Source organism: Thermobia domestica, chromosome 3, assembly GCF_964235325.1.
Source record: "Thermobia domestica chromosome 3, izTheDome1.hap1.1, whole genome shotgun sequence".
NCBI classification, from domain to species: domain Eukaryota; kingdom Metazoa; phylum Arthropoda; class Insecta; order Zygentoma; family Lepismatidae; genus Thermobia; species Thermobia domestica.
The window spans coordinates 58,118,988-58,407,345 of record NC_137456.1 but is presented as its reverse complement, the minus strand read 5'-3'; the positions used below and the strand labels follow the sequence as shown (position 1 = coordinate 58,407,345).

Sequence of the window (288,358 nt, the reverse complement as noted above, 5' to 3'; positions counted from 1 at the left end):
ATAATAATAATAATAATAATAATAATAATAATAATAATAATAATAATAATAATGTAGATTCTTCAAAGCTGATTTTAGCCTTTTTCTGCTTCTTACAAGACAGCTTTGTTCAAGTCTTGAGTTGAGTTGATATTAGTTTAGCGTCCCTTTCAGCAGCGAGGCAATATGAGACGTGGACCTACTGATTAACGTGGAATCTGAACCTCATGAGCTCCCGCCAGGAATCGAACCTGGGTCTCCCACGCCAAAGGCGCGTATACTAACCGCTCAGCCACGGAGGGAGCTCTTGTTCAAGTCTTGTGTATAGAGAGATTGGATTAATGTTACGGAGGGCCCTCAGAACAATCGCACGGGGCTCGAAAATGTTGAAAATAAAATGAAATGAAATCTTTCAGTTTAACGTCTCATGATTATACCTGTTAGACTAAGGGAGACGGATGATTAAGGCAAATGGATGATAATGGAAGAATTAGTGCAATGAACATGTGGGAGGAAACGGTAGTACTTCCGAGCAAACCCACGGGTACGATGTTGTCCACTACAAACTTATTTAGACGGAGATCGAACCAAGGATCTAACGCACCAGAGATAAGCGCTCTACCACTGATTCACCGTGCCCCCCCCCCTCGAAAACCAGTGACTTGGATGAGTCAAATTCTGACTTAGTTTCGTAGTTGATTCTCTCTTTTTATTCGGTTCAATAAGTTAAATTTCAAAAAGAGACTGCTTCAACAGGGGTGCCCACAAGGGGGGGCAATGACGCAAACTGCGTCATTGAAATATTTGGGGGGGTAAAAATCCATATAGTTATGTTTGAGGGGGGGTAAAAAATAATCGAAAATATTTTTTTCATGGAAGAACACCTACGGATAGACAATTGAGGGGGGGTGCGTCATGGACATGAGGGGGGTGGGCACCACTGGCTTCAAGATGGTATAGAAGCAGATTAAGTTGATGAAGTGGAAATCTAAAAAAAAAAAAAAAAAAAAGTCTAAGAAACAGGGTGTTGTATGGATTCCTTGTACAGTGATATTTTTCTCTTGCACCAGCCCTTTGAGTTTGAGAGCTACCCTCTGCAATCTCTGCCATAACTGCATGCTCTTTCTTTTTTACGTTCTATTACAACCCCTTTCGAATCCAATTTTTACTTGAGATACTCTTAATGTCTTAACAATAACATTTCTTTTCTTTTCGTTTTACTCATTCCCAGTATTGATCTTCTCTGCCTCACATCATCACAGCATTTTTCTTCCACGCAGGTGTTGTCTCCTCCATATTTCAAAGGCGGTATTGTAAAGATATTGTCAACACATCAGTAAACATTGATCTTCCAGGATCAATGGAGACGATATAATAATTGAATTATAATATTCGATCTCTGCTACGTCTGCATTGCCGGATGTAAATATCTGAATACGTTGCAAAATTTCTTAGTCTGTCGTCTATATTTCTCCAGAGTTGTTTAAAACTACTGTAAGTCTTTGGAAACATTATTCCTATCTGATGCAAAAATAAATAAATAAATAAATAAATAAATAAATAAATAAATAATAAAATAAATAAATAAAAGACCTTTTCATAATATCACGATAAAACGGGCTCCATCATATATAAGTTTGTAATTAAAGAAAATATTATTATCTCTTCTATATACTTAAAAATAAAATTAAATGTTAATTATATTAAATACTCCCCTGGACATTAAAAATACTCCACACTGTGAAGGAATCATCTGATTAACCCTACATTTACAGAATGTGGTAGAGAATTGAAGGACAGTAAATTGATTAGTAGTGCAGCTCTGTAATACATAATCTTCGACAGCCATACCACTTGCAAACAATAAATGGAAGCAGGGAAGACAAAGTTCGGTATTGACGAGTGTAAGCATGACGTAAGTGTGTTTGGATAGTTGAAGAATCCCGCGTTGTCGTATGCGGCAGCAATTCCTGCAGGTCATTCTTATGCGATATTGGTGTCTGTGCTGATCGGAATACAACCACAGTAATGCGAATATGAAAACGATGGCTCCAGGAAGGCGATGTACAACAATAAGCAGAGTCCCATGGCTACGTGTTACACTAATTGGGAGGAAAGACATCTTTTTGCGATGGATGTGGCGGATCAGACACCCATATCCCAAACAGTGGCTCACATTATTTTGGTTTGTTGCGTAGCGATCAATTTCCCTATGAAAAGTTCGATGTTGTTTGGCTAGACTAGACATTGTATTTGAACGGTGTCCATTACCGCGGCTCCCTTTGACTACACAGCATATGAATATGCAGATGTAAAAGTCCTGCATGCAGAGCTGAATAACACATCATTTTCTTAAAAATTCCACTTCTGTTTGCAGTATGATGATAGCCACCCATGTATAGCGATACCATAGCGACACCTGTATACTACAACGACACACTGATCCAGCTGTCGGTGTTATGGTATTGAGTACAATTTGATTCCATGTTTGCTTGCGTCTAATACGAATTCAAGGGTCTTCTACTTAACGGTACACTGAAGAGGTGTTCGACCAGGTTCTGATCCTATGACTGCAGGTCCTATATGAAGCCACTTTTCAACATGATAATGGATGACCAACTATTTCTTTAACCTTCACGTTCCTCTGATGTCTAGCCCATTGATCACATCTGATCCATTATTACTAATCGTTTCGTACACCAGAGATCTCTCTCAACTATAGTGCTGTTTCTGCAATATATCTCATCAGCATTGTTTGCCATAGCTCAAGAAGAAATGCAAGATATTGCCTTCTCTTTGTCTTGTAACGTTCAAACTCTCACTTAACAGACGACTGTAACGTTTGTAAAGCAAGAAGGTAGGGACACCTCGTGTATAATGTATGCCAATACTTTAATTTTTGTTGTGTAGTACCTTACGTTGCTACTGTTTTAGTTGTCGCAACTACCGCGTTTATCATTGCTCTAACCATTTAAATGTGACTTTCTTGCTGCTACTGCCTTTATAGTTATGCAATTCCAATCATATTCTATTCCAGTTTGCTTTCACTAGCAATCCTCTCAGGGGCATCATTTAGGGGGGCAGGGAGGGGCATTTGCCCCGCCTGAGTTTGAGATGTATATAGATTTTATCAATAGAATAATAGTAAATCAGTGAAAAACGCGAAATTTTACTTATATCAAGGGGGCTTGCCCCCCTCCCCCAAGCAAAATCTGAAGTGACGCTCCTGAATCCTCTTTCCACTGTTAATAATCATAAATAACTGTACCAATAAAAACATAACGTTGGAACATTTTACGTTTCAACAAACTCCATGTCAAGACACGGGGCATTTTCTCTGAAATCGATACCATTTTAACAAGATCAAGACGTCTGACAACTTCATTAATAGATGTTACGTAAACTACATTCCTCAAGTGCGAGGTGAATTGCGGTTGCTGAGCTTTCTTGGGGTCTTGGAGTACGAGATCAAGAGTGAACGCGACGTCTGTTGAGATAGGCGGGTGCAAACTCCGTATGATTATGATATTTTATTCAACTTCCGTAGGTGTAAGGGCATGAGAAATGGACATCTGTCTTTGATTAGTATATAGTATATGTGAAAATGCTCTCCCTATTACCTACACCAAAATAAAAGATTGACATATGTTATTTGTTTCATATAGTGGATTATTTAATGAAGTTTTGGGTTAAAGACCAAGAGAAACAGCCACAACAAAAGCAAAGGAGCCGATATAATAAATTAAAATGTTGAAACATTATAAATTGTGGTGTGCGTAATGTAATAATAATTTTAGTCTTTTTAGAGTCCAGTATAAGGGGTCCTTTTAGTATAAGGGGTCCAGAAGCACGTAAAAAACACAAAATTTACAGGAGAAATGAATGATGCAAGTACTTAGACGTAACATAACGTAACCAAATCTAACCTAACCTAACATAAACTAACCTAAGCTAACCTGAACTAACCTAAACTAATCTAATATTAGTAGAAATCAGCGAAATTCTATCATTTTTTGGAAAATTATGCGGGGCCCCAACACTAATGTAACATAAACTAAACTAACCTAACCTAACCTAAACTAACATAACCTACCCTAAGCTAACCGCATGTGAACAGAAATTACCAAAATTGTAACATTTTTTTAGAGAAAAGAGCTGGACCCCTTCTGCTAAACATAGGCCGTCTTTTTAAATGTGGGTATGATATGCATAATTTACGAGATATTGAACGATAATAATGTAACTAGTAGTCTACCACAAGCCTTCTGTTCACTGTGCACTACATAGATTAAATTCATTCTTAATTAAAAGTTTTAAGTGTTTGACTTTTTTCTTTCTTTTCTTTTTTTCCCCCACAAACTAATTTGCGGTTACACAATAGTTACGGCCTTGTCCTATTTTGAAATGCTTAGGTAACTAAACTGAAACAATACAAGTTTTAAGTTGCAATTAAATCATCACAATAATTTCAAACTACAAATAGACTGCACTACTCACAGATCAGGACTTTTTTTTTTTTTTTTTGCATTCCGAACGGAAGGACTCATACGGACATACAGGTTAAACGGACAAAAACAGTGTGACGTCACATCCGTCTCGTTGTGTCATGGTGATCGTAGTTTTATTTTCTAAACGACATGGCCTAAGAACCTAAATACAAAGCGAAAACAGTGACGTGTTAACTTCCGGATTACAAACATTAGAGTAAAAGAAACACTTGTATATGTTTTAAAAAATTCCTATGAATGAAACTACGAAAACAGAAAAAAGTAAGCATTAGACAATTAATATGTTAAAATATGTCAAGCGTTGAAAGTGAAATGTTTCCCCTGATATTATCGCAGATTTTGTGATTTATACATTTGGAGGTTACGTTAAGTGTCAAAATATATTGAGCTTATTTATTATCGGATATCTATTAAATTTAAATAATTCTGTTTTCTTTCTTTTTTTTTTTTATTTTGTACCATCAGTATAACACACTACATTCCAAATGTGTATGTCTACAGAAATAGTGTTTAAAACTTATGCTGAACCGTTCATAATTGGATGTTTTCTTGTTCTGCTGTCAGTATATATTTTTAAGTGGGAAATAAGGAAAGATTTGATGCATGTTAACCGATCAGCAATTGGTACAGATTGAAAATTCTCAGAACACATATGGTTACAAACTTCGTGTCTCTTTTTTTATTTTTATTTTTATTTATTTTTTTTTTATTTTATTTTGTAGCCACTGTAATTATGCACTCATATTTTAGAGGATGAGCGCAAAATACCTAAATGTGCCAATATACTTAACATTATTTTCGAAATAGACAATTATTTTTCCTTGCAGACAAATCTTATATTATTGTTCTGTTTTCATTGTGCAGACACCTCATTAGTTTGTGCCTTATAGTTTTTACATTGCGTATAGTTGCTTTTGTTCATTGCGCGTTACGTGGAAATGGCGCTGGCATTTTATGCAATTTCTATTTTATCAGTTTACCTGTAGATGTGCCCCTGTAGATGGCCTTAGATGTTACTTTGTGAATTACTAGATTTCACACGTAAATTAACTAAATAATGGTCCCATATTCTCAATCTGTATCTTTTCGTGTCAACTTTACTTTGTCTTCAAAATATTCTAAAATTCTTATTAACTGTGTGTTTTTATTAACAGATTCCTATCGCTTCATACATTTGTTTAGAAAAAAACATGGCGATCACCATGGTAACGAAGAGGAAATGATGACATTACTATTTCAGTCTATATACGAAGGAGTTTTGGTAAACCACACTCCTTAAAAAATAATAATAATGATGGAAAATGTTTTGCGCAGTATAGAAACTCGCTATACTCCAATCAAAATCAAAAGTGAATTAACAGTTCAAAAACCATGTAGAAATTTGTGTTAAGAAGGGAAATCTACATCATGGGACTACTAAGGCCACTGAAAGAGTGGCCAATCATAAATATTATGGTGGTAGTTACAAGTAAATGGTTTCTGTAGAAAGGGACAACAAGATCAGAATATTGTTGCCTTATAAAACGTGTCCAGAATTTTTGGCAATCGAGGTGGAAGGAACAAAGTGGATCCCTGAGCAGAATACTCACGAGGTAGCAGCAAGCCAATACGTGCTTTACCAAATGTCAATTCGTTTCTTATTTTGCTCCAAGTATAGTAGTATTAATATTTTTCTTTTGAAAAAGAAAACTACCTTTCACTTCAAAACTAAAGGCAAAATATTATTTTAAAGAAAGTTATTTTTTATATGCTTACAACAGTTCTTTTTTATTTATTGTATATTTATTCCTTTTACAAAGAGAAGGAGACGTCAAAGCATGCTTACGTACAGTAATTGAAATAACTGAATACAAATGATAAATAATCACCTCATATTTACGTTGTGTCAGTCACGGAACCGTGCAAAGTTCTCATTAATTTTATTTATTATACTCTAACGTTTATTATGCAAGAGATTTTGTTTTTTGCAGATTGCTTTGTTTAACACAAAGTTTTTGATGAGATGTTAATGACTCATAAAATATATTTAGATTAGAGTTGCTTATAGTTTGCATAATGAGAAAACAACATTTGTGATGCAATTTTGTCAAGTAAATCCGTGAAGATGTATTATTTTTCTTAAAAATTAGTAATAACGATATAAACCAGTATAATGACATATCTCGCAAAACTTCTTCACGTCAATTTGTAAAACATTTTTTTCTTCCTTGTCTGTGTTGAGAAATGTTTTTAAAATATGGAGCCAAATCCGTGGCAATTTTGGAGGAAAATTATACTGCGCAGTGGCAATTTTTCCATTATATCAAAATTCAATTCTGTGAGGTGATAAATTTGAGGGTAATTACTTTACTTATAGTTAATACGAGAAAAAGATGGTTTGCGTATAAAATGTTCAAAAAGTTGCGTAACCTTATAGTAAAACTATTTATTTTATAGGAAGCTGTTGGGTTGGAAAAGAGTTGCGTTCTGTAATTCATATAAGTTATTCAAGTTATTCAAGTTATTATGTTGCTATGTAATGTTTCCTGAAATCAGGCTGTTAGCACTCGGCATAACATGGAAGCTTATAGTTTCACTTCAGGTGTACGAGTGTACAGGTGTGTATCTGTGGCATTTAATTTCTTCGAAACTACTGGCCGAATCTAAACCAAACTTGTTTGGGCAAACAGCTCATCGTCCAAGGCAGTGGTTTCCAGCGGATATGTCGAGTGGTCTCTCACAAGATCTTTCGCAAATTTTTAAAATTTAAAAATCATGAAGCATGTAATAATTAGTTCAAATTGATTATGAGACAGACTGTTTCAGTTAACGCCTACAGTAATACAGTACACAACATTCTCAGTAATACATAGTTTCTCCTTTATAGAAATTTATAGTGTTATCTATTATACCAGTAATTTATAGTATTAATAACAATCAATCAAACAAGTGTGTTTTCAGTGAAGGGTTGTCAGTCAAGAGAAGGTTGAAAGCCACTGGTCTAAAGAATAAAAAATACAGGATAATTATGTTTGGTGGCTGAGCTTTGTTAGTTAGAGACAGACTCGAGTCTGCTTGACTTGATTTTTTTTTTTTCGATAACTAGTTGCAGGTTCTGAAATAAATTTGGAGGGCAAGTAGGCCATTGTTTAAGGCAGTAGTCGCCAAACTTCCAAAGCTTTTGAGCTATCGTATTGTTTTTAATCCTACTGTGAGCTACCAACCAAAACAACTACAAACTCTTTTTTTTTTAATCTTACATTTGTTTATTGCCTATAAACTTACATTTTTAGTATATGAAATCAAACTATCCAAGTTAGCAAATGTCTAATATACACACAAAAAACATAGCAAATGTATAATATACACACAAAAACATAGCAAAATGTCTAATATACACACGTAAAACGTAGCAAATGTCTAATATACACACGAAAACATAGCAAATGTCTAATACACACACGAAAAACATAGCAAATGTCTAATATACACACAAAAACATAGCAAGTGTCTAATATACACACGAAAAACATAGCAAATGTCTAATATACACACGAAAAACATAGCAAATGTCTAATATACACACGAAAAACATAGCAAATGTCTAATATACACACAAAAAACATAGCAAATGTCTAATATACACACGAAAAACATAACGTGCACAACCCAACGTATACAATCAACTGTGAGATGAGGCTGAGAATGGTAGTTGTGCGAGAGAAACAAGCAGTTGAAATCGTCAGTGTCCCTTCTCGTTGGCATCAGTTCAGTGAAGGAATCAAAGTTAGCCAACCGGAGTGTTAACGCGATCTACCGAAAATGTCCCCGCGAGCTACTAGTAGCTCGCGATCGACGATTTGACGATCGTTAGTATAGCATGACGTAAAGTTAAAGAAAGAAAGTACTGCATGTAAAGAGCAAAACATTACTATTTTTTTTTTCTGAGTTTAAGACACTGCTGAACAGATATAATGAAAAGCTAGGTTGTTAGCTCCCGGCGTAATCATATGGGAGCTTGTAGTTTCACTCCAGATGTATGAGCGTATGGATGTGTATATGTGGTAGTTTATTTCTCGGGAACTACTGGCCGAATCTAAACTAAATTAGTTGGGCAAGCAGCTCATCGTCTAAGGCACTGATTCTCAGTGGGTGTGTCGGGTAGTCTCACAGTGTCTGTCGCGAATTTTTAGATTTTAAAAATAATTACTTGAAATCAATTATAAGATAGTAATACATAGAGTCACTACTTTATAGAAATTTATAGTTTTAACTATTATACTAGTAATTTATATTATTAATAATAATCAAACAAACAAATGTATCACAATATTGTGCGCATTCAGTAAACTGTGTTATCAGTCAAAAAATGTTGGGAATCACTGGTCTAAACAATAAAGATCGCTATATTTGGTGACAGCTAGGTCAGAGACAAGATCGGCTCGCCTTGATTTCTATGTGGTACTTTATTTCTCGGTAACTACTTGCATGATCTGAACCACATTTGGAGGGCAAGTAGGCCATCTTCTAAGGAATAAAGATTACTCTATTTGGCAGCCTAGTTCGGCCAGGAACAGGCTCAACTCGGTTTGGTTTTTGTGTGGTACTTTATTATTTCACGGCAACTCTGGCCAGATCTGAACCAAATTAGGTAAGAAAGTAGCATATCGAGGGAAAAAAAAAAGATCGTTATATCTGGTGGCCGAGCTCGTTCAAGGATAAGCTCTGGTTGGATCAGCTCGGTTCGGTCCCAGCTTTACACGCCAATAGCTTCTCAGTTTGGTTCACTGACTGTTCCAACCATTTATTAAAAATAGCATGTTAACGCTACACCTCCAAGATTTTAATTCCAACTACATGTTTATGTCATAGAGTACATCATCTACAATTGAGTGACTCGGGCGAATATAATGATAAGTCACATTTTTTCTAACTTTCAAGTAAACTGGAAAAGGTTAACCATTTCCATGCAATTCAATGCAATGGCATATACCAAACAAGATTTCCCTACCATCTGCAGGTATATTTCTGAAATAAAACTACCTACATATCTATCTGTGGTTCGATCACAACTCATTCCACCTAATAACCCAATTTCACCGGGAGTGACGCTTATCATTAGCTATGTTCGACCGAGACGCTCATTTATTGTTTTATGAATACCAAAATCGGATCAAATGTTTTAAGCTCTGTGATCTACAAAGTTCCTTTTCAGTTCACACCATCTTAATTAGAACAATAAAAATATGTTTTCGACGCTTACTCGAAACTTGAAACAAAGAACTGAGTTGTTCTAAAAACAAATGCTTGTTTTTTCTTTTTCCATTTGAACGTGAAACTAATTAAAGTTCCTATTCTTCCCCTTCGTTGTTATTCGAGCACCTCTCAACTTCTTACATTTTAGTAAGCTGTTTAAGGAGTTTTTTTTTTTTTTTTGCAAAAAGAGAATAAAAAGTAAAAACAAGCTGCTTTTGTTTGCCTCATTCCACATTTTAACAATGTTCATTGTATTTCCAGAACGGCTTGAGATATCAAATTCCTGGAAACGGCATTAGGATCATGAGGTCGTAGTGGCTCAGTAGTACTCATCAAGCACGTAGCAAGGGGGGTCCAGACTCCCCCCTTCGAAACCAGAAATGAAAAAAAAATGAGGAAGGATGAAACAAAAAGAAACGAGAAAAAGAAGAATCGGCCTTAAAAATAAAAACCTACAGCAAGTGTTTGCTTACTCCTTCTTTTCTTACATTTTTTTTTTCCCACTAACAGATTTATCAACACAGAATGTGGTTGATAAAATTCTGAGCGCCTGCCATACTTTAGGCAATAACTTGGACAAATTAGTGGGCCAGGGATATGATGGGGCTTCCACAATGAGTGGGTGCAAAAGTGATGTTCAGAAGAGAATACTGGAAATTTATCCAAAGGCAATGTATGTCCATTGTTCAAGTCATCGCTTAAACTTAGTCCTCTGTCAGTCATTCGAAATTCTTAGAATTTCTGCTACTAGTCAAGGAAATTTCAAGTTTTCGAAAACATGTGTCCTTCTGTAATAGTGTGGACATTTTTTAAAGTATTTTTTCGTCATTTTTTCCCTGCAGTATCAAACATGTTATTTCAGAAACAGTTTCCTAGTGTTCCTTTAACTTGTCGTTTGGAACAGACAGTAGTTGACGGAATAATAGAAACAAAAAGTTATGTCGAAAAGAAAGTTTTATTAGCATTTGATTCAACAGAGAAAGGAACGCAGATATTGTAATATATTTTACAAGACATTATTGGATATGCAGTTTTTATAATAGTGGATATGTACTTTTTTAAAATAGTTGTCATAATGAAAGGAAAATTGTTAAATTTGAGTGAACAGAGGAACAACTTAAATATTGTTAAATTTTTTTCAATACTTTTTTTTTTATTCTTTCACTCGAGATTTCTTCATAGTTTATTATTAAAATACTTACAAACATATCCTAATTTTATTGTCCTCACAAACTAATATATGTTGCCAGTAAAATAGTTTAGATTCATCGAGACCCTGGTGTGATAATCACAGTGTTTCACGTCACGTCTCCCCCCACCCGCCCCCGCCATTACGAAATCTTGGCTAAACGAATCAATATATGTTGGCAATAAAATAGTTTAGAATGATCGAGCTCCTGGTGTGATAATCATAGTATTTCATGTCACAGACACCCTTCCCCCCGCATTACAAAACCCTCGCTACGTGCCTGGTAGTGGTGCTCACTTCTGGTTTTATGGGATCTTTGGTTTGATCGTAGTTCGCGCCAATTTGCTTTGTGTGAACAAATGCCTTGAACGCAGTTTTTCCTGGAGTTCTCCATTTCCTTGGCTTAGACCATATTATGCTGTTGCCAATGAAATGTCAGTTTATGAAACATAAATGAAATATCAAATCTTAGAGCTGTTTCCGAGTAACTCGCAGTTTTTTTTTTTTGTTTTTTTTTTTAGTTTCCAGTAAACTACTCTTATTTTGGGGTTAGGAAAAAAATGATTTTTTAAAACATGTTAGAGAGACTTGTCTAAAAACATTGGGCCTTATGCACAGTAGTTTTGACGTATAATTAGCGTCATACTAAAGGCCTGACTACTGTAGAAAGCATATGTTAGTCGAACTCTTTAGTATGGCACTAATCAGGCGTCAGAACAATTCTGCATAAAGCCTAATGTTTAAAATTTTATTCAGGTGCGTTAAACGGCATGGCCTCTTGTCTACCTGCATAGCGCTTTGCGATATCCTAATTTTAATATCGAAAATCGATATCAAAGAAATATCAAAACTTGATCGATATATCGAAGTACAAAAGTCAATAAGTAATATTTTTCGATATCGATCGATCGATTGATATGTTGAAATAGGCCTACCGCACAGCCATAAGTGTGTTACGTCGGAACGAATGAACAAATAGACGGACACTAATCCTAAATTAAAATTTTTGGCATAAGGGGCATAAGATGTGCAAATACGTTGAATTTTCCAACTATATATATATATATATATATATATATATATATATATATATATATATATATATATATATATATATATATATATATATATTAGGGTGTCCGTTATTTTGGGTAATTTCGTGTTGCGATACGCACAACCCCCAAATATATTCTATGTGACCATAAACACGCATTAATGAAATAACAGCTCTCTACGAGAACGTTAACCCGTGCCGACTTGACAAAATCATGAAATTATTATAGGCTATTATAATTTAGAATTTCCAACCGTGATAACGGAGAAACTAGAAGAGACAGAGAAACGAAACTTTGCACGAAGCAACTAGAGAAAGGGCGACATCTGCTCGTGTATTGACAAACAGCACCAGATGAACAGTGTTGCTAACACAAGAGAAAGTTCTGTTTTTGCAAATGGAATAACCTAAATTGGATATCATCATTGGAAGCAACAATAAAAATAAAGACAAAAGATATGGTAAACGCAGATCAGTGTTGCAAACTTTTCGAGAAATAACGTTTAATATGTGTTGGTGCACACAGGGAGTTAGGTACTAATGTTTTGTATACCTTAAATAAGATATCGACAAGAACTGTTTGCGGTGCCTCTAAGTCTAGAAGGATTCGCTGAAAAGTGTTGCCATCAACAGAAGATAGGAACTGAGTTTGGAAAACATACAATAACTCGGAAAATGTCACTAATGCTGTATGCTTTAAAACCTATAATCCAGGGCGGTAGAGCATGAGGAGTAGAACCGTGGTTATGTGAGATCGATAACTGGCCGAGATATACGATAATTTGTAAAAGCTGACAAGTAAGGTTTATGAAAGGTGGCAACGCTGCACAGCGGGTTGGGATCCCAACAACCTGGTTAAAATATGAAAGCAGCGTTCAATTTGCATGGGTTTATGTACTTGTAGGCTTTTGAGGACGCTGATAACCATGATGGTATCAAGAGTAAAGAAGCCCATATTTATCCAAACGATCTCCATATTTCCTTTTCTTCTATCATCACTCGAAAGCAAGGAAGCACAAGCTTATAGTGACCGCGACGACTCGTGAAGCCTGAGCCTTATGTCAATCATAAAACTGGTTTACCTCACATGTGATGCATCGGAATAACTCACTACGATTCGTGGAGCTGTCTTCCGAATACACACTAGAAAGGACGTGAAAAACCAAAAGTGCACGAATAATGTTACCAAACTTAGAAAACAGGGCAAACAAGCGAAAAAAAAGCAGCACTTTAAGAACTATAGCACTAACACTAACAAATATTCTATTAAATAGTAACAATGATAATAGCAAAAATATTAAACAACAACAACAATACAAATAAAAATAAACAAAACGAAGCTTAGCACCATTCCAACAGCACTGTATCCTCAGGAGATGTTCTCCGTATAGCGCAAGAGAGGACACTGCCATAATTTCATGGGTGGGGGTAGACAACCGAGACATGAATGTTGAAATTGTTAGATCTATGTCAAGCTTCACGACTCCTTGCGATCACTATAGATAAAGTGATGTTCAGTAATTGAATTACTTAGAAATTGAACTGTTGTTCCTTGTGTAGAGTATTATCAAAACATGACTATGTTTTTATAAGGAAATTGAAAATATTGAAATATCTTAAAATCGACGACATCGAAATATCGCTATTTCAAAAATATTAGTTATCGAAAATTATCGAGATGTCGAAATATATCGATCAGTTAAAAAATGATGATATTTCGATATATTTGAAAATGTCAAACTATCGATATTGAAATTTCGCATAACCTTACGTGTTTACACATATGTCGGGATGGATGTATAGAGACCGATAAGCATCCAAAAAACACTATTTGGCATGTACAGGTCATGACACATGCCCACTGATATCTCGAAATCGATGTTTTTCACAATCACCAAACTTTCTTATCGTCGCTTCGAAAGTAAAAATTCCTTATGTGCATTATATAGGCCTATTTGAATCTTTATATAAAGACCACTGAACTCGCAAGCAATGAGCGCGATGTGTAAAATAGTACTTGCACTGATCTCGTATGCATTGGTGTCAAGGTTAGAGTATTGAAATGTGAAATTTCGTATGAGCAAAGAAGACTGCATAATGAAGATTTATGCGCGTGCGACGACCGGTCAAATTCAGTAAATGGTATTCTCTCTCTCTCTCTCTCTCTCTTAATATTTATCTTGCGAATCACACGAGAAGAAGAGGGGAAAAAAGTCAATGCACTTTATAACTAATGTTGCCAGACACAAAGAGATACAAGTGCAGATTGTAACTTTAAAGATATTAAAAGGAAAAATATTTAAGATCAATAATACAAAAGCCTCAATTTGTAACTGATCTCTTTGTGCTACTTTGTAAGTAAAATTGGATCAGCTGTTTACAAAAGAGAACTTTCAGGTGTAAATATCCACTTTTTAGAAGTCCATATACTTCCTCTTCCCGCCCCCCTCCGCCCCATTGAGCAATATATTATGCAAATATGAACACCTACAATATTAAAATATGTACACCAAGATCTAAAATTATATGAACTTAGGAGCTTGAACCTCACCAAACTTTTTTTTTTCGCAATAGTGTAGCTCGAATTTTGATCATTGGCTACCTAAATAAGCGTTCACTGCCTTTGAACTCAAATATTCCGATCACTTCACATGGGGGCGAGGGTAGCTCAATGGTAGACTACTCTTCTCTCGTATGAGAGGTTCTTGGTTTGATTTCCAGCCAAGCAAGCTTCTGGTGGACAAATTCGTGTCAGTGGATTTTTTCGGTGTTCTCCCGTTTCTTCCACATTCTCATTCCAGTATTTTAGTAATCGTTCACTTTCATTAAGCATCTGTCTCCTTTGGTCCAAAGCAGGGTTTCTCAACCTGGGGGTCGCGAAGATAAGCGGAAGAGATAATTAGAATCTAAATACCGGAAACTATTTTTAAATATTATTTTGAACTTTGTTCTGATAGGCATATTTTTATTTTTACACGTACTGTTAAGAACAACAACAACAAAAAATAGATCTACTAAACATTTTCAACAGATGTAGAGTTGTTTAAAAATCAGTTTAAATGAAGGAGGTACGATATGAAACTAATGAGAACTGCATATTGAAATAGGAGAATGTAACAAAACCTGCATATTGAAATACAATTACAATTGAAAGCTAATGAGATACCTAAGCATAGTATGATTTCACTAGTAACTCAAAGTGGTGACCTGTCTAAAATTAGAATATTGAATAACTTTTTAAACAACTGTCCAAATCTTTTTAACCAAAATTAGAAATCACTTTATTTTTTATCATATGACCCAAAACTAAGGGAGTTACGAAGTTTTAAAATTTTCAAACAGCCTCCATTTTGAAACAGCATGACGGATCGGATTCGATATTTATAATATGAATGTACTGATCAAATTTCCATTTTAATCCATTCGCTATTAGGGAAGTTACTGTATCCACTATATACAAGAAATGGATTCTACTATTATAGAAATTGGTGGATATCGTGAGATCTCCGCAATAGATGTATTAAAATCCTTCTTACAAACCAGAAATTATAAGGGGATCGCTACCAACGGGAGTAATAAAATGGGGGTTGTGATATGAATTAGGTTGAGAGCCACTGGTCTAAAGGGTATAACGGTAGGAAAAAACTAGATATTAGACTATATTTTATTTTGTCCAGTCAGTGGTGTAAGAAACGGCGAGTTTCGAAGTTTAGACTCCTTTGAGAAAAGTATTATGGAAAAATAAAGCATTTACCATATTAAAATATATTTAACAAAAATCACACTTGCCCTAAAAGGCAATGAAATTGAGTCCTTGGACCCCCTGGGGAAATTTTTGCATACGCCACTGTTTCCAATCACCTCACAATGCTGGATCAAGGGCATAAATTCTATCAAGAATCAAGCTTAAGTCCACGTGCTGTTCATTAGTATACAAGGAGTCATATTCTGTGAGTTCTGAATACTCCAAATGCCTTTCTTTAACCAGATACCATGACATTAATCAACCGTTATTGAAATAGATAAATAGGCCTCTCAGAATATGCATTACTTTTTGATCAATTGTAGCGAAACTGAAACGTGAATAATGTGTCCACGTGTGTTTATTATATGTTTCATTATTCCTCTGCAGAACCTAAAAGACTTTGACAGTATTTGATGAATAAGGTTGTCAATACATTGTAGATTCGTTGTCATCGACCTTGCTGTAGCTTTGTGCAAGAGCATAATGATTCGAGTGAGAGACGAAAAATAATATTCCGCGAAAGACACAGAAAGAGTTTGCGTCTCTGATTAAGATTATATTAACAAACGAGGGGCACAGACGTAAAAAAAAGTCATCTAGAAATCACAATTGGCAAATGATATGAGGACAGTTAAAAAAACAAACAAAAAAAAAACTCGATAGAGCAAAAACGGTGGTATCGAGCAGTGAAATCAGAGTTGACAAATATCGAAATGTGCTATGTGTATAGAATACTAAATCATGAATGTTTTGACCAGTGTTCGAAGTGGGGGGAAAAAGCAGAGGTGGTATGTTTTATTACGATTTTGACTCGACATACCGGCTATCTAAATGTTGAAATACAGTGAGGGTATGTTTCCTAAACAATTGCATTTCTATTTACATAAAGATTGAAAACCATTGGAGAGCTTCCTTTTAGTTATGGAAGGGGGGGTGCAGTGCATGGAGATACATTGATCCTCTGCCAACAACTTTCTGAAAAAAAAAAAAATCCTCTTACGTTACATTGTGGAGAATTATACACGAAAATGTTCAAAAACCGAGCTTTTATATTAACAATTTCCTGTGGCAAAACTCCCAGACTCTTACCCGACTGAGAGATACTCCAAACCGCACGAAGATCCGTCCCCCACACTAGACAATTGCTAAATCCTCTCATGCTCTCATTTATGATGCATTAAAGTAAGAAGACACACACATATATAAGAAAGAAACAATTCAACAATTCAATATGGCATATCAAAATACAAACTACATGAACTTCTTTGAAGACACCTTATTTTTAAAAACAAAAGGTAGGGAAAAAATAACAAAAATGTCCGTGATGTCTACATTAGAAACTTTTTTTTTTTTTTTTTTTACATGCACAGCTATTCTTCAATTATTGCGTATAAAAATGGATTTATTAACGATATTTAGCATCTACTATCCAATGACGGTATGTCTTGATTACTGAAAAAGCAGAGGCGGTATGCCTTCATCATTGATTAACCAGAGGCGGTATGGCATCCGTTTCACTTCGACCACTGGTTTTGACAGAACTCGATAAAGGTTACATACAATAAGAACAAAAATACAATTTTTGTATATATATATATATATATATAAGGCTATATAATGGCGGATCCAGGATACGATCAAGGGAGGGGCTAAGCCATAGTTTGCCGTTTTATCCAGTGTAAAGCAGGATTGAAGTCCATTTTATGCAGTGTAAACCTGAGCGTCAAGAAGGGGGCTATAGCCCCTTAGCCCCCCCTTGGATCCGCCCTTATATATATATTGTGCTCTATCGAGTTTTGAAAAAAGGCTCCTCATATGTCCACTTTCAGGTCTGATGGGGAAACTCACGTCAGCAACACAATAAAAGAACACCGTAGTCCATTAGATAGATCGTTTAACTCACGTCCACGTGGTCCCGGGTTCAATTCCCGGCTGGTATTCCCCAATTTTCGGCGTGCATCCAGCGTCGTGAGACAAACTGGGGAATTACGTAAACGACCACTAGGTCTCGGAATCTTCTGATAAGCATGTTAGAGACAGAGTGACGCAGCGCGCTGACCCACGTGTTCATCGCTGGGTTGAACGTAGTTTCAGCCGGTCGCTGGAAGATGGCGTTCGAGCGGTTCAAGCCCATAAAAGGCTGTTATGCCAGTGGTTAGTTAAGGAATGGACTAAGATCACCAGTCTAGTGTTACAAATTCTGTTCACATCAAGCAAACAGGCTGAGGTACCCAGGCAGTCAAGACATAGTTGGTTTTTAAACAGAGTCCAATAAAAATGCATTATGAAGGACACCCAATTGCAAATGATTTTTCTTTAAACTTAACTGGGATATTCTGTACATCAAACACCAAAATACATTAACAGTGTATTTGGGCTAGGAATAGCGAATGAAAGAACCATTTAGCATTGATTTATCAAATTTCATTCCGGTGACACAGCATTGTAAACTGAGCGCTGTGCGCACCGGCCAATATCATATTTGGATAAGCTCTTCAGAAATAGATGAAAGTAAACGCACTGAAAAGTGCTCGTGTCATTCCAGGTGAATTAGGTATACACCATACCACTGTCGTTCGTGGGCTCACAGTGAGTTGATACCGGACCAACAATAATAGTCGCCTGGAGATGTACAGTTTTCTGACTGTAAGGAACTGAGGAAGTTTCCTGCGTCGGATTTACACTTGAGATGAAAAATGGATCTGCAATGACAATCCTAATCAGAACAATAGTTTGATCATGATCGACGACGGTTTCGTAAATCACCCTTTACCCATAGAAACTGTTGGTATGGTGATCTGTGGTGAGAATAATCCATTATTTCTTTCTCACAAGGAACCCTAGGTATCTATCAGAGCCCGATTTTCACGAAACTTTGTATATAGAGAGAGTACCTCGGAAAACTCGCACAGCCAAAATTGTAGCTGCAGAGTCCAAGAGGTTGGGACACTAGGGCACGAGAAAGATCAAAAGTGGAACCTCAGTACATTAAGGACATGGTGAGAAAATGCACGTTTTTCTTTAAAACTAATCATTGTAGCGACACGAAATGAGCATACATAGATACGAGATGGTCAATATGATATGTTAAAAGTTATAAAAAGAATATCCGCCATTTTGAAAGAGGCCATGTTGAAACTGGTGTGATTGGTGTAAATGAGAAGAGGGTCATCCGATGCATTAATTTTAACGTGAATAGTCACAAAACCTGTTGGTGAAGTCTGTTGTGGGATTATATTATTCCTGTGCTTCTGGTTTAGGTACAAGATAAGCAAAGCGTATCTCATGACACTCGAGCAGATGCAGGGTGTGGAGCGCTATAGGTAGACTGATATGACGTTCTGATTTCTGTTCGAATTAAGTCAAGTCTAATAAAAAGTTACAAGTTAATGTCAACCATGACATTATTATGAAGATTGAACCCGTCATATCACAACATCCACACCAATTACATGGTGACTGTGACATAAATGATGTAGTGCTAAAATTATATTTCTATCGGTTTTCTAGTTCCACTGATCCCACTCATAGCGCTCCATAATCTGCATCTGCTTGAGTGTCATAAGATACATTTTGCTCATCTTGTACCTAAAGCACAGGAATAAAGTAATATCACAACAGACTTCACCAACAGACCAGAAGCACAAGAATATTGTAATCCAACAACAGACTTTACCAACAGGTTTCTGTGGCTATTTACGTTAAAATTAATGCATCGGATGACTCTCTTCTCATTTACACCAATCACACCAGTTTCAACATGACCTCTTTCAAGATGGCGGATATTCTTTTTATAACTTTTAACAGATCATATCGACGATCTTGTATCCATGTATGCTCATTTCGTGTTGCTACAATGATTAGTTTTAAAGAAAAACGTGCATTTTCTCACCATGTCCTTAATGTACTGAGGTTCCACTTTTGATCTTTCTCGTGCCCTAGTGTCCCAACCTCTTGGACTCTGCAGCTACAATTTTGGCTGTGCGAGTTTCACGAGGTACTCTCTCTATATACAAAGTTTCGTGAAAATCGGGCTCTGATAGATACCTAGGGTTCCTTGTCAGGTGAGGTGAAACTATCAATGCAAACCGTTATAGTGCTGAACTCCATTAAACGCATCGCAAAATTGTTCGTAAGGATTCAGCAGTTTTCAACAGACATTGTGTCCTCGCGTTGCACGACAATACTGTCGCATAAAGGGCGATTCAGGACGAGTTTGCAGTATGAAACCGTCGCTTACCCACTGTATTTGCGGATATATCTCCCTCTGACTACCACCTCTTCCGGGATTTAGAACACTTCTTGGAAGGGAAGACCTTTCATTATGATCGGGCGGTTGAGGAATTCTTCGTGTTGCAGACTCCTGATTCCTTTCACCACGGAGTCCAATCGTTGGCTGAGCAATGGAAAAAATTGTGGTTGCAAATGACGACTATTTTGATCAATTAAATATTAAAATTTTCTTTTCTTTTCTTTCTTTCTTTTTTTCTTTTTCTTTCATTTCATTTCCTTTTTTTTTTTTTTTGGCTTTTAGAAATACACCTGGGGTCAGATATTCCATTCGCACCAACCTAATATGAGAGGATAAACTGTTTACTGGCATTACTAAATACTTTGCCAATAACACCGAACACAACATTTTATACTCAATTCTACTCTATGAGCTACTTGAATCCATCGAACAGTGTTAGAATGTACAACATAACGCATATCCACTGTTCAGTTATGTATCTAGTCAATACAAAGACTTTTGTGTTTACCAATGACAACTTTCTACACAAAGTGCGGAAAGTCCAGAATAGTAGAAATGCAAATTTTCGTTCCTTTTCTCGTACTGAATTATAATGTTCCTGGACGAATGTGTGGAAATAATACTGCTACGTAGACGTAAAGGTTACTCATATCGAAATAGTTGCAGTGAGTTCAATTTACACCATCCCGAACGACCCGAACGAACCAATTTCCCATGCCACCATGTGACGATTACTGATGAAATTCAAAAGAATTAACGACGAATGCGAAACAGTTAGCTCAGAATATGTCTTCCGTGTGCTCAATACACCGCCTATAAACATGTGGCGGACTCAACGGAGAGCATGTAAAACAAACACCGTCATTTTGCCTATGGTACAGGGCTTTTCAAACTCCCGGTACTTACCTTCCTTGTAGATCCTACTTGTAATATGATAATTGCCTGGTGATTCCACAAATGTTTGGCAAATTATCTCAGTATCTTCTAGTAACTTCCCGTGTAATCTATGGAGAGCATTCAGGCAAATTCAACTAAACTTAGGTGCCGATCAATTTGTACAAATCTATTGTAGATGGTAAGTCGAACACACCATCATAAACTAAAGCAGTAACACGAAATATTTGACTTCATATAGAATTTAACATGATGGACAAGTAAAACACAAAATCAAATGATGGAACATTTTTGTCTGTAATACCCATTGCAAAGATTTAACAGAAGTTCTGTAAACATATTGGATGGTATTTAGTGTGGATTCGTTAATGAAGATTTAGTCATGCGATTAGTTAGTATAGTATTAGCTCTGTACTAAGGAGGGTGTACTTTTTTGGTATTCAAAGTCTGCTTGAATTTCAGTTAATAAATTGATTTGGGTATGATTAACTAATATAAGCCCAATACCTCGAGTGAGGAAAATAAATGTGGCAATTAGGGAAATCTAGACGTTCGCATGCGTACGTAGTCTGTAAAAATGAAAATGTAGGAAATACGAAATTTGAAATGTTTTCTTTGTGGTTTGACATCACAACAACTTATAAATAGTTACGAAATCGAATTGTAATTAATATATTCATTTCTGAGGGATGTATTTACGGGGGGAATAAGTAGAAGTCAATTCATATTACCGCCAATGGAAGGATTATGTTGTAATTATAAGAGAAGATAATTTATCGGTTAATTGTATGTATCTTCCAGAAAACCGGAAATTTTTTACTGACCTCTCATTGTTCACTTTAATAAACAGTTTTCTTGTTGTAGAGGACTCGGCTTAATAGCTGCTTCATAATTAATTCACCCAGTGAGGTGAAAGGTAAGAAAAACGGTTAATTAATTGCCATTGTATTCTCATAATGTAAGTTTATTGTGATTAAACCAGGGTACCCTCTGCTCTAAATTAATTAGTTATATGTGATTAGCTTAGTCAACCTACTACGTGCTAATCAGAGATTCCGAATACACTTCTGATAACCAAGCGCTAGTCAAACACTTAGTATGGTGCTAATCATACGTCAAAACGACTCTGCACAAGGCCCGTTATTTCTGGAAGTTTTTATTCCTGTATACAAGAGATTAGTGAGTAAAATCATTCCATTTTGGAAAATCTTATTAAAAATCTTACTTGATTGTTGAAACGAGATGCTTTCTATGAAATTTTAGTTTTTGGATACAAATATAATCAGTTTGCTACATACTGGATTCGGGGCTTATCTCGATGGGGATATACGAGGATATAAATTCGTAGTACATATTTCAAGCGATACCTTGCGGTGGTTGCCTTGGTATGACAAAACCACTGTCAAGGACAAGAAATAGAGAACTGCTTAAGAATAGTAGACCAATATTCAATGTCAGTGAATCGACCAACAGCGAACTTAATGGTGCTTTTCAAGGGAATATTTATCACCTTTTTTTATTGAATTATTTGATTCCATTACCAGTTATCAATCTTATTGTTAGTAACAATAACGGTTTTGCCTTTCTCTCTCTCTCTCTCTCTTTTTCTCTTTGACTAAACGTGTTTGTTCAGGATAATGAACACAAAAAAGAGTGGCTCTGTTGGCAACGATGTTTACAGCGTGGTGACAGTTGCCATGGAGACGGAAAAGTGACGTAAGCAAAAGAACTTTACCTCTTTCTCTATTTCTAAGTACTGTTTTAAGAACTTGCTACTAACTCCTTTAGCTAGCACCAATGAAATCTGCCACATTGTCTTTCCGCACCTTAGAAACGTGATCAGTAGGGGGAAAAACAAATATTTACTACTCGGTCTTCAAAAGCAACTTCTCTATCAGGATGTGTAGCTATTATATACAGCGTGTTCGGAAAATAACATCACAGATCTTTCGAAGTGAATCCCAACGCGAAAACATGAATATATGTGTGTTCACAAATGCGTCTTTTCAGATCTATAGCGGACCGAAAATTGATAGGAACGATAAATTAAGGAAGCATACCAGGACCTTAAAAGAGAAAAGGCGAACTCGATTTTTTTTTCTCATCAGACAGGTTTGATCTGGACAACACATAGGTATCACGTTTTGCCCTAGTTCGCTTTTAGCATTCTTACAGATTCTAGGTAAACAAAGAGTCGCCTTTGCTATCTTGAAGTACTTGCAAAACTTTCAGCTTGATTCTCCAACACCCCGATTTCGGATTCACCTTTTCTCTTCCAAGGTCCTTATATCTCAAAAACGAACTGTTGGATCAATCATTTGGCGTAACAAGAACATTTTGCTGGGGGACATGGACCGTTACATCTAAGAATTGAAAGAATCTTACGTGTGGTCCAACGGTATTCTAGGGGGCCTGGCCTCCTCTGATTTTTTTTAGTTTATCGTCCCACTGTTATGAACCGAGGCAAAATGAGATGGTCATAATGGTGAAATGAAAAAGTGGGAGGAAAGAGGAAACCCACGCGCACGGTGTTTGTCCGCCACCAAGATCATTTGCTGGAACTTGAATTCAACTATAGATCCCACGGACCAGAGGTAAGCGCTTTATCTCTGAGGCCACTCCCTTTAATTGCGGTTGTGGGATCAACGTCGGGTAAAACAACATCAGTGAGTATTTTGAGGTTTGATCCCAGTAATGCACCAGTGGATGTGAAATATGGGAGTCGACAGGGTTAGCCTCATACTATAGAAGTGAATTTATAGTCTTCGAGAAACGGAAAATGACAGATCAAGAACTGAAAGCCTGCACATACTTCATATCCATTAATACATTAATGGAATCTAGGCTTGAAAGAACCATTATGTTCTTTTACACAACCTTCATTGAACACTTCGTTGTTGAATTATGATTCTTTTCATATCGATCAATTTTCGGAAGTCTGTAACTCCGAAATGCTGTATTTGTACTCTCATGTTGATCTACCGTATATATTCGTAAAAGCATTCATTTCACAAAATGTGTTGCTCTTATTTCTGAACACCCTATTTGTATATGTGAATATATTCACTGTAATCAGTGCTGTAATTAGGATTTTGTTTTGCGGGAGGCTATGCACAGCACGGGGAAGCAGGGGCCAATTGTCCTCCTGAGTTTGAAAATTATATATATTTGAAGTTATGCACAAATTGACATTTTAATGGCAAGAATTGCAGACTGGTGAATCTTATGCGATATGATACACACAAAAATTTTGCAGGGAATCTAACCTTTTATTCTATTCATAGAAGAAAAAGGAAGCATTCTCTTGGTCTACTTAATTTCCCGGGCTATTTATTTTCCTCTTGATTTTCTTTAATTCAAACATTTACCTTTCTTTATAGCTAAACGAAGTAAATATTCCTTTGTTATAATAACTAAAGTCCCGTAATGTTGATGTCCGTGCAAGTTGGTTTGGAACATCAGTTTCGCTTATGAGCTCCTCTATTCCTAGTAATAATTTCAGGAGATTCCTCCAGGGAGAACTTTCTATAAGCGAGGATTAAAGTAGTAGGTACTGAGAAAATATTAGTAACCTACGTGAGTACAATGGGAGATATGCCCTGAGGGGATTTCTCTCCAGGTCACCTAATGAAATCATCACTGCCTATATCTACTTCACTCCGTCCCAGGTTATCCGTTTCAGCCACATTACATATTTTTTGTTCCGGTACTCCTTACAAGATACAACCTTTCAATGACAATCACTATATCTAATAGGGCCTTATGCAGAGTCGTTTTGAAGTCTGATTAACGTCATACTACGGAGTTGATTAACGGATGGTTATCAAAATTGTATTTTCAGAGCCTCTGATTAGGACGTAGTATTTGTCGAAGTTAATCACATGTGACTAATTAATCTAGAGCAGAAGCTAATTTTTACCCACGGTTTAGCGTGCAACACAACATTTCGTATTTCATATATTTTCATTTTTATAGACTACACATGCGCTCATCTACTTTTTCGTAGTTGCCACACTTATTTTTCTCACCCGATGCATTGAGGTTATATTAGTTAATCATACCCAAATCATCTTTTTAGTTGTACTCAAAGTAGACTCTGAACACCATAACGTGCACCTTCCTTAGTAAAGTTTTAGTATGCCTACTAACTAGTCTGTGACTAAACGTCGATTAACGAATTCTCTCTGAATACCGCCCATAATGTCTAAGTCCTTCCCAGAACCGTAACTTAGATTTTTCCTGGGGGGAGGGGGCAAGCATTAATATTTGGGCCCCCCTAGAAAATGTTTTGGGCCCTCCTGCAAAATTCGAAAATAGGTCGCTTCTTTCCATCTTTCTCTTACTCTTTGTGGGCCCCCAGAGCATGTGGGCCCGTTCTGTACATGACAAATTAATTAAGGGTTCAATATTGACAAATCTCAAAGCCATACTAATAAATATTATTTCAGTGGCCCTAATAGTACATTTTTACTGAAATGGGCCCACGACTCATTTTCGTTTTATTTACCTTTTGGGTGCTGTTTTAGTGAACCTGTTTGATGCTTCATTTATAATTTTATGTTCGTATTGCATATGGAGTAAGAAAATTTTGTCTTAAAGTGGGCCCTTCCTCGAACGGCGGGGAGCTCCCCTGGGGAGGCAGTTGCCCCCTTCCCCCCACAAGTTACGGCCCTGGTCCTTCCTGAATAACTCTATGACAGCAGTTTTGTTCTACAGGGAGAAAATGTCATATACGTATTGACCGAACAAATCAGATACACCAAATTCCGTAAGAACTGTGCGGAATTCCTTGCTTCATACGCTGCCAGTATGTCGTACCACAGCAGGGGTGGAGCCACCATTGTACCACTGACATAAATATGCTCTTCTCCCATAATTCTGTTGATACAGACGTAATAGTATACAAAGATCATATATAGCATAATACAAAAATGCTAATATACGTTCAGATTGACAGGGAAGGAGGATTCGTGATTGGACAAGAAAAACGTGAGTAGTAGGTGCAGTTGTCTGTCACACCTGTAGCCTATAAACTATTGTCTTCTTCCCCCCCTCCTCTTCTCTGTTACCAGCACGGAACATACCCCTCTTCCAACTACGATTATGAAAATGGCGTTGAAACACAGGTACCATTTGGTAAAGCCATACTAATAAATATTATTTCAGTGGCCCTAATAGTACATTTTTACTGAAATGGGCCCACGACTCATTTTCGTTTTATTTACCTTTTGGGTGCTGTTTTAGTGAACCTGTTTGATGCTTCATTTATAATTTTATGTTCGTATTGCATATGGAGTAAGAAAATTTTGTCTTAAAGTGGGCCCTTCCTCGAACGGCGGGGAGCTCCCCTGGGGAGGCAGTTGCCCCCTTCCCCCCACAAGTTACGGCCCTGGTCCTTCCTGAATAACTCTATGACAGCAGTTTTGTTCTACAGGGAGAAAATGTCATATACGTATTGACCGAACAAATCAGATACACCAAATTCCGTAAGAACTGTGCGGAATTCCTTGCTTCATACGCTGCCAGTATGTCGTACCACAGCAGGGGTGGAGCCACCATTGTACCACTGACATAAATATGCTCTTCTCCCATAATTCTGTTGATACAGACGTAATAGTATACAAAGATCATATATAGCATAATACAAAAATGCTAATATACGTTCAGATTGACAGGGAAGGAGGATTCGTGATTGGACAAGAAAAACGTGAGTAGTAGGTGCAGTTGTCTGTCACACCTGTAGCCTATAAACTATTGTCTTCTTCCCCCCCTCCTCTTCTCTGTTACCAGCACGGAACATACCCCTCTTCCAACTACGATTATGAAAATGGCGTTGAAACACAGGTACCATTTGGTGTTGTCTGGTGTCGAATGACCTTCTATCGCGTTGTCACGTGTTATTGCTGTTTTAAACATTAAATACACTTTAGAGCACAGTGGCGCCTTTTAGAAATTTCCCCTTATTCGATCTCTTTACAAATACAGTGTTAATGAGTGTTTCAATGTTAATTTCTTTTCTTTATGGACTGTTTTCTAAATATTCCGTCAGCTAGGCACGTGTGCAGGAATTTATTTAGGACAGGACTCTAAATTCAATCTCTATATTAAATCGTTTCTGCTACTTTTATACCGGAATTACAGCAAAAAATTTTCGCATATTTTGTTTCGAAATTCCAAGGTGGGGGGGGGGGGGCGAAATGTACCTTTCTTCACGACTTACAGTTCCCATGATATTGGCCAAAAAAGTTCGAATTTCGGGAGATTTAAAGAGCGATATCTTGGGAACTGTAAGTCACAAAGAGATGATATTTTGCGAATTTTTTCGAGAAACAGAAGGTGCGGATAAAAAGATTTATTTTTACTTCTAGGAACAATCACAGTTATCCTTCCTTCGCTCTCCATCTCTCCATTCTTTTTAAGTTGGTTCGAGCATTGTCAACTGGTTAAAACTGAGTGGCCTGTAAATTTTAATCCTACCACCACCAATAATAATAATAATAATAATAATAATAATAATAATAATAATAATAATAATAATAATAATAATAATAATAATAATAATAATAATAATAAAAACTCTGCTACTTACAGTGGTTGGATATCTTCCCGAAGTTTTATTAATTATTATTAATCAATATTAACTTTTAGGCCTAGTAAAGCTCATTGTCTAAAAGTATGCCTTAGTTTATGTATGATCCTTTGCGACATTTCATCTTTCTCAGAATTAATTGATATAACATTGACGATGTACTTCAGGTGGCCGGGCGTCCCGTTTTAAATGGGATTGTCCCTTTTTTCAGAAAGTCACCTGGTGTTATTAGAAAAATGTAAACGTAAAACTTTACTTTTAAAAAAATCCCGGTTTTGGCTCGTAGTTATGTAGTATGTACTTTCAAACCTCATAGTTGAGTCTTCCTTTGGAAAGATTTCGAAATTCTCTGTAATATTTCTACAGATTTTGAACATATGTCTCCGTAGTGAACTCCATGGGCCTTATGTAGAGTCATTCTGACTTATGATTAGTGCCATACTAAAGAGTTCGACTAACATATATTTCCTGCAGTAGTGAGGCCTTTAGTATAACACTAATCATAGTGAAAACGCCTCTGGATAAGGCCCAATGTTTCGATATTCGATAATTTCCTGTGGACCGACAATCGAAGTTTACAGACAGGTCAATATTTTCGCTTCCTGACTTCACTATATCTAGAAGGACTGTTAAATTATGCCAGTTAACCGCGTCCACTTGTTTTCTTTCTTTCTTTAGGCCATCTCACATGGACCTGAGCTAAAGCCTCAACCCAGCTTACAACTTAACAGTGTTGCGTAACTCAAACTTCCATGCAATTTCTTTCATCCTGAGGTGCTGTAGGGGTCTCAGACGATCTTTAAAACTAGTAGTAGAAGAAACAAACGAGAAAAAATGGCCTAACCCGGAAATAATTGCAACACAAATGTTTTTTTCTTTTTTTTTTGTCTATCACTTCCAAATAGCGTTGCTAATAATATATTCAAAATCCGCTTTCGTAATGCTTGGGGAAAGTCCGCCATCTTGGATTCAATATGGCGGCCACACCGAGACATCGACTCACACTCTAATGGCAATATCTACTCACAGATTTAAGCTGGAAACTTCGTTCCTGCGCTATTTTCAAGATAATAGCATACCTTAAGGGATGCAAGTTTGCATGCCTCTCTGTACCACCCATATTGAAAAATGGCGGCGATTATTAAAAATATAGTTTCTTTTTCAATTGGCAATAATGTTTTATTGGCAGATAACTCAGAAACTAACAGAGATATGCAGAAATTTCTTGAAATAAACGTAAAAGCTCAAGATCTTAGTTTTCCAACGATGGTACTTTTGTTCGTTTATCTTACAAAGTAACGGAGCTAATAGAATTTATGTGGCACTGGGTGTGCGATTTTCGATAATATGACTTTTTTCTCAGGTTCCTGCTAGAAGCTAAGTAGACGCAGCATACAGATTGACCAGTAAATAATTGCAACACAAATAATTTTTAAACCAGGATGTGTAACAAGGTGTATTTAGCTACATATTAAAAATCTTCTACTCACCTCCTTGGGGAAAGTCCTCCGAAATTTCGTTGAAATATGACTTCTGAGATTTCGTTCAGATGTCGCTACAGATCGCGATAATCCATTATTGAAATGAAAGATGTAAAAAATTGCTCAAAATTACGATATTTCTTCAGTCCTTGTTATGGTTAACGCTACATGTCTATTTGAAAGGCAAGAATTAAAACAGTGTAGCAACCTCTTCACTGAAAAAATTGTCCTCGTCTTTACAAAGTTTACACCGTTTTCCACATTATCACAAGTTTCATCAGGCAATTGTCACTAATTTATATTAGTAATAGATCACGTTTCTGGCATGAATACTTCATGTCTTTATTGTTTTCATGTATGTGTATATATAATGGATAACAATTTAAACAGTGTAGCTATCTAATCATTAAAATGAATGATCATCTTCATAAAATTCTAGAATTTCTTTACACATTGCACAAGTTTCTCTCACATAATGCCCACATTCAATGTACAAACTATATCTACTTTGCACCGCATACGTGTATGTTCATACTTTATATGCATATTCAATACATAAAAACTACATTAATAACTAAAACTAATAATTTTCATTTTCAAAAACTTCAGTTTTGTCTCACATTATCAAAATATTTAACCAGAAACTGGTCACAAATTGATGTACAAAACTGTCCATACTCCTTGCATCAACACACCATACTGACATAGTTTTCTGCGGATATGTATATTTAGTAAATGGCAAATAAGCAGCACACCAACCTAATTACTAAAACAAGTCGTCCTCGTTGTCAGAATGTTCTGATCCCCTTTCTACATTATCACAAGTTTGTCCCAGACACTGTCCACAAAATGATGTACAAAACAGACCATACTTCTTGCAAGAACACTTCATGCTTATACAATTTCCATGACAATTACAATGAATGATTTCCAGTATATTATCAGGAGCAGGTTTCCTGTCCATCATCACTGGAAAATACATTCCCTTATGTAGTCGCCATCCCCAATCTTCTGGTCGCATTTGAGAGGATAGACTTTTCCATTCCATGATTTGGTAGTAAACACGCAGAGAATGAATGATATTTAAGTGCATCAGGAGTAGGAGGGAGGTTTTCTGGTCGTACAAAATCTGTTGCTGTACTGATTTTGCTAGAAAACATTCTTATTCTTAAAGCAACAAGAGATTCATCTTCCTTGCATTTGTACAGCCTTGCTGTTGCCTGTTCTCCAGCACGAATAATTTCTTCTTTAAAGGCATTTTTAGAATTAAAAATAGAGATGGATTTCTGAAAGGCCTCATCGGAATTAGCTAGTTGTAATGCCACTTGTTTTCCTTTTCCAAAAAATCGTGATGTTGTATTACAACCAAGAAATACATGGATACATAGAAGATTGTTACAGAGTTCGCCAAGGTCTGTTTTCGTAGATTTAATGTCCCAAAGCCTAGTTTCTGTTTTAAAAAACAAAGCGTTCATGTTTGAGGGTGATAGACTTAGAAGAATGAGCAGATCAATATCATTTCCAACAACACAAGTATCTTAGTTTCGTGATTCTTAAATAGCTGTGTTGACTATCAGTATGTCAGCATCCCTGTCTGAATACAAAACTTGAAATCCAACAGCAGAAAGCTCCAAACCCAATTTTCGAATTAGTCTCTCCCTTTTCATAGAAAGTTTCATTTCTGGAGAAAGGAGCACTTCAGGAGCGCTCAAACCTCTAGTTCTCCTTAGTTATGTTCAATCCTTTATCGATGGACCACTAATGTAACCATCGAAAATAATTGAAGGGTCACTGAAGTGTGTCTTCATGTAAGAAACGTAGGACTCAAATACTGTTTTGAATGTATGACTCACTGGCCAATTGACCTGGTGGAGCAACCACCCACCGTCAATCACATATTTACAAGACGTTGGTATATTTGAAGGTGAACTTGTCATTTTCCATAAAGCATTAGCCAGTGCTGATTTATTTGCTGGTCGTAGATTCTCATAATCTTCAAATAAAGTTCTTGGAACAGAACAAAGCTCATAGGAGAAAACGTCTTCTAGATTCATGTTTCCTCTCATAGCAACAATTGCTAATCTTTGGGAAAGCTTGTTATCTTCCATACTGATTGATCCGGTAATCGTATGTATGGATTTCTTGTCTGCCATTGTAATGGCTTTATCCTTCTTCGAAAATATGAATGAGTCTGACGAATTTTCCTTCATTTTCAGTAAAATATTTTGTCCAACACATTTTGATTTATCAACATTGACACGATCTTGGGCAGTTAAACCGTTCGTAATATTAATAAGTTCCTCTTCAGTTCGGAACGGCTGACATAATGTTAAGAAATCAAGTATTTTTTTTTTTAGTATCAGCTGCATCCCTACTCATCCTCTTCAATGAAATATCTCTATGCTGGTTGGTGTGCTGCTTATTTGCCATTTACTAAATATACATATCCGCAGAAAACTATGTCAGTATGGTGTGTTGATGCAAGGAGTATGGACAGTTTTGTACATCAATTTGTGACCAGTTTCTGGTTAAATATTTTGATAATGTGAGACAAAACTGAAGTTTTTGAAAATGAAAATTATTAGTTTTAGTTATTAATGTAGTTTTTATGTATTGAATATGCATATAAGGTATGAACATACACGTATGCGGTGCAAAGTAGATATAGTTTGTACATTGAATGTGGGCATTATGTGAGAGAAACTTGTGCAATGTGTAAAGAAATTCTAGAATTTTATGAAGATGATCATTCATTTTAATGATTAGATAGCTACACTGTTTAAATTGTTATCCATTATATATACACATACATGAAAACAATAAAGACATGAAGTATTCATGCCAGAAACGTGATCTATTACTAATATAAGTTAGTGACAATTGCCTGAAGAAACTTGTGATAATGTGGAAAACGGTGTAAACTTTGTAAAGACGAGGACAATTTTTTCAGTGAAGAGGTTGCTACACTGTTTTAATTGTTGCCTTTCAAATAGACATGTAGCGTTAACCATAACAAGGACTGAAGAAATATCGTAATTTTGAGCAATTTTTCACATCTTCTTTCATTTCAATAATGGATTATCGCGATCTGTAGCGACATCTGAACGAAATCTCACAAGTAAACCTTACGTTTGGGTGAATCGAGTTGCTGACTGAGACACATATGAGAAAGCAGTACTAAATGTGGTCAGTATTTCAGTTAAATTGTAGGTGCGAAGCTTCAGGGGTTTACGAGATACAGCTACCAGAACATCCCATGGAAGTACAGAATAGTCTTCATACAGTTGGAGGTAAAAGCTCTATAAGACCGCTTGTAACGACAAAAGGTGAATAACAAATATATGGGTACATATTACGCCTAGGGGGAAGTCATATAGTAAGGGTATACCTGACGGCGGCCATCTTGAAATCCGCCATTTTGAATTAAGGTTAAGTTTTTAAAATAGGAATAGGGTCATGTGATACATGATTTAAGGCGTAAATTTAATCAGAAGAACAATGGTGACGTTAATTTTGATTTACGCGCAATTGGTAAAAAGTTACAGGGAAATTAAATATTGTTGCAGCATATGTGTTAGTCCTTTACCCCACCTTGTAAATTTTGTGTTAATGATAATAATTAAAAAAAGCAGGTGGATAAATATTAGGTCTATGGTAAGAGTTGCCTTGATAGCGGCCATGTTGAAATCCGCCATTTTGAATCAGACAAAAGTTTTAAACAGAACGCATTACATTGACACCTTATTAATAGCAAATTTTATCATAACTCCAACGGTATAACCATTTTTGCTTTATCATTAACCAGCACAAAATAAAATGGATCGCTCCTTACGACTACTGCTTTGACGGAATTGTTAACGACAAATGTGTCAAGTGTAACTCGATTGCCTTTGTCAGGTGTGTTCACTGTGAGCAGAGCATTTGTGCAAGTCATGCACTCTTTTCTGAACTACATATTGATTGTACTAATTTAGGACTTTTCTGGAAGAAAGACCCAAGTTCAATTATGACTAAATTCCACTTTGGTCATTTTTCCTTAAATTAGCAACTTGTTTATGCGATAACAAATGCTGATTAACGATAAAGCAAAAATGGTTATACCGTTGGATTTATGGTAAAATTTGCTATTAATAAGGTGTCAATGATATGCGTTTTGTTTAAAACTTTTGTCTGATTTAAAATAGCGGATTTAAACATGGCCGCTATCAAGGCAACTCTTACCATAGACCTAATATTTATCCACCTGCTTTTTATTTAATTATTATCATTAACACAAAATTTACAAGGTGGGGTAAAGGCCTTACACATATGCTGCAACAATATTTAATTTCCCTGTAACTTTTTACCAATTGCGCGTAAATCAAAATTAACGTCACCATTGTTCTTCTGATTAAATTTACGCCTTAAATCATGTATCACATGACCCTATTCCTATTTTAAAACTTTAACCTTAATTCAAAATGGCGGATTTCTAGATGGCCGCCGTCAGGTATACCCTTACTATATGACTTTTCCCTAGTCCTAATATGTACCCATATATTTGTTATTCACCTTTTGTCGTTACAAGAGGTCTTACAGGGCTTTTACCTAAAACTCTATGAAGACTATTCTGTACTTCCATGTGATGTTCTGGTAGCTGTATCTCCTAAACCCCTGGAGCTTCGCAGCTACAACTTCACTGAAATACTGACCACAGTTAGTACTACTTTCTCATATGTGTCTCAGTCAGCAACTCGATTCACCCAAACGTAAGGTTTACTTGTCAGAAGTCATATTTCAACGAAATTTCGGAGGACTTTCCCCAAGGAGGTGAGTAGAAGATTTTTAATATGTAGCTAAATACACCTTGTTACACATCCTGGTTTAAAAATTATTTGTGTTGCAATTATTTACTGGTCAATCTGTATACTGCGTCTACTTAGCTTCTAGCAGGAACCTGAGAAAAAAGTCATATTATCGAAAATCGCACACCCAGTGCCACATAAATTCGACTAGCTCCGTTACTTTGTAAGATAAACGAACATAAGTACCCCCGTTGGAAAGCTAAGATCATGAGCTTTTACGTTTATTTCAAGAAATTTCTGCATATCTCTGTTAGTTTCTGAGTTATCTGCCAATAAAACATTATTGCCAATTGAAAAAGAAACTATATTTTTAATAATCGCCGCCATTTTTCAATATGGGTGGTACATAGAGGCATGCAAACTTGCATCCCTTAAGGTATGCTATTATCTTGAAAATAGCGCAGGAACGAAGTTTCCAGCTTAAATCTGTGAGTAGATATTGCCATTTAAGTGTGAGTCGATGTCTCGGTGTGGCCGCCATATTGAATCCAAGATGGCGGACTTTCCCCAAGCATTACGAAAGCGGATTTTGAATATATTATTAGCAACGCTATTTGGAAGTGATAGACGAAAAAACCATTTGTGTTGCAATTATTTCCGGGTCAAACCGTATATTGCCTCTACTATATGTAGGTTTCACCAGCAGAGCCTTTCGTGGCCGCTGTATTAAACAGACAAAAAACATTTGAAGAACGTGTTACGTATAGGGCAATCGTAATCGTAAATATGATTGCTATATATATATATATATATATATTTCACAATATGAGTTCATCTAAAGAGAATGGAATAGCCATAGCAGCGATATCTGCTCTGTTGTTGGTACAACCCCCCCCCCAAAAAAAAGAGAAAAAGTGGAGCTGCTGGCAAGGGAACCGATTTCTCTGTAAATTTGGGGGGGCATTCAAATGTAAAAGGTGTATATATATATATGAAGATTTTAAGACAAAGTGCACTCAAATTATGCCAAATATTGTATATACATAAATACAATAGGGGGTCCCACATGAGCTTTGGGTGGCCCGGGCCCCTCGGCTCCCTAGGATCGGCGCCCTTCTCTGCTGGGTTAGGTAGTGGATAGCCAATAAAAATATTCTATTCTGTTCTTCACCGAGGGAAAGCACCGTATTTTCAATGGTGACCCCAGAATTCCGTACGCTACTGGAATTAGTAACTCCGAAAATTCGGAAGCAAGATACGAACATGACAGAATCTGTATCAGCTGAAAAAAAAGTGTAAATCCTTGCATCAACCAGATTGTAGAACTGAAAATCACATGACTTGGCCAAATATGTAAATGAGGGCAGTTATCAAACGCGGAAAGCTAAAGTAAATGAGGAAAATCAAATTTCTAGTTTAGATATTGAGTGTATCCGCTCAGCTTTCTATCCACAAAAGATACCTAGATACCCCATAAAGTAAACTTATGCCGCGCTGGGGAACACTGTCATGCACTACACCCAGATTTTTTGCATTGCGACAGCATTCTAGAACCGTTCCATAAATTTGCACGAAGGCCACACAACACTGATAACAACTAACTCTGATAGTTTCTCTTTCTTTAAACATATTACATATCGTTTGGTAAACAAATTGTACAATATACAGTGTGTTTGAAAAGGAACTCCCTAGTTTTAATGTGTCCTATAATCTGTACAAAGTGACATACACTATTCTAGTTTGTGGTGTTTGATTCATCAACTCTCCATGTTTTGCTCCCCTGCAGTTGGCAGGTCTGCTTGACCTTGAGACGGCACCAGTGCTGTTTTTTTCCCCTCTGTTTCCTCAGTTAAGTCCAGGCAGGCATGCAGTGCAAAGCAACTCCCAATACCTTGGCCACCACGAAGCCCAGACTTAACCTAACTGGACTTCTTCTTTTGGGGCCACATAAAAACTGTTGTGTACAGTGAAAAGATCAGACGTCAATCATTTACAGGAAAGAATCGTCGCGGCGGTTGGGACAGTTACACCTGAAATGTTAGTGAATACGTGGCGAGAAGTCGAATATCGTCTCGACGTGTGCAGGGCCACAAATGGATTCCACGTTGAAGTCTACCAACATTAAAGAAAACTTGAAGGAATTCTCTTTCATGATATGTACTCATTGGTGTAAGTTTTTATTCATTTCCCAATTAAATTTATACTTAAAACTAGCGAGTTGTTTTTCAAACAACCTATACTTAAACAACCTATTTTTAATCTTTTAAAAGATGTTCATGCCTGTAATGTTTGGGCGGACAATCCTTACTTCATTGCATACCTTCTCAAAGGCTTCTACTTGTAGTTTTTCTTTTAGTAATATAAATCGTGCTTCATGTTACACACACACACACACACACACACACACACACAAATCATATTTTTCGTATGGCTATTAATTCGATTGATGCTTCCCTTGTCCAGGTAGCCATGTTTTGAAATGAAAGCGAGAAATAAACTTGAATGTTGTCCGGCGTTACTCTTTTCTGATTGGTAGTTGAATGGAAGTCCAGGAGAAAATAGAAACTGCTTCTATTTGTTCCTAGTCAGGATTCAAATAAAGACAGCAGAAAATTTTAACCTGGAGTAAGGACGAGTCACTTCTCACAGGATCGTTAAGCAAGGTCGTGAGTCAGGGGCGGCTTGTTTATAAGAGCTGCAGAACTACCAGTTATTTTAGTGGAATAAATGTATTTTCAATTAAGTTGAATTGTGTTTAATTTAATCAAGGTAATAACATGTAATGGTGATATTTGGTATAATAATGTCCTGAAATTGTACTGCTGGATATGCAACATAGCGTAGAATTACTGGAAACACCTTCTGAAGCTTAATAATATTGCAAGAGCTGTGCACGGATTGCCCTATGCTTTAGCATTGAGACCAAAATCTTCACCAGCCGCACTGTATTACGTTTTCCTTGTTTGTTAGATAGGATTTACCAGAGCTGCACTTCCAGCAGCTCAGAACTCACGAATATTTCCGAAGAAGCGGAAGACACACGACGTTATGTACATGAGACGCCCTTCTCTTGTTTTTGATAACGGAAGTTTTGAGTGTAATTGTTGCGCGCTTTAAAAATAATGGCATTCCATGTTCGAGATTGTGCAAATTTTTTGAACAAAACACAATTTGTGTGACAATTTTAAGGAAACCATAAACCTTTTGGAAATACTTCTAACTACCCCAACGACAATAGCTGAAGCAGAACGTTACTTCTCTAATTTTAAAATAGTTAAAACATTTTTGGGAAGCACAATATGTCAGGAAAGAATCAATGCTTTGGCTGACTTGCCGAACTTGAATGAAAGAGTAATACGACATTTTGTACAGCAGAAGTCACGTCGGATAGACTTCATTTACAAACGATAAAATACCGTATCTATAATTCAGTAGTATTAATAAAATTTCTGCCTGTAGACATTACGTGAATCCGAAATTGTTATGGTATCTGAAAACAGTATGTTTCTTACGGTATGAATATGTATTTTTAAAACTTGTTACACACAACAGTGGCGTATTTAGGGGGAGATATCGGGCTCAAGATCACCCGAAAATAATTAAAACTTGTAGGCATCCCAAAGAAAAAATTAAGTGTTTATTCAGATGCTATGTATAGCTCCTCCCGAAACAAAATCCTAAATACGCCACTGACAACCAATAATCAAAACAAAAGTGTTTTGCTTGCGATACAGTAAAGTTGTATAAATATTTGTTAATTTCAATTATAATTGTCATTTATAACGATTAGAGTGCTGAAAGATTATGCTGGTTCGTGTACACTTTATAATTAATTGCTGTAAACTGGAAATTTAATATACAAAAAACAAACTGAGCAAAACTACCTCAAATTATGGTATCGAGCCGCTACTGTCGTGAATTAAAAATCATGAATCGCATCCTTACTTTATGCCCATCTGAGACATGCTTTACTGGGGCACAATTCCGCAACGGTCTGCACCAACACAATGTAAAATCTGTGTATTAGTGGGATAACAAGTTTAATTGTTATAATATTCGTTTGCGTTACGTTACACACTGAATTTTTGAAGCCTGGAAGCGAATTATGCCACTGGTCGTCGTGACATCGGTCAACTTCACAACAAATTAACCACCGACTTTCAATATTAGTGTTAAGGGGCTCCATTACACACCACTCTTCGCAGTAGCGCAAATACTGAAATAATAAATAAATTTTAACTGATAAACCAATTATCGCAATCTAAAACGCAAATTTAGCTTTGTTATGACCCAGACCGTTATGGAATGAGTCCTTAGGGAAGTATCATACGCTTCCCATCTACATAAAATCCTGAGTACAGCAACAGAACGAAAGAAATTAAAAAGCATTACAACTAGGCCGATTATCGCAAACTAAATAGCAAATTTTGCTTTGTGTTGACACAAACAGGTGTGCAATGTACTCGTAAGATATTATGTAAAATAGGCGACGTTGAGAAGTGGTTTGGAGCGAAGTAGTTATGGATTTAGAATTCCGTAGTATAGTACATAATATTTATCATTATTCTTTTGTTTCTGTTTGCGGATCTTGCGATGCTCTTTTTATAAGTGTTGCCAACTGGGCCAAATTCCTCTAAAATGAAATTGAGGTTCATCGCTCTCCACAATCTATTATCGTTTTTCTGATACAAACATAAAACAAAGGAAAATTATATATGATATATATATAAATAGCCAACGTTGAAACAAGCTAACTACTGTTTTCAACTTACTCCTTAACACGCTTTTTCTATATTTCAATCAAGGCTAGCATGCAGGATAAGTAACTGATGTTACCCTCAGACTCGTATAGTATTTAGTCACATGTCATGAAAATATTTATCGAAAATGCGTGTAGTGGATGCAAATAAAGAAGATCACACCCCGAGAAAGATTCAGAGATTTTTTACAAGACTTTTAGAAACGAAAAGATTTTATTTTAGTTTATTTGTTTAATCCTCGGAGTTGGTGAATGTTAATGGTTCTAAAGTAGGGTGACCAAAATTTCAACTTCGGAACCAGAACGCATATGAATCGCAGGAGGGAAAGAAGGCCGCCAACGGTGTTTCTAGGATACATTTTTTTTTAAGTAAAAATGTCTCGTTTCTTAAGTAATACCCAACGATTGCCAATTTCAGGCACGGCCTAAAAAAATCTAATAAGTGTTGATACCAAAAGTAGTCTTATACACAGTCATTTTAAAGAAATAGTAATAATTTACTCTGATCACTAAGGCCCGGATTTTTATGTTTTTACATATTTTTTCCTTTGTATGTACGCTGGTGAAAATATGAAATGTTCGCAAATTACGAAGTAAAGAGCCATATAAACCAAAATCACGTTACATATTTTTACATATTTTGAAATCTGTTACATATTTTCCCTCTACTGTACATATTTTTACATAAATTCAGTTTCCTTGCTCCTTTTTGCTAATTTTCTTTAAATAATACGCAAATAAAAATAGGCCTATATATGGAACAATAACTCAATAAGTACTTTACTTAATTATCTATATTTTTTTATCTCACTTTGTTCAACAGATTTGCATTGCAGGAAAGCTGGGTTAAAACAAATCGTACACCCTACAATATGCAAAGAAACGTCGTTAGTTATCGCTTCCAATCCTGAAAAAATGTTTTTTATATATATATATATATATAAAGAAAGAAAACCCAAAACAATATAAGGATTTTTGTGCTTATCGCCTTTGCAAGCAGACACCACTCGGATGTGTGCCGACAAAAACTAAAACGCACACAGTTGGCTGGCTTTCTCACTTTTTTTTTTTTTTTGTATGTGCAACCTCTACGGGTGGGGTGGAGGAGGCGGTGAGGGGGGGGTGATTGGAGCGGCTAGGCTTTATCACTTGTTTCTTAAGTCGATTAAAAATTCACTTTTGTATGACTCGATGGCCACTCCGCCGCTTCTTCCTTCAAACAAAGGAAAAAAGGATTCAGTTTCGCGACCGGTTTGTTAGTGTGCAGCTTGTGACCGAGTCAGTTTCTTGTTTTCAATGATGGCTCCCTCTTTGACGTCAAAATTGAAATCGTAGATAGCTATGAATGACGCTTATACCACAGATGGTAAAATTGTATTTTTTCAAGTGTTCGATAAGAAAGTGGGCTGGCTGTTCAATGAAGTCGCAATTGGATCAGAACATGAAAACAGCTATTCACATGAAAAACAAGGTGTTACAGCGTGCCACAAAGCAAAAACTTTTAACCCAAACAAAGCCAGCATCTGAAAACAGTAGTGAATTTTACAAAGACCTTGCCAATGCGTCTTCCAGCAGAAATACCGTGGTACAAATTGCAAGTCCCACAGTTCGCGTCCTTTGTGGAAAAATATTGGAAGAGGCACATTCCTGACGAATCTACTATCCGCAGGAATTATTTGGATGTGTGCTATGAAGATACTATCAAACACATTCGAGCTGAAATTGGTGCTTCGCATATATGATTTACGGTGAATGAAACTACAGACGTATTAGGATGTTTAGTTGCCAATCTGGTGGTAGGAAAGCTTGACCCTGATTCTCCATCACGACCATTTCTGATCTGTTCAAAAGTTTCGGACAAAACAAACCATTCCACAGTTGCACGTTTCGTAAATTATGGAGTGAAAGTGTTGTGGCCAGAAAGTGTTCCTGCAGGAAAAGTGCTTCTGATGTGTTCTGATGCTGCGGCGTACATGTTAAGAGCTGTGTTCTGTTAAAGTGTTCTACCCAAGCCTCATTCATATTTGCTGTTTGGTCCATAGATTACATTGTATAGCAGAGGAAGTGCGGATCAACTTCCCTGAATTCAATAAGCTTGTGTCTTCTACTGAAAAAGTTTTTTTGAAAACCCCTGGCCGTGTGCAGTGCTACAACAATATGCTACCAAATATGTCGCTAACACCGCAGCCTGAACTGACACGGTGGGGCACCTAGATACAGGCTGTTAACTTCTACAATGAAAATTTTGATGCTGTAGTCAGTTGTCACCACATTTTCTGCAGAATCCAGTGCAGCAGTGCGTGATTCTCAAAGTGCGTTCAAAAACCCTGTTGATCAATGTTCACTAGCGTACATTGCAAGTAATTTCGGGTGGATTGAAAACCTTAGCGAGAAGATAGAAAAAATTCAATATATTTTTTTATGTTCAATAATGTGATTTTTTTACTTTCTTGATACATATTTTCATTTGTTTCTCTTGAAAATTTGTAGGTATCTGTAGGAAGTTATTTACACTTGTTAAGCTTTTATTACATAAATATGTTACAGTATATTTATTAGCTAAGAAAATAACACAGACACAAAATAAACACGAAAAAATATTTTTACATATTTTCATATTTTTAACATATTTGTTACATATTTCATTGATTTTTGTTACATATTTATGTACATATTTCGGTACTTTGTACTACATAAAAATCCGGGCCTTACTGATCACTTATTTTTTTTTGAACTACAATTACGGAAATAGTGGGGAAGTAAAGCTTAAATCTATCATTTCATTTCATTTACAATTTCGGACGCTTTATTCGTATTTGCTCAAAGACGGGGTATTTAGAACTTAGATGTTCTATTTGAGATCCAGAAAAAAACAAAACGGAATAACAATTGAAAAAAACTGTCCCTGCTAAAACGGGACATGTGGTAATCTTATTCTAACCTCTAATATCTTATTTATGTAGGATATTGCACGGATATATAATGATGAATTTTGAATTGGACAACTCATATACATAAAATATCTTACCTTAAGACTTCACGTTTGTGTAACGCTTCTTCTTTCTCTCTCTCTGCACTGAAGTACCAGTTGTCGATTGCAGTTTTCGGATCAAAGTCCTTAAGTAAAGGACCATTGAAATTGTCATGAAATCATCAAATGTGTCAGCCTTCAGTGAATTCCTGTAGGCACTCTTAACTTTGTTGAGACTAGTGGCGGATCTAGCAAGTAAAAACTGGGGGCCGCGTACTATACTAATAAGTTTACTATAAAGTTTCAAAAATATAAAAATAATAGCTTAAATTATTTTCGTCACTCTGAAAACTGGGGAGGGGGCTAGGCATCCCCGGCCCCGAGGTAGATCCGCCACTGGTTGAGACTGCTGAAGCCTATCTCTCACGAGGCAGTACTTACAGGTAAAACTCCAGAAAATGTGACAATTTGAAGCAAATTTGGGAATGTCGTTATGAAGTTTTCAATTGAGGTTGGGAAAGGAGGGGCAAATTACAACGTTGTGAAGACATTCTGTGTTTTCTCTCATTCAGTGACAATTATTTTCGTGCGAGACAGAAACTACGCAACCCTGTGAGTTAAGGCAGAAACCATTAGTACTGAACACTGGTTGCCAGCTCTAAATTTCTCGGAAATTTTGTGCCCTGTTGCTCATCTTTCATATGCACTCACTTATTTTAATTGTTAAATATCCATTTTTAGACATGAGGTCCCTGGTTAGCTTGCAAGTCTTGTTAGTTTCTAGTGGACATCATTCTGTCTGTGGCAGTTTGTGGGTTCTTTCGTTTCCTACCATATTCTCATTCCACTTTTTTCTCTTTTTCATTCTTTTCTTTTATCTTTTTTTTTAAAGTGATAATTTACTTTTATTAAGGTAAACGCGCCTGAATTCGACAGGCACCCGAATTCGACATACCTGTGCTTAAATGTTGTGAAATAAGCGTAAGATGTCATCCCTGCGATCGTGAATAGAAGTGGCAACATTATAGGAGTGTCTTTTCTCGTGTCAAAAGTGCGGTTACAGTAGATGAGTCATACGCATGGAGAAAAGAAGGACATTGTTGTGTGTGTGATACACTCTTCGAGAAAAAACACATAATCTTAAGAAAATCATAAAACGGCTGGTTATTTTCGTAAGACTTTTATTAAAGTTAGGTTTGCTTCAAGCAAACAGTGGTACCTTAATGTTGTAAAGGAGTTTCAATCAGTGCGTTTTGTTTCCTTCTGTGAGGACAAAGGTTGTGATGTAACATGAACGGGGGGTTGTCGAAAACACGAGCCTTTATTTGTAACGTGAATCGGATTTCGACAAGGTTGTCGAATTCATACTCAGTACTGCAAATATAATCTTAACTGAATATCTAAACGTACAAGTATGTTCAAAGTCTTTCATAAAGCTATTTGTTGCATAATTCTCCGATAGTTGTAACCTCAGTTCGATATGGAATGTCGAAATCAGGTTCCTGCATGTCGAATCGAGGATCATCGAAGTAACTACTCAGTTCAGAAAATTTAAGTTGTGTTCTTTTGCCCATCTGATAATTTCTGCATAATAATAAAACAATATTTGAAGCTGAGAAGAGATTACCATTACTAATAATGCCGACTTAATGTTTTACATGGATATAATTGAAGGTGTCGAATTCAGATACCGCAACTGTCGAAACCAGGTGGTGTGTGTCGAATTCGGGTTCCATTGGCGAGATCCAGTTTCATAAAAAAAATTTAACATTAGCATTTGAGCCTTGAAGTGACTTTTAGTATTAGTAGAGACTGTACATTTCAAAGAAAAAAATGGGCCAACACCGACCAATATTATGACCACAATAGGCAATTGATTTTGAAAAAGGTCCTTAACCTGTCGAAATCCGGCGCGTTTACCTTAGTTATCATTTAACCAATTCACGATTTGATAAGATTTGAGAATAATTTTAAAGGTTAGTTGGCAACATTTACTTTCGGCAGCAAGAATGGCGACAAGTACGAAGTCAATATTTTTGTCTTGTGCTTTTGCGTGGTTTTATTGTTTTGGATCATGTTTAATATTATTGGACGTATTATTTTGTTCGTTTCCTTTGGCTCTAGTAGGCACTGTTCTGTTTTTCATATTTGTGCACATAATTAAGCTAAGTCCACCAAATCCCGCACAAGTGGAGGAAGTTTTAGGTCAAGATCCATGGATACAAGCCGAGAGCGAAAACAGTGAAGTTAGCGGTGACACAGAAGAGAAAAATAACACAAACGAACCATATTGTATGAGAATTGTCGCTCATAGGGGAGCAGGATTTGACGCACCAGAAAATACTCTGGCAGCTTTCAGAAGGGTAAAGTTTGTATTATGTATGTTATGCTTAATTTGCTGTGCTGTCAAAATATATTGTTTTCATGCCAAACGAATCACTTCCCAAAACACTATGCGTTCTATCCTATTTTGTGGGGCGGGCTTGTGTATAGCCCGCTCCCCCCAGTTCTTTGTCACCGGAACTGGAAGAGTCACTACTACTACCATTTATATCGAGAACAGAACCCAATCATCCCCTGCGGGGCTTCTAACCCGTTCCTACTACTACTAGTATTGCTACTAACTACTACTACTACTACTACTACTAAAACCTCCTTACCACAAGATTTACATCTTAAATCTTTATAACATGCAATTCCGATTCATTATGAACTAATATGAGTCTGTAGAATCACTATGATTAGTTAAAAATCACTGGGGGGAGCGGGCTATACTCAATCCGTGGGGCATACTTCTATTATTCAAAAGTGAACTTCTTAATAGGGAATGCACTCTTATTGCATTGGACAGTATTTCTTAAGGGAGGAGCTGCATTAATGGGTGGAGATTCACTTTAGGAAGGCTGAGAATAAAACGGACACAAAACACAAACCGACTGTGCTAGGTGGCCACTAGAAAGAGTCAATATAGAAGCGTAGAAAGGGGGCCCAAGCGGAGGTGAGTGGGAGCGACCTTAAGCAGGCGCGTCAGCGATTGTGAGTAAAGTACGTATGACAACTAACGTACCTTCCGCTGCAATTTTCAGCAGTATTCTTTTTTCTTTTCTTTGCATTTTTTCACATCTTTAACGCGTACCATGTTAAGCTATCAACTGATTAATTTTATTTGTTAATCTCATATGTTTCTGACACGTTAAATCACACTTCAGTGACTTATACTCTTGCAAATATTTAATTACATTCTTTTCCTATTTGGAATTTTCCCAAGTCTAAAATTCCCCGGTTTTTTTTTTTTTTTTTTTAATAATAGTAATAATAATAAACCCTCCAAAATAAGCTTCAAAACTTGAATTAAAGTTATGGGATTTATTCCGAAATTGTTCGTCCGCTTGGTTTTCGACAAAAAGCGTAATAATAGCTACGAAAATTTAAAAATCAACAATTTTTAGGACCGCTTTAAATGAGTATAATAGAGTAGAGAAAGGTAGGGAGGGATAAGTAGGGTAGATTAATTTTGGGGAATGTTTGAACCGGCATTAGTCAAGCAGACGATTCCACCAAATTTTGACACATTTCTTACATTTTCAGGTTAGGTTAAAGCTTTGTATTTATTTTAGAGCATGCACTGAATGAGGAGCTCCATTACTAGGCTACTTGGAGATTGACTTTAGAAGGACTCAGTATAAATAGTGTGGACGTATTAAATAAAAACTACAGCATATAAAACACGAACCAACTTTTGGTAGGTGGCTACTTAAAAAAAAAAGAACGAACGCTATCTAACAGAGTCAGGGCAGGAGCGCAGCATGGGGGCCTACTGCTAATGAGGAGATGTGCCCGTAGGGATCAGGCGCGTCAGCAACGGGGGTGTACGAATAAACGAGGATAGTAGAAGAGCATATTTGCACATACAATGTTTTCACTAACAGTCGAAATTCAGTTTAATATACTGTGCACTGACAGTGTTTACACTCTCATTCGTTCACGAAAATGTTTTACATCGTATTTTAAGTATAAATTTTCTGTTTGGTAAAACCGAGAACCCTTTGGACCTATTTTGTTAAAACTAATAGAGTGTAAGTTCTCGTCTCTGCGTAAGGATACCAACTAGAGTGTCTCTGTACACCTGCAGGCATGTTCATAATACAAATGCTCGTTACTTTTCCACAATACAATCTTGCGGGAAATAGTTCCCTCCTCTTACCCATTAGTTCCATGATTATATGCACTTCCGCTCGCCTTACATATTATCAAACACACAAACGAGCAGATTATCCAGTTCTTCCCGGTAAATTTTCAAAATTTTGCTAGACACGGACGACCAACTTTGGAATTTAATCCGAAATATTAACCTTAACGTAATTATAATTATTTTCGTTAGTCGTGTTTCTTAGTATATGTCTATGTTCAGAATTGCCTTAAAATATGTAGTACCTATCAATAGATTATCATCAAAACAGAATAGCATTGAAAAAAAAAAAAAAAGCTTAGGAATCATGCATAATGAGTTTTGTTTGCGCTCGATTGAAATCGCAACAGTTCAATAACTTCTGTTGGTAGAATTTTCAAATCCTGTGTTTTTAATGAGTCATTCTCAATTTTCTTTCTCTATAGGAAGGTAGGGCTACAAAATACGAATAGTTTGTGTCCTTCTGTTTACGTCTTACGTGTGTACAATATCCCTTAACTTACGTTAAGTTATGCTCTCTATTAACTCTTAGTAAGTCGAATTGTAAATTGCTTAAATGTAAATTCATTAGAAACTGCAATATTTTATTTTATTATTATTATTACTACTGTTATGTGTATGGCATTGCCTGTTTCTATTCCTTACATTTGCTGTTGATGTCGCGTCTAGTTAATATATAATTTCATACTGCAATGGAGTCAAGGACGTATAGGGCACAAACACGTTCATACACATGTTCATATAGTTGTAATTTTCGAGATGAATACGTAACTGCGAATTGACTTACTTCCTCATGTATTATGTAATCAGAATTGCTATACCTAGCAGGTTCACGAAACTGACTGTGTCGTGGGACGAATCCACTAATATAATTCGTTCCGACATAAGTACCGTATTGGACTCGTGGATATAAAACTAGTCTTAACAGAAAATGTAGGCAACCAATGAGATTGCCTGTAAAAAAGTGCGCACCAAAGGAACGTTTTATTTCGGGATTGAACAGGGAAGCAAACATTTCATCTATAGTGATCACGGAGTCAGAAAATTGGGAGCATTGTTTCTTGTAAGCATGTCATGGGCAGTTGTCTTTCAGAACGGCTTCTTTCAATTCGTTCAACTGCCTAGGGACTCAGCGTTTACTGACCTTTCTCAACTTTAGGTGATCAGTCAATATGCGTTCCACATCGCCATGCGACAACCGTATTGGGATGCAGGCAGTAGCGGCTCGATACCATAGTCTGAGGTAGTTCTGCAGAGTTTGTTTTTTGTATATTAAATTTCCCGTTTACAGCTATTAATTATAAAATGTACACGAACCAGCATCATCTTTCAGCACTCTAATCGTTATAAATGACAATTATAATTGAAATTAACAAATATATATACAACTTTAGTGTATAGCAAGCAAAACACTATTGTTTTGATTATTGGTTGTCAGTGGCATATTTAGGGCTTTGTTTCGGGAGGAGCTATACACAGCATATGAATAAGCACTTAATTTTTCCTTTGGGATGCCTACAAGTTTTAATGAATTTCGGGTGATCTTGAGCCCGATAGCTCCCCTCTAAATACACCACTGTTGTGTGTAACAAATTTTTAAAATACATATTCATACCGTAAGAAACATTCTGTTTTCAGATACCATAACAACTTCGGATTCACGTAATGTCTACAGGCAGAAATTTTATTAATCTACTGAATTATAGATATTTTATCGTTTGTAAATGAAGTCTATCCGACGTGACTTCTGCTGTACAAAATGTCCTATTACTCTTTCATTCAAGTTCGGCGTAGTGGATATGATATCACGCTCGATTGATAAGGCAGCCAAAGCATTGATTCTTTCCTGACATATTGTGCTTCCCAAAAATGTTTTAACTAGTTTAAAGTTAGAGAAGTAACGTTCTGCTTCACCTATTGTCGTTGGGGTAGTTAGAAGAATTTCCAAAAGGTTTATGGTTTCCTTAAAATTGTCACACAAATTGTGTTTTGTTCAGAAAATTTTCACAAACTCGAACATGGAATACCATTATTTTTAAAGCGCGCAACAATTACACTGAACTCCGTTATAAAAAACAAGAGAAGGGCGCCTCATGTACATCACGTCGTGTGTCTTCGGCTTCTTCGGAAGTATTCGTGAGTTCTGAGCTGCTGGAAGTGCAGCTCTAGTAAATCCTATCTAACAAACAAGGAAAACGTAATACAGTGCGGCTGGTGAAGATTTTGGTCTCAATGCTAAAGTATAGGGCAATCCGTGCACAGCTCTTGCAATATTATTAAGCTTCAGAAGGTATTTCCAGTAATTGTACGCTATGTAGCATATCCAGCAGCACAATTTCAGGACACTCTTAGACCAAATATCATTACATGTTATTTATTACCTTGATTAAATTAAACACAATTCAACTTAATTGAAAATACATTTATTCCACTAAAATAGCTGGTAGTTCTGCAGCTCTTATAGGCAAGCCGCCCCTGGATGCAGGTGTTCTCCATTACCAGTTCTTGACACCGGCAATGTTTTTAGGGATTGTTACACAACCTTAGCGTCCAGTGCTTAGCAAAACATCAATTGATATCCGACCACTTTCGTGAATTCACGTACCCGCTTCAGAACTGCATTATCTGGAAATGCACTGTTCACACAAGTATAGTCAGATCCGGACTATAAGGAGATTGAGGGAGCACTTTCTATCCCAGACTTATTATTTTGTTGCTGTGTGTAATTGACAGAGTGGGGCCTCGCATTATCTTGTGTCTTTTGATGACTTTATTTGGAGCTCCGGTCTATCCCAAACTTCTTTAGAATACGTCAGAGCTTTGCCAGTGACAATGTCGATCCTTATCAATTGTTGCGCCACGTTCTAAAACATCGATTCTGGAGTTCGAGACAAATTTCCTTCCTCTTTGCTTTCTGTTCTCTTGTGAGCAAGTCTGGCACTCAGTGGGCTCAAACCTAAAACCTGTATTAATGATAGATAACCCAGTCCCTTCAACGAACTGTCGTGTGGTTGTAAACATCTGTCGGTACTGATGAGTTGATCGGTATGATCTTTGCTAACGTCGCTCACTGCAGTTGATGGGCTGCCGGACTGTGGTTGGTCTATCAGACTGAAACCACCACTGTGGAAGTTTTGTACCCATCGCTGGATATTGCTGCTGTCCAAAGTCTCATCTCTGTACACAGGGAAAAATTTGCGTCGAGGAGATGTGACTGAGTGATCGCGGTCTTGTACAGGAATTAAGTGATCGGCCGTTCGCGAGTGCGGCTCTGTATTTCTTCTCTCCGTTGTGAGCATATCTATAAACAAAGGATGAAATTTTGGTATATCACCTCTGCATGAAAGACACAAGTACCTTAAAAAAAATAGCTCTAATCATTAAGAAGTTATGCCTCATTATGCAAAGGTTCTTACGGAATATTTCTGACAGTTATATAAAATCATGCACTTTTTCAGTAAGTCATTGCATACAACACATAGATTTAGCGATAAAAGTTGCCCCGAGTGTAGATGTAGTAAATAAAATAATTGAAATAATTCCACTTTTTCCAGAGGATACGTGTTAACGTTCATTCCTGAAGGATATATTTCGTCAAAGGAAATACAGTTAAAAAGTACTGTCGAACTCTAACACTCTTTGTGAAATTCTTAATTGGTGATCCATTTATTAAATTAGTATCTTTGATTTTTGTTCGTACCTATCAAAAACAAGATACGCATTATACACTTATGAATGTGGTATATATTTAAAACATCGATTTCGTTACGGACATTTCATTTATTATTATTACTACGTGTTTCGCCCAAGCCTTTGAACCATTGTACACAGTGGTTCTATACAGCCGGTTCACCAGAACCGGTGGTTAAAATATTTAGAGTTCGCTAAACCGTTTGAAATGAAATCTTTTGAGTTTTACGTCCCACGGTTATGCCGGTTAGGCTAAAGGAGACGGTGATGATGAGTAATGAATGAAAATGGTGGAATGAAGAAAGTGGGAGGAAACGGGAGAACCCCGAGAAAACCCACGCACACGGTGTTTGTCCACCACAAAGTTCACTTGGCGGGGGCTGGGATCGAACTCAGGACCCCTAGCACCAGAGGTGAACGCTCTACCAGTGAGCCACCGCGGCTCCCGCTAAACCGTTTGTTATACCTAGACACAACAGTAAATTTTGCCCATTTATACCCAGGAACAAGCAAGATTTAGTTTGTTTAGCTTTGTTCTTAGAAATTCTTAAAGCTACAGGATTAAATATATGATCTCTCGGAATAAGTTATAAGCGATTATTTCTTAATCTCAAATGGTTAGATATCAAGAATGAGAACTGAAATCACATGAGTATAGTGGTGAGGGTTATTTACATCCAGGGTGGGAAAAAATCATGATTTTTTTTTTTTAAAAGTCATTTTTGTTGATTTTTTTTTATTTAAATAGATTTTTTTTATTTAAATCAAATCTTTCTCCTCGTATAATACAAGTTCCAAACTGAAGAAAAAGCATTAGGAATTAGTATTAAATGCTAATTATGCCATTTAAGTGAAAGTATTGGGGTTGAATTATGCCCAGTCGTTAACCTATACCTATCCCAAACAATGTTTCTTAACACTTTTAAATTATGGCTCTTTTTAAAGGTAAATTATAGACTTTCAGTCAAGCAGCTACAGCATCATCCCTATTTATCCTAGGATAATGGTACATACATCACTCTGTTTAGAATAGAACAGCTTTTGAAACGGTAACATTCACATTTCCCTATCATGTCCCTAAAGCGGGAAAATTTGAGAGTAATCGGCATTTCTTTAACTTTTTTAAATTTTGATCCCCTCTGGATTCCCCTGTGTTAACGCACAGATCTCAAAATCAACTGGGAAATACTAAGGGGTGTACTAAATGTATTAAGTAGCTTGCGGCATGAAATACATAAATTTCGCCTAAAGTTATAAAATTAAAAAAAAAAATGGAGTGGGGATAGGTCCCCTCTAAATACGCGCTATTATCTGGGAACAAACAAACAGACACGCACAAAAAAGAATTTTCGTCTTAAATGTCGATGGTGATTTCCCCGTTGGAATAGTTGACGATTTTAAAACCCAAACCCAATGTTACGAAAAGAAGAAAGCAGGATTGCTCCGTTACCTGTTCAAAACGGGATTTTCCCTAATCATCCTTTGCATGACACTTGTTTTCATACTATACGGTACTGTACATTTGAGTCTCATTGTATTATGATTATTAACTTCCATAATCGAAATAACAGAACAGAAACGGGATTTTACTTATTTTCACTTTAAATTAATTTATTTCGGAATTTGATTTAAATCAACGATTTTTATTTAAAAAATGAAGTGATTTAAATCAGACTGATTTAAATCAGACTGATTTAAATCAGTCCACCCTGTTTACATTTGAAACGCATACATACCATTATCAACAATTGTTCATCCATTGCTGGATTAAGGTCTTTCCAGTACTTTTTGACAAGCATCTATCTTCCATAATTCACTTCCAAGATGTTCACAGTGCTACCTAATTTTGTCACAACACCTTTCTAGTTTGAAGTCGTGCTTAATTGTTTACATGTAACATTTTGTTTCTAATGTGCCCACCAACTAATATGCGGTTACACAAATATTAATACTCAAATCTAGGTATAGCTACGGCCTTAGTCCTAATAATAAACAGCAGGACATGTTTGTGCTTAATGTGTATCACTATCCATATTGAAATAATTAAATTGAAACAGTACAATTTTTAAGTTGCAATTAAATCATCAGAATAGTTTTAAATCAGCAAATGGCCTATACACGCTAGCGACATTTATTAGCATGACTGTTTACTATCAGAAATTTAGCGTGACTGAGGTGTTTCTCTTTCATAATTAGGATTTCCACCACAATTGGGTACTGTTTTAAACTTTAGAGTGGTCAAATTTACGAGTTGAGGATTACTAAGTGCAACCGTAACTGCACAGTTATATTTAGAACATAATCCTTTATTTTGAACTTCTTACACAGTAGACTGCTACCTTTATGTTTATTGTTAGTTAAAGAACGTAATGAGCGTTAATAATAAATAAAAAATAAATAAATAAATGAAAAAAGGAAAGTAAGTGAAAACTAAGAAGTATATTTGTTTATAATTGAATGATGCATAACCAGTTTTTCTTCTCTCTCTTTTTTATTTATTTATTTATTTTCAGTTTTTGTATGTACTTACGTCTCAGTATTATTAATATACTGTACTGAAAGTCATAACGTAAAAAAGAAAAATGTCCAATTTTAACTTAAAACATACCTGAAATACCTTGTAAATCATTGGTATGCGATAATTAATTTTGATGTCGTTGCTGAGATCGAATTAGCTTTGAGCAAGGTGTCTTCTGTAAGGTTTTACGTTTGTGTTGTAACATGTAGTTTACTCTCGAAACATTTATAAGGAAGACGAGCACTTGGGGTAGTAGCACTCACCTTTGTACTCTCTTTAAATAAAAATGTAATATTTTTATACAATTTCGGCTTTTCTTGGAACCTTCCTTGGTAACACAACTCTATGTTGCTCTTGTTTTCTCATATAGTTATCTGTGATAAAAATATGTCTTTAAGACTCGAAATAAATAGTATCATCCAAAAAATAATTTGTGTAGTAATATCACTTGTTACTCTACGCACTTATTCACGTATAAAATTCTGTTCATAATCTTTGAAATTCCGTTTACTTATATGCAGTTAATTGTGTTTCCTGAAACTCCCTTGTACTTCCGAGCTTTCGGCTCTCCCCTAGAGCCTTGGCCACGGAAAATAAAAACAGGAGGAAAAATAATAAAATATCAAAGAAACAAAAGTTACAGAACCGGGATGGAATAGTGCGAAGAATCCCTTGTCTTAGCTGCTAGTAACATGTCAAGTGTGCTGCTCCACCATTTGACGTGTGACTTACAGCTAAAACAGACATTCTTCGCACTTCTCCACGCTAGTGAGTCCGTTCCCTTTCTTTTCGTGATAGTTTTATTTTATTTTTTTTTTTTTTTCCTCCTGCTTTTGTCCTTCGTGAACAAGGCTCTAAGGTAGACCTGAAAGCTAGAAAGCTCAAGGGATTTTCAAGAATCACAATTGCATGTAAGTAAAATTATTCTTAAAATTCCTGAGCGTGTTAGCATATAATCGGAATTTGAAATTCCAATTATGAGTGTAACTGTTTATGTTTAGGAGACGTCGTTATATATGTTAGTATATTACAATCGTCCCTCTTAATGTCGTATCTTAAATTTAACTATCAAAATAAAAACCCTTATAACTTTTACTCACTTAAGTTGTTGACCTGAATCTTAAAAAATTTACTCTTCCATGTATATTCATACTTCTCAGTAGATATAAGCTAATAATGTTAAATTATTTTCATGTGTATCGTCGTGACTTTTTGTATTTTCAATTGAAAATAACTGCAACCTAGAGAAATTTTACTAAGAAAGATTCCAGAGAGAATCGAAATTACACATAAGTACTACATTTTTATTTGCATACAGAGGTGAGTTGTACAATTTATTTAGTGGTATGTACTAGAGCTGTTACGAATTATTCTAATATTCGTTATTCGAATTTTCATTTTCAATATTCGAATAATGAAATATTCGAATTTTAACAGCACTTGATATATATCCTAGCATTTAGTGTATATTAGTAAATACGTAGGTTAGTCATACCGATTGGCGTTTCTCTACAAAGTTCATTGCTAAAACTAGCAAATTAAGATTCACCTGAAGTATATGTATTTGATTTTTTTAATTTCTCAAAATTTCAGGAGTGAACTTTGTACTGAAAGGCCAACTGGTACGACTCACCTAAATGATTACAATGTAACAGTATAGTGCTTGACATGGCTAGAAGTTCTTCACAGTGGAGTACTTGTTTAAGGAAAAATGTAAAATCTTATTGGAGATCCCTCGTTTACAACTACTTGTATGTAATCAAGATATGAGCCAGGAGTTCGAAATTAATTATCCTCCTAATAATTCGTAAAGCATTTCGTCTGTTAATATCTAGGATAAGTATTAACAGACGAAAACCATATTCATGAAGAAATTAAATGTCGACTAAAAGCAATGAATTTGTGTTATTATTGAGTTCAAAATATCTTGTCGTTGCGAATTCTGTCGAGGAATTTGAAGCTTAAAATATATAAAACGATAATCATGTGTCTTATGCTATATGGTTGCGAAACATGGTCGCGTACTCTGAGAGAAGAACGTAGACTGAAAGTATTTGAGAATAAAATCCTGAGACGAATATTCGAACCCAAGAGAAACGGGAATGGGAAATGGCGGAAACTTCATAATGAGGAACTACATAATTTAAACGGTTTACCAAACATTGTTAGGGTCATCAAGTTTAGGAGACTCAGGTGGGCGGGTCATGTAGCCAGGATGGAAAAAAGTAGGAACGCTTTCAAAGTCTTAACTGGAAGACCAATCGGGAAACAACTATTAGGAAGACCATTGGGACGACAATATTATGATGGATCTCGCAGAAATAGGAATACAAAGTAGAGACTGGGTCCAATTGGCTATGGATAGAAGTCAGTGGAGAGCTTTTGTGAACGCGGCATTGAACCTTTGCGTTCCATAGGCCATAGAATTAGTTAGTTATTTCAGGTGAGGTAGAATACAAGCATATTGCGTTCTATAATGTCGGTCTAACAGGAGTGTATTTCTTTCATGCAACAGAGGAGCAAGAGCAATTCGTCAAATGAAAAATCGATAATGCTGCAACTTATTATTCTTATTCAAAGGAACAGAATTAACGTGTTAATTTTCGAATATATAAATACATCCAGTTAAATCACATGAAAAATAAACTAAAACGTAATAGTGTAATAGTTAATTAATCCATGTCATGAGTGTTAAATATTTAATATAGAAGAACATAATGTAAAGAAATTGAATGTAATTAAATCCCCGATATAGATGATCGTCTGCGGAATTAGTCTTAAATTAACTTATTTCTATTATTAATTGTGATAAATTATTATTATATTTCAGTGCAAGGACAGGGGTTGTACGGCGGTGGAATTTGATGTTGCTTTGACTGCTGATGACGTACCGATTGTCTTCCATGATAGTACGGTAGACCGGCTTACTGATGAGACTGGAGAGATTAAATTCTTGACGTATGAGGAAGTCAAACGCCTGAATGTTTCATCGAAACATCCGTTCGTGTAAGTTATAATTTTACCATCTTAACTTAATATAATTGTCAATGTAATTTGCTAAATACCGTGAAACAGATGGAAGAATTGGAAAAGTTCCGCCATTTTAGATTGAAAATAATCTATTTCCAACAATTTTCCTCTCTTTCCACTTTTTCGTATCTTTATTCATAACGAAGATAGCGTGTGCCCCCGGACTTTTGATACACCCGATGTAATTAATTATGTATAGAGTTTCACAGAAAATCCAACAACAAGGTTCCTGATTAATAGTAAATTAGATACTTTCCTCTGTTCGGTTTTGTTGTAAATTTAATACATATTCGTTCCAGCACAGTAACGTAGAATTAACTTTCACTATATTGTATTACTACTATTATTTATGTACTAGCAGAATACCCGTTTTCGCACGGGGAAAAACTTTTAATTTTGGACATAAAGGACTGAATTTAGATTTAAACGGCATCGGAAATGTCACTGTTCATCTCAGCAATCCCGAAAACTATGGATTCGACTGTAACATCAGTCATTTCCTTTCTTCTTTTTTTTTTTTTTTTTTTAAGTTTTACATCCTACGGTTATGCCGATTAAGCTAAAGGAGACGGTGATGATGAGAGATGAATGAAATGGTGGAATAAAGAAAGTGGGAGGAAACGGGAGAACCCTGCAGAAACCCACGAGCACGGTGTTTGTCCACCACAAAGTCCACACGGCGCGAGCTGGGATCGAACCAGGGACCCCAAACACCGGAGGTGAACGCTTTACCATTGAGCCACCGCGCCCCATCGGGTATTTCCAATCATTTGTGTGTATATATATATACACAGGGCATTAATGAACTATACCGACAAACTTTAAGAAGTGATTCCTCACATCAAAATAAGAGAAAAAGTTCATATGGACCTATGGCGAAAAGTGGATAGTTTCAGAGCTAGGACTGTCCAAAATCTTAAAAAAGCCAAATTTCAAGAGGCCCTATTTCAAATTCGAGAGACTATGGATGGTGGTCCTTATCAGCGTAAAGGAAGTCATGCATACGCAATCCAAAAATGCATATTTCGTTAATGTTCAATGGGTGTACAGATTATTCCATGCAGTGTGAAATTCCCAGACATGCCATCAACCGAATTTTGAGATATGCTCTGACTTTATGATTGGTCCAAAGTAGACAAAGGAATCCTTTGGCGAGATGTCGGAAGTGTTAAGGATCGTCAGCAGCACGATCTCTCGTGCTCGGGAAAACGCATGGTGCGATGATTTGTTTCACGATTATAAGTGAAGAAAACGTTAAATATACCGTGACAAAATACATATCACACGTTATTCCGAACACAGAGAAACATGGAGCTGCCGGTTCCTAACATTTTCGCCTTCCCTCCGAAGCATTGGATGTCCATTGTTGTCAAGGTTTACCTTCTGCCTACTTTGGACCTTACTTGAAATCAGGGTATATCTGAAAAATCTATTGAAAACATATCTGAGAATTACACCCTGTAGGGAATCCCTCTACATCTATTGACAATTGATGAAATTGCTCTTTTGGATTGTGTATGCGTGGCTTTCTTTACGCTGATAAGAACGACCATCCACAGTTTTTGGAATTCGAAATAGGGCCTATTGAAATTTAGCTTTTTCGCGATTTTGGACAGCCCTAGCTCTGAAACTATGCACTTTTCGCCATGGGTCCATATGAACATTTTCTCTTTATATATATATATATATATATATATATATATATATATATATATATATATATATATATATATATATATATATATATATATCCATCCCCTTCAAGTTGCGGGGCTGAATTTAAATTTAAACGGCATTGGAAGTACCACTGTTCATCTCAGCGACCCAGAAAACTATGGATTCGACATTAATATGGGTCATTTTCGATCATTTTAAAATATCTCCCTCCCCTAATTTGCACCGTCAAAGTGAAATGATAAAAAAAAAAGAAAAAAAAAAGAAGAAAGCCAGAACCTCATCTATGTTGAAATTTTGATCGAGATTGGTTGGGTGGTTCACGAGTTAAGTCACAAACATAGTCACTTTCATTTTTACATGCATAGATTAAATGTTCTTTAAGCGCGTGTAACTACATACAATGATATAACTATACTGAAAAGTCTAGGGCATAATGAAAAATAAATAAATAAAAAAGTATAATGGAATTTCTAGTTTAACGTTCACTTTTATGCCCTTCAGGTGAATAGAGACAGATGATCAATAAAATAGTCAATGAAATGAGAATGTGGGAAGAGAGAATAGAACCTCGGGAAAACCCACGGATACGATGTTGCCCTGGAGCTCCTTCGTGGCTAAGCGGTTAGCGTACGCGCCTTTGGCGTGGGAGACCCGGGTTCGATTCCCGGCGGGAGCTCATGTGGTTCGGATTCCACGTTAATCAGTAGGTCCACGTCTCATATAGCCTCGCTGCTGAACGGGACGTTAAACTCAAAATCAACTCAACGATGTTGCCCTGTACAAACCCACATGGCTTGAGATCGAACCAGCACCCCCCTCGCACCAAAGGTAAACGCTTTACCATTGAGGTACCTTTATTCCCTCCCCCCAATCTGAACTCAGTACAGCACCTCAAATCTCGAGTTTCTGTGTGTTTGGTGTTTTTATTATTCCAGCCCTTATAGATTAGTCGTGCTGGCAATTTGTAAAAGTAGCCTTACATGATGAATATTTTTTAGGAATGTCGTAATTTAGTATACACGTTACGTGTATCAAGAGTCCGGGTACTCAAACCAACTCGGTTGTGAGTAAATAATATAAGATAAAATGGGGGTATAAAAAACAATAAAAAATAAAAAAAGTGTCCGGTCACGATCCAGTCATTCACTTTTTCATCCTTTGTGTGTTATTGAATTCACGCTTACAGAGGCTCTGGTGCGTAAAAATAAGTTTAAATCGGTTATTTCATCCTTTCATTGATATATATAAAATTCAGGTATTCTTAATATACGGACACTGGATTGTCGAAGCACAACAGCTAGGATGTGGTACATGTCATGTGGTCTAACTGGAGAGCACCGACTTCAGGAGTAGGAGAGTGGGTGGCTGTTCTGGGAAACGGATTAGGTGGTGTAGTGGTTAAACACATCGGCACAGTATGCCGGAGATGCTGGGCTTGAGTCCCAGTCCAGTCGTGTACTTTTCTACTCTGTGTGTGAGACAGAAAAGTCATTGGAAGTAGGAGTTTTCAATTAAAATGGTGGAATTTTTCCAATTGGATAAGCCGTTATGTTCCACACTGATACAGCAATCTATGTTAAATGAAACATCATTTCTAGTTTTAACAAGCTGTTCCAACGAACGTAAAAACACACACACAAATGACACGGGGAGCTAGCACATTATTATATGAGGGAACCTCAAACAGCTCGAATCCGACTCCCAACAATGTTGTATTGTTGGTATGGTAAGGGCGCAAGGGAACAACGTGCTGAACTGGCACCATTGCTTTTTCATTTATCATAGGGCTCCTTACCTGGTACGATTGGAAAAATTCCACTATTTTAGGTTGAAAACTATTTATTTTCAACAATTTTCCTCTTTCTATTTTTTCATATCTTTACTCATAAGGGAGTTGGCCTACAACCTCGGACTTTTGATACATCCTGCATATAATGAAGATGTCCCCACCTCATGATCCATGACGTGTCTCCGAGTAAAATTTCCTAACAGATTTAAATATTTCTAGTAATTTTTCGACGCCCTTGCTCATATTTCAATGTTACTTTGTGCCGTTAATCTCTGTCCTAATGGCATATCTAAAACAGACGATTTAATTAAATGGACGATTATTAATCTTTAATAACCGCATTTTTAACTGTAATCATTTCGTCTGTGTTGCACACATAAAAGAGAATTTTTGTTGCAGGCGTTTTCGGCTTCATCAAAGCGGAGTGCATGCAAAAACCACCCATTTCCTTCTTGTTCTTCCTGTACCTCTCGTCCCAAACATTTCCATTATTATCACTCTTCTGACTACATAGTTGCTTTTTTTTCTCTCATTAGATGACCATATATCTAAAGTTTTCTTTCTATTATCTTCTTAGATATCTATAACATTGGTGGTTCCTTTCACTCTCTCATTATTCCCTCTGTCTCTTCTTGTTGTTCCACACATCCAGCATCCAGAGCAGCATTTTCATTTCGGTTACATTCTATCTTGCCGGTAAAGATAACACATCTCTCACCATTCCAGTAATCATAAATATCAGAACTTAACTTTATACCATATTCCTAGAAACTTCTATTTTGTACTAAACTCTACAAAGCCAATGATGCAGAAAGAACGATTGTTACATGTAATGGCATCCCACCGAAACATATCTACTTTCCTCGATTGAAATCTGCAACTTTACATTCAGGCTCCTCCATTATAGAAAAGATCAGAAACCATTTAAATGAAATCTCAGTTTAGCTTCCCATGATTATGCTTTTTAGGATAACGGAGACGGATAATTAAGACAAGTGAATGATGAAAAAATTAGTGGAAATGGGATTGTGAGAGAAAAACGGAGAACCTCGAGAAAACCTACGGACGCGATATTTTCCACCACAAACTTAGTTGGGCAGTGATCAAATCAAGGATCCCACCCACCAGAGGTAAGCGCTCTAGCACTGAGCCATCGTGCCCCCGGAGATCCCATTTTAGTCAGGAGCTCTATCACCGATCTCAAACCACCAAATACAATTCCAGCGTCCGCAGTGGCTAGTAGATTTATAGGCCAGATTCCACTCCATCGTCGCTTCCTTCAAAATTAGTAAAGGACTCTTGAGTACTACACCTATGTTCAATTTCACATTCATACCACTACCAACAAATAAATGGCTTTGCGAAGTGTGTCTTTATATACCTCGTGGGACAGCAAATTCTCCGCCCATCAATACTGTAACATGTTATCTGGAGGTACAGTGGCTCAGAGGTAGAGCACTCACCTATGATGTACAGGGTCTCTGGTTCGATCACAGACCATGGTGAGTTCGTTGTGGATAACATCGTGTCCGTAGATTTACTTGGGATTCTACCGTTTCCTCCCGCATTTGCATTCCAACAGTTACCTTCGTTAATTATCCGTTTCACTTAGCGTAAAGAACATTACTTTGGAACTTAAAAACTCAAATTCATTTTTTTCTAACTTGTCAGTGGGTTCGATTCATAAATGACATTTTCCTAATATAGAGCAAAGTTTCTGAACAATTAAGAATCCCGTAAAATTTACCTGGTTCTTCTTCCAAACAAACAGTAACTTACCTTGACTTTGCTGTCAACGAATGTCATGGAAATTAACGTATTTACCAAACCAACGAACAGTAACATCTCCACTTAAGGAGCTAGAAACGCTCTATCATGTGTCTGATCATTCGGAGAAACTTGCTCTACTACTGCATTCTTCAATAACTACACCATCCAAGATGCTCTCGTCAGCACCAGGAATAAACCCCTTTTTATAACCTTTCTGGTAATCTAGTCAGTCGTGGCAAAAGTAAATAAAAAGTGCAGTAAAGTAATAAAGTGTGGTGTGCAATATGGGGCGAAAAACTTATTGGAGCTGTTTTCATTGATGGGACCTCGGATGCTGCACAATATGGAGATATGTTTGAAAACACTGCTGTGATACTTTTGTTGAGCAAAGAAGGGTGGTTTCATCAATATTGGCCACAAGATGGGGTACAGCCACATTATGGTCGTAATTTAATCGATGGCTCAATAAACATTTTTCCGGTTGCTGGATAGGTCGGCATGACTAGTTGAGTGGCCAGCAAGGTTCCCCGATCTAACTCTGTTGGATTTCTATCTTTGGGGGCACTTTAAACTATTATCTACCAGTGTAAAATTAATGACATTGGCTACCTGAAAAGGAGGATCATCACGGCCTGTGAACAAATATCACAAACTATGCTTCGCAGAATGCATAAGCACTGGGTCACACAGTTAAGTATGTGCAAAAAACAGAACGGTAGGCATATTGAACATGTCATGTGATAGTATTTGTCTTATGTGTGTTAGCTCTCTCTTTTCCTGGTTATTAAAGAATACGTAATGTGAGATGTTACAAAGCTTGTTTCTTACTTTGTCTTCATCCTTCAATTCGAAACTTCGCACATAGCATATCCTAAATCTATTCACAGCTTCAAAACTGTTGCAGGGGTTGGAAAAATAACCTTACCGTTGGGTTTCTCTTCGTACGAGGATATTGTTTAATATGTCACACGACCATGTTGCCATTTAAAATAAACAAGTTGATTCCAAGATGGCGGCTACCAAATAGCGGACGACAGCCTGAAACACGTCATATGTTTCCCCCTTGCACTAGCATTGATCCCAATTGACTTCGGATCAACTGCATTTACAGGTTTTCAAATATTTAGCCCGGTCCAGATTTTGTATTTCACTTAAAATATCATCTTTAAATTACTTCCGACATTTGGACATTTTCCAATACGAAGAGGTTGTGGGATTCTAGTGTGTCATTTAAATAATGTTTACCAACATCTATGTCAAATTTTAACTTGTTAATAATTACTTCCTAAGTTCAATAAAATTTTAAATCAGTTTGACGGTAGTTTTTAGAATTTTAGAATTTAGAGCTAAATATTTCTAAAAAATGAGTTTTATGAAAAAATGTTTCTCTATAAAAAAAATATTGTTATCTATGCTCTATAAAACTACACTAAGTTTATCTCTTTATGTTCAACTATAGCGAAAATGTTGCTATTTTTACCTGGGTATTGTTCATTTGACCTTTCCAGCGGCCATTTTCCAATATGGTGGCGAAAGTCACGTGGAATTTCAGAGGACTTTTAGTATGTTGTTTAGAACATCATTCCAAACATCTGTACCAATTTACAGCTTGTTACTAATTTGTTCTTTCTTCATTAAAATTTGAGCTTCATTTATTGCATTAATAGAAACTCAAAAATTTTGTTTGTCACGTATTTTCCGTCGATAGATGGTTGAAATCATGTTTTAATAATCACAGGATTATGTAGCATGGAAAGACCGTTTATGTGTATTAAAAAGAAGGAAAGAAACAGAAAATATGAATATTGATTTTGAGAGATATTGAGTTTATTTAATGAGGTACTGGAATATAAGTTTTATGGTATGTTGAATTGTTTGATGTTATAGTGGATCCTGTAGCTATTTGTGTGTGTTATTAAGTTATTCCAGAATGCTGTAATATGTATTGCCTGCTGAGATAAAGTGAAGGTGTGATAGCCTATAATCTGTTATTAGTTGGTCATTGCTAGAGTAATCCGAAAGGATAACAACACTTTTGACATATTGTTACTAACCTGAACATGATTTTGATTATGTAAGGGTCCAGATGAAATTAATTACTAATTTTTAAAGTGTAATAAAGTATAAAATCATAATACGTGAAATGAAGCATAATTCTTGGAAAATTGATCGCCTGTTGAATTAATTATAGTCTAAATATTGTTATCAGGAGTTACATTCAGTATTTTAAGTTTTATTTTGAGCAATAAAATAAATGGATGTTTTAAAGGGAACATATGGATGGTTTCTTTGGTACGTATACTGAAGTCCGAAACTTAAGAATTAAAAAATAATTGTAGTTCTGTGAAAACAGGACAACAATTAAAAATCACGTTACAGTATGCAAAGTTTAACGACTTCATGGCCAGGTCAGTGCACATTTTAAATCAGAGAAATTTATTATCTGCTTCAGTTGAGAGATTCTTTTCTGCGCTTTATTAAACTTTGAATTCTAAGCTGTCGTGTCTGACAGAACAAAATCTTGAGGCTCACTCAGAACTTGCAGTTAATTAACCTCTTCAGGGTAGTGCAGATAAAGAAACGGAGAGTGACATAGTAGATGTATAGATTATCAGTCGTGATCATTGCTTTGGTATTATTATAGTGTTCACGGATATGATTTTATACTATCCTACAAAATTAACTTACTATTGAAAAAAAAAAAAAAAAAAAAAAAATCAAGGTTAAAAGTGAAAAGATTGTTCAGGAACCTGATCTTTATTTGAAGTAAGAGAAATCATTTTGATTTTCATTTGTTATTATAGATACACGTGTATTTCTTTCTTCTTTTCGTTAATAGGGACACTTACCCTGATGAAAGAGTTCCCAGGCTTGATGAAGTAGTAGAAGAATGTTTGAAACTCGGAATGCGAATGTTCATTGATATTAAGGACAGTGATCTGAAGGTGAGTTCTTACCAAGTAAGTTCTAACATTGAATTTGGAAAATATACTTCTGAAAATATGATGCAGAAAAGGAAAAAAGAAGAAAACATTTAAATAAGTATAAATAAGAGACGTAAAGGATTATAAAGTAACTTCGGCATAAGCGTTCTTATCTTGTTCACGGGGATTTAAGAATTCTTTGAAATCGTTTCGATGCCTTACGGCATCTTTTTCAGTGTCTTCTACTTACTGGTAAACAGTAATGTATTGGTTCCTGACTTCTTGAGGAACCCATTATGAGAGAAAATATAAATAAATGAGTAAATCTTTACTTCACAAAATGTGCTGAACATTTTTGAAAAGTAAGATACAAAGTTAATAGGCTTTTCAGTATTTGAAGGTTGAAATATATGTTTCAGTTTAAAAAAAAAAAAGATTCAGTGTTCTTAAGAACTCGTCGCCAAGCTTACTTTTTTTTTTTTTTTTTTTAATATTGAATTAATTATTTAATGAAGAATATAAAAAATGTAGAAAGAAACAATTCAATACACAATGTAGTAGTATCATATGGACTAACAATTGTTTTCAAGATCTTTCGTAAATTTCGGTGCCCAACAGTTCTGATGTCATAAACTGCGCAACCAAATTTCTGGCCTATAAGTAAGGATTTGGAAACGATCGTTTGTTTAACAAAAAATTGGCTACTTACCAATGAATCCTTCTTTGGGGAGCTTAAATATTTTACATGTGTTTTGGAACGCCAAGCTGGTTCCATCTTAAGTGGTAAGGTAACAAGAAACAGGGCGCCCATTATATTTTAATTGATCGTTACTTTACTTAATAGCGTTTTGTAGATACTACCTGCCTTACTTCATACATTTTGATATTTTAAGTTGTTCAGTGACATTTAAGAAAGTGGGCGTGAGTTGACAAAGATCTGTAATAACATTAATTCACTTGACTGGTTTTTGATGTGGAAATAATTAGGTAAACTCAAAAAACATATGAACAACTTTCCACGTGCTGAACATTAAGCACTACGCTATCCAGTCTGTCTGCTCAGTAAGCCGAAGCTCCAAGTTCGAATCTCGGTCCAGTGACGGTGCATTTCTTCACTGTGTATATCACTGAATTCGCATCTAACATGTCTTGGATCAAAAACTTGTTACTTAGACCGCGAAGTGGCAATAAGGCAGAGCTGCAGAGGTTACAGGGCCAGTGATGGTGGGAAGTAAACATCCATGGCACAGAACCAGGAAGTGGTAGTTCTATCCTGTACCTCCTCATAGCTGAGCAGAAACAGAGGTCGTGTTTCAACGCCGTACCATACAGTACTCATTGAGAAAGCGAACAGGAACAAGTTAGCCACTGCGACATTTTGTTGGATAAGAAAAATAGACAATCTACAGAATAATTCAAATATGTGAAGTACAGAACAACACTAACAGGAAGTCGGAAAGTTGAGGGCATAATGCGAAATTTCATGAACGAAGAATAAATGCTCTTGTGCACATGATGAATCACAATGATAAGTGGTCTTGAGGGATGCAGCTGCCAAATTTAAATGTGTACCATATCTTGAAGAAAAAGGCAGACGTGACAGCACGGAAGAAACAAAAGGGCTTCCAAATACACAGAGAAGCAAAGCAAGGACGTTCAGAATCACTGTTGTGTATTGGTGCGACGTTTGGTGTTCGATGACGAGGCGTACTTCACAGCGGAAATAATTTTACACCTTCGACAAAAATGTGACTACCCTGTCTGTAAATATGTGGAAAGAGTAAAATTTCCGACTAAGGTGTTGGTATGGGTTGCAGGTTTTGAGAATGGGTTATGTGAAGCATTCGTGAAAGAGAAGCTGAATGCGGTCAATGTGGACAGTACATGAGTATGAAAGCTAGACTCGTACAACGCTTGTTTCGCAATGCTAAGAAACACATCCACCGGGTGGGCCAAGATGGTCTGTATGTAATGACTCACTAGTGTGCTCCCACTTATATGTAGCTGCAGCTGTATGGTGTCAGAATAAATACGTGATCAGATACTTTTTTTTTTAAGTCACAATTTTGGTCGAACACACGTTATGAAAGATCTGATGCGATATAAACCAGTGTTTTTGTCCACTTATCGTAAGGATAAATTCAGTTGTCAGAGGCATTCTGTAATGCAGACACTTGGTTGTCCAAGCACAATAAATATTGTCGTGTAGTCCATGTGGTCTTGAGTCGTTGAGTATCGATTTCAAGAGTGATGGAGTGTCTAACAATTCCGGGAACAAACTGGGTAGCGTAGTGATTAACACATCGAGACGGTAAACCGGAGACCCGGGTTTGAATCTCAGTGCAGTCGTACACTTTCACTTTCTGTATATCAAACAATATCTAAAGCAAAGTTGGTAACTGTTTGTTTTCAACTGTGAAGTACTTTCTATTTACAATTGAATTTTCCATTAAGATACTTTTCGAACCTACATATTTTCATCTTCAGGCATAAGAAGGAACGGAAAGGGAAAGTTAAAAACAACTTTAGAGAAAACGAACTTGATCAGTCCCACAAGTAGGTTATTGTAAAGTCAATATTCCTACGGACACTTTGTCAAAATCTAGGCGCGGCTGTGCTGTCCGCCATTAAAATTCTAAATCAATAGCACGTCTCCTACACTGAGAAAAAATCTAAAGTCGTGGTCTAGTTTTTATCTAGTGATCTGTCCAAATTTGGCCTCAAGTTCCTGGTCGTAATAAGAAACGGCTCTATCACTGTACTTTTTATGTTGGTACTAGCTAGAATGTTCGTTCTTCATACGGGAGCAATAAGTGTTTGGAAAGCTTTTGAACTCCCTTTCCCACTCTCTTTCTCTCTTTCTTGTGATAAGCATTTTAATCAAAGTGTGATAATAAAAACTCGTAAGAAATTATATTTTTGGCATGGTAAAATTCCAGCTTGAAGTAGGTACTATGTTCTAAAGTTAATTGCAAACGGTTCAGACGTTTTCTTGCGATGCAATCACAAACAACATACGACGTCGAAGTCAACGTGAAGAAGGAAAATATAGAAAATGACCCCTTTTCCTATCTTAAAATAGAAATTTACAAAACTGATGGGACACGTATCACCTTATTTTAATGAGGAGTGTACATACCGAATTTCATCTTTCTAACTGCCGGAGATCGTGAAGTACTGTACTTTTGGAATAAATTTTGAACGTCCTTTACTCCCCCCTTCCGTTTAGGTTACGTCCTTCAATCAAAGTAACATGGTAAAACCCCAGCTCGAGGTAGATACTAAAGATATTAATTCACTTCAAACTGTTCAACTGTTTCCTTATAATGGCGGTCTAAAACAGCTGTCAACACCGCTTTCAATGTGAAGAAAGAAATATAATATTCCGCCCTTAAAACGAGAATTTTCAAAAACTGTGACACGGGTCGGTTTATTTATAATTAAGAATTTATATACCAAGTTTCAGTGATGCTATTCAGCCGGTTCGCTTCACTTTGCTAGAACCGGATGTTAAAATATTTCGAGTTCACAGAACCGTTTGTTATACCCAGACATAACAGTAAATTTTACCCAGTTATACCTAGGGACAGTGAAGTTTAGTTTAACTATCTTCGGTTTTAGAAACTCTTACAGCTACAGGGTTAAACATATGACTTTTCAGAACAAGGTTTAAGCGTTTATTTCTTAATCTCAAGTGTTCAAATATTAAGAATGAGAACTGGGATCACATGAGTGTAGTGCTGAGGGTTATTTATGTTTGAAACGCGTATTAACAGTTGTCGATCTATTGCTGGATTCAGGTCTTTCCAATACTTTTTGACAACTATCTATCTTGGATAATTCGTTTCCAAGATATTCATAGTGCTACCTAAATTCGTCACACCACCTTGTATTAGGATACTGTGTAGGTCCGTACTGGTTATTTGTGGTATCAGTAAAAAATTTGCTTCTTTTCTGTCTAGTACGGTTTGTTTCCTAAGAGAGTTTTATATCTGTCTCCTATACATCTACTCTCTGTCTTATACATAGTGCTACCTAAATTTTTTACATCCGTTAGTTGTGCCTTAATTCTTATTGGATATTCCTTTCTGTAGTCTCAATATAAGTTTCCTCACAGCAGCAACAAAATAGTGCCAAGGTAAGTTTATACTTAGTACATCCCTCTGTTCTGTTAATTATCCATAAAAACTTGTAATTGGTTTGGTGATATCCTGCCTTCTTTCATAGTTACACGGCTGCTTAGTTTAAATTCCCATTCCCATTCCCATTTCCACTAAATCTTTTAGACGTTATCATTAGTTAAGTATTTCTCTATATACATTCTTTCCTGGTTTAACAGACTACATTTCACTTATTATTTCAAACCCCATTTTCAGAGTATTATTTATAGGTTAAGAATCTGATAAACTTGAGTATTATAGAAATATAGCCTTATCGTTGCACGTAGTACATGTATATTTCTTAAAAGGAACATTTCGAATCTACTTGTCTCTGAGTTGAAGGGAATAAAAGTCAGAATCGCCGTCTCACAGATAAGTAATTCCACTGAAACAAATTCCTTTAAAGACTTCTTCATATTCTCTTGTGGCCTCATGCTAACCTGATTTCAGAGTTAGCAGCACACCTGACATTACTCAAAAACAAATCCAGAATTATCTATATGTGGGTCGCATCCATACGATTTTCTTTTATGTTTACTTTAATTGTAATTTATTTTTCGTATTCCTGCCAAAAATAAATAAATAAATAAGAAGTTAAACCTCGTTAATATTCGAAATGTTAATCCTTTTGCAGAAATATACCAATTGTAAGTGTGGGAATTATTCAGTATTTTGATTTCGAGAGACTATTCGTAAGTAATATAATACCAATACCATACTTACCGTATAACTTCTAGTAAATTTCAAAATTGAATTCCAACTTTTACTTCATAACATGAATGAATTGAAAGTTGTATTTAATATAATCGATAATTAGTGATGGAGTCATTCCTTTCTAAAAACCAAAAATCCGATACTAAATTTAGACAGAGATCAATTAAACAAACTTGTAGTCTTTTGAATGTAGGAGGCGTGCTGTTGGTTCAGAACATGGGAACCTTGATGACGCATAGCATAGTCACTTCAGATCAGGAATAACATCAGTTCAGTTGCATGAGTATATTGGTTTTAAAATGGCTTACTTATGGAATTGATCAATTGTTATCGTTCTTCTTGTGTTTAACCTGAATATGAACTATGTTTAGATTCAAAACGTATTCTTTTTAGGTTCAGAGTTCAGTCTTAAGTAAAAAGACACTTTTATAATATGTTAATTTCAACCTGCCATTCGTGTGTAATACATTGAAGTTAGCGACTGTTAAATTTACATTTCTCACGTATTTTCACATTCTGCAGTTCGTTCCATTGAATTCATGGCTTGCTTAAACACTTTCACTAATAATTTTATTACACTTTGTTCTAATTTCCAATAAGGACTCGGACTCTTCCGTGGCTGTATTGTTAGCATACACGTCTTAGATTCACGGTTCGATTCCTGGTGGTGCTCATGTGGATCGGATCCCACTTAAGCTGTAGGATCATGTCTTATATAGCCTCGCTGCTGAACGGTACGCTAAACTCCAAATTAACCAACCAATTCAATAAGGATTGTAGATGCCTAGTCTCTAGACGTGTCTTTTGGTAAGACGTTCGTTTTAAGTTTTACGTACCGCGGTTCTCCGGTATGCTAAAGGAGAAGTAGGACGTTCAGAATGGGTATTTGAATGTACCAAACAATCTAATAGAATAATTTCTGGAAGGGAAGCACTTCTTCACAAAATTGGCCACAGGAAGAATACACTCATTCATAATTATTAGCTTACTTAACTAAAAATAAGATAGAAAAGAAAAAGACACATGAAGTAGTGCTTCTCGTTTAAACAATATTTGTTCAGATTATTTGGTATATTCAAATACAGGTAATGGACCTTGAAACTGAAACATCTGGTAGAAAGCCATAATTTGTATTTAATAAGGTGTCCGGGCCCCTTTGTACAGCAGCAACACGACGTGGGAAGGATTGATACAGGTCCTGCACCTTTGCAGAAGGATTTTCAGCCATTCCTCTAGAAGCGCAGTGACAGGTTCAGCACGTGCAGATGGTGGAGGAAAACATTTCCTCATTCTATCCTCTAACAAACCTCATACAGACTCAATAATGTTGAGATCCGGCGATTGAGTAAAGACATGGCAGATGTTCAACTTTACTGTCATGCTCATTGAACCACTCTGTGACAAGTTTAGAAGTGTGAATAGGGAAGTTATTATCCTGGAACACTGCATTACCTCCGGGAAAAGTGTTCGAAATAAAAGGTGTAAATAGTCCTCCGGAATGGTCGTTTAGTCCTTGGCAGTGACACCGACACTCTAGAACAATTAGGGGGCCCAAAATCTGCTACGATATTGCACTTCAAACCATCACGAATCCGCCTCCTTGTTTGACTGTGGGTATCATCAGAGGGGCTTTTACAGAAGAATACTTTCCCTGTTGTTTGGAGAACAGTGTAGTTGGATTCATCCGAAAATATGACACGTTTTAGTTCATCCAACGTCCAGTTTTCATGCTTCTGGCACCACTGAACCCGTTTTATGGCATTTATGTTTCTGCTAAAAGGCTTCGGTATTGCAACCTTGCCATAGATGTTGGCCTTATGCAGGTATCGATGGACTGTTTTCGTGTACATAGGTTCTGTGAGATATGTATTCAATTCTGCAGTGAGGGGTCGCGGTGGCTCAATGGTAGAGCGTTCACTTCCGGTACTTGGGGTCCCTTGTTCGATCCCAGCACGCGCCGTGTGTACTTTGAGGTGAACAAACACCGTGCTCGTGGGTTTTCTCGGAGTTCTCCCGTTTCCTCCCACTTTCTTCATTCCACCATTTCATTTATTTCTCATCATCATCGTCTCCTTTAGCCTAACCAGCATAACCGTGGGATGTAAAACTTACAGATTTCATTTCATTTCAATTCTGCAGGGATTACCGATGCGGTGGTTTTCCGTTTTTGTGTAACAGTCCTAGTCAGTGTTCTGACGTCCCTTTCAACTTCCGTTTTCTCCTGTTGTTGCTCCTCCTGGATATGGTTCGTCCTTCCTGTTCATATACACATCTCCCTGGATACTATAGCTTGTAAGATGTCACAAAGTGTTGCAGTTTTGGACACAGATGCACCTGCTAGACGCGCCCTTACGATCTGCCTTCTTTTGAAGTCGGATATGTCTCCCTTATACCGCTCTGCACACACGATTTGACGTTCACTGGCTAACTTCTTCTATTGGCATGACTAGCAAATACTCGCACCTGTGACTCATTGCGAAAAAAATACGATATAAACTACCGGATGTCTCTAGTGAGCCCCGCGAACTTCCTATGCTATTAGCGCAGATATTTCAGTTTCAGTGTCCACTACCTATATCTATCCCAAAAGTCCTCTCAAAATAAGTCCATTCTTTCTCACTTACATGAGAAGAACACTTATGAGTATTGACAGCTTTCGGCGAATTGAAATAAAACAGCACAGAAATAAGGAAGAAAGAAAGTGAAATTAAATTTTAGAAAATTAACTTGCCATACTTGCTGCGCAAAAGGAAAATTGTCTGCTATGCGTTGTTACTATGAAGTGGTCAAATTTCCTTACAATACCAATTAACCACGTTCATTTTGTATTATCCACGTGCATGGTAACTTAATGTTAAAACTTCCCACTAAATAAGAATGGTGTAATTTGATTGGTTAGCTGTCAATCGACATAACCTGAACAGTAATAGCAGTCAGAAAATAAGTAGTTCTATCAGAAGCTGCATCACATTCAGTAATTAGAGCGAAGTGTAAGTAAAATGTGTTTTATGTAATTATCAAACAAACTTTATCAAGAAGGTAAGATGATAAAAATTCTACAAGATTAGTTAGAAAGCAGTTACAGTAATTCGTGATTAAGTTTATTTTCTTGTAGTAATGCTTCATTTTTCAATTCTTGCACTAGGAGCAAGAGAGGTAATTGGAGAGATGCGAGTGCTGTAATTGTACGTGTGTTACTGTATTAATTTATTTTATTAACATTACTACTGTTTCCTGATAGCATGTTGTAGTTTCTTTTAGTTTTCAAATGCAGCGTAATTTGCTGTAACAAATTCCCGATTTGAATACAGTTCTGAATGATTTGGTGGGTATAATAATGAAAACAACTTAAAAAGATTTACTATTGGACGCTAGTTGTAGAGAAGACTAACCTCGTATCTGTGTGAAGCACAGTCTTTTTCGTTAGATGATTTCAGTAGTCTCCGTTACTTTCTTCAGTAAGTTCGTAAACTGCTACGCAAGACTCATGGTGTAGCCTCTCATCCTGTGCTTATTTCGGAAGAGAATAACGACATTACTTTGGAAACAAAAATTAAAAACAATTTACCAATGACACTGAATTATGAAGCACTTGTACACACGTTCTGTAATAAATAAAAAAAGTAAAGTACGATTGATTATATATTAAATAGTAGTAAGTTACGTGAACGAACACAATCACTACATACCAGAAAAAACATCTAATATATTTACTCTCCCCCAGTGACGTATCCTGAAAATCATGCAGCGTATAAAGAATAAAATGTTTACAATGCAAGAGCATTTCTCCATAGCCTACGTATTGTATTTGATGTTTTTATAACGTTTGTATAAATACTGTCTTCACAATAATGATGTACGTAGTATAAGTAGTATACCTGAAGCCATCAGGCCGAACTCAGAAAATAAATTCCGAAGGGATGTATGTTATTTATTATTTTTTTTAAATATTTGAAATTGACTTAGAATGAAACTATATATAGAAATGAAACTGAAATTTGATATATACGGGGGTGTCAAAATTTCCCTGACATAGGGTAACTCTGTTATTATCAGAGTTACAACAAAATGTAAGAGGGGAAAACCTTCTTCAAATATGATGTTTTCAATCTAAAATGAAGGATTTTTTTAAATCGAAACTATATATAGAAATGAAACTGAAATTTGATATATACGGGGTGTCTCAAAAGTTCCCTGACATTGGGCAGCTCTGTTATTATCAGAGTTACAATAAAATGTAACAGGGGAAAACCTTCTCCAAATGTGATGTTTTCAATCTAAAATGAAGGATTTTTTAAATCGGACGGGCCGTTTGGGCTGTACACTCTTATGTCCCAATGTTAAATGAAAATGCAACGTTACCATTTACCTGGACCCACAACATAAATAAATTAAGTTACTGTCTTTTACGCTAACGTGTCGATGGCCATCCCCCATTTCAAACAGTAACTTCATTTACTTACGTTGTGAGTCCAAGTAAATGGCAACGTTGCATTTTCATTTAACATTGGGCAAATAAAGAGTGTACAGCCCAAACGACTCGTCCGATTTAAAAAATTCTTTCACTTTAGATTGAAAATATCATATTTGGAGACAGTTTTCCCTCTTACGTTTGGTTGTAACTCTGATAATAACAGTTACCCCATGTCAGAGGACTTTTGAAACACTCTGTATATATGTATCTCATATCCTTCGTGCATACGCCTTGGATATTCTAAACCCTTTCTTTCTCCCATCATCTAAAGAACATGTCAGAATTAACATTAGAGACACACTGATGCAAAACATGAATTCGGTATTGAAACTTGAATATACTAATAAAAAGAAACTATCACCACAATGCTTAATCAATACAAGCTTACAGTCACAAATTGTAGTGTAGTTTATTTTCTTTTCTTTTTTCTTTCTTGTTCTTTTTTTTCTACTTTTTTCCTTTTTTTCTTCGAAGTCTAACAGACAGAATGCTTACTGTTAATCCATCGAATCCCGGATCGAACACATGACAGTGGTCAGATCTGATTTTAAATGCAGGTCTCGTCTTATATAGCTTCATTGCTGATATAGGACGAAATACAAATCAAGCAGTCATTTGCTTTATTTCACCCAGTGTCGTTGTCATCTTTTCTATCTTGGAGCGTAATATCCAAAAAGGTAACAAAGTAATATATGGGAAACGTAAAACATTGCAATTTAAGTATTATATCGTATCCTTGATATTTTTGAAAACAAATTTAAACAAATTGTATTAAACAAATTTAACTACTGAATATGTAAAATACTGTGATAGAAAAGTGTGGAAACACCCTAATAAGTGGTAAATGCTGCAAAATATAACCACAGTAATAATGTAGGTGGGCAATAAGAATGGGGGAAATGTTTCAGGTCACATCACAATGATGTCTGCAATCTTGAATACAACGCAGTGGTTTTTTTAAATGGAAACTATAGCATGATTAATTGAATGGCACTGTTATTTTTGCTCTATCACTAACCATTACGAAGATAAGACTGTTTCTTTGTTGTGTCTCCAACAAAAAAGGTCAGTTACACGTCAAGTATCATGAACTGTTACAGGACATGTCCAGTGTGTTCCCCATTCCGATTGATTGTTAGATTCATTCTGAGTCCCTAATCACGCAAAACCTTGCGCAAAATTACGGTTGTGATGTTGGAACGTGCATCCACAGTTCGTTTCTTGAGATGTAGAACATCTCTAATTTTCAACGCATACACAACAAATTTCACATGGTCTCATAGATAGTACGAGTAGTCCATTGACGTCAGGCCTGGGAACGAGGGGGCCATTCTACAGTATTTTGCCAACAAATCCACGTATTAGGAAACTGCTGATCGAGGTACTCACAGACACAGATAAAGTAATAAAGTAGGGCACTGTTGTGTTGGAAAATCTTAAGGAATGACCTATCCTCCGACAGCAGTGATGGCAAGGTGTCGTTTTCTAACATGCGCCGATAACCCATCGTCTTTAGGAGTAAATAACGAACACACAACGCGAGTTGCTCACACACCACACCATATCATTTTGTTGGAACACCTGCGTTTACGTCAAACCAATGGTGATTGCTATCCGACCAGTACCACACATTGTTTGTTAACCTCGCCCATGTGAAAGTTTTGACTTACTAGTAAACAATATGTCAGAGGTAAGTATGTGGGTTTGTCGTAGCTGCTCTGTGGCCCATTAAATAAATTCCAGACGACAAACTGGATCATTTCTGCTAGCAGCAGCTTAATAAGGGTAGCACTATTTTCTAATATAATGCACATGATTAACGTGTGACTAACACAATTTTCATAAGGTAAACTACGCGTGCTTCTGTTGGAACTTTTACTTTATGATTCCAACACTGCCACAGTTGTTGCCTCGTTTGTCGCCGTGCGTGGTCTACCAGTCTTGGGCCGATCTGTCTCAGATTTTTTTTTTTTTTTTTTAACTTCTTCAACACTTTGAACACAGCACCATTGCCCATAAGACCCCTTTCCGGGTGACGGCGCTTAAAATCATCTGCATTCACCCTAGTGCTTCGTTCTTCAGAGATCAACACAATCTCAGTGCGCTCGGCATGCATCAAGGCCATATTCTGCTACTGAGTCACCTGCAACGACACAAGCAATCATAACTTCGTAATGGTTCATGCTAGACCAAACATTACAGTTCCATTCAATTTCTACGAGAATTTGCTAATAAAATGACATATCAAATGCTGTGGTTTCTGTTTAAAACAAATTCGTAAAATTGAATGGAACGTCATGATGATGGACTTCATTGCGGCGTGTTCTCAAACGTTTTCCTCTTCTCTGTTCCCCATCTACATTGTTACTTTAGTTATATTTTGCGACGTTTACCACTTATTAGGGTGTTTATACAGTTTTGGACCACTATATACTAAATGTACTTAATTTTATGTTGAGAGAAGGAATATATTTTACATCGTCTGCTTACAGCAGCGTTTCCCAACCGGTGTGCCGCGGCACACTGCTGTGCCGTCAATGGGCCGCTGGTGTGCCGCGAGTAAATCGAAACAAACTTATTAATTCTATAACATCAAATTGCAAAACGTAGGGAAAAATGTATATTTGTATTGCACATTACTATGAACCTCTACTAGAAATTTACAATTTTAAGTTTCATACCGTGTTACTTTTCTGTACATTTCTAATGTTGAAAAAAGTATTTGTTATTGTTATGACCATTATTGCTTCTTTATTGTTGCAGACTACTTCGTAACTTGAAAATTTAAAATATTATTCAATCCTTTCGACAAATTACCTAAATTTGTGTTTAAAAAGTAAAAGAGACTTGTGTGTTCGTTCGTTATTTAGCGATCTTCCTTTTTAGTGAAAGGTTGGATACAGTTTTTGAAAAAGAAAGCGTATTTTTAAAAACCTGAGTTCAATATTTCATTGCAGTTATTTTCTGTTTTTAAATTAGAATGAAAAATAAGCATAATGATTTACCACGGGGGAAAACCCAATGATTGAGCTTTCTTCTCTGTGCGGGAGAGATCAGTAATCAGAAAAAATACCACTGTTTTTCATATTTACAAATAATAATATCTATAAGTGTGCCGCGAGAATGTAAGTTACACCCGTAGTGTGCCGCAAGTTGAAAAAGGTTGGGAAACGCTGGCTTACAGTTTCAAAGGCGTCATTCTGTACCAGCCTTTGCAAAAATTGTGGAGCGTAAAGCAACGCAAAACGTGCACAAATCAATTATAACTAGTATGCCTATTATCACTGTACATGAGTGAATTATGAGTCCTTATATATGATACAATTAGCTTTCGTACTGTTTGTATAAATATTTTCATATGAAATTTGCATCCAAAATTCCTAGCTCTAGTTATATGCATTAATTCCGAAACAAATACAAGCTGAACAAATACTTCTAGACAAAGTTTTTAAGACTTCTTCCCCAACCAGTACTCATATTCACCCCCACAATCCTCGGCTAGTCTTCGGTAGCATGTGAGCTGTCATTCTTCACAGTGTTGTTCTTCTGTTTACATAGATACTCTCACGAAAACTGATCTAAGCCTAGTATTTTTGGAAAACAAAAATAGAAAGAAACAAGATTAGAAGGAAAGGAACTGAGCCAACATCGGTTTTCAGCAAGCAGGAGTCATACTGTACATTTCTAGCACGTGTCGCAAAGTCTAGCAGGGGAAAGTGTAGAGGACTTTCACAATTCCTGGAAAAATAGCTCTCTACGCATGTCCTGTACTATATACGACAGGTTAGAGGTGGCCCAACGATGTGTACATCATGTAATTTGCATTTTATTAAGTTGTTTCGACTTTTATGATGTATTGAGGGTAGGTCCTTATCTTTCAGTATCCTACAAATGTATGAAGTTTGATTCAAATTGCGAATTTTACTTTTCTTGTAAGATCTGAACATCCAGTGGATGAGCATGTAAGATTGATATTTGGGAAATGGGACAAGAATATACTATATAGTAAGCGTGCAAATGTAGTATTTGTTAAATTGATCTATTTTGGGAAGAAAGCAAACGAACCTGAGTAATTACCCAATCATTTTTATTTATTTATTTTGTATTGTGTACCACTGAGAAGTTCTACATACATTTGTAACGTCGTAATTGATTAAGGTACAAATTATTATTTGTCAAACAATATGATATTTTGCTTTAGATAATCTATATACAGTATATAAAAATGAAACGACTATGTTTGTGACTTAATAACTCTTGAACCACCCTACCGATCTCGATCAAATTTTGAATATAGATGAGATTCGGACTTCGAAAGTTTTTTATCATCCGAAGTCCGAATCTCATCTATATTCAAAATTTGATCGCGATTTTTATCATTTCACTTTGACTCTGCAGCTTAGGGAAGGGAAAGATATATAAAAATTATCGAAAATAAGCTATATTAGTGTCGAATCCATAATTTCCAGGGTCTCTGAGATAAAACATTGACACTTCTGATGTCGTTTAAATCTAAATTCAGCCCCACAACTTCGTGGAGGGTAGGGGGAGATATATAAAAATGATGGAAAATGGCCGATATTAATGCCGAATCCATAGTTTTCGGGGTTGCTGAGATAAACAGTGACACCTCCGACGTCATTTAAATTCAAATTCAGCCCCGCAACTTAGGGAAGGGGGAGGAGGAGATATATAAAAATGATCGAAAATGACTAATACCAGAAAACGCTTCAGTAATAGTAAAAAGTGACTAACGAAAAATATACTAATTTTTCTTATTTTAATTCAGTGAAGCGGATAATTGACGGTAGTTTGTATATATGTACTAAAAACTGCAAAAGGATATTCTTTGTTTACCCATTTATTATCTTTAACGTGAAAAAATTGAAATTATGGCCCTCTCCAGTAGTTTTTCAATCAAATAATAATAATAATAAAAACATTATCGTTGTCACCTTTTTGAGTGTGTGGGGGAGAGGGAGCTATGAACTGTATTTCTTATTAAATCTCATGCTAATTTCTCAGGTCTTTGGAAGAAATGGAGAGGCCCGTAAACCTCCTTCCCTGCGCTAGTGCCAAAAAGTAATGTTTACTTGAAACAAGAAATAATTACCTCCTAAAACAATAATATTAATTATTGTGGTTATCTCTTTTCTTTGCATTTGCATTTCATACTAGTTTTAATATTAATGATTTTGCTGTGATCTTTTAGTATACAAGAAAAGTAGTATATGACATGGGTGCATGTTAGTGTAGGCTTATTTATTTATTTATTTATTTAATTAACAATTAATACACTTTTTAATGAATTCTAACTCTTGCCTAGAACCATTTTCATTATTTTGAATGTGAAAATATTATAATGTAAAATATGTGGAAAACCTGCTTCAAACACGTCTTGAAATAATGAAAATTTAGCAAAATATGACACAATTCCGGTGAACTTTATCAGGTGGTTTACAAGTTTGAGGTTAAATTAGATTTATAGAGAAAGCAGTACGTTACAAGACTACTACTTAAAAACTGCCTTGTTGCGTGGAGTGGTGGGAAAGGCTTTTCCTTCCTTTTGTGTGGTGGTGGAAGTATTAAGCAGGATATATTACTTTCAGTGTTGTTAACTGGAAAAACATATTATTACTAATTCAGTCAATCTTTATTTAAAAAATCTTGTAGTTTTAATGTCCCACTGTCATTCTCTTCAGCACAAAGGAGGCAAAAACAAAATAAGATTTTATAGAAATAAGTGATGGATTGAAAACTGCAAGATGAGAGAAGGCAAAATCTCCGATGTAGAACAGAAGTGTGTTAAAATATAGCACATGCCTTAAACAGAAGATAAAGAAGTTTAAGTTTATGCTGTTGCATCAAGTGTCTTTGCGTTTCCAAGGATTTGAGTTTGTTTATGTTGTAAAGGATACTGTTTAAAGACAGGTTAAGAGAATATGTTGACCCCTGCAGCTATTTATATAATAATGCCTGTAGTCGGTGTTGCTAGTAACGTTTGATATTTCGTAGTACTTCTGAATGTTGTATGGTCACTGATAATGAATCAGTAGAAATTACACAACTCTTACCAGTTTTCATTCAGTAGTAACACTCGAGAACACTTGCGCATAGTTCACTAGTATACACTCGAGTGTTCACTATGAAATTCATATAACACAATTCAGGATTGAACAAAGAATGATGTGCAAATTTGCTCAGGATTTTAACACTCAGTTTACTTACTTGTGAAGTGATTCTAAAAATACTTTATATGTCGTAGCTCTTGGCTCTTCCCTAGGGCCCTGTTCACTAAGAATAAAAGTACAAGTAAAAGCAATAAAAACATGGAGATAAATAAAACATTGCTGCTAATTATACGTCGAATGGTAGTGCAACATACCGTGGAATAGCGGGCTCAATTTGTTCGTGCTTTTGTTCACGCAGGGAAGATTAACATTTATTTTGGTGCCAGTGTTATATATACTTTTTAATTATTGTCTCCCACCCTTATCTATGTTAAGCTTTGGATTTTTTAAAGAAACTAAACAAATTTTCAAAAACAAGTCTCTCTACTTCAGTCCTGGCTCCAAATAAAATTTTTGACTCAACAATATTGTGTTGTATAAAACAACTATAAGTAAAAAGCTTAGTACTCAGAATCAAATGTTAATTTGTAAAATACTTTCAGAATTCTTCTTTCCATCATTTGCTTAGCACTTCGAAAAAGAAAATTTAAAAATGGGTAAGAAACTAAAAAAAAAAAAAAAAAAAAAAAAGTTAAAAGGAGTAAAAAAAATATGAAGTAAACCACTTCTCGTCAGAAGGAAATGATGCACATGTTTATTCACCACTCACTGATCAATTGTGGATTGGTGAGACCAATTGGGAGGACCAGTGAGTGACAAACAAACATGCGCATAACTTTCTTTTGACGAAAAGTGGCTTACTTCATATTTTTTACTACTTCTATCTATGATTCTAAATATGATTATCACTCGCAATACATTGTAATATTGTGTTGTGTTTCTTTTCAATGTCTCGAAAAGCTTGAAACCGAGTATTCTGCTTTAGCATCTCAGAGGTATTCCTTAACCTATATACGTACTTTGAAAGTTTTCTTTTTTCATGAGTAAATAACTCTCCAAACAACTGCACTTCATCTCGTAGACTCCTGATTTTTTGTTGGGATCGGTATAGTAGCTCTGAAGTTGAATGATATTCTTTTCCAAAGTGTTTTTTGTTTGGTGAGTTCAATGTTGTGCAAAAACCATACTGCCTAAATATGATATTTAATGCATTTGTCACACTGAGAATATAAGTAGTCCAACCCACTTTTTGTCGGTGGTCTCGGATTCAGGTATATTGGAACGTGCATTCCTTTTAACCTGATTATACCAACTCAATAAAATAGAAACAGGCTATCCATTCATTCTATTAAATTGCAACAAGTTATTTATCAATTTCTTCATTTAAGTCTGACTCTAATGAGATAAATTTTATACCACGCAGAAAAAGGTTTTTCCATACATTCACTTCGGTCACTGATGAATGTGCGGACCTATAATGTATGTATTGTGTACCTGCAGTGAGCTTATGGTGGATGCTGATTTAAAAAAAAAAAAAAAAAGTTACTGTGACCCACACAAACAGTGAAAAATTGACTGACTGGACCCGGACTCGAACCCGGGTCTTCCGGAAACGCATCCAATTGCGTTTTTTCTTTGTACACATAAAGTACGTCGTCTACATATCTATAGTACGCATAGCACCTAGTTCTTGTTCTTTAATAATCTTACTTCCAAAAAAACTTGAAGAAATTGACTGAAAACGGAGATAATAAAAGGTTGCCCATGGCTAAACCTTCTACTTTTTGATCTATATTTTCTTCGAATGAGAAAATGTTGTATGTTAAAAAGAATTCAAGAAGTTCCAGTATTTCATTTATTTTAGAGGTGTTACGTTTCTTCATGTACAAGGTAGAAGCTACAGATTCGTAGACTAGAGAATTAGATTTTTTTTCTTTTTTCTCTCAGAACTTATTTCATTGGAGTCAGACTTAAAAGATCGATTACTTGTTGCACCTTTAGTAGAATAAATGGGCATTCTGCTTCCATTTTATTGATTTTGTATAATCAGGTTAAAAGGAATATACGTTCCGATATCCTGACACCGAAACCACCGACAATGCGCTCATTCTTTTTGTATTAGAGTGTACCTTTCCTTATTTATAACATGGTCATTTGATCTTAATTTTCTTTTTTTGTATTACTGTTCCTTGTATTATTATTATTATTATTATTATTATTATTATTATTATTATTATTCTTTCTTTCTTTCTTGATGATAAAAGGTGGTAGAACAGTCTTGGCTGAATCTCACGCACTTTAATAAAGGCATTTAGATGTGAATGTACAAGTTTTGTAGTTGAAAAACTGATATAAAAATCCGTATGTCACTGTTTTTGTAATTGAAATTGTCGGATTTTATTCATATTGTCCAACTAATGTAAAAACTTTAGTATTTTGAATAGTGACATCTGACTGACACCTCAAGCTTACATTATATTAATGATGTATTCTTCATGTAACTATGATTTTTTTATAATACTAATTGAAATTACAAAGTCTGTTGAATTTGTACTTTTGTAACTCCACTTGGCAGTAATACAATTTTTAACGCACTCGATGATTTCACAAAGCACAATAATCGAGAATTAGGATGAATGGTGACCTAAAATTGATTTTAAAACAAATGTCAGTCCTTTCTTCACATTTTGTACTCTGTGTATGTATGTATATATGTCTTTAATAAGAAAAGTTCCCCGCATTCCCTGATTTTCAGGTTGCCAAAATCTATTGTGAAAGAAGTAACTGACCTTTCTTTTTTACAATGCTGTTATTATTTATGAAACTAATACTAATGGATATGAAACGATTTGCTGTACTTACACTTTTAAGAGATTTTAACGTATAACAAACTGAAAAATCAAACATCCTGGCTGAGAAATCGGAATGCGAAGTAACTCTGATCACATTACACTCGCAAAGTTCAAGAAAGAGATTAGGAGAGCTTGCACATCTCTAGATGGAGGTAGCTTTCTATTTGACAGTTCTGTAGTAGAAGATTAAAAGAAAGAATAACCTTTTTATTTTTAACATTCCACTGACATAATTCCTTCGGTTCTAACCTTTATCTTTTTCACCACTTGATGAAGCCGAAGGAAAATGGATGAAATATTGCAAAGGTTTCTCTCTCTTAATAAGACGTTCAGGTTGTTTCCTTATATAGATACTAGTATCACATGGTGCACGAAAGAAAGTTCTTTAAAGTATTATATCAAGGTTTGTTTTTATTTAATGATTAATTCTTCAAATACTAAAGTTTTTTTTTTTTTTTTTTTTTTTTAAAATCAATTGTAGATTGTTCCTTTCGTTCTTGAGTTGTTTATCAAATATGAAGGTCTGGATCGTAAAGCTGTCGTCTCATCATTTTATCCACACATAATATATATGGTAAGTAATATTTTACTTGTGTTTTCTTAGTTTAACATCTGATATTTTATTCTACCAAGAAGAAAAATGTAAATTTCAGTTCCTTCATTTAAGATTTTTGTCAAACATGGTACAATAATGGAAACAAAATCTTGTAGGTTCATATAGCCTCACTACTGAACGGGACGCTAAACTCAAAATCCATCTATCTAAAAGAACTGCATCACAGAGAATCCAGGGCGTAAACTATGCGTAAGAAATTAATCCTAGTGACTTGTGGAGTTCCGTTTGGTTTCTCTTGCAGATACAGTTAGTACCGGATTCACGTATAAGCTAAACAAGGTATAGCATAGGGTCCCACTCTTTTGGGGCTCAAAGAAAAAAAAAACTAGACATACTTTTACAAAATTAAGATAAAAAATAAATAAAATAAAATCTGCATAAATCAACAGTGTGGTTCTAGATATAGAGTAAGTAATGGGCCCCCTCCTGCTAGCCTGCTTCTTAAAATGTCAGTTGACAAAGATCAGCTGGACATATAGAAGGCCGGATTACCTTCAATAGCTTAGGGCCTTATCAAACCTAGATATAGCCATTAAATCAATTGGTCCATGAATTGGCAATATTACCTACTGACCTCTGGAAAGAATTAGTTTTCCTGATTTATTAGCATAAATGTAATGATAGTCCTTAATTGTGACTGTTCCCTTTTTGAAAACTTCTACGTATAGGTAATAATTTTGGTTCATATAGAAACAGTATTTTATAACTCATTTATTTTCATCTTCCGTATTAATAACCACTTTCATAAGATCAAAGTGATCATCGCGGCAATGTAATTATCCATGTGATATTCGGTGACTGAAGGCTACGGAAAATTGCTTCCTTCACTTAACGTGATACATAAGACTGTTCGGTTTATATTGGCCTAAATTAAGAACGTCGCTGCCATCTTGTGAATGACGCTAGAAGAATGTATCTGCAGTAGATGGGTGAGTATTGTCAAAATGATGTCTAAACTAAACCATTACTGGGTAGCAGGGGTGCCCACAAGGGGGTGGGTTATGACGCAAACTGCGTCATTGAAATATTTGGGGGGATTAAAATCTATATAAATATGTTTGATGAGGGGGGGGGTAAAATTAATCGAAAAGAAGATTTTTTTCATGGAAGAACACCTACGGATAGACAATTGGAGGGGTGCGTCATAGACATAAGGGGGGGGGGCACCACTGCTGGGTAGTGTATTGGTGCTATTCAGCCGGTTCGGACCGGTTCGCTAGAACCGGTTGTAAAAATATTTCGAGTTCGCAGAACCGTTTGTTGTAAACAGACACAAACACACAGACACACACACACACGCAGCTAAAAGGGAGAGCTGGTTGGATATAAATTTTTCACAGCCAAGTACAATTTACCTCTTTAAAAAACATTGCTTTGCTCTGTACATACCAGAAGATTAATGGCGGGGTGGGGGAACAGTAAATTTTATCTTAAGAGTCTTTGTTTTAAGTAAGTTTTATAGCTATAGAGTTAAACATGTGTTCTCTCAAGGCTATTGGCACTCTATCAGACGTTTCCAGATTGTCAAACTAAACACACCAACACACTGAGCAAGGCTAGTGATATAAAACACACAATCACGTAACAGTTTAAACACAGTAACTGTGTCTTCATCAGACTTCCACTCCTCTCGAGAAGGTGATTTCTGTGATTGTGTGTTTTATATCACATAGCCTTGCTCAGTGTGTTGGTGTGTTTAGTTTGAAGGTATCAGGGTGTCTATCGGTCACGAAAGTCACGAAATCAGAAAACGGTCATGAAAGTCACGAAATTTAGCTTTTGGGTCACGATTTTTTTTTAATTGTGCAAATGTAAGTACAGATTGGAAAATTTTGTTCTATAAAACATCAAAATTCAACAACAAAAATGTCTATGGTCGGCTTTAGACGCTACCAAATCGCAAGCAAAGTACGTTTGTATCGCATGGATCAAAAGTCCGCCTAATTCGCACCCAAATTCGCTCTTGAAAATGTTAGGAAATTTTATGATTTGGTAAAGAAAAGGTCACGAAATTTCATTGTGGAATTTTAGTAGACACCCTGGGTGTAAGCGTTTATTGCGTTTATTTCTTAATCTGAAATACTCAGATATCAAGAATGAGAACTGAGGTTATATGAGTGAAGTGGTGAGCGTTTTTATATTTGAAGCACATTCATACCATTATCATCAAGTGTCGTTCCATTGCTGGATGGTCTTTCCAATAATTTTTGACAACCATATACCTTGGACAATTCGTATCTAATATATTCGCAGTGCTACATAATTTTATCACGCCACCTTGTATTAGGATGCTGTTTGTAGGTCGTAGGTCTCTATTTGACACTTCCGATATCCAGTAAAGAAAAAAAAAATGTCTACCTTGTATGGGTTATTTGTTAAGAGAATTATATATATATCTACCTATCCATCTACTCTCTCTCTTTTCTCTCTCTCTCTCACACACACACACACACATATATATATAGAGAGAGAGAGAGGACCGGTTGTTAAAAAATTAGAATAGCACCACTGGTCATAACCCTTTTTCGTGCTTGTTTTTCTTACATATGCATGATGAATCATGTCGGAACATGATTTCACACTCGGGGTGATCATTATGAAAACTACTGTCTCCTGCTACTCACACCAGTAGCCTGTAGGGAAGCAGTCGCCTACGGAAAGCACCAGGAAGAGAGCCCCAAGGGAAGTCACGGTTCCTATAAAGTGGAAAATCCGGGAGAATCAGGGTAAGTCAGGGAAATTGAAGATGGTCAGGGAATGTAAGAGAAACCTATTGAAGATTAGAGGAACTTTGAAGTTTCGTCGGACGTTTTGTTTTGATTAGTGAAGAAGACTTAAATGTGACAGAAATACAAAGCCATTATGAAGCATTAATGGTGGAATGGGTTGGAATTGTACTATGTTATATACGTCACTTGTACCACTTACTCAGTGATTCTTCGGCTCATCGAGGAAAATTTACTACTAAGATCACATGTTGCACAAAATTTCCTGTTCTGCGGCGCTGGTTAGAAAATGTTAGTTAGTTTCAAAGGACATCGGAAATTTGGGACTATGTAATTAAATTTCTACAGCAAGCAAAGCTGCCAAACACGAGTCCTCTGGAAACCCTGAAGAAGGTAGCAAATGATCCATTCATAAAGTGCGAACTGTTTTTCTGTAAGATGGTAGCCACTGAATGCGTAAGTTTCAAATATCTAGACCAATGTCCCCATTCGTCTCTGATGCTGTAGGGAAACTTTTATGAGATCTCATTATTTGATGTGTGAAATCAGAACTGTTGAAATGTACAGATATATGGGCTATTAAGTGTTGATGTGATAGAAGCAGAAAATCTTATTGTGAGTAAAAAAGTGTCGACATTGGATTTGGTGTCGTACGTTTTGTCGCACAAATAGGAATAGAGACTAAGAAACAACTGAAACTGGAATTTTCACATGAATGTCGCTGGATTCTAACTTCTATGATTGCTAAACTTCAACAGAAAATACCTTTACATCAGAAAATAGTAAAATATCTGTCTTCGTTAGGTCCTCAGGTAATTCAACTTTTATCTCATTTAGGTCAAAAGAAGTTCTCTCTTCTTCGAGACGAACTTCATGCGTCTGACTTCATGGATGATATGTTTGCTGAAAAAACTGAAAAAGGATACATTTCTTTATCCAGTCTAAACACTACAGAATTTCAAGAAATCGTGCAGAGTTGTAATGAATTAGAACTTGAAGCTGCTTACAGCAAATTTCTTGCTGGCTCTGAAGAATAAGAACATGTATGGAAGATAGTAAAAATCGAGCTTTCATTCTCACATGGAAATGCAACGGTCGAAGAAGGGTTTTTCCTCAATAAATCACTCTTAATCAAAAATATACATGCAAAGATTATTTTAGCACAAAGGCATATTCATAACCAGATTCAAGGGGCAAAAGGTATTAAACACCTGTAAATCACCAGAAGATTGATGCTTTACATGAAATACTCCAGGAGACGCTATGAAGAATACTTACACTAGCAGGCGGAAGAGATCATGACGGCAAGGAAGCTAAGAAAAGACTGTTGGATATACAACTGAGAGACTTGGAGCAATAAAAGATATGTCTGACACTGAAAAGTGCTGGAAAGGAGTTGAGCCATTGATGCCGAGCTGAACGACATCAATCAAGACTTCCTTGACGCAGGATCGGATCCAGGGGGGGAAGGCGATCGCCCCCCACCCCAGAAGAGGAAACTTTCTTATTTTATATATATAAATAAAACCCATCCTAAAGTTTGGAGCCCTTGAAAGTGGCAGTATGACAACCCACCGCCCCCCCCCAGAAGTCGGTCCTGGATCCGCCCCTGCCTTGACGTTAATTTCAGTAACTCCCTGGGGGCGAAGTTACTGTTTGGTTACAATTTTGCTTAATCGTTTTAATTATAGTTTAATTAGTTTTAATTCAAATAAACTACTATTTTTCTTTTTCTATTTGATTTTTTTTTTTTTATATTTGTACTTATTTTATGTAGATGTCTGTAATCTTATTTGTAGACAATTGTAGAGTGTATTTAAAAACGGAGAAAATAGTGACCATTTATATGAAAATAAAAGTAAGGTCAAAAAAATATGCTGAAGAGAAATTGTCAAATTGGTGAGGGAGAGTCGTCTGTAAGGGAGGAGGAGACCAACTTCATAAGAATTTCATGTAATTATGGAATTCTTATGAAGAGTATAGGAAACTTCAATTTTATTATTATTACATAGTTGTTAGCACGAAAGAAATTTCTGAAAATCTTCAGTTTTCATTGTAATGGGATAAAATATAATATGAGCTCATTCGCTGTATGGTTCGATACGTATCAGTATGTTTCGATATTTTAGCATGTGCCAAGCCTAGGATTAAAGAGGGAGTTTTCGAAACTCGTGATTTTACATTTGTTGAAGTTAGCATCCCATTTTCAGCAGCGAAGCAAATTATGAAACGTGGATCTACAGTTTGAAGGTAGAATCCGAACCAGCGTAATATGTTCATTTGGTTCATTCATGATACTGCTGCATTAAACAATTATGCAGAAAACTATTTCTGCAACATATGTACAATATATACATCACAAACACAACACTAATAGTTACTTCAATCAAACTATTAAGAACCAATTGCAATAGACTTGAAACTATTTGACTTACTTCAACCAAAGAAACAATCCCCTATTAAAATGAGGATTTAAAAAAAAAAAAAAAAAAAAAAAACGATCCAGTCGACTTTTAACGTCTTCGTAAAAATATGACTTTACCAAGGAGAAACGGTTGTCTATCAAGGACTTTTTCAAACACTAAAAACCAAGGTTTGAGTCTTCTCTCCTCTTCCTTTCTTCTTAGGCCCACAATTATGTAATCATTTATCATTGAACAGTAAAATAAGTTTAAAACTTTATTTATTTACTTATTATTTTAAGAATTAGAACTACGATTTATGTTGATGTTTCGTTTATTTTAAAATTGTATGTTAGTACTGTGTACATAATAATTTGGTCACCAAATTTCAAATCCTATCAAAAGCAATTAGAAAATATTCAAAAGAAGTTCTTACGATATCTCTGTTACAAGAGATATCATGAATCGGCTTAAACTAAACGAATTCCATATGTAGAACTATTAAAAGAATTTAATTGTATACCACTGAGTGATAGACATGAAATTGTGGATCAGATATTTTTATATAAGTCAATAAATGGAATAGTGGACAACATTGATTTTCTTTAAAAAAATTAGTTTTAATGTTAAGACAGTCCAATTTGGGGTCAAGAGATTTATTAACAAAAAGTATACCCAGAACTGTTTCTTTACAAAACTTTTTGTTATATAGAATGTGCAAAACGTATAATAAATTAGTAAGCATGGAGAATTAGGTTTCAGTATTAATTTAGCAGAGTTTGTAAAATTGTTAAAGAATATATATATATGCAAAATGAAAACATCATTCGTGATTTTATTATTGCTGTTATAAAATAAATAAATTCAAACTGTTGTAATGTAATGATTGACGGGCCACACTTTTCTGTGATTTTTATTCTTTTTATTTTTGTTTTTTATTTTTTATTAATTTATTATTATTATTATTATTATTATTATTATTATTATTATTATTATTATTATTATTATTATTATTTTGTTTTCTGTATAACATAAATAATGTACTTTAATTTATGTAAGACTTCTGTAAGTAGAGATTTATCCCTGTTGAAACTCGAAAGATAAATAAATGAATTTCGATCGTTTCTAAATTTCGATCATTTTTATTTCTCGCAGTAAAGTTAGATAAAAAGAAAATATCTCCGTAATAAAATTAGGAATAATTAATTAATGTAGTCAGGTAAAATGTTTTTATTCTTGGATTTCCTTTTTTTGTAATATTTTTTTAAAACGTAAATACAGTACATAGATATTTGTATAAAGTAGTGGCCTATACTAAAATGTCAGAAAATATGATTAAAAGGGGGTTTCGCTATATATATATATATTTAAAAAAAAAAGAAGTGTTTTTAATTAGGACTCCGCCCTATTGTTTTTTTTTTTTTTTTTTTTTTTTTTTTTTTTTTTTTTTTTTTTTTGCTATCTGGCCTGCCCTTCCGCCACATTTAGGGAAGATAGTCGGAGTTTACTCTATCAATAAATAACATTACAGAATAATAACCCCAACAGCATTATAAGCATAACAACATACGGGTAGATCGTCTTTAATAAAAAAACTTAATTTTCGCTATGTCCTTATATTCGAGTTATAATGGCAAGAGTGCTTCTTACATTTTGCCTATATGTCAGTTTTACTGTCCAACAAAGATTGCCACAGTTTTCATTACAAAGCGAACCAGTGACTTATGCTAAAACCGGACAGGCTATGGTGTACACTTAAAAGATACGTTCTCTTCGGTATCCTGTTACGGATTTGTTGAAAATTATATATATATATATATGTTAAACGTCGAATTTTCGTAACTGTTGTCAGCAAAACGAAAGTTATGAGATGTGCAAGAAAAGAAACAAAAAATTAAGATCAAAATAGGAGACCTTCTTATGAATAGGATGAAAAGTCTGTTACTTTGAAGAGTAAAATAATAAACGATAGTAAATGCTAACAAGGTGTAGAATTCAAAATAGCTCAGACGAAGAAAGCATTCAAAGTAAAGCTAAAGTTTCCCGGAAACTTCGACATTGATACTGACTAAAAGGCTGCTAAAAGTACAAGGAGTGGACAAAAATATGGAAACACTTGTGAAATGCTACCTGATATTAAAGTTTTCTTATAGACAAGCGTGTAGGTGGCGGGGCCTTGTTTGCCAAATTCAACCACCTCTGTAGTCTCCTTAACATCTGGCAAGGTTCATTTCTAGTCGAAACAGTGTTCTGTGCATTTGCCAGGGAATCATGTTAGAACTGGCAGAATTTCAACCAGGTCTGACTTTTGGAACTTGGATGGTGGGTGCCTCTTTAAGTAAGGTAGTGGAAGTATTTGGCATATCACGAGATACCCTGTCCAAGATTATGTCACCATAGATTAAGAGTGGAAAAATCATATCGAACAAGCACAAACGTGGACGAGAAAGTGTTTTAAGCAATAGACACCGACGAACATTGCACAGAGTTGTGATGATAAGTAAGAAGTCGACAATAGCAAAAGTGGGTTGAAGTGTATTGTGCTTAAAAGCCTTATCAACACCAAATCAATACGAGGGGAACTTCACAAGCAAGGTATTTATGGACGAGCCGCCATTTCCAAACCTCTCATTATGGATATGAATGCTTCGAAGAGGAGCAAGTAGTGCCAAAGTTATAAAATCTGGGTGTTCGAGCACTGGTTGAAGATCATTTGGTCAGATAAGTTGACATTTACATTATTTCCGGCTTCTGGCCGAATTTACATCTGGAGAACGCCATCCCAAGGTTGCGATCCAGATTGCTGCCCCATGTAAAACATAGCGGGAGTTCCATTATGATATGGACAGCCATATCTTGGTATTCTGCTGGACCCGTCATTACCCTGCAAAGGCACGTCGCTGCCAACGTCTACGTGCCCATTTTTGAGCGACAGGTCCATCCCAATAGTACAAAGTCTGTTCTCTAATGGTGATGATATTTTTCAAGATGGCAACGGCCCTGTTTATACAGGTCACATCAGTCCAGGACTGGTGTTCTGAGTTTCAACAGAAAGATCTACCATAGCCTCCCTGATCACCTGATCTCAATGTTATTGAGCTTTGTGGTTAGTGCTGAAGATAAATGTTCGAGCACGCTATCCATTATCATCATCGCTAAAGGAATTAGCGCAGGTTTTGCAATAAGAATGGTACAAAATTCCCCTGGAAACTGTATAGAGATTGTATTTATCCATCCTAAGAAGGTTGTCGTACACAATATTATACCCTGGCCGGCGAGCGATGATTTCTGACAGCTCAGCTCGCGAGGACAGCTGAGGAGTGCAGTGTTACCATGTGCTTCTCGCGTACGGGGAGAATCGTCTGCTTTCTCGTTGAGGCTGAGAGGGGGGTGAGTGAAAGTTTGGCAATGTGCAGTGATTGCCATGGAAACGCGACAGGTTCTGAGCCTAAGGTTGGTTGACCTGCTGTCTTCTGCTCGCTCACCGTGGCCTTGTGCAAAGCTGTCAGAAATCATCGTTCACCGGCCAGGGTATAGTCTCAGGTAGGCGCTTTTTGTCAAGTGTTTTCACATTTTTGTTCATCCCCTGTATATGCATGGAGTATGATGTTGTATTGATGTGGGGCATAGACTCTAGGAGAAGAGAAAAGCGGAGGACAAAAGCCTTCAAAGTGTGGTGTTATAGAAGGACGGAGGTAATGGTAGAAGAATACCTAGTGAAAGGTCGCGATTTAATTATGTCAACCACATAATGCAAAATGTAGGATAGAAAAAGTACGAGGAAATGAAACGTCTGGCTCAAGATAGGGAACAGTGGAAAATGAAATGAAATGAAATCTTTCGGTTCAGTGTCCCATGATTATACCTTTTAGGCTAAGGGAGACGTTGCTTACGGCAAGTGGATGATAATGGAAGAATTGGTGGAATGAGAAAGTGGGAGGAAACGGGAGTACACCGAGAAAACCCACGGATACGATGTTGTCCAACACAAACTTACTTAGCCGGGGATCGAACCAGAGACCCCACTCACAAGAGGTAGGCGCTCTACCATTGAGCCACCATCCCCCCCCCCTCCTAGTGGAAAGCTGCGTCAAACCAATCGAAAGATTTGATCTGAGAAGAAACTGTTAGCGTTAAGGCATAAGTTAAGAAAGTTTTAGTGAAATATTGTGCAAGGTAATTAATTACACAGGGTATAACTATATATAGTCACGTATTTACACTAGTAAAAGTTTCACAGTCTTTTTAATTACCTCAACCGCAGTAGTTGGTAGTAGCGTAGCTCATGTTATTCAGAGGTATAATCACAGTGTACAGTCTTAAATCTTTGTGTCTTTTATTCTGTGGTTGGTGAATGTGTTCAAAGTACTATTTCAACTTCTGTTCAGAGTACACTTGTCAGAATTTAATTTTGATCATATCTCCGTAGATTCGGTTTCCTGTGTCGGCCGCCGATTACGCTTCTTTACAATCATAATGATAATGATGATGATAAAAATAAAGTATATACTACATCCAAAACATTTTTATTTTGTCAATTTAAGCAATGTCGGTTACTTATTTTCGAATATTCACTGATATCAAAAGAGGTTAGATAATGGACTTACCGTATGCAGACTTCAAATTTTTAGAGAAGGAACTTCATAATCTATCGAAGGCAACAATCCGTGCCGACTTTTAATTTAGAATTTTCTTCAACAGTATTGTTTAAAGATTTGGATATCCAATTTCAACAATTAAGGCATATCAACAATGAAGAAAATTTTAAATAAAAAATCGACAAGGATTGTTGCCCCCTTCGATAGGTTATGAAGTTCCTTCTCTGAAAATATGAAGGCTGTAGTTTGAAATTTGTAAGAGAAATCGTGAATTTTTGTGAAAGGTAATAAAATACATGAGAGAAATACGAGGACTGTAGTGACATCTATCGGCAAAACTTGTCCCATTAAACCAACCTTAAGTAGTACATTTTTCATGCTTCTTTGCTACTAAAAATAGATTTCAGAAATCATTACTTCTAATTCAACAATATAGCTGTACTGTATTTGTATAGAGCCGAAACGCCAAGACGTTAACTTCAGAGGAAAGTAACGAGAAACCGCTGTAGAGGGCAGCACAGATCAATTGTATGTCGTTGTGTGCTAGTCTCTGGCGGAGCATCCTGAAACTAAAAGAAATCTCCGCTTGAACTAGTACAGAAGTCCACCGAAAACACGTAAGACGTACGGAAAATTGTGATATGGTTTAGAATTAGATATATACAAGAAAAAGGATTACGGAAAAAGTCATAGTCACTGTTTGTATATTTATATGCAGTATGTATACTATCTGAATTACCCGTTCTTCGCATGGAAAGAATTTATGAAAAGTATTTGACCCTCCCCCCCCCCTTTGGGATACGCTTTTCAGTGAAAGTGTAATGATAAAAACCCGTAAGATAACTTATGTTTGGCATAAATTTGTTGAATCTCCTTACCCATTTAGGATGCGTTCTTTAATCAAAGTGACGTGATAAGAATCCAACTGAGAAAAGTAGATCTACTATGTTCCGAAATTCTTTTCAAACGGGATAGCCGTTTTCTCGTGATACAATCACAAACAATAGATAACGTCGATTTTGGACATTTTATTTTTCATTCCATGCGAAAGTGGCTAAACCCGGACTTAAAACTGCATCGGGAATGTCACTTTTCATCCCAGCGACACCGAAAACTGTAGATTGGATACTAATAACGGTTGTTTTCGATTATTTTAAATGTCATCCCCACCCGTTACCCGTATGCCGATTTGGCAGAACTTGGGACTTAAACACAATCGAGAGTGTCATTATTCATACTTGTGACCTCGAAATTCTGAATTGGACACTAATATTGACCGTTTTTGATTACGTTTACGTCACCCCTAATCCTTTAGGCTAAAAGAGACTGATGATTAATGAAAGTGAATGACTGTGAAATTCATTCTTTTGTGCTTTTCCAACAGGAATCAATCAGGGGACCACGTCATCAAATCTCCCGCGCTAGCCACTATACCATCGGGGAGGGCTGGGATAAGATCAGAAATAGGTCTGTTCTTGGGACGCTGATTCCATATCTAAGAAATAGTGTGTCCCAATATCTTAATTTTTGCTCTATGGAAGGGGGCACCGAGGCTCAAAGGTAGAGCGCGTACCTCTGATGTGTGGGGTCCCTGGTTCGATCCCCGCCGAAGCAAATTTGTGATGGACAACATCGTGTTCGTGGGTTTTCTCAGGTACTCTCGTTTTCTTCCACATTCTCATTCCACCAATTTTCCCACTATTATTCACTTGACTTAATCATCCATCTCGCTTAGCCTAAAGGGCATAACGTAGGACGTTAAATTGAAAGTTTTTTTTTTATTATTATTATTTGCTTGGCATCCATACTAAAAACAGAACTGGAAAATTTGTGCCATTTTCCGTTTCAATAGAAGAAAAACACTCTGCTGAAGACAGGAAAGAGGATCACGATTAGAAGCTCGATTATCGTTCGGGAGATGTCAACCGCTGGAGGGTTTGTTACCTTCTAACTGCACGATGTGTAACTTCTAGCATTCCACAATTATGTACCTTTGTTTCAGTGATACAAACCTGGGATATGGACAGCTACCGTTAAAGTCGCCGTTACCTCTGAATATGAAAACGAATTGATTCCATTAACTACCTCGACCGAGATAATCGCTCTAGCTATCTATTGCATAAAACAGAATTCAAAAATTCGCTTTTGTTCAAGAATTATCGTGAGTGGGGTAACGGACACGTGTACTATCACTACGATCTTGTAAATCTTACACAGCGTGGTCCTAGTAAGAGCTGAAATAGATTTTATTCTGGATTGTTCTGAGTCCAAATTAAAAAAAGAAAAAGGTTTCCCGGTACCAATTAACGTTTTCTTCTCTGTGGAAATGAATCTTTCTTTAACCAGAAGTCGTAGTCGATTCCGCGACAAAGGCAGAGAGGATCCTACCCTTAAAATGCAGTCTAAATTAAAATATTATGTCCGTTATCTTGGTATCTATTAATGTTGTCCAAATCAATTTTTCGGTAAACCGAAAATTGATTTTTGAAACAGTTGATCTGTTTCGGTTTTGAAAATAGATTTTCGGTTTCGAATATAAATTTTCAGTTTTGAAAATAGATTTTCGGTTTTTGAAAACCAGTGTTCAGTTTTCCGCCGATTTTCAAAACCAATTTTCGGTTTCTTCCTTCTCCCTTCAATCATAGGTTGGTGGGCAACATGAAAATTTTAAAACCTTTCTCTCTCTTGGGAGAGTTGTTTTATAGTCTGAAAAAGTCTCTTCTTCATAACTGCATCTAAATATTCTATCCTTGGTCTTCCTCTTCCTGGTTTTCCTTCTGCCTTTCCCTCTATCAACACGATTATCCAACCGGAGTGCCGAATAAGATGGCCAAGCAGGGGCGGATCCAGGACCGACTTCTGGGGGGGCGGTGGGTTATCATACTGCATTTATATATATAAAATAAGAAAGTTTCCTCTTTTGGCGGGGGGCGATCTCCCCCCCCTGGATCCGCCCCTGTGGCCAAGGATGCTGCTTTTCTTCTTTTTCCTGTTACTTCATAATCTGTCGACCTTCATTAGCTTCTTTAAGTTTTCGGTTTAGATTTACAAAATCTATTTACAGTTTCGGTTTTCAAAACCAAAATTTGATTTTTTTGTTTTCTTTCTTCACCATTGCAAACGTTACTTAAAGTGAATGTGAACGAAAACAATTCTAAAAAGTGGGAATAATGTGCATAAACAGAAATAGTACACTCGCAAGTCTGAACTAAATTTAATGTGTGCTACAAATTGGACATATGGTAGTAATGTTGTCGAACACACAAACAAGTTACATACGTATACATGTTATGCGCGTTCCTTGCATATGTTTAAAATGCGGCTATGAGGCTCACCTTCAGTGCGCGAGAGTCTTGGTTTGAGGAGTCCCGAGATTGGATATTAGGACATAGTGATTGAATCGGAAAATAAAGTCTTACTAAGAAACCTTGTGATCATTACGGGAAAAAGCAATACTTTCCATCTTAAATCATTGGATATATAAATATCTAAATATCTAAAAGAAAAAAAATGAAATTTAGCTAGAACGAAAAAGTTAAGGAGAGACTAATAGTGTGTAATACTGGAGACATTGAAAATAAATTGTTTTATTGGAGATTTGATAAAAGGTAAAGGAGGAAGAGCAAGAAAAGGTTTCGAGTTCATAGTTAATAATTCTTAAATCAAAATGAGAATATTATAAATGACTGCAGGTCATGAAGACGTATCGGTAAGTGATATGTCTTTTTTATCGGAGAATACTTGTGATAATAAACTAAAATTATATATAGTGGTAGAAAACGTGAGACTGAACATTGACTTTGTTAGTCCCTTGTTTTAGTTTAATAGTACTTCAGCGTTCACACATACACACACTGATATCTTTAAAACGTAAGGCTTGATTAATACTTTTCAGTATATCACAGGTCTTGACATAAGCTTGAATGATATCCATTCCCTTCACATTCCTATTGAAAGCGCGAATAATCCCGTGGCACGGTCAATTTCATTATCCTTTCGAGTCAAGAGAAGACACATGCTTCGTTACCTCGTAGCCCCTGTCGGTCTGGCCTTCGCCAATGTTGAGGTGTTTAATCCCCCCTGAAGTGTTGGATTCCTGCAAGAATAAATCACGACACCCTTTTGTGCGAAGGTTGGATTAAGGTGTGAGACGGTGCCAGGCTGGCGGAAGCTCACAATGGATTCGACAAGTTCTCACAATGGCTCTTCCAATTACCTCTTCGACCCGTCTGCCTGTGCCGAATGAAAAGAGTAACCTCTTCGTCACAACCTAATAATGATATCGGTCCCACGCAGACAGATTCAATGTCCCAGAATTCCGGATCATCTGTTCTGTTTCCCCCTTTTTATCCTTCGAAAGATATAAAGGAGACAGAAATAAAGGAAGAAAAATATCTCGACAAGCGAAAAAAAAGGGGAAGACATTGGTGTAACTAGCTGCCATTATGTTTTCTGTGTTAAGTTACTTTCTCATCTTTTTTTTTTTTTTTTTTTTTTTTTAATATTTATTTGTAAGTTATTTGAAGATAAATACACGTTAGCAGAAATATAAAGTTGCTAATTTTGCCTTTAATAACCACCATTTTATATTTGAGCAAAATCGAGTAGTCATAGCGTCCATACTTAATTTAATGATACTCAGGAGATTTCAAATTATTCCATACAAGTATCGTATAGTTGTAAAAATATTTAGCAGGGACACACACGTTAGACCTTTTAGAGTGCGTGTGAAAAAAACATAGTGATTTCTTTCTTCCGATGGGGGTGGCTCGGTGGTAGAGTGCTTATCTCTGGTGCGTGGGGTTCCTTTTTTGATCCCCGGCCAAGTAAATTTGCGGTGGACAACATTGCGTCCGTGGGTTTTGTCGAAGTTGTTCCGTTTCCTCCCATATTCTCATTCCACCAATTCTTCCATTATCATGTACTTGCCTTAGTCATCCGTCTCCTTTAACCTAAAGGGCATAATCGTGCGACGTTAAAGTGAATGATTTCATTTCATTATTTTTTCTTTTATTTACTAGTAAACTCTCCGGTTCCTTAAAGCAGTACTGTCATTGCTTGGATCCAGTGGCGTAGCAGCTGCCCCCGCAACCCCCGCAGTGCGGGGGGGCCGAAGTCTTGCGATGAATAAAGATTTAAAGAAGTAGAACTTCAATCTTATTTCTATCGGCTTTACAACTAGGGCCCCTTCTCTATACTTTGCGGGGGGGGGGGCGCAAAAGTATGCTACGCCACTGCTTGGATCACAACTTTTGTCCGGGTTATCCGGATTTGACTCACGGATTCTGAAGCGGACAGACTCGTTGATGCGGAAGCTGTTGTAGTATCAGCCCTACTGAGTTACTGCAGAATTTTATAGTGGATTCATAATGCCCCGATTCACGGTGACATTTTTTAATCTTACAATAATTATTTCAAAAATAATTTCGTTTGTTGTCTTCTCGTGTTGAAAAAAATAATGAGCGGTTTCGAATACAAGGTATATAAACAGATTTAACTAAACACTGTTTGGGTTAAGCAATATTTCTTATATTGTATGCCACAGGTTTTGCAGAAAGTGCACAATTAAACGTTGACGGTTTCTCATAATTAGGACCCGGATTTATATGCATCAATAACTGAAAAAATATGCACTTAAAAGTTCGAAAATATGTATTTAAGAAACAACTTATTCATTTCATATTCATTTATGTACAGTGTATATTGCATGCAGAATGAATTTTCCTAGTAGCCTATACTAGAAGCTATTCAAGTGTTTCTGGTGTCAAAATTTCATATATTGCCTATTAAAATGAGTTTATAGGCCAAAATGACCTTTCAACATCAATTTACGTGATTAGACAATATTTGTAAAACGGTACAGAAGTAGTGATGATGCTCGAGAGGGGCAAGGGGGGAGCCCCCAGTTGGCATTGTCCACCCCCTTGACTGCCCCTCTACACATGTAATGTGGGTCAAGTAATGTAAAACTATTATTTTCGGTTTACAAACAATAAAAATAAAAGAAAAATAACCGACTTCAATAACACCAAAAACCAAAAAATAAATTAAAAAACAATATTAATCAACTTCAATAAAAGCACTGAAAAGTAGAGAATAATAAAAGTAATTAAAAAACATAAAATGATAATAATAATAAAGCGCGTAAAAACAGAAAATAATTTATTACTGTTATCCATTAAAAAATTTGGAGTCTGTGTCATGCCAAACAAATTAATAACCAATATAAAATTAGTTCCGAAGATTATTTTATGAGGCTGACGTAGGAGACCCAGGTTCCATTCTTAGTGGAAGCTCATGTGGTTCGGATTCCATGTTAAGCTTTAGGTCCACGTCTTATATAGCCTCGCTGCTGAAAGGGATGCTAAAATCGAATCAAATTGTATGAGGCATTAATTTGTTTGGCCTGGCACAGATGTCATTTTTTTTATAGCTAACAGTAATGACTTTTTTGATTTTAAACATTTTATTATTATTATTTTCTAATTTTTAGCGCTTTTATTATTTTCTACTTTCTAACGCTTTTTTATTTTCTACTTTTTTAGCGCTTTTGTTGAAGTTAGTTCATGTTGTTTTTTCTTTTACATTATATTCTCTAATACTAGGAGCGGGCAGGTTCGATCCCTGGCCAAATAAATTTGTGGTGGACAACATCGTGTTCGTGGATTTTCTCGGAGTACTCCCATTTCCTCCCACAATATCATTCCATCAGTTCTTCCATTATCTTTCACTTGCCTTAATCATTCGTCACCCTTAGCCTAAAGGACATAATCGTGGGACGTTAAGCTAAAAGATTTCTCTCATTTTCATTTTTTGTTCTATGAAATTTACTTTCCCTCGTTTCCGGCATCTTATAACTCTGAAAATATACATTTTGCACCCTGTGTTTACTAGACATTATGTGCTTCTTTTGAAGTCTCCTACAGGGCGACTATATATATATATATATATATATATATATATATATATATATATATATATATATATATATATATATATATATACTAGTTGAATATACCCATGCATCACACGGGGCTGTCAGCGCCTGTGGGAGTATCAACATTCATTTCGGCGACTGCAAAAACTATGGATTTGACACTAATATCGGTCATTTTGGATTACTTTTCCATGTCTCGGTATACCCTCCTCCCGATGACCCCCGGCACGCAGCCGAATAGGGTGAATTTGGAAGTTAATGCAATGGGAGTTTTACCATTGATCTCAGAGACCGCGAAAACTATGAATTCGACACTAATATCGGTCATTTTCTACTACTTTTCCATGTCCCGGTAAACTTCCCCCCCTGAGACTCCCCTGGTTCGAATTTTGACAAATACGTTTCACTCTGGTCTGGAGCCTGGACCAAGGTATCCGTGACCAAAATTTCGTAACTCTCGGTCAACTTGTCTGGTTCCCAGGTCGGTCCCGGTAACCCCCCCCCCCCCGGTTAGAAATTTGAAAAAAGCGCTTCGTCTTGGTCTGGGGCCTGGACCAAGGCACCCCTGATTAAAATTTGGTATATCTCGGTCCATTCGTCTGGTCCCCAGGTCGCACACAGACAGACAGACAGACAAACACACAAACAAACTCTCTATTTTATTTATATTATATATATATATATATATATATATATATATATATATATATATATATATATATATATATGCAAATGCGTGCACTACTATTTGTACAATTATCCGTAACTTAAACTGTTTACTGCTCCTGATAATTATGCAAAGGTGTCATAAGGATCATGGCTAATAACGTATTCGGTGCTTCCATCTGTATATGTCGTTCCGAAAATTTTTCAAATGGACCTTTTACTTATGTCATGTGTCTGTAGCTTATAGATCAAGCTAGTCAGTTCTTTTTTAATGTACAGTTTTTTGTCTGTGTGGACATAATTTTGTGGTGAAAACAGTAGTATGCGTTAGTCGTAAACATATTGTAATTCATTCTTTATTGTTGTGTACTTCCAGGTTCGAAGAGCTAACCCAAATATAGTGTGTTCCATGGCATGGCGACCGTATTACCTTAGCTCAGAGAGTTATTCTGCAAACAACTTCGTGATGCGCAAACGTTATAAGTCTCATTTAACTCAGTTTGTTGCTTCTTTGGGTGATATCGTTTTGGAATGGGCGATATACAATATTTTGCCCTACATACTTGGCTTGTCAGCTATTCTTGTTCATAAGGATGTTTTGTCACCGTAAGTATACACAGTATTTTTATACAGTCATGATTAACAAAACAAAAGTGTGTGATACATATATCAGCCATATCATAATGAGCTTTAAATTACAGAATAATTTACTTGTGTCATTATTGCTACGTAAAATCGTGCAGTAATTGAGTTAAGTCAGCGTTTCTTAAGAGGCCTCATCCCGGTGAAATTAAAATACCGCTAATTTTACAGTAATTAACCGCCCTAGACCGCCCTAGACAATATCATTTTATATGAGATACCGTTATCACGATTCACTTATCTGCTTTCGATTTCGAGCCATTTTGAAAATCGGCATTTATTTTCGCATTTCTAAACGGCTGAAAACGGAAAGCCACTAGGTGACTTGTGATAACGGTACCTCACGTAAAATAATATTGTCTAGGGCGCTCTTGTTCCACATTTCAATTATCTTTTATCTATTTGAAGATATAACATGATTATTGTAAAATTAGCTGTATTTTAATTTCGCCGGGATGAGGCCTCTTAACCTTTCCTTCTGAAACTCACTTCGAAGAACATTAAACTTCACGAGATCCAGGTTGTGAAGAAATGCTTGTATTATTGCAGAAACTATAATCCTAGTCACAGAACGAGTGTGATTGTTGGTTTTGATGTCGCGATATCTTTGTTCAGTAGAAAGGGGTGGTAGCTTGGTAAGGGAAAACCTGTGTTCGATGCTTGTTGGATTAGTGATGTCGTAAAATAGATATAAAAAAACAAAACAGAATAAGTGTGTGTGTAAAATTTTGAGTTAAAAACCGAATAATAAGGTTCGAAGTCTTGTGACGTATGGGCAAATGTCTGCGCTAGTCAGATGTTTTTATCTGGTACAGCAGATTCAAAGATGATCGTAAATCAGCCTAAGATGACACCTGGTCCGGCCGGCCTTCCACTTCAAAAATTAATGGAAACATTGTGAAAGTTCGCGACATTTAGTGCGCTCTGATTGTAGATTTTCAATTAGGTGATTATTGATGAATTTAAGTTCGTACGCGATTCAGTCAGTTTTACATAACAGAAGATTGGAACATCCATCGAGTACCAGCAAAATTCATTCCGAAATTGTTGTCAGACTAGCAGAAACAATACAGACTTGAAGTGTCCCAAGAACTGCTTAATCGGACTGAAAATTGACTCAGATTTCTTAAATAGAATATTTACAAAAGACGAATTATGAATTTAGGTCAGAAACAAAGGCACAATCATCTCAGTGGAAGTCTAAGTTCGCTACGCCGGAAAAAGCGTGACAAAGTTGGTTGAATGGGAAGAAATATATATATATATATATATATATATATATATATATATATATATATATATATATATATATATATATATATATATATATATATATATATATATATATATATATATATATATATATATATATATATATATATTCGATTCTATGGATATCTTGCATCATGAATTTTCCCGCAGGAGAGAGAGAGTCTACCATGAATACTATGAAACTGTCCTTCACGGTTTGCGTGAAAATATACGGAAGAAAAATCCTACTATCTGGCGAGAGAAGAATTGGATCTTCCACTATGACAACGCACCCTGTCATTGTGCATTCTCGATCACAAAATTTGTGGCCAGATTCCAAGTTTCTGTGCTTCCCAACCCTTAATTTCTCTAATATAGCCCCTGCCGACTTCTACCTGTTTTCGCAATTGAAATCTTCCTTTGAAAGGTAAACGATTTGGCTCTATTGAAACCATCCAGGCAAATACAGAGGTTTTTCAGACTCCTGAGAAAGAAAAGTTCCAGGAATGCTTCCGATAGTGAAAACACCATTAGAGTGTGTTCAGTCAAAAGGAAACTACTTTGAAGGAGATCCATCTCAATAGCCTGTCTCATTATCTACCGTTTTGAAATTGCAAGCCCAGTATTAAACTTTCCAATTATACCATGTATATATTAAACCAGGTGTGTAACTCCTAAAGTTTCTGCAAACTACTACTTACAGTTGTTTTAGTGCTAACGCTATTATAGGTATGAGGGGAAATCGTGTATTGGTATACAAGTTTTTCCCTCATATCTATTCTGTCTATCAATACAAAACTTAGTACATATATTTCTTATCTCTAATAGTATTCTTCCAAATACATTTGAACTGTGTGCTTTTACCCGGGGCTGCTCCAGAGGGGGCCAAAGTTGACCGGAAGGATTTTTGGAGGGAATTTTCCCGACATTCTCTCAATTTGTCCTGTTGAAGTACGTTATGGGTCCCAATACATTGCACCCCTGGAAAGCTTGTTTCATGCTGAAGAGAATGAACTCTAAAGCATGACTTTCCAATGAACAGTGTTGATGCAATAGCTATTTCACTGAGAGTCTACGATTTTCTTTATACTAAGAGGGTTAATGGGCCCAAGGGACCTACTCCGTTGTCCATGGCACCTAATTTTTCGTGCATGAACATATCTTTATTATTATAATTGCATGGGCGGATATTCAAAATTAACAAAAAATTGGCTACTTCCAATGAATCCTCCCTTGAAAAATTTATAGATTTTGACGTTTCGGAACTCTCAGCTGGTTCCTTCCTCATGGCAAGGTAAAAAGGATTAAAACGGAAAGGAGATAAAAGGAGTAAAACCAGGAATGCATACCACTATATAAAAGTAACGTACAAAAAAGATCCTGAGATGACCAGAGCAGAGTGAAAAAAGAATGAACTGAATAAAAAAAAAAAAACGTGGTATCTATGTTAGGCCACTATTGCCAGATCCAAAGTATGTATCAAAGGTAGGTACCGAAGTTCGATCAATGTTGCCAGTATCAAGGTTCAGTGCAGGTTTGTATTTATGAATAAAGAACGATTCTTTAATTTCCAGTTGTTGTTGTTGTTGTTTTTTTTTAATTTATTTATTTTGCTGAACCTATTACCTTAACCTGTTTTATACTATGTGAATGTTGTTTTAGATGAAGCGCTAAACCCGACATGCCTTCTTCTTGTGACTTTTTTGATTATCTAACATGTTCCTTCACACGCGTGTTAATATTACGTTTAGTTTGGCCAATGTAGGAAGAATCACATTCGCAATGGACGCGGTAAATACCTGCCTTATTTAATGGATCGACAAAATAGCTTTTAAATCCAGTGAGATGTTTTTGTAAACTTTTGGGGGGAATACTTGAAGCAGACATGTTATGCTTTGCAAGAATGCGTTGAATTTTTGTTGAAAGTTGTGGAAAATAAGGAATTCCAATCCAAGTTTTTGCTTCTTTGGAAGTTACCGTTTTGGGGACTTGCAGCGATCTACGTGTTTGATTAAACCATTTTTGTAAAATACACAGCTTATAACCGTTTTCTTGTCCTATTTTATATAAAAACAGTATTTCTTCATTGAGATCTTTTTGACGGTCACAAATTAACAATGCTCTACGAAAGAAGTTCTTCCAAATATTGGCCTTGTACATTGGCGGATGAGCTGACTGTTGATGTAGGTAAGTAGTGCCTGCATTGGGTTTTCGGTATACTTTTGTAATAAATTTATTACGTGATCGGATAATCAATAGGTCTAGAAATGGGAGGCCGTTATCAGATTCACGTTCAAGGATGAACCTCAGCCTAGGATGCTGATTGTTGAATTGTTCAAATATTTATGTAAGTGTATTTTCGCCACGAACAAGTAGTAAAATATCATCAGCATAACGATAATATCTAACGTATTTAAATGTGTCCTGCCGTAAAATAGACGTTTCAGTCTGATTTAAAACAATATTTGATAATATTGGGGATAATGTGTTACCCATGGCTAAGCCATCATTCTGAGAAAAGTAATGATCTTCAAATTGGAATATATTAGTTGTTAAACAAACCTCAAGTAATTGTAATAAAAAATTAGTTTCGTAGGTTGAAGCGCCATTTTGTAATAACCAGGATCGAGTACTATTGATAGTAGGTTCCAGTGGTATGGACGGATACATATCAACAACGCCTATGGAGGCAAGTAAAATGGTATTGGCATTTACAAATGATGATAATTGTTGTTTTACGTCAAGACTGTTTTTTACAACATATTTAAAACCACTATTGTAACTGCTGAGTTTTTTATATAACCATTTTGATAGTAAATAAGCTGGATGATTGAAACCTGATATGATCGGGCGAAGGGGGATGTCAGGCTTGTGCACCTTCGGAAGACCATAAATAATGGGAAGACTAGGTGCATTTATTTTTATCGTATCTTTTTCAATGTCAGTTAAAAATGATGAAGAATCAATTGTCGACTATTCCTGGTTTTACTCCTTTTATCTCCTTTCCGTTTTAATCTTTTTTACCTTGCCACTGAGGAAGGAACCAGCTGAGAGTTCCGAAACGTCAAAATCTTGAAATTTTTCAAGGGAGGATTCATTGGTAAGTAGCCATTTTTTTTGTTAATATCTTTGTTATGTTTATCCAATGGACTAGGTTTGATTCGAATGTCCGGATGACACGTTCATGTCCATTCCTTGTTTGTTTGTTTTTATTATTATTATTATTTATAACTCTTCTGGTTCTGTTTTGTCCAGCACTGGATTCCATAACTCATGAATCATGAGTTCACTCGTCCAACTTGCCAACAATTCGTTGCCTTGTTTCTTAATCCACTAAGCTTCTTTCCACTTCCGTGTCGAATTTCTCTTTTCTCTCTCTTGCTCTCCCAATTTATTTCATGTTCTGTTTCGTGTCGCATGCTTATATATTACTTTTTTTTGTTATTGTTGTTAATCTGACGTCGTTATTGAGTTGCCTTATTCTTTCTTCCAGTCTTTTTATGTTTCTTCTATATATATAGTATCACATTTTCTACATTTTATTCTATATAGCGTTCCTTTCTTTTCTGCTTTTATTTCCTTTTCGTTCCTCTTTCCCTTCTCCCTAATTAAATCCATAATCTTCTCTTTTTTTTTTTTTTTGTTTTAACTCCTTCTTTCTTCAACAACGTCTTCAGAATCTCTGTTTTATCAACTAAACTCTCAATTTCGAACTACTTCTTTCGTCTTCTCTTTTTCTTCTTTTATGTCTCTTCTCTCTGTTCTTAAATCCTCTCTCCTGTATCCATTTCTTATTAGCAATATGTCAAGTATTTCCATGTCTTCTTTCCATGTCATTTTTATCGTTCTTCTCGTGTTATAAAGTTCATTTTGGTCCCTACATCTACGTCACTCTTCTTATGACAGTATAGATGCACTACCTGCGAGGATATGAAAAGAAAGAAAGAAATGATAGATAGTGACGACCAAAGAAGGAAAGAGGACACGGAGATACTTGACAGATTACTAATATGAGAGGATTTAAGAAAAGAGACAGAAAAGAAGAACGTGGTTCGGAATTGAGAATTATAGTGATAAAACGGAGATTCTTAATACATTACGAGGACAGGAGGAAACAAAACATTAGAAAGGAGGGAAGAGGATTTTAGACAGTTAGGCAGAAGGGAAAGAGGAAAGAAAACGAGATAAAGGCAGAAGAAGAAAGAGCAGTGTATAGAATAAGATTTAGAGAATGTGATATGAAATACATAGGATAAACAAGAAGAAGACTGGAAGAGAGAATAAGTCAACGCAATGACATCAGATTAAGAAAAGAGAACAATGCAATATATAAGCGTGTCAAAGAAACATGAGATGGATTAATTGCGAAACAATAGGGGTCTAAAGAGAGAAAGAGAAATGTGATACGGAAGTGGAAAGAAGCTCAATGGATTAAGAAAGATGGCAAGTAGGTATTGATGAATTGGACAAGCGGATTTATGATTCGTGAGTTACAGAATCCAGTGCTGGACAAAACAGAACCAGAAAAGTTAAAAAAAAATTAAGAAATGTGAACATTATCGAATGTGCAATGTCTAGAAGTCAGAACAAGTATTCAAATCTGGGGAAGTATATAACAAACGCCTAATAAAAAATTTACGTTTTGTATATTGGATGTAAATAGTGAAGAAAAGACATTATTGATCTAGGTGACGAGCATATCTTGCTTTCGCTTTGTGTTTATTTGTGGATCGGTATTTCATAATGTGTCTGATGAAGGCAGTATTACGTTGCCGAAACTGTTATACGAATGTTCTTAATATGTCTTTTTTTACTACAAGCAGTAACACCTATACCTGTTCCCTATGCTATCTATCTGAAACAATTACAAAAATCAGAAAAATAAACACACTGCTTAACAAGACTGCACTTATTTAATATAAAAACACACACATTCAGCAGTGTGTTTATTTTTCTGATTTTATTTGCAAGACGTATGACTATGATTGTGTGTCAGTTTGAAACAATTACGAAAAAGAAAAACAAAATGAAATGAAATCCTTACATTTCACTTCCCACGGCTGGGCTAAAGGAGACGGTGATGATGAGAAATGAAGAAAAATGGTGGAATAAAGAAAGTGAGACGAAACGGGGAATCCCGAGAAAACCTACGCACACAGTGTTTGTCCACAACAAAGTTCACGTGGCGCGAGCTGGGATCGAATCAAGGACCCCATGCACCAGAGCCACTGCGGCCCCAAAAGAAAAACAAATTGCACGCGCAAAAGGATTTTGATGTAATTTAGCTAATATTGAATTATATTGTATTACATTTAGTTTGCATACCATGGTAGAAACTAAATGACGCCGCTGTCCCACATGGTATCAATTTAATAGAACTCGTATAACGTACACTGGCAACACACTTGGGTGCCAAGTGTAAAATGAAATTCAGCAATAGTAAAATATAATACATTTTGCTGATATTTTTGTTTCTATCTAATTTCAGAGAATGGATTCGCCCATGGAGAGAAAATAATATCAGAGTCATTGCATGGTCCGTGAATTTGCCTCGCGAGAAACTGTTTTTTTCTAGCATACTCAAGCTCACTTACATGACTGATACAATGGATGGAGAAGAGTTTACGCCTTTGTTATACAGCAGCCGAGGCAACGGAAGAAAGTATGAGGATCACCTAAGCAGAGGATCGACACCAAAGAAGTAACGACTCCTTTTTTTTTTTTTTTTTTTTTTTTTTTTAATTTTTTGGATAAGAAAAAAAACTTTTTGTTTAAGTAATTACTTATTTTCATTACGAGTCATATCATTCCTAGTCTGTTAAAGATATTGATTTTTTTTCTTTTTTTTTCCTTTTTGTTCCATTTGTGTTATTATGGTTAAAATTTGAATGTTGGTAGCTGTGTGCGAGAGTAAGATATTGGTTTTTAAAAGTACTATTTGGAAAAAGGATTTCAAAACAGTACAAAAATGTCAATTATGCCTTATTGCACAATTATGTGTTCAATGAAATTTGTACAGTTGTTGTGAGGGATACTTTTTTTCAAATGGAAATTATGAATTTTTTATGTTGGTCCAAACCAAGTGTCTATCTCGGTATGAGTAAGTGCCATGTAGAGCCTGTCCGTTATTTTATACTTATACTTTATACTTTGTTTTACATTATTTCAACATCTGTAAGTTCTTCGTTGATTTCTCTAAATATAGATTTATAACGTTGGCAGCATGTAATGGTTGGAAAAAGTATATGGTAGCTGAATAAACTATTATAAAATGTGCAGCTGTAAATATATTTTGTGTAGCATTGACATTTCATTATTTATTTGTTTTATTTTTATTTTATCTAAATAGCATAGGAAGTATTATTTCTATTCGAAATTTTATTTTTGGCACTTTTTCACAAATGATAAAATCCACAAGTTAAACACTAGTAGTTAAAGTTTAAAAAAAACAGAACTTTTTGTTCAAAATAGTTTGTAAAATAAAGTGATGTGATTCATGAGCATGTAACAAAGTTTGAAAGAAACAAAGAAGAATTTCCAGTACATACGAGTGTTATTCAATTTTCCCTTCAAATGTAAGTGTAATGTATACATGGTCAGTATTTCTTCCAGGTTTTGTTAATCAATATTCGAGTGTTTAAGTTAAATGTATAATAGCTTGTTGGACTTGAATAATAGTCAGCGCCGTATCTTGGAACTTTTCCAGGAGGTTGGGGGGAAAGAATTAATATTTTGACCTACTTAAAACAATGTAAAGTTGCCTTCCCCTCCTAGAAAAGTTTGAAATTTGCCCTTCTCAGAATTCAAACCTTTAATCATTATTTCTTATAAAAACTTAGAATTACTATTTCTAGGACCCCCAGTGACCAAGAAGGCATCGTTGGTCTATATGAATTTTGTGGGACTTGAAATACTTATAAAATGCATTGAATGGTCTAGGAGTTACGTGTAAGGCAGTTGATCGGCGACGAACAGAACGGATTAGGACTTTTATGGTCAATAGCTCGTGGCACTCTATGTATACTATCGAACCGGAATTTTTGTCATGTCACTTTGATTAAAATGCGTATCCATGTAACTTTAATTATTTTTGCTTACGTTACTTTCCCTGATTCTAATGTATATTTATACGGATTACGAAATTATTCTGGATTGCACGACACAGTTTTCACTGTAGAACATGTATATTCACTTTCAAAATATATCGTATTGTTACATTACAATATCATATAATCAATCTACACAATATGGCACTTCGTTCTGTTCTTTATATCTTTTTTTACATTGCCATAGTAACGACATCAAAAAGATAAACTAGTCGTCATAGCAACCAAATTACCAAAATATTTTTTAATAAGATAACCAACATTTAAATTATTTCTTTATAACTCTTCTTCTTCTTCTTCTTAAGTGTTTGTGTCTTCAAAATAGCACTTTGCCCGTAACTATAAACAGTACTTAGAAAGTATTTGCAAAGATAGACAATATCGTTGTATCCAAAAAGAAGGAAGTGGTTCCAAATGTATTCCAGAGTATCTCATGAGCTGTCGTGTTAGAGATTCGAAATGTTAAATATGACGTCCTTAAATATTTGCGTTTTTTTTTAATTAATAATGAGTTTTATTTCCCTAACTTGAAGGGCTCCTGTAAAATTTTATTTTGTGCATTAATTTTGAAGCCACTCTACCCTTAGGATACACATTTTACTAAAAATGACATGACAAAAACTCGGCCTGAGCCAAGTGCTAATTCAATTCAAAAAAAGTTCAAATGTATTGCCCGTTTCCCTATGATTTTGATGCAGACAACTTTGATGTATTGATTAAAAAAAAAAAAAAAAAAAAAAAATCGGACATCGCCATTCTTCTTCTACTTAAAAGCAGAACTTCCGAAAAAGTTAGGTCCCTTCTTAACAAGGAGTTTATATACCAAATTTCATCACCCTAACTTGAGGATCTTGTGAAATATCATACTTTTGGCATACATTGAAACTACTCCTTAAGAGCGGGGGCTGCGGTGGCTCAGTGGTAGAGCGTTCACCTCTGGTGCTTGGGGTCCCGGGTTCGATCCCAGCCCCCGCCCAGTGAACTTTGTGGTGGACAAACACCGTGTGCGTGGGTTTTCTCGGGGTTCTCCCGTTTCCTCCCACATTCATTCCACCATTTCATTCATTACTCATCATCACCGTCTCCTTTAGCCTAACCGGCATAACCGCGGGACGTAAAACTCAAAGATTTCATTTTTTACCTCCTTAAGAGCCTGCCTTACTAAAAATAATACAAAATTTACCATTTTTCTTTTGCTTGTTTATTCATCACTGAAAGGAGATAATGAAATGCAAGTCACCACAATCATAGATAATGCTATTCTACAACAGAAAATATGAACCTGAAGAATGTTCAGTGTTGCCATCCATAGAAATTACAGTGTTGCCAGAAAAACAATTTCCCTAAAATCTAAGTTAAGGCAACGAGTAGAGGAACAAAATCAACTGCATTGGGTTACGTATCATATTGTTTTGGTTTCCTGTGAACTACTTTTTAAATAATAGTTGTATTTAGTTTGTAATAAACAAAATTGTTTTAAGCTACAAACTAATGGCACATGGAGATAGCTGTGAGGATAGCCCTTGAAACGATTCCCCAAAGCCAAAGCTCATGTTTATTGTGATTATTGATCGTTGATTTTTTTTTCCAAAGACATCGCGGCACACAAAAATCATTGGTCTCGATAAAAATAACAAAACACGTGACCTGCCATCGTGTGTTTTGAATCATTCACCGCCGTTCTCAATAGGGTTAACTACAGCAGGAAACCTTACCACTCATTTCTAACCGTAATTGACATCAAAGAAAGCGGCGGTCAATTGATTTCGATAAATGCTTAGCAGCTAGTTTCCTTAATCCACAAGGAAAAAATAGGACGAAAGAAAGAAAGGAGGACTAAAAATAAAGATTTCCTTTCGTTGTTTTGGTTTCATTCGGCTGAAAAATATTTGGGGAAAAATTAACAAGAGAGTGAAAGACAATAGTAAAGACCTGTAGCGTGTGACTATGTCACATCAATATCTAATGCTTGATATGTTAGAGCAGTTCAGAAGATTTGCTTGAGTTAGACGTGTTTAGCATGTCAAAATAAGAATTTACTTTGCAATTGCAAATTGTCGGAACACTTTTACCAAAGTGGTAAATTTGTTAATTTCAGTGAGGAAAATGTGCAAAGAAACCAAAAAACAACGGAGAAAATTCTAAACAAAATATTAATTCAGAGAAAGACTCAAAAAACGTTTTAGAAAAGTGGTTAGAACGAAGAAAAGACAACAATGGTGTTAATTTTGGCGAAGAAAATGTGCAAAAACAACAATCGAGAAACAACGAAGAAATATTTTTAATAAAAGGTAGTACTTCAGAGAAAAAAGTAAAAATTAATAATAATAATAATAATAATAATCAGTGGCGTATTTAGGGGGGGCTTCCGGGCTTAAGCCCCCCCCGAAATCTTACTTACTATAGTAAAGTATATGAAATATCTTGCAGAATTTTCACATTTTCAGGCAAAGCCCCCCCCCCCCGAAAGTTAGCAAAGCCCCTCCCGAAACAAAATCGTAAATACGCCACTGATAATAATAATAATAATAATAATAAAAAGAAGAAGAAGCAATCTTCCGACGCAACAAACGCATATATGGGTGATTCCACGAAAAAGGGAAATTTTCTGTCACGGGCATTTCTTCAAACTACTACTAGAAAGAATCACCTCATTTTAATTTTGTTTGGTAGTAACCGTCACAAAGTAGGTATCCCATATATAACAGTTTGCAAATATAACACCAAACATACTTAAAAAATTAATTATTACCCAGATTTCTCAACACCGTGGGCTGTCACAGACTACAGTTGACTGATTTTAATCAATAAATTACAACTGAAGTCGCAAATCAAACATCATTTAATGGTAATTAAATGGAAGAGAACACTTGAATGTTTCGGTTTTATGGAAAGTAAACCTCTATAACGATTATTTTCGAAAGCTTGACTATGCTTCGTTTCTGTCACCTCTATTTCGTCTCAACTCCATGGCAATAGAAAAAATTGTCATTGTCCTCAACAGATAGCATGGTCGTCCACATTGGCAACACCCACAAGAAGACAAGGCAGACATGTTTGACTGAAGAACAGAAAAAGTTGTGTGCATGTGTTAAAAGCTACAGGAAAAATATTTTTGTGTGTGGAAAGCAGGAGCGTATATTAATTGATACTCAACACCATGGTATTTATTACTGAATGTATTTGTATGGTATATACCTTCTTTCCCTTGAGGAACCTACGCCTTAACGTAGAAAATTCGTACACAATTACTCACATGTACTGGTTAAAAAGTGGGCCGGTAAAGATAAATTATATTCGATTTTCTCAACTCCATGGTTCTCAACTCCATGTCCATCTGAAAACTAAGGAATCCATGGTGTTGAGACAAGTTCACGGAGTTGATAATCCTATAGTGTTTGTTATGCTCATGCTCTTCTAAATATTTGTTCTTTCAATATATTGATAGAAATAAAGCTCGTTTATGGTATAGTGACTAGTATGCTCGCCTTTCATGCGTGGTTCTGGGTTTGTCTCCCGGTGGAAGCTCAAAAAATAATGGTGTTTACTTCGCACAGTGAGGCAATTGAAAAACTCATTTGAGTAGAGATGTACTGAAACCTGATCGCGCAGACCATCACAACGGTCGTAGGAGCCAACACGCTGACCACGTGTCATTCACACTCAAAGGCCGACTGGTGGGTCCTAGCCCATTTAAGGAGTGTTTCGCGGAAGTTCAGATTTGGGGCTGTCAGGTAGCCGGAGGTAAAACTTCAGTCAAGTCAAGATGGATGGTATCTGTTTTTAACCTATTGAAGTCTCAATCTTATGATCAACTAATTGTTTTCTTTTCAGGGATTGTCGAAGAGTCTGAGGGCAATATACGGACAGTCAATTTTATGACGCGGATCGGGAGGAATTTCTCCTGGCCTACTAAACCTGACGTTTAAAAAGCGTTGGCAGTTGTCGTTCTGTGTAGACTAGAACAGTCCTTACCTGTTTCCTCAAGAAATTTCCTTCATTGGAGTGGATAATGAGGGCTACTTAACAAAGAACATCGAATTATCCAAAGAAAACAGAAATGATGAGTGCCTTACACTGTCATTTAGTGTGCATTATCCTGGGCGTTTCAAAACAATACCGACAACGTTTGGGAGGTGATTCCTAACACCAAGATAAGATAAAAAGTATAGACCAATCTGGGTGCACAAAGCTTCCTTTCGCAGTTATAGGCTGCCGAAAACATGAAAAAAATGAACTTTAAAGGTCCATAGCATAAAACTATGGGACCTACCGTAGTCGGGTCAGACTTCACTTAGGAATTAGTATGTGCGCTATCCAAATATCCATGTTTCAGAATCTTGCGGTACTTCCACAACAACTTTTATAGAAGTAGTTGGTGAGTACTTCAGATTATACGCCCGTAGCCAAACTTCCTTTATAAAAATTGCTTCGTGAGTACCTCAGGATTCTGAAACATATTTTTGGATAGTGCACATATTAGTTCCTAAGTGAAGTCGTGATCCGACTACGGCAGGTCTCATAGTTTTGGAGCTATGGACCTTTAAAGTTATTTATTTTATTTTATTTTATTTTTTTTTTTCATGTTTTCGGCAGCCAATAACTCCGAAAGGAAGCATTTGTGCACCCAGTTGTCTATCCTTTTCGTCTTGGTGTCAGGAATCAGCTCCCAAACGATGTGTGTATTGTTTTGAAACACCTTGTATATATACCATATATACAAATACACTTACCAAATGTTGAAAAAGTAGTGCACTTTCGACGTGTTGACTTGATCACACAGAGAAGACAGACGGTTTACATAAGCTCAGAAAACAAACGAAGTAGACAATAGACAGGTTTAGTGACTACTTCATCTGTTTCGTAAGCTTATGTGAAAAGTTTGTCCTCTCCATATGATAGTCAACATATTGAAAGCGCAATAATTTTTCAATATTCCATAAGTATATGTGTATTTCTTTTTTTCTTATTTACGTCACATATTCATATATATATGTACTCAATTTTGGAACCTTCATTAGATATATTTTCATATGTTTGCAGTATTTTCTGGAGTATTTTTGTATAACAAATTACGTGTCATCTAGTTTGTTAGAATTTTATTCAACATAAGGAGAATAATTCTAACTTACAAAAACTATTGGAAAATTATTTCAATTTTTATGTAAATTATAATCTTAATCACTTGTAAACCAAAACTTATCACCCAGATGTATCACGTTTCTCAACTCCACAGCAATTTACAACTCCGTGGCATATGGTCTCAACTCCGTGGGTGCTGAAAAGTTTATTATTTTTTATTTACTACACCAATAACGATTCAGCTCTGCTGAACACCTAATTAACATGTACTTAGTAGTAGTAAGTGCATGTGATATTTTTATCGAAATAGGCGACCATCAACGGAACAAAAATTTTCCAACTGAAAATTTCCCTTTTTCGTGGAATCACCCATATATATATCGCAACAAATGATATACACACGCAACAAATGATATATATATATATATATATATATATATATATATATATATATATATATATATATATATATATATATATATATATATATATATATATATATATATCAACACTAAGCCCCCGCAAACAAAAATCCTGACTACGCTACTGATTCAACTGCTTTGCCTTTAAAGACAGGTTGATGACACAAAGCATGATTCCGTTCTTTTTCAACTAGAACTTGAACCGCTGATGTTGCCTATGGTCTTCCACGGGACCGCGCCAAGGTTGGACGACGACAAACCTGGACACTTTTTGTGTCCAAGCTTGTCGTTGGCCAAACTTGTCGTCAGCGACCCAAAATGAGATATGTCAAAACATCTCGGGGTCGATCCCGACAAGCCGGGACACCTTCAGGAATGTGTCCAGGCTTGTCGTCGTCCAACCTTGTCGTCAAGACCCAAAATGAGATGTGTCCAGGTTTGTCAGGATCGACCGCGACAAGCTTGGACACCCCAGGAATGTGTCCAGGCTTGTCGTCAACGACCCAATTTGAAATGTCTGTTCCAACAAACTCTACCAGTTAAGGCGTTTCCAGTTCATACATACATGCCCTTCAATATAGAGTTGCATGGCTCGCATCTATATCACGGTAGTATAAAAATAACACTGCAGTATAATCAGAGAGAACAGTTGCCCTTGTACATTGATAACACTAACTGCCCTTGTACACCCGTACAAGTGAATAAACAGTTGTATTTGTCAGATCATTTAATTTAGAAAACGAACATCTGGTTGCTTAGTGGATTAATACCAAGGTTCTTCGAGACCTTTCGTATTCACCTACCAAGTGACCACAAATGATGGTTAGTTGTCCAATATTGAAGGATATGACGAACACAACTATATATCCATTTATTTATTAAGTGTCCAGGCTTGTCGTTGGCCAACCTTGTCGTCAGCGACCCAAAATTAGATGTGTCCAGGCTTGACGTCGACCAACCTTGTCGTCAGCGACCCAAAATGAGATGTGTCCAGGCTTGTCGGGATCGACCACGACAAGCTTGGACACCTCAAGAATTCGTTCGAGTCTGGCGCAAGAGGATAAATTGAGAAGTGTCCAAGCTTGTCGTCGTCCAACCTTGTCTGCGTCCCGTCTTCCACTATTGTCAAGGAACGGTCATGAACCTATCAATCGGACTTCCGGATCAAACCTTGTCCATTCGATAAAGATATGTTCATGTACAAAAAAATTAGGTGCCATGGACAAAGGAGTAAGTCCCTGGGGCCCTTAATCCTATTAGTATAAAGAAAATCGTAGGCATTTCATCCGTCTTCTTTAGTTCATTCGTCTTCTTTAGCGTCGCTTCTTGGATCAAGAAGTAACGGAAATCATACCAGGTCTATATCAATATTGTAGAATTTTCTAGTGGATGTCCACTACTCAAGCTCCAATATGTATGTGTTTGAGTCCCAATTTGACATTATTTCTTAACCAAGACACTACGTCTTGAATATTCCAAATATAACTTTGAATTTATTCGTCTTCCATTAGTGAAAAATAATAAAGTAGTTTCCAACGCACACTGTATATAAAAGTTTAGCAAATCACTGTTTTGGGCTCAACGACATCGGTAATATTGTACGCGACGAGTTTTCTTTTTATTCGGTGGTTTGAGAGGCATGATTGCTTAAACTTAGGCATCTCTTATAAGAAAAATGTAACTTTACTTCCTGTGATTTTCATGCGGGTATGTTCTTATAGCTCTTGCAGTTATCTTTCAGTGTAGTGCTCTGACCACACACACACACAAGTATACAATAAGAAAGAAAACAAATATATTCAGAAGGGAGAGAGAATCGTGTTAGTAAAGAGTTGTTAACAGACTCAAAGTTTTCCATGTGACTTAAGTTTCTTGTCTCCGGGTCACTCCCAGCAGAGATGTCCACAGGCGAGATTATTTGGTGAAGAGGACACTTAGTTTTTCATTGAAAATGATACAATCATACTAGAGAATTGTAAATTTTAGTGGAAGAAGAGGTTATTTTGGGGGGGATGCAAAAATGATAAATTTGGGGATATTGAGCCCAAGCCCTTATTCTGTGACAGCCAGTCTGGCCGGGTCAAGATTCTGACTGCTTCTGGGTCATGAGTCACCAGTTCATGTCCTTTTTCTTCACTGCTTCTTACACGTACCCCTAAAATAAAAGAAACAGTTACCCTAATGATAAACTATGATAGAATCTATTGCTAAGATCTCAGCTCATAACTTTTCATAAAAGCTGTAAGTTCTATAATTTTATGTTCATGGTTTTTCTTGTATCTATTTGGTAAAATAAGAAAAGGAAAATGGTTCATCTCATGATTTACGTACATACTGTGCATTACTTGCTTTGCGTGTCTGACATATTGTTTCATTAAATAACTTCCATTGAATATTTCATGGCCCATCTAGGAAAAAAAAAATTGTTTGGCGCCATCCTTGTAGCTTTTATCATATACACATCTGACCATTTAAATCGTTGTGATTTGTCAACTTTAATCTTCAGAGCTATAAAGGAGATATAATTCCCTTAAATGATTCTGAGAACTGGTTATTGTTGGTTAAAATATAATGTTAAAAAAAGTTCTTCTAAAACTAATGACTATACTGTCTGTAGGTGGTGGAGTTGACTTACAGTGAGAACACTTGTCTGGTCTCATTCCATACGGCATAGTTAACAGTAGGTTGTCCATATTATAGCTCTATTAGATAAGATTGATGGCAATTTTTGTAAAGTTATGGCAAATAGTTCTGCTTAATAATATTTCTACCAGCAGCACACTAACTTTTTTTTTTTAAAAAATCATAATTTATTAACCTTTCTGTTATTATGTTTCTTTGTATGCAAATTCATTTCAAGACAAGAAGGTGCGGTGGTAATTATAATATATTATTCTGCGAATTAGTTTCTTTGTTTACGAGTATTATTTTTCATGTTGACAGTTCAGCTATCATATGCTCATAGTCTGTATAAAAGGAAACGAACGGCACACTCAATTCAGGTTTTTGAAACTAACAGTAATATGAACGTAATTGTGAAAATGTGTTTAATACTTATACCTTGAGAACTGTAGCATATATCCCGGCCTGAAATGTTATTTGAGCTGAACGAGCAAAGTTCCTTTATTGGAACCAAATTTGAATGTGCAACTGAATTCGGGTACCTCTAGAGCCGCATTTATGCATGAGCCAACATGAGCAGTGGCCCGGGGCGGCAAATTTTCCCGTATCACTTTTCTTTCATACTCTATAGTTCATATAGATATGACACAGGATCTTTCACATTTGTAAATATTGAAGTAACGATAATTTGTTTGTCTACAAAGAGGTAATTATTATTTATCTAATTCCATCGTTGACAATAAACTTATAAAATTGCGTACAGTTTTCAACGTTTCTCAAATCAACCTACAATTGAGATCCAGCGGCGTAAATTCCGCATAACTTTTGGGGGCGTTCAAGTACCGGTATATGTATGTTTTGTTGTTAGATACCCAAGGAAAGATACAACATGAAAAGATATCTAGACCTTGGTGAAGGGGAGGATCTCACGTAAACTTTCGCGGTATGAGTCCCCTTAAAATCGAGGCTGTGTTAAGGGGTCGGCATTGTTATAATCAAGGATGTTATAAAATAGAGGATCTGCCTATACGTATCTTCATCATATGAACTCAATGAAGCAGATAAACAATCGAGCATCGTCTGAGCCGACACGTCTGATTGGCTACTGTCGTTTCCGCCATGATTGTTGGCTCGAAACATCGCGATTTTAGTGGCGCGGAGTGGGCATAGTAGGTGTGACGAAGCTGTGATGTATGGCTTCGCTATTTTGTTGTATGGGCAGATCCTCTATTTTATAACATCCTTGGTTATAATGACCTAGGTACCTTTGGGTGGGGGGGTTTGGGGGGCGTCTCACGCAAACTTTAGGTTAACGGTCTTGTAAAATTAGCGCTCGTGTTGAAGGGTCAGGATTTTTATAATGGCAAGGGGCAGCAAAATTGTTAAATACGGCCCTGGTTATCTCCAATATATCTGCCCTGCGATTTGCAAATACGATGAAGGTATCTAAATTTGAATGGATCCCATCCTGCCGTAATTATTCAAATTCGTGCAAGTGAGTGTCGTCTCCAGTGGTTGACTTGCGGCTTCCAGCAATGCATGGAAATTCCTACAGAAGGATTATTGAAGGAAAATGTAAGAGAGCTGACTGAAAAAGTACTGAACAGTACAGTAAATTCCATCTTATTCCTCATGTGCAAGACAACAAACCTGTACAACCCCAGACAGCATGTTTGCTTGCTGCAAGCTTGCCTGCCGCTTTTATTTGATTTTATTTCGCTTTGGCTTATACACAAAAGCTTATTTCTGCTTAGCGCAAGCTGTAGTGCGGGCAACCCACGCTTCACTTGCGAGACGCTTTTCTTTAGATTGAAGTAAAAAGCCAGCGCGCGTTCGATTTTCAGTTGTTCTCAAAAACCACATGACGGTGACCTCTTAACTTTCGGGGACAAGGTATAGTGTTCACGTTGTTAGCGTCTTGTTAGCATTCAGCTTGAATAAAGGACAAACTTATTTTTTTTTTAAATTGTGCTGTCTAGTAATCTAGTACTCTAGTCCTACGTACCTATAATGTCGCTCTTTATTTCCTCATATTTCGGTAACCATGAGGCATAACGAATTGTAGTATTTATGTATAAAGCATAAATGTGAACATAGATGGCAGCAGGTTTGAGCCTACTTATTTCGCAAAAGAATACAGAACTGTTGCAGATATTTTAATATAAACTTCAAGTTTAACTTACAGTATAAACTTTATCTGAACGCTGTGTTTCAAGTACAAACATTTTTCTGCGTTTTTATATAAAAAGGTAGGAATTTCAAATACTCGCGGATAATATAGCAACATATTAGATATTTGTAAGAAGCAACGCCGCGTTGCCTTTACATATACATGCAACGCCAACTCATAGCTTTTCAAGAACGGGCAAGACGTTGGAGAATCAAAATTAATGCAGACAAAAGCTGTGCTGTCATCCACAGTCGGAGACGCATCCGGGTCCATCGAAATCTAAACTATGAGAACACACGCATTCCTCATGCTACGCACGCCAAATATTAGGGTGTAACTTTAGATCGTAGTCTAACGTTCGCCGCACACATTAGAGACATAAAACAGAGAGCATTACGAAAAATCTCAGCGTTGTACCCCATCTTGCGCTGTAGCTCCCTTTCTCATGAGGTACGAGTTCACATCTTCAAAATGATAATCCTGTTTACCATCTCTTATGCATGCCCTGCCTGGCAACATGCTTCCCATAGTCACGTACAAACTCTCGAAAGTGTGCAAACTCGAGCTGGTCGTATAATCACTGGTCACGACAGATATACACGAAACAGCCAGATCCTGGAAGACTTAGAGCTACCCACTGTCAGAGACGTTCTACGGCATCTCCACAATAAGTTCTGGCGTACTTTACCCAGACATATAAATCCAGCTATAGCTAATATCGGCACCGAATGCGCACTGCGGAACGTCCATCGTACACCACGCATTTAAAATCTCTCCAGAACTGGTAAAGAAGTCATAATCAGCTACTCTGCGACAGTTGCAGATGTAGTCTCCCATACACACCAAAACAATAGTAACATCCAACAAACCACCAGCACATCTTGATATATTCTTTATAACATATTACTCATGGAGTCAGGGGCTCCGGCCCGATACTCTATACATAACCACAAAATTACCGTGACCGTGACCGTGACCGCGTTGCTTGTCACAACTAAAACGTAACAATTATGTTTATTTTGATGTTTTGCAGAAGCGGCTCGGAGACTTGGGTTTCACGGTTGTGCATTTGCTTCAATAATTGGGAAGTTGAGGGAACAATATGTTGTAGCATAGATTTAGTCATACGGTTAAATTATGCTGATTTCATACTGTTTTATCTAAATTCGCTTACTGCAAGCTTCCATATACATTGTTTGGCGTGTGTTTCGCTTATTAAAGCTTGCCATTGATGAGAATACGCTTATAATTAGCTTGCGTTTGAGATAATTTGACTTGTGAAGACAAGCTTGCCCAAGCCTTGCCCAGATGTAACTAACTAGCTCGCCACAAGCTTGCAGCAAGCTAATTGGCTTGCTTAGTATAGCTTGCGGCAAGCTAATTGACCTTGCGACAGCAAGTTTGTGGCAACTTGCAGCAAGTTTGTGGCAACTTGCAGCAAGTTTAAATTGCTGTCTGGGACAGTTTCAATTTGTGCGGAGTGGACAAACACCGTGTGCGTGGGTTTTCTCGGGGTTCTCCCGTTTCCTCCCACTCTTCATTCCACCATTTCATTCATTACTCATCATCACCGTCTCCTTTAGCCTCACCGGCATAACCGTGGGACGTAAAACTCAAAGATTTCATTTCATTTTTCAATTTGTGCCGAGATCAAAAAAGAAGTCGAAATTGATGCTCTCACCAAATGCATATGCAGCATTATTACTATTATACATCTTGATGATTAGCATGTGATCCCAGGTTCGATAGTGCCATGTTGTGGAAAATCAGCGCCCGGGGCGAAAGTATACAACGCTCCCCCGTATATATCAGTGAGGTCGACAGACCAGCCGCGAAGCGCAAGAAAATTTTCACAAATAAGCCCTGCTCTTTCTTGATTTTGAGCACTTCTTATTACTTTTTCCCTTCCACTTTATATATATATATATCTTTTATCTTTTCCTTTCGAATTTTGCGCCCCCTTACTTATGCGCCCGGGGCCGTCGCATCCTCGCCCACGGCACGGCCCTGGATCAGGCACAGGGTTTTTGTTATTTATCAGCATCGTGAAGTAATTTAGGAGCCTGAGCTCCTTCAGAAATTTTGGCGAATGTTTTTTAGTAGCCCTACTTATAAAGTAGATTACTTCAAATTCAATTACCTCAATTCTGCTGATTTCGAATGCGAACTCTTTCTAATATATGTAGGTAGTAAAGAATATTATGACATTTGTCAACAGTGAGTTTTAACACGTACCTTTTTGTGATCCCTATAGTTCGGATGCAAGCTCTGTAATACTATAATTGTTCGAATTCTCGTTCTGATATTGAAGATTCGGATTCGATTCTTGGCGAGAGTTCATCTGATTAAGATTTTACGTTGAACTGTAGTTCCGTGCTAAATAGTGACTATAGGCCCACTCATACAAAGATTGTATTCCAAACATACCCATTATTATTATTTATATTGAAACACGAGGGCATTTCCAAAAGTTTCCGCCTTACACGGAAATATCGCATCACAACTAAACATAATTAGTTTTCTTTCTTAATAATGTTGTACACTCATGTCCAAAATTATTGTCGCATGTCTATAAATATGTTGTTGTAGGAATATAATTTGATAACGAATTCGCCCGGTATTTCTTATATCTAATGTTGGTATGTGTATAATCGGCAAAGACATGTATGGGGCAAATTTCATGTCAAAAGAGCAGTAAATAAGAACAATAAAACGCATATAAAATTTTACTGTCCATTTAGCAACATTTTGTTTTACTCATTCTAATTTTCGTATTTATAATTCTTTTCTTATGAAATTTATCACAAATATACATTTCCCGATTATACGCATAGTATCAGTATTAAAAAGTACCCTGCAAAATCATTATTAAATTATATTCTTACAAGAAGACAGTTATAGATATGCGACAAAAATTTTGGAAATGAGTGTGCATGAACACATTCTTGAAGCTATTAAGAAGGTCAGGGAACAACACTTACAGTTACTTTGCATATTAATGCCATATTAACAGCCTATGACGGTAGTATAGCCAATACTGATATGTACCGGTACCGATTTCTTGGGGTTGTGTCGTTTCCTCCCATTTTCTTCATTTCATTATTATCTTTAACCTCCACCTTCGTCTCTCTCAGCATCGGTGCATAATCGTGCGACGTTAAATTAAAAAAGATCCACAATTTTCGGGTTCGCTAAGTTGTTTGCTGACATTGCTAATGACATTTAAGTCCTGTGATCATGTACTTCATCGTCTTCGATAATTCCAGTCCTAGGGCGGCGGGGAAGGAGGTAATTTCTAAAATTCTCAATTTTCGATTTTGTGTTCATAAAATGGACAAAGCTAGGAAACGTTTCAACCGTTTGAAATAAATTTTTGAACATAGTTAGTACTTAAGTCGACCTAAGTTTTTATCAGGGTGGAAAAAAATCGTGATTTTTTTAAAAAAATCATTTTTGTTGATTTTTTTTATTTAAATCGATTTTTTTGATTTAAATCAAATCTTTCTCCTCGTATAATACAAGTCGCGAACTGAAGAAAAAGCATTAGGAATTAGTATTAAATGCTAATTATGCCATTTAAGTGAAAGTATTGGGGTTGAATTTTGAATTATCCCCAATCGTTAACCTATATCAATCCCAAGCAATGTTTCTTAACCCTTTTAAATTATGGCTCATTTTAAAGGTAAATTATAGACTTTCAGTCAAACAGCTACAGCATCATCCCTATTTATCCTAGGATCATGGTACATACATCACTCTCCTTAGAATAGAACAGCTTTTGAAATGGTAACATTCACATTTCCCTATCATGTCCTTGAAGCTGGAAATTTTGAGAGTAATTGGCACTTTTTTTTTACTTTTTTTAAAAAAATTTGATCCTCTCTGGATTCCCCTGTGTTAACGTACAGATCTCAAAATCAACTGGGAAATACTAAGGGGGGGACTAAATGTGTGTACAAAATTTCAAGCTTCTATCTTGAGTAGTAAGAGTGAGGAAACTATTTAACAATGAGCTAAGAACATTCCCACAATGCCCCAGATGACCCGGATGTAATATAAAAATTTCCTCAGAATCCCTATTTATTCTAGGATCATGATTTGTACATTATTCTCTTCAGAATAAAACAAATTTTTAAATAATACCCTTCAAATATTTCCATCATGTATCTGGGGCGGGTAAATGACGAAAAAAGGAATTTTCTGTTAAAAATATATATTTTTTTTTTTAATTTTTACCTCTGTGGACCTTTCCCCCTGTTTTAAGGCAGAGATCTGAAACAAATCTGAAAAATACTGGGGGGTGCACTGAGTAAATGTGCAAAATTTCAATCTTGTAGGTAGGCAAAATTTCAAAAGTGAGCCCGCGAAAAATAATATTCCCCAAATACCCCAGATTCCCGTATAAAACAGGATCTCATGTAACAGTTTCCTGAGACATCCCTATTTATACTAGGAGCATAGTACGTACATCATTTTCTTCAGAATAGAACAGCCTTTGAAACGGTACCATCCATATGTCTCCATCTGAGGCGGGAAAATCACGAAAAAAGCTATTTTTGTTAAAAATTTTCTTTTTTAAAACATTTTTGCACCTCTGGACCCCGCTGTTTCCACGCAGAGATCTGAAAACATCTGCAAATTATTAAGGGGTGCACTGAATGAGAGTGCAACATTTCAGTCTTCTAAATGCGAAATGTAACCCGCCAAATAATAATAATAATAATAATAATAATAATAATAATAATAATAATAATAATAATAATAATAATAATAATAATAATAATACGCATAACAAAAAATATCTTTTTAAATTTATGACGTCATCACACACTATGCCTCAACTCAGAAAGGCGTGAACGCATATGTAACGTGTTGTAAAATGCCTCCAGTCTTGAAGAAAACGAAGTTAAAAGCCTTATTGGTACTTTTTTAACCGAATAATGAAGATTTTACCCTATCACCTAAAAATACGTGATATAATTTAAAAGGTTAAGCATTAAGGAAAGAGTACAGCAACGTTTATCAAAACGACACTTTTTTTCACGAAAGTTACAGATATTTGGCAGGGGCCTATTTTTAAAAGCTCAGAACTAGCTTGCGGCATGAAATACATAAATTTCGCCTAGTTATAAAATTAACAAAAAAAAAAAAAAAAAAAAAAAAAATTGGAGAGGGGATAGGACCCCTCTAAATACGCCCTATTATCTAGGAACAAACAAACAGACACGAATAAAAAATAATTTTTGTCTTAAATGTCGATTGGTGATTTCCCCGTTGGAATAGTTAACGATTTTAAAACCCAAACCCATTGTTACGTAAAGAAGAAAGCAGGATTGCTCCGTTACCTGTTCAAAACGGGATTTTCCCTAATCATCCTCTGCATGACACTTGTTTTCACACTATACCGTACATTTGGGTCTCATTGTATTATGATGATTAACTTCCATAATCGAAATAACAGAATAGAAGCCGGATTTTAGGTGTCTTCCCACTTGCGACAGTCCTATTAGCGACAGGAACTGTTAACTGTCCCATAAGCGACCGATTCGCCCTGTTAACTGCTCTATGAGTCACCGATTCGTTCATACTAAGATAATGGAAGAAGATAAGGTTCTCTCTTCTTTAACTTGTTTTATGCTAATGTGATTTAGAACCCAACAAAATGTACTATGAAAAATTTCGCTCTACCTGAATTTAATACGTGAGAATGCTCTCATTACATTAACAATCTTTTATACGTTTTTCCTAATAATATATTTTTGAATTAATTTCTATGAATACATTGACTCTATCAAGGGGAAAACTAACTAAATATTTAGAGTAGCTCCGCCGTTGTCTATGATTCTAAAATAATTAAAAATTTCATGTTAAAATGATACGGAGCATAAGTTTAGATTGAATATGTTTATGGCATAAGAAAGAAATCAGAAAGAGGTAGGGGCGCCCGAAGAAAATTTTCTAGGGAGGTGCATCTCCATGGTTGCTGTATCACGTCTGGTATATCTGGTATTTAATATACGTGGTTTGCTATATTACGTATACATTTTCGTGAGCCAGGGGGCCACCCCTGCCTTCCCATCGTGCGCCCATGGGTAAACGGTGTTCACCATATGAGGATATTAAAGAAATCTAAAAGACATGGTGTATTCGAAGAAATTATTACACAAGTTACAAATCTCTCGCAGGACTTAACAGTTCGTCTAATTATAAGGGATTATTTCAGATTGCTACACGACAAGCTTTTATGTATCTGTCAAAAGAGGGGAATCAAGCAATTAGTTTACGTTTTAGTAGCTTACAATAGGGGGGAGGTAGTTTAAGAGTTTGTTTACCTTTTGGATTGTTTAGAGTGAACTGTTTTGTAATTGGTGGGATTGGTTGAGAATAGCCAATCAGATGTAAGGGATCTCAAAAGCTTTTATCATTGACATTTTTTTTTCATTTTATTCATACAGTCTTAAGAAGTCTAAAAAATAGATAGTTGGCGAAACTGTTACACGTTTAAATTTTTCAACATAAAATATATTACTGTGCTTAGTGAGTAATTAGATTTGAATCAAATTAAGTAAAGAAAACAGAGCTTTTGAAGAAAGGGGATATTACAACTGGATTTTCAATAATTACATAGGAATATACTTTTCATGGAAATGTACCTGTTGTCTCGCTAAGTTATTTGATATGTTTTATGTCAAATCTAACTCAAAATTAAAATAAGTTTTATTTGCACTCACTGTAGAGGGAAAATATATTTGTTGAACTGTACCGTACATTTTTCGTAGCAAGGTTGTTCGGGCGCTAATAACGCCAGAGGCAAACATATTTCACGAGAGGGAATCATATCATCTTCCAACATCTCAATGTAAATGAATCGGTCACTCATAGGACAGATAACAGTTCCTGTCGCTAATAGGACTGTCGCTTATGGGACTAATTCAAAATTAATGCTGGCGTCATCATAGCTTTGATTTGATTTGTTTTTAGCGTCCCGTTCTACTGCGAGGCTATATGAGACGTTGACCTACATCTTAACGTGGGATTAGAACCACATGAGCTCCCGCCGGGAATCGAACCCGGACCTCTTACGCCAAAGAAGCATACAGTAACCACTTACGTTAGTCATGAGAAAACTCGGCGTCATTCCTGATGGCAAGTGAAAGGACATAAAATCTGTGTTCATAGTCTACTCCTAAATTTTAAAAAAAAAAAAACAACTTACAGATGATTGCTATCGAATCCAAGAGTCTGGTATGTTTGAATGTTTTTATTGTATATATACGAGACAGTGTATAAAAGTTCAGTATGTTTGTGTCTACATTTTTTTTAAAAAAACATACAACTGGTACTTCGCTCATTCGACAACGATCTCCGCTCAAGAAGTGTAAATTCCCGAAAAACAATATATCAAAACCGTCTGAGTGCTGTCGGCGAAAGTACCTGAAAAAAAAATAAAAATTGAGGAAACTAGGGAACAAAAGTTTCGAAGGAGAAAGTAGAACAAGTTGGGAAAAAGAAAACGGGAGAAAAGAAGATAGTCAACTTTTAACAAAGAAAGTTATATTACTCTTACATTTCGTTTATTTGTTTTTTTTTCTCTTTTCTTTTATTGCTTCTTTCGTTAAAACTTAAAAGATTCTTCCGTGTAGTAGTCAAAGGGTTGAGCATGAGTAGACAGATATCCCGTAACATATATGGAGTAAATGTGTTGGCATGCCCTATCGGAATGGTATAGATGATAGGGAAAAGATGGACGAAACAGTAACTTTATTTTATCATGAACAAGACATTAACAAACTTCTTCAGAAAATAAGAAAGAAACGTAAGAAAGAAAGAAAAGAGAGGGAGAAAAATCTTTGGAAAAATCCCATTAGAAAATGATTGAAAGAACGGGAGCATAACATGAGGATTTTGAGACGACCTCTATATATTTTCTCACCGTATATACTATCTTTTTTTTTCCTTTTTTTTCCTTTCTTTCTTTACATTCTATTCAAGTTGTGTGCGCGAAGTAAAAGTAAAGCAAAGCCAGATTTACTCTTCCCGTCCGTGTTTTGAGAGAAAAGGCGCTTTTCGTCTTAACTTGGCGCCACGTTGACGCCTCTCCGTGTCCTTTTGTCAATAACAAGCTCTCAAATACTCCTTGAAGATGTCTGTTGCTATCAGCATAAAGGTGTTTTTCCGACCTGTATATATGTATAGGATTTATCTTTCTTTTTAACATTTCAAAATGGTATATTAAATATACGTACGTATATTTGCATCATCTTGAGTGGATCAACTGTACCTACTCATACTTACCTCGGTAAGAAGGGTGTTAACTAGATTTTTTTCTTTCGGAGTGGGTTGGGGGGTGGAAGGTGTAATCACGTGCATTTGTAATATATTGTAAAGCAAAATCCCATATGCACTATCGTATTTTTTCGACGTAACCACAACGTTTTATACGCTAGTCTTATTATTTACCAATACGTGAAGCTAAACATACACTACCGTATTTTTCCGGCGTAACATTTTATACGCTACGGTTCTTAAAATCTGTCTATTTCAAGCGTGCCCTTACTGGCGCTACTGTCAATGTATGTTTCCCCGTACTTTCCTCGAAAGAGGAAGGGCAAGTAGCTTTGGCCAAAATCCTTCAATAATATTTGGAAATGGACAGGGTTTCCAGATTGACAGATTTCGCTTGTTACATTGTCTTGTCAGTCTTGTTAGATTGACAGTCTTGTTAGCCATTCTAAGTAGCCTACGATCTTCACTTGTCAAGACCAAACGACTGAATGACAAATTGACAACACTGCTGAGGTCATTCACTTATTTTCCCAAAGCAAAGGGAAGGTTACCTCCGTAAGAGGGCGTCGGGGATGGGGCCGAAGCGTGTTTCACATATTTTCCGAGGGCACACTTGAAATAGGAAGGTTCTAGTATCTGTCAATACTTTAGTGTATGGAACCCGTCGTGATTTTACGTACTGAATTTTTATACGCCGGAAAATTTGGCTGACTTTAACTTTTGGCGTAGAATCTGTGCGTAAATGTGCTCACAAGTAAGGGACCATATGGTTGTCGCGCAAATCAGATGCAGACATACGCCATCTGATTGAGCATGAAAAGATGTGGAGAACACAGAAATTTAAGGTGCTAAGGGCCATAGGGAGCGGAGCGAGGAAAGAGGAAACATTGAATGTCGGCAAAATTGGAGAAAGTCAGGAATGACGGGAAAAGTTAATTTCGTGCAAACAGGGAAAGAAAGTCAACCAAAAGAAACAAACTAAACATAACAAGGGCATTAAGGACGAAGAAAGATCATAATCAGGGTTGCCATCCGGACCGCAGTGTTGCCAGCTCTACATAACATTGATATGGAAGGTATAGCACAGTATAGCAATTCATGCACAAGGAAAAATATTAATAACACAAAAGACAATTGAAAAGACTCTGTACACGTGCGTAAAAAGGTTTAACATAGTCGTGAGTGAATATTACACCCGCGTGAATACAAATGGAGGAAAATAGAGAACAGTGCGCACCATTTGTAGTTTAATTGCAGTTGACGTGAAGATCACGAATGAATGCGTGGTTGACACACAAACATTTCTCGCAGTGAGCACAGCGGATGAAAGCAAGCTGGTCACACGCGTCTCTGCAACATTCTTCTGTGAGTCCTTTTTCTAAGCAATATGCGGAAGGTGTTTCAAACTGTCCAGGATGTTCATTGGAGTAGCCACATTTGAAAAACGCAAAGCGTATCATCTTTTGGAATCGCCTAGAGGAAAACTGGTAATGAACAAATGACTGAAGGCGGAGAAAGTTCTCACGTTGCCACACATTAATACTGGAGAACACTAACGTATCTGTGAACTTCACAATGTTTTTGAATGGACGAAAGAACACATCAGCAGGTTGTATAAGGCCTGTACGTTTCGGAGGAATCAGCTTTTTGTAGAACTGAACACCGTCAGAAACTGTCATGTTGTAAAGAGTGTCATCCTTGTTTGGAGTCCAGGAGTCAACCAAAAGCAAAACACGATCCTTACCCTGAAGATCGGGCCACAAAGCTTCTCCCAGGAAGATTTGCAAATCCCGTTTGGTCATATTCGCTGATCAGCTTGCATATGCTTTCACATTGGGGAATTCAGCGACCATGCGCGCTGGAAAGTTACCACTGGGTTCCGAAACAAGAACATATATGTGTGGAAGCAATGTACCGTCCATCCCAATCACCCAATGGGGACACAAAAGGTTCGGATCCCTCGTTAAACTGTAGCTCCCGTTCTTTATACGTCATTATCATCCCATGGAAGGCAATAGCAAACCACATGGGTTCATCCACCCAGGGACCTTCAGGTCAAAACCTGCCTTCGGGCAGAACACCGATCATCATCATCATCATGGAACGATGCTCCCAAACACTTTCGTTTCTGTGTTATCATGTGTACCCCCTTCACTTTCATGTCTATATTTGTCCTCCCTCATGTACATTATTCACTCACGACTACGTTAAACCTTTTCACGCACGTGTACAGAGTCTTTTCAATTGTCTTTTGTGTTACTAATATTTTTCCTTGTGCATGAATTGCTATACTGTGCTATACCTTCCATATCAATGTTATGTAGAGCTGGCAACACTGCGGTCCGGATGGCAACCCTGATTATGATCTTTCTTCGTCCTTAATGCCCTTGTTATGTTTAGTTTGTTTCTTTTGGTTGACTTTCTTTCCCTGTTTGCACGAAATTAACTTTTCCCGTCATTCCTGACTTTCTTCAATTTTGCCGACATTCAATGTTTCCTCTTTCCTCGCTCCGCTCCCTATGGCCCTTAGCACCTTAAATTTCTGTGTTCTCCATATCTTTTCATGCTCAATCAGATGGCATATGTCTGCATCTGATTTGCGCGACAACCATATGGTCCCTTACTTGTCAGATGAAAGAGTTTTCGAGTTGCTACGGTGGTCCTTTATCCTTTCCACGGCCATCTCCCTCGGTCTGGTCTTACTGTTTTCATAACAAAATATCTGTTCTTGAGTAATTCCTCGAGACCAGGAAATATCATTCCAGTCTAGTTTCAGTGTTTCTATGCAATCACCACCTCACCTGGATCAACGAGGCTTAAGAGCATTGTATTTTACGTTCTTATACAGCACCCAGGTTATGAAGGATAGAACCTGCTATTAACGTAGGCTCCAAACCAAGACTGAGGCTTAGAACCTGGTTTAGTAGGCGGATGCACAGACTATCATGCAAAATCAACTTTTTTCCATTTTTATTGGTTGTTCCCCACCACACTATCTCGCTTCCAAACCATCTCTGCTAGTCTAGTTCACTAGCGCCTGCACCTTTGTTGCACGTGGTTCTTCGTTCGATCTCGGTAGGAGACATTAAAATTTGAACGTGTTGCAGCAATATGGATTCCACTTTGAATTGCAGCTCCACGTCTCATATATTCTCAGTGCTGAAAAGATACACTAAACTTAAATAAATAAACGTAACTTCGCCGCTAGTCCAGGCCAATATATTCTAGATTTTTTAATGATTAAATGCATCGTATTAATTACCTTTTCAGGTTATATATGATCAGATTTCTTGATTGAAAAGACAACGTTATAACCTAAATAAGCACACTCGATTAAAAAAAAAAAGAAAATAGTCACTCCCTCTAAAGTTACTGGTACCTTTCCATTATTATGGATGGTGTTTCATTGTTAGCACCTGATTAGATGGCCTGTCACCGTTGACGCATTAACCGCTTCTCGGATTAACCCGAATTATTTCGTTTTACTAAGTAGGTCAGTTCTAGTCGAATTTTCTTCCCAAATGTGACTATGTTGTACACGATATATCCCGCAACGGTCGACGAAACAAAGTGCGAATTTACTCGTCCTGGTCCAAATTGAAGCGAAAGCGGAAATCCTAATAACTCGGGTTGCTCCGCCAGGACCTGGTTACTTCGGATAAAGTGGACTGGGAAGTGGTTAACTATTTTTCAGTTAACTGCTGGACAATTTTTGGTGGTCATTTTCCATTCTTGAGGTGTGATGTAAAAGAGTCGTAAGGATGGAAGAGCAATGAAGATTAAGGCAATAGCAAGAATAATATTTCAGATTCTTTCTAAGACTTCGTCTTCTTGCATATTGTGGTTAATATAAGAGCTTGGAAGACAGACAAGAACGACTTACTCTAAACTGTATGTTAAGATCAAGACATGAAAATGACTGGATAAGTCCCTAACATAGTCCCTAACGATTTTAAGTAGTCATTGCCATTCGATTCGATCTGTTGACACCATTCTGCATGAAGATCTGAAAGTGTGAAAAGTTTCTCCAAGGTATGGTCCCCGAATGTTGACTTTTGACAAGGGTGCCTATCCCGGGGGCGCCGAGGGGGCCCGGGTCCCCCAAAGCTTATGTGGGCTCCCGTATTGTAGTTATAAGTATAAATATTTAGCATAATTTGAGCGCAACTTCTCTTAAAATCTTCATATATATACCTTCTGCATCAGAATGCCCCCCCCCCAAATTTACATAGAAATCGGCGCCCTTGACTGTTGACCACAAGGCTGCGCGGGTAGCAATGTGCCAATTAATGTTAACATATGATTATGCTTTCTTTTCGTCAGTTACCACTATGGATGGAACATAGTACTGCTTTTCAATCCTAAAACAAAACGACAGTCGACATATTAGATAGAAACTTACAGACTCTCCGCCACTGAAGAAATTTCTTGTTAGTGTTAGTCCTCAGAAAGTGATTTGGTCATGTTTTGCAACAGTAAACAGGCGTAATCCTCACTCATTGCGCTCCAGAGGGCATTGCAGTGATGGTTGGATCTTATGAATATGGTAAAGACGGGGCAAACGGACATGCTAAGCAGTTTTCTGTTAGTTGTATGAACACGAATGACCGAAGATAACTCAATATATTTCTTACAAACCAGTATGCTTTGTACAAAGTAAAAGTATAACAAAGAAATCAGTTTGTCAATTAGTCAAGGATATATTGAACAATTAGTATACAAGGGTGCAAGATGTCCATATGCCCCATGGGGTGGGGCAGAAGGACAAAAATAGTGGGGCAAACGGACAGTTACAGTTACAGTTTATAAATCACTAACACTGTTACAATGAATGCGTACAAAGTATTCATCACGACCATTTGGATCGCATTTCACATGGAACCAGAAAAAACAACCTGTACACATTACCCAGTCTTCTCCCTCGAGATATCGTTTCCACGAGTTAAACTTCTAGCTGTAGCATAGGAAAATGAATGCTTTTCTAATTCATTTTCTGCTGTGCTGAGAATGTTGTATGATTTCCAAACTTTCGGATTATGTGCGATGACATAACGCTCGTCGTAGTGTATTACGAGGGACATTGAAAGCTGTCGCTGCAGTTGACAAAGGCATCTTGTCTTCACGTACGGCTCTAACAGCAGCGGCTATGGACTCATTTTCCTATTTGCATCTGTGTGTTGTACGAGATCGATAACGTACCATCTTCGGAAGAAATGGTAGTACTAATAAGAAACCTCTTAAGTAATATACACACACAGAAATATTGTTTTTCTAACCATTTAGGTCACTGTCCGTTTGCCCCGCTAATTGCGTGTCCGTCTGCCCCGCACACACATTGGTTTCAAATATTTCTGACCCTACTCAATAGATGGCACGCAACATTCATTTACTCTAGTGGTGCGTGTGACTATCCATCTATTGTCTGCTGCTCCTCCCGCGAATGTTTTGCAACTTTCCTTCCTTGTCAAATATTTAATTTCTGAAGTCGAGTTTTTAGAAATCACGTTTTGGGACACTTGCCTTCGTGTAATTGTGCCAATTTCTTTGCAATAGTGCTGTACACATACAATATTCAGTGAATTCTACTCCTGCGATGTGAAGCACGAACTATAACCAAACACCACACATGACTCAACTCACTGTTGCCAGGTTAGCATATTTCCTATTACTATATTTCTTAACTCCTGTCCGTCTGCCCCCACCGTCCATCTGCCCCGTCCTTACCATATGTTTAAAGACTAAGCTTATTCCAGTATTGCAAACAAAACGATTCGTGTAGATTGCTTATGTATTCTTTCATCAAGTTAATTCTGCTTCTCATTGGACACTCCTAACTTATGGAATCTCATCCTCACTAGGTCCCCCTCTTAGGCTTCTTTCACATTATCCGGCGATTTGCCGGGTCCGTTTCCGGCAGTTTGCCGGATGAGAAGTGTACCCTTTCATACTATCCGGCGCTTTGCCGTGGATGAAAAATATGCAAGCAGGGTTGCTGTGCAACTGAAGAAACAAAACTTTGTGACTCTTGTGTTATGGTAGTTGCAATGGACAGATGCGAAAAGTGTCTTCTACTCGCCTTGTTAAGACAGAAAAAAAAGTCAGACACACATATGGGTTCACCTTTTTTTCTTTCTTTCTTTCTTTTTTTATTTTTTTCTTTTTTTCTTTTCTTTTTCTTTTTTCTTTTCTTTTTTTCTTTTTCTTTCTTTTTTTTTTTTTTTTTAGAGAAGTGGTATCTTGAAGGAGATTTTTCTATATGTTTCCACAATTGATAGACTTGAGCAAAATAGCGGCCAGGTTCTGGATATTTAAAATACGATCCCAATATTCACCTGTTGTGACTGGGAAAACCTAATAAAGTCCTTTCAGGATAGTCGGTGGTTGAGATCTATCCCAAAATCCAGTGGCGGATCTAGAAGATAAAAACTGGGGGGGGGGGCTGCCAGATCACAGACTATGAGAAATATATCATGAGTTTACTGTAAAGTTTCAAAAATATATAAATAATAGCTTAAATTATTTTCGTCACCCTGAAAACTGGGGAGCCGGCCCTGGGCTAGATCCGCCACTGCCAGAATCCCAAGTCAACACAACCACTGAGCCCAAGGCTAATCTGTAGGAATTATTTATTATTATTATTATTATTATTATTATTATTATTATTATTATTATTATTATTATTATTATTATTATTATTATTATTATTATTATTATAGTACTTCGGGTTTATTCTTTTGTTTTAAGCGTTCCAACTATTGTCTCAAGTCTCTTTAAAGTACTGCTCTAGTCGCTGTATTCAAAGGACTATTCAAGAAATTACCACCATAGAAGTGTTAAAGATAATTATAAAATATATAAAGTACGGTATATTTATCAAATACCACATCATGAATTCTCTCTTGCTTTGCGAAAGTACATAAAGGTATTATTACTAAATATATAATTAGTACCGTGTAGACCTCTACCACGAAGAATATGATATAACAACATTTATAGCGTGGTTATTATTGAAGTATATTGAGTAATGATTTGTGTTTCTTTGAAGGTTTATAAATATTCTTCATTGTATTCCTATAATCACTTTATCCATTTAGTTTCTATGCAATGAATCTTGTAAACCTAAAACAGACCTGGGTGAACTAAATTGCCCCAGGGGCGGATCCAGAGGGGGGCAATTGCCCCCGCCCCCCAAAAGAGGACACTCTTATTTTATATATAAATGAAACACATCCCAGAGTTTGGAGCTCTTAAAAGTAGCTCTAAGTAGCAGTATTACAACCCACCGCCCCCCCAGAAGTCCGTCCTGGATCCGCCCCTGAATTGCCCATGGGAATCATGAAATTTCTTGCATCGTCTAGAAAGCAAGACGAAAATTGTTATGTTTATCATCTCGTCTCGAATTTAAAAATTTGCTTTTTGTTAAGTTTACAAGATGATTGGCAACGTTAGTGGGAAGCACTGGTCTAGGCGCGATTTTCAGAATTCATTCAACGAAAATTGAATCGAATTTAACTAGTAATCACATGCAATGTTCATATAGTTTGAGGGAAATTTCCCTAATCTAGGGAAATTTCGTAGATAAATTTATTAAAAAGGGTAAAACGATTTTTTTCATGAAACGTGAAACTCCAGGGAAATTCTCGCGCTGACTGCCCAATATCAATCTTCTTTGTTCTTCAGAAATAAACCAATAGAATAGCAATAGTATATATATATATATATATATATATATATATATATATATATATATATATATATATATATATATATATATATATATATAGGGTGAGTCAAAAGTCCTTGGACACCTGCATAAGTTTGAAAATCGACGGGAAAAGTAAAAAATGATGATGGAAACAGAGGTTTGATGAGGGGCCGCTACTTTTGGAGTGTATGTCATTCGTGGCCGCCATCTTGAAATAAGCCATTTCGGATTCAAGTCATTTTTTTAAAAATGGGAAGGGGGTGTATGACACATCAAATAACACTAGTTTGAGCTCAGGAATTAGTGGTGTAATTTGTTTTTCCTATCTTGTACAGTTTAGAAGTTATTAATGTTCAAAGGTGGGAAATTACCTTGATACTGACCTAGTTCTCTCTCTGTTCCAGGTGATCTAAAATGGGTCTGACACGTGAAAGAAGATCGAAATAATCCTTATATCAGGGGAACGCAGCTACCGAACAATAGCAGCTGACTACAACAGACAGCACCCAGACAGAGAACCGGTATTGCACAGCACGGTGGCTCACGTGATCACCAAATTCCGGGAGACGGGCTCTGTTCAAGATAGGGCACGTAGTGGGCGACCAAAGACTGCCACCAATGACGAAACTGCAAGGCGGTTGTTGCGTCGTTTGTGAAAAGTCCTAAACGAAGTACCCGTCGTGTGTCCCTAGCATGTGCAATAAGCCAATCCTCCGTTGTCCGAATATTGCACGACAATCACTTGCATCCTTACAAGCTGCACATGCAACATAAACTGAACGAGGATGACCCTGATCGCCGGTTGGAGTTCTGCATATGGGCTACTGAACAACACGAACTGCGTTTGCCAAGGGCATACTGTTCAGCGACGAGGCGTATTTCACTTTGAACGGGGAGGTTAATCGACATAATTGTCGATACTGGTGTGACGCAAATCCGAACTGGGTTGACCTGAGTCGAGAACATAGTCCAGCGAAGGTGATGGTGTGGTGTGGCATATGGGATACCCGTATCATTGGGCCATTTTTAATTTACAACACCTTAACTGCACCACAGTATCTGATGCTGCTGCAGGACCTTGTGTTCCCTGCCACACTGAACGCTGACGGCATTTTCTCATCTTATTTTCAGCACGATGGAGCCCCTCCACACTATGGACTTGGTGTCCGTGAATGGTTAGATGAACAACTGCCAGGGAAGTGGATTGGTCGCCGTGGTCCCGTGGAGTGGCCGCCCAGATCCCCTGACTTAACGCCCCTTGCTTTTTATCTATGGGGACATCTTAAGCAGATAGTGTATGCTGAGACAATCCGTGATTTGAGACACCTGGAGGAACGCATCCAACAAGCCTGTGACCAAGTTTCAGGAGACATTCTCCTCCGTGTGCAGTCAGAGTGGTTGCGGCGACTACAGTTGTGCATTGCACGGGATGGACAACACGTAGAACATGTGTTGTAGCATTCAGTATCAAGGTAATTTCCCACTTTAGAACATTAATAACTTCTAAATTGTACAGGATAGAAAAAACAAATTACACCACTAAATTCCTGAACTCAAGCTAGTGTTATTTGATGTGTCATACAGCCCCCTTCCCATTTAAAAAAAATTGACTTGAATCCAAAATGGCGTATTTCAAGATGGCGGCCATGAATGACATACACTCCAAACGTTGCAGCCCGTCAGCAAACCTCTGTTCCTATCATCACTTTTTACCTTTCCCGTCGATTTTCAAATTTATGCAGGTGTCCAAGAACTTTTGACTCACCCTGTATGTGTATGTGTGTGTGTGTTCAAAGCAGCATGATTTACACCCATTGTTGGCTTTGTATATTTGTGAAAGCAAAGAATCATTGGTTGACACTTCCTTTGATATAGCTAAATTGATCTTATCACATAAAGGCAAGGTTTCTCAACCTGGGGGGTCGTGACCCCTAGGGGTCGCGAGAGGGTTTCATTTGGGGTCGCGAAGATAAGTGGAAAAGATAAATATAATTAAATCCACTACATACAAGAAATGGATTCTAGCATTATAGAAATAGGTGGATATCGTAAGATCTCTGCAATAGGTATATCAAAATTCCCACACAAGCTTATTACATACCAGAAATTATAAAGGGATCGCTGACAAGATGTGATAAAATTTGGGTCGTGATAGGAATTAGATTGAGAACCACTGCATAAAAGGAATTATACACTCAACAAAGTAGATAAAATTGATTAAGAAAATGGAAAATTTTATGCCAGTCGGGGAAAATTTTCGTACGGAAACCTACACAGAAGTAATTACATGCACAGAAGTCATGCGCGCTGGTCACTTCGCCACGAAATGACACTTTTTCGTTTCATGGAGATTGTGTATGTTACTGTAGATAAACAGGATGATCGGAAACAGTATCAAAAATATTTGGGAACTGGAACCTCACAAGAAAACATGAGCTAAATTATACACAAAAATAGGTGTGCAAAGGCGTCGTGTTAGGGCTTTAGCACGCCGAAAATTGGTCAGAACGATAAAATGAAGGATCATAACTCGAGAACAAAATGTCGAAGTAGTTTTTTTGTGTATAGATGCTATAAATGAATCAGTGAATTATGTGGAACACAAGTGGCGATAGAGGTAAACACGAAGTATAGGAAAAAAAAAAACATTCAGGTCTTCCTCAAACGAAATGAATAAATCAAGAACTAAAAAGTGACACTCATTCCATATTCACTGGTTTATTAATGGAATCTAGACAAAAAGTATCATGTTATTTTAGCCGAGTTTCAGATCAGTAGCATTATTTCAGATTTTGCCAGGGGAAAGCAGGCAAGACTGCCCACCGATGTAAGAGTTTCACCTTTATTTTTGGTATATTGTTATAAAATTTATTAGAAAGCATAGTTTCTGAAAATCAGGGGATAAATTGCTCCACTTGCCTTCCCACAAATGACGCCCCTGCTTCATGTTGTTCCGACCGATCTTAGGCGACCAATTTAAGCACTTATGCAGTGGCAGATTTAAAGGCCGAAGGGCATAGACCCGCCCCCCCTCCCGTTTTGTGAGTGACAAAAATAAATCAAGCTATTATTTATATATCTTTTTTAAAGTTTATAGTAAATTCTTGATATACCCATCATAGTCTTGGTTCTGACTGCACCTCTCCAGTTTTTACATTATAGATCCGCCACTGCACTCATGTTTATTTTATTTTGTTTTGTTTTATTTTGTTTTATTTTATTTTGTCATCTTTTATTCATGTTTTCATATGAAGGTTCATTTGCAAACGTTCGTTTGTTTCCGAACACTCTGCATTTTGGTCCCAATATTTTTTTCATCACCCGGTACGTATCATATATAGATGCTTCGGATTAATAATTATATATTTATTGCATGCGAATTAAAGCGTTTATCTCGCCAGCTGAAACAAGACTTATTTCGATCAAAAATGTAAAAGATAAAATTAGAAGACGAAAGTTTTAAACAAAACTTGTATTTCCAGTTTTAAGTAAGAGCATAAACCAAATACTTATTTGATAACTTTCGATAGGAGGAAAGTATTACTATTCCTTAATTTTTCGTTATTTTTTATTTTATTTTTTATTTATTTTTTTTTCTACAATGGTAGACTTTTGTCGTGATTTCCTCTTCCCATCTTGATGTTTCGCATTCTTTACGCTCTTTTGTTTTGAGTCACTGGGGAAAACAAGAACTTGAAGGAAGAAAAAGAAAGAAAGAAAAAAAGGATTTAATTAAACTTGCTAGAGCAGAAGGTGATAACTGGCTTGTTAGATGGCGCTTCTCTCAAATGATTTTACGCGCCTTTCTGTCTCGCCATTTTAGAATCTGTGACTTGTGGTTAACTTATTGTTTCTTCTACAATACGGTTAGAGGAAAAAAAAAGTATTCTCAACGGATTTACTACTCACATTATGTTAGTATTTTTCATTCTGCAATTTCTATCAAATAATACTGTATTTCATTTTTTAAAAATACAAGATATTAAATTTAAGTGAATTATTATGAAAGAATTGATAGAATGAGAGTGTGGGAGGATACGGGAGAATCCCTAGGATATCTCGGACATGATGTTGTCCACCACAAACTCACATTGCCTGGGATCGAACTAAAAGCCTCTCGTACCACAGGTGACCGCTGAACTACTCTTCAGAAAAAATAGTTTTTGAGTTTGAGGGCTTATGTGCAACACCGTAGCTATGAAGGACAGACAGAACCTACTATTAACGTGGACTCCGAACGACGACCCAAGGCTTGAATCTGGTACTGTTGACGGATACTTAAACCAACATATAAGATCAATTCTTACATAATAGGCCCCACCACATAATCTCGCCTCCAAAAGGGATGGATATTGGGTGAAAAAGACGTGAATAAACTGTGAATGTAGTGTTCTCTTCTATAACCAAGTGACGAATGTACGTGCTTTCTATATACGTGTTCCCCGGTTCAATTACTGGTGGAGACATTTGTGTTGCTAACAAACCCTAGTAATATTTATTTATTTATTTATTGTACCACTTGCCTAATGGCTTCCATCTAACTTCAAATAGTACGACCTGTCTCATATAGATTCTCGGATCTGAAATGGTAGGTTAAAATCGAATTCGAATTAAAATCGAATTCATAAATTAACTTATGAAGTAACAAACGGCGAGCCCACGAAATTTTACAATTTGCACTCGTCCCAAAAATTGTAATACGGATAGTTAAATAGAGAGAATAGAGGGTGCTGTTTCGCTGATGCCACTCACTGTAACGTTTCACAGCAGTGAATTGCAATTACTTACTGGGTTACGTGATTTCAAATATAGAGTGTTTAACAGAAAGTGTTCATCCTGCTAAATATTTTATGTTTGAAATCACTTAAATCAACGTTTCTCAAACTATAGTCTGCAAACCACTAGTAGTCCTGGAGGTATCATCCCTTTGTGGTTCTCATGTTGAACATTAGTCAATATGCAGCGTGTGCCGAAAGGAAGGGGCAATACTTCGGAAAATGATTCTAAGCAAAAAAAAAAAAAAAAGTTCATATGAACATGGGTCCTAAACTCAATACTTTGAGAGCTACAGGTTGTGAACCATTGGATTTTATATTTCATATTGATCACCCTGTAGTTTTCTACAGATAGGGATGCGCACGAGACAAGATTTGTGGCTGTCTCGTCTCGAAAATGTGCTGTAAAAGTGATGTCTCGACTCGAAAAATACATATTTCTCTATTGGAAGAGCCGTGTCTCGATTCGAATTTTGTTAGGAAAATCCTGTCTCGATTCGTCTCGTGCGCATCCCTATCTACACATAGAACAAAACGGTGGGCATGCTGAACATGTCATGTGATTGTAATTGTCTCATGTGTGTTAGCTCTCTCTTTTCCTGGTTATTAAAGAATACGTAATGTGAGATGTTACAAAGTTTGCTTTTTCTTTATCCTTCAATTCGAAACTTCGCACAGCACATTTCACAGTATTTCACATATAACATATCTTAAATCTATTCACAGCTTCAAAACAGTTGTAGGTTTTGGAAAAATAATCTTACCATTGAGTTTCTCTTCGAACGAGAATGTTGTGTAATATGTCACATGACCATGTTGCCATTTAAAATAAACAAGTTGATTCCAAGATGGTGGTCACCAAGATGGCGGAGGACAATCTTAAACACGTCATAATGTTTCCCCCTCGCACTAACATTGATCCCAATTGACTTCAGATCGACTGCATTTACAGTTTCTCAAATATTTAGCCCGGTCCAGATTTTGTATTTCACTTAATAAAATATTATCTTTCAATAACTTCGGACATTTGTACATTTTCCAATATGGCGAACGAAGAAGTTGTGGGATTTTAGTATGTCATTTAAATAATCTTTATCAACATCTATGTCAAATTTTAACTTGTTAATAATCACATCCAAAGTTCAGTAAAATTTTAAATCAGTTTGACGGTAGTTTTCGGAATTTTAGAATTTAGAGCTAAATATTTCTAAAAGTATGCGTTTTATGAAAATTTGTTTCTCTTTAAAAAAAATATTGTGTTATCTATGTTCTATAAAACGACACTAAGTTTATCACTTTATGTTCAACCATAGCGAAGATATTGCTATTTTTATCTGGTTATTGTTCATTTGACACTTCCGGCGGCCATTTTCCAATATGGCGGCGAAGGTCACCTGAAATTTCAGGGGACTTCTAGTATGTTGTTTAGAACATCATTCCCAACATCTGTACCAATGTTCAGCTTGTTACTAATTTGTTCCTTTCTTCATCAAAATTTGAGCTTCATTTACTGCACTATACTACAAGTTTCGGCTTCAAATCTTTGTTGGGAGATATCCATTGGGGGGGGGGGGGCAAAACTACAAGCCATTACATCTATGTAGTATTGAACGGGTGTTATTGTACACCCGAAAATACGATAAGTAATTGTTAAATACTTCCACTTATATTTTCAGAAAAAAATGATAGAGCTAGATTGCTTTTATATGAGGAAAAGTACAGATGAAGTTTAAGATCAAATATTTTAATGCTATGTCAATCATGTTCCTATTAAACAAGTATACTTTTATTAAGAAAGTGTTCAAACGTATGCTGAGTTAGGGCGTTTAGACGGGGGCTCCGGACCCAGTGGACCCCCTCGGATGCGCCCCTGCCACCATTGCAACCGGAAGTTATAAAACTACTACTTTCGGTATCTACATTGAATTTACATAGTTTAGAACTCGGCCTCTGTCGTAGGTTCACAGTGTAAACCGAAACTCATTTGTTTTAAGTGGAGTTTAGTTAATTTTGAGTTTAACGTCTCTTTCAGCAGCGAGGATGTATGAGACGGGACCTACTGAGTAACGTGGAATCCGAACCGCATGAGCTCCCGCCAGGAATCAACGCCAAAGGCGCGTACGCTATTCGCTTAGTTGTTTTAATTGAAATTACAATTCCACATCTCTTTCTAAATTTCCAAATTTATCTCCGTTTTGAAGATAGAAATAGTTACATTTCTAATAATAGTGGGGACAGTTTTTTACCTCTCTTGCAGATACTCATGGACTTGCATCCTTCATTGTCACTACGTTCATTTTTTTCCCTTTCTCTCTCCCTAATGTTATTAATTTTAACGATAAGCTTAATTGTAGTCTCCATCAATTTATTATTATTATTAATGGCTTATATTCTACTATTAAAATTCTTTTTTGCTCCAAGTCCAGGAAATCGTGCCGAATTGCTTTCTTTACCAACAAATACGGCGACAATATAAGCATGCATGTATAATGTAGTATGTATAGCAAGGCAGAGGGGGAAACGCAGGCGCCAACATAACACGTAATAGCCTTACTTTCAAGGATTTTGTGGCCAATCACGGATTTTTGGAGCCTTTTAATTCTTCTGTTGTCTATGGTCATGCCACTAGCTATCATCTCCTTCTCTTTTTCCCCTCCATTCTTGATTTAGTTTTTGTTTTGTGCATCCATTTCGTGTTAGTTGCCATTTTTATGTTTTTTTTTTCTGAAAGTCAATTCGTTTCGGCGATTAACCTATTTTTTGAAAGAGTTATTTTATTTTTTAGAAATAAATTGCTGTTGTTTTCCGAACAGAGCTGAGAATTTTTTTTATATACTTTAATTTGTTCAAGTTTGAAAGATTTATATTATTTGTTAACAGTACTGAATTTCTTCTTTATTAAACAATCCAGATACTTAAAAGACAGAATATGTTATTATAGCAACTTCCAAACTTTTAACATGCTTTCCGACATAGTTACCTTTCTCCCATTTCATTAGCGATACTATTAATGATACGATACCGTTGGGTACGGCCAGGGAAAGCACATTATTATTATTATTATTATTATTATTATTATTATTATTATTATTATTATTATTATTATTATTATTATTATTATTATTATTGCTGCTTTTAAAGGAGTAAACTGATACCGACACTCATTACCAATACGTTATTAAAGCAACTTTCAAGTTTTAACACGCTCTACGACATAGCTACCCTCATTTCCCAATTCATTGGCGATACTATTAACCAGGGACGCATCCAGGACGGACTTCTGGGGGGGGGTTGTAATAATACTACTTAGAGCTACTTATAAGAGGTCCAAACTCTGGGACGAGTTTTATTTATATATAAAAAAGGAAAGTTTCCTCTTCTGGGGGGGGGGCAATTGCCCCCGTGAATCCGCCACTGCTATTAACGATGTTATATCATTGCGCTCCACCAAAGAAAGGACATTATTATTATATTGCTTTTGGTGATAAAAGAGGTACCAACATTTAATATCAATATGGTATTAAAAAACTTCCAAATTTTTAGCATGCCCTACGAAATAGCTGCCCTCATCTCATATTAGTCAGGGGCGGATCCAGGACGGACTTCTGGGTGGGGCAGTAGGTTGTAATACTGCTTCTTAGAGCTACTTTTAACTCTAGAATGGGTTTTATTTATATATAAAATAAGAAAGTTTCCTCTTCTGGGACGGGCGATCGCCCCGTCCGCCCCCTCTAGATCCGCAACTGATATTAGTAGTGATACCGTATACAGTGCCGCTGTGTAGCGCCAGAGAATAGAATTGCGCGTGAGATGAACTAAGTCTTGAATGTCGTCCCGTCTCGAATCGAAAACGAGACGAGGTTTAAGACGAGACTGTCCTTTGAAATTCGATACAAGACGAGACTATTTGTGTCTCATCTTGAATTTTCGAAACGAGACATAAGATGGCTCGTGAAATGTCCCGTTTCGTTTTGAGCGTCTCGAAAAACAGTGTATTTAAAAAAAGAAAATTCAAAAGAACTGTTCACTGAGAAAGAGCTGTTTTGGAATAAATAGCAGTATTTATTAGTTTGATAAGATGGAGAAAGCCTAAACTTAGTAATTAATCTTTCGAAATCAGATTTTATTAATTATCACTGGCTCAAATTCCGGAGGGATGAGGGGGATATGTTTCCTCCAATCTTAGAACTGGAGGGGGCTGTCCTCCCCAATAATCCGATTTGAAATGTGTTTTTTGGGGAGAAAGTAAAGATTTGTGTCCGAATGCCACAAAGGAAAGTGAGATGAAATTGATGTTCCCCCAGAATAAGCCTTAAATCTACCCGCCTCCCAATGTTGAAAACAACTCTGCTCCCCTGATCTTCCACATCATTGTTTTTCAACTTCATAAATATTTTGAACACATCGCTTAAAAAAAAAAATATGGGAACGGTCTTACCCCCCCCCCAATGTTGAAGACAGATTTGCGCCGCTGTTAAAATGTAAAAATAGTGATATACGGATACATTATACAAGGTATATCCTTAATAATAGACGTTTAAGTGCTATTATTAAAAATATGATCGATATTAACACGGGTGTATAAACCCTTAAACCCATGCTTGTCGAAATTATGCATACACTGCTAGTGTGCAGCAAGCCACATCGTTTCACTTAACAAATATCTCATTCAGATATGGCCAATATATGCACTTACGTAAAATTTATGTCCGTTATACTTTAGGGAGAATAAGGATGCTTGTTATCCCTAATCCTTATTTTGCCTAAAATGTTGGAGAAGAGAAAAATCAGGGAAATAAAATTACAAAAAGAAAAAAGAAAAAGAAAAGAAAATATCATGAGAAGCATTGAGAAATTGATTTGTTTGATATTGATTTCCGGGTCTACATTTCTGATTTTACAAAAAAATTTAGCTTTATCTGCTAGACTAGAGTAAAATAAAATAACAAAGCTATTAAGTGTGTGTGTGTGTGTCTTTTTTAAGTGATGAGTATTACTTTATTTCCCATGAATGCTTTGTAGATATCAAATTAAAAGTAAACAAATTAATTCAACAAGAAACTGTATAGAACTAATCTAACCTTCTAAACGAATAAAATATGACAGTGAAGACAGTGATCGTTCAGTGATAGAGCTATCATCTTAGGCGCGTGGGCGATCCCTGGTTCGATCCAGCTCGCACAAAATGGACTTTGTAGTGAATAAATACATATCTCGTTCATTGTCATCATCTTCTTGAGTCTCGAAATACAATCCTAGAACGTTGGTATATATATATATATATATATATATATATATATATATATATATATATATATATATATATATATATAGAGAGAGAGAGAGAGAGAGAGAGAGAGAGAGAGAGAAGAGAGAGAGAGAGAGAGGGTGAGTCAAAATAAGTGTTACAAGCCAATATCTCGCGAACTATACATCAAATAACAAAAATATTAAAAGTCAATGTACAATACAGAGGGTCCTAAAAAATGAGTTAAGCACGAGGCTCCCCCGCCCCCCATTTTCGGGGGTGGAGGTGTACGTGAAATTTTCAAATGGAAACATAGGTCGAGTGATACCTCGTTCGAAAGAGCTTGGAAAATTGAACAATTTTTGTAGGAAACAATTTTTGATATGGAGCACCGTTTTCAAGATGGCCCCCAAAAGTGATCGTTCATCAAATAAAATGTCCAGGTAAAATTGCAATGATCTGGTTTTTGTGAGGTTACATCCCCAAAGTGATGCGTCATTGAAGAGAATTTATAAGTTCTGTGATTCATATGCTGGACCTTATTTATGTATTAGACAAGTTAACCCTAAGGTTTTCGAATTAAGGAATGTAAATACTGGTAAACTTTCGGGTTTACGAAATATAGACAAACTAAAGTTATGGCGTCCGTCAAAGCATACCAAAAGTAAATGGTTGTAATTAGTTGAAAAGTTAGTTCCTACAGAAATTTTATCTAAGATGAATATAGATAATATCCAAGTTTCAGATTAATTCTTGATGTAATAATTTCTCTGTTGTGATCATGGTGGAAAGAATACAAGGTGGATGCAATGTAGCGCTACATTCTTGTTGCCCTGGCGCATGACGTCATCTTGGTCGCAGACGTGGCCAACGAGAGGCAGATGAACTTTCAACAAGCGCTTGCTCGCTGGTATCTCACACGCAAACTCCTCTTGTATTTGTGAAAATTTTAGTACAAACAGTAATTATATTAACAGTAATGTAATCAATGATTAAGCTAAGTGAAATCAAAGGAAGATTTTACAATAGAAAATGTATGGTGGAAAGACTACACCAGTCGTTCTTAACTTTGTAAACATGACTACAAAGTCATTCTTAACTTTGTAATTCTGGTGGGAACCCCTAAATATGTATCCAAAGTTATGAATAAAATGAACAAAAATTTCAAAATTTGAGTGTGAAAATGTCCCGACAATGTTCCCTGACATGGTAGGTGGATACTTTATTCTCTTGATCTAATACTTTGTTATATATCTTTGTAACCGTTAATCGTTATTACGGACCTTCCATTCGTTAGTTAATTTGAAGTGCAAAATCCTGTTTCAGCACCAAGGCTACAGGGAATGCATACCTCCAGAATGAGCTACATTAACGCGTTCAATGCTCTCCATGTGCGTAACTTGAAGGAGGCAATGCCCCCTAGAACATCGTGCCCCCTTCTCGAGTTACATGCCTGCCTCTGTGGGGAAAATTTTGTCTCAATATCTTATGGAAATTATGATAGAAATGATCACCTCTGCCGCTCCCCCTCCTTCATGATTTCGAACTCGGGTCTTACCTGGATGTTCGTCTTTTTAAATCGTACTATTGGATTTTTGTACGCAGAATCAACACAAACCACTGTATATACTACTATAACATACTATTAATACTAAATAGAAACTACATAATGAAATCGTTTTTATGGAATTTCATTTAACATTGCATTTATTTATTATTTTCATATAAAACTTACCATATTTTAGGTTTATTTTGTCCTATCGCCTGGAAGCTAAAATCCATTTCTGGAGACATTTCCCCTATTCTTGAGGAAATCAAAAGTATTTTATATTAGTTCCTTTACTTTTTCTGTAGTAATTACTACAGCCGTACGCTGCACAATTAGGCATTCTCGATATCACTTAACAGAATAAAGTAACAAAGAATTTCTACTTGTCACTTCCAGCCACGACTTTTCCCGTTGTCTCTTGCGACCCAGATGACGTTACAGCCACGACAGCGCTTCAGGCTACATGCGCATGCAACCACCTTGTAGTCTTTCCACCATGGTTGTGATTATTTTGTGTGATATCGATTAGTTTTTGTTTTGTTTCACTTATTGTTATGATTTCATTGTAATTTTTACTTCGTTCATATTCTATGCAATTACATCTATGCACCCATACAAATATTATCTATCAAAGTTATGCTAATTATGCCCAAATAAATTAAACATGTTATGTTATATTTTTAATTTATACCAACTTCATTGTTAGCAAGTATAAATGATATTGAATTAAAGAATCTATTTAGGACCTAAAAATAATCAACAAACTACCGCTTTTGAATATGTCTTTCTCATCGATAATTTTATAAAATTAAGATAAAATTGATTATTGAATAAATATAAGAATGATATTGAGATAAGATGAAAATAATATATTATTTCGTGAATTGTAATTTTTATATATACACTAAGAAAAAAAGGCCTAGGATTTCCGTGTGGATACATCGTATTTACGTGGGTGCTCTCCTTATGTAATGTAATTTCATGTATAAAAGTACAGCAGATGGGAACACCATGCCAAGTCTGGAGTTCGGCGTCGAACTTGACTCGCTGTAATTGGATAATTTTATTCACATAATTGATTTCGTGTTAAAAACTATTACTCTCGTAAGGTAGGGAGTCACAGATTTAGAAATAACCAAGAGGGGACACTCGTAGGAAGGTAGTAACAACATTATATACCTAAGTTACCAGCGCGCGTAACCTGGTAAAAACAGCATTTACATGCCGACTGGATTATGCATTTTTCTCCGTGTATGAAGGCTATTCAAAAAGTAAGGTAACTATCTATATATTAAAATGCTACAATAGCAATTGAAAGCGCCTGAGCTCCAAGCTATAACTTTCAAATTTTTCATTTACTGTTATGTGTGATTTCAAGTTTAACAAAGACTAACATTTTAAGTATTTGTACTTTAAATAGTCCAAATTAGTTAATCTTTTTCATAAAGTTTATGACATCAAATTATTGTTCAAACCTTTTGTATTTTAATAAGCCTTCTCTCAAATCAATGCATGTGAATTGTACTTCCATCTTCCGAGTTCTTTTAAACTATATGTTGAGGACGTTTATATGTTTGTGGTCAATCCTTTCGACAATGAGATCTCGGAAAGTACAGGCTCTAGAAAGAAAACGTTTTCACTGATCGATTGGAAATTTTCGTAGATTGTCCAGTTCTAATTGAATATTTAAAAAAAAAACATTGCCATTATTTCTTTATTACACTTTTTAGGGTACACTGAAAGCATTGAAATTAAAAAAAAAACTAAAGCATCATATCCTATGCGTTATACGTTTCAACACCACATTGTTGTATATTGGGGTTGTATATGTCTCAGGCGTTTGTTTCATGGCCAAATAATAATGAAAAAGGAAGGATAACCATTTATGGAGTCTAAGATATATATTTATTTTTTGAGTGTTTTTCCCAATGAACACCATATATAACTGACATTATAATTAATTGTATATGTAATGTATTTGCTTATTACATACTGCATGCCAGTTACATACTACTTATTACATACTGCCAGAAGAAAGAAAACACTGGTCATACATGAATTAGAAACTCCAACTTACAAGCGTACTTACTTGAGTTAGTATGGAATACTTCAATTTTATTGTACTACAACTACACACACATATATAACTTACTGGACGTCGTCATTTTACTGTGGAATTATGGAAGTATGCTTAAGTATTTAACTTAACTACCAGATGACATGTTAGTACTACGGTTCTTTTTAAATTAAGGGTGGTGCGATTTAGAACCCGGTGCGATATCGGTAATTCCCCCATATATATATGTATGAGCTTATCTCAATTACCTCAATTTCGACCAAAATGTTATTTATACCGTTATCGATTTCAGTCATTTAAATATGGTAGTGCGGCGTACGTCACAGAGACATCAACGAATTCTGTTTTTTTTTTCCTACAAAATAAGATAAAAGACCTCAATGAGTTAATTGGAAAACCCCATAAAGAGTGCTCATACTGTCTGAAGTATCGTGAATGTAATCTTGAGAGAGATCCGTATATGTAACAGATCGAAGATGGTCTGTGTGTGTTTCTTTCTCTCTTGCTCAGTCGGACCCAAGTTTCTGAGAGTCTGAGTAGTATTTAAAGGTAGCTAATGTCTGTAATTTGTATAACTATATGTGCTGAACGTATAAACTCTTCCGAAGAGCACACTATTGCTATATTACCAAGACGAATAAGACATGCTAAAGAAAGAATTAAAAACTTTTTTTAAAGGTTATTCTAGAAGAAGCTGCATTAGTCGAGTTTTATGTGAGAGACGGTGTGTCTGTATCCGGCTGATGTTTATTCTCCTGTTTAAGAAAGAGTAAATTCACGGAACTAGTCAAGTAGTCTCTGTTCTCTACTTGTGGCACTTTTTTTTTTTAATTTTCTAGAGTAGGTACTTCTTGTGGTGGGACTTATGTCACGCTAAGACTAAAAAAAAAAAAAAAAAAAAAAAAAAAAAAAAAACTTCTCGCAAACTCAATTATTTTGTGTTCGAAACTAATTTGGAAATCAATTTACCTATCATATTTATATAGTGGTTCTTTGAATTGAGGTTTTACATCAAAAATACTTAATTAAGTTATTCAGAGCACAAAGGATTCATGTCCAATTGTCAAAGTTATAAGAAAACAATACACAAAAGTTTGTACGCGCCGTTTAAATACAAAGGACGTTCAATACATTTTGCACACATGGGTATTATATTATTTTTATTAGTATCAATATAATGATGAAATTTTAGATAAACCCACTTTGATCCTTTGGCTTCAAACTGGTAATAATTTTTGTTTTCATATTGTTCACAAATAAACTACAATGGACACTGTAAAAGACATCAGGACCCGACAATGGTCGATAATGGAATTTCTGTTCATACTGTGATGAATCAGCTATATCAATTCATAGGAAGTTGCTTCCGATTTATGGGATCATACATTGGAACGCGCAAGTATCTAACGTTAATTGTAGCGACTTAAAAAGCGTATAATTTCCGGATCAGGCCAAAAAATTATGCCTCCTTTTTCTGGGAACAATGCGGTGTCATTTTCATAGACTTTTTGGAACATGGCTTCATAATTAACGAGGAGCGTTATTTTTTGTCGCTAGACAAGGTACGACGTGCTCTCCAGACCAAGAGACCGGAGCTGGAAGGTAAGATCATCAATCTCCATCATAACAATGCCAAGCCTCACATAGTCTTGATGACACAGCACAAAATCACGAAAATGTGATGGGAAGTCGTCCCTCAGCATCCTTACAGTCCGGACTTGGCTCGTTCGGATTTCTTACTGTTTGGTCGCCTGAAGACCCACCTACGAGGAAAAATATTCAACAGTAACAAAGGTGAAACAATGGTACAAAAGTCAGTCACTTGATTTTTTTTTCTTCACCAAAGTGCATTCAAGGCATGGAAAGAACGTTGGACGAGTTGCGTCACAGTAAAAGGAGGCTACATTGAGTGACATGGTCTTATAGCCACACTGTAAAAAATTTCATAGGTAAATTTATAAAAAACGGTGTCAATCTGTTTCCCATTCCTCTATGTAAATCAATTTACACCTATAAAGTAAAATTACTAATATGAAATGGTGTAAAATTACATTTTTATCAATAAAAATTTCACTCTTTCGTATAAATTTACCGTAAATTTGAAAAAAAAAAAAAACAGCAAATTTTGTAATTTAATCCAAGGAAATGTATATCAACTTACAAAATGAAAGAGTAAATAATATTACACTGATGTTTGGCAATTTAATTACTTTTTTTTCAGTGCAACTGCTTGGTTAAATGAACGCAACCGACTTAATATCTCCACAGTTAAGTTTGAATTTCGAGTTTGTTCCAACTTTGAAGAGAAAAGAAAATGAAACTTGCAGTGACATATTTAAAGAATTCTTGCAGAACAAGCTTCTATTGAAAGCCGCTCGAGGAGCAGAGAAATATCATTGAGGTAAGAATTTTAACATGTAAATCTAGCTTTCGCACCATGCTTAAGCCAAAGGTGCCTAAGCGCAATTAGGGAGTTGAACTGTCATATGTGGGGAGAAGGTTCACAAATTCATAAAAATGCAGCTTTCTAAGTCAATGTGTCCGGCTTTTTAATCATTGTCTTCTGGCCACACTAGTAGAGACCTTATTATTTGATAGTTTCACAATCTGAAACGAGAGAATCATTCATATTTCTGATGTACGCTTGTTTTTAAGATTTACAACGATAAACTGTCAAAATATTTTGTCGAGTGTAAAACTTATTTTGGGAGTTAAATTAAAATAAATATATAAAGGAATAGGAACATACTTTTGAAATCCTTCAACGTGAGTCATTGACCTCTGTAGTAGTTTGTTTCGTGAATGAATCTCATTCCATGATTTCCCTTTGCTGTGTCTATGGTGAATGTTTTGATATGCATGTGAGGAGTGACATTAAATCACATAATTTTATGTCTTTCTACGCCTTTGGTTATAAAAATTGTTTTCTTTTCCTCTTTCCTGACTCCTCTTGCCGCACTTAATTATATATATATATATATATATATATATATATATATATATATATATATATATATATATATATATATATATATATATATATATATATATATATTCAGACTTCATGATGTTGAACCCATTGAAAGAATTCTCTTACTTGTTAAGTCAACTTTTTAAGTAGGGATATTTTTCCTTTACATTATTAATCAGCTAATGCATCTTATCTCAACGGTTATGTTCTCTGTAGGCAAGAAACAGTTGTTTTCATCTGGTCAGAAGGAACACAAAATAAATAAATAAATACCACCGACTGTTTTGAATGCCGAGACATTGTATTTAAATTACGATGTTTTTAAATTATCTTGTTTTCTTTTCTTTTTTTTCATTAAAATAAAAAAGAAAGAAGCACTATTGTTATGCATTTAGCATTCTAATATCTGAAAGACCAAAATTGTTTCCTTCACTTAGGTGAATCTAGCTAAATGGCTTTCTCGCACACTTAAACGTGGTAGATTAACTTCTTGAAAAGGATAATTTCTCCTCCACTAAATGGATTTTTCTGAAGATTACCTTCTGATTACTAAACTTTGCCAAAGGGCCGCGGTGGCTTATATTAGTGGTAGAGTGTTCACCTCTCGTGCGTGGGGTCCCGGGTTGAAACCCTGCTCCCGCCAAGTGAACTTTGTGGTGCACAAACACCGTGTGCGTGGGTTCTCCCGGGGGTTCTCCCGTTTCCTCCCACTTTCTTCATTCCACCATTTCATTCATTTCTCATAATCACCGTCTCCTTTAGCCTAACCGGCATAATCGTGAGACGTAAAACTCAAAGATTTCATTTCATTTCATTTCATAAACTTTGCTAAATTGAGTTTTCGCACGCAAAACAAAACAAAAAAGTAGATCTGTCTCACTTCATCAAAGTCGATTTATTCCAGGAATGATTTTTTTTTTCAAAGTCACTCCTACATGACACTCTCCCAAAAGCTTCTCAAGACATTCCAAACCTTCTGCTCTTATCCGATAACGTTAACAATTTTGCTATAGGGTTTATATACCTATGGAAATTCCAGCTTCTCTGTGAGTTTGGTGCATTTTTTTTTAAATATATAAGAGATAGTAATACTAAGCATGCGAAATATGTGACAAATAAATCTGTAAACATTCTAATTTAAGACAGATAATCTACAAACTGTATTTTCATTCATATTGACTCTGAAACTATTATTACTTAAATAATTAATACTTTTCTGACCAGAGTATATTCTTATTTATTAAAATTATAATAATTCATAATAGTTTCAATAACTTAACATTATCTTCATCAGAGTTAATATCACGTCCGCATAACCCTGGAGACATTGAACTAAAATTTCATTTCATTTTTCCTTCAATGTTTGCTATTTACTTTTTCTTCATCTGTTTATATTCTTCCATGTATTACTACAGAAAAAAAAGTAAAGCAACCTTATCATTCATCTATGTTCGTCAGCAAAGCATCGCAAATTAAAACTGACAACAGCTTTCAGCATTGAGTTTGAGTTTGTCTTGTCAGTTTTGGGATTTAAGTTTTTTACAGGTTTTGTTTCAGGTCCTTGCAGTTGCTGTCATAGGGGGCGCTGTCTATGGTGATCGGGGCATTCTGTAGATCTGGCCAGGAGGTTGGTATGTGCCTATCTCCCTGAGGTGCGGTGCTGGATGCGGTGCCGAAAGATGGTGGATCTTTAGCGACTAAGTTCGCTGAGGAGCTGAATGTCCAAATCTTCGTGAAGTTCCAGTGTGCCAGTATCCCTGAGGTGTCCGGATATAGATAACATTGAAGATTCATGCAAGTAATGTTCTGTTTTAGTGGAAACCTGAATAAGTTTGCCACTCAAACAAGAACTACGCACCACTCGCGTCAGTGGTGGATCCAGGATATGATCAAGGGAGAGGCTAAACCATAGTTTGCCCTTTTATCTAGTATAAAGCAGGATTGAAGCCCATTTTATCCAGGGTATACCTGAACATCAAGGAAAGGGGGGGGGCTATAGCTCCTATATAGGTAACTGAGAGACTCGTCCGTTGCACTTCGTCCGTTTGCATTAAAAATGTTTAACAAGTCCTGCTACGGGTAAATTTACTCCTCTCCACTTCGTGAAAGCGTATGGATCAAGCATGAGGTACTTCCTTCAGAACTTCCGGCATCATTTGTTTCCTATGGATTCCATTCAAATGGATGAGTCAAACTTAAGACATTTTCTTCTGAATTTCCGGTTAGTTCCATTGAAATGGATGGGTCAAATATGGCGTAGCTCTACCAGTAACTCCGTCATAATTTATTTCTGGTGAGTTTCATAGAGAAGATGGGTCAAACATGACGTACATGCTTACGCAGTGCTTCCGGTCTCCTTTTTTTCCAATGGGTTCCATTGCAATGGATGGGTCAAGCATGACGTAATTTTGATAGTACTCCTCGGGTAGTTTTCCAAGACGCGTGTTACATATGAACTTAACACTTGTTATGTTTTGCTTTGATGTATGCATTAGAATGGAATATAGACTCGTAATTTTTTACCTATATTTTCGAAACTACAAAACTTTAAAGAATAAACAGATCAAAGAGTGGGAACATGTTCCATGGAAACATAATTATGTGCATTATGTACCGGCCTATGCTCTCTCTTTATCGAGTTGCAATACTATTTGGAACTGAAATTATATGACTTTTGGAGCATGGCATCTTTGTTGTTACCGGAAGTAACGAATATATTTACTCTTCTATCGTCAGATTTCCTCTTCTACTCAACAAGATTTCCCAAAGTTGCCTATATAATTAATACCTCCAAAATATATAGTTTTAAAATACTCTCTCCCACCAGGGGCGGATCCAGGACCGACTTCTGGGGGGGGCGGTGGGTTGTCATAATGCTACTTTTAAGGGCTCCAAACTCTGGGATGGATTTTATTTATATATATAAAATAAGAAAGTTTCCTCTTCTGGGAGGGGCAAACGCCCCGATCGCCCTCCCTGGATCCGCCCCTGTCTCCCACTGAAAAAGTAGATTCATCCATTTCCTCATGTAGCAGCCTATTACATAAATTTTCTCAACAGCCTTTAGGTGAAATTTTGCGAAATTTGAAACTCAGCTAAGTCTTTTCATCCCAGGACACTAAATCCATTTCATGATAATCATGAAAGGTCTGATTTCAATCAAAAATTAATAATCATGGAATGTATTTTTTAATAAAGGTGATTTGTCTTCTTTAACCGTCCTAAAAGTAAGAAGGAGATTCTCAGTTGTGTGTATGTATGTATGTATGTTTGTGATTATTTCTAGAATCGTTTGTCATATTTCGATATTGTTTTCACTAATCAAATGAGCTATTGTCAGGAAGAGTTCATACATATAAAGTATTTGAACTACTTTAATAATTACCTTATTTCATTATTTTAAAAGAAACAAATAATTCCTGTAATAACTCTTTGTGAAAAAACTTATCCTGAAATATGCGTCAACCAGATAATTATCAAATTACGGTGGGTTGCATATAACCAAGGGGTAAAGAACATTTTTGTAGACAGGTTTCTCCAAATGGTTTAACACTGTTCGTTGATTAGATGGATGTTTATGTCACTGGCGATGTCATGTTATGTCGATCTTACTCGACTTTTGCCACTTTTTCTGTAATTGGTCGCCCACTTCTAGAAGCACCTTGGACATCAAAAATGGAAAAATTAAACTAACTTAAAAGAAAAATAAATGAGTTCAAAAACACACTAAAAGAAAGTACATACTTTTAAAAGAAAAACTATGAACCGACTTCAGAGGAAGCACTAAAATGCAGACGATAATAATAAAAGCGCTAAAAGAAACAGACTCTATGTCCTATGGAATCCGAAGGTTCAATGTTAATTCATTTCTGTCTTTAGCCAATTGGACCCAGTTTCTACTTTGCATTCCTATTTCTGCGAGATCCATCTTAATATTGCCCTCCTATCTGCCCCTAGGTCTTCCTAATAGTCTTTCTTCGATTGGGTTTCCCTCACACACAATGTTTATCAACCACAACAAAACCGACTTGGCAAGAGCTGGGATCGAACCAGAGACTCCACATGTCAGAGATGAGTGCTATGCCACTGAGCTACTGCGACTCTATGTGATATCGTGGGGCTCAGAAAGGGATAAGTTCTGTTTCTGTTATTTTGAAGGGAAAAAAATGTGCTGAAATTCGTACGAATTTCTGGGGTAGATTAAGTTTGGATTTCAAAGCATCGTGGTAATTAAATAGATTTTCTTATATTTCCTTGTCAGAAAGTTCTGCCCAAATGTATGTTCTCTCGTTCTAAGTAGGGCCATTAATCCGTTATATCTGGGTAGTGTTGTAAGTTTTTTTTCCCCTTTGGTTCAGAAAAGGACATGGCAAATTGGAAGTTAATCGCTAGAACAGAGGAACAGATTGAGAATCAGGGTTAATAATACCACGTACACAAGAACTGTACAATTATGTCTTAATGACAAAGGTAGCCATAGAGATTTGTAATGGTAAGGAGCTCGTGCAAATATTGTCTGTGTGGAAATCACGATACGCAACCACTAACATCCGTGTAAAAGACGTCTGTGGACACTAGGCATATCACTTCAAAGTACCCCGCCTCTAGGAACAACTGTCAAATTTTGGTACGAGCGATTTGTGACATCAGGTTGTGTAGCACCGCGCAATGACCAGATCAGGAGCGCTCTCGTCAGTAGACTGCATGACGAAGTCCGTAAGTAAGCAACAAAGAAAGAAAAGAAAATAGAAAAGTTAAAATCAGGTGCAAGTTTGGCATGAATATAACGTAACTATCGTCACGTACAGCGGGGGACACTTCTAAATGGTACACCTTAGCCGTAAATCTCCATATGGCTGTACCATTTAGAAGTGTCCCCCGCTGTACAATTACGACAATTGCAGCGTTAAGTTGGTTTATTTTCCAGTTACAACTGTTTGAGACATGGAGTGACAGACACAAGCAAAAACAATATGAATTGAACATGATGGAAAATGAAGATGATTTTCTGTATTCCATTTCATTTAATGAGAAGAGTCGCCTTAAAGAAAATAGTTAACCGGTGTATCATGTAAGAATCTGGAGCACACATATCCTGACGATATTCACAGAACATTCACGATACTGGTAAGAGAGACCAATTACTACAGACTTTGAATTTGGAACCTTTGCATTGCGATGCAAGTACGATAACTTCTCAGTCATATTCACCCGCTTTCGTGACAGGCAGTTTCATGACGGCGTTTGGTTGGTTTGGTCTATCTTTGCCCAAAATGCGCATATCTCCTTTTTTCATATTCGTATTTATTGCAGCCTTTTAATACTCATAGAATTTGTTATTATGTTAGAAGTTTTCTTTCAATAGACTTGAACTTTCTTTTAATTTCGTTTTTTCACTACTTGCATTTGTAACAGTAGTAAATTATCACTGTAATCTGTCATCATTTTCCTTTCTTCTGTGCATTACTGTGTGGTACAATAGAGCGATGTATCTTATTGTATTATATTCCAGTAACACTTTTTTCCCTGGACACAATTGTAAATGAATACTAATTACAATGTTTTAGTGATACTAATAACTGATGAGTATTCGGATACCTGTCAAAAGAAAGTGTATTGTCTTACCCTTTGATGCGAGAAACCCAAACTACATGATTGTAAAGTTGGTTGCAGAACTATCAGCTATTGGTTTTGATGACTGTGATGAAAGCTTGTCTTCAGCACCGAGGATAGGTAACATTGCGTGATATTAAGTGTAAATGGAAGTCGAATTATTCTACGATCAAATTGTTGTTAATGGTGGAAATTACTTCCTAGAACTTGTGATATTTTGTTATAATTAATACTGTTATTTACATATTGAAAATAACTCATATAAGTAAAGAATGATTTTTATTATCCGTTCAGATTCGTAGCGTTAAAAAAAGAATGATATATGAATTTAAATGCACGTATTTATATTTGCATTATTTGAACAGATAGTATAATGTATAACCATCCTTAAAACAGTTCACTACTTCAAATAAGCGTTACGCGTTAACTAGTTACATAAAGTTTCAGTAACTGAAAAATATATAAAGGTAACCAAGAAAGTTCTGTCGCTTTTTGTGGAAGTCTGTGTTCATATGGCCCTCATATCGTGAGTTGAATATGAATGGAGATAAAGCGAAGGTCGGTTGTTGGTGTGGGTATATTCAACATACTACCTGATTATGGTAGTTCAGTTACACCGTGAACTTGCGTAAGGACAGAGTGAACGTGGGACCTCCACAGAGCGTCAGAAGGACCTGTATGCTGTATGAGTTCAAACCGGGATCAAACGCCGCTGTAGTGGAGCGGAAGATATGCCAGGCCTTTGGTGAGAGCGTCGTGACTACGCAGATAGTGCAGCAGTGGTTTAACAAGTTTAAGGACGGTGACGAAACACTCGAAGACGCACCACGTGTCGGAAGACCACACATGTGCAAAATGAAGATCTTCAGCAGCAATTGAGGCAAACAGTGGCCAGACATGTGAGGAACTGGGACTGCAATTCAGTGTGAGTGGAGAAACCTTCTCCATCAACTTGGGAAGAACTATAAGTTGGGTCGATGGGTTCCACATGGTTTGACTTCAAGCCAGAAGGCAACGCGAGCAGAGACCTGTGTTTCTTTGCTGTCTCGTCTGAGGAAGGTGCCATTTCTGGACAGTGTGTTGGCATGTGATGAGAATTGGGTTCTGTACGAAGCTCTACGGCACCGTCATCATTGGTTAGCATTCCATGAGCCTGTTCCAAAACAGTCGAAACCAGCACTGCACCAGAAAAAGGCCTCCTGTGTGTTTGGTGGACTGCTCGCGGCATCGTGCATCGGGAACTGTTGCCAATTGATCAGAGCATCAACGCAACTGTGTACTGTCAGCAGTTAAACCTTGTTCAACAAAAATTAAAAACTCTGGAGCCATAACTTCTGAATCGCAAAGGGATACTCCTGCTACAGGACAACGCTAAGCCCCACATGGCTAGGATGACCCGGGACACCATTCTACGCCTTGGATTGGAAACACTATTGCATCCACCATATTCCCCGGACATTGCACCGTACTATTATCACCTGTTCCATTCGTTGTACAATCACCTTAGAGGACGCGAGTTCAAATCCCTAGTAGAGATGCAAAATGCACTTGATACCTTGTTCGTTTCACGGCCCACCAAGTTCTACCGCGATGGAATCCATGGCCTTCGAGAACGTTGGCAGAAGGTCATCGATGCTGATGGGGACTGATTTTGATCTTTCAAGTACGTGTTAGGTGGCATATAAGTGTTTGAATGTGGTGGGTGAAAAAGCGACAGAACCTTCTTGGTTACCTTATACGTAAGTACTTTTTTTGTATTGTGTATACACTATATTACACTATAAGATTCGTATACGAAATATGCATATACGAGATAATATAGCAAGCTGAGATGATGTGTAGCGTTCGCTGCGCGGGAAGATAATCAAACTGAGGGACATCAATCTTCTTGTGAAGTGACGAATTATACAGAGCAAGTCAAAATGATGAACCCAATTTCAGAATATATTCTGTGAAATCTAATAAACACATATTATTGTGAGACACGCACTTTGAAAGATTAACTTTCAAAGCTTGGTTTCCACGCAGTGTTTCCACTTTCTACCGCTAAGAGTCAGCAGCGAGCAGTTAAGGAAAATGGCGTTGACTGGAGAACAGAGATTTTTCTATGTGCTTGATTATCATGTAAACAACAGTGCCGAACTGGCCACGTTGGCTACTCGGCGATCACCAAGGGCCCCCCGATGCCTGAGGGGCCCTGCAGGGATCGCAAGGCACAAGACCTGTAGGCCTTGGTCGGATTTTCGCGATCGCAAGTGCTTTCTTGAGTCTTCCAACCAAAATGATTGCGGAAGCCTAAGTTCATCTTTCCAAAAGAAGTCTTCTGGGGCCCGGCTCCCCTTGCTCATACCAGTACGGTTCCATGAGCCAGGAAAACTTCGTACTTAGCAAAAGACCCCCTCTAGTCCGTAACGTTAAGTATATATATATGGGTGAGGCCTTTAAATACCCGCGCCAAGGGCCCTCAACCTGGTCAGTACGACCCTGGTAAACAAGTCTGTGATTAGTGTGCAACGGCAATTCCTTACCAAATATCGGAGAGACCCATCTACGGAGAAGGGCATTCGTAAGTAGTTGAACAACATCGGATGACCTACAGGTACATGTATGTCCGCATCATAGCAGCCATTGTTGACGTTGAACGCAACATGTTACAAAAGATTTCGCAGAAGATAAACTGTCACTTTGATATGTGCCGTGTTACGCAAGGTGCTCATATAGGACACTTGTGATATGTTTGAAGAGAATTTTGACAATTTACCTTCCTTAGCACATGTCTCAGAACAACATATGTCTATATTACATTTCACAGAATAAATTTCTGAAATCGGGACCATCATTTTGACTTGTTTTTTATTGAGCTCTTTCGTGGCTAAGCGGTTAGAGTACGCGTCTTTGGCGTGGAAGACCCGGGTTCGATTCCCGGCAGGAGCTCATGTGGTTCGGATTCCACGTTAATCAGTAGGTCCACGTCTCATATAAGCCTCGCTGCTGAAAGGGACGTTAAACTCAACTCAACTCAACTTGTGTTGTATTATCAGTAACACTAGGCATGCTTCAATTTTAACTTTCTACGAGAATAAATGATCAATACTGGAACGAGACGATATAGCGATTTGAACATACCATGTATTACATTTCACATTCAGAAGTAATGTTACCTACTAGACGAGACGAGACAGAATTATCCGAGACAAGTCAGCTCTTTGAACAGAAACAAAGACACTTTCCAAGATGAGGCAACATTCTTCGAAACGAGACAGCATCAAATCACGATCAACACTACTTAGAAATATGTTATGTAATAGATAACTTAATGTAACCAATAAAGGCTTACTATAGTGGATATTGCTTTATTACTAAGACAGCCGACTTCAAATATAAATAATAATAATAATAATAATAATACATAAAAATATAAACACAAATATCGTATAGATCATTTTACTTTGTTTAATTATTTTTTTTTTTTTTTTTTTTTTTTTTTTTTTTTTTTTTTTTTTTTTTTAGTTCCCATACCGGTGGAGCTTGATTAACATCTGGGAAATCCAGTTGGTTGATTGGATTAAACTTCAGCATTTATTTTTATAGCACCAACACTATATGATACGTAAACCTACAATTTCATGTGGAATCCGAACCATGGTAATGCGTTCAGATTTCAACCAGGAATCGAACCCGGGACCCCATGCACCAAAGACACACGTCCTAGCCACTAGGCTAGCGTAGAGAGCTACTGGGTAATCGGGGTCTGCTATTAGGCACATACGGTAGTTCACGACAGGGCGTTGGATCTGTCTTTGAAGGGCTCCTATGAAACACACTACTCCTTTCTTAAATTATTGGTTCAAGAAGAGATCATATGAATTAATTGGCGAAAAGATTAAATTCATCAACTTTTACTATAACAGTTCATATAATAACCTTGTTCTGTTGCTTTTTCTTTCTTCAATACAGTTTAAAGCAGTGGTGTAACTAAAGGCTTGGGGGCCTGCCCGCAGACAGCGTGGAGTGGGGCCCCTTCTCTACGTGCCACTTAACGATTTGGAGGTCCCTTAATGGCTTGGGCCCCCGCAATGTGGGGATCTACGGGGCCCTTATTTACGCCACTGGTTTGAAGGGTATTCAGTAAAGTTCTAGTGCGTCGTTCGCATGGTTTCATATTTAAAAAAAGGACCAACTAGTTTTGGTGAAGCTGAAGAGAAACTATGAGAAATGCAATTAAACAATGCAGTGAAGATAGAACTTGGAAGGTTAAAGAATGCTATTTGTTTCTCGAAATAACTCCAGTAACAATTGAAACCCTTCCATTGTATACTGGCCACCCTGCAAGTAACTCTCAAGTGATTGATACTTCAAAAGCACTAAGTAAGGGAAACAACATCAACTAATAAATGTATGCCTGCTATTATTCCAGATTATTTTAACACAACATTATACACTCACTGGACAATAATTAGTCACCTTGTGCAGAAGAAGAGATGAATCGTAAAGCCTGTGCAGATGGCGCAGCAGTCGAGTCACGTGCAAAACTGTGCGCGCTCTGCCTCTACGGAACCATAAGGCAGCTTCAGTCAGTGAGACAAGTGTGTTGCAAGTGGATAGTGTCCGTCAAAATGGGTAAAAGTAACGATGTAACAGAGTGGCAAAAAGGGGCAATCGTGTTTGGCCGTGCCCATGGCCATACGGTGAGGGAAGTTGCTGGATTTGTTGGTGTTTCGCAGCGAACTGTTCAACGCGTGTACAAGCAGTGGTGTTATACACGTGGCCATGAAACACGGCGTCAGAATTGTGGTTGGAAGAAGATCATGACTGAAAGGGACCGGAGACGCGTTTCTCGGCTTGTGAATGAAAATCGGTTCCAAACCCGACAGGAATTGCTGCAGACAGTGAATGGAGGTTCATCCCAACCTATTAGCGAAAGAACATTACGACGAAACTGCATGCATTGAACATTTGGAGTCGGGCACCTCGCAAGGGGCCATTGCTCACACAGGCACACAAAGCTGCGCGTCTTCAATTGGCCAGAAATCACCAAACATGGACAGTAGCTGACTGGCGGAAGGTAATGTGGTCTGACGAATCACGTTTTTGCTTGTATTCCAATGACGCACGTCGTCGAGTGCACCAAAGGCCACATGAAGCCTTTCATCCTGAATGTGTGCAAGGGCATGTTCAAGCCGGAGGTGGGTCTGTGATGTTTTGGGGGTGTTTTTCTTATCATGAATTGGGCCCACTTACTAAGGTCACCACTGCAATGAACCAGCATGTGTATTTGAACATTCTGGATGAGCAAGTGTTGCCTTTCAGTCAATATCTTCATGATGAGTATGCTGTGGAGACTCCTATTTTTCAAGACGACAACAGCAAAGTTCATAGGGCTGGAACAATTTGTGCGTGGTATGATGAACACTCCCGAACCCTCTTCCATCTAGATTGTCCTGCAAAGTCACCAGACTTGAACCCCATCGAGAATCTGTGGGACACGTTGGAACAGCGGGTAAAACGCCGAAATCGGCATCCACGCAGTTTGAGTGAATCCTGAACGAGTGGCTTCAACTGGATGTGATATACCTGCAAAACCTTGTGGACTCGTTTCCAAGCCGAATCCAGGCGGTTATCAAAGCCAGAGGTGGTGTTACACGCTATTAATTACTGCTGTTCACGAATTCTTGAGGGGTGGCTAATTTTTTGTCCGGTGTGTGTATATTTACATTTTCAATTTAATATATGTCCAAATACTTATTTTTATAGTGATCATTGTAAAGATTTTGCTATCTGGCTCATACTGGGTAATGAGTCTCTATGGACCTCCGGAGCTGTCAGAGTTAAAGGATTTGCCCGGATCAGTCTTAGTCTCTGAGAACCGAAATCTACATCAGGGTGACCCGGACAAAAAATCTAAGTGGTCAAAGTAACCCGGTGGTATTCAACACATACAATGATTTTTTTTTCCGCGATAGGGGACGGTCGAAGAATACCACAACAGCAACTTCCAGCGACCTTTCTCAATAAACATGGGGTTGGTATTATTGGGGATGTTTTAGTCGGTCTAATATATCTACCACCGTATCTAACTTGCGCTGATTGCTCCCCTCTTTCTTCATCACTAGGGATGCGCACGAGACGAGTCGAGACATGATTTTCCTGAGAAAATTCGAGTCGAGACACGGCTCTTCCAATAGAGAAATATACATTTTTCGAGTCGAGACATTACTTTTACAGCACATTTGCGAGACGAGACAGTCACAAATCTTGTCTCGTGCGCATCCCTATTCATCAGGAAACACTGACTGAATTACTGTACTTTAAGATGTACCGCAAGTTGTGAAATAACTCGTTTGTTTCCAGCAAGATAAGTGTCCCGCCCGTCAACTTCAGCTTCCAAATGACACATTTTTCAACAGGTAAATTGACCGTGCCGAAATTATTTCTTAGCCACCCAGAGTGGTCGATCTTACATGCCTGGACTTCTTTCTCTGAAATCATATGGGCACTTTAATGTACTCTTCGGAAACTAGTGACATGGTTGATTTTCATAAAATATATATATATATATATATATATATATATATATATATATATATATATATATATATATATATATATATATATACAAGGGCGGATCTAAGGGGGGGCTACGGGGCTATAGCCCCCCCTTGACGCTCAGGTTTGCACTGGATAAAATGGGCTTCAATTCTGCTTTACACTGGATAAAACAGCAAATAATGGTTTAGCCCCTCCCTTGATCATATCCTGGATCCGCCACTGTATATATATATATATATATATATATATATATATATATATATATATATATATATCACAGCAGCTGGCGAAATCTGCCATTTTTCTGGAATTTAAAGAAAGGAAAAAACAACCCTTGAAGCCACTGAGAGTTTTGTGTGACAGTAATTGCTCTAGATACTTCGAGCAGTTGGTCTAAATGTAAACAACTTGTATCAAGTATGTACTGCACTGTAGTACGTGTTCAGCTCCAGCAGTTTGAGCATCTAACGTATAGCTGTATACTGTTCATTCTGCATAATTTCCAGGAAGGAACTGTAGTGGGCGATGCTCGCTCTAATTTATTTTCCTAGTTATTTTTAAATTAACGGGAGACTTTTTAAGTTGACTGAAAACTAGATATGAACTTCTTGTAATTTTATTCATTTCTTTGTCAAATTACATTATACAAATACTTATCATGATACATAAAAATATATAATTGAATTTACTTATGTACCATTGTGTGTACTGGCCTATACAGGGTGTTTCAAAACATCACCGACAACGTTTGGGAAGTGATTCCTGACACCAAGATAAGACCAGTCTGGGTGCACAAATGCTTCCTTCCGGAGTTATAGGCTGCCGAAAATATGAAAAAATAAACTTTAAAGGTCCATAGCTCCAAAACTTTGAGACTTACCGTGGTCGGGTCAAGACTTCACTTAGGAACCAATATGTACACTATCCAAAAATACATGTTTCAGAATCCTAAGGTACCCACGCAACAATTTATATAGACGGAGTTTAGCTACGAATATATAATTTGAAATACTCACCAACTACCTCTATAATAATTGTTGCGGAAGTACGGCAGAATTCTGAAACATGGATATTTGGATAGGGCACATACTAGTTTCTAAATAAAGTCTTGACCCGACAACGGTAGATCCCGTAGTTTTGAGCTATGGACCTTTTAAAGTTCATTTTTTCATGTTTTCAGCAGCCTATAACTCCGAAAGGAAGCATTTGTGCACCCAGGTTGGTGTGTACTTTTTGTCTTTTTTGGTGTCAGGAATCATCTCCCAACCAGTGCTTAAAATGACATTACATGAGGTGACGGTATGGAACAAACATAACCCTTTAGAGCAGTAATTTTGACAGAACCCTAAAGAGCATCTCTACTCCTGTCATTTTTGCACCATTTTTGACGTGAAAATCTATAGAAAGAGAGAGAGAGTGAGGACTAATATGTCAATGTTTTACTCCCCACTATCATCAGCCTAGTATTCAATGAATATTGTTTTCCGTTGAATTCCATTGTATTCTATTGTATCCCACTAGTATTTAATGATTCTTTTCAATCTAATTTCCATTTTCAAAAATTTCTTCTGGTCTCGTCTCGTCTCTTGGTCAACACTAAGTTTCTTATAATTGGAAACGCAGAAGTCCAGACAATATGAAAAGAATAATTTGGAATATAAAAAAAAGAGTTTTGTCAACGCCGGATCCAAGTTAAACATTTTAAGGCGGGTGGTATGGTATTTATTTATTTATTTATTTATTTATTTATTTATTTATTTATTTATTTATTTATTGATGGATAGAATTGCTCACACAAATGTTGAAAATACCAAGAGCACAAATTCTGCCATTGAATAGGGTGATAGGGAACTGATATTTACATTCGAAACAGCAGCAACGAAATCTGTGATAGTACAAACATATTTGTTGAGTAAATGCTAACGTTGCACTTATGTGTAATTTTTTGTTTCTGTAGACAAATCAGTTATTTTTAGCGGTATGCCATACCGGCCAATTTTCAAACTTTCGGATGCATAACCGGTTCATACCGGCTCACTTTAAGCACTGCTCCCAACCGTTGTCAGTGTTGTTTTGAAACACCCTGTATACAAATGGTGAACCTTCGTAATCTTCGGCTTGTATTAAATGAAATATTTAAGTTTGTCCCACAATTGTGTCTGTTAGGCTAAGGGAGACGATGATTAAGGCAACTGAATGATTATGGAAGAATTGATGGAATGAGAAAGCGGGAGGAAAAGGGAATACCCCGAGAAAATCCACGAGCACTATCTTGTGTCCAACAAACTTACTTTACATAAAAGCCGGAGATCGAACCAGGGACCCATGTACTGAGCCACCGTGCCTTCCATTCTTCGGTTCGTGTACCATAATATTTGTTAGTATAAAATGTTCTTTTCAAAAGAAGTTACAGCTCTTTTACAAATGTCATAAGTAACAAATATATAAAATAAACAGGTGTACCCTGTGATGTCTTTGTTATTGCCCACTCAATATTAATTTCCGCCCTTCCACCTTCTTAAAAAAAATCGGGCTGGTTATAAGCTGAGGGAAACTTGAAATTTTTATAAGGGGGAGCTTATCCTCCCGTACATAAAAATTGTTTGACGACGCCACTGAACTGTACAACTAAGGAAGGGGGTGGAAACGAGAGACAGAGATCGGATTCGGATCAGGATACAAAACTCCAAGAAGAAGCCACACACACTTAACACAGAAGAATGCTTGAACAAGTGGTTGCAGTAGTAGAAAAAGAAGAAGACGAAACAAAAATAATAGGAAGAAAAGAAAGAAGAAGAAGAGCAGAGCGAAAACGATGTCCAGTGGGCGCTGCAATAGCTAGTTTGTGCTTGTGTCGATGCGAGAAAGAAAAAGAACGAGAGAGAGAGAATATCTTGTTAAACAAAACACTGTCAGACTGCGGTAAGCCAAGAAGTAATATGTTGCAGTTATCGTCTGCTGGGCAGTGACAAGAATATTTTTGTTTCTTTTTAAGTCTTGTTTTTCGTAATTCTTGTTTCTTTTTTAAGAAAAGAATACGTATATATATATTTTAAAAATTAAATAAATAACCGTTTCACAACAACACAAGAGTATTTAGTACTTTTTTTTTTTTTTTAAATATTGTCTTGTTAAAGAGAGACAAAAATATTGAAAGTGAATTTTTGTTAACACTACATTTGAAAATTGCTGTCTGTCTTTTTACACACACACACACACACAGAGCTTACAAATGAAGTGAAGGATTAGTTTGTTGTTGAGCATTTAGACGACAAGACGAGAGTGTGCAAAGCAACTTTTAACGTTAACAGGACAGTTTTGAGAGGAAAGCGAAGGAGAGAAACCGAGTTGAGCTGAGCAGACGAGAACAGAACAGCAAAGAGAAGAAGCAAAAAGCCAACTGCACAATCGCCCAGACAAGCGTTGACCGTTAAGACCTACCTGGGGAACAAGTATCGGCCGGTCGGAGTCAAACGAACCAGACACACACAAGGTAAGGGAAAACGATTACTATTATTATTATTATTATTTAAAAAATAACACAACAAGAGGAGGGAGAAAGAAAACATAACAAATTATCAGTCTGTGAAATCTCACGGTGTACACATTGGATAATGTAGAATCTTAAACGTTCTAATTATAATTATAATAATTATTATTATTATCATTGAAATGAAATGAAATTTTTAGTTTTCCATTCCACGCATATGCTCTGCAGGCTAAAAGAGAGGCTGATTAGTGAAAGTGAAAGATTATGAAATAATTGGTGGAATGAAAATGGGGAAGGAAATAGGAGAATTTCGGGAAAACCCACGGACACAATCTTCTCCATCACAAACTCACGTGGCCAGGAATCGAACAAGGGAATTTTCGCATCAGAAGTGAACGCTTTGCCACTGAGCTACTGTGTCCCTTATTATTATTATTATTACTATTATATTATTATTATTATTATTATTATTATTATTATTATTATTATTATTATTACTTATTTAAATAAAAATAAAAGTGACTATGTACCGTATGTGACTTAATAACTCTTGAACCATCCTACCGATCTCGAATAAATTTTCAACATAGATGAGGTTTGGGCTTGGGATGGTTTCTATCATTTCACTTTAACGGTGCAACTTGGGAGGAGAGAGGGATAAAGTGATAGAAAATAACCGATATTAGTGTCGAATCCATAGTTTTCGAGGGCGCTGAGATGAACAGTGACACTTCCGATGTCGTTTAAATCCAAATTCAGCTCACAATAATATTATTTAATTTTTAATACATAAAAAATCGTCTATCGTAGAGCGCTTTAGTAATAGTACAAAGTGACTGACTAATGGAACATATTACTATTTTTTTCATATTTTAACCTACACGAAGTGGGTAATTGACACTAATAATAATAATAATAATAATAATAATAATAATAATAATAATAATAATAATGATAATGTGCTTTTGTCTTTGAATATGCAACATAGAACCTATCTAGATAACTTTCTAAGATTGATTTATTTATTCTAGAAAATATTGTGTATCATATAAAGTAAAATTTAGCATATTAATTCGTCAATATTTATAATAATTTCACGGTATATACGTATTACAAAAGTGTTCTTATCACATTTTTTTATTAAGTTTGTTTATTGAAGTTTCGCATTTCCTTTCAACGCCGAAGCTATATCGGACTCTGACCTACATTTTAAGGTGCAATTTTGAACCTCCATAATGCGCGTTCAATTTTCAATATTCTGTCATTGCGAATCGAGCCCACGACCCGTGCATCAAAGGTGCATGCGCTATTCACTAGACCGGCAGGAAGGACTTTCCTTTATTAGAATAAAGAAAATTTGGTGTACTGACACGTATGCTTTTGGGAAAAAGGAATAATAATAATAATAATAATAATAATAATAATAATAATAATATCAGGTTGTCTAAAAAGTATTGAGGTTTTTAGGTCAAAATTAAGAATATATTTATTGTGATTTGTAAATAACATAACAAAACCACATATACACTATTTTGTTCAATGACATTCTGCCAATGTCCCAGCAACGTCAATATCCTGTCGCCATAAAACTTCTGTGGTTTGTGGTTAAAAGATTGTGACACGCTGTTTCATACCAACTTAACACCATTTAGGGAGACCTGTAGAGACAGAAACAAATGATAGTTTGACAGTGCCAGATGCAAGGTATACATTGAATGAATTAAAACCTTCCAGCACAAATTCTCTCAATTTCTGATGTATGTGGTCTGGCGTTGTCAACGGAGTATAAGACACCATTTATGTTGACCAGTTCTGGTCATTTCTTTGAATTGCTAGGTGAACTCGCGCTGGTTGTCGACAGTACAAGTTCGCGTCTATCATTGTACCCGGCGGTAGCAGCTCGTGATGCATGATGCCCTTCGAATCCCACCACACGTACACCATAACCTTCCTGGACGTCATTGTTGCCTTTGCCACAGACTTTGGAACTTCTCGCTTTGACCGATCTTTTTCGCATATTGTTGGCGTAGATTATCAGCGCTTGTGATCAGCTCCTACTGAAATAGCTCGAGTCCGTTATGTTTCAAATTTCAATAGAGATTTGCAGATGGAAATTCGATCAAATAAATGTTTTTGAGTCACGGACAGTCAAACACAGAAATTCATCTAGTAACCAGTCTTCTCCAAATGATTTAACACTTTTTGATTAGGATAATTAGATCATTTGCGATGTCATGACTGTTTATATGCCAGTCACGCTCGACTTTTACCAGAATACCATGCACATTTTCTGTGATTGGTCACCAACTGGCGAGGAGCACGTTGGACATAAAATTTTCCAGAATGAAAGCAAGTGAATCATCTTTTCACTGTTGCTTTTGATAACGTATCTTACCCATAAAATGTACAAACCTCTTCACAGCCCTGTGCAGCATTTTCGTCTAAGTGTAGTGCAATTTTGCAGAAAATTCACTAATCATTTCGGCGCAATATCTTATGTTTGAATATAAGAATTCCAACACATTTGGCACGCCTACTAGCTTAAACTATCAAACCAACTGTCAAATGCATTAGGCTTGACCCGCTGCAACTCATATATTCCGCGAGTTGGGACACTAAGAGCCTCACATGCTAAAAATAATACAAAATTTACCATTTTTCATTTGCTTGTTTTTCATAAATGAAAGGAGATAATGAAATGCAACTTATCACAATCATAGATAATGTTATTTAACAACAACAGAAAATATGAACCTGAAGAATTTTCAATGTTGACATAGATAGAAATTACAGGGTTGCCAGAATAACATATCCCCCAAAATCTAAGTTAAGGCAGTGACTAGAGGAACGAACTTAACTGCATTTGATTAGATATCATATCTTGGAATCCTATGAACTATTTTTTAAATAACATTATTATTTAATTTTAATAACCGTGCGTTTAAACTATTTTGTTTATTACAAACTAAATATAACTATTATTTTTTAAAAAGTAATTCATAAACGGCAAATTGTGGAGGCGTTAAAATATTAAATAATACTTTTGATAAAGTGGATACTTTCAAATATTTAGGATCAATATTAACAGACGAAAATCATATTCACGAAGAAATTAAATGTCGACTAAAAGCAGGGAATTCGTGTTACTATTCGGTTCAAAATCTCTTGTCGTCGCGAATTCTGTCGATGAATTTGAAGCTTAAAATATATAAAACGATAATCATGCCTGTTGTTCTGTATGGTTGCGAAACATGGTCGCTTACTCTGAGGGAAGAACATAGACTGAAAGTATTTGAGAACAGGATCCTGAGAAGAATATTCGGACCCAAGAGGAACGAGAATGGAGAATGGCGGAAGCTTCATAACGAGGAACTACATAGTTTATACGGTTTATACCCAACATTGTTAGGGTCGTCAAGTCTAGGAGGCTTAGGTGGGCAGGTCATGTAGCTAGAATGGAAGAAAGTACAAACGCTTTCAAAGTCTTGACTGGTAGACCCATAGGAAAACGACCATTAGGAAGACCTAGGCGCAGATGGGGGGATAATATTAAGATGGATCTCGCAGAGATAGGAATACAAAATAGAAACTGGATCCAATTAGCTAAGGATAGAAGTCAGTGGAGAGCTTTTGTGAACGCGGCACTGAACCTCCGGGTTCCATAGGCCATAGAGTTAGTTAGTTAGTTAATTCACAGGATTCCAAGAGAACATGATACGTAATCAAATGCAGAATTGAGTTCGTTCCTCTAGACGCTGCCTTAACTTAGATTTTTGGGGAAATGTTATTCTGGCAACACTGTAATTTATATAGATAGCAACACTGAAAATTTTTCATGTTCGTATTGGGTTTGTGGAATAACATTATCTATGATTGTGGTAAGTTGAATTTTATTATCTTCTTTCACTTATGAATAACAAGCAAAAGAAAAATAAATTTTGTATTACTTTTAGCATCAACTCTAGCGCAAAAGACTCAATACTATTGATAAATAATAATAATAATAATAATAATAATAATAATAATAATAATAATAATAATACAAAATTGATTTCGTCTAACGTTACGCCAAACCCTCACTTTTAGGAGATTTATCCATTATCTGTAAAATATACAAGGTGGCCCAAAAGTAGATATACACCCCTGCATTGATCAAGTATAATATTCTAGCTTATAGGTTTATTTGCTTCGGCTATTCCGAGCTTAAGATGTAAGTAAAAAGACATTAAGAACAAATAATAAAGAAACTAAGTCTACCTGATGGATAACAATAAGAAATTATATTAAAAAAGCAATGAATTGATCAGTACGGGACTGTATGAATATACCTATTTTTGGGCCACCCTGTATATTTAAAAATAAACTAACTTATCATTGTGTTCCGTATGAAATAACAAGCTGATGTATTGATTCATATTTAATTAATGCCGGCTAACGTGCTTAAGCGATCTGTCAGTACGCTGGTGATCGAAAAACGTATTTGTTAGTGTTTGAATCCCACTTATACATGGGTGTTATGACCTTCACTGTTCATTTTGTTATTATAATTAATTTTTCATCGTTTTTAGGGATTGTGTAACCAATTCCCCATGGGAGAGGCTTGAAAAACCGTTTTCTAAATTTACGTTTTAAAAAAATGTATGCCTTTATTTTTTTAAATTCTTCTAGATGTTATCGGAACCCTTTCGAGTCATGAAAGATTCACCAAAGATATGATATAAAAATCTTCAAACCATATTTATTATTGGAGTATGTTGTGTATTGACTTGCGTAAATTGAAGCGTTGATAAATGCTCTTCATTGTGTTTGTACAATCATTATATCAACTTATAGTTTTTTATACTATGAATCGTGTAACACTAAAACGCTCTTCGAGACCTAAGATTTGAGTGAACTGTTATTGGCCATGATACTCGTGAAATGTTTCGTCTCGTCTCGAATTTGAAAATGAACTTTTCGTTTCCGAAACGAAACAAGACGAGAAAATTGGTCGTTTTTTTTTTTTTTTTTGAGAAACATTACGCGTTACAATTGGTGCGTATAACACATAACTATTTTTGGTTCTTCGTTTGTTTACCCAGTGCTTCTCTGGTTTTGAGTTTTAAATCACTTTCAACATTCAGTCTATGTGTGATGTGAACGTTTAGCTTAGTCTCGTATCCAAGCTACATGAGCTTCCACCGGGGATCGAATTATGTCTTCCTATGATTCGTCAACAGCAGCTACTAGAGATTGTTTTGGGTAATACAGAAATGGCACTATTGCCTTAGTAGTGATATACTAAGGAAAGCAGCGTATCTAGAAGGTAAAAACTGAGAGAGCCAGCCACAACCCACACAATGATAGGTATATCATGAGTTTAGTTAAACTTTCAAAAATAAATAAATAATAGCTTAAATTATTTCGTCACCCAAAAAACTGGGGGCCTAGGCCCCCTAGCCACGGACTAGATCCGCTACTGCCTTTAGTACAAAGAAGTCCCTCATTCGATCCAAGATCATGTGAATTTGGGGTGGACAACACCGTGTTCGTGAGTTTTCTCGAGGTTTTCCCCCCTTTCCGCCTTACAATCTTCACATATTTTTTTCATCATTCATTCATTCACTTTCATTAATCATTCGTTTTCTGTCGTATAAACGTGGGACGTAAAGCTAAGGATATTTCACTTCATTAGTGTTACTCATTATTCTCTTTAAAGCGTATCTTACAAACTGAGAAAACAAAATTAACTCTCTCCATACTAGACACAAGGTTCTAATCAACAACGGCCTCTTTGAGCTTCTTACGATGGAACGTGTCCAAAGAGTTGGGTCTTCTAGATTTTTTTTTAAAAAAAGAAAGCATATCAATTTCCTAAACATTTCCTTCTCACTAATTCCTTACCATCTTTTATTTTCTGTCTTTATTGTCCTTCCTACTGACATATTTCTATTGATTTAAATTCCCGTAATATCTATTACCATTTCACAGTATTTTCTACACTCATGGAATGCAAATGAAATCAAATCGTTCAGTCTCACGATTATGCGGTTTATAGGCTAAGGGAGATGGATAATGCAAGGCAATTGAATAATGATGGAAGAATTGGTGGAATGAGAATATAGAAGGAAACGGGAGTACCCGAGAAAATCCACGGGCACGATGTTGTCCACCACTTCTTACTTGGCTGCAGACCGAACCAGTGAACCCTGCACACCAGAGGTAAATGCTCTATCACTGAGCCACCGTGCCTCCTTTCTACATTCAGTTCTATATTATTATTCACAATTTTTTGGTTTTTCTTCCTAATATGTTACAAATAGAATGTCAGAGGCGGATCCAAGGGGGCGATCGGGGCAATGCCTCCCCCGGAAGCGAAAACTTTCTTATTTTATATATAAATAAAATCCATCCCAGCGTTTGGAGCTCTTAAAAGTAGCTCTAAGTAGCAGTGTTACAACCTCCTCCCAGGAAGTCCGAAAGCCGTAATTTGTGGGGGACAAGCTTCTTGCCGCTCGAAAAGAGCGCAATTCAAACTATAATAAAACTTTCTTACTCCACATGATATTATACGAACATGAATGTATGAGTACAAATAAAGCATTTGATAGATTTACTACAATCGTTTGTTTAAAAGATTGTTTAAAAGATTGCATATAAACCTGAGAATAAAAATCACGGCAAAAACATGCGTTACGTAACGAGGACGTAAACCCCCTCCTTCTCCCTTGTCACACTTCATAACGCAAGTTCAAGCCCCTCCCCCCCGTTGCCGCGTTACGTAATATGTGGACGACCCCTAATATTCAATCAGACCTTGTCAAACTAAACACAACAAAACACGGAGCAATGCTATGTGATAATATATAAAAACACAAACACGAAAAAGTTTCAAAGGACTAACTGTGTCTTCATCAGACAGACTTGTTCTGGTTACTTGGAGATTGGCTACCTCTTATACTTACCTTCCGCAGATCAACTTTTAATTAGGCTCCACCCTTTCACTAAACAGTAACAATTGTGCTTTTCCAGTTGCACTTCTTCAGCTGCACACTTGTCCAATAAAAAATATACCTTTAAAAATGTACAAATTTACTAAAACGCTAAGAGATAGCTTGAAGCAGTCTTTTTTTATTTTTTGAATCGATTTAACGTTCCAAGAATAGGTACCATCTTCTGTCCTAACCCTATTTTCAAACCGAAAGTGACAGAAATCAACCACTTCCGGTTTTAACGTTGATCGTCATAGAGTAAAGAACGTAAAAGATAGTGAGAAGCGGGTTTTCTACAATCAATTAAATGTCCCAAGAATATAATTCATTACCACTCTATTCTCTCTACTAAAACCGGAAGTGGTTTCAATATTAATTGAAAAAATATCACGCTATGCAAACCAAACTCCTTCACGTGATGTACGCGTGACACTGCTACTTGATTGAACTTACTAAAAAAGAAAGAAGGAAACTAGTACAAATTCTAATAGCTTACATGTATTATGATGTAAAACAGCTTCTTTCAATTATTTTTTTAAAGAAAAAGCTAATATGTATTTTCTATTAGTGTCAATATAAAATTTGATTTGATTTTAGGTTTACCGCCTGTTTCAGCAGCAAGGTTATATGAGACGTGGACCTATAGCTTAGCTTGGGATTCGAACCACAGGAACTCCCATCAGGAATCGAACCTGGGTCATCCATGCCAAAAGCGCGTACACTAACCGCTTAGTCACAAGGGAACTCCCAATATAAAATGAATATAATTTGAAGTGCAGTAGAGCGTCGATTATCCGAAGTAATTGGGGGACATGGGTGTTCGGAAAACTGGTTTGTTCGGATAATTGAACTGTACTGTACTGTACTGTACTGTACTGTACTTCTACAGCCAGTGCCAAACCGACAGAATTGTGCTGATTGTTGAAACACAGCGACTGGCGGCTTGGCCGGTCAGCAGCGCCTTATGAATGCCCCATTAGAAGCAATGTTCTGCCAGCGGTGGCTCAGTGCGGCGACTACTGTGGGAAACTTGGTTTGGGAGTGAGGGGGATGATGGACGGTAGGGTGGGAGAGTAACAGGTGCGAGCGAGTACACAGTTCGGTTAAGCGGTCGTTCGGTTGACCGACGTTCGGATAATCGACGCTCTACTGTAATACTATTTTTAAAATGTAAACATGATCGCTTACTCTGACGGAAGAACGCAGACTGAAAGTATTTGAGAACAAGATCCCAAGGGAGAACCGGAATGGTGAATGATGGAAACTTCATAAAGAGAAACTGCATAGTATATACCGTTTACCAAACATTGTTAGGGATAATGAAATCTAGGAGGCTCAGGTGGGCACTGGGCAGGTCATGTAGTCAGTATGGAAGAAAGTAGGAACGCTTTCAAAGTCTTGACAGAAATACCAATCGGAAAACGACCATTAGGAAGACCTGGTTGCAGATGAGAGGACAATATTAAGATGAATCTCACAGAAATAGGAATACAAAGTAGAAACTGGATCCTGTTGACTAAGGGCAGAAGTCAATGGAGAGCTTTTGTGAAAGCGGCATTGAACCTCCGGGTTCCATAGACCATAGAGTTTGTTAGTTAGTTATGTATACTGTACTGATATACGCTCAAAACATTAAAAGTTAACGTAAAATTTGTTCGCAAAAGAGAATAAGAATAGAGCATATTCTAACAAAAGTTGACTCCTGGAAGAAAGTTTGAGAAATGTTGATTTAAAATATCTGAAGTTACGAAAATTTTCCTTCTTTGGTGGCACACCAGAAGAGTGATTTACCAGGCAAGAGTTACTTTTAACATAATGCCGAACTAATCCTTCTCAAAAATTAAATTTACGTCTACCCCAGTGATGTTTTTGTTTTCTTTAACAATTTCGTAATTCTTTATGAAGTACAAGCGTAATAAATAAATGCTTAAAAAACCGTTTAGCTTTCATTTGCCTCCTCACATCTATAAACTTAATTTCTTATTTAAGTTCAGGTGCTTTTTGACGTAAATGTGATTACATGTCGTGTCCTCAAAACAGCTTTGAAAGGCATAGAGTTCCGTGACGTGTGAAGAAATGTTCTTCAGTTAACAAGACTATGTAACAGATAACATCTGTCAGTATATCATTACTGTGTGACAAGTAGCTGTGTTTTAGACTTGGTTCAATTTCTTAATATTTGATTATAATATTTTCGTAATGTTTAACGAAAGTAATGTTTGACGATAATATATCTATATCTATATCTATATCTATATCTATCTATCTATCTATCTATCTATCTATCTATCTATATATATATATATATATATATATATATATATATATATATATATATATATATATATATATATATATTAAATGAAATCTTTAAGATTGCAAAATTCTAAGGTAAATTATTTGTTTATTTAACAAACTCTCAACATTTCTTTTTAAGTTTTACTTTCAATGATTAATTTGAGGTTTAGAGTTCCTTTTAATATCAAGGTTATATGAGCTTACGTGGACTTACAGCTTAACATCAAATCTGAACCACATGAGCTTCCGTCGGGAATCGAACCCGGGTCTCCCACACATCCAACGCCCGTACGTTAACCATAGAGCCACGAGGAAGCTCTTTTTGAGCTTTGTGTTCGTATAATACCGAAGTTACGAAAAACATAACTTACTTCTGACGTGAGCTTTGAATCACGACCAGGGCCTAAATCTGCTGAAGTTTGGTGGGTAGGGTTGTCCATGAAACAAGAAGTGAGGTTGTCTCGTCTCAAAAAAAAGGTCGTGAAAGTGAGTTTCGTCTCGGAAAGTACCTATATCTGTTTCTATTGAAAAAGGTTAGTCTCGGCACGAACATTATGTCTCATATTGTCTCCCATTGAATCCTACACGTATTAGTGAGTGCACAAACCATTATGTACTATCAGCCTTCATAATATATGCCGTTCCCCCCAAATTGATTTGCTTCCAATAGACCTAAATTATAGGATCACGCCATCAGTTGCAGTTAACAAACGTCGAGATACGATCTGAAAGTTAATTTATGGAATCATTATAGTTTCTTCTTATGATACGTAATTTTTGTAAAAGTCTTGCCTCGTCTCGATTCTAGGAAAAGTTTTTCTCGTCTTGTCTCCTTTTGTTAAATTTCTGTACAAAATTAATGCCATGATTTTTTTCCTCATTTCATCTAGAAGTTATCAGAATCCTCCTGCTTCAAGGGAAACACAAAAAGTGTGATTTAACAGCATTCTCGTCTCTCTCTCTATTTATCGTAAACAACACTAATCAATTAGATCAAACACATTGGGAAATGTAGTCGCCACAGTCTATATTTAGAGGCCTAGAAGCACTGTACCATCCCAGCACGTACCTGATAGAACTACAGACAACTCAAATGCACAAGGGTTATTTGAACAGACATACAATTTTCAAGTAATTTCATAGAAGTGTCGTGTAGATGGTACTGGTTACAAACTAATTTTATTTCTGAAATAGTATTATCCTGAAAACTTTTTAATTTTACAGTTTGTAAGCATTTTTTTTTCAAGATATTGAAACAATTGAGTTTTAAAGGTTAAACAAAATGTTCAGTTTATAGCTGTAATTAGCACTGAAAACCCCATGAGGAAAATCGATTATTAATTCAATTCAATAACATTAGAACTTTAATATGTCCATGAATCTTCCATTAGTACTGCATTCATATGTCTGTTTACACTGAATTATTATGCCATTTTAGACTTCCACTATTATGATATGCATAAGTATCGGGAGTCTTATGGAATGGCTATGTCTGTTTGTCGACTACTATCAAAGCTTAAACGGTAAGAATTACCGGCAAGTGTCTTTTTTTAAAATCGATTTAGCATCTCAAGAATCTCATCCATGAATCCTTTATTCAAAGTGATTAAAATTAACCTTTTCCGTTTCAAACTTTGATCGCCATATCGCAAAAATAATAAAGAGATATGGTCGAATGGTTTCTTGAAATCGATGCAGCGTCTCAATGATATATATACCATCTTTTGTGAACGGTAGAAATTTACTATTTCAGGTTTCAAGGTTTCAACAATTGAGTTCCATAGAAAAAAAAGAGTAAGAGATATCGGCAAGCGGTTTTTTGGAGTTAAATCAGTGTCCCAGCAATAGGTTATATCTTTTAAACTAACTCTCTATTCAAACCGGAAGGGGTAGAAATGATCCATTTCCGGTTTCAATATTGATCGCTACAGTGCGAAAACGGTAAGATGTAATGACATTTTTAATCAGTTCAGCGTCCGAAGAATAGGTTCCATTTTTTTCCGTTCACCCTCTATTGAAACCGGAAGTGGTAAAATTCCTGATTTCATCACTAATCTCCATAGTCATCATCATCATCATAGGTATTCTGCCATTATTGGTGGGAGCTGCGGTGACTCAGTGGTAGAGCGTTCACCTCTGGTGCATGAGGTCCTTGGTTCGATCCAGGCTCGCGCCAAGTGAACTTTGTGGTGAACAAACACCGTGTGCGTGAGTTTTTTTTTTTTGCGTTCCCCTACTTTCTTCATTCTACCATATCATTCATTTCTCATCATCACTGTCTCCTGAAGCCCAACCGGCATAACCGTAGGACGTACAACTTCAAGATTTCATTTTCATTTTTCTGCCTTTATTGGCAGGTTACTTGCTGCAACTGAGAATCATAAATGCTCCATGGTCTTCCACTAACCTCTTCGTCTTCACGTACGATTTTATCTCCATAGTGGAAAAACGATAACATATGGGACAAACAGTTTTTTTTTTTTTTTTTTTTTAATATGGGTTCAATATTATAACAAATCTCTCAGTGTATTCTTCTGTCAACTACTACTTCTAGTTTTAATATTGTAATCTTTTTAAAGCAAAAACAGTAACAATAACAAAAGAAATACTGACCAAAGCTTAAAACACTGTATTTTAAAACTATTACGTGTTACAGTTTTAAAATACAATGTGTTTTAAGCTTTGGTCAGTATTTATTTTGTCACAATATCCATTCCAAGGCCATTGATAGTGTTATTAATGGCTTTTTGTTAAGGATTCAGAGTCTTTGATCTTATTCCTCTATTGTAACTTGAAGTTATGGCTCCGCGTAGCATCGTTTCTAAGGCTCTCGTCTTTGATGCGAGTGGTCCCGGGTTCCATTTCATTTGCGGACACTCGGTCGAAAAATGTACGAAAGCTTTTTCCAGACCAGTCATCCCTGAGTGAGGTTTTCTTCATTCGCACCAGGCAAATACCGGGATGGTACCTAATATACAGGTCTCAGACCGCTTCCTTCCATCCCTTTTTCGGATAATGTGATCGCCGAGTGACGTCATCTCTCATACGTGACGGGCTAACTTGTTCATAAGTGCCGAAAGCCCAGAAACCTAATTCTTAATTCCAACTTGAAATTTATAGATAAACTAGCCTATTTCCAGTTTTCTGTACTGAATTTGTGCGGGGCGCGGTGGCTCAGTGGTAAAGTGTTCACCTCCGGTGCTTAGGGTCTCTGGTTCGATTCCAGCTCGCGTGCTTTGTGGTGGGCAAACACCGTGCTCGTGGGTTTTCTCTGGATTTTCCCGTTTCCTCCCACTTTCTTCATTCCATCATTCCATTCATTTCTCATAATCACCGTCTTCTTTAGCCTAACCGGCATAACCGTGGGATGTAAAACTGAAAGATTTCATTTCATTTTTCATTTCGTACTAAATTTGCGTAGTTTGGAAGTCTACAATACTTTCTCATTGTGAAACGAAACTTACTTATTTTACACACATACTAAAAAGGAAAAAAACCGGACAACCTTTATAGATCCGAGCTAAATAATTAAAAGTATTCATGGCCCATCTTAAATCAAAGCCCTATATCCAGTGGCAGATTTAGCTCGGGACAGGGGCGGATCCAGGACCGACTTCTGGGGAGCGCAGTTGGTTGTCATACTGCTACTTTCAAGGGCTCCAAACTTTGAGATGGGTTTTATTTATATATAAAAAATAAGAAAGTTTCCCCTTCTGGGGGGGCGATCGCCCCGATCGCCCCCCTGGATCCGTCCCTGGCTCGGGACCGGGGAGCGTAGGCTCCCCCAGTTGTTTGAGTGACAAAATAATTTAAGCTATTATTTATATACTTTTGGAAGTTTATATAACCTTATGTGGTACCTAGCTCATAGTCTGGGTTCTAGCTGGCCCCCACAATTACCTTCTATATGCACCACTGCCTTTACCCATACTAACAGTACCGATTTCTACTCCCTAATTTGCATAAGACATAAAGTAAGAGAGGAAGGGGACTAACGAGACCTTAGTGTCTCAATCATACAAAGAAAAATGGATATTTAGCGCCTTATAGCTTGGAATTATATAACAGGGGTGTCTGGAGCTGAAACTCTTGAAAAGCAGACAAAGCACACTTTATTATTATCATTTCTTTTTTTAAAATAAGCGAATTCACATACAAGGCTTAGGTTTTAACTAACAAGTTATTAGTAATCAACGGAGAAAAAAGAAAACAAACATTGTTTTCGTATTGCCGCCAGAATTGTTTTATTCACTATTTAACTACTATTTTTTTTCTGTTAGCTGAAGTAGACATGTCTAACAAATTTACTTCTAAGTTCCATGTGTTAATAAATTTGTAGTTTTTTTCCTTTTGCTTCGGTGTAAACAGAATCTAATTAAAGATTCAAATTTGATCAAGGAAGAATTTTGTGCATAATGAGTACGTCTTTTTATCATAGAATAGACGCCTCACAGCACGTGTAACAATTGAGCCTTGTTTTGTTTAAGTTACTAATTTAACTAAGCAATACTCTTATCCTTATTAGAAAGAAAGAAACATGTTGAAAAAGAAATAAAGAAAAAAAAGGAACAACATTAATTGAATGAAAATTGTCGTATGAAGAAAAATGATTGAAATTAGAAACTTGACTTTAAAAAAAAAAAAAAAATAGTTGAGAATGCTCCCAGTCCCAGAGCATTGCCAAAACAAACTTAAAAAGAAATAATTTTTCTTATTGACTTCTACAGACTTTATACCAATTGTTCTATATACTTTATTATTATACTCATTAAACAATTCTTGTAATATATCTATCCATTTATAATTTCCTTGAGTACTACATTTTTTCCACACGTTTTATTTGAGTTCTGTTAAAACGTTCTACGATATGTTGTTTTACGAAGACATATCCTCAAAATGGAGGGCTCGATATTGGAAAATTCGCAAAATATCATCTCTCTATGACTTACGGTTCCCGAAATATGCCTCCTTAAATCTCCCGAAATCCGAACTTCTTTGGCCAATATCTGGGGAATGTTGGCCAGTTGGCCAGTGTCCACCGGTTACTATTTGGTACAAAAATGTTCACCATTCTCTTAGATATTGATGAACACCAATATCATCTCTCTATTGCTTACGGTTCCCGAAATATGGCTCCTTAAATCTTCTGAAATCGGAACTTTTTTGGTCAATATCTCGGGAACGGTAAGAGTGACGCGAAAAATTCCCACCACTTTTTCAGGTAGTTTTTGATGCTTCATGGAATAGAGGGCTCAAAATTGAAGAATTCGCAAATAACAGACATACAGTACGCACACACAGAGAGCATCAGAATTCAGTAACGAACAGTAAGAATTCAGTGAGACAAATAGCATTTAGTAACGAACTTTTTAAGTTCCTTGAAAATCCTGATAAATCCAATCGTTGTACCCTCACGTTTGCGACAATGCCAAAATAATAATAATAATAATAATAATAATAATAATAATAATAATAATAATAATAATAATAATAATAATAATAATAATAATAATAATAAGAAGAAGAAGAAGAAGAAGAAGAAGAAGAAGAAGAAGAATTGCCCACGAGACAAGAGAGAGTTTTTTCAATAGAAACGTATGAGCTCTCTCCTGACTAAATGGTTAGCGTAAGCATCTGTGACGCGGAAGACCCAGACTCCATTCAAGGCTGGAGCTCTTACATTTCACATCTCATATATATGTGTATTCTCGGTGCTGGATGAACGCTGCACCAAGAATCCTCCCAGACGGAGCATGGTTTTCACGTCACAATTTTGAGGCGGAAGAATCTCGACTTTGTAGACGAACTTAATCCTGAAGGCTGAATGGGTGAATAAAATCAACTTTTCTCTGAGTCGATCTTTATGAATCAATTTCTGAATTATTCATGGTTATTAGTGCAGGATTTTTTTAAAGAAAAAAAAAGGAACCAAGACATTTAATTATTATTATGGTTATTTCTTTTCTTTTTTTTTTAAAAAAAAAAGTTATGTTTAACAGTGTCATTTCAGAACGTGTGGACCGTTTAAATTGAAAATATTTAGTCATTCTTAATTTACCTAATCATTTGGTTTGGTGTGTTTGATTTTAACGTCCCACAATTATGCCTGGGTGGAAGGGAGTTGGGACATACTGATTAGAGTGCACAGAGAAAAATCCGTTCTCCGGACAGCGGTATATTTACAAATATACGGTATCTTCTTGCTTACTATAGAAATCAATACGGAGCATACGTTATCCGTATGCTACATAGGCACTGCCCTTAGATGTTACATATGCCGTTGCAGGATGTCTGACACCTAACAGTTTTCCGTATATCACATGCATATACTTATGTTAGCTTCCTCAGCTATGTTATATACGTCCATTTGTATGTGAGATACTGACCGCCTACATTGTTTCATACGGAAAGTACGTACAGATGGAACAGTATTATACAGAAAGTATTATACATAAAACATGCGTCTTCAGTTATACGTCTGGTGTACGTTAAGTCCAAAAACTACAGGAATTACACATGTAACCTATCTTTTTAAGTATGCCACCTACATTTTTTTCTGTGTGGAATCCGAACCACGTTTTTCGTTCAACCTTACCCTCACCGGGAATTGAACGAGGGACCACGCAAACCAAAGGCAAGCACACTAGCCACTAGGCCAAGTGGGGGTCTACCAAATCATTTTTGAGATTGCTAGCAAGACAAACTGTAATTAGTAACAAAGACGTTTTGTGAGTAATTAGATATGATTGAATAATAGTATTAACAATAAAAAGTTATTGGGAAGGGGGAGGGGCGTACTGTGGGAGTCTTGGGATTATACTTTGAAATTTTACTCCTCCGGGATGAATTAATTCATGTAGTATTAATGCTGTAATACTGTTGGTTTCCGAATAGAATAGTAAGTATATTTGCAAGGGATCCAGTCGCTCTAGTCTACATCATCATCATCATCATCATAGGTATTCTGCCATTATTGGCAAGTCACTTGCCGCAACTGGGAAGCTTTCATGCTCCACGGTTTTTAACTAATCTCTTCGTCTTCACATACAATTTTTCTGTTTTGATATCATCCATCAATGCAGCCTCCTTCACCCTCTCCCTCTTTTTCCTGCCATCATACTCCCTATCACGTCACACATGATACAATTCCTTCTCAGCCATTGTCGCAACCCGTTTCTCTTTCTCTTTTCAATTACATCTAAAATTGTTCTTTTCTCCCTTCTCATTCGTCTTCTGCTGGACCCAGTTAATACTTTTTATTCTTTTCCACATCCACGTTTCGAAAACGTCCAGATGTTTTCCACCACTTTTGTGTAATCTCCATGTTTCTGTCTCACACAGTAGAATACTCCACACGAGCATTTTATGGGTCTTTTCTTTAACACTTTATTCAAGGACTCACGAAATATTTTTTCTTCGTTCTTAAGGCTTCCTTCGCCGTTCCTATTCTTGCTTTTATTTCACGTTCACACTTCATACCATTACTAATAATACTACCCAGGTAGTCATCTGTTCCAGTTTTTCCCCTTCTGCTTCTATATTTGACACCGACCGCTTCGTTCCAATCACCAAAGCTTTTGTCTTTCGAATATTTTTATTTTCATCCCACATTCTTCATAGCTCTTCCTCAAGTTTCCTAACGTCCTATTGATTTTTCTTTTCAAATTCCGCAACAAATGCCATATCATCTGCAAACCGTATACACTTATCATTCTACCAGTTACAAAATACCGTCTTCATTGTCTAGGCTATTTTTTTCACTACCACTTCTAGATAGATATTAAATAATGTTGGCAAGAGATAACATCCCTATCGAGTTAACTTCCCATCACTCACTATCCTCTGTCACTTCCCTATTCTAACAGTTACTTGCTGGTTCATATAAAAGTTTCCATGTTTCTAGTTTTTTTTAATAATAATACTAATAAACCAGGACATCCCATGCATAGGTATGCACTTGCTCCTTGTTGAAATATCAGAATTAATTAAATAAAGGCCAACACTTACTAAAAGTGAGTGACAGAGAGCAGATAATTCCTATTAGTTGAGCATCAATGACTAATAAAACAGTAGATAATTCCTTTCAGTTGAACATCGATGGCTAATAAAAGACTAGATGATTTATTTCAGTTGAACATCGATGGCTAATAAAACAGTAGATAATTCCTATCCCTATCAGTTGAACATCGATGGCTAATAAAAGAGTAGATAATTCCTATCCCTATCAGTTGAGCATCAATGACTAATAAAAGAGTAGATAATTCCTATCAGTTGAGCATCGATGACTAATAAAACAGTAGATAATTCCTATCAGTTGAACATCGATGGCTAATAAAAGAGTAGATAATTCCTTTCAGTTGAACATCGATGGCTAATAAAACAGTAGATAATTCCTATCCCTATCAATTGAGCATCGATGACTAATAAAAGGGTAGATAATTCCTATCAGTAGTGCATCAATGACTAATGACAACAACGACATCCTTTACGTTGGCTTACTTCATATTGATTTGAAACTTTCAAATTTCATCTTATTTTCCACGGAAAAGTATCTGTAATTCAACAAGGAAAAATTACAAATGATAATTAAATTGAAATTAATCGTAATCTGGCCCATGACAAACACTTTACCGTTTTATATCGTAAGGTCAGATCCATCGGTATTGTAACAGAGCATTTTTGAGCGATTGACCGTAGAAATTCAAACTCCGATTAGTGATAATTTCACAGCCTTGTGAAAGTGTGAAGTTTTTTAGTCAGCGGAGAGGAAGACGTGGATCATGGGTCAGAGTAGGTCATGGTGGGTGATGGGTCGAAGTGGGTCACGGTGGGTGCTGGGTCGTGGATCATGAATTAAGTTCTCATTCCACCATGAATTCATAAATTCAGTTAACAGTTTCAAAACTAACATTTAAGTCCTCATTTTAGGTGGAAATTAGGATAAATCTCCATTTCGTCTTATGTAAGGATATTTAAAATGTTAGGAAACTACAAGTTATCGTAGAATTCTCAATTCAGAAGTTTTGTTCCATATTTACGTAGGCGGTAGAAACATGCATTTTGGAGATTAACATTGAAAAAAATTGTTTAATTTAATAGCTAAAGAAAGTATTATGGTAATGAATAGCAGAGATCTCTAAGCTTGCAAGAGCAGAAATCACGAGGGGCAGCGGTAGTTCAGTGGTAGAGCTTTCACCTCTGGTGCATGAGGTTCCTGGTTCCGTCCCAGCTCCTGGACTTTGTGATGGATAAACACCGTGTGCACGGGTTTTCTCAGGGGTTCTCCCACTTTCTTCATTCCGCCATTGCATTCATTTCTCGTCATCACCGTCTCCCTTAGCCTAGCCGGCATAACCGTGGGACGTAAAACTTCAAGATTTTATTTCATTTCATTCAGAAATGATGAGTTCCGATCGCGGACTGATATTAAGGCGGATTGAGAGTAGCAAACCCGAGAGCGAGTGAGCACGAGACACATTAATTAGTCCCGAACGTAATAAGCCGAATGTGTTCTATTGAAGGACGTGAGACCGAGCACGGAGAAGTGCAATGAAAAATATCCATTTACGTTTACGATGTATAGTTTATCCTGTATAGTTTATGGGCATTCAAGTATGCTTGAAGGTGCTTTAGCTCCCCTCTGATGACGCCACTGCAACTCAACAGAAATTTGCCGACGAAAAACATGTTCATTCATTGATTTTGGGCACAAATACGAGCATACCTTTTCCCTTTTGCCTCTTTCCGTTTCATTCATAGTCTCCTGTGAAACTGTATTCCAGGATTTACCATTCTTTTTCAAAGAATTTTCAGTTTGTCGGTGTTTTAGTCAATGAGTACAGAGAGTCCAAGGACATTGTTGCCCAGGTGCTGAACTAGACATAAAGCCATCACTCAGGTGTCACTCGTAAAGCTAAGAAAGAGCCCACCCATTTTATTTTGGTTCTCCGCTATTTCCTAAACCCCCCCTAGAGCAATGTTGGGGGTCCGTTCCCAACCCACCGTTGTCACCTGTCAAAAGATAACTGTCTTTGTTGTAAAAATCAAAAGGAAACATACCTTTTCTTATCTGGTCTGTTTTGTGGAATGAGCTGTAAAGTTGTTTTCAATGAAATTCTTCATGTACATAACATCTGTCTTGTAAATAAAATGTGTATTTGATAAATACAAGGCCGCTTTGTAAAAGTAGTCCGTGATGAGGTAGAACAAATGTTGCTTTTCAATTCAACTATCTGTTGGGTACACTCCTGCTTTAGTATATGGTCAAAAGAAATCCGAAAATCTCTTCTTCTAAACTTCCACCCCCCATATCCTGTCTTTTGACCATCGTAAACAAAAAAATAAATGTGGTCCTTAGAGGCAAATATACAGAATATATACCGCTATTTCATCAATTCTTACAAATTTTTGTTTTTAAGAAGTTAGTAAGCCAAAACATGTCACCAATTTGATTGTTTTACAGCTTGTTTTAACCTTCACTCGCAAAGTAGTTCATATCAGTACTATTACTTATGATTTTATGAGTATCAAGTATAATGAAAAAAAAAATCAAGCAATACTGTCTCTATACCTATTTGAATTTTTAAAAAAGAATGTGCTAGGTAACAAATTTGCGTATTAATAAGGGGCTTTTAAAACTTTTGAACGTGAAAGTTTTTTTTTTTTTTATCTGTGGAAAACAAATATTATCATAATGGTGTACTAACCTAGTGGTTAGAGTGTTGGACTCATGTCCACGTGGTCCCGGGTTCGATTTCCGGCAGGGTTTCCCAATTTTCGGCGTCCTCCCAGCGACGTGAGGCAAACTGGCGAGTCGCGTGAAAAGAATACTAGATCTAAAAAGTTCTTGATTAGGGTGACCAAACATACTGATTTTCGTAGTACAGTACTGTTTTTTTTTTTTTAAGAGCTGTCCTGCGTGTTACGCAAACGCCTAGAAAATCGAGAAATGTACTTCATTTTTAAAATGTCCCGCGAAATGTCCTGAGGTAACTTGTTTGCAATATTTTAGTGTTTCTTTTTCTTCTTCACAATATTATGAACCTCAGGCACTCCCTTTCTGAATGATGAACCTCTGTGTTTTTCAACACTCCCCAGATTATTGCTAGGAAAGAACAATAAACGAATATATATATATATATATATATATATATATATATATATATATATATATATATATATATATATATATATATATATATATATATATTGCATACACTGTTTTTACTGGGAATGTGTTGTTGATATATCACTAAGGCAGGTACGAGATTTAACTCAGTAATTGAATGGAAAATGTTCACATCAGCTTGAAGTACATTAATAAATAGTCAGGAAAGAAGCAAACGATTCCTACTCATTTGATGAGATTACAAATGTAGAGAAATAAGCTACTTTTGAAAGAAATTAAAGAATAGAACACTGCTCAAATGAGGGTAATATTCATGTATTTTGAAGAAAATTCCATTCCATATTACCAAGTATGTGATATTGTGGAGTTCAGCATGTGCATCTTTGCTCCAAATGCTCCGAGTGATAGAGTATTTTCTATAATGAATAATCAGTGGATTGATGAGAAATCTCAGTTAAAAACTGAAATTCTTAAAAAGCTAATAATAACCAAATGTTACTAGAATTTTATCTATAGTGAATTCCATGACATTATTTTGCAAAACAGTAAGTTACTGCACGTTGTACGTACATTCAAACGAAGAATATGTTACCAAGCACTGTACTAATGTTTAATTGGTAAACAGATATCACAAACTAATGAAAAGAATTTGTTAAGGTTTTTGAAAGAAAGTTTGCAAGGAAATTGATAAATAACCGTTAAAACGAATCATATTTTTATGTTTCATCATTTTTTTAAAATGAAATTTAACTCCGTGGAAATATACTTGGAAGAAACTTTATAAGCGATAAACAGCAATAATCTAAAAGAGTATTACAGTACAAATCGGAAATTACTATGGAAGCCGATGACAAGAAAATGTGATAAAAGGGGGTAGAGAGCGTGATATGATAAGGTTAGTGTAAAGGGACAAGTTTTGCCGATAGATGTCACTACAGTCTTCCTATCTCTCCCATGTATTTTTTACCTTTTATGAAAATTTACAATTTCTTTTATAAATTTCAACCTAGCGACTTCAAATTTTTAGAGAAGAAACTTAACTTATTAAAGGGAACAAACCGTGCCGATTTTTTATTTAGAATTTTCTTTATTCTTGAAATGGCTTGATTGTTGAAATGGATATCCAAATCTTTAACGATGAAGCTGTTTCTCTAAAACTTTGAAGTCTCTAGGTTGAAATTTATAAAAGAAATTGTAAATTTTCATAAAAGGTAAAAAATACATGGGAGAGATAGGAAGACTGTAGTGACATCTATCGGCAAAACTTGTCCCTTTAATCCAAAACGATCTTATTACATAATTCTTCTGTAGTTTGTTTTGGAACACATTTAGAAAGAACAGCTTCTTCTTTGCTCTTCTCAATCTTCGGCTGAGATAACAAACATGCTCTAAATGCCCTAATACGTAATATTCCTAAATCTATATATTAATCGCTTGCAGTGGCGTGAGTTTAGAAATAAATGCAGAGAAAACTAAATATATGGAAGTTCGTCGGGATCGTAATACTGCAAATTATGGATGAGTTAAAATATCAAATGATACTTCGATAAAGTGGATACTTTAAAATATATAGGATCAATATTATTAACAGATGAAAACTATATTTCACGAAAAATTTAAATGTCGACTAAAAGCAGGGAATTCGTGGTATTATTCAGTTCAACATCTTTTGTCGTCGCGAATTCTGTCGAGGAATTTTAAGCTTAAAATATATAAAACGATAATCATGCCTGTTGTTCTGTATGGTTGCGAAACATGGTCGTTTACTTTGAGGGAAGAACATAGACTGATAGTATTTGGGAACAAGATCCTGAGACGAATATTCGGACCCAAGAGGAACGGGAATGGGGAATGACGGAAACTTCATAACGAGGAACTACATAATTTATATTTATTTATTTATTTATTTATTTATTATTGCTGCCTATTACAGGAGTTTATCCCAGTTACAACAGGCTTAAAAATTAATATTACATCTACAAATGAACAATAGAAGAAAAAAAATAAAATGAAGAAAAAAATAAATAAAAATATCCACAAGGAAACATCAGTACATATAATGGCAAAATGCTAAATGCATAGAGAGAGAGCAAGATGTGAATAAAATACCAGAAAGAGAAGATACACAAACTATCAAATCACATACGACCAAAAACAATAGAAAATACATTAGAAGTCTGATAAAATAATTTTTATGAGCACAGGATCAGTGAGATACTTCTAAAGTAGATTTATAAAGCCATCTTTTAGTGAAGGAGCATAACAAAGTTCATAAACCAACTTATCAAAGCAATTTTTAATATATACAATATTGTTACTAAGCAAATTCAAAATAGTAACAATAGAAGAATTATTCAAATATTGAAGACTTACATTATAATCATGTTACAATTAAATTGGCTTACATAATAAGTAGATATAGAAATATCAATACTATAGATAATCTAAACGTGGTAAAATTTTTATAAGCGATCTTATGTAGGCAATACGTGGCATAGCAAAATCAATTTCAATGTTATTTTGTATTAAATTGTTAAATAATCTACACATACTTATCAAGGGTGTATTCAAATGTGCAATGGTTTTGGATCTTTTACAAATAAATGGCAATCTTTTCCTCAGACAGTTATGTGTAATATTAAAATTTAATAAATGCAAACACTCAGGACTATCAACAATTCCATTTACTAACTTAAAATGAAATATAAGTTGAAAATACCTTCGTCTAGCAGATAATGTTCCAACATCAAATAAACTTAGAAGAGTTGCATACGATATTTTATTTTCATAAGAGTTTATTCTATAGGTTTTGTAATATAAGTGTCTCAGAAACTTATTCTGAATCCGTTCAATTTTTGCAATGTACTGCTTATAATACGGTGTCCAAACTATACTTGCATAATCAAGTTTGCTTCGTACTAGAAAATTGAATAACATAATAATGACATATGGATTATTAAAATCTCTAGTACTTCTTATCACAAAACCTAGAGATTTGAAAGCTTCATTGACAACCTTTTCTATATGAGCGATAAAACACAATTTAGTATTTACAATGACACAAAAATCATTTACTTCCTGAACTCTATTAAGAACAGTGTTTGTTAGGGTATAATTGTAATGTACAGGGTTTCTGCTTTTAGAAAATGTGATTACATTACATTTATTTATATTAAAATGTAACTTATTTTCAACACACCATAAATAGCAGTTATTCAAATCACTCTGAAGTTTTAGAACATCGTCAAGTTCTCTTATTTCCTTGTACAATTTCATATCATCCGCATATAATAAACAGTGTGAATATTCAAGTACAGATGGTAAATCATTAACAAATAGTAGAAAGAAGAGAGGTCAAAGATTAGAGCCTTGTGGTATACCCGAATTAACATCAAACAATGGAGAACTGTGATTATTATACACAACATATTGTTTTCGACCATTTAAATAGGAAGAAAGTAATGGTTTATCAAACATTGTTAGGTCTATCAAATTTAGGAGACTCAGGTGGGCAGCTCATGTAGCCAGAATGGAAGAGACCAGGAAAGCTTTCAAAGTTTTAACTGGAATTCCAATCAGAAAATAACCATTGGGAATACCTAGGCGCAGATGGGAGGATAATTTTAAGATGGATCCCGCAGAGATAGAAACACAAAGTAGAAACTGGATCCAGTTGGCTAAGGATAGAAGTCAGTAGAGAGCTTTTGTGAACGCAGCATTGAATCTCCGGGTTCCATAAGCCATAGAGTTAGTGTTTTAGCTCTGGATTTATTCTTTCACACTCCAGATCCGTAATTTTGAGTTCTTCAAATACTGTTAAACTTCAGGGAAAAGTAGCCACTCTATATCTCAGCTCTAGTGGATTATTAACCTCGTACAATTTTCCTATAGACAAATATGAAAGAATCCATGCTGTATTTTTATGATTAGAGACCCGGACTCGATTCTCGGTGACAGCTCGTCTGTTTTGCATCTCAAGCTAAGCTATAGATTAAAAACTAATATAGCTTCGATGCTGAAAAAGAATAGTAAATTTCAAAGCAACCAACTAACCAATTTATCTATACTGAAGTACAGAAACGTATGTTTATGGGGAAGGGGAGTCTTCGTTCGGATATCTTTTCCTTGTGTAATGATCTCCATTCTTAGGCTCTTACGCGTTAAAGACGGGCAGAGGACAAAAGGGAATCTCCCATATATTATAGAAACCGCAATGGTGCGAAATGACCACACAGGTATGAATTTTTCTTCAACTTTATTTTTGCTTGCGGTAAATCCGTTCAATAATAATAATAATAATAATAATAATAATAATAATAATAATAATAATAATAATAATAATAACAAAAGAACAACAAGAAAAATAAAAAGTTGGAAGGGATGGAATCTGTATCCGGTTCAAATACATACTTCGCCATCTTTTTCCTCCTCTCACACCCGGCTTGCATGGTATGCAATGCATTGCCACACCAACGGCAGCAGCAGAAAATGAAGACGAAAGCATGCATAGGTATTTTTATATATAATACCGACCAAACCAGCCGGCGTGGCTTCTTCAGAGAGAGAGAGAAAAAAAAACTCTCTCAGCTGGTATACTCAACGAGTGTGTGGCAGAGAGAGAGAGAGAGAGAGAGAGAGAGAGAGGAAAAAGAAGAAAAAAAAACGTTTGACAATTCTACAATAGCGCAGCGTCAAAGCAATAAAGGAAAATTCATCACAAAAGGCATAGTGACAGATAGCGCCTAACAATATAAACGCACGGAGGAATTCCGATGTCTGAATAAATGGTTGGAATAGTGTACTGTCTATGCTGTGCGTGAAAGTGTCGGTGCTGGTAAAGATTTAGAAACTTACCAAAAAAAAAAAAAAAAAAAAAAAAAAACTTGTCGGTACTATCTGTTGTCTACCTGAGTGGGTGGATTGTGGGCTTTGTGAAGAAGGGATGGTATCTAGTCACCGAAACCCCTATCGAGAGTATGAATTATCATATGAAAAGAAGTAACAAAATAATAATAATAATAATAAAAATAACGTTTCAAAATTCCGACTGGAAAAAGGGACTATAATATCTTCTTCCTCCCATTCTCTTTCTTCCCCCGCCCCATTCTTGTTTAGCCTTGAATGTCCATATATATTGGTGTCAGTGTTTCAAAATGCTAATTACCAAACTTGATTTTCAAACAAGATGATTTTTATTTATTTTTTTTTTAATATTGTAATTGCACCTTTTGTAGACTCAAATATATTATTATTATTATTATTATTATTTTATTACTATTACTATTGCGTGTTATTCAGTCTGCGACAGTCGCCCACCAGAATTTTTTGTTGGGGGGGGGAGTAGTAGGGTTGACTTTGAGTTTTACGTCCCGTTCAGCAGCGAGGCTATATGAGACGTGGACCTACTGATTAACGTGGAATCCGAACCACATGAGCTCCCGCCGGGAAACGAACCCGAGTTTCCCACGCCAAAGGCACGTACGATAACTCCCGAAATAAACTTCTGCTTACGTGTTTATTTAGCGATAATGGCCAATTGTCTATTAACTTCGTCTAATTTTCCTATAGACAAAATGAGGGCACAGGGGCTCAGTGGTAGAGCGCTTACCTCTGGTGCATGGGGTCCCTGGTTCGATCCTCGGCCAAGTAAGTTTATGGTGGACAACATCGTGTTCGTAGGTTTTCCCGGAGTTCTCCCATTTCCTCTCAGTTTCTCATTCCACTAATTCTTCCTCATCATTCACTTGCCTTAATCATTGTCTTCCTTAGCCTAAAGGACATAAACGTGGGACGTTAAATTGAAATATTTCATTTATTTTCAGGGCCGTGCCGTGGAGGGGCGAGCGGGGCGACAGCCCCGGGCGCCGAAGTAAGGAGGCGAAAATTCGGGAGAAAAAAGGAAAAAAGATAAGAAAAATTGCTTGGAATATATGTATGGGGGTGCCGTCATATACTCTCGCCCCGGGCGCTGATTTTCCACGGCACAGCCCTGTTATTTTTCTACTATTGATAAATATGAAAGAATCTATACTGTATCTATATGGTTAGAGACTCGGGTTCGATTCCCGGTGAAAGCTCATCCAGGTCGCATGTCATGCATCATACTCATGTGTAGTTTTCGAGAAAAACTTTTTTTTTAGTAAATCTAAAAATCGATGTTGTAGGTAACTATGGCACCTATTAAGCCGATATTAATGCTGAAGTATACTTTCAAAAACCTTTCCCTTGTGACAGTAGTCAGTATATTTAATCAGTTATAACTTAAAGCTATGATTAACTCTAAAACTTGTTATAAAATTTAATGTAAACTAGCTATATACATATAAAGTTTGTTCCAATATTTGTTGAACATTTATATTATTTTTTTTAATAATACGTATGTATGGTTGTTAATAATGATATAATTTCTACATCAAGACGAAATCCCTTAGGATCATTGGAAACTCCCTATGGAAACTTCTATAGGCGCAAGTGACATATTGGCGCCAGTAATGAAACAATATTGTTAATTGTTCTGGTAAAAGTAGAAACCGGATCCCGTGTTAGTTCTTAATTCAAATACCATCCTATTTACCTTACGATTATAATATAAATTTAGTTCAGGTTTTGAAGCATTCTTTGATATAATCATCCCCTTCAATTTTTACATGCTAGACGATCATGGGTAACCCACTTCACTACTTTATTCTGATATAAAACGTGTAAAACGCCTACGTTAATCGTCCAAAATACAATCTCTTCCCTTTAGCAAGTCTTCTCAATGGTGTCCATTTTAGCTTTAGAACTGCTTTGCCTTACTTAAAAAAATAAAATCTGACTCAAGCAAATAAGTTTAATAAATAATAGTGTTATTGTTACGGTAATGTATTATTGTCTTTATCGAATACGTTATAACACAGACGAATGCAATGATATTTCAGACACGTTATAACACAGACGAAGGCAATGATATACCAGACACATTATAACACAGACGAAGGCAATGATAAATCAGACACGTTATAACACAGACTGAGGCAAAGATACATCAGACACGTTATAACACAGACGAAGGCAATGATATATCAAACACGTTATAACAAAAACGAAGACAATGATACATCAAACACGTTATAACACAGATGAAGGCAATGATGCAATGCGGAAACTGTAGTATTTAATAAAAGTGGTTTCCTTCAATCACATTTTATTTTTTAATTAAGGCAAAGTCTTCTCGATCTGTCGGTGCTCTTAAATTCATGTTCCTCTTAATTGGCTCACGATTTAGATTAAATATGACATTCTAAGATTCCAAGTAGGAATGGAGCTTAAGATCAGCAAAAACACTGGCGCTAACTGTTCAGAGCACGACGAGACCACATACGGATAATGCAGTCTTGTTAAAAGAAATAGTCAGCCATGTATATTGAAAAACGTTTGATTTCTTATCCATTAAATGAAACAAATATGAATCTTCTTTAGACAGCTGAGATTTGCATTTGAAAGCATAGTATTAAAATTTTCAACGTATGGGTATCACAATTTGGTCTTTAAAAGAAAGATGGGTGACCAGACATTTTGGAACCTGAGTATATATGTTTTAAAAAATCCATTAAACTTACAGCGAATATCTGACAAATATATTGTTATTTATTTTCTGTTAAATCATATACCAGAGCAACACAATGTTTTAACAACAATATCCTAATAGTTGTTTTGACAGCGATTCTTAGTAGTTATACAGAAGAAACCATACAGTGAACAAACGAGCCAATAATTCATGGTGTTGAATTGAACCTACTCTACATACATATTAAACGCCAAAAAAAGTCTTGAAAAGTTCGAAACATTACCTTGTTACATGCTATATGTTACAGGTAAAAAGAAGGTAGTTCATAAATGTAACACCTACACAGCCTTAGTAATCTGTATTTAGCAGAATTATTAGACAAAACATGGACTTCAATACATCGCTAATGAAGCGATACAAAACGCGCCCACACCAGCCTGGTACCACTAAAACATTTTTTTTAAGCGCAGAAGGTGAGAAGGACGTATTATAATGTATGAGAGAAGAAAAGTGAAATTAAAATGCGAAAAAAGACAAAGAAGAAGATGAAGAAGAAGGAATGAAAATTATCCTGTGCTAAAACAGGGTTTATTTTCGAGGCATGACGCCAGGGGACCGAGCATGTTGAATCCCAAGGTAGGACGGTGGGGCGTTTGGAGGAAGAATTCTTCCATGTAATGAGGAACTACTGGGAAGAACACGCAACTTGAGTTTGAGGTACTCTTGTTTGTTGCTATGTCGTGTGGATTTATGTATGAACTACAGGGTTGCCACTTGACTTCACATTAACCTAATTTTATTACCGTGGCACCCAATAGCGTGGCGCTAAGTTTCGTAACAGTTGGGATGGGCACATTAAAAACCTTATTTTTATTAATAGTAATCCTGAGCTATTCGTCTTGGAATTAGGAATTAGGAACTAGAATTTCTGGGCTTTTGATATCTAAGGCCATGTTTGCTCGTCACGTATAAGGGATGGCGTCTGTCGGCGACCACACTATCCGAGGAAAGGAAAGGAAGAAACGAATGGGGAAGGAAGAAAGCGGCCTGGGACCTACACGTTAGGTCATCTCGGCATTTGTCCGGTGTGAATGAGGAAAACCGAGGAGGGCTCGCCTGAAAGAGCTTTTACACTTTTTCGACCTAATCTCTCCTCCAAGACTCGAACCCGAGACCGCTCACACCAAAGACAAGAGTTTTAGCGACTACACTACACGGAGCAACCCGAGTTAGAATTCAATATAATTGTTTCAGTGCTTTTACAATCATATAAATATTTATTAGCTACAACATTATCCATTTTCAGTTTTCAATAATAACAATAATAGGAGCACAGTTGTTCAGTGGTAGCACGCTCACCTCTGGTGCAAGGAATTCTTGGTTCGATCCCAGATTATGTCAGCTTGTGATATATATCATCATATCAGTGCTTTTTTATTCTTCCGTTTCCTCTAACGTTTTCATTCCACAAATTCTTTCAGAATAATTCGTTTTCATTAATTATTCCTCTCTAGTCGAATTTTGCACTTTTTAAATTTTACGTTTGTCTACTTTATCTTGATCTGAAAATTCCAAATGTCAGCCTATTTTCCACTGAAAAGTATCTTAATTCAACAAAGAAATAATTGAAGGGATGAATTTCAAAAGAGCCTAAGTCATTTTTTGTCAATTTTGAGATATTGGTTCTATTAATTTCCATTTTAGCATCTCCGTATATTGAACGGAGTTTCATGCCAAAACTCCATAAATCAAATTAATTGTAGGTAAAAGAAAACAGCGTTGTTTTCCAAAATGCCCTTAGTCAACAGTATTCTCTGAAGTTGTTTTCTAACTCATGCCGAAAGACACTTATAAAACTCTTGCTATAGATGATAATTTCACCGTTATCTTACGAAAAGTAGACAATTACAATTTTCTTGTATGTAGATTAGGCTACTTTTCTTTCATAGAAATAGAATGATGGAAACACACAAAAAAATCATCGTCTTCTGAAAAATTTACTTTTTTGACTTTTGAAATTGATCTCTTCAATTGTATAAGATAATTAAATATAAATTCATCATAATATGGTTCATGACAAGAACTCTACTATTTTATATCGTAAAGATTAATTAGATTCACCGGCAGTGGCGTATTTACGATTTTCTTTCGGGGAGGGCTTTGCTAACTTTCGGAAGGGAGGGGGGCTTTGCCTGAAAATGTGAAAATTCTGCAAGATATTTCATATACTTTACTATAATAAGTAAGATTTCGGGGGACTTAAGCCCGGACCCCCCCCCCCTTAAATACGCCATTGTTCACCAGTATTGTAACAGGGCGGTGCTTGAGCGATTGACCGTACAAATTCAAACTCCGATTAGTGATAATTTCAGTCTTTTTTTTATTACAAATGTTAAACTATTAAGTCGTGGAGAGGAGGGTCACAATTGATGACGATGGATTTTGGTGGATCAAATTGGGTCACGGTGGGTGGTGGGTAGGGTTGCCAACTGGCCGGTATTTCACCACTCTGGCCGGAAATATTCCTGTTATTTTGATTAAGGCCGGTAACCAATACAAACTTCTTACCGGACCCTTTATGACCGGTATTTTGAAATCTGTAATCCAGAATAAAATATTGAATATCGAAATTCTTCAGCAGTGCCTCTACAATTACAAATTTCCGTTGTATTATACATTAAGGGATATATTTTCTTTAGTCTATGGCAGTTTATTTTTCATTTATTTAACACTAGCATATATTACCCGCTTTGCTGGGTTGAAATTAAACTGTAAATACACAACTCCGTATCTCCACGTGTTTAGTAGGGCCTACTCGTGAAATATGCTTTTTTCGCTCTTAATGGCATCGATTTAAACAACATCGGAAAGATCATTGATCATCTCGGCGACCCTGAAAACCATGGACACTAATATTGGTCATTTTCGATGATTTATTTATATTTTGCCCCTCCCCCATGTTGCGGGCCATGACATCGGAAGTGTGACCGTTCATCTTAATGATCCCCCCAGAAAATGTGCATTCAGCACTAATATCAGTCATTTTTGATCATATATATATATATATATATGTACCCTCCTCCAAGTGTTGGGACTGATTTTGGATTTAAACTGGATCGGAAATATCACTGTTCATCTGAATGAATGATCCCGAAAACTAAGGATTACACACTAACATTGGTCATTTTCGATTATTATTATATATAGCTCTCCCTCCCCCTCCTCCGTGCTGCGGCACACGGCATCAAAATTGTCACTGTTAATCTCAACTACTCCTAAAACTATGGATTCGACACTAATATTAGTCATCTTCGATCATTTTCAAATGTTTATCCCCCTCCCAACTATTAGGGCTGAGCGTGGATTGAAACAGCATCAGAAGTGTCACTGTTTCTCTCATCGATCCCGAAAACTATGGATTCAACACTAATATCGGTCATTATTGATCATTTTTAAATTTCTCTCCCCCTCCCCTACGTTGCATCGTCAAAGTGAATAGCTTAAAGTAATTCCTACCCTCAAACTCATGTATGTTCAAAATTTGATTGAGATCAGTTGGGTGGTTCAAGAGTGATGAAGTCACAAAGGCAGTCATTTTAATTTTATTTTTTTTACATATATCTCCCCCTCCCCCTCCCCTAGGTTGGCTCATCAAAGTGAAACGATAAAAGACATCCAAGGCCGACCCTCATATATGTTGAAAATTTGATCGAGATTGGTTGAGTGGTTCAAAAGTTATTAGCTTTTATTAGTTTTTATTTATACGCCTCCCTCCCCTAGAATCTACCCGTAAAGTGAAACTACAAAAATGTTTCCAGATCCAAACCTCATGTATCTTGAAAATTTGATTGAAATCGGTCGGATAGTTCAAGAGTTATTAAGTTACAAAAATGCTCACTTTCAATCTTATATAAATTGATTTTTTATATATCTCCCCTCCTTCTCCTCTACGTTGCTCCTTCAAATTTAAATCATAAAAACGTTCCCAGGCCTGAACCTCATCTATGAGGAAAATTTGATCAGGATCGGTCGAGTGCTTAAGGAGTTATTAAGTTTTATTTATTTTCTTATACCCCCTTCCCTCCCGCAACCCCTCAGTTCTACCATCAAAGTAAATAGCCTAAAACCAACCCAGTCTCGAACCTCATCCATGTTACCAATTTGATCGAGATCGGTCAGGCGGATCAGGAGATAGTCACAAACATTGTGATGTTTCAATTTTATATATATATATATAGACTATCCCATAATTCGTGTGTAAACTTTAATTTCATAGTACTCAGAACTGGTTTTAATTTTTATCTTATAAAAAAAGTCTGATTAAACTATTCCTCTATGCTACAAAATAGGTGATTATGTTACAATAATTTAAAATGAATTTTAAACTCCAAATTTGGTATTTGTTTAACATATGTTGATAGTTTGTTATATAGTTCTATTCCTATGTGGTGTAACGATTTTTGAATTCTTGCTAGCCGGAAATCTTGGATAAGAACATGATTTATGGTTTTACTGTTGTGTCCGTTTACACTCCGAATCAGATGCGGATCCAGGACGGACTTCTGGGGGGGGGGGGGCAGTGGGTTGTAATACTGCTCCTTAGAGCTATTTTTAAGAGCTCCAAACTCTGGGATGGGTTTTATTTATATATAAAATAAGAAAGTTTCCTCTTCTGGGGGGGAAAGCGATCGCCCCTGGATCCGCCACTGCTCCGAATTAAATATTTCGTTTCCACTAAATATGTTGTTTGCATATACATACATACATATATATATATATATATATATATATATATATATATATATATATATATATATATATATATATATATATATATATATATAGTGGTCTACATTTTTTTTTAGTTGTCCCCCGCTTTTAGCTGTTAAAAGTATGGTCACCCTACTTATTAGTGAATGTACTAAGAATATGCAGAATATAGGTGCTAATACACTTTAATGCACGATAGTACATTTCCTTTCCATAGATGGGAACGAACAGAGATACTTCACACTTAAGCCTATATCATAGGAAATTTTGAGCGGGTAAATTTATTTTCCAGAATTGGCAACCATAGTGGTGGGTCAGCGGGACATGAGTCAAATTTTCATTGACCCACGCCATCTCTGGCTGTTTTCGAGTTCTCGAAAATTTCGCTTTTAAGAGGTGGGGAGGAAGAACAATTTCCGTAATTTATTTACTTTCTCCACTTTGAAATCGTTGTCCGTTGTTTGTGATCGCATCACAGGGAAATGACTTAACCATTTGAAATGAATTTTGGAATATCACGTAGTTAAGGAAATTTAGGTACGAGCATCAAATCAAATGTTCTTCTTCTTCTTCTTCTTTTTTTGATAATTGAAAATTAAAATTGGTTACTAAGTCTTCATAAAGGACGTACTTTGTGTAGCAGAGGCAAATCTAGAAAGTAAAAACTGGGGAGGAACCAGAACCCGGACTATGATAGGTATATCATGAGTTTACTATAAATTTCCAAAAATATATAAGTAATATTTATAGTTTCAATTACTTTCGTCAGTCAAGAAACTGGGGCCCAGATCCGCCTCTGTTGTGTAGAAACCAGTTTTCTTATATGCAAGCATTTTAAGAATTTAAACTGTATGCTTTCTATTGCATTAGAGTATTTGATGATATTTGGTGTCCGAACAGTACAACAGTATTCTAATTTTGATTTTATATATGGAAAATTTATCTTTGTGAATATTGATGCTTTGTAGAAACCCTGATTTATCCTATAAACTAGCTGAATATACCCATTCTTCGCATGGGGGCTGCATTTGGAAGTCAACGCTTGTGGGAATATCACCATTCATTTCAGTGACCGCGAAAACTGTGGATTTGACAATAATATCGGTTATTTTGGGCTATTTTTACATGTCTCGTATCCTCCCCCCTCCCTGCTGACTCCCGGCCCGCATACAATGGTAATTTAATTTGCAAGTCATCGCTAATGGAAATGTCACCATTGACCTCAGCGACCGCGAAAACTATGAATTCGACACTAATATCGGTCATTTTCTACTACTTTTACATGTCCCAGTAAACGCCCCCCCCCCCTGAGACTCCCTGGTTCGAATTTGGGCAAAAACGCTTCGTGTTGGTCTGGTGCATGCACCAAGGTATCCGTGACAAAAACTTGGTAAGTCTCGGTCAACTTGTCTGGTGCCCATGCCAATCCCAGTAAACACCCCTCCTGAGACCCTCCTGGTTCTCAATTTGAAAAGAGCGCTTTGTCTTGATCTGGGGCCTGGACGAAGGTACTCCTGATCAAAATTTGGTAATTCTCGCTCCACTCGTTTGGTCCCCAGGCCGCACACAGACAGACAGACAAACACACAAACAAACTCTTTATTTTATTTAGATTAGATTAGGTTTTTTATATGCACTACTCGTTATTTGATATCCTGAGTGAAGGTTAATCTACTGTCAGAAATAGAAATTAAATACTAGGTCTTTGATAGTATTTAATTTAGACAAATTAGTTTCGTTTACTGTGTATAAAGCTAATAAGATTTTCCTTTCTCGCGAAGGATTTTACTGTACCTATTTATTGACGTTCCGTTACATAAGTTTTAGTGTCAGTTTTATAGTGTTGTAGTAATTTCAAGTGTTTCTACTATAGTTCGTGTATTAGAGAGTTGTTGTTTACGTTATTGGAAATATGATGACGTCATAAGAATATTGCGCGTATGAATATGTGGGAGTTAAGTTAATATTTCATATAAAATCATATTATTTTTATCTTAGCTTTACTGCTTAAATTTTATTTTATTTACTATTTAAGTTTAAGTATTCAGGTAAATAATATTTATATACAATAAATATTTTCCATAAAGGTAAATCTTACGAAACGATGATTTATTGAAAAGGTAGAATTATATTCATAGTCTCGTCTATTATCACAAATCAGATGGTTAAGTTTACGCACAGACATGGCAACAGACTTGAGAACCTTAAATATTTAATCCATAGACTAGAATACAAAGAATAGAATAGAATAGAATAGAATACTAGAATAGAATATATTCTAGTCTGTGATTTAATCCTACGGAAAAGGGTTTGTGGGATCGAGATTAATATACTAAGCGGAAATTTCAAAATGGAGATATTGTAAGTTTCATTGTGAAAGTATTGAAATCTCCTGATTTGAACAACCTAAACTAGTTGGAATACAAGTTTTTTCTGGAATCACCTCTCAAGAGGAATTTGAACTGAAATATAGGCAAGTTTTGGGAAGTTCAGAAAAGATTTATGATAAAATACTTGGCTGTATATTGACTATTCTTTACCTGTAGTGGGAAAGGAGATTGATTCCTACTCAAGTTAACAAATGTATAGCTCTTCGAACCATTGAAAATCAGATTTTTTTTTTTTTTTTTAAGTAACTGTTTGTTGGAGTTGAGTTCATTTTCAACACACGAGGTAAAAGTAAATTTCAACAGATTGACTAAGTGCAATTTTTAAATAGCTATATTCTATGGATGTTTATTCAGTTCTTACAGCGACATAGATATTATCATGCAGCAAGTTTAACTTTCTATATCTGGCCTTCCTCGAAATTATGGCTACTAGTTAGGGAGCCTTACACAATACTTAAGTTATGTCACTTTGCTTAGTCTATTTTACAATATTTGACATTATGAATATTTAAATTGTTTTAGTTAAAACAAACAGACAATGCAGAAAAATTATGTTTCGATAGACACTTAAAATGTAGGGTTCAGGTTGACTTATACTTAGGGTTGCCATAATTTTTTGATCCAAAATACGGACAAGCCTTAAAATGACGACCCATCAAAGATACGGTGCCCAAACATAGAATAAATATTTTAAAATTTCTTACCTAAAAAAATCACCTTTTTATGTTACTGGTATCACACAATTGTTTACTGTAATACTTAAAATACTATTGGAAACTAATGTTTTCTCATTTTTTCATTAACACGAATATAATAAATCATTAGCCATTAGATTATGTATATCAAATCTAACCAAAAGAATCCTGGAATGGGAAAATGAGACACTTCTTACAAACATAACGTACGCTATCAATAGTTACTAAAATATAAGTTACCATATATGATAAAAGCACAATTCTTTTCGCCCGAGATTTTAGCGATTCCCGATTCCCGGACAGCTCCAAAAACTGTCAAATACGGACATTTTCATATTTCATGCTTTGTACGGTACGGACACAGACGACCCAAAAATACAAATAGTGCGTACAAAATACGAATATATGGCAATCTACTTATACTGTACTTGATGTATACTGTTTGGTTACATTATTATTCAGATTATTCATGATAGGAACGAAAGTTATGATTGGATTCCAATGGTGTTTCACTATTGCAATCCATTGATTTATTTTACCCTAATGAAAGTATAAACTCTTATTTAAGGGCAAGCAGAAGATTTGTCCATAATATAACTTTTCTACTTCTGGTTTAGTTGTTAATAGTATCGCATACATATTGGACCTCTTGTAGGTTGAACGATGTTTCCCAGTGCTAATCTGGAATAATTATGTTTTAAGAAATTACAATGTTTAAATGTAGAATGAAATAAATTTTAATTTCCAAGAATGGCTATATACAGGCGCGGATCCAAGGGAGGCTATAGGGGCTATAGTCCCCCTTGATACAAATATACACTGGATAAAATGTGCTTCAATTCTCCTTTACACTTTATAAAGCGGCAAACTATGGTTTAGTCCCTCCCTTGATCGTATCTCGGCAGGCCGGTAGCCTGCCCAATAATGTACGGGGGTCCGGTAGTCGGGGAGGGCTATCCCAACCATTTTATAGTTCATCACCATATTATATTTGCAAGCTTACCGTGAAAATTTTAGGGGGCCGGTAAAAATTCTGAGGGGCCCGGTCCCCCCTAGAACCCCTTGGATACGGGCCTGTATCCCGAATCCGTCACAGGCTATCGAATATCTTATAGCACGAGTTTAATGGAACGTAATTCCATGTAGTGTTAATTAATTTATTTTTAAAATCTCAATGTGGAAGTAACTGTGTTGAATAAACTTTCTGCGTAATCTTGAAATTATTACTAGCAACTAACTACATACTTTTTTATCGACTTAAAATTCCCTTTTCTCGATTTTCTCGAAAGCGACGCATGGGAATTTAACCTCAACCGTATCATTTTGTTTAGCTCAATGTCATACATTGATTGATATTATGACTTATCCTGAACAATATTAAAAGTAAACAAAAATTAAAGTTTTAGAGATGTTCATGATGTTGGGTTGTATCCCATTAATCATTTTATGTACAGTCGTCGTGCTCCTGTCGTAATGAAAAGCTGGAGAAGAATATACACTTCAGTGTCAAATTTTCTTAATAGGCTATGTGTAGGTGCACAGTGGTTCAGTGGTACGACGCTTATCTTTAGTGCGTCGGGTCCCAGGTTCGATCCCAGGCCAAGTAAGTTTGTGCTGGGCAACATAGTGTCTGTGAGTTTCCTTGGGGTACTCCCGTTTCCTTCCAAATTCACATTCCACCAATTCTTCCATCATCATTCACATGCTTTAATCATCGTCTCTGTTATCCTTAAGGGCATAATCGTGGGAGGTTGAACTAAAAGATTTCATTTCACTTCAATAGACGGTGCGGTTATTAGTGTTATTCACTAGGACGAGACGATAAATTCTTGTCGAATTATGATCTCGTCTCGAATAATTCCTTTCTCGCCCCGTCTCACTTCTCGGAAAGTTTCTCTCCACATTTTTTTCGTCTCGATTTGTAAACTTATGTACAAAATTTATGACCTGATCTTTTTTTTTTTTTTTTACTTAATTTCATCTAGACTACCACTTGGCGTATTATCCCCTTATGGACTTGAGCCCCTCCAACACCATCTGTTAACGACCGGAAGAACTACGTCCAGCCTAAAGACGAGCCCCGTCACTAACACGTGTCAGGAGCTTTAAAGACCCAGTGAAAATGAAATGACGTCTTCAACTTGTACATAAAACGGTTATGCCGCTTAGGCTAAAGAAGACGGTGATAATCAGAAATGAATGAAATGGTGGAATGAAGAAAGTGGGAGGAAACGGGAAAACCCCGAGAAAACCCACGAGCACGGTGTTTGCCCATCAGAAAGTTCACTCGGCGCGACCTGGGATCGAACCAGGGATCCCAAGCACCGGAGGTGAACACTCTATCACTGAGCCACCGCGCCCCTTAAATACCTAGTGGTCGTCACGTCTTTTATTCACATGAGTCCCCATTTTCTCCCATGACGCTGAGTGGACGCCGAAAATTGGGAAGTACAGAACTGGGAATCGAACCCGGGACCACGTAGACGTGAGTCCATCGCTATCACCACTACACCACGCTGTTCCTTTAATTTCATCTAGAAGTTATCAAAATTCTTCCGCGTCACGAGAGGTCGACGAAAGGTGTGATATAACAACATTCAAACGATATTTATATTTTGAATACATTGTGTAATGATTTGTGTACTCTTCATTGCGTTCGTACAATCAGTTTATAGTTTTTATCAGGCCCGCAACCAGAGGGGGCTAGGGGGGCTTGGCCCCCTAAACCTTTTGTGGCCCCACCAGACATTAACAAAAAATGCTATTATTAATACAAAAACACAATTTAGATATTTGTAAGAGAATTTCTAATGACTTGTCCCTCCCTAACATATTCATCCCCCCCAAGAAAAACTCTGTGGCTGGTTTCGGGCCTGGTTTTTATACTATAAATCATGTAATATTAAGAGAGTGTTTGAGTTGTCCACAAAACTCGAGAAATTTCTCGTCCCCTGAGCAATATTAGTGTTTATAGTACAGCATCGATTTTTAGAATAACAATACATTTTTTTTTTCGAAAAGTACGCATGACGATTTTATACCTGACCGTATTATTTTGATTCAGCGCGATGAAATTCGTTGACTGGTGTATGTCTTATGTTTAGACCAGTGGTTCTCAACAGATGTGTCGCAACACACTGGTGTGTCACGCAGTCCCCTAACGCGTGTCGTGAAATTTTAGAATTTAAAAAAATCATGAAGAATTTAATAATAATTAGTTAAAATCGAGACAGACTTTACCCGTCAACACATATAGAGTCATTATAAAAACTAATTCGTTTCACTACTATAACAGATATTATATAATAATAATAATAATAATAATAATAAGAAGAAGAGGATGATGATGATGATGAAGAAGAAGAAGAAGAAGATATCAAACAAGTGTGTCCCGATGCTCTGGACGTTCAGTAAAATGTGTCGTGAGTCAAAAAAGGTTGAGAACCACTGGATTAGACAGTCTTTTTCCGTTGCACGTTAATACGATTAATACTGTAGAATTGGTTTCGACTACCACAATATATTTTTTCGTATCCTCTGAAAACAAACACATACTTAGACGACAACCAGAAAAAGAAAAGAAAAAATATTTTCACTAAAAATAGCTTCTACCATAAAGACCGGACGTCATAAATGTAGTTAGTTCATGTCTTGAGAAAAAAAAAATGTAATTGGCAACTATGGCGCCCAATTGACTTTGTGACTATGTAGGAAGCATAAGGTAGACAAGAAGAGATTGTTTTCATTTTATTTTTGTGCCATTTAGGAAAAATAATAATAATAAAAAAAAGGAAACAGTTTATAGTGAATTTGAAGACTATAGATATCTTTCGTTTTAAAAAAGATAATTTTTATAAGTTATGTAAGAAAGGTGGCACCAAAAATTTCGCGAAAGATAACTCTTGCGAGATACGAGGCGGGGCGTTTTCTTGCTTCATGCAATGTCTAACACATATAATTATAGAGTTGTTATTACATTTAGTCTGTCATGTATGTTTCGTAGCCAATTAAGTTTTATTTTGGAGAAAAGAAAGAAAAAGGAAGTCAACTTTGCTACGAGAACTTTTAAGCACCATTCATGAGCTGTGCTAAAATTCAGCGTTGTTGTCTGGTAAATTTAAATTACCGGACAACAACGCATTTTACCTTAAAAAATGCAGACATTTTTTCTTAAGTGTACCGCTGCATTAGAATTATATTAATGTCTCTGACAGCTTTCATGAAAACTTAATTGATCATTTAGTTTAACGTTCTACCACTATAGATATATCACATTGACTTGATCCCTAGTCTTCCGCTGCAAGCGCTGCTATCGGCTGAAGGAATTCCACTCACTTTCTCTCGCTTAGCAACAGCTGAACCCTTATTGGCTCAACGCATGGGTGTGTGAGGGTGTGAGCTTTAGTTCGCATTTTTGCCACGGCTCAAGACATTTTGGCAGCACAATAGCGGATTCAGAAGAGTCGTTTGAAGGGGGTAGACCGCCTCCTGGACGACCAATGTAGGCTTAAAATACGAAGTTTAACATAAAATAAAAATAATGTAATAATTTATATATAGGTCTATAGAAATATATAGACCTATATATAAATTATTGTTTGATGTTACAGGGCACATGCCACAACACACATGTTTGATTTTTTTTAAAAAAAAAAGTAATAATAATGATACAGGGCAAGCCCGTAAATGCCAACAAAGTAGTGACTTTATTTAGTACTCAGCATTGTTGTAGTGTTGTGCTTGTTGGGTAAAGTGTATCGTCAGTCAAAAAAGGTTGGAAACCACTGTTTTAGCCGATAGGACATAATTGTAAGACACACTGTTGTATCCACAGGGAGGGTAATGAGGTCAACCGACACCTTCCCCCCCCCCCAAAGCTACTGGTACAGTTTATCTCGAAAATGATTTTAATTAATAAATGCATAATAATTCTTAAATACTAAAGTTTCGCAACACGCCCTATGATACAGTGTTGCCGGATTGAGCGACTTTTTAATGCCCTTGCTACCAAAATTTTAAATTGGGCGACGTCTCAGTTAATGCCTAGGACTAAAATAGTTGTATGGAGCTGTGTACATGTGAGAATTACAAATTTAATTGTGTTACTGTATTATCCATATTAACATAATGAATAAGTGGTAAGTAGAGTTGCAACAAAAACTTCCAAAATTCATGGCTCCCAGATAAAGAATTTACCAAACGAACCAAAGAAATGAGTAATAACAGTGGAAAAGCATACTGTAAACGTTTCAAAGTGTATTTCAGAGTCCGAGAAACTGACCTAAGTAAATATATCAACTTGGTAATCAAAGAAGTCGCATATTTTTGTACTATCACCGTCAGTCCAGTTCATTGCAGATTGCAGTTCTACTGCTCCTGACGTAGTTTGAAGTTAACCCAAACATACCACCACCAATAGTTCGAAAGTGCGGTCGCCGCATATACGTTGCCAACCCAGACATCTAACTCAGATGTTTCCATATTTCCATCAATATATATACTAGTAAAAATGTGCAACTGCAAAATAATTCATTTTTATGTTTGGGCTACAAATAGTTGAAATCCGCTACTTTTAATCTTCAGACCTGGCAACACTGCTATGAGACTAAATGACACACTAGTTGGGATCCACTGAACTAAAGGATAGGATGATCATTTCAATAACAACAACAACAACAACAACAAAAAGGAAATCAAGTTTTTATTTAATGTCCAATGATTTTGCCCTTTAAACTAAAAAAAAAAAAAAGACGGATGATTAATGGAAGCCAAAGATTACGAAAAAATCGGTGGAGTCATTATGCGAGAGGAAACGGGAGAATCTCGAGAAAACCCACACTCACGATTTCATCATCACAAAAACACGTGGTCTGGGATTGACCCACTTCTACCACTGCGCCTCTGCTGGCTTTACATTTTTCTTTTGGCCGAGGGTGTCTACACAATACGGCTGTTATTAATGAGTGTTGGTGTACGAAGACGTGTGCACAGGATGGTTGAAAATAATTATTGATATATTCTGGGCATGAGCGTTTGTCTACGCTAGTACGGAGCACGGAAACTAGTTTTTCGATTTTCAATTTTTAGAAAAGAAAAAAAAAGGGTTTTTAAGAACTTTCAAAAACCGGTTCGGCTTTCAATTGGTTTCCAAAACCAATCAGATTTTCTGTGAAAACCCGCTTTCCGTTTTCGATCTAAAAACCGGCTTGCTTTTCTAGCAGAAACGTTTTACTTCTTTGTTAATAAGTTTGTAAATGAGTACAAGAACAGGTACTGGCTTCAGCGAAAATCACACCGGTTTCAGTAAAAACTCAAAACTTTTGGAGAAAATGAAAAACGGTCTTTTATTGAAACTGAATCGGTATTTGAAGAAAATCAAAACCCGTTTTGGAGAAAACCGAAATGTCGTTCTTCAGAGTTTCTACAAACCGATTTATATATATATATTAAATAATATATAAACATCTTTACCTACATACTGAAAAACAAAATCGATGTTATGTTAACAGCAATCCTAGGAGAAGTTTGGAGGCGGTTATTTGTAAGTAAGTCCAGCATTAGAATCTTGTCAAAGAATTTAAAAATCTAGTGAGCTTCGTTAGACAGACAAGCAGGATCTCATAGTCACAATAACTATATTAGAGGAAACCATCCACTATGGGAAGGATCGAGTACGGCGTCTCCAATGGCGATATATCTGTACCGAATCAGGGAGAAGCACTTCATTGTGCAGTGGGAAAGAATAAGAATAACTAGAAAAGAACGTTTTATTCCTATAGTATCCCTGTGGTTTAGAATAAAACAGTTTAAAAAGTGAAAAGAGGCAATTGTTTCAGACATTCTTCCAGGAATTTCTGAACATTCGAGACCACACGGGATTGTAGGATAATGCTTGGTTTCACCTGTCAGAGTACGTTAATCTTGAAAGTTCCCATACTTAGGCAAGTGAAATTTCCAATACGATGCATGAAGAATCTATCAATTTCCAGAAGATTGGGTGTGAGATGTCTCTGCGCCATAATTCGTTCCGTCCTCACGACACAAAATCGCAACACCTACTACAATACATGAAAATTTCCGACATTTTTGTAAATCATCAATTGATATTTCAGAGAAAATTGAAGCGACATCCCACACGTTACAAGTCAGAATTTTCAAAATCATGCTCCTTTTTCGGTATCCGAGTCATTTCAAAATTACTTTGGCCATCGCGCTCTCTCGATTTAAGCCACCTAACTACTTTTTAAATGAGAATATCTGAAAAAGGAGTTTTCTTAAACAAACCTTGCATGCCTTAAAAGCACACATGAACGAAACAACTCTAACGACAGCGGACCTACTCGTACCGCCAAGCAGATTCCATATATGATGCACCAGGTTTAATGGTGTTTCGACGTAAATCGTGTACATTCTAAGAAATGTGATAAGCCTGCATCAAATTTTGTTGCAATATTTTCATTTTCATTAGTGTCAAAGTAATTTTAAAAAATACCAGGTTCGGTAGTGACTAGGACAACATTACTATAATATACAATGCTATAATGTAATAGAACAATAGTCATTATTTTAAACAATTTAATTGAAACCTTATTAACAAATGTGTAGTAACAAGAATTTTATCAATGATAAAAAATAGATGAAAAGATTGCGATCTTGGCCAATAATTAGTTTTTGGATCAGGGGACACAAAATTTATGAACAGCCCCTAAATCAAGTTTTCGTATTTTCTACGGAATAAGCACATCATACTGAGTTAAGTGATAGTTTGGGATTGGCTACACTATATGTAGTTCTCAAGATATAAGGCCTACAGGAAAATTTTTGATTGGAATTGATTGGATCTTTTGATCCTGTTGAAATCATTCGAAGAATATAGACCAGTGGTGTCCAATTATAATGAGCCTGAGGGCCATAACCGTCTTTGCTAACAAGGTGAAGGGCCGCAGCTAATAATAATAATAATAATAATAATAATAATAATAATAATAATAATAATAATAATAATAATAATAATAATTATTATTATTATTATTATTATTATTATTATTATTATTATTATTATTATTATTATACTACAAAAGAAAAACATAAAAATGTATTTGAAATATTACATTCAATGTGATAAATGAGGGTGACTAGGAGAGTTTACAAGGGCTGGGATATCTACATCCAATCCTGTTGTTGCGAGCCGCAGAAGATGTAAAAGAGAAGAATCTCCAAGGCAGCATCTGAAGCGGTTCTTCACAATTTTCATGGTGAATTGGTATGGTTGGTTTGGTTTGGTTAATTGAAGTAATTGTTCTTTCAGCAACGATGCCTTGCCTATAGTTACATTACCGACTCCAGTGTTGCCTTGGATGTCCGGGCCTTTTTGTTGTACAGAAGCGCTAAATGGATGCCTTATTTCGAAAGAAGAGTGGAAACATTAAAAGAATGAACATAAATGAAAATATTATCAGTAATAACAATCGTATGTTGTGAAAGCTTTGTGGGCTGCAGAAAATGGTTTGGCGGGCCGCCATTTGGACAACTCTGATATAGACGAAACGTCCCTTACTTCCTTGGTTGTATACAACCCGCCTTACCTTGTTGAATTTCTGGTTGCAGTATATTTAGGATATGTTTTTCTTGCCAGAATAATTTGATTTTTTTAAAAAAATAATTAATTAATCATTACTTATTTCGATTTTTTATATGTATAAACATTCTTTCGGAATGTCTTATTCGATTGGTGGCAAGGGCGCCAATCCTGGGGGACCCGGACCCTCCCGCTCTCATGTGGCCCCCGCATTGTATTTATGAATATACATTATTTCTCATAATTTGAATGCAATTTGTCTTAAAATCCTCGTATATGCCTTCTGCATCTGAATGGGCACCCCCAAATTTACAGAGAAATCGACGTCCTTGATTGGTGGAAACCCCATCTCGAGATAGGCCTAATCGCGTAAACCATACATACATACATGCAAACAAACATACACACATACAGGTCAAACTGAGAACCTTCTTTCTTTGAAGTCGGTTAAAGAAAGTGTTAGCAAGGTTTTTCTAGCCTCCAGTGTAGATGAGAAATGAAAGCATTCCTCTGAATAGCACTGTATAGCGCATTTTGGACTTAATCAGTGGAATCATGCTGTACAAAACATGACTGACATACACTGAAAGGTTCGTTTTACCATTCCCCAAGGTATGGCACTAGTACAATCGCAAACTCTTGAAGCGTCGTTGCGTATGGAAACATACTACAGTTTTCGTTTTCCTCGGTTTCACTGATAAGTACCATATAGCGTTTGTGGATCATGTTTACACTAAAACAAACTTGGGTGAAATAGTGTTGAACACCAAATTCTTGAAATTTCTTATTTCTCCTCGAAAACGAGACGAGTTTTGTCACATGTCTCGTCTCATTTCGAGTTTGAAAATGTATCTCTCGTCTTGTGAGTAACTCTAGTGACTGAACTTGGATATTCTCGAATCCCTACACTATAGTGAAGGGATATATTACTATAGAACTATATAATACTATGCTCTTCTGACTTACTGAAACGAACTAATACAAGCCATTTTCTCCTTGCTTAGCAAGAATAATTAGAAACTTCTGTTTCAGACGTCTTTTTTCTTTTCTTTTTTTTTAAAAAAAAAGAAGAAAAAAATGTTTGCAGAAGGACGAAGGTTCTTTGAACGTTTCCACCACGTGCGACACACACGTCATTTAATGCTAACAGCTGAGGCAACCGGAGGGATTGTCGGTAGCCGTGAAGTGGGAGGATGTAAATGGCCACTGTTTAGTATCCCAGATAATTTATCTTCATTTGTAACTATAGAGCATCTTCATCTGCAGTCTCTTTTCATCTTTTATACTTTCGGAGTTTCTTCATGTAATTGTCAACGGTCTTGATCTTCAAAAGAACAATAACTGTTGATGACAACAGGAACAAAAATTACCAATTTCCTTTACCAAATACAGTCTGCAATCTAAACAAGAAAATAAAAGAAAAAAGTACAATATGATTCCTGCTTTGCTTGTACAGCCAGTAGCAAAAGCACATTCTTTCACTTGCATTGTTACTTGTTAATACACATACAGCACCGGACAGTGGCGTACGCAAAGAGGTTTCCAAGTTTTACCCCCTGTTGTCACGATATTATATTTAAAAAAATAATAAACGTTTACCCTATTAACATATGAACGGCTCGGGCAAACATAATGATGAGCGCCACTTCAGGTGAAACTGAGTTATTGGGTGAAATGGGTTGGGATTGAACCATAGAACACTATGTAGGTAGTTTAATTACGGTAATGTACCTACAGATGGCAGGGGAAGCTTGTTTGGTATGTGTCATTGCATTGAAACACATGGCACTGTTGAATTTTCTTTTCCAGTTTACTCGAAAGTTAAAATATGTGACATACCATTATGTCTCCCCGAGCCGCTTATACGTATACAAAAATTCTGAACACTATGATCTTGGGAGCTTGAACCTTCCTTTGATGAAATTCTGCGTACGCCACTGGGTCTGAATGTTAAAGGAGCACCAGTACCGAGATATTGGGATGTTCATAGAAATGCACTTGTCAGCTTATGCCTCTGAAACAGGGTTTCCTGTAGGGCATTTCTGGGGTATTTGCGGAATAAACTTAGGACGACCTTTGAACATACAAATATTCAGCCCTTTATGTCAAAAATGAAACGTACTTCCCTACTGCGAAAAACATATATTCTGCTAGTAAAGGATAAAAGGCAATACTTACCATAAACTTTAAAAATATATGAATAATACTTAATTTTTTTTTTGTTACTCAAAAAACTTGGGGACTAGGCCTCCCGGTCCCTAGTTAGATCCGCCACTGCCAAACATATCAACCAACAAACAATTAATAATGATAAGCTACTTTAAAATTAACAGAAAATAATATGCGAATACTTTAAAATTACCTACATTAATATGAACATACATATTAACGTCTGAGGAAAATAACGTTACGTTCTGGAAACTGTTAGGAAATAATTTATTTGTAATAAAGAAATGCATACTCTGGTCAGAAAAATAACATTTAATAGGTAAACTTTTAGAAATCAAATTTTGATACTACGACATTTTAATCGGACCTTGCAACAGGCCGGTAGCCAGTCCAAAAATTAGGGGGGGCTGAAGTTAGGGGGGGCGATTCAACTATATTATAGTTCATCACCATATTATAGTTCACTTGTAAGCCTACCGTGGAAATTTTAGGGGGCCAGCAAAAATTTAGGGGGCCGGCCCCCCTAGACCCCCCTGGATACGGGCCTGCCGTGCAAAACTTACATGAATCTTAGTTTCGACATAGTGAAGGAAGGACAACTGACGTTTTTGTAATACTTCTTCTAACAACGGATGTTTTATCTTCCAAATTAATATATTGTTTTGACGTTTTCATAAATGTTTTAAACAGTAGTATCCATGAGAATGAAAGTTGTCATTCAAGTAGATAGTGTACTTAAAAAAAAAAAAAAAAAAAAAAGTCAAAACCCTAAAATGAACTATTCTGCTTCAAATGCAAGACAAATCGTGTTGTGTTTTCTTTTCTTTTTTCTTTTTTCTTTTTTTTTTTTTTTTTTTTTTTTTGAAAAATATATATAAATAAATTTTAAAAGTTGTAGAAAGGCTTTTATCCTATCTTCTTGAGATAATATAAATAGCTATAATGTAAGGCCTATGTTGCTGTAAGTGTATAAGTAAATACAAACACTTGTCATTATCCAAATGACCGTCAATTATCCTTGTTTACTATTTACCTACTACACTCTCCTCCTCCTCATGGACGGAGAGACACTTGCCGCTTCCAGGGTTGCAAGGTTACATCAGATTTACCTACGTTCATTTCTTATATACACATAAGCGTATGTAGTTCAATAACTTTTCAGTCGTGGTCGGCTATAGTATATATATATAGTATACATTATTTATAGGCAACCATTGTTAATCCACTGCTGGATGACGATCTTTCCAACTCTTCTTTATAACTATTTATCTTTTACAATTAGCTTAATGGATAGCACGTGGCCCTGGGTTCGATTTCTGGTGGAAGACAGTGGGTGGCTAGAAGGTAAAAAAAATGGTGTGGGGCGACCACAACCCAAACTATGATAGGTGTAGTATAAGTTTATTATAAACTTTCAAAGATATATAAATAATAGCTTCGATTATAATGGTGGTACCGGCGCACATGATTTTAGAGAGAGAGGTTGAAGAGCGGAACCTATACCGCAACTCCCTTTATAAAATCCGTTGCTCCGATATGTTCCAACTCTGAAACATGGTTACTTAGATAGACAGTGTACTTGTTCTTCTAATATTTCTTTAACCGCCTTTGATATCTCTCATAGTTTTCGAGCTAGGCAGCCTCAAATTTACAATTTTCTCGATTTCGGCATCTCGCAACTTTAAAACAACGCGGTTTTCGCCCTATGTTCATATGGACTTTTTTATTGTTTAGGTGTGAGGATTTCACCAGTGGATTTTGGCTACTTAATAAATGAACACTCTGTATATTGAAAGTTACTGTGCTCGGGTATGATGAAAACTAGCTGTCATGGAACTGAAATAGCCTATAGGTAGAATATGATGAATTTCTGAATGTACGTGTGTCAGTACTCAATAAGTGTACTGAGTATATCATGAGCGTATAATGATAATCCCGAGTCTATAACTGTATAACCATGGTATAAGTATGCTTTATTCTTACTTTCTTGAGAAAGATCCACTTCTGTAATAAAGAAGGAATTCATAAAACACGGAAAACTTCAGATTCTGAATCTAAATTTTCCTAGATTCTGAATCAGTTAAAGAACCGAGGAACGTTTGTTTATGTAATCTCCAGCCAACAAAAATGTTTTCTCAATTAGGAAGAAAGAATACAGAATTGTGATGTAAACAATGTTGTGACGTGTGCAAGTTGTGTCAAAGTGTTATTTAAGCAATGATGCCAAAATACTTTGCTGAGAAATGTCATGATTTTAGGGAACATATATTCAACATATATCCAGCAATATATTCAATTGTAAATTTAAAATACTATAACACATACTGAAAACTCCTAATAATGTACAGGGTGGCGCAAGGAAACCGGAAATTTTTAAGTAACCTAATTTTCACGAATAATCACAGGAGAAAACACCTTTTATTGACGAAGGTACATGCACACAGTGTGTCATTTATGTTTTCTTTACAAAATGTCACAAACTGATTCTACTTTTTAACCCTTTATTGGGCAGTGTTGCTCTCAAGCAGCATCGCATTCTATTGCGTTATCCGCACGAATTATAACTTCAGTGATCATTTAATTGGCATTATTGCTTTCATATGATATTCATATATATGATTTGAGGGTCGCTTCTTTAGATACTTCTATTTGTCAACAGGGGACAGTTAATTTTAGTATTGTCGCGAAAGTTCTTCTTCCTTTTTTTTATTTGTGGTTTCTTGCCCAGTAGGAAAATATCTCAACGAAAATATTGGTAATTACTAAGAGTATTCTTATGATATTTTACCATAATAGGGCAATGCTACTCAGTAGCTACACATAAGACCTATTTTATGGCAATGTTGTTTTGAAATAAACACCCTGTATTTTTGTAACCAAAGTACAAAAATACTTTAAAAATTACGAAATTATGATGAGGAAGACATGGTTCAACCATGAAAGCAAACTAAATATTTTAATGGTAATGCTATCAATGCTTGTCAATTAATGGGTTAAAGATGACCGGAAAGATATGCTCCCTTTCGATGTTCACATTCTAATAGCTCGTTATGGGAACTCCGGAATGCTCGCTGTAGCATGTCTCATGGAATGGCAGTGATTTCGTCTTATGGAATGGCAGTGATTTCGTCTTCAATCTTCTTTTTCAGTTCACGGATACTTGAAGAATGTGTGCGATATACTTTGCCTTTAAGATGTCCCCACGGGAAGAAAACACACACTAAAATCAGGGTATCTCGCAGGCCATGGAATGTCACCGTTCGTATCAAATGCTTTCACAACAAATACACGTTCCGCACAACTTCAATGCTTCTGTCTACTAAAATGTGATCAATTTGATTATGTGTTTTTTTCCGTCTGGTGAGGTCCATGTGTATTTATGAACGTAGCGATGTGGGAATTTTGTACTCTTCACGATTAGGTTTTTGGATGCTGCAAAGTTCATGAGTCTAACACCTTTGTCATTACTTTCCTTATGCAGACTTTCGTTCCCTATAATCGGTTTGAAAATATCCTCTCGTCCTATCTTCGCTTTGAAATCCCATAATAGAATTTTCATATGGTATCGCGGGAGTTGGTCAAATATCCGTTCCACTTCTTCGTAAAAACTGTCTTTTATATCGTCATCCTTATCTTCTGTTGCGGCATGTACATTTGAAACAATAATATCACACCACCGACCCCAAGAAAATCTGTCAGTAACAAAATCAATCCGCTTAATTGCTGGTAATATTCGTTTGTGAACGAGAAACCCTGTTCCTAATTGGCGGTTTTTATTTCCTTCCCCGTAAAAGAACGTAAAATTTCCGGAATTCACAAATCCATTTCCTTCCCACCTAACTTCCTGAACTCCTATTACCTCCATCCTGTATTTCTCTAACTTACTCGTTACGGATTTTAACGCGCCTGCCCTATAAAGACTTCTAATATTCCATGTTCCAAATCTCATGTCCATTTTCTTTTGCTGAAGTCGTACCAAGTTATCAGTCCTTGTCCGAGGCTTTTGTGAATGTTTCTGAACAAATGGATGAGGTTGTTAGCCTTACCCAAACCCCCAAGCTAGAGGACCACTCCTAGTCGTCTGTCCGCGACTGCTTATTCAGTATATTCGCAGCTAACCTCTATATCTAGAGGCCTTCTCCTCGATCCGCAACCTGAGGACACGCGATGCCGTTGCTAAATATATAAATGAATTTCGATAAACCAAACTCAGATGGACAGGGTAAATATATGAAGGATTTTTGATAAACCAAACACAGACAGGGTAATTATACGAGGGAATTTTGATAAATAGGCAGGGTAAATATATAAAGAAGTATTAATAAACCAAACACAAATAGATAGGGTAAATAGATAAAGGACTTTTGATACACCAAACATAGATAGACAGGGTAAGTATTTGGAGTTTTGATAAACCAAACACAGATAGACAGGGTAAATATATTAGGAATTTTGATAAACCAAACACGGACAAGGTAATTATACGAGGAAGTTTTGATAAACCAAACACAAATAGGCAGGGTAAATATATAAAGAAGTATTAATAAACCAAACACAAATAGATAGGGTAAATACACAAATGACTTTTGATAAACCAAACACAGATTCAGAGGGTAAATATATAAAGGAGTTTTAATCAACCGAACTTCTTAACAAAAGAAGAGCAGGCGAAGACACACCATATGTCCTTTGGCATTAAGATTTTTCCATCATTCACTTGTATTGTGGATATTGTTTTTTTTCTTTCTTTCTTTCTTTTAGAAGCATTTAAAGTAATTGAGAGAATTTCGTGGTTTCTTGTAAATATGGACAAAGATCTTGAAACAAGAAAAAAAGGGAATTTTTCCTTAGTTTTTGGTGTTGGCCTTAAGGCCAAACAGTAAGCCAATAATATGAAGGAAAAGTACTTAAAAATGAACCAAGAATTTACTACTGGAATGGAAAACAGGCAACGGAATAGTCGTGGTGCGTGGACTTTTTTTTCTAAGTGCACAATCACTCAATCACAGAAGCAATAGCGTGTTCTTATAAGTGAAAGGTGTATATAAGTGTGTTGTGCATAAGATTTTTTTTTTTTTGCTTCAAAGAAAAAACAAAGAAAATATCATTCTGTAAGAAAAAAGTATGCTGATTTTACCCATGATAAGGCCAATTTTCTATACAAACATCCGACATTCTGGCGTCATATCCAGGGCATTTTTTCTTTTATTGTATATATATATATATATATATATATATATATATATATATATATATATATATATATATATATATATATATATATATATATATATGTGTGTGTGTGTGTGTGTGTTCTGATCGCTGTTTTGTTTGTGTATTTTCTTTCTCTTAGAATAATAATAATATAAAAAAAACAACAATTTTATAACATACCCTTGATATCCTAAATTTCCCACACCTTTTACCTTACAGATATATCTGCCAACAAAAAAATGTTGTCTTTATATTTGTATCTATCTGCTGGCAGTGTCATATTTTTTCATTATCATGGAAACTGTGTGATTTATTCCACCTTGGATTAGTTTTGCCATGTGCTGTCAGAACTACAGAATGTTTATTCAATCTAAAAGTACAGACACTGCATTACAGTACAGTGTAGACTCGTCCAGAATATATATAATCTTTTATTTTAATATTTGCAATCCAGCACATATCCCGTAATTGTTTTTTTATTAGGTAATTGTAATATTACCTGCAAATTACAGACCTTTCCGAAGAGTAACTATAACAGCGTGAATGTTCATAACTACTAAACTTCATCTGCTCCTTAGATTTTATGTCAATAATCTCTGACAACTACAGTTCTGAATACCCTTTAACACGCCAGGTTCCCAGAGCGTTATGCCTTATTAATTTTATGAAGTGGTAATGTGAATTTGTTTCCCAGCTTGACATTGATAAATATCTTTCTTTGTGATTATTTAAGAAAGAAGAATCTGCGTTAATAATCATGTAAATAATATGTTTAAAATAGCATGTTGTCCCTGCGCGGTCTTAGGATATCATGAAATTCTGAAATCTGTAACTTGTATCTCTGTTGAAATCGCTTTTACTTCACTTAACGAATTACCAATTGGATTATTAATTTAAAATTTGACTACAGTTATCAGACTTCCAAATTATGGTATGCATAAGTATCGAAAGTATTATAGATAGGAATGGGCAAAACCGTTTTTTTAAAATAAAAACAGGAAAGCGGTTTCTAGAAAAACCGAAATCCGAAAAACCAACATTTCAGTTTTCTCTAAAACCGGTTCGTTTTTCCCCTTGTCATCTAAACTTGGAAAAAACAAAATTATTTCTGTGGAAACGGAATTGGTTTCCAGAGAACAACGAAACACTGCTCTGGTCAGAAATAGAACATTAAAAAAAAAACCGGAACCGGATCCGGTGAAAACCGAACCGGTTTTGAAGAAAACTGAAACTGGTTTCGGTTTTCCTAAAAACCGAAAACAAAAAAAATAACGGTTTCTGTGCCCACCATTAATTATGCAACGGCTTTGTCTGTCCATTCATCTGTCGACAGGTATCAAGCAAAAACGGTAAGAGATATCAAGATGCGTTTTTTTTTTTTTTTTTTTTTTTTTTTTTAACAATCGATTCAGCGTCTCAAGAGTAGGGTTCATTTTCTTCGTTATCTGTCTATTCATACCAGAAGTGGTTCAAATTAGTCATTTCTGGTTTCAACGTTTAACATCATAAAACGGAAACCGTAACAGATAGCAAAGTGCGATTTGTTTGCAAACGATTCCGCGTCTCACGCACAGACGTAAACAATAAGTGAAAAAGGAAATTATATATAATGAAAAGCAGACTATCATTTTGTCAGAATTGCACCTGTAGCCTCACACATATTCCCCATGAGTATGATGATATATCGTTTCCAGGTTAATCCGGGTCACCAAACTGGATCAGCCCGGGCCAGGTTACACTGGATCTGTCCGGATCAAAGTTACTCCGGGTTATCGGGTCAGATCGGCTCTGACAAGCTACATCCAGACCCAGATGACCTGGATAAAAGTCGGGACTCAAACGATCCGATGACTCATTCCATCACTGACGCACAGCAAAGTATTTCACATGCCTACTAAGCACTAAGATTTAGTACTATACTAACTTAAAAAAAAAAAGATGAGTTCATCTAATCATGTACTATATAATTATACATGTATGATATTATCCATGTAACACTGTCCTCAGGCACATAACCAAGGGGAATCCAGGAGGTCCGGACTCTCCCCTTCGAGACCAGAAAAAAAAATCAGGAAGGATGAAACAAAAAGAAACGAGAAAAAGAAGAATCAGCGTTAAAAGCAAAAAGCTGCAATAAGCTTTGGTTACTCTTTCTTGAGAAGATTTGTATTACTTGCAATACATGGTGGTGAACGAGCAGGATATCCCGGAAAAGCCAGAGAATTTGAAATTTCTAGAAATGTTAACGGAATTCTCAGAATTTCTGCTACTTGTCAGGGAAATTTCATGGTTTCGAAAACATAGTACCGTTCTGTAATAGTGTAGACATTTTTTATTATAATTTTTCGTAATCGCTTCTCTACAGCATCAAACGTTATTTCAGAAACAGTTTTCTACTGCTCCTTTAACCTCTCATTTGAAACAAACAGTAGTTAACGGAATACTGTAAACAAAAAAGTTATGTGGAAAGAAAGTTCTGTTAACATTTAATTCAACAGAGAAAGGAATGCATATATTGTAAAGATATTTTACAATAGCTACAATATTGGGTATGTACTTTTTGTAATGGTAGATGCGTACTTTTTATAATAGTTGACGTCATAATGAAAGGAAAAATGAACAGAGGAAGGAATGTAGACATTATAAAATCTTTTTCAATACTGTTTTTATATTGTTTTACTCAGGATTTCTTCATAGTTTATTATTAAAATACTTATTAACGTATCCTCATTTTATTGTCCTAACAAATTAATATATGTTGCCAGTAAAATAGTTTAGAATGATCGAGCCTCTGGTGTGACGACCACAGTAGTTCATGTGACGGACCCCCCCCCCCCTTTACGAAATCCTGACTACGTGCCTGCTGTCCTGTTCTCTAGTCTAGTAACCAGTGCGTGCATCGTTGGTGCACAGGATTCCGAAATTCGATTCCAGGGGGGAGAGCTTTGAAATTTGAACACATTACACAGAAGAAAAAACTTATGTGGCGTACGTGAAAACATAGGTTACACGCTTAAATACTTTCCGTATAAATGTCCCACGTACTTTCCATATGAGACAAAGAAATATATATAGGCTGTCAGGATCTGACGTACAGATGGATGGATGTAGCATATAGCTGACGTATGCAGGGTTTGCCCAAGTGGGCCCAGTCCGAAAAAAAAACTTGGGTTTTTCTGGTTGGACCCACCTGAAAAACCCACTTTAAAACCCACCTGGGTTTTTGACCTTTTTGTTAGTATATTATTGGTACAACTAAGGTGATTACATTGAAAGTTATTTTTATCAGATTTTGAACTTTCTTTGGGCGAATTATATGGTTTCACGTTAAGAAAAAATGAAATGAAATCTTTGAGTTTTACGTCCCACGTTTATGCCGGTTAGGCTAAAGGAGACGGTGATGATGAATGATGAATGAAATGGTGGAATGAAGAAAGTGGAGGAAACAGGAACCCCGATGAAACCCACACACACGGTGTTTGTCCACCACAAAGTTCACATGGCGGGGGCTGGGATCGAACCCAGGACCCCAAGGCTTTCACGTTAATGTATAGAACAACATTCAACGTAAGACCTTTATGAAGTTCTGAATGCATTGAATGAATGAATAAATAAATAAAAAAAACTCACCTTAGCTTGAGATAATTATAGAACAAATTAATATATGGATTATGCTTGTAGCCTATTTGAAGTAAAATAAGCAATTTTATATTTTAGAAAAAACTTTCAGTGAATAGTGTGCTTCCTGATTCGGCGACGCCAAGGGACGTTATCCCTCATACGTTTGACGGGTTTAAAGCCATAGGTGCCAGTACTACCACCAGTAAATTTGTAGTGCATTCGTGAAACTATTAGTATTATTTCTGATTACCTTTGATGGTAACACAAGTATTCTTCAGTAAAATTTGGTTTTCCAACAACAGTTTAATTCAGTTATTTGTTGCTACTCTTCGAATAAGCATTGTGTAGAATCAACACCAGCAATAACCTAAAAATTCATGTCAAATTTAAGAAGCTTAACGCTCCGTCATCCCTCATAGGTCGTTGACGGGTTTAAAGTCATAGGTGCCAGTACTAATAGTAAATATGCAAATACATTAGTAAAACTATTAGTATTATTTCTTACCTTTGATGTTAACAAAAGTATTCAGTAAAATTTGGTTTTCCAAGTACAGTTTAGTTTAGTCATTTGTTGCTACTCTTCAAATAAGCATTCTGTAGAATCAACACCAGCAATAGCGTAAAAACTCTTGTCAAAATTAAGAAGCTTAATGCTCGGAGCTCCGAAGACTAAGGAGCGCTTACTATTTCAAGTGCTGCATTCAAACTTCAGTATTACAAACTTCAGTATTACATCGTACAGTAAAGCAAGCTGCATTTTCAGGGAAAACCCGTCTTGAAAGAAGTGTTCGGGAAATTCATGCAATTGAACCCACAAAGCATCGGAAGTGAATACTTCAACAATAAAATTATTTTACGCTGGAAGATATTTCATTTCATTTATGACATTTTGAAACATTTACTTTATAAAATATGAGCCTATCTTTCTTAATTGTTTTAAATTAATTTTCGGAAAAGAACCGTCTTGCAACAAGTGCTCGGGAAATTCCCTTAATTGAATGCACAAAGCATCGAAAGTGAACTTAAGCAATAAAACCATTTATATTACGTTGAAAAATATTTATTTCATATAAGACATTTTGATGAATTATGTTTTTGTTTTAAATTAATATATTTAGTATTCATATTTGGCGAACGTTACTGAGGCTCCTGGGATGACTCGATGTACATTTGTTCGTTTGTCTGCTTGTATCGCACAGTGTTCAACTTTCGATCTTTTAAATTTTCAGGACACAAGCCGGAGACACTCTAAATTTCCTGTATAGATTTTCGCGGCATACCAACGTAAAATTACAAAATTGCGCCCTTTTTTCTTTATTTTCAAACTAGCGGATATCCACACTACAAAGCGCAATTTTCGATCTTTCAAGTTGAAATTTTTAGAGTAGAAGCACGAGAGGCTAAAGTAGCTGTATATATTATGGCGGCATAAAATTTCAAAATGGCGGCAATTTTTCAAAAATAGCGGGTTTCCATGCTACAGGATGCAATTTTCAGACTTTTTAAAGTTGAAATTTTGAGGGTAGAAGCACAAGACATTCTAAATTTGCTGTATAGATGTTTTAGGCGATCTAATATAAAATTTCAAAATGGCGGCCATTTTTTTCAAAACAGCAGTGAATACAAAATTGTTGCAAGTTGTGACAATGATAATCTTGAAATGTAAATCATATTTTAACATTTTTACCCCAAAGACATTGAAATATTTCGAAAAAGTCCAATTAAACCCGAAAATATTCGAAAAACCCACATGGGCCCAGGTAGGTTGGGTTTTTTCAAAAATACCCGGATTTTTTCAAACCCTGGACGTATGGAACATACTTATACATGTGTAATATACGGAAGACTGTTAGATGTCAGATAGCCTGCAGCGGCATGATGTGATATCTAAGCGAGAAAAGGGCAATACGTAAGTAGGATATTAGGGATGCGCACGAGAAAAGATTTGTGGCTGTCTCGTCTCGAAAATGTGCTGTAAAAGTGATGTCTCGACTCGAAAAGTGTATATTTTTCTATTGGAAGAGCCGTGTCTCGACTCGAATTTTATCAGGAAAATCGTGTCTCGACTCGTCTCGTGCGAATCCCTATAGGATATGGATAACGTGCAACTCTATCCATCACGACTCTGGAACTCACTACAGAAATAATAAACACTTCTGACCAGAGTATATACATTTGTTTATTAAAAACTAAATTCCAGTGTAACAGTTTCGACAACGTAACGTTGTCTTCATCAGACACTAACTGAAAGAGATATCTTAGAGGGCAGTTATTTATACTAAAAGTGAAAGTCCTTGTGTGCATGGGAAGCCACCTGGGTCGGACTTCCCCGGGCGTCATCTTTCGGCCACCTGCCCTGACTTAATTACCCTCCCACCTGTGTTTATCTTTTCCAGACACACCTGTTGTTTACACTTGACCAATTGCCTTAAAACATTTTCTCTTAATCTACCTCTGATGCCTATTAGAAATAAATAACAGACTATACTACATACAACTGATTATAAATACAAATATCTATCTATCTATCTATCTATCTATCTATCTATATATATATATATATATATATATATATATATATATATATATATATATATATATATATATATATATATAGACATAAAAATAAACTATAAAATATAACAATATATAAAACTCTATATAACTCTATATAACTATAGGGTAACTATAGGGTGGGAGGGTAATTAAGTCAGGGCAGGTGGCCGAAAGATGACGCCCGGGGAAGACCGACCCAGGTGGCTTCCCATGCACACAAGGACTTTCACTTTTAGTATAAATAACTGCGCTCTAAGATATCTCCTTCAGTTACTGTCTGATGAAGACAACGTTACGTTGTCGAAACTGTTACACTGGAATTTAGTTTTTAATAAACAAGTGTATATACTCTGGTCAGAAGTGTTTATTATTTATGGATAACGTGTGCTCTGTAGATATTTCCGTAGTAAACTTACGGATTCCGTATATTTGTACAATATATCTCTGTCCGAGTAATGAATTTTTCTCAGTATACAGTAGTTGTTACCCTTTCGAAACAGGCGTAACATAATATAAACACATAACACCCTCATGTGTCTCTAAAGCCGTCCTTGAAGGGTTAAGCTGTAGATCTACGTAGCTGTAGCTGTAAAAAGAACGCTAAACTATTCCCAGCCAACCAACTAACTATCCTTGTGATATTTTTTTTTAAAAGGAAATATTAAGTGAAGGACAAAAACAGCTGAATACAGAAGTATAACAACTTTTCTACTGTATCGTATATCTCTGACAATTTCATTCGATATGGTATAAAGATGGAACGTTTCTGTCTTCAGTGACAAGTTAATCTGCAATAAAGATTCAGTATACATTGTTGAATCGTGTTAATATCACGCATATTAATGCTTCAAAATCTTCATTGGATGCACTTGATATTCTACGTGTCCATATGCTTTTTTCCCGTTTCCTATAATGGGGATTAGTGCTATATGTGCAGTCATTGTCAAAAGTCTAAGCACACAACTGATTTTTCAGGTTTTTTATCTTTTTTTTTTTTATTTTAAAGTACGTATCCATACAAAAGCCCGTTTCTTGGACTGATCTGCAAAACAAACATCATTGCTCATACATAGAAATTAAAACATATCATGGTCCTTTTTCCACTGAGACAAATTTATTGAGTATGTTAGCGTTCAATGAAATGCTGACCCGTAGTCTTGATAAGAGTTTTACAAATTCCAGGCATTTGTTTGATTAATTTATCCAACTTTTGCGAAGCTATGCGACTCCAGTAGCTCTGAAGATTGTCCCAAAGACCTTCAGTATCCGTTGGCACACATTTACGGACTGTTCTGTCAAGTTCATCTTACAAGAGCTCAATAGGTAACAAATCCGGTTACTCTGGCGACTATTTCATTTGTTGGTGATGCAAGCGTGCAAGCATCTACTTTGTATTGCATATAATTACTGTATATAGATTAGAGGAATGTGTGGGATGGTAATCCTATTGTAGTACAAAGTTACAGCCTCAAATTCCGTGTTCCTGATGGAATTCCACGCCTCACTTAAACGTTGTTAAAAACACATTTTTGTCAATTATTCTTTTAATTCGAAAAACAATCTTTTCCGTGTCTTGCTGAAGGTAAATTAGACAGTCAGAATGAAAGCATTCTTTGGGACGACAACGTACAAACTTCTAGCATTGGAAGATGAAAAATTGGAATTTAGATTTGTTGGTCCAGATTGTTCATCGTCCCAGTTTTTATTTTATTTTATTTTTTTGATTCAGGAGTATTTTTGTAATGTTTCATGCTTGAACGGATGGTTTCTTTAACGTAATCCTTCTCCCAAGTCCGTAGATCTGAAGGTGCTGGGCTACCGTTCTTTTTGATATCGATTGGAAATAGATCTTCCAGAATTCTATTGGTTCTTCACAGTGGTTAATTTCTATTCCGTTTGTTTGTTTTTCCAGTGAACTTGTACTTAAGAGAAGTTGTTATTTTTGGACGATTAGTGCGTTTCCGTGTAATATTTATACTACTCTCTATCTTTCAAGAGTATGACGCACTAATCCGCCCGATGATGAAGGGCGCCGATCCTGGGGGGTCCCGGCCCCCCAAATCTCATGTGGACCCCCTCATTGTATTTATGAATATACAACATTTGGCATGATTTAATGCAATTTGTGTTAAAATCTTCATATATTCCTTCTGCATCTGAATGAGCCCTCCCCCCAAATTTACAGAGGAATCAGCGCCCTTGCCGATGACTAGGCGATTTTTCGCAGAGAATTACTCTCTTTTCTCAAAATAACCTCTTGAACACGTGCTTCGACTGTAGTTAACAGCTTCTTTTCCGCATTTTATAGTATTTTTTCATGTTCTTTACTATTCAACTGCTTCACATGAATGAAAACAGTAAGATCGCATGTCACAGATTTGCATCGCAATTTTGTCTATATTACGACACGATTGAATAGCGCATAACAACTGTTGGTTGAAGTAAAGGAACGAATACTTACAAGGATCCATACCCACATCACTAAGTATCGTTGAGGCGATGCATCACCAAAGCGTGAAGTTAGTTGTCTGTTCATTAGTTCTCTGTTTATTGCCAAGCAGCTTTCCTCAATAAATTTATCTCAATGTCAACAAAAATTTTTCGTATCCTTATATAAGAAACCTTGTTTATTTTCAAAAACGTGTCCAATAAACATGGTTTTGTATGGACACAATGTCTTTTATTTGAAAAAAATTCTAAAAAAAAAAAAAAATAAATAAATAGTGTGCTCAGACTTTTGACAATGACTTATGTCTATCACATTAATATACCACCTAAGTAGGAAAACACCAGATTTGCAAATTCCTTTTCTAATCCAATTGTAACTTGAACGACATTTCAATATGTCTCTTCTTGTTTATTTTCTTTTGTTTTTAACTTCGTATTCCGCCCTTTCTTAACTTAATTATTTTTTTTTCAAGTTTTCGGTTCATCCATACTGGTGTTCCTCAAGGTTCAACATTGTCACCACACCACTACAAATTTACATTATTTCTTTTATAAAAAATTCTTTAGTTTCAATTTTAGTCAGTCAAGAGGTATTTCAAGTCTGACAAACAGCATTCCTCATGTAGCAGAAAGAACAAGCGGGCGGGCGATGAAATTATTATTATCCTACATTTTACATGGTGACTAAGTGCTTGAACATTTGGTGCGAAGGGTCCTTGGTTCTATCCCAGGATCGACGTGAGTTTGCAATGGTCAACTTAATCCATGGATTTTCTTGAGGTTCTGCTGTTTTTCCTTGACATTTTCATTTCACCAATTCTATTCATAATTAGTCACTTTCATTATTTTTTCTTTTCTTTTCTTTTTTTATATATGCAATCAAAGAAATTTGGATTTTTGTTGTGTTGTATATAGATTTTTTTTAAAATTAAGGTCCTTCGTTTGGTACAAAAATATATTTCATTTCTTTCTCCAACCGTTGTCTCGTTCTATATCTGGAATGTTTCAATAACATTCAAACAATTGAGTATAACCACGAAACGTTAAACGTAGGAAACAATTATTTTATTTTATTCTCATGTACGCTCCCAATTAAGAATTTGAGTTTAATCACTTTCTTTTCTCGAATTGAGAATTTGAGTGTGAATTTGTGATTTCTGAATAAATTCACACCGAATCATCGAATAAATTTTGGAATGGGGCCTCAAAAAAGGGCGTAGTTGATTTTTTTCTTCAGATGATCTGCTTCATAATAAGAAAAGTTTTCTTTAGATTTTTAGATATTTTAAGTCTAAGAAACCTCTTAACTTTAATTTAATTAAATTATCTGTGTGTAATTTGTATGGGTGACAAAGTAGAACCTTGAGGTACACCAGTATGAAAGGAAATACCAATACTACTAATAGAAATAATTAATTAAAACTCAAAATTTAAATGTGTACTTTTCAACAAGGTTTGAAGTATTCCATCTATAAAAGAATAAATTAAAGTAACAACCAAGATTCCAGTAAGTCAGTGCTCACCAATAATGGTAAGAAAAAAAAAATAAATCAGTAAAAGAATCCAAGTAAATCCTTTATTACCTATCGGGGAAAATATATGTTATCAAGGGGGAACGTGCCAATTTACTATAAACGATTTCGTATTTAAATTACAATGTTGTGGGAACCTATTCTTCGATATATAGCTAATTCCACGGATTTAGCGAGATTTGATACGCGTGGTGAGAATAGGGGGGGGGGAAGGAAAGAGGAGGTGTGTAAGAGATAAGAATTAAAATATTCCAACTACCCGAAGCCCTCCACATTTGATTTGCTAAGTGTGATTAGGGTGTAATTCAGTGTATCCATATGGGACCATAGAAAATACCTTACTTTTTTTTTATTTACTACGCCGTGTATAAGAATACAAATGATGATATAATATCTTTATCCATAATTTGATATAAAGATATTGTTACTTTGCTAAATATTTTTTTCCAAGTTTGAAATTATTCAACATACAAACTAATTGGGTAATTAGTTATGGGTAATTACAGTAATCTGAATAGAAAATCAATAAGATATTAGAAAACTCGAGGAAGGACTGTGAAGACTATGGGATAAAAATAAATGTTAGCAGGATAAAAGCCATTGTACTTGGAACGAAGGGGGTCGGTGTCAAATATAGAAATAGGAGGGGAGAAAATAAAACAGGAATAGTTTTCGATATCTGGGTAGTATTAGTAGTAGTGATATGAAATGTGAACGTGAAATAAAAGCAAGGATACAAATGGCGAATGAAGCCTTTAGGAGAAAGAAAATATTATTTTGGGGACCTTGAATAAAGAGTTGAGAAAAAGACTCATAAAATGCTTCGTGTGGAATATTGTACTGTATAGGTAAGAAACATGGACATTATGCAAAAATGATGAAAACCGACTGGAAGCTTTCGAAATGTGGGTGTGGAGAAGAATGGAGAGAGTTCTGAACGAAGGATAGGAGGTCTAGAGCTCCGAGCAAGCTAGAGGCTTTTGGGTTAGGTTTCTCTCAAAGCTCCAAGCAAGCTGAGAGGGTGGATTTGATCAGCCAAAGACTGATGTTTGTAGTGATAGTCCTCCTGGGTTTATAACTGCTCTAGTGTGGAGATGGCGCTTGGTGAGCCTTCTTCATCACATGACTTGTGATGTCATTGGTATTTCTGTCGTCTGCCACTGTAATAATTCGTAGCACATGGTGTTATTTTAAAATACAAACTGTGTTGTTTGTTTGTAAACAGAGCCATTTGGGGGATATTACAATATGAACCATTGACCATGGTAAATTCGGCTATGGAAAATCAAGATCCCTTTCGCTTGGTGCCCTAAGCCTGTGCTTATTCTGCTTAATGGTTAGTTCGTCCTGATTATGCTACTTCTCTCCCTTTTTTCTTTATAATGTCACTATATACAGGCTGGCTCAAAAGTAGGTATACAGTCAACTCATTGCTTTCTATATCATTTTATATTGTTATCCATCAGGTAAACGTAGTTTGTTCTTAATGTCGTTTTACTTACATCTTAAGCTCGGAACAGCCGAAGCAAATAAACCTGTAAGCTCGAATATTATACTTGATCAAAGCAGGGCTGTACACCTACTTTTGGGCCACCCTGTACGTTTATATTCTGATACTATACAAAGTACAGTGTTATTGCTGAAAATTGTTCGGAACACTGAATCTTTGTGATTATTATTATTATTATTATTATTATTATTATTATTATTATTATTATTATTATTATTATTATTATTATTATTATTATTATTATTATTACAACTCATAGATAAACCTACTTCCAAACATAGGCCAATGAACTTCTTTTTCAAAGGACAAATTTTTCTAGGGAGGATCAAATAAACATGCAACCAATAAGATTCTGGTATCGCTTAGATATTCTGAACCAAAATCTGGGTATACATATATATATATATATATATATATATATATATATATATATATATATATATATATATATATATATATATATATATATATATATCCTGAACACAACTTACAGACGAGTAAAAGAATGCTCTAGAATTTCATAAATATTTCGAATATTTTGTAGCCTGCTTCCTAAAGCTTAACAAAATGCATTAAGTTTGTTGTTTAAAATATAATTGGACATATTATATTACCTGAATTTAACTTCGAAATTATTCGGAGTTCCTCAAGGAAGTGTGCTGGGAACAATCTCTTTCTTTTTTTTTTTTTTAAATAACCAAACGTAAGATACAGATATCTTCAGTATTTCACAATGATTTTAGAATTACACAAATTCAAGATCATATTGTTGAAATGAAATTATATAATTTTCGACTACTTTTCTTTCTCAATGTTGCAGTATATCTGATATTATTTTAGCCTTATGCTTTATCTAGTTGCAACTACGAATAACTTTGGACTCTGTTGAATTGTGATATAAGTATATTCGTAGGGATGTGTCGAATGTTTTTCACTATTACTGCAACATCTGACACCAAATGCCAACGAAAAATGTCAGAATTACTTCCTCACATATGATCATGATCAGTCATGTACTTATCATCAGAAAATTGTCAGTCTGCTTTCTGAAATTCAACGAAATGTAATAAATTTATTGTTCATATCATAATATAATGTTGTTTGGGGTTAAGTTCTGTTTTATCCAGAGTTCCTCAAGGAAGTGTATTGTTAAATCTCTTTTCTTTCTTTTTCTTTTATCTAAACGGAAGATAATATTATTTTCAGTATTTTCCAATAGTTTTAGAACTTCATAAATTCAGAGCCATTTTGTTATTACAGTAGAATCCCGAAAACTTGGCACTCGATCACTCGGCAAGGGGGTGCGGTGGCTCAGTGGTAGAGCGTTCACCTCCGGTGCTTGGTGTCTCTGGTCCGATCCCAGCTCGCACCATTTGGACTTTGTGGTGGACAAACACCGTGCTCGTGGGTTTTCCCCAGGGTTCTCACGTTTCCTCCCACTTTCTTAATTCCACTATTTCATTCATCTCTCATCATCACCGTCTCCTTTAGTATAACCGGCATAATCGTGGGACGTAAAACTTAAAGATTTCATTTCATTTTTTCGATAGCTCGACAGTCCGGATAACTTGGCCACATCCTGACAGGGCGAAAAAAAAAAAAAACGCGCACACGCTCGTTTATGCCTTTATAAAGTATGTTTCTGAAGTCTGTCTTATCAGGTAAATTACTCTACAGTGTGTATTTATTAATTTTCATTTTTACGTATAGTATAGGCTCTGTGTCTTCATAAAGTACGTACTTTTCCATTGTTTAAGGGTATTTGGGCAGTCTATTCTAGGAATGGGCAAAACCGAAACCCGAAAAACCGATATTTCGGTTTTCACCGAAACCGGTTTCGGTTTTCTCCAAAACCGGTTTCGGTGAAAACTTTTAGAAAACACAGATCTATTTCTGTGGAAACAGATTCAGTTTCCGGAGAACAACGAAACACTATTCTGGTCAAAAGTAAAACACATTTTGAAAAAAAAAAAAATGGAACCGGTTTTGAAGAAAACCGAAACCGGATTCGGTGAGAAACCGAACCGGTTTTTCTAAAAACCGAAAACCGAAAAATAGGTTTTTGTGCCCACCACTAGTTTATTCTCTGTTGTATTCTCAAGCAATCAATATATACAAGTACAGTACTGTATTTTTTGAGGAAACACTCGTACTTATTCTTTTTTAACCCCGTTCTCGATAACCCGGCATTTCCAGAAACTCAGCCACTATTCGGTTCATATTAGGCTGAGTTTTCGAAACTCTACTGTATTATATTTTTCTCTTCGTGCTTTGCAGTTTATCTAATGATATATATATATATATATATATATATATATATTTTTTAGGTATTATGAGTATATACAGTTTGCAACTCCGAGTAACTTTAAGCTGTGCTGATTTTTCTTTTAAATAAAAAGTAGATATTACCAGTCATTTCGTAGGTTATGCACTTGTGTTTATACCATTTCCACAGTTCTTTGTGTCGCCTTCGTTAAATTGTACATGTATATGTGTATGAAGTTGGTAACATTGCTTGTTAAATTGTGTTATTTAGGAGGAAATTAGGGGGAGGAAAACTCAATGAATGGTTGCAAAAAAGAAAAAAGTAATTCACAAGAATGCTTCAAAGAAATAACAAAAAAGTTAAAAAAAAAAAAAATGAAATGAAATTCGTTCTTTTTCTTTTCAGGTGATAAGCTAGCGAGGGAAGAGAAAACGGATCTTCTTCAAGCTTGGTTTGGTGTTGCTAATGTGATGATAGTGCCAGCTTTTACACCTTTTTGTTTTAACTCACGCGACATTTCCGGAAGTTAAAACACAAATCACAGTTTCTTTCCCTCCTCCCCCCCAAGTGTCGCTACTTAATGTGCAAGAAGATAACAACACATCACAAGAAAGGCTGCTAACTCTTGGGAGAAGTGAGAAAAAGAAAGAAAAAAAAACGTAATAGGGATCAGTGAATTCACAAGAAATAAGATCTTAAGTTCTCTTGAGTGGTTGGGTGTTATCTTTTCGAGAAGGAAATCCGAGAACATTTACGCGACATTTAGACAAAAGACGAATGTTAACAACGGTTGACATTTGACCTGGAATACCCTCTATTTTGGCGTTATCTTGCTCACGGCTGAGGACAAAGGAAAAAAAAGAAAAAAGAAAATTGTACAGGACTCATTCATTGTGCTCTAATCTTTTAAATGGTGAAAATGATAACACACTTTGCCCTTTTGCTGTTACTTTTGATGTTAGATACCCAAACGAAAGCTACCAAACCAGATGCAACGGGATTGTTAGGTATACCTTATTACAGACATAAAAGACGCCCCTTAGAGTCCGCGTCGATAGCTAAAACACTACCACTGACGCTATGGAACAATTCTCGACGTTCTGTGCGAAAGCCTCGACGCAATAACCTCAAAGAAGACGTTCTCTTAGGACTCATGAAGGATTCTTACGACCCTAAGTGGATGAGCATTACAGAACCCCCTTCAGAAGAAATCAAAACCGAAGACGAGAATCGTCTTACGGTACAACTTTTCTTAAAGACAGTCAAAGAGCTAGGACTCGCCAGTAATCTTAGCAGTTTTATTCAAGAAGCAATCATTGGTGATAGCAATCACAAACACCAAGGACTCTCAAATGAAGTTATATCTCTTGTTGAAGCGTGGCTTGTAAAAAGAGCAACTTGTCCAATAAGATTTGTCTGGGAGGATTTAGGGCCATATTTTTGGCCGCGTTGGATTCGTCGTGGAGAATGTGTTAGCAACAAAGGCAAAAATATAACAATGAGCGAGTCTTGCAGCTGGCCCCCTGGGATGTCCTGTGTGACTGGCGTCGCAAGAAAACTTGAAATTCTTCGATGGCATTGCAAGTAATTCTCTTTAATTTATTTTTCTTTCTTATTCTGAATATAATTTAAAATTTTTATTTTTATTTTATTGCTTAAATTTCTAATATGTCGAAGCTTTGCTTTGTTATAATTAAATATAAACTCATTATTTGTTGAGCATAAAATTCAAGACGTGTTACAGTTTCGCCAACTAACTCTTTGGCTTCATCAGGCACTATGTGATCTAGTGTATGATGAAGCCAAAGAGTTAGTTCGCGAAACTGTAACACGTCTTGAATTTTAATGAAAATATATAGTTTTGCTCAGCAAATAATGAGTTTATATTTAACTAAGATGTGGAATATACAAAGGGCGTTCTCTTGTTTATACAAAGAGCGATAAAAAAAAAGTTTAGGACAATGAACCATAACTTTTTGAATATTTGCATTAGGACCATGCAATTTTGTGTGCATATACTTGTCTCCTTTATGTACATACACATGCTATTCAGTGTATCTTCCATCCGTTATGACACATTTAGCGTACTATTCTTTCGATGCCATAAATCCACATTGGTAAAACAGTGGATGCTGATTATTGCACCACTGTTTCAGACACACAACGAGTACTTGATCTCTGGCAAATGCCTACTATGAATATGGACCTTCAGACGAGCAAACAGAAAGAAATCGGGTGGGACCAGGTCCGGGCTATAAGGGGTTGAAGAACCATATTCCATCACATACTTCCGATTTTCTGCTGTTTGTGATTGGCAGAGTGGGTTTGTTTCTGTTCACTTCTGAGCAAGTATGGCACACAACGACACAAAGCTTTTTTGCAATCTAAAGACTGTATTAAGAGTCTTCATCCCGGCAAAATTAAAATACTGCTAATTTTACAGTAATTATGTGATATCTTCAAATAGATAAAAGATAATCGAAATGTGGAACAAGAGCGCCCTAGACAATATTACTTTACATGAGAAACCGTTATCACGACTCACTTATCTGCTTTCGATTTCGAGCCATTTTGAAAATCGGCATTTATTTTCGCGTTTCTAAACAGCTGGAAACGCAAAGCGACTAGGTGACTTGTGATAACGGTACCTCACGCAAAACAATATTGTCTAGGGCGCTCTTGTTCCATATTTCAATTATCTTTTATCTATTTGAAGATATCACATAATTCCTGTAAAATTAGCGGTATTTTAATTTCGCCGGGATGAAGACTCTTAATGTTACAATACTACCCACAGACAATCCGGTCGCTTCAACAAGCCGTCGTGTGGTTACACATTTGTTAATGTGGTCTTTTTTTTAACGTTGTTCACTGCAGTTGGTGGTCTGCTGCACCATGTTTGTCCAGCAGACTGAAATCATCACTGTGGAACCTTTGTATCCATTACTGGATATTGTTACTGTCCAATATCTCATCCCTATATACATGAAGCAAATGTCGAATGGATGTAGCTGAGTAATTGCTGGTCTTGTACAAGTATTCAACGTCTGACCGTTGGTGGGTAGGCTGTCTACTTCTTTCTCCATTGTGAGCGTATATGTAAATAGAGGAAGAAAATTTGCTACACAACTTCAGCATAAAGGACACAAGTGCATACACATAAAATTTCATGGCCCATTGTGCAAAACTTTTTGAACGCCCTTTGTACATGTAAGCTAACAGTGTAACCTACAGTCGCTGTAAATATTTCTATAATTGATGCACAGGATGGCATTTGTAGAATTAACATAAGGAAACTGTCATTTCTACCCTCCTTCCAAGTGAATTCTGAAGGACAGATATGACAGTTTCTCCCATGTTAATAGGAACGCTATCTTTCATTTATGTGAGTAAATATTACCTTGTCTTGAAATGATTTTCAATTCTCTAACTGTACTTACTTTAACACGTTTAACGCCATAGGCAATATTAGTTTTGTTTCCCCATACAAATAATTCCCCAAACAAATCTGAACTAAAAAACAATTCCCCATACAAACCAATGAACTAAAAATAATTCCCCATAAAAATCAGTGAACTAAAAACATAATTCCCCATACAAATCAATGAACTAAAAAAATAATTCCCCATACAAATCTGAACTTAAAAAATAATTCCCCATACAAATCAGTGAACTAAAAAAATAATTCCTCATACAAATCAATGAACTAAAAAAATAGTTCCCCATACAAATCTGAACTTAAAAAAAATTTCCCATACAAACCAATGAACTAAAAAATAATTCCCCATACAAATCAGTGAACTAAAAAAATAATTCCTCATACAAATCAATGAACTAAAAAAATAGTTCCCCATACAAACCAATGAACTAAAAATAATTCCCCACACAAATCAGTGAACTAAAAAATAATTCCCCATACAAATCAGTGAACTAAAAAATAATTCCTCGTACAAATCAATGAACTAAAAAATAATTCCCCATACAAATCTGTACTTTAAAAAATAATTCCCCATACAAATCAATGAACTAAAAATAATTCCCTATATAAATCACTGAACTAAAAAAAACAATTCCCCATACAAATCAATGAACTAAAAATATTTCCCTAAGCAAATCAATGAACTAAGATACCCAACACCAGAGGCGTCCCCATGAGGGGGAATTTATCTGTCCGTCCGCCTTCCAAGAGAAAAACTTCGTAACTCTTTTTAAATAACATACGTATTTGTATTTTGTCTGCACAGGTGCGCACTCACGGGATGTCCACACCCACCCGGTTCGAACCCTCGTCCAATCTTATAGTGACTCGATACACATTTGAACACGTTCTCAATAAAACACTACCTGCTTTAGCAGAGGAATGATTAAAGTAGCGCGAAGATTTGATCTTGCACTACACTCTTTTGTGTGTGTGTGTCTGTGAACTTAGTTTTATATTTTGTTTCTGAGAATGTAGGTGGAAGCACTAGGTGTAAAATAACATTAGTTCAATACTACTAGTTCAATACTATTAGTTCAATACTACATAGACATAGCGTCTTGTAATATAGGAATCCTCCTAACTATAGACCCAGTAGCATCATTTTAGATTTTGCATTGGAGGAGGAAGAAGGGTGGAAGGGAAGGGAATGTACTTATACCAAGGATGTTATAAATAGAGGATCTGCCCATATGTCATCCTTTTAAATCGATGAAGCCAAAAAACAACCGAGCATTGGCACGTCTGATTGGCTACTCTCGTTTCCACCATCGTCTGATTGGCTACTTTCGTTTCCGCCATGATTGTTGGCTCAAAACATTGTGATCCTATTGGGCGGAGTGGGCAGAGTAGGGGTGGCGAAACTGTGACGTATGGCTTCAAGATTTTGTTGTCAGGGCAGATCCTCTATTTTTATAAGATCCTTGACTTATACCTCCGATATAAGTACATTTTTATGACTTTATTTAGGATATTATTTTACAGTATTACGTTTAAAATGTATACATATCTCGAACTCAGGGGGAAGGGGCCATTTGCCTCTCTGAAGCCCCAAAATGACGATAATATTTGGACCACTTCCAATAAAAATTTCTGATTGAGCGCCTGCCCAACATCGTTAACGTAAGTTGCTTCACAAATTACACTGATAGAAGGAACACTATACAGGGTGTTACGTATCACAATATTTTGAAAACAGATTCCTTACATCAAAATAAGAAAAAAAAAGTTCATATGGACTTGTACTCAAAACTGCATACAGGCACGTAGCCAAGGGGTGGGTCCGAGGGGTCCGGACCCCCTTCTTCGAACCAGGAATGAAAAAAAATAAAGAAAGATGAAATAAAAAGAAACGAGAAAATGAAGAATCAGCGTTAAAAATATAAAGCTACAGTGAGCGTTTGGTTACTCTTTCTTATGGGAAAATTTGCGTGGAGGAAACGGAGGAAAGTCAAGTTGAAAATGGATATTATTCTAACGGAAAATTTCGAATTCCATCTAGCTCCATGCTAATCCTATGAACTACAAATAACTATCGATAAACCGGTTCTATCAGTAGACTCTCAGGTAGAACTTAAGAAATGCTCACAACCACCAATAATATGAGCCTGGCAACATAGCCTTCAGTAACACTTGTTACAGAAATTTTCAATTTCACGGCAACACTAATCCATGTTACAGGATGTCTTTACTGTCCGAAAGAGATCTTGTTGCTATCCTTGATGGCATTAAACGAAGGTGAGAAAAAGGAGAAAGAAGACAAGAAGAACCGAGTTCGAATAATCTCGGAAGACTATCTTTTTCCATACTTAAAAAAAAATATTATTTTACTCGAGATTTCTTCATAGTTTGTTATTGAAATACTTACTAACATATTCTCATTTTATTGTCCTAGCAAATTAATAGGGGTATGTTGCCAGTAAAATAGTTCAGATTGATCAAGCCCCTTGTGTGTAACCACATTATTTCGTGTCACTCTCCCCTTCCATTACGAAATCCTGGCTAAACGAACCAATATATGTTGTTAGTAAAATAGTTTAGAATGACAGAGCCCCTGGTGTGATAACCACAGTTTTTCGTCACAGACCCCTCCCCCCATATTACGAAATCTGGCTACGTGCCTGCTGCATAGTTTCGGAGTTATAGCTCCCGAAAACGTTAAATAAGTGAACTTTAAAAATTCATAGCTACACTATTATGGGACCTATCGTAGTCGGGTCAAGACGTCACTGAGGAACTGATATGTGAACTGTCCATATATCCATGTTTAAGAATGCTTCGGTACTTGCACGCCAATTTTTAAAGAGCGATCAAGTACTCCCAAACAGCCTCTCTAAAAATGATTGTGCAAGTACTGAAATTTGTGAAAGATGAATATTTGGAAAGCTGACATACTAAAGCCTGTGACAAATATCTTGGCATTTCAGCTAACCGAATAAAACGCAAGCTCTGATGCAACGTTGTCGAGTGCTAAGGGGTGTGGTTATGGCTAAGCAGACGAACAATAGCGCAATCAGGTGGCAGAAAAGAGACGTGGATGTGTACAAAATAAACGGGAACAGGTCAAAACTCCCACAGCTAAAATCCCCACACTCAAGAAATGTCAAAACGCCCACACAATCGGTCATAGCCCCCACACAAATGGACAAATCTCCCAAATACACGAACGGTCATAGCCCCCACAGCCAAAACTCCCACACTCAAGAAATATCAAAACGCCCACACAATCGGTCATAACTCCCACACAAACGGACAAATCTCCCAAATGCACGAACGGTCATAACTCCCACAGCCAAAACCCCCACACTGGTAATCAGTTATAACTCCCACACAAATGGACAAAACCCCCACACAATCGGACAAATCTCCCACACTCTAATATGATCCTGGTTGCATGTCTTGTCCTTGTACTTTTTAATGACATTTTTTATTCCACTTAAACTGATGTTGCAACTATTCTTCTTGCACTGTTTTCTAATGACAGAAACACTACAGTGGTCGTCATAAAGAGCCGCAACAAAGACGTGCAATCACGATCATTTCAGAGTGTGGGGGATTTGTCCGATTATGTGGGGGTTTTGTCCATTTGTGTGGCAGTTGTGACAATTTCTGCATGTGGGAGTTTTGACCATTTGTGTGGGAGTTTTGTCCATTTATGTGGAGATTATGACCGTTGCTATGTGTGGTTGTTTTGTCCATTTGTGTGGGAGTTATGACCGATTGTGTGGGCGTTTTGACATTTTTTGAGTGTGGGGGTTTTGACCGTTCGTGCGTTTGGGAGATTTGTCCATTTGTGTGGGTGTTATGACCGATCGTGTGGGCGTTTTGACATTTCTTGAGTATGGGAGTTTTGGCTGTGGGGGTTTTGACCGTTCGTGCGTTTGGGAGATTTGTACATTTGTGTGGGAGTTATGACCGATCGTGTGGGCGTTTTTACATTTCTTGAGTGTCGGGGTTTTGGCTGTGGGGGTTTTGACCTAGACCCAAATAAACATGGCAATACCGCTGGCCTCTCATTTGCTAGCAGCGTTTAAAGGGAACTGGGAGCGCCGCCTTCAAATGCCAAGATGTTTGTCACGCCTTATAGTTCCTCGGTGATGTCTTGACCCGACTACGATAAGTCCCATAGTAGTGGAGCTATGAACCTTTAAAAGTTCACTTATTTCATGTTTTCAACACGTTATAACTCCGAAACTATCCACTTTTGAGCACAGGTCCACTTCCACATTTTTTTCTTATTTTGATATAAGGAATCTGTTTCCAAAATTTTGTGACGCATTTATGTAACACCCTGTATATAAATGAAGTATACTTTTGAATGCTAGTGTACATTGCAAGATTAGTTATAGTAAGTAGTGATCGCCACTACCTAATAAATTCCGGACAGAATTTAACAATTTTTTTTTTTTTTTTTTTTTTTTTTTTGTATTTCGTTTCGCACAGAAGCCTTGTTCCATTTTTCTGTATAAGTACTCCCAATCCTTTCCACTACTTACACTTTGCCCCTGGATAAAAATTGAAGAAAGAAAAACTGTGATTCATGTGTAAAAAGAGTTACACTACTACATGCTTAAGAAAAGAAAGAAAATAAGGTAATAAAATATAGAGGAATTTCCTTGCGGAAGAAAGTGCATTTTCTTGGCACTAGATACACACAAACATATAAAAAAAATTCTGTCTACTTCTTTTCCATCTTTTTTTTTTCAAAAACTTCTTACAACCTGAATTATCTTCTCTTTTTTACCGCTAGAGGCGCTAGTATTTGGCCACGAAATGTGTCTAATGCGTGAGTCATACAGGATTGTAGTCGCCAACAAGACGGACTCGAGACGAGACGAGCTTCTCACCTTGTCAGACACACGTGAATACACACACACACACACACACACACACACACACACACACACACACACACATCACATGCTTCTGAGCTCGACGGTAATATTCCGGTCTGAATGTATGAAAACATGCAGGAGTTAAGTGATGTGTTTACTTTTTGCAGATTATTATTATTATTATTATTATTATTATTATTATTATTATTATTATTATTATTATTATTATTATTATTATTATTATTATTTTCTTAAGATTTAGCTACACCAATTTTATCGTGTATCGTGACAGGTTCCTACAAAAACATATAATATACTTCATTTTTAATATGTGTATGAAGTCAATAATTTTCGTTTGTCGATAACAATACAATATATCTACGTTTATTTTACGTAACTTATATTCCTTAACGAAGAATGATGGTTATGGGGTTTAGTATGTTGAACGCGTCTTACCGAAATGTACGTATTATTACATGCTAGGCGTTATAAAGATTGAAACTTTAGTCTGTTCGCTCTTACTCCACCCAGTTAAGTCTTAAACAGAAGCGCGGGGCCGCGGTGGCTCAATGATAGAGCGTTCACCTCTGGTGCATGAGGTCCCTGGTTCGATTCCAGCACGCGCCAAGTGAACTTTGTGGTGGACAAACACCGTGTGCGTGGGTTTCCTCGGGGTTCTCCTGTTTCCTCCCATTTTATTCATTCCATCATTTCATTCATTTCTCATTACCACCGTCTCCTTTAGTCTAGCCGGCATAATCGTGGGACGTAAAACTCAATGATTACATTTCATTTTCATTTTGAACAAAAGCGCATTTTTGAATCCGTTTTTTGTTTGTTTGTTTGTTTGTTTGTTTGTTTGTTTTTAATAGCTAGCTAGCGCCATTATCTCGGTCGAGTCCGGTAATGCAGCCAATCAGGAATATCGAAATTCAGTTTTTGCAATCGATTCAGCTTCCCAAGAGTAGGTTCTATATCTTCCCTTAATCATTTATTGAATTAGGATCTAATTCAAATGAATGATTTCCGGTTTCAACCTTTATAGATACAGGACAAAAAAAAAAAAAAAAAAAAAAAAAAAAAAAAAAAAAAAAAAAACAGTGAGTGGATTCAGCATCCGAGGAAACAGGCTCCATTTTTGATCTTATTAATCTATTGCAACCAGAAGTTATAGGTGTACTACTTCAAGTTTGAGTATTTGGAAGTCTCTTGTGGTTTTGCACTGCGAAGCGAAACTTCCTTTTATTTTATTTTATTTTATTTTATTGTAGGTTCGGGCCTGGAAATGATATTTTAACGTCTCTTCAGCTTCCTCTTTTAACTCCCAGTATTTTCTTCTACTTTTCAAATCATCGATCACTTATCTTCTTCCTCCTATTCCTCGCTTTCCTTCCATCTTTCCTTCTATGGCGGTATGAAGAAGACAATTTCTTCGCAAGATATGTCCAATCTACTGACATTCCTACGAAGGATGCTGGCTAAAAGCGTCGTCTTGTCTCCTACTCCTTTTAAAACATGTTCGTTTGTTACTCTCTCCGTCCATTTAATTTTCTCCATCTTCCTCCAACACCACATTTCGAAGCTCTCTAAATATTTCTTCTCTAACTTCCTTAATGTCCAAGTCTCTGAACTATATAGTCCAATGCTCTATACATAGCATTTGTTAGCTTCTTCCTTAGTCCCATAGTAAGTCTGATCCCTAGTTATGAGTGATCTTTTCTTGTTAAATGCCCCTTTTGCTATGGAAATTCTTGACCTGATCTCTTATGCAGGAAGCGTCTCTCGCCAAACTACTTCCTAGACATTTGAAATGATCAATCTCTTCAAGTCCCCTTTGTTCTACTCTTATCCGTAAGAGCGCTCCACAGGATATTCTCATGACTTCCAATTTTTTGATGTTGATTTCTATTCCATATTCTTTTCCAGTGTCAACCATTTTGTCCATCATCTCTTGTAGTCCTTCTTCGGTTCTAGCTATAATAACTTTTCATCTGTATACCTGATCTTGTTAATGATATGCCCTCCAATCTTGAAATCTCCAATTCCCATTAATACTTCCTTCATTAAACATTCACTGTAAACGTTGACTAATTGGAGCGTCATACTACGTCCTTGTCTGACTCCTCTTCCGATCTCCTCACTGGTTTCACCTTCATTCAAGCGTTACTAAGCTCTTTGTCTTATGCACAAGTTCCAAATGAGGCGTCAGTTTCTACAGATGACCCAATTTATTTGTGTATTTTCAAAAGTTTGGTCCTATTGACACGGTCGAAATCTTTTTCTCCAGTCGATGAAACACAAACACAACTCTTCCTTTACGCCAAAAACTCGTTCTGATATAATTCACATCAACCCAATATCTCTAATGCCTTTTTCTTTCCGGAATCCAAATTGATCTTCCTTCAAGACCTCTTCTATCTTACTTTCCAACCGCCTGTTCAGCATACGCGTAATAATCTTTCCAATGTCGGAAATAAGGCTGATGGTTCTGTGATTGTGATAGTTCTGTGCTTGATTTTTCTTGGGTAATGCAACTATTACAACATCAAGAAAATCCTTTGACCATTCTCCACTCAGATGGATCGTGTTAATAAGTGAAATCAGTATTTCTATCTCCTGATCCCTTGAGTCAATTGGCATGTATGTTGACATCTTCAGTGGCCTTCTTTCGCATGTCTTTGATGGCTTGTACTACTTCATTTTTCAATATACTGGGTCTCTTCTTTTTAATCATCCACCTCTTCTTCTGCTTCCATCTCAATACTTTTAGGGTGGCTCTTCTGATCATATGGATCCTTTATGCATTCCTTCCAGATTCTAAGTATTATTTGATGACAATATGACCTTGTTGATCTTCAATTCCAAATGTGCATATACTTTCGTTAACTTTCCCTCCCAATTCTTGTGCTTTTTGATACATCAGGCGATATTGCAACACCATTGAAGTTCCATTATTGCTTCACATATCTGTTCCATGTACTTCTTTTTGGTTTTGTCCTTCTCTCTTCTCAATTCGTTATTCAGCTTTTTGTATCCTTTGATGTCCGTGGTTTTCGCTCTTCTGCGTTCCTTCATCTTCTTAAGCATCATTTCAATTACCCACAATTTTCTCAATGCTCTTTCCATCCTGGAAATATGTTGTGCAGTGTGTCTAGTAGAATCTGTTTAACTTTTCCCCAACTATTTTCTACATTGTCTACTATATTGCCTATTGCGCAGAATTTTCTTCAATCTCTTCTTTCACATTACTTTATTAAGGATCTAATTGTCTACTTACCACACTTCACACACTGGTAGGCGTGCTGCGGCCGTTCTGCCTGTTTAATGGACCGGTTCCGTGAAAATAATGCACATGCTCCTTCAATATGGGCGATTGTTCTCATGCACGAAGTTCAATGTTTGTTCCTCATCGTTGATTTGCAATTGTGATGTAACCCTTATTTTCTAAGAGATGGGATAGCCTACTGCGTGGACCGAAATCTTGAATGCCTACCAGTTACCTACTGGTTGAGGCGCTCTTGCTAGCGAGTCAAGACATCTCATGCTCTGCAGGCATGGTGTCCGAGGTTTCAAGGCAGACCATCTCTCCGGCCATGCTCGCCCTTACCCTGATTCCTGGGATAAGCTTCCATGATTTACCGAATCCCAGAGTTTGATCGTTGCCAGGCAGAGTCCAATCCAATTCCCGGAATTCCAGGTTTGCCCGAGGAGACTTGATCATTCCCGGCCCTGGCTATCTCGATCATTTAATAGTCACCGCCTTCCGCGTTGAGGTACCGCATACACGTCGAGATGCTCCAATATCTCATCCTGGATCCAATGGTACGGTTAAGCCATCATTTGAGTTCGATGCCAGCCCCTTTTCCCCACAAGGCTTTTTTCTCTTTTACTGGGATCATAAACTGTTACCCACATACCTGGGATTAGTACTTTTCTCCAGTCCCCGTTCGGTTTCCCTGCAGGGAGTAAACTGACATTCTCCTCCCGGTAGCATCGTCCAAGCAATACGGGACTTCCTCTCTTTTCATGTTTAGGTACCACGGACAAGTTGAGATATTCAGTATCTCCTCCCGGACCCAATGGTACGTGTAAGTCATTATTTGGGAGAAGAACCATGGCCACTGCTCTCCCCCTATAGGGCCCTTTCACATTATTGTCCATACTTCTTAGTCACTCGAACATGTTTCATGGGATAGCCATTCGATTTCTCCTCCCATTTTTCTTGATTTACTTTAACCAGGTTTGAACTTCCGCGACTAGGAGATTGTGATCCGAATCAACGTCCGCTCCTGGTAGTGTCTTAATGTCTCGGACGCTATTCCTGAAACGCTGCTTGACAAGAATGAAATCAGTTTGGTAACGTTTCTAATCTCCTGGACTTTTTCATGTGTACAGCTTGGTTGCTTGATTTCCTTTTTTTAAAACCATGTATTCATCACCACGTATCATTTTGCCTACAGAAGTCGACAAGGATTCTTCTACCTAGTTCAAATGTGGTGCCATCTCATTCGCAGCTCCTTCTCCCACTACACTATTAAGCCTCCTATTACTTTGGCATTGACCTTACCTGATGCAATATCATCATATATTACTTCCATTTCATTGTCATCATGGTTGGTTGTTGGTGTATACACTTGTATTATCACAATATCAACTGGTTTTGTACTTAGCTTTACAATTTGTACTTAGCAAGTGATCATTGGAGCTTTCTACTTCGGTTACACTTTATACTATTTCGTTCTTTATTCCTATCGCGATACCATTCTCGGCCTTAACACCACCCGAATAATACATATTCTGTAATATCCCCGATAATATTTCACCTTTTCCTGACCATCTCGTTTCATTCAAGCCCACTGTGTTCACTTTATATTTATCCATTACTACTTTTAAATATTTAAGTTTACCCTCATGTCATAAAGTTCGTACGTTCTAGGATCCTATGCTGAAATGAAAATTATTATTATTTCCTTTGATGATTCTTTTCGGAAAAATCCCCACCCGGAGATCCGAACAGGACACTATTTTACCTCCGGAATGTCTTATTTAATGAAGAACCATCATTGTATTTATTCTGCTCCTTCATCCCTCCTGGGGAAAAAAATCTGATAGTATTCCCAATTCCTTTCCATTTCTTGTGGTTCATCCATCTTGTAGGACAGCTTCCCATCCTAAGGACAAGAAGATGTCCTGACCTCCCTCCGCTCATCAGCCCTCCGAAGTGACCGTTGGTACTTGGGTGAGGCTGACTCTTTATCCCGGGAATCAGTCGGTCCCCACCTACTTTAGCCGCCTAAGACATTACTCGCTTTCTCCCACAAGGAGGTTTAACACGTTCGCTACCGACACAAAAAAAATATACTTCCAAAATGTACGAACGTCTCATATTTGGGACACATTGGTGTTCACCAAGGACCAGCGTCCCATATGTGAGACGTTCGGGCTCGTGCTAGCAGATGGTCTGTGGGTAAGGTTATTTTCTTATGACCGGTCTATAGTGGCGGTTTATGTCTATGAATCGGTTCCTCGTAAAATCCGCTGTGTCCCATATATGGCACGTTGGTAGCCAACGTATTAAGTCCGGATTTTCTCTTCATTTAGGATGAGACCTGAAGAGATTCCTGAAACTTTTTCAGTAGTTTTAAAAAGCTGTTAATTAATAAGTACATAAATAAAAGTACTTAAAAGAAATCGTTGAGTGTTGCACATAATTTCGTGTTTGTTTATGTATATGTAGTGTTTTATGTTTTATTAGAGAAACTGATCAAATAGGAAACAAACACGTTCGTAGTTTAAGTGAGAAGGCGTAATATTTATCCCAAGGTCACCAGTAGCTTGTAGGTGAAAAGAAGTGGTTCGTTCTAGAAACAGTGAGCTAACTGCGTCGAAAAGAGTGTCGAAAAAGTTGCTTATGGCAAATTCAGTGAGCGAGCTTCTTAAGTGCGTGTGAAAGATGGTTGAAACACAAACAGCTGAGGGCGTAACGACGGGGGGAGTAATATATATATACAGGGTGCTTATAAATAATGTCACTGTTCTTTACCAACTGGTCTTTTATGTTAAACAAATAGAGAAACAATTTTTAAAATGTTGTTGAACCGATATATATATATATATCCAGTGGCGGATCCAGGATATGATCAAGGGAGGGGCTAAATCATAGTTTGCAGCTTTATCCAGTGTGAAGCAGGATTGAAGCCCATTTTATCCAGTGTATACCTGAGCGTCAATAGCCCCTATAGCCCCCTTGGATCCGTGCCGGTTGTTAAAAAAAAAAAATAGAATAATACCACTGCGTACACCCCCAGCAGAAAACAAACCCATAAATCATGCACCAAATACGATAATGTTAGTCGTTATATAGCAAGCGATGACACCTTTGATATGGAAGGTTCGACTTCGAATGTCACTGACGGGCATTATGATTGGGAATTTCCAGGAACATCTTCAATCCGACTAGAACGGACGGCGTTTCCAAAACTTTTTCAAGTGGAGGACACTTTTATATTAAAATGTTCTGTGGACCACCATACTATCTCTCCATTTGAAAGCAAATTTATTTTTTTAAAACCATATGCTAGTATAGGCCTGCTTATACGAGGGTAATTTCAAAAATAATGTCTCCCAAAGCGCTGGAGACGACAAGAAATTGTTTGTGTGCTTGTTGGTAACATTATTATTATTATTATTATTATTATTATTATTATTATTATTATTATTATTATTATTATTATTATTATTATTATTATTATTATTATTATTATTTCGGATCCAAACAAACCAGCGCAAACCTTGCTGGGATGCTCATTCTTGGCTTGACAACCGTTTGTAATAAAGTTTCCGCTTGGCGCTACTGCCAAATGTGAAGTTCGCACAGTTATTCGATTTTCGAACGCAAAAGGCGTTAAACCGATTAAAATTAATCGCCGATTGACGAAAATATATGGCGAGTAGAGCACGGATGTCAAAAAACGCAAGCAAGTGGTATAGGGCTTTTGCAGTTTGTCTTGCTGAAATTTACGACGAAGACAGAAGCGGAAGACTGTCAACTTCCTATGAGACAGTCGCGAAGGTTGAGCGAACCAGGAACTAACACCTGTTTCCTAAGTTGGAAAAAAAATTTGACCAGAACACGTTTCAGCAATAACAACGAGGTGAAAGATGTTCAATATTTCCTCAAAATACATCACGATGAGCTGGTATGACATAAAGCATACAAAAACTGCCACAGCGCCAACAAAAATGAATGGATCGATATGATGATTCTGTAGAAAAATAGATAAATGTACAAACTTTAAAATGATGTAAAAAAAATATATTGAATATAAACGTTTCTCTGTATTTCTAGAGAATAGAATACTTCACTTTTGGGATTATTCTCGTATTTTTAAAATTGTACCTATTATTATTATTAAAATTACCTATTATTATTAAAATGCACTTAATTTTATATTGTTATTTAGTAGAAGAAAATAGATCGAAAGCTAGCAATAATATTTTATAAACGTTCTATTATATATTATTTCAATAATCGATATCTACTTAAGATTCTAGATAACAGCAGGTGATACGCAATTCACATCCATTTAAATTTTACTGTTTTCTGTTCCTTTCTTTTTCTTTTTGGGACGAATGTTCAATCTAATGTGAAAGAACCATAAGGGCAGACCTCGAGAACCACTTGTGATACGTGTACTGCAGTTTGAGAAACGATACACTAAAGCAGTAATTCTCAACGTAAGCGTTAACTCCCGCCATGGGGAGTTCTCGTTTCCAAACGCGACGCTGGAACTAAAAGAGGCGAGTGGAGTGGGGATAGACAATTTAAAGGCATTTGAGATTTTATGGCGTGCTAGACTTTTTCTTGTTATTGGATAAAAGCCATTATGCATTTAATAAATTATCAAAAATTTAGACATTTTTACTACTACTACTACTACTACTACTACTACTACTACTACTACTACTACTACTACTAATAATAATAATAATAATAATAATAATAATAATAATAATAATAATAATAAATATTATTATACTATATATATGGTACAGCGGGGGACACTTCTAAATGGTACACCTTAGCCGTAAATCTCCATTTGGCTGTACCATTTAGAAGTGTCCCCCGCTGTACAAGGGAAAAATTATTGCAACCACATAATTGGAAACATATTGTAATCTAGAATTTTAACAAGCTATAATGGATACATATCTTAAAATGTGATTTTATTTTAGAATTTTTAATATATGTTAATTAGTAGTTGTTTTTATCTTTATTTTTACTTTTTGACGTCTCAGTGTTTTAGGAACTGACGTAGACTACACTGTCAGTGTTTATCTTATAATTAATTTTATCTTAAAAAGTTTATCATTTACTTATCTCTTTTACTATAGTCAGTGGCGTATTTACGATTTTGTTTCAGGCGAGGGTCTTGCTAATTTTATTCCTGGAAATGTGAAAATTCTTCAAGATATTTCATTTACTGTAAAATAGTAAATAAAATTTCGGGAGAGGCTTAAGCCCGGAAGCCCTCTTAAATACGCCACTGACTGTAGTACAGTGTTAAAATAATGTTGGAGAATATGACAAAGTGCAGTATTTTTGCTGCATTACAGCTGTTCTCAGCACGTAAAGTATTATTATTATTATTATTATTATTATTATTATTATTATTATTATTATTATTATTATTATTAAATCAACCGCTAATGATTCTCAGGAACAGGACCAAGCCGGTTAAGTTACACCTTTCAACAATGAAAAATTTGTCTTCGCTGCATTATGATAATGGAAACAGTATGCCTCTCTGCAGTGATGCTATTCAGCCGGGTCGCACCGGTTCCCTCAAACCGGTTGTTAAAATTTCTTAGGCTCCCAAAACCAGTTGTTAAAAGTACCTCTTCACTTCTAGATTCAGTACTTACAAACAAGAATAAAATTCTCTAGTAGTACATATTTTAAATTAGTATACAAGATAACAATTTACAGATGCTACATGAATGAATCCTACTCCATATTGCTAGTATCATTTAAATACGTAAATGTGTAATAATAATAGTAATAATATAATATTAATACTAAATTAATTAATCAGAGAACTGGTTGTTAAGTGATTTCAATGACACCATTGCCTCTCTCTACTCACACGAAGAAGTAATATACAACAGGAGGGGAAATGATTTTACCTTCAGAAGAATCGGAAAGGAGATAGTAGACCGGGTGCAGCGCCAATTTTTTCCTGGGAGGACAAACATTAATACACGTGTTTGGTCCCCTAGAAAAAGTTGTTTTTTCTAATTCTTGGGCCCTTTCTTTCCATCTTTCTCTAACTCTTTATGGGCCTCCGGATCATGTGGGTCCTCCCGCACAGCAAGGTCTGTCGGGCCGTTAGTTACGCCCTTGGGTCCGTTCCATACAGGGCAAATTAATTAAGGGAACAATATTAACAAATCTCAATCCATACGATTAAATAGTATTTCTAGAGCCGCTAATAGTAAGTAGTCAGTTTTTACTGAAATGGGCCCACGAATCATTTTTGTTTTCTTTACCTTTTGTGTGCTGTTTTGTTTATGTAATGTAGTGAACCTGTTTGATGCTTCATTTATAATTTCATGTTCGTATCGCGTATGGAGTAAGAAAATTTTGTCTTAAAATGGACCCCCCTCGAAAGCCAGGAAGCTTCCCTGGGGGCAGTTGCCCCCTGCCCCCCACGATTTACGGCTCTGGCCGGGTGTGATTTTAAGAATTGAAGTCTTTTTCTAGTTCTTAGACTGCTTCGTTCAAGTCTTACATTCAGCCTTATGAATGGGTAGATTGGGTTGAGATGACAGCGAGTCTTCAGAATAACCACATTCACCCAAGAGGGCGAGCCTAAAAACCAAAGGAATTTCGAAATTGAACATTTTGAATGTTGTCGGTGACCGATTTCGCTGCAAAAATTATTTTCTTTTGCTGTTAATTTCTTATTTTAAATATTTCGATCATTACTTAGTTGAGCGTTTATTGGATGTTGTCAATAACAAGTAGTGATCTATCATCACGTTATAACGAACGTAAAATTGATTAGACTACATTCAAACTTCGTTATTTAAAAAAAAAAAAAATATTTTTATGTGTAAGTTATTTAAGTGACTGAGTTAAATGAATATATTTAAATCAAGTTTCGTTTGATAGCTTGCCTTTTCCTCCGCACATCGCGATTATAATAAGCTGTACAGCAACAAAGCATAAATAGTTCAAGAATAGTCCGTCGGAGGCGCCACATCCCAAGGGTGCATCTGCATGTCATTTGGGTTGCATATGATAAAGGGGTTCAATGTTCCTGACTCACGTAACATAAACAGCCAGAATTGTTATTCATTATGTCGCTAAGCCGTAGTAATAATATTATAATTGAGCTTACTTTTACCTCAGAAACACTAAAATATATATTTTTTCTAAGTTTTATTCATTTGCATCCCAATAATGGATAAAATGTGACCTGAGAAATGCTATGTCACAATTTTGAGTAATGTGATAAAGTCGAGGTTCTTCAATGTTTTCCATAATCGCAGTAAACAAAATAAGGACATACCTTTATTAAAGGGACTTTGTCAATTAGATTGAAAGGAACAATGCTTCACTTTATAGTGTTCATAGGAATGAAGAGAATATTATAACTGCGAAGAAAGCCGATTCGAAATATGGATTTAATAGTATCATGACTTCCTTATTGCGTTTCGCAATTCCGTTCGTTTGTATGTCCAAATACTATAGAGTCAACACTGGCCAACGTATCGAGACAAAATTTTAAGTGTGTTTCTATGTTTTATTTTTTATATTTTCCCTCTACATCTAGAACACAAACGGAACGTCATACTATCGAAGGAGCGAATTGTATATTTAATTTGATATCATTCACAGAACTGTTGATAAAAAACTGACGAACTCTCATTACCATGGTAACGATAGTAAATGGATATTTAAATGCCGCAACAAGACCAAAGTTAGAAATAACGGAAAGTGCCAGAAATTTCTATGTATGATAATGCACATAATCGTAGGATACGATGCGCATAATAATACGATAATCAGTGGTGAGCCCAGCGTTGGATTTAGGGGGGGTACAAAGGTGCACGTGCACCCCCCCTTCGTTGTATATATGCATTACCTAAAGTGAGAAGCTAGCAGTGAGTTTTGCAAACTCAATAGTTTAAGTCAATTTTCTGAAGGTTGAAGGAAAAGAATTCATTGAGAGCAGACATTTAGCATTTCCAAAGGAATTCCTCATTCACATCACAGATGCCTAAAGGCATTTTTAAAAACTCAAATTTAATTCAAATGTACTGATAGTTATTGGTGCACTCCCCTCAGAGAATCCTGGATCCGGCCCTGGGTGAGCCCATAACATTTCCGCCACTCCGAATTTCATATCACAGGCAAAACGCTAGAAGTAGCTCCTTATATTCTCTCCTTGAAAAGCAATTTTTCTCTAAGCAAAAGTTAAAAAAAAAAAAAATCTCCAAAACAGCTGTAACGCTATTATTTACATTTTATACAGAAATCTTTCATTAATATTTGTACAGTATATCATTAGTAATTTCTCTACGGAAAGTTCAGAAAGGGTAATTTATTCCGGAGTCCATGATACTCTCTCCTCCCTTTTAAACCTATCATCATTACTCAAAAGAAAGACCACTTTTAAACTTACCTAAATACTCAATGGTTCTAATATCCAGTATCCCCTTCTATGTGTAAGCCTTTGTCAAAATTATAACCCTCCCCGCTGATCAAGTGGCCACTACGCACCAGGATGCCAAATTCGTGGGAGCAATCCCCGCACTTAATATTTTTTGGAAGAAAATTCCCCCTACTAATAAATTACTAGGGGTTAATAAAGTACAAAGTAACACTACAGACAGACGTTGGCAAATTAATTACAAAAATTCATATATGTAATTAACACACACATATGCACACACACAGCACGGTCCCAGGTTCGATTCCTAGAGGGTACACTCAGTCGAAAGAGTGTAAAAGCTTTTTCAGGTCAACCACCCTGAGTGAGGTTTTCCTGGGTTTTTCTCATTTACACGAGGCAAATGCTGGGATAGTACCTAACATACAGTTCCCAGGTCGCTTCCTTTCTTTCTCCATTCCTTTCTCTCTTCCCTTTCCTCGGATAGTGTGATCGCCAAGGGATGTTATCCCTCATATGTGACGACCTAACATGGCAATAGATGCCGAAAATCCAGAAATCTAATTTCTAAATCCTTAGTGGTTAGCGATATCCCTAATCTTGCATAGTTTCAAATGTGAAGAGATTATTATTATTATTATTATTATTATTATTATTATTATTATTATTATTATTATTATTATTATTATTATTATTATTATTATTATAACTGCGATTGAGCGCCAGAAAGGCGTAACTGCAATTTTATTAGTTTAGAGGCTTAAGTGATATGTGCCTCTCTGGCACAGAACCAAATGCTAGTAACTCAGTTATACCTTTATATCTTTTTCGAATAACGTTCCAAGGTTAAAGGTTTTCATTAAGGCGTCTTGGCACAAGAAAATTCAATCCATTATACATGTCCTCATAGCATTAACACAAAATATGAAAATTCGACAGTTACGCCCTTTTGGCGCTCAACCATCGTTTTGTACTCTAATGCCTACAACGTTGATGCACGGGTCACAGGTTGGATTTCAATGAGAGAGCACTGAATGCGTTATAATGATTCAGAATCTACCTTAAACTATAGGTAAACGTCTTTCATAGCGTCAGTGCTGAAAACATACGCTAAATTTTAATAAAGTACGTAAGATGCAAATTGTCTAAATTATACAGTAATACATTTTCTGTAAGTTGCTGTAAAAATTGAACATCTAAAGAGGGCACGGTGACTCAGTGCAGGACGGTAGCCAGCCCAAAAAATTAGGGCGGTGGCGGTAGAAGTTACGGAGGGTCCGACCCAATCATATTGTACTTAATCACCATATTATAGTTCATTTGCAAGCCTACCGTGAAACTTTTAGGGGGCCAGCCAAAGTTTAGGGGGGGCCTAGCCCCCGTGGATACGGCCTGGCTCAGTGGTAGAGTGCTTACCTCTGGTTCGTGGGGTCCCTGTTTCAATTCGTGGCCTATTAAGTTTGTAATGCACAACATCGTGTCCATGGGTTTTCTCTACGTACTCCCTTTTCCTCCCCATTTCCATTCCATCAATTCTTCCATCATTCACTTGCTTTAATCATCCCCTCCCTTAGCCTAAATAGGACATAATCATAGGATGTTAAACTGGAAGACTTGAAAAATTTTACACTCAAGCGTGTACAAACAGATTTAATATATTACTAAATGAAATAACGTAATTTATGCATATTTCTGAGTCCAAGACGATATTTTTATCCCTATATTTTAACAAAATACATCTACAGCGTGCACTGAGTATATATTCAGAAATTACTATAAACCTACACCAAAAATCAAATTAGATACAGATCTCGCTTAGTCTTTCTCATTGGAAGGGTTCATTGAATCTGCGAACTTTCAAGACCAAAGCAGTAGACGTGGAAGAAGGAAAAGTTTAAGCTGAATGGAAACTCATGATTCTATTCAGTAAAGAAAACCATCATATGTTGGGAAAGCAAGACGACTTTATATCTTCGGGCACAAAATTACGGCAAAAAAACTTAGTTTTGAACTCTGAATTATACAAGACATCAAAAATAAATTATAGAACTTATTACTTGTTAATTCAAATTCCAGCAGTTGGGTATTGAAATGAAATGAGTTCTTTTAGCTTAACGTCCCATTCATCATGCCCTTTAGGGTAAATGAAGATGGAAGAATTAGTGGAATGAGAATGTGGAAGGAAATGGGAGTACCCCCGAGAAAACCCACGAACACAATGTTGTCTACTACAAACTTACTTACTTTGCCTATGATCGAACCAGGGATCTCACATACCAGAGGTAAGAGCTCTACCACTGAGCTACAGTGCCCACCAGCAGTTAGTTTTACCTTAACAACGAGCACTGATTCATGATTTATTACTAATTGCTGCCGGTAGAAGTTACAGTCAGTCATAAGCAATATGTACGAGGCGCATCCAGAAAGTAAGTTTCCCACGCGTTCCGTAGCTAGGAAACGGTATGTTGCGTGAAGCGACTACGTGTACGTGAGAGAGTAAGGTCCTAGCATGGCACATGCACTAGCAGTACTTCCCTAGTGCTTTTAGTAGTGTCGTGGCAGTGGGTGAAAATGGACACTCCTATTCCAGCTCCTGCCGCGTGTGAAGTGCGAGCAGTGATAAAGTTTTTGAATGCATAGGGCATAGCACCGATTGAAATCCATCGTTAGCTGTATCGTTGCAAAAATATCAATGCTGACGCTGTGTGCCTTGCTTTGTGCTCTAGGGTCAGTTGCTTCAACACAAAACTTCTTGATCAACAGGCACTCCGTGACCGTGGTTTGCAATAAGGAGCAGAAAATCTGCAGGAACTGCTTGCTCATGCCGTTAGGCCCATGGACCTGGCACAGCTAAGGATGAATTTCGATTGGTGCTATGCCCTCTGCATTCAAGAACTTTATCACTGCTCACTCTTCACACGCGGCGGGATCTGGAATAGGAACGTCCATCTTTAAGCACTGCCATGACGCTACTGAGAGCACTAGGGAAGTTCCGCTAGTGCATGTGCCATGCTAGGACCTTACTCTCTCACGTACACGCAGTCGTTTCGCGCAACATACCGTTTCCTAGCTATGGGACGTGTGGGAAACTTACTTTCTGGATGCGCCTCGTATTCTTAGAAATACAAAGATAACAATACAAATTCTCTCTGACAGAAATATTTTTCATTACTATTCACGTACCGTATGCATATGCTTATTTTAAATTTTAGTATACTTTAAGAGGTCATCGCGCATCCCTGGTTAATACGCGTTCCCCAAATTGAATCAAACTGTTTTAAGTGAAACTTGAGTAACATTAAACTAACAGGTAACTTTAAGACTGGCGTTCGTATCTTATTCTTTGTTTGTTTGTTTTAATTAGATTGAAAGCTAGACTATTTTAGTGGCGTGAGAAAGAAATTATTATGTTTAATTGACTTTTACTTACTTATCTTTTATATTCGGTTTTCTCTTTGTACAGTACCTTTTTTTGTATTTATTATTTTGTATCTTAAGTTACTGTAATGTACTCTCACACTACACAATTAGGGATGCACACGAGACAAGATTTGTTGCTGTCTCGTCTCGAAAATGTACTGTAAAAGTGATGACTCGAAAAATGTATGTTTCACTATTGGAAGAGCCGTGTCTCGACTCGAATTTTGTCAGGAAAATCCTGTCTCGACTCGTCTCGTGCGCATCCCTGTACACAATGCGCTGTGTTTTTACTTACAAGTTGTTTTATGACACTGAAATAATAATAATAATAATAATAATAACTCATTTAAAGATAAAATTATTAATGGCCTTATTTGTTTCTTTTTCTTTGTTTTCAAGGCTTCGCAAATCTGCGAGGAACTGGTTATTGGAACGACCCAGAAACATGACAGCAAAAAGAAAAGGTGCGTATTCTATCGTTATTTTTTAATGCTTTTCTTTAGCCCAGAATGGTTTCTTGATGATTTGTCTATGTTACGTACTGTAAACAAATAATTAAATCGTATGCGTTTACGAACTGTAAACAAATAATTAAAGCATAATTTATTATGAAAATTCGTCAAAATACAACTTACACATGCCTCTCTTGCTTTCACGATGCCCTCTGTGCTTCAGTTTAATTCAGCAAGTACCAGCACCATTTAGTGGATAAAAAAAAATCTAGTATACCGCTATAGCACGACAAGCAACCACCCTATACGTATCAAACGCTATGAGTCGCGGAAGAGCGTTGAGAAGACGCACAACAGGTCTCAAAAGCAGACAAGTTGATCGCTAAGTTCTGCGAGAGCCTTCAAGTTTTCTGCTCAATCTATACAGGGGGAAGTTTCCATTCCTGCAGAGGAGGAATCCGTTTTGGTGGTTACCTGAAAAAAAATTCAAACTGTAAGCAAACGCCGTAAAATTTATTGCTTCCGTCAGCACAGAATTAATTGTATTTAGTATATAATTTTTGTTTATCATATTCAGGAGTTAAATTTCTACAGTATCTGTTTTCCAAAATGTAACAGAATGGTCAGTTTTCTAGTAGTCACTTTTTCAATCCCGTGTGCAATTTAACGGTAGAGTATTGTAGATGGTATCATTTTGTTCGTTATAAGGTTGGAACTGAGAAAAGTGATGGTCGACATGTCAGATCCGCCACTGGGAGGGGGAGAGGGTGGGGGAACAATGATGTATCATCGCTCCCATAACCTCTTATAACTTCGTTCCTAATCATTCGATTTTAATTTTCTTTGCAAATTCGCAATAATTCGCAAAACAATACTCTACCATTAAATTGCACACGGGATACCACTAGAAAACCTACTAGAAATAATATAATAGTGTACTTAAATTGCAATATTTTACGTTTTCCACATGCTGCTTTGATACTAGTTTGCTTCCTTTCAGGTTGCTACCGTCTAAAATAGAACAGATAAGGTGTAGTGGGGCGAAACGGAAAAATTGATTGATTAATTTGTATGTATGTCCTATATTAGCAGTAAAGTTATTTAAGAGGAAACTTACAGTTTACAGTGAGGTCCGAATTACTGTAGTGAGTTCTACCGGGGATCCGATGCACCAGTTATACGTTCTCTGTCCCATACACTAAGAATAAAATTGTAAAAGTTAAAAAAACAGGTAGAATTTTTGACTGTAAGCTTGTGTTGATTATGCATTGCGGTGATAGAGCTCCTTTTTCATTAGTTAGTTCAAGTTTCAATACTGAATTCAAACGTTTCTGTATCACTGTGTCTCTTCAAACTGTAATGTTGATTTTGATATGTTATTCAGAAAATGAAACAAAAAAAGGGGGGGGGGGGTAGAGCAGATGCGGAGAACCTTTCTTGTTTGAAAGGCCGCATTGACAATGCCCATTTCCCATGAATAGTTTTGAATAGATTTAATTTGTATAGTTATTTTACAGTTATTAGCTACCTTAATAATACCTAGGTATACACTAAAATGTACGAAACTACATTATACATTGTGTATAACAATATGTAACTTTGGTATTGTACCTTACCTTATCTTATCAAGTAGCCTAGCTCTACAGCCCGGCGTAGGCTTTGGTTTCCTCGACGATACGCCTCCATTCCTTTCTATCATGTGTTTTCCTCCTCCATCCTTTCACTCTCATTGCTGCCATATCTGACGTTATGTCATCTATCCATATTCTTTTCGGTCGTCCTCTTCTCCTTTCTCCATGCATTCTCTCCTGTAGTATCCTCTTTGGCATTCTATTTCGCTCGTTCCATTCTTTCGATGTGGTGTCCCAGTCATCATAATCTTTCCGCTTTTATATACTTCACTATGTCTTGTCCTTCTAATATCTCGTTTATTCCCATATTGTTTCGTGTTCTCCAAATGTTATTTTCTTGTATCGGCCTGTATTCTCCTGATGGTTTTCCTTTCATATTTTCTCAGTTCCTCTTCATCTGTTTTAGTCATTGTCCATACCTCGGCGCCGTTCTCACTAGAATCTTATATATTTTAATTTTTGAATTTCTTGACAATAGCTTTTTTCGGAATAACATGATGTTTCTAAAGTAAGTCTTATTGCCAGCCTGTACTCTGTCTTTAATTATTTCGCTGACTCTATTTTCGTTGTGTATTGTCAATCACTTTGGTATATTTCTTATATAATTCAGCAGTTATTCACAACAGGCCCAAAAGGCCACACTTTATGATTATGAAGATCGTAGGTTCCCCACCTATAACTTAGAATATCCAAGACCCATCTAGGGAGAATGCTACAAGAGGAATCTCCAGCAAAAATCATCCCTACGCTATAAAACTGCATTCTAAGTCAGTTTCAATTTCTTTTCTTTTTCTTTTTTCTTTTTCTTTTTCTTTCTTTTTCTTTTTTCTTTTTTCTTTTTCTTTTTTCTTTCTTTCTTTTTTTTTTGAAAAAATAAGATACATCTCCTCTGAATTTATTTTCTGAGTTCGGTCTTGATAGTTTCAGGTAAAGTGTATAATTTGCAACTTATATAGTAGATACATGATTATTACAAAGACAGTATTTATGCATGTGGTATAAAATATTAAATCATGATATGTAGGCTATCGAGAAAGGCTGTTGCATTGTAAACTTTTTATCCTATATAAGTTGCGGTAGACATACTCAGAGTTTCAGGATACGCCACTGCAATGGTTCATATCCTCTCATGTATTTATATACAGTATTTTTAAAGTACCATATGAGTCATGTAGACCATATGAGAAATAACATGTAAATCATGTGTGTTGAAATTAGAATAAAAAATTTAGATATGTAGAAAATTATTTAATTACCACGAAAAAGTAGAAAATAAAATAAAATATGTATTAAAAGATGTTTTCCTTTGAACTAAAAAGTAAAAAAGAAATGAAAAAATCGTGCTAAAAAGTAGAAAGAAAGCATGAATAAGAAAAGCATGGGGAACGCTCTGATAACATAATGTCAGATTTGAAGAATCTATCAAGTGATTGTTTATGATGCTTTTTTTTAAAAAAAAAAAAAAAAACATGCTTATTTTCTACTTCTTGGTACGATTTGTTTCATTTTTCACTTTTTAGTACAAAGAAAAGCATGATTAAAATATTTGTTTTAAATTTTATTCTTTATTCTTTATATCAAGTTAGTAACGTTCTTCAAATGCTTCTTTTCTCATATTAATATTTTGTTATTATCTACTTCGGCTAGTGTCAGTAGCAAGCACATGAAATATATTATTCTTGATTTTAGGTCTTGTAAATTAATCCTCACAACAGTGGCGGATCTAGTCTGGGGCCGGGAACCTAGCCCCCAATTTTTTGAACAATAAAAATAATTGAAGCTATTATTTATATATTTTTGAAAGTTTATAGTAAGCGTTGTGTTTTATTCTTTATTGAAAATTTTTTGATACATTAGAAATAGTTTGAGTGCAGTTTTTCTGTTATGCAACGTGTAAAACAATATACGAGGGTCATTCGGAAAGTAAAGAACGTTTTTGTATAAACACTTTAATAACTGATATACAAAGGCGAAATTTGTGTTACATACTATGTGATACTTAAGTTACTTTTCGACATAGTCGCCGTGTAAATTTAAACACTTGTCATACCGTGGTACAAGTTTTTCCATGCCTTCGGCATACACAGTTGCCGCCAAACTGTTGAACCAATCACTAACAGCTTCCTTAAGTTCATCATCACTGCCGTAGTGGCTTGATGTGAATCGCCTATCCTCTTGAATTTTCCGCTGAATTCTTCCTTTGAGTTCGTCAGTCACAACAGAAGGCCGGCCCGAGCGTTCCTCATCGTGCGCATTCGTCCGTCCGTCATTAAACATAATGCACCACTTACGAACTGATGCTTCATTCATTACATTTCCATACACCTCAGTGATTTGTTTATAAATTTTTATCGGACGCACTTTTCGTGCATTCAAAAATCTTATCACACTATGAACCTCACACTTGGCGGGATCAGTAATTGTATCGCACATTTTACAGTCGCACAGCGAAGCAATAACGGACCGTAGCGGATCGCAGCTGGTGCCAGACTGAGGCTAAAGCATGCCCAGGTCAATAACCCAGCGGCAGCGGGGGTGGGGGAACACGCGCACGCGCTAGCGCAAAACGTTCTTTACTTTCCGAATGACCCTCGTATAAGGTTCACAATGTCAACACCTAACGTAGCTATATCCATCGGGAGAGAGTTAAGTTGGAAGACTTCTACACAACCCATGCAAAATTGTAAACTGGTAATATACCTATCATAGTCTTGGTTCTGGCTGCCCGCCTTCAGTTTTTACCTTCTAGATCCGCCACTATCTTACAGTATAGGTCATTCCTCATCACACTATCTTGCCTCGAAGAGCTGGATTACAGGACTACGATAGGCTATAGGCCCCTGCGTAAATACTACACGTACCTGAATTCGAACCCAGAACCTGTCGTTCGTAAGACTTGGGGAAAATTTTAAATTCATCTCCTGTAAAGGAGCCACGGTGCTCAATGGTAGACAGTTCATCTCTCGTGTATGGGATCCCTTATTGTATTCCATCTCGCGCCAAGTGAGATTTGTGGTGGACAAACAGTGTGTATGTGGGTTTGCTCGGGGTTTTTCCGTTTCCTCTCACTTTCTTCATTCCACTATTTTGTTAGTTCTCATCATCACCGTTAGTCTGCACAGCATAATCGTGGGACGTAAAACTGAAATATATTTTTCCCTATACTGTAAGAGGAGTGTTACTTAGCGCATTTTTTCTAATCCTTTATATAGGATAATGTATCCATAACTATACATTTGTTTGTTATAGCCCATTATTATCATTATTATTTATTGAATATTATGTTTTTTTGCAGATTTCCAGAAATTGAAGAGACGCCATAGGTGCTTCTGGATCAAAGTCCCATATCCAGTGCCGGAAGACTGTGTGTGTTCTATATGACATCATTTGAGCTTGGTACCTACGTATTTACCATCATTTCACGAGAGACTAAATACGTACACTCTGCTTCCATGAAACGTTCTTCAATTAGCAATATTCTGATGAGCAATTTTTTTAAGAGCAAATGAATTGTTGTTCTTAATTTCAGTAGATTTAAATCTTGTACTGAAAAATATTATCAGAATTGACGGTTAACACACTAAAAGCAAAATACCAAGTGAAAAAATGTATCTTTTTCTTATATTGTACATTTATTTTTACACATTTTAGAACTTCAACTGTATTTTGCTTGTATCAATAATAAGTAAATAAATATATTTTCAATAGTATTTTAAATTTACACATTTATTTATTTAACTTCTTTAACATAAAAAAATCCGACCGAATATACTCGTGTTAAATTCTGTTACATATCTTAAAAGGACGGTTATATTCGTTTTCCTATGTTTCCGCCAGATAGTGCTATTCAAATTGTTGCTTACATGCCTTTCTGGTAGATGTCACTGTAATCTCCTCCATTCAGCATTCCAGTCTGATTTCGTTTGCAATTAGGACTAATCACAAAGTCCATAAAATATAAACAATTATCTAAGTACACTAATTGGTATTTCAGTACTATTTTGTGTTTTTATTTTTAATTATTCAAATGCGTTTTCTTGCTTATTTTCACAAGTTCCATCGATAATGTTAGGTAATATCGTTCCCATTGCGAACGACGAGTGTACTCAGGATTTTACTTTAAGGATTCTTCAGATGCATGTACCTTATGTTGATTTGTAAACAACCAATATTATTATCATCATCATTTATAATGTTCTTAAGTGATTGTTTCAATTGAGTAATAAAAAAATACATTAAAATCGAAAACCTTTTCAATTCAAAATCTGTATGTTAAGAGGTTAAGGAACTTCCGTAGATATATAGTTTGGCCAATTAACACTGAAATCACCAGCAACGAACAGTAAGATACAAATTGGAAGAAAATTCGCCAAAATTCTAATTTTAAAGGAATCATCACGACATTTTTTGTTTGAATGTAAAAACTCTGGAAAAACCTCAATCAAGATAGCCAGCCACCGGATCGCCGTAAATAAAAAAAATATTTTTCTGAGATGTTTTGTATGTGCTATATTGGAGACTAGTTCTACATGATGGAATCATTAAATTGAAAGTTTTGATCGAAAATTTTAAAAAGGAAATGTCCATTGAAGTGTGTAACAACTTGATCTAGTGTTATTTGAAAAATAATAAAGCTTTATATTGGGTTGGCAACACTGTTAACCTTGTGGTATTACATAGCATGTCAAACAATGCCCTCTAGTATGGTATAAAATTTCAGCGTTTTTCGTTCACTAGTTTAAAAGTTACAATGGCATACAAAGGTAAATGGTCCACCCTATCTATATCTATATCTATATCTATATCTATATCTATATATCTATATCTATATCTATATCTATCTATCTATCTATATATATATATATATATATATATATATATATATATATATATATATATATATATATATATATATATATATATATATATATTAGGGATAGCAAAAATTTTCCGGAATCGGAAATTTTAGTTTCCGGATTTCTGAAAAGTTCTGGAATTTTTCCGAAATCGAAATTTTTCCGATTTTACTTTCCGGAAAGTAAAAATTCTGGAATTGGCCATCCCTAGCTAGTAGCTGTTAAAATAATTTTTAAAAATATATCATAATGAATATATACTGTAACTTGTATTATTATCTTGTAGTTGGAGATGTCTTATCACTTAGGTAGAGAATTGCTACTGCAGTTGTTTACTGCTTTATGAGGAAGGTGTTATTTTCACACACAAAAAAGTCGCCAGTATGTCTCAAACATTATCGTGTTCCCACCTGCAACTGCTCCAAATCACTGCAAACTACTTTTTAACTAGACGAAATGCAGTGATGGAAAAAAAATCTCAACAACCATTCTGATAACATTTGCTTATTGTCAACATACCTACGTATGTACAGTAAATACATATTATAATTTTTGATTTTACGAAGTATACAATGTAATTGCTCAATAATTAAGATAAGCAAGCATTCATTAATTTATATTAATATAATAATTAATAAAACTAATAAGCGGGTGATTGATGGCTCAGTGGTAGAGTTTCTATCTATGGTATTCTAACCCAGGTCATGTGGGTTTTCGATGGGTAATATTGTGTTTGCAAATTTTCCTGTGGTTCTCTTGGTTCCCTTTATTGTATTTTTTCCATTATCACTCATTAATGAATTTAGTTTACCAAAACTCTATAGACCTATATTCATTCTGTCCATCAGTCCGTCAGGGAAGCAGTCTCAAGATCTATTTGATGGATTACCATCAATTTTGGCCACGATGTACAGAGTTAATAATTAAGAATCGAGTTCCCTGATGAATGTAATATTCAAACCGAAAGCGGTACAAATCAACCATTTCCGGTTTTAACGTTAATGACTGTACAGTAAATATGGTAATAGATAGCAAGAAGCTGTTTCCTTTAATCGACATATATAATATTCATGTAAATAGAATGGTACCCAATTTATGCACCTGCTGAAAATAGTGAGCTTAGGTATTTAGGGAGCATTTTTTCCGCTTTAGAAAATGCGTGTTTGGTAAAGAATGTAGAGAATTAGCTGGATCAAACGGGAAACAAATGAAAAAGTGTTAGAAATAGTATGGGGGGGAAGAACAATTTTAGGTGTAATAGAAACGAGGAAGAAACACTGGTTGGAACATTACCTTGAAAGGAACTGCGTCATGAAGAACGTGCTAGTACATATGGCGGCAGGAGAAACAGGGAGAGGCGAAAGAGGCTACAGTTGATGGATGATATTAAAATACGTGTCAAGTAATATAGGTTTGATTACTTGACCTGTTATGAGTCAAGTAGTGTAGGTTTGATGCGTATGCATTGTTTAAGCCTAGCTGTGACTTATTATATTTATTGGCATATGCTGAATTTTGACAACACCGATGTGAAGGTTGACTAGTCGTATAACTTAAAACATGGATAGCAGATGCCGCTTACTGTACAATGTTTAAGTTTCCTTGCCTTTGTGAATATGTTCGAAAAATGTATCGCTTTCGTCGCTCATAATTAGCAGCAATGTAAAGCAGATGTAAATTATCGATTTCTTTGGTTCTTGATCAATTCATTCATCTTTTCATCTTTTTTAGTTTCTCAAAATGCCATACAATCGAATGATCAACGCCTAGTTTCTTTGCAACTACTCGTGTTGTTTTCCGCAGAACTGCTTCGAGGATCAGCTTCAATTCGTAGTGTTCAACAACCGAACAACGTTAGTGATCTTCCTTATCCTCCAAGAGTAAGTCACTATGACAGAATTTTTAGAACCAACCTTCCATTGTATGTTCACTTACATTACCATAACTTATATCTCACTTTCATTAATGTTTCAATTTATTTTGGGTCCTCTGCGACCGAATTTAAAGTTACGATGCATTGGAGTTTGGAAAATTGTATAATATTTTGGCTTGCTATATTTATTAGTATTTTCATTAACTATGATCATATTCAACTGACTTCCCCTATACAGGATCGGATTTAGGGGGGTGCACGTGAATCCCCTCCCCCATCCGTTGTGAATATACACTATCTAAAGTGAAAAGCTGGCAGTGAAAATAGCAATACCTTCCGAAAATTTCATGTCATGTTTCCGTTTCGGGCTTAAAAGAAAGTGGATTTTTGCAAAAGCAATAGTTTAAGTCAATTCCTAATACACACCACAGATGCCTAAAGGCATTTACAAAATTTTAAATTTTATTCAAATGTACTGGTAGATAATGGCGCACCCCTCTCAGAAAATCCTGGATCCTATATTTCTACATTTAGTACAATTGAGGAGTTTGATGCAATAGGGGCATAAGTCTGAAACATGCAGTTGGAGAAAAACGATGTTGAAAATTTAAGTAGTTTTTTTTTTTCCTTACATAAAACATCGTAATATGCAGCATTTTATTCCGATCTTGAATTGAAATGTTGCCAGGAGGCTAAACAAGCATGGCAAAAGCCACAAATGCGTTTGATGCGAAAAGAGCGTACACTCGCTTACGCCCTTATTACATCAAACTCTTCCTCAATTCTAAAAGGAATCAGTTAATCAAAATATTGTAGGTACAACGATATTATTTACATGAATCAACAATAATATATTGAAAATTTTATGCCTCCATGAGTTGAGTTGACTGAGTTTGACGTCCCTTTCAGCAGCGAGGCTATATTCATTTATTTATTTATTTCTAGACACAACAGGCTACATAACCCAATTACAGTGTCCGTTAAATGTATTAAGCGACTATAACACATTCATATATTCTTAACGATTTTCCTTACTAGCACGTAGCGCTAGCCCACTCGGCTACCAGAGAGATATGGGACCTGCTGATTAACGTGGAATCCGAACCACAGGAGCAATATTTATTAATGAAATATGAATAAAATGGTAAAATCGTCATTGGGAAAAAAACTCACCCCCTAGAATAAACTATTCCTCATAGATTTTTCAGGACAAATGAGATGTGCCATATAGTCAACTATCAATTAAACATTTATTTATGAAGTATGAACAAAATTGTCTGAGTCGTTTTTTTTTTTTTTTTTTTTGATAATTGTCTAAAAAAACTCGCCCCAAGAACAAACAACAATAAATAAAACTCGCCCCAAACTTCGCCCCTGATATATAGTTTTGAAGTACAAATGAGTTATGCAATATTGTCATGTTTTTAAATTAAATATTTAATTATGAACACTGGCGCTAATCCCGGGCGAGGAATGTCCCCTCCAATCTTATAACTGAGAGGGGACGGTCTTCCCCAATAATCCGATTTGAAATGTGTTTTTGGAGAGAAATTTGATGATTTTTGTTCGATTGCCAGAAAGGAACGTGAGATGAAATTGATGTCCCCCAGAATAAGCCTTAAAACTGCAAGCCTCCCAACGTTGAAGACAACTCTGCCTCTCTGATCTTCCACAACATAGTTTTTCAACTTCATAAATATTTTGGACATCGTAAAAAAAAAAAAAAAAAAAAAAAAAAAAAAAGGAACCGTCTTACTCGTCCCCCCTCCCCCCAATGTTGAAGACAGATTTGCGCCGCTGGTTATGAAGTATGAATAAAATAGACTGACTTTTTTTTGGGAGGGGAAGTTATCCGAGAAGAAAATCACCAGTAAGAATAATGTATAGGGGAGACCGGGGCTGGTTGGCAGCAGGGGCTAGTTGACGAACCGCATATAACTCCTTCATTAATTAACATAATGAGCTGTTGCTGCTGTCATAAAAGAGCGACCTATGGATGCAGCTGCCACCTTCATATGGAATTTGTAATTGCGGATTATGGCGTCTATTAGATAAAGAGTTTTTGCCAGTCTGAAATATTTTTTTCAGTTCGCCTTTACATCAGAGAATCGTCACTACTTGGAGTTCAGAGGTAAGTAACATAGCATTAGTTAGATCTGAACTTTGTTTTTATGGATATTCAAACAATAAAACGTAAATGCCAAACAATTGCTGAGTAATTACGACTTTATTGTACAACATGGGTTTGGGGTTGGTTGGCAAGTGCGCCAAACAACCTGGTGTGAAATTTTATTTCATTTTACTTGTATTGTTACATTGTTTTATTGTTATGTAGTATACAGTTCTATAGATCTCTTACTTCTATGTTGTAGAATAGCATGCACGTATTGGATTATTGTCAAAATTTAGAAATCGAGATAAGACTGTATGCCGGACTCTGAATTTTCTAATAGGCCTAATTCTCAGGATCACGAATATTTTGTATGTGCTCTTTTGTTACAAAAATAGAGGCCTAGCTATTGATTTTTCTTTCTTTGTGGAAAGTGGGGAACAAACTGCATTTCTCGATAATTCAACTAAAACATATATTAGTTTCAGTTAGCTACTTTGTGAACAGCGGGAAACAAACTACGTTTCTTGATAGTTCAGTTATTTTAATTATATTTTGAAATAATATGAAGAATTAACCTACACCAAATCATATTAAAACTGATGTGATTTGATAATCTTGTAGCTTTCAATGTCATGACAACCAAGCAAGAATGAAAGAAAGAAGTTTTCATATTTCATAATGCTGATTCTTTTAAATGTTGTGAATAAGTCATTTCAAACTTCAAATATCCTGCTTCATTGCAATATATATAATAGAATTTAGAAATATAACGTTTATTTCTAATAAATCCAATTTTTGTTTGTGTTTTGCTATATTTAAAAAGTATGCCAACTAGCCCCACAATATCAGCCAAGTAGTCCCTTACTAGTAGTCGGTTGGTAGTCGGTTGGCATATTCCATTTTAAAAGAAAGAAAATTTTATTTCTCGAAAACTGTAAGCAACAAAACAAAAACAAAAATTGAATTTATTAGAGAAAACATGGGTCTGTCCGTACACATCCATTACATTGCAATACAGTGCACCATCTGCTCATAAAAAAAATAAAGAATGAAAAGTTCGCCAACCAGCCCCAGTCTCCCCTACTTCGTTGATTTTTAAGCACAAATAAAATATACTATATTGACATGTTACTAACGAAATATATTTATTTATGAAATATGAACAATGTCGCCTGAATATTAAGTCATCCGATAGAAAACTAACTTCCAAGAATAAACTACTTTCTCGATTTTTCCCACGGAAATGATTTATACCGCATGATCGGGTTGCTTTTGGAAGATTGTTAGAGCTGTTAGAGCAAAATCGTTAGAGCTGTTTTTGAAAAAAATCACATTTTGTTTTAAATTTTTACCCTTCAAGTAAACTACCTATGTTTTTAGAGATAGGAAGGAAATTTGACCCCTTCCCCTAGAAGATCATATAGAAATCTTAAGGATCTTCACTACAGCGAAATTAAACTACCACTAATTTTAGAGTTTTTCTGTAATATCTTCAAAACAAAAATATTCGAAAAGCAGAAACGTAGTGAACTAGACAATACGATTTTGCATGTGATACCGTTATCACAACTCATCTATTTACTTTCGATTTGGAACTGTAGATAGATTTGGCATTTTTTTTTGCGGGTTCTGTAAATAAGTATATAGGTGAATTGTGGTGCATACCAAAAGTACATAGGTGAATTGTGGTAAAGGTATCAATGCAAAATCGTATTGTTTAGTTCACTACGCTTCTGCTTTTCGAATATTTTTTATTTGTTTTGAAGATATTAGAAAAAACTCTAAAATTAGCGGTAGTTTAATTTCGCCGTAGTGAGGACCCTTACGTTTAAAATTTGGTCTCGTTACGTTGAACGGTATGGCTTTAGGTGTGTATACATCAGGCCGAACAGACGGACAAATGTCTAAGAAAATATTTTTTTTCGGTATCTATGAGCCATGGAATGTGCAAATCCATTGAAATCTCGATTTCGATTTTGTTTTCTCATGATCACTAAACTTTCTTCTCTCCTTTCGTATCTCATAAATAATAAAAAGAAATAGTAGTTAAATTTCACTTTTTCTCCAGTTTCTTTGAGTTGGTGGAATTTTCAAAATTCGTGTACATAATAACTGGATCCGTTCATACGATCTAATTAATTATTATAATGAGTTAGGAAAATAAATAAACGATGAAGAAATATTACAAATAACTTGAAATAAACACCAAGAGAGATTATATTGCTCATCATAAACTTACATATCATAAATAAACCCAAAATACATTATAGTAACACAAAACCCTTCTATTATTTCACGATCAGTAAGTTCTCTTGGCAGGAGCAATCGTACCCACTCAAACGATTTTCGTATTTTTTTTAGTGTTAAGTCGACTTAAATCGTTTCCATACCCTACAGTAACAGTAATACAAAAAATAATAATTTTAATAATGTAAGTTACTATGTAAAACTTGGTGAAGATGTGATGGAAGTACACGATTACTGTGACTTTGTACTCATTCTACATATTAAAATTGCTGTAGCCCCATAACTGAAATCATCAGTGCAAATCTGTCTTCAACATTGGGGGGGGGGGGTAAGACCGTCCCTGTAATCTTTTTTTTTTAAGCAATGTTCAAAATATTTATGAAATTGAATAACAATGCTGTGGACACAAATCATCACATTTCTCCCCCCCCAAAAAACACATTTCAAATCGGATTATTCGGGGGACAGTCCCCCCAGTTCCAAGATTGGGGGGGGACAGAGATTTGCGCCAGTGACTGAAATGTACAGCAGGTGCCCACTTTAAAAGTGAATTAAATTGACTGTCAAAAGATACAAATATATTATAAAATCAAAATGTGCCCTTCTGGTACACCAGACGTAATATTTGTAATATATACTGTATATTAATAAAAGTACAGACAAGTGCATCATTTGACACAGATATGCGCTTAATAGTGAGTATATGAATCAACAGGACACATTACATTGCATATTTATTTTATCCACTTGAACGATGTGATGTGGTTTTGAGTTTAGCGTCCCTTTCTGCACGAGGCTATACGGGACGTGAACCTAGAGTTTAACCTGAGATTCGAACCACAGGAGCTCCCGCCGGGAATCGAACGAGGATCTTTCGCGCCAATGGCACGTACGCTAATCGCTTAGCCACGAGTGAGCCCTCAACTTGAATGAATATGTGATATATATATATATATATATATATATATATATATATATATATATATATATATAATCAGCAGTTCTAACTTTGCAACTCCAAATGAAGCAAAATAATAATCTTTTCATAACCTCCCACCAGATGGCATAGTGTGATTCGATCCATCCTTATAAATGTTGTCTGCACTTCGTCATTCAAAATTTATCTGAAATTAAAAGTGACGTCAGTATTACGTCTCTACATACACATAAATATTCGAACGCAACTTCCTTTCATGTTGTAAATGACAATTGAGTCAAGTGGGGGAGGGGGAAGCGGGAAAGATTTTTTTTTTTAATAATATTTAAATACGGCTGGTGCTAATGTCATACATTCTTGGATGCGATATACATAACCAGGTGTGGTAGTGTGATATTGGTGCTAAGAAAAATACATTATCAGGAAATATATTCTTATCTATGCAATAAGAAGAATATCCATCAACTTTCTAGTTTTAGTACTGCCTGTCAGTAAAAGGGTCAGAGGTCAAATTATTAAACTGGCCCCTCCAACAAAATGACAACCCTTTTCTCGTTCGTTTCAGTTTTGAGATTTTTCTTTCATTTAATGCAGTGATGCTAACCTGGAACCTTATAAAATCCCATCTCTAAAGGCAGAAATTCCCATTTTATTCTTAAATTTCACATGAGCTATACTAATTACATTTTTTTTTTTTCAAAATTTATAAAATATGAAGATTGAAATTACTATACGTCACTTACTTTCTTCAATATTTGAGTAACTTATCTGTAAATACCGATCTTCTAAACTCCTAATAACTACTTTTCCTTAAATTGAAATTGTCGATGAAAGCAAGCACATATTATCAGACTTTAGTATTTCCCAAGAACGTTATAAAATAGAGGATCTGCCCATACGTATCTTCAACATATGAACTCAATGAAGCCAAAAAACAACCGAGTATCGCTTGAGCCGGCACGTCTGATTGGCACGTCTTGTTTCTGCCATGATTGTTGGCTCGAAACATTGCGATCTTAGTGGCGCGGAGTGGGCAGAGTAGGTGTGGCGAAGCTGTGAAGTATGGCTTCACGATTTTACTGTACGGGCAGATCCTCTATTTTATAATATCCTTGGTATTTCCGATTCGCTTTTGTGCCATAATATTTTACTAAATGTAGTAAAACTTGGCCAACTTCATTCTTCAGTTCGGCAGCGGTGACTCTGTGGTAGAACGTTCACCTATGGTGCGTGGGGTCCTTGGTTCGATCCCAGCTCGCGCCAAGTGAGTTTGTGATGGACAAACACCGTGTGTCTAGGTTTTATCGGGATTCTCCTGTTTCCTTCCACTTTCTTCATTCCACCATTTTTTTATTAATTTCTCATCAATCACTGTCTCTTTCAGCCTCATTGGTATAACCGTAAGCCGCAAAACTTTAAGATTTCATTTCATTTGTTCATTCTCCAGTTATTTCGTGTAGGATATTTTAGAAATTGACTCTTTGTCATTCGGTAATTTACTTTCCTCCATTTGTGATTCTTTTTTTCATATTCCAAAGTACAATTTACGTTCTTCGGTGTTTGTTTTTTGAGACTCATATGTTCCGGTATAAATAAGTTTCACACTAACATGCATTTTCCAACAACAAAATTTGACAATTACTACTCATTTCTAGATTATTCAAGTGTCATTAGTCTAAATTCTGATTATATATATAGAATTTTGTTTTATAGAAGAAATAAATATTTGAAAAATACCATATGTACTGTCAGTGGCATATTTAGGATTTTGTTTCGGAGAGGCTATGCACAACACGGTTAAGCGGGGGGCGGGGGGCAATTGTCCACCTGAGTTTGAGAATTAAATATATTTTAATTTATGCATAAATTGAAGTTTCAATGGTATGCATAAAATGCAGACTGGTGAATCTTATGTGATATGATACAAAAATTTAGCAGTGAATCTAAGCTTTTACTCTGTTCGCATAAGAAAAAAGAAGCACCCTCTTGGCCTACCTAATTTTCCGGGCTATTTATCCCTCCTCCTCTTGATTTTCTTTAATTCAAACCTTTACTTTTCTTTATAACTAAACCATGTAAATAGCCCTTTACTATAACAACTTAAGTTCTGTTATATTGATATCCGTGCAAGTTGGTGTGAAACACCAGTTTCGCTTATCAGCTCCTCTTAGTTTTAGTGTTACTGACAACAGCCGACTTGAATCACAACTTACAACGGTCGAAAGTAAGTAACAACTGAGAAAAAGAAACAGAAGAGTAGAATGAACGAAAGAAAGAAAAAAGAACGCAGTTGTTACATGGAATGATATTTGACAAATACGCTATTATTTCTAAACAAAGAGCATAAGAATATGGAAAGCCAATGAAATTCTTAGAAATATTCAGAAGGATTGTTGTTGTTCGTGAAATGCGAAAAACTAACAAATTTATTTCGGGGGCTTGAGCCCCATAGCCCCCCTAAATACGCCAATGTAGACTGCTAATTTTGATGAAAATTACCTTTATCCCTATTCGAAAAATTAATGTCCATTAATCCCACTAAATGGGACTTTTCCCACGGGTTGGCATCACTGACTGAAAGTTCCATCTACTTAAGCATATAGTTAAATTATTGTGACACGTCATTTTTTCAAAGCAATAACGTCACAGAACTTCTTTGAAACCATCGAGCTTCATACACGATATACGATTAACTCATTGCAGTGTCAATTTGCGACATCCTTTTGGACAAATTAATACCAATATCTTTCCCCTTTGTGCATATCTTTGCTTACTGCATTGGTGCGTCATTGGCATTTTTGTTTATTTGTTTATATGTGAGTATAATTTCGTAATTAATTGATTTATGTTGAGTCGCAAATACAGAAAACGATTCAAGACAATTTAGCCAATCGAGAGAAGTTCTCGGAACAAAACAAACAGGATATCCTCGTTGTCTTAAATGAATCAAGCGAAACGAGTTTTGATTCCCTAAGAGACTCATAGAATAGTCTTTCTTTAACTAAGCACGTTTCGTAAGAGACATTCGTTATTTTATTTTTATTTCTCAATGTAAACTAAAACAAAGGCTACATTAAAATTTGAAAACGAGGTGTTTTAAAAATATTTTCAGTTGTGAAGTGGTACTTAAGAATGTAAAACGCCAGGAAGAACGTAATCATGTCCCACATTGCTCAGAATTCTTAATAATAATAATAATAATAATAATAATAATAATAATAATAATAATAATAATAATAATAATAATAATAATAATAATAATAATAATTTGTACGGTTAGTAAACTCATGTTGGATTCCAGGTGGGAGCTCATTGATTAATTGATCTGTAGGCTACTTACATCCTTTGTCAAGTGCAGTCAGCGAGAAAAGTTCTTTCCGTTTGCTAAAATTTGGCAGGAGGGTAAAATTTTGGTATGGCTGGAATGAATAACGATGGTATAGCTGGAACGTACAAAAAAATTTACATTCTTTTTATTTATTTAAAACTGTACTCAAATTGTTCTTCCATTCTCAAGTTATTTACGTAACTAATTTCATCAAACGAAGAGAACTTTTGTTGCTGACTGTACAAGTCTATATATTACGACTAGACCTACAGTTGAAAGTGGAATCTGGACCACTGTACTGGGATAACCACTATAGTGTTCTAGCTACTATACTTGAAGGGACCCCTCCCAGTTGGTCTAGTGGCTAGTGAGTGTGCTTTGGTTTACGTGATCCCAGGTTCGACTCCCAGTGGGAGAGCACAAACATTTAATATCACAATTATTCATTTTTTCATTACTCACCCATCTCCTTTAGCCTAAAGGGAATGATCGTGGGACGTTACACTTAAAAAAAAATCATAGACTTGAATGGGAACTATTGTGGTATGGATGGTATGGTTTAGTTGTAGACCCATAAATTATCTCACAGGGTCACACCCAAAGGGGTTCATCGGGTTTTCGTGATCGGATCACGATTAGATCTGATCAATATCTATCTGTGTACAAAATTTGGTAGCTAAAGGTGACTCCTTTCTAATGAAGATTAATTACACACACACACACACACACACACACATATATATATATATATATATATATATATATATATATATATATATATATATATATATATATATATATATATATGCAGGTTATTTTATAACACTAGGAATCTCGTTTAATACCTACACAATCTGATAGAACCAACGGTGATTCAGTTGAACGAAAATTCTGATATACCGGTACAATTTCTTCTAGTATACTGTATATTTGTATACAAATCTCAACCGACAAGTGTTTCCTAACCTTTCCAGTACACTATACTGTCTGCTCAGTGATGCCAATCCGAGAGAAAAAATCCCATTTTGTGGGAGAATTTTTGACATTGATTTCTAGAACAGGGATAAAGGGAATTTCCGTAGAAACAGGCAGGATATATGGGACTTTTTCACACACTTACTTCATCAACACCAAGAAAAATTCTAAATGGTGGGAAGTAGACTAATTAGTTTTCAATAGGCGTGAAATTAGTGATAATTGGCAAATGTTGATACTGTAAAACTTGAGAATCTCAAGAAACAAATGTCAGGGAACGTCAATCGTAATCTGGCATTTAAAACAAAAGAAAAAAAGAAAGAAAGTATTAAACGAGAAACAACTATCTTCCAAAATGCTTGACTCGACTTATAATAACTTGAGAATGATCTTTGTCTAGTTTCGTTTCGTTCCGTGGAAGACTTCAGCACAAAAGAGCGTGCTTAAAATATGAAGTTATGACAACATGCAATGGCGGATTCAGGATATGATAAAGGGAGGAGCTAAATCATAGTTTACCGCTTTATCCAGTGTAAAGCAGGATTGAAGCCCATTTTATCCAGTGTATACCTGAGCGTCAAGGGGGGGGGTCTATAGCCCCTATAGCTCCCACCCTTGGATCCGCCATTGACAACATGTACATGTTTTCGTCAACATTTTCAATTATTTCTTTCAATTAAGGTAAGGAAAAATATTTGATAAACGTAGAATATCAGAATTTACGGATATTTCACTTATATATTGAAAAAATGAGTAACACACAGTATTTTCATATTTTATGTTTTGATTTTTTAAAACTAAGTTAGTACAGCATGGGAAATTCAAGAGCAAAATGAAAATTTTTGCCTCTCAAAATGGGATTTTGCAACGTTTCAGGTCGGTATCACTGTGTGTGTTAAAAATAGACGGGAAGTCGGATGAGTATCGTAACAATAAATTTACTCTTTGTTAAAGAACTGGTAGACCGAAATAAATGCTATAATCATTGTTGATGTTTTAAAATACAAGTTGCGCCGAGCAAAGGCAATTTTTTTGGCACTTCGGTTAACCTGAAAGTTCATAGTATCTGGATTCGGTTAAACAGAACTATGGTGTATTATAATATAGAATAGATAAAAAGAGTGCGTGTCTGTATGTCTAAAATAAGATTTTGGCATAGAAAAAAGTCACCTAAACCAATCAAATTTTGTACAGAGATAAATTTTCACGAAATCTAATCCTGTACGAAGCTGTTTCCTTGCTTTTCGATTCGATGAATGATTGGGTGGTCACGTGCTCTGGAGATTCAAAAATTATATAGTATCTGGGGAACCCTCGAAGTTAGACAATATACACTACTCTATGGTGTTACAGGTTGCATACTGTTCGGTTTGTGCGAGTATTGAATAAAATTGGGTGGTCACATGTTCTGGAGATTCAAAAATTATATAGTATCTGGGAAACCCTCGAAGTTAGACAACCCACACTTCTCTACTTTGTTACAGGTTGCATAGTGTTCAGTTTGTGCGAGTATTGAATAAAGTTGGGTAGTCACGTGTTCTAGAGGTTCAAACAGTATAGTGTATCTCGGAAACCCTCAAAGTTAGACAACCCACACTACTACGCGTTGTTACAGGTTGCATAGTGTTCGGTTTGTGCAAGTATTGAATAAAGCTTTAACTGTTACATCACTTAGCGTACAGTCAGTTCTTCCTGTTACTGCATTAAAACATCAGACACTTAGTAGATAACTGATGTTGGAAGATCAGTTTGTTTTAAAGCAGAAAGTCTTTGAAAATAACAATATGTATTTGACATAACTCTATAAACGTGATAAAAGTTAATATGTTTTCTTTTTTCATTTTATAATTTGTTTAACATACCTAAATTCTCGAATTCCCCCTCCCCTAAAAAATAAGTTGCCAGAAAAACTAGTGGTTACTGTGTGTGTCTTTGACTTAAAATAATCATATTTGGTTCTCTCTTTGGAGAGCATCGAACACACTACGATGCTTTAGAATCTCATTTTAAACTGGGGGGAGCAAGGTGGCTCAATGATAGAGCGTTTATCTCTTTCGTATGGAGTCCCTGGTTTGATTCCCGGACAAGTAAATTTGTGGTGAACAACATCGTGTCCGTGAATATTCTCGGAGTATTCTAGTTTCCTCCCACTTTCTCATTCCACCAGTCCTTCCATCATCATTCAATTGACTTAATCGTCCGTCTTCCTTAGCCTAACAGGCATAATCGTGGGACGTTAAACTGAAAAATTCATTTTTTCTCGCTTTAAACTGTAGAGTTCGTCCTACAGTGTATATAGCCACGGTGCTTGATAGATGAAGTAATTCAAAATCAATCAATATTAATTACACAGCCACACACACACACACACACACACACACACACACAAATAAAAGTTCTGTACACCGAAGCCCAGGGTATGGATTCGATGTTTTGTTACACAGAATCCAAATTTTGAAGCCCCCAGAAATGTTGATCTTGTCAATTTTTTGTTATGGGCGAAAAACTTGAGAGCGATTTTGGGTAGGAAGGATACACGTAATATAGTTCTACAAAAAAAAAAAAAAAAAAAAAAAAAAAAAAAAAAAAAATCTGCAGTTTACCTCAGGTTATGGATTCGATGTATTTTGTTACACAGAATCCAACTTTCGAAACCCCAGGACGATTAACTGTGTCAATTTTTTATGGGCGAAAAATGTGTGTCCTCCTACCCAAAATAGCTCAAATTTTTCGCGAACAAAAAATTGACACGGTCAATCGTCCTGGGGTTTCGAAAGTTGGATTCTGTGTAACAAAATACTTACATCGAATCCACTGCACAGAATCTTTTTGTTGTTGTTGTTGTTGTTGTTGTGTTACGTGTATCTCCCTAACTAATATTGCTCAAGTTTTTCGCCTATAACAAAAAAAAAAAAAAAAAAAAAAGAGAAGGTCTATCTTTCTGGGGTTTCGAAATTTGGATTTGAGGTAACAAATACATCGAAACTATACTCTGGAGTTCAGAGCACAGAACTGTTATTGTGTGTGTGTGTTTGGCTGTGTTATTATTATTATTATTATTATTATTTTAAACACTGAAAAAAAATTAAGATTTCTTAAATCTGGTTATATTAGCCGAGATCTCTTTCCTACAAAATTCACAAAAATAAACCACTGTTGAAAGCACAAATCTACATGTAGTGTAAAACGAAAACACTTGAGGGAGAAACGAAAGTTAAAGAAAGCTTAATAATGAAGAATGGTCACCTAGAGGAAAAACGAAAGATGGAAAGGATAGTTATGGATAAATGAAATCTCGAAGAAAAGGAAAGGTGGAGAAGAATTAGTTGGCGGAGGGTATATGAGTGTCAATATATATGTGTGTGTGTGTGTGTTCCTGAGGGCTTTTTTTAAAAGCAACTAACCGAGTGTGTGTGCTCAACTATAAGCCGAAGGGAATTAGCACCAAATGTTATTTGAATTCCATTGCGTTGTCATAGCTGTTCCACTCATGTGCGTATAATAGTATTAGAGGATTAAGTTTTTCTTTCTTCTCCCCAAATAGCTTCTTCATACCTTTTTGCCAATAGGGAAAAGGTGTGATAAATACAGTAAATCTCATAAATAACATTCTTTGCTTTCGGTTCTCCTTTTTTCTGTTTTTCAAGCGACAATTTTCGGAAAATCCGTCTTGTTCGTACAAGCTAGAAAATATTCTCCGTATCAGGGTTGCTACTTGTCAATATTTTCTACTAAATTTAGTAACTCATTATTGATTGATTGATTTGTATTCAATATCTTTGTAGCGGGCGCAGTGGCTCAGTGGTACAGCGTTCACTTCCGGTGCTTGGGGTTCCTGGTTCGATTCCACCTTGTGCCGTGTGGACTTTGTGGTGAACAAACACTGTGCTCATGGGTTTTCTCGGGGTTCTCCCGTTTCCTCCCACTTTCTTCATTCCACTATTTCATTCGTTTCTCATGATCACCGTCTTCTTTAGCTTAACCGGCATAATCGTGGCACGTAAAACTTAAAGATTTCATTTCATTTCATTTATAAATGACTGCAAGCTCGTACAAGGATTTCCTTTTCCCAACTACTTGAGCAATATCCACAAATATATCATTCTTCTCCCCAAATTTAATATTATTTTCCCCCAGGTTTACTATTCTACTCCTAAATTTAATGTTTATCCCCCTCAAATTTAACATTTTACTCCCATATTTACCATTCTTCTTCCTGATTTCAATATTCTTTCCTCCAAATTTATCATTCTACTCCCAAAATCTAATATTTTTACCCTTCACATTTAACATTTTACCCCCAAAATTAGTATCCTTTTCCAAAAGTTTACCATTCTACCTCCAAATCTAATATTTACCTACCTCAAATTTAATACTTTACCACCAAATTTACCATTCTTCTTCAATATTCTGTCATCAAAATTTACCATTCTACTCCCAAAATCTAATATAATTTTACCCCTCAAATTTAACATTTTATCCCTAAATTTAACATTCTTTCCTCCAAGTGTACCATTCTATTCACAAATCTAATATTTCTCCCCCTAAAATTAAACATTTTACCACCAAATTTGTCATTCTCCTTTCTGAATTCAACATTCTTTCTATCAAATTTATCTATCAATTTCTTTTCCCAAATTTAACATTCTCCTTCTCAAACATAATATTCTTTCTTCCAAATTTACCATTCTACCCCCAAATAAAATATTTTCTCACCTCAGATTTGACATTTTAGCCCCAAATTTACCATTCTCCTCCTCAAAATTAATATTCTTTTTCCAAAGTTTATTTACCCTTCTACTCTGAAATCTAATATTTTCCCCAAATTTGATATTCTCTTTTCCCAAGTTTACCATTGTATACCAAAATTTACTATTCTACTCCGCAAATTTAATACTTTCCCCCAAAATTTACCATTCTACTCCGCAAATTTAGTATTCTTTCCCCCAAACTTACAATTTTCCTTATCACACGGAAAGATAGGTTAAACAAGTATATAAAAGAAATTTGCAAAAACCAAACTAGCTTTTTTTTCTGCGAGAATAGTTGTTGCATTAATTTTTAACATTTTTCGTAGGCAGCCCTAAGTCTCAACCAATTCCATTATGTGTTCATTTATTATTATTACTATTATTATTATTATTATTATTATTATTATTATTATTATTATTATTATTAGTAGTAGTAGTAGTAGTAGTAGTAGTAGTAGTAGTAGTAGTAGTAGTATTGTGGATAATGTAAATGTTAAGGAATGAACACCATGCGTGAGTTTTATCGAGTTCTTTCGTTTTTTTCCTCTTCTCCATTCCATCATTATCATAGACGCTAATGTACCTCATTATCACCTCCCTTGGTTTTGGTAAATATTCATAGGACGGTAAACTTTTTAAAATAAGCTAAGGATTGGGAATAGCATATACAGAGTCCCATGCAGACGCGCACTCAAAAATTTTTGTTGGGAGGAGGGAGGTGTTAAATACTACAAGCCGCTATTTACATACTATTGAAGGGGATATTATTCTTCACACGAAAATAGGGATACGCACGAGACGAGTCGAGACAGGATTTTCCTGACAACATTTGAGTCGAGACACGGCTCTTCCAATAGAGAAATATACATTTTTAGAGACGAGACATCCACAAATCTTGTCTCGTGCGCATCCCTACACGAAAAGATGATAAGTATTTATAAAATACTTTCACATATATTTTCAGAAAAAGAAAATATAGAACTACATTGTTTTACATATATATATATATATATATATATATATATAAGAGAGATGAAGTGTAAAGATTAAATTTTCATGCTACATCAATCATCTCTCTGTTAAACAAGTATATTTTTATTGAGAAAGTGTACAAGTATATTTCGAGTTTGGAAGTTTTTGGGTGAGGGTCCGGACCCGTTGGACCCCCTCCTATGGTTTCGCCATTGGAAACCATGAAATGATACTCCGAGATTTAGTGATTTTTCAAATCACCGTTCTAAGTACTAAATACATATTGTATGTTGGCAACTCTGCTCCATATACCTTCACCCGTGCTTGCTTAAGGGTGGATGGGAATTGAATATCTTGGAAGTATACAAGGGACCTTTTTTTTTTTTTCCAAGTCGCTTGTTATTTGCTGTCTGTAATTCATTCATTCATTCTTTTCTTCTTGTCTGTTATATTTGTGCTGTGGTATGTGTGTGAGTGTGTGCTCACGCATGAATTCTGTTTAACAGATGAAAGGAATGTTTTTGGGGGGGCTTCTTTTCTTGTATTATGAGGTGACAAAATTTTCTCTTGGTTTACTTCAAAGCTTCAAAATGATGTGGATACTTAGTTGTTCTCTGTTCATCAACTGTGAGGACTATTTTTCTTTACTATTTGTTCACAGAAGAAAGAAAGAAGTTAAAAAAAAAAAAAAAAAGATTTTCCTTTGGGGAATAGTAAAATAATATAGTTGAAATATTTGTAAATTTTTACACTTTGTCATTGATAGCTGTACTCTTCAATTCCATTTTAGTTTTATGAAAAGTCAAATAGTGTATTTAGCTGTCAAGTTTACTAGAAATGAAATCTTTCAGTTTAACGTCCCACGATTATGCCCAACAGACTAAGGGAGACGATGGGTAAGGTAAGTGAATGATAATGGAAGACTTGGTGGAAGGAGAAAGTGGGAAACTCACACACAGCCCGAGAAAACCCACGGACACGAATGTTGTCCGCCATGAACTTACTACATGGTCGGGGCTCGAACCAGGAACTCCACGCACCAGAGGTAAGCGCTCTATCACTAAGCCACCGTGTCCCCTCAAGTTTACTCGAGCCCGAACGGAACAAATTTAACTTTTTTTTTTTTTAACGTCCCAACGTTTATACACAGGCGCTAAGGGAGCCGGTTTTGATGAGATGGATGATAGGATTATGGTGGAATGATGGAAAGGTGGAAACGGGAGAACCGTCAGAAAACCCACGCACACGGTGTTTGTCCACCACAAAGCCTACTTAGTGGACAACCGAAACCAAAGACCTCACGTGTCAGAAGTGAGCGTGAATCCACTGAGTCACCATGGATAAACAAATTAGTCTCAATTAGGGCTCCCAAATGTCCCAGTTTAGCCGGGACAGTTTCGGATTTACATCATTTCCTCCATTTTCCAGCAAGTTGTTGAAAACTCGTAAACTCCCCATTTTCTCCAAAACATAATTAATAACGTTCATGCGATGGTTAAAGAAAGTATTTTTATTAATTATCGACAATCAAGCAGATTAACATACTCTTCTACACACACTGATTTATCAACTCAAATAGTTTTTTTCTAATATTATAAATGTTAAATATGCGATCCACGAATTGCAAGACAAACATCTAGTCTATAGTCAAGTTCCTGCCAAACTCTTCCCAGCATGTTAGGGTCCATATTGGTCACAGTTGCAATGATGCACTAACGCAATTCAACCACAGTTGTAGCAAGTGGCGGCATAAATACCCTAAATTTTCCACAGAAATGCCGTTGAATTTGGACAACGGACTTAGTCGCATGAAAAATCAAGTAAACGGATCGCTCTGTGACCTGTAAAAGCCATATTGCTCACTTCGACTAAACTGCTCTGTGATGGACATCTATGTAATTACTCCTCTGCAATGGAAAGATAATTTTTTTAAAGATTATATTCCAGAAAAAAAGTGTGTTGTCAACAAAAGCTCATTACTGTTCGAATAATAAATTAACGAAATTGGGAACATCATTTTGACCTACCCGGTATATTGTAAATTTTCATTGGATGTTTTTTCGTCTGAAAATCTGGGAGTCTTAGTCTTGGTATAACATTCTCCATTGAGGTTATCTACTTTGCTTCTACCCGTCATTTTCTTCCATCATATCTTGACGCCTGCAGTATCACGAGTACATGAGCGTCTGCAGTGGGAGTTTGCAGGCGCTCTTTTGAAAGGGGTTCAGTTTCTCGAAATATGTCAGAAGGTATTAGGTTTGCTTGCTCACCCACTAGAATAATTAACATATTCCTGTAGGTCATAAAGTTATAAGTTATGCATTGTGCATCATTTTATATATATATATATATATATATATATATATATATATATATATATATATATATATATATATATATATATATATATATATATGGCCGGATTTAGGGGGTACAAAGGTGCACGTGTACACCCCTCCCTTCGTTGTAAATATACACTATCTAAAATGAGAAGCTAGCGGTGGTGAAAATAGAAACACTTTCCGAAACTTCTTGCCATCATGTTTCAGTTTGGGGTTTAAAAGAAAGCAGAGCTTTGCAAAAGCAATAGTTTAAGTTGATTTTCAAAAGGTTGAAGGAAAAGGATGCATCAAGCATTTACAATATAGCATTTGTGAAGTAAGGAAAAAACAGAAACCAGGAGAAGATAACATTTTTTTCTGCATAACCCTTGCGACTCTCTTTAAAATTCTTTCCTCCGTTCTATGCATCAGTTTTGTCAGGGGTAAGGAATATTGCCATATGTCATTTTGAAGAGTTTCAGTGTGATTGGTTATTTTGGTAGTTATTGGTGCCCCCCTTCAGACAATTCTGGACCCGGCCCTATATATATATATATATATGTGTGTGTGTGTGTGTGTGTGTGTATGAAGTATTAACTATGTGCATTCGTGATTCTCTTTCTGTACCTTGTCTTGTGCCATCATTTGGAATAAAAATCCTGGGGGTGTTTCTGTAATAGATATATGCAGAAACAACTTTATTTTTCCTTCCGTATTTTTGAGAGGGTAACAAAACTGCTCTCCTAATAATCTAAGTAAAAAAGCTGTTCATTCTACTTTATGAGAATAAATGCAATTCTCTATTACAATACGAAACTTTTGTATGAAATGTGAAATGAAGTACGAACGTGAAATAAAAGCAAGGATACAAATGACGAAAGAAGCTTTTAGGAGAAAGGGAAGTCTATTTTGTGGGACCTTGAATAAAGAGTTGAGAAAAAGATTCATAAAATGTTTGGTGCAGAAATATGTACATTACGCAAAAATGATGAAAAACTTTCGAAATGTGGATGCGGAGAAGAATGAAGAGAATTGTATTACTCGAGTTGAAAACAAATAAGAGGGTGTTAGAATGAGAGAAGGTGAGAGAAGGAAACAACAATTTTAGACATTATTGAAAAGAGGAAGAAAATCTATGGGACATTGGCTAAAAATGAATTGTATCATGAGGAACGTGCTTGAAGATATGGTGGTAGAGGAAAGAGAGAGAGGAGGTCGAAGACGATATCAAAACAGAAAAATCGTATGTGATGACGAAGAGGCTAGCTAAAGAGCGTGGAAGTTTTTCAGTTGCGGGGCTTCAAATGACCTGCTAATAATGGCAAAATATTTGGTCTTCAGATGATGATGATGATCATGGTGATGATGATGATGGATTTACGATTAACATCTCCAGCTCAACCACTGAAGGTAAGAGATAAATTTTGAAATCTTTATTGGGAGCCCTCATTTTTCATTGAAGATTTGGATTATCTTTTTAAAAAAAATTCTTCGCCCCTCATCTTTGGGGTGCTTGTTTTAGAAAATTCAAATTTGAAGGTTCAAACTTTTTCTTTTTCTTTCTTTTTTTAAAAGTAAGTCTGCAATAAAAGCTAGGGCTTCCCATTTCAGATTTGAAAATTGACTCATTATAAGTAAATCTAATGCATGTTTTTCTGGAGAATCTGAAACTGTAATAAGAAATAAGGGATCCCATTTAAGATTTCTAAGTTGTCTCCAGTTTCACCCTAAGAGGCGGAGAGGGTGGCGAATTTTAGTATCATTAAAGATCCTTTTTGAGACAAAAGAAAAATCATTCACTTTTTTTTTTTTTATCCGGTATGTAGTTATTCGAAATATTCCCGTGAAAGGATTAAAATGGTCTACCTGCCCTTCAGAATCAATTTCACCCCAATAAGTGGCATGTGTGAAGTATTGTACAACATATTTTTTTTTAGATTTATAAACAAATTAGTTCTTCTCAAAAACTGAGCAAGAGGTTTTACATTTAGTTATATGACTGTTCATATCAAAGTAATCTATCGGCTGCCGTATACATCATCTTCCGGTATTTATTTTTCTCATTAAACTAATACTACTGTAGAATTTAAATAAGTTTTCTTAAAATCTTAGCATAATTACAATTATTTCGTTATCATACGCGCCCGAGGAACGGAAAACGATTTCGGGTGGGAACTCATGGATTTCGGATACCATGTTAAAATTTAGGTGCAGTTCTGGTATAGCTTCGGTACTGAAGGGGATATTAATATACAAAAAAAAAAAAAAAAGAGTAAATTCCACTCTCCAATAGACCCTCAAAATTGCATCCTTTTCACTTCCTACTTCAACTGATTCAAATGTAATGTCCCTTTTCAGTATCGAGGTTATGTGAGACTGAACTTGCTTGACTCACACATTGACATGAACCATTATAGTATTGCTTTATCCGAGTAAAGATCGCCAATTGTTACTCGCCGGTTTATATCTGAGGCACAGGAATCTTGCCTTCGATACAAATCTGAGTAGAGATTCAGATTCTACTTTAAGTAATAGGTTCCACTTCATACAGCCTCGATGCTCTTAACCAATGGCAGTTCTTGAGGGAAGTCGTATCGATTAAAAATAACATATATATGTTTACAAAAGAACCCTGGAATTTTGTGTTTGGATTTCAGTTTGGTGTCCCTTTCGGCAGCGAGGCTATATGAGATGTGAACCTACAGCATTACGTGAGATCGGAACAATTTGAACTCCTGCCAATAGTGGATTCTCGGCTTGCGAACTTAGTCCGTTTCGTAACTCCGTTCGCAAACAGAAATATTCGTGGCATTGTTTTTTTTTTTTTTTAATTTTAAAACTGTTTTTCTGTTATGAAGAACATAGGTTAAAATTGGGGGCCGCGGTGGCTCAGTGGTAGAGCGTTCACCTCTGGTACACGGGGTCTTTGGTTCAATCTCACCTCGCACCAAGTGAGCTTTGTGGTGGACAAATACCGTGAGCGTGGGTTTTCTCGGGGTTCTCCCGTTTCCTCCCACTTTCTTAATTCCACCATTTCATTCGTTTCTCATTATCACCGTCTCCTTTAGCCTAGCCGGCATAACCGTGGGGCATTAAACTTAAAGATATTTGAAATTGGCATTATAATTATTAAAGACAAATAAATAATATTAAACAAAACAAATCATTATGAGGGCTAAAGAAAAACAGAAAAAGTGCAAAAAAGAACAAAAAAAAAGTAGTTTTCGATTACATAAGTCTGAAGATAATGTTTTGGGCAAACGCACTACTAGCTGCACAGAATTACTGATACAGGCTTGTGTGTGTGTGCTCTTTTCCCGAATATTGTTCGTAAGCCGACAACTTGTTCGTAAAAGAGTTTGTAACGATAAAATTTAAATGTTTACTGATGTTCGCGATAAAATTTAAATTTTTACTGATATTAGCGATAAAATTTAAATTTTTACTGATGTTAGCGATAAAATTTAAATTTTTTACTAATGATAGCGATAAAATTTAAATTTTTATTAATGTGACTTCCCTCAAAGCCTTCACTGGTGCTAATATTGTCAGTGGTTAGTTACGCTGTAACAAGATTACTGAGAAAAAAAAAGCACTGTCCCACATAATATTAAAAAAAAAGTTTATGACTATTTTTCTTTGCTTTAGAATATCTGTATATCACACTTAATACTCTCAGTGGAAATTTTAACGTGCGAATTGAAGATCTTTGAAGTGTGAAAGGACGATAAACTTCGTATTATTCGCTCACTATGAATGCGTCGCTATTTCTACTTTTTTTTTCTGGACCCAATGTACCAATGAACACAGCCCTCTCCCCATTCCTGCTATCTTTCCCTTTGTTATTGGCTTCTTGCCGAATTCTATTGAGTCAGAAATCTCTCGACAATCACTGCTTCTTTAGAAAGTTTCTCCGTACCATTTATTCTCCTGAGAAAAGGAGAAGAGGAAGAAGGGAAGTTTGAAAAGTGATTGGGAAAGACAAGGACATAAAAGGAAAAATCCTCATCCGGTTCCAAACAGAAGATGGACATATTATGGGAGAAAATATTCTTTTATGAAATTGGCCACCTCGGTGTATTTAACGTCTCTTCAAATGCATCTCTTTCAATAAAATGACCGAAGAGCACTGCAAAACGACAATAAATATAAGGAATGACTTTGTACTCCATTAACAGCATGGAATTTTTCCATTAAGATTTTTGTTTTGTTGATATTACTTACTTTTTTTAAAAAATGGCTTTATGCCAATTTTAGTTTACTTACGAGCATGTCTGTACAATGTTTAGTAAATTAACTATGAATATCTGGCAAATTTATTTATTTACTTTTCATCGTTGCTAAATTACAATGAAGTGAAATTAAAATAAATTAATTGTTTGTTTAAAGTGCTAGGTTTATGATCATGTCTCATATAGCCTCGCTGTTGAAAGGCACTCTAAACTAAAAATCAAAATAAAAAAAAGCAAATCTAAACTGAGAAGCTTCCATTCAACATGCTCTGCTAACCTCTTCGTCTTGATGGAGCTATTTTCCAATTTAGTGGCCCCGCATAACGTTGTGACTAACGTTCTCGTCTTTGGTGCGAGCGGTCCCAGGTTGAACTCCTGGTGGAGACACTCGGTCGTAAAAGTGTAAAAGCTTTCTCAGATCAACCATCTTGAGCGAGATTTTCCTCATTTACACCAGGCAAATGCCGGGTTGGTACCTAACATACAGGTCCCAGGCCGCTTCCTTCCCTTCCCTCGGATAGTCTGATCACCGAGGGACGTCATCCCTCATACATGACGGGCTAACATGGCCATAGATGCCGCAAGCTCAGAAATCTAATTCCTAATCCTAATCCTCATACATGACGGGCTAACATGGCTATAGATGCCGAAAGCCCAGAAATCTCATTCCTAATCCTAATCTTCATACATGACGGGCTAACATGGTTATAGATGCCGAAAGCCCAGAAATCTAATTCCTAATCCTCATACATGACGGGCTAACATGGCTATAGATGCCGAAAGCCCAGAAATCTAATTCCTAATCCTCATACATGACGGGCTAACATGGCCATAGATGCCGAAAGCCCAGAAATCTAATTCCTAATCCTCATACATGACGGGCTAACATGGCCATAGATGCCGAAAGCCCAAAAATCTCATTCCTAATCCTAATCCTCATACATGACGGGCTAACATGGCCATTGATGCCGAAAGCCCAGAAATCTCATTCCTAATCCTAATCCTCGTACATGACGGCCTAACATAGACGTAGATGCCGAAAGCCCAGAAATCTAATTCCTAATCTCTTATTTCCCAATGTAATTCTGTTTATCAATTATAACCTCTTTCGCTCGTCACCCTCTTTCTTTCCAGCTTACTTTCTATCACGTCCCTCATGTTTAAATAGTGTGGTAGTCAAGTTTTTTGAATGTTTATTCTCGGTAGCCAAGTATCTCTGCCTGTCATATATCAAATTAATTGAAGGGTAAAGTCAAATCAAATCAATAGTTTAATATTTCCTTTCTTCTACAAAAAGCAAGGCTTTATTTCCATGAATTTAAAAGACTAAGTATACAAAATAAATTTCTTCTACTCTTACTCGGGAAACCAATTCGTTTAGCTTGGGGCCTAAAAAAAATGACAGCATTTGATACAGAAAAGTGAAAAATACAACTTACGATAACAATAGTAATTTTCCACCCATATCCGAGTACAGCTATCTCGTTGGATTAAAATCTGAATCAATACTGAATGATTTTCTGGTTGATGTCTGGATGATGCCTGTACTCTCCTTTACCTTTTTATCTGCAATAACTTTCATCATTCAGACCCTGAAGTTCTCCATGACAACTTTGTTTTTTTTTTTTTTTTTCTCCTAATTACTTTCCACGTTACGTGACTGCCGGAGAACATCATTAGTCTACGATAAGTTGTCACTGTTTGTCAAAATTTCTTTTTTACCTAATTAAGTATCTTATATTTTTCTTACATACAATTGCTAG

At 36.1% G+C, this 288,358-nt stretch overlaps 3 protein-coding genes and 1 long non-coding RNA gene across 4 annotated transcripts; 3 read left to right on the top strand and 1 right to left on the bottom strand.

The window, feature by feature from the left end:
- Positions 1-43,402: 43,402 nt before the first annotated feature.
- On the top strand, positions 43,403-107,679 carry LOC145680411 (glycerophosphodiester phosphodiesterase 1). The gene is made up of 6 exons (XM_081750921.1): positions 43,403-43,803; positions 54,668-54,843; positions 62,943-63,048; positions 81,780-81,872; positions 99,620-99,849; positions 106,625-107,679. The coding sequence occupies exons 1-6, from the start codon at positions 43,450-43,452 to the stop codon at positions 106,839-106,841; spliced, it is 1,176 nt and encodes a 391-aa protein (XP_081607047.1). The 5' UTR covers positions 43,403-43,449; the 3' UTR covers positions 106,842-107,679.
- A 53,699-nt stretch (positions 107,680-161,378) lies between these two features.
- On the top strand, positions 161,379-161,714 carry LOC145681799 (uncharacterized). Its single transcript, XM_081753409.1, has one exon. It carries the CDS (start codon positions 161,379-161,381, stop codon positions 161,712-161,714), a length of 336 nt encoding a protein of 111 aa, XP_081609535.1.
- A 4,449-nt stretch (positions 161,715-166,163) lies between these two features.
- LOC145680409 (noggin-like) lies at positions 166,164-261,728 on the top strand. Its single transcript, XM_081750920.1, has 4 exons — positions 166,164-166,804; positions 232,902-234,080; positions 256,307-256,371; positions 261,286-261,728. Exons 2-4 carry the CDS (start codon positions 233,407-233,409, stop codon positions 261,369-261,371), a joined length of 825 nt encoding a protein of 274 aa, XP_081607046.1. The 5' UTR covers positions 166,164-166,804; positions 232,902-233,406; the 3' UTR covers positions 261,372-261,728.
- Positions 256,510-288,154, bottom strand: LOC145680410 (uncharacterized). Its single transcript, XR_014130643.1, has 2 exons — positions 288,035-288,154; positions 256,510-256,833 (listed from the first exon to the last, which is right to left on the bottom strand). It is a non-coding gene; the product is annotated as an uncharacterized LOC145680410 (long non-coding RNA).
- Positions 288,155-288,358: the final 204 nt, after the last annotated feature.

Excerpts from the sequence above, each read along its gene's own strand:
- LOC145680411 (XM_081750921.1), top strand. The coding sequence starts at position 43,450 with ATGGCGACAAGTACGAAGTCAATATTTTTGTCTTGTGCTTTTGCGTGG. Across the intron at positions 54,844-62,942 it reads TCATCGAAACATCCGTTCGT|GGACACTTACCCTGATGAAA; the intron begins GTAAGTTATAAT and ends TTTCGTTAATAG. Across the intron at positions 63,049-81,779 it reads TTAAGGACAGTGATCTGAAG|ATTGTTCCTTTCGTTCTTGA; the intron begins GTGAGTTCTTAC and ends AATCAATTGTAG.
- LOC145681799 (XM_081753409.1), top strand. The coding sequence starts at position 161,379 with ATGGGTAAAAGTAACGATGTAACAGAGTGGCAAAAAGGGGCAATCGTG.
- LOC145680409 (XM_081750920.1), top strand. The coding sequence starts at position 233,407 with ATGGTGAAAATGATAACACACTTTGCCCTTTTGCTGTTACTTTTGATG. Across the intron at positions 234,081-256,306 it reads ATTCTTCGATGGCATTGCAA|GCTTCGCAAATCTGCGAGGA; the intron begins GTAATTCTCTTT and ends TTTGTTTTCAAG. Across the intron at positions 256,372-261,285 it reads CATGACAGCAAAAAGAAAAG|ATTTCCAGAAATTGAAGAGA; the intron begins GTGCGTATTCTA and ends GTTTTTTTGCAG.